Below are 288,358 nucleotides of genomic sequence, written 5' to 3'. Positions count from 1 at the left end.
GACAATCAGCAACCAAGTTGTCCTTACCACGGACATGTCTGATTTCAAGGGGAAACTCCAGCAATATCCGTAGTAACTTTCCTCTCGTGATTTTCCTCAGTGGAATTTGTTTGATTGGGGCTAAGTCCCCAACGTCAATGTCATGCTGTAGTACATTTGTCTGAGTTGCCACATCTTAGAATAAACCCTGATATTCTAAAAGCAGTGCAACAATGTCACCTTTTTCCTCTGGAGACAAGTGTGCCAAAAATACATCAAGGTTCTCTCTGAGTTACTAAACCGTCCAACCGGCACATGGTGTATTGGGCTTTCCTCATACTCTTGAGGAAGACTATAGTCAACGGTAACAGCAGTGGCCACAGGCAGAACATCACTACCGGTTTCCACCGAATTCGCCGCCCGATCGTAGCGGGTGAAGTATAGTTTCAACATGTTAACATGACACAGCTGGGTTCAAGTAATCACACCCCTTGACTTTTTCCACATTTTGTTGTTACGGCCTGAATTTAAAATTGATTAAGTTGAGATTTTGTATCACTGGCCTACACACAATACCCCATAATGTCAAAGTGGAATATGTTTTTAGAAATGTTTACAAATGAAGTAAAAATCCAAGCTTAAATGTCTTGAGTCAATAAGTATTCAACCCCTTTGTTATGACAAGCCTAAATATGTCCAGGAGTAAAAATGTGCTTAACAAGTCACATAAATTGCATGGACTCACTCTGTGTGCAATAATAATGTTTAACATGATTTTCAATGACTATCTCATCTCTGTACCCCACACATACAATTATCTGTAAGGTCCCTCAGTCGAGCAGTGAATTTCAAACACAGATTCAACCACAAAGACCAATGAGGTTTTCCAATGCCTCGCAAAGAAGGGCACCTATTGGTATATGGTTACAATAAAGAAAGCAGATATTGAATATCCCTTTGAGCATGATGAAGTTACTAATTACACTTTGGATGGTGTATCCATACACCCAGTCACTACAAAAATACAGGCGTCCTTCCGAACTCAGTTGCCGGAGAAGAAGGAAACCGCTCAGGGATTTCACCATGAGGCTAATGGTGACTTTAAAACAGTTACAGAGTTGAATTGCTGTGACAGGAAAATACTGCGGATGGGATCAACATTGTAGTTACTCCACAATACTAACCTAAATCACAGAATGAAAAGGAAGCCTGTACAGAATACAATTATTCCACAATATGTATCCTGTTTGCAAAAAGGCACTAAAGTAAAACTGCAACAAAAAAAATGGCAAAGAAATTAACTTTATGTCCTGAAGATGAAATGTTATGTTTGGGAGAAATCCAACACAATACATCACTGAGTACCACTCTTCATATTTTCAAGCGTGGTGGCTGCATCATGTTATGGGTATGCTTGTCATCAGCAAGGACTAGGGAGTGTTTTAAGATAAAGAACAGAATAGAGCTAAGCACAGGCAAAATCCTAGAGGGAAACCTGGTTAAGTTTGCTTTCCAACAGACACTGGGAGACAAATTCACCTTTCAGCAGGACAATAACCTAAAACACAAGGCCAAATATACACTGAACAAAAATATAAACGCAACATGCAACAATTTCTAAAATGTTACTGATTTAGTTCATATAAGGAAATCAGTCAATTGAAATAAATTCATTAGGCCCTAATCTATGGATTTCACATGACTGGGAATACATATACAGTTGAAGTCTGAAGTTTACATACACCTTAGCCAAATACATTTAAACTCAGTTTTTCACAATTCCTGACATTTAATCCTAGTAAAAATTCCCTGTTTTAGGTCAGTTAAGATCACCACTTTATTTTAAGAATGTGAAATGTCAGAATAAATAGTAGAGCGAATAATTTATTTCAGCTTTTATTTATTTCATCACATTCCCAGTGGGTCAAAAGTTTACATACACTAAATTAGTATTTGGTAGCATTGCCTTTAAATGGTTTAACTTGGGTCAAACGTTTCCGGTAGCCTTCCACAAGCTTCCCACAATAAATTGGGTGAATTTTTGCCCATTCCTCCTGACAGAGCTGGTGTAACTGAGTCAGGTTTGTAGGCTTCCTTGCTCGCACACGCTTTTTCAGTTCTGCCCACAAATGTTCTATAGGATTGAGGTCAGGGCTTTGTGATGGCCACTCCCATACCTTGACTTTGTTGTCCTTAAGCCATTTTTCCACAACTTTGGAAGTAGGCTTGGGGTCATTGTCCATTTGGAAGACCCATTTGCAACCAAGCTTTAGCTTCCTGACTGATGTCTTGAGATATCCACATAATTTTCCTTCCTCATGATGCCATCTATTTTGTGAAGTGTACCAGTCCCTCCTGCAGCAAAGCACCCCCACAGCATGATGCTGCCACCCCTGTGTTTCACGGTTGGGATGGTGTTCTTCAGCTTGCAAGTATCTCCCTTTTTCCTCCAAACATAACGATGATCATTATGGCCAAACAGTTCTATTTTTGTTTCATCAGACCAGAGGACATTTCTCCAAAAAGTACGATCTTTGTCCCCATGTGCAGTTGCAAACCATAGTCTGGATTCTTTATGGCGGTTTTGGAGCAGTGGCTTCTTCCTTGCTGAGCGGCCTTTCAGGTTATGTCGATATAGGACTCATTTTACTATGAATATAGATAATTTTGTACCTGTTTCCTCCAGCATCTCCACAAGGTCCTTTCCTGTTGTTCTGGGATTGATTTGCACTTTTCACACCAAAGTACATTTATCTCTATTAGACAGAACGCGTCTCCTTCCTGAGCGGTATGACGGCTGCGTGGTCCCATGATGTTTATACTTGCGTACTATTGTTTATACAGATGAACGTGGTACCATCAGGCGTTTGCAAATTGCTCCCAAGGATGAACCAGACTTGTGGAGGTCTACAATTTTTTTTCTGAGGTCTTGGCTGATTTCTTTTCATTTTCCCATGATGTCAAGCAAAGAGGCACTGAGTTTGAAGGTAGGCCTTGAAATACATCCACAGGTACACCTCCAATTGACACAAATTATGTCAATTAGCCTATCAGAAGCTTCTAAAGCCATGACATCATTTTCTGGAATTTTCCAGCTGTTTAAAGGCACAGTCAACTTAGTGTATGTAAACTTCTGACCCACTGGAATTGTGATACAGTGAATTATAAGTGAAATAATCTGTCTGTAAACAATTGTTGGAAAAATTACTTGTGTCATGCACAAAGTAGATGTCCTAACCGACTTGCCAAAACTATAGTTTGTTAACAAGAAATGTGTGTAGTGGTTGAAAAACGTGTTTTAATGACTCCAACCTAAGTGTATGTAAACTTCCGACTTCAACTATATGCATCTGTTGGTCACAGATACCTTTAAAAACAAGTAGGGTGGATAAGAAAACCAGTCAGTATCTGGTGTGACCACCATTTTCCTCATGCAGCGCAACACATCTCCTTCGCATATAGTTGATGAAGCTGTTGATTGTGGCCTGTGGAATGTTGTCCCACTCCTCTTCAATGACTGTGCGAAGTTGCTGGATATTGGCGGGAACTGGAACACCCTGTTGTACACGTCGATCCAGAGCATCCTAAAAATGCTCAATGGGTGACATGTCTGGTGAGTATGGAGGCCATGGAAGAACTGGGACATTTTCAGCTTCCAGGAATTGTGTACAGATCCATGCGACATGGGGCCGTGCATTATCATGCTGAAACATGAGGTGATGGCGGTGGATGAATGGCACGACAATGGGCCTCAGGATCTCGTCACAATATTTTTGTGCATTCAAATTGCAATCAATAAAATGCAATTGTGTTCGTTGTCCATAGCTTATGCCTGCCCATACCATAACCCCACCGCCACCATGGGGCACTCTGTTCACAACGTTGACATCAAACTGGTCGCCCACATAACACCATACACGCTGTATGCCATCTGCCCCGGTACTGTTGAAACCGGGATTAATCCTTGAAGAGCACACGTCTCCACAGTGCCAGTGGCCATCGAAAGTGAGCCCACTAAAGTCAGGTCAAGACCCTGGTGAGGACGATGAGCGCACAGATACGTTTCCCTGAGTCGGTTTCTGACAGTTTGTGCATAAATTCTTCAGTTGTGCAAACCAACAGTTTAATCAGCTGTCCAGGTGGCTGGTCTCAGACGATCCCGCAGGTGAAGAAGCCTGATGTGGAGGTCCTGGGCTGGCGTGGTTACACATGGTTTGCGGTTGTGAGGCCAGTTGGACGTACTGCCAAATTCTCTAAAATGACTTTGGATGCGGCTTATGGTAGAGAAATGAACATTACATTCTCTGGCAACAGCTCTGGTGGACATTGCTGCAGTCAGCATGCCAATTACACACTCCCTCAAAATGTTAGACATCTGTGGCATTGTGTTGTGTGACAAAACTGCACATTTGAGAGTGGCCTTTTATTGTCCCCAGCACAAGGTGCACCTGTGTAATGATCATGCTATTTAATCAGCTTCTTGATATGCTACACCTGTCAGGTGGATGGATTATCTTGGCAAAGGAGAAATGCTCACTAACAGGGATGTAAACAAATTTGTTCACAAAATTGGAGAGAAATAAGCTTTTTGTGCGTATGGAACATTTCTGGGACCTTTTATTTCAGCTCATGAAACATGGGACCAGCACTTTACATGTTGTGTTTATATTTTTGGTCAGTATATATTGGAGTTGCTTACAAAGACAACATTGAATGTTTCTCAGTGGTCTAATTACAGTTGACTTAAATCGACTTGAATCTATGGCAAGACATGAGAATGGCTGTCTAGCAATGATCAACAGCCAACTTGCCAGAGCTCGAATTTGAAAAATAATGTGAAAATATTGAAGAATCCAGGTGTGCAAAGCTCTTAGTCTTACCAAGAAAAACTCACAGCTGTAATCGCTGCCAAAGGTGATTCTAACATGTATTGACTCAGGGGTGTGAATACTAACATGCTTTCACTTTCTCATTATGGGGTATTGTGTGTAAATGGGTGAGGGGGATTTTTATTTATTTAATCCATTTTGAATTCAGGCTGTAACACAACAAAATGTGGACTAAGTCAAGGGGTAGGAATATTTTCTGAAGGCACTGAATCATCTCCATGACCTGACTCTATGTACTCTTAAACTGAACAGCATCTCTGCCTCCGCCTGCTCTTTAACTGGAGTCCCACAGTAGATAATAATTTATAATAATCACCTAAACCTCAATCAGTTACAATCTTTTAACTGAATAAAATTGTGTGACAGGCTAGGAACCAAAGTTTTGGTCAGTGTTTCCATGGGCAGGAGAGGACATGCAGAAAATGTATAAAATCACCCCTTGTTTGTCTGTGTGCGTGTGCACATTTATTTCTGTGAGCAACCATTTTGTGACCAGGCTGTCTTGAAGTAATGTTTAGGGTGTGGTCGATTTTGTTCTGAATGGTATGCGTTGAGTTTGACCATCAGTGAGTTTATTGATGTGTGAAAATGTTAAAGATGTTCGCCACTGCAATAATGTCCTTTGGTTTTCAGTTTGTTTGGAGAGGCTTTGCTGGTTTGAGGTCCAGGCAGTTTATTGGCATCACCCTCCAATAAGGGGACTGTCTTTAAGTAAAGTAATTTGTATTTCTAAAATATCTATTTATGTAAATGCAGAGGTTACTGTTCTTTTCTCCTATCAGTAGTACAGTATTGCTTGTCACTGTTTTTGGTCATTTTGTGAGCTGAATCTCTGTGAAAAATCTGTATTTCAGAAAGCTATCTGGTGAAAGTAACAGTCTAAGTCATTTTGGTGTACTCTTGTTAATGTGTTTTATGTATCTGTCAAACAAGCTAACCTAATCTTTTAAGCTTTAATCAACTTTGCATGTTCTTTGTATCTGACTCTGTACTATTTCCCTTTAATGGGTCTAGAACCTGTCTAACTTTTGTTACAATTGTGATAAAAAAATTATATTTTTTGTTTGCTAGGGTGTTGTCCGGTCCATTGCAGTGCTCCAAACTGACCCAACTCAATGGATGGGCTGTCACAAACCTGTCATATGTTCTGGTTGAGGTGTTCCCCTCACTGAACAGTTCCTGTCTGGTTGTGCCATTTTAGCTAACCCTATTCGGCAGGTGTTACTACAGTCATGTCCACAAAAATACTACAATATACTAGTCATGTCCACAAAACACTATAGTGAATACTACAGTGAAGTTCACAAAAACACAAGTCATGTCCGCAAAAACACTACAGTAAATACTAGTCATGTCCACAAAAATACTAGTGAATACTACAGTATACAACAGTAATGTCCGCTTAAACACTCCAGTGAATACTATAGTATACAACAGTCATGTCCGCTAAAACACTACAGTGAATACTATAGTAAAGCCTGCAAAAACACTACAGTGAATACTATAGTATGTAAATATAGTAATACCACAGTATTTAGACCATGTACTTTTTTCATGTGGGTAGAAGGAGAGCTGAAGAGAAGGATGCATACACATGGGAAGGAAAAATAAGACATTGGACAATTCTAATTCCCTTATTGCCTAGCAGCATCTAACCAAATGACACTGCAGATCAAACAAGCTGTTAGAACTGTATGTGTGGTATTCTGAAACAGATAGTGTGTGAGAGGGGAGAACAGGAGCCCCAGAAGAACAAACTTGTGTCAACAAGTACTCAAAGAAACACACTTGAGACACAATGATTTTATAACATACTTTTTTCACAAAACTGGAATGTACGTCTGGAAAGAGGTGATTGGGGAGGGACAAGAGAGCAGAGACACCAGGGAGGTAACAAAGCATGTTATAGTGTCCTGCAAAGTCTCACAACACTCCTAGCAGTCTCTCAACATTCAGTCTCATCGATCTCAAAAAGGTCTCCTTTACCATTTCCAGTGAGGGAAAAAAGTATTTGATCCCATGCTGATTTTGTACGTTTGCCCACTGACAAAGAAATGATCAGTCTATAATTTTAATGGTAGGTTTATTTGAACAGTGAGAGATTTGAACAATCCAGAAAAACACATGTCAAAAATGTTATAAATTGATTTGCATTTTAATGAGGGAAATAAGTATTTGACCCCTCTGCAAAACATGATTTAGTACTTGGTGGCAAAACCCTTGTTGGCAATCACAGAGGTCAGACGTTTCTTGAAGTTGGCCACCAGGTTTGCACACATCTCAGGAGGAATTTTGTCCCACTCCTCTTTGCAGATCTTCTCCAAGTCATTACGGTTTCAAGGCTGACGTTTGGCAACTCGAACCTTCAGCTCCCTCCACAGATTTTCTATGGGATTAAGGTCTGGCTAGGCCACTCCAGAACCTTAATATGCTTCTTCTTGAGCCACTCCTTTGTTGCCTTGGCCGTGTGTTTTGGGTCATTGTCATGCTGGAATACCATCCACGACCCATTTTCAATGCCCTGGCTGAGGGAAGGAGGTTCTCACCCAAGATTTGACGGTACATGGCCCCGACCATTGTCCCTTTGATGCGGTGAAGTTGTCCTGTCCCCTTAGCAGAAAAACAACCCCAAAGCATAATGTTTCCACCTCCATGTTTGACAGTGGGGATGGTGTTCTTGGGGTCATAGGCAGCATTCCTCCTCCTCCAAACACGGCGAGTTGAGTTGATGCTAAAGAGCTCCATTTTGGTCTCATCTGACCACAACACTTTCACCCAGTTCTCCTCTGAATCATTCAGATGTTCATTGGCAAACTTCAGACGGCCCTGTATATGTGCTTTCTTGAGCAGGGGGACCTTGCGGGCGCTGCAGGATTTCAGTCCTTCACGGCGTAGTGTGTTACCAATTCTTTTCTTGGTGACTATTGTCCCAGCTGCCTTGAGATCATTGACAAGATCCTCCCGTGTAGTTCTGGGCTGATTCCTCACCGTTCTCATGATCATTGCAACTCCACGAGGTGAGATCTTGCATGGAGCCCCAGGCCGAGGGAGATTGACAGTTCTTTTGTGTTTCTTCCATTTGCGAATAATCGCACCAACTGTTGTCACCTTCTCACCAAGCTGCTTGGCGATGGTCTTGTAGCCCATTCCAGCTTTGTATAGGTCTACAATCTTGTCCCTGACATCCTTGGAGAGCTCTTTGGTCTTGGCCATGGTGGAGAGTTTGGAATCTAATTGATTGATTGCTTCTGTGGAAAGGTGTCTTTTATACAGGTAACAAGCTGAGATTAGGAGCACTCCCTTTAAGAGTGTGCTCCTAATCTCAGCTCGTTACCTGTATAAAATACACCTGTCCACAGAAGCAATCAATCAATCAGATTCCAAACTCTCCAAACCTGTAAAATCTTTCTGATTGAGAGGGGGTCAAATACCTATTTCCCTCATTAAAATGCAAAACAATTTATAACATTTTTGACATGCGTTTTTCTGGATTTTTTTGTTGTTATTCTGTCTCTCACTGTTCAAATAAACCTACAATTACAATTATAGACTGATAATTTCTTTGTCAGTGGGCAAACGTACAAAATCAGCAGGGGATCAAATACTTTTTTCCCTTACTGTACCTACCACATCTAACCTTTGTCTCATCCCTTGTCTCACCAACAGTTCTGAAAAGTTCACCAACAGTTCTGAAAAGCAGGGCCCCCTCCTCAGGATGAGGTTATTGGCACAAAATGACTGAGTGGGAAACAGCAGTTGAGAAAGACAACCTAGTGAAAGCAAATGACACTATGGAAAATGGTACACAGAGTACGGTAGAATGGAACACATAATTACACTGGCCTTAAGTCCAGCTGGTCACTGGTAGAGAACTGAAAGCAGAATGTCTTGAAAGGTGCACAAGGACAGGACATGTTTATTCCAGCACCCAGAAAATCACTTTCTTTTCAGAGGTCTCTGCCGCCATGCTCAGGTAGTGTGCTGTTGCTTGTAGTCCAATCAGAGTCCAATATTGTTGAAGGGTTGTGATGTAAGTATAAGGTCCAGAATGTCCCAGAGTGATGAAATGATGAAATGTCACAGAGAGATGTCAGACCCAGCGGGAGCTTGACTGATCTGTGATGTTTCCCATCACTCCGTCACTACCTCCAACGCTCTGACTATGGACCTCAACATCCTAGAAATCATCACACTACATAAAAACTACAGTAGGAATCCGTTACTTTGTATGAAAACATGAAACAATACATCTATTTCTGTGTATGAGGTGTGGTCCTGAGACCTGAGTTTTAAAGCCAGCGTGTGAGATCTTTCCCCTATACCACTCATTATGTGCACATTGTGTTGAAACGGTCCCGCAGACAAAGGATGTTCTAAGTCACATTGACATGGACTCCAACATGGTGCTATATATGTTGACTATCGTCTGTGGCATTTCAACAATGACCTCTGACCTTTTCACCTTCTTTACTTGCTGCATTCCTCTCCTCAGCCAGCCAACCATAGGTCATCAGTTACCAATGCATTGTGGGAAATGAAAACAGACTGCAGCTGTCACAAAACCAAACTGATCATTCACCTCAAAAAAAAAAAAAACACTTTCACCAAGCTTAGAGGAGCAACATAAACAACACATTGGGTTAAGTTTTCTATACAGAAAAGTGAACTATTTCAATGCTAAGGCATTGCAGAGTGAGTGAGAGAATGGGATAAAGGAACAAAATATCCTTCATTTCGAAGACAAACACAAAACATGAAATAAATAACAGTACCTAGATCTCATCTAGACTCCAAAACAGAGAACATACAACACTGACAAGAAAACAGTGCCTAACAGAAATCTGAACTGAAATATCTACAAATGAGTTATGAAATAATTATATTATATAATCTGTAAATGATGACAGTGGGTAGAAATCTTGCTTTGATATTTGCTCGTGTGGTTTTGGTTTTAAGACTGACATACCCCGAAAAAAAAAGTTATCACGCACCACACACAAGCAGACATACTGCTTACGCATAGGCACGCATGCACAAACACATTCACTCACACAAATATACACACACACACTAACATTTTGAATTGTTTGACATTTCATATCCAGTGTCAGCGCTCACTTTGAGTGAGAGGCGACACTGAGCCACTGCCACTGTGAGTCAGTCAGTTTAACGGCCCTGATGTCCAGGCCTCATGGACCCAATCATAGGGTTCAAAGCAGGGAAGAGGGCCATACCCCCACCCATACACAACCACCCCTCCATCCATCCACAGTGGCAGAGCACTGTACAGTACAGTCCATGGGACAGGAGGGTGAGGACAGCCGTCCCGACAGTCAGTCATAGAGAGGGAGGTAGGAGAATAAGGGAGTGGAGGGAGCTAGAGGGACAGTTTAGAATTCTAAGTTAAAAACAGCAGTCTATTTGTTGGTACTGTGTCAATGCCAGCTGGGCCGTCTAGGTGTCTCTCCCTCATACTTTGTAGTAGATGTTGGCTGGGCTCTGGGGAGGCATCTCCTGGACGATGTAGACGGGGTGGCCGTAGTCCCCGCTGACCTTCTCGTAGTGCGGGCAGTAAGCCTGGTCTGAAGTCCGCAGAGGGATGATGATGTCACTGGGCTCCGAACCATTGTTGCCTCCGGCGGAGGAGCCGGCCCCGTTGTTGCTGCCCCTCTTGGGGGTGAGGGTGGCCAGGGTCAGGGTGGGGTGGTGGGTCTCAGAGTGCTTGTTCTGTCGCCAGTGGTAACACACCACACAGATGACGGAAGTCACGATGAGGAGGAAGGCTCCGCCCCCTGCCGCTCCAGTGATCACCGCCACGTTAGAGGAGGGTAGAGGGTTGTTCCCCTCGCCCTCTCCACCAGCCTTGGGCGTGGTACCGTTCCCTGTTAGGGGAGAGGGGTCAGGATCAATGACTAGTACTGTAAATACTGTATCATTAAACCAGTGAGGAGAGTTTCCTCTCCTTCCTTCTGGAGTACTGTACTGTAGACTTACCTTTGGGGTGGAAGCGGTTTGGGTCTGGTTTGGGTTTGGGTGGGAGGCCATAAGCAGCTATGGGAAATCACACAGTTTCTTTAGGGTTGTGAACAACATTACATAGCACAGTTTCATGAATATTGTTACAAAATATGTACAAGAATATTAAAGACCCCATGCACATTAGTTTATATGAGGATGATTACTATTGAAAGACTAATTACAGCAAATCAACAAGAATATACACTACCAGTCAAAAGTTTGGACACACCTACTCATTCAAGGGTTTTTCTTTATTTTTACATTGTAGAATAATAGTGGAGACATCAAAACTATGAAATAACACATATGGAATCATGTAGTAACCAAAAAAGTGTTATATATATTTTTTATATTTGAGATTCTTCAAATAGCCACCCTTTGCCTTGATGACATCTTTGCACACTCTTGGCATTCTCTCAACCAGCTAAAATATATTTTGATTTGTTTAACACTTCTTTGGTAACTACATGATTCCATATGTGTTATTTCATAGTTTTGATGTCTTCACTATTATTATACAATGTAGAAAATAGTAAAAATTGAGAAAAACCCTTGAATGAGTAGGTGTGTCCAAACTTTTAACTGGTTCTGTATATATATATAGTAAGGATGATGATGATACTCACTCTGTCCCACTTTGAGAATCACCTTCATCCCTCGTGTCACACACACTCCTCCTCTCGTGCTGTCCAGCCCCTGCCTCGTCCCATCAGAGGTAGCTAAGAGAGGAAGAGGAGAAGAAGAAGACTACGGTTAGAGAGATACCTAACACTATCCCACACACATGTCAAACTATGCAGTTTAAGTAAATATTGTCAGAGAACAACACTGTTGTGTTGGGTTACCTCAGCAGCAAACTACATGGAGTCAAAAGCCCTCAAATTATTCCCATCTTTCTTCACACACATGGTAATACATACATTCATACATACATTCTGACACCACACTGACACACTCTGTAACATGACACACTTCAACACGTAACATCAGGCATGCTCATACACACACACACTAAACCATGGCACAGCTGGGCCTTCTGGTCATGGGGACTAGGTCAGAGCAGGAAGCCAGAAGCCATGTCCCATCAGACACACTGTGAACCCAAACCCACAACCATGTCCCATATCACCCACACAATCCCCCAGACACACTCAGAACCACAACCCAGCCACATCCCCTGGCATTTTAAACCCAAACCCAGTCATATTAATCCAAACCAAGAACAGTGGCCATTTAAACCCACATCAACCATAATCACACCACATGACACCCTCCTACAGTATCAACCTCCTATTAACTGCTTGAGGCTATAGATTACATAACACTAGGTAAAGTATAGATGTAAGGAAAGGTATACTGGCATCCTGTAGCTCAGTTGGTAGAGCATGGCGCTTGCAAGCCAGGGTTGTGGGTTTGATTCCCACGGGGGGCCAGTATGAAAAATGTATGCACTCACTAACTGTAAGTCGCTCTGGATAAGAGCGTCTGCTAAATGACTAAAATGTAAATGTATTATCTCTCTCTCTCCCCCCCCCCCCCATTTGGAAGGTGTAGAAAATATAAATGAAAGAGTGATAGAACAGAAGAACAATAAAGAATGGATTGATAGAGAACAGAAAGCATGTGAGGTTAATTAAATGAGAAGCAGAAAGAAGAGAGACACAAGGAGGAGTGAGTAATGGAGATGATGATCTGTGGCGAAGGAGAGAGAGAGAGCGGGATGTACAGCCACGGTCAGAAACAGGCGGAAGTTGCTCAGAAAAACCCCCAACACAAGACAAAAGGGAAAGTTGTTAATGCATTTAAATAAAATGAGACAGTCATTAACACATGAGCACACCCATTCTGTAATAGAGGGGGATTTATACACAGACAAGAGTGACCCACTTAGCCCAAACCCATCCCCTACCCTTGCCAAACCTCCCCCTCTCTTCTAAGTGAGAGAGCAGCTAAGGGATTGACCTGTGTTGATCAAGGATAGAGCAAGCAGCGTAACTCCAAAAGATGGGTTTAACCCGCCTTTAACCGGGCTAAATCAAGTGAACCATTTAACCCATCCCATGTGAAATTAAAGAAATCTGTGTGCCTTGCATAAACCCTTTTCCCCACACAACAACCCACCTGGACAAAAGGAATGCATTTGTGTGGATGTGTTCATCGACTACAGCTCGGCCTTCAATACCATAGTGCCCTATAAGTTCATTACAAAGCTCACGGCCCTGGGACTGAACTCCTCCCTATGCAACTAGGTCCTGGACTTCCTGACGGGCCGCCCCCAGGTGGTGATAGTAGGCAACATGTCCTCCTCGACACTGATCCTCAACACAGGGGCCACACTAGGATGCATCCTCGGTCCCCTCCTGTATTCCCTGTATACCCACGACTGCGTGGCCTCACACAGTTCCAACTCCATCATCAAGTTCACTGACGACACAACAGTAGTAGGCCTGATCACCAACAATGGCGTGGTGCCAGGTAAACAACCTCTCCCTCAACGTTAGCAAAACAAAGGAGCTGATTGTGGACTTCAGTAGGAACCAGGCTGGACACGCACCCATCCTCATCAATGGGGCCGCCGTGGAGACGGTCAATAACTTCAAATTCCTCGGCGTACACATCTCAGAGAAGCTAAAATGGTCTAACCACACAGACACCAGAGTGAAGAAGGCACAACAGCAACTCTTCAACCTCAGGATGCTGAAGAAATTCAGCCTGTCCCCAAGGGCCCTCACAGTGTTCTACAGGAGCACCGTCGAGAGCATACTGTTGGGCTGCATCACAGCCTGGTACGGCAACTTCACCGCCGTGGATCGCAAGGCGCTTCAGAGGGTGATACGTGCAGCCGAACGCACCATTGGGTGCACACTGCCTGCCCTACAGGACAACTACAACCCCAAGTGTCACAGGAAGGCCAACAAGATCATCAGGGACCCCAGCCATCCAAGCCATGCCCTGTTCTTCCTGCTTCAATCACTCAGACGCGGGCAGTACAGGAGCATCATGGCAAAAACTGAAAGACTGGCCAATAGTTTCTACCCTCAGACCATCAGGCTTCTGAATAGCCACCACTAGTCAGCTACCCCCCCTTTCAAATCGAATTTGTGTTTTTCCTCATTGTGCCTAAACAACCCCCCCCACCTTACCTGCTGCTCCCCCTATGGACATTCTTGCAATCACACCCTGCAATCACACCTGCAACCCTGTACATGTGACTATTACACACTCTGAATTTGAATCTGAAAACATCATTTTAATTCAGTTCAGCGGATTCAGGCTTTAGTTGAGCCCACGTCAGCCGTCACTCTGCCCAATGGGCTGGTCTCCATCAGCAGTAGCAGCACTCACAGACACATTGGGAAGCTACATTAGGGCCAGGTTGGTACACAGGGAAGGCAGTCTCTCTCTCGCCCACTCTGTCCAACAGGGTGTTAAAACAGGGACACTGTCCTGCGGGAGGTCACTTTTGCCTACATGCGCCTTATAATAATAATAATTTGCAACGTGCAGTCAATGTAACGCCATAGCAGTCAACGTGCAGTCAATGTAACGCCATAGCAGTCAACGTGCAGTCAATGTAACGCCATAGCAGTCAACGTGCAGTCAATGTAACGCCATAGCAGTCAACGTGCAGTCAATGTAACGCCATAGCAGTCAACGTGCAGTCAATGTAACGCCATAGCAGTCAACGTGCAGTCAATGTAACGCCATAGCAGTCAACGTGCAGTCAATGTAACGCCATAGCAGTCAACGTGCAGTCAATGTAACGCCATAGCAGTCAACGTGCAGTCAAGGTTCCCTTACAGGGAAGTGGATAGTTATGGCTAGACATGGTTGGAAATCTAGACTGCTGTCTCTTTTTTGGGGGGTATAAATCTAGACTGCAGTCTGTCTGTAAGTTGTAAAGTACATTAGCCTAATATCAGCCCATTGTTAACAAGCCTGTTATCTGGTGTTCTAAATGAGGTGCGGTCTGTGTGTGTAGGCTATGTTGGAAACGTGACTCAGCCGAGCTCCATGCAGTACAGTACAGTGCAGTGCTCTGCTGCTCTATTAATGGTTGGTATAGTAGGGTTGGACTCTGATGTCTGACCCAGATAAGGTTATGTTGTGGCTGGGGGGCACATTAAAAAGTGGCAGGCTTTAACTTCCCTTAAAACAAAACTCTGCTCACAGAGATGCAGCTTTACACTTGGCTGGCTGTTACAGTAGGTGGAAGGATGCTAAAATTTATGAATTTAGGATTGACAATAAACTCATTGCGATGACATATTGATCGTAACATACTTTTTACTGTATGCAAGCCATTGGGTCCTATTCTATCTAAACTCAGTAACCGAATATCTGGTCTAAAACACATTTTGTATTGTGCTGCATGAGCGCACGTTTACATTCACATGCACTCACCCACAACTTGTTTACTGCAAGAAATTCCCCTGCATATTGATTTAAACCTGCTTCCAACTATACAAAAATATACTTATCTTAGGGATCTGGTGACTGGGTTCGATTGAATAGGGTTCCTTGTATTGCTACTTAAAGGGGCAATCTGCAGTTGCTACATCCATTTTTGAACTTATGAATGAATGAAATGTACCCATTGATTCTTGAAGAATCTAACTTATAAATGCCTCAAGAGCTTAGTTCAACCATGCCATCAAAACCCAATGTTTGTAAACAAAGTAAATGTAAACAAATACTATAAAGCCTCAAAACATGGTTAAAAATGTTTTATATCTTGGATGGTCTGTCCTTGCATCCATAGCTCTGTCTATGATTTTAAGAGTGGTTCAATTTCTCCAGCCCCATCCCTCAGCTTTTTACCAAAACAGGGGCAGAGAACACTGTTATTGTTTCAACTGCTGATTGACGCTTTAAAACACTCAGATTCTTCCCTCTCTATTCTCCCTTAAATCTCTGTCCATGCAAGCTTCAAATAATTGGTTTACAGGCTAACACACCCTCTTTCAAATCGAATTTGTGTTTTTCCTCATTGCACAGAGTTGTAACTTGTGCCTAAACAACTTTCCCCAATCTGTGTGGGCAGCAGTGTCTCCGGAGCCAAATAGCAGTAGCCTGCCTCAGTGCACTAATCTGTAATTCGTGGAGTCACTGAGGACACAAATTGAAACATGACGCTTCACCTCTCTTTGATTGGACGAGGCCGTTCACTGAATACTAACTGTGGTTATTAGCCAATAGAAGGCTTGGCAGTTGAAGCAGGTACTCAGATTTAGGGTTAGGGTTCACCTTAGTTGAATAGTCAGATTCACATCTGTGACTCAGCATCCCTGTCCTTCCTTGTCTTCTCTCTCTCACTGTTCTGCTCTGGTCATCACGCTCTCTGTCTCTGCAACCATCTGTGTCTCTGTCTACATCTTCAACACAGAAACCTCTCCCTCATTAGCATTTTACCTCAGGTACATCATGTACATCATTACATTGCAGAGTATGTCTCTCCACATTGGCTAGTTCTATAGTTACACGGCGTGATGCTGAAGCCCAAAACACAGGGAGCTGATTTCCAATACAGTAAAAGAAAGACAGACCAAAATAGTACAGGGAGGATGGGTTGGAAAAGGTGAATCGATGGCAGAAATAAGACAGAAGTGAGAGAGAACAGGGGAGATGGAAGAAGAGAAGGAGAGAGGAAGAGAGAGAGGCTGAGAGCACAGACGGGGGGGAGTGAAAGTGGGAGGGAGAGAGAGAAGGGAAGACTAAATTAAGAAACAGGGAATGTAGAGAGAGAGAGAGAGAGAGAGAGAGAGAGAGAGAGAGAGAGAGAGAGAGAGAGAGAGAGAGAGAGAGAGAGAGAGAGAGAGAGAGAGAGAGAGAGATGAGGAGACGTCGAAGCTCTATCGGAGTCTGAAATCTGAAAAGGGTTTTCTGGGTCATGGTCCTGTCAGCTCCAGTAGGAATAAGGAGAGATAAGGCGCTGGTGGAGATAACACACAGGATGAGGAAACACATACAGACACATTGTCAGACAGGCAAAGAGGAAGAGAGAACAGCAGGCTCCAACAGCTCTGTAATGGCTGATTATGCTCTACCTGGATCCCTCTGACAGATACACACTGCCTGGGACACATTACCAAACACACCTAAACTCCATACATCATTACCCAACTGTCACACTCACACACATCCTCCAGAACTATAAGACAAAGACAAACATAATCATAGCCACCTACACACACTGGCACAAGTGCTCAAAGACATTCTCCAATGCCTACACTTCTATGAATCGTTGTTCCCGCCCAGCAGAGTTGTATTATTGACAGCGGAGCGGGGTGAAATGTTGAACATGTAAAGGGGATTGGAGATCTGAGATAGCGCTATATCATTGTCATGACTTGCCCTCATGGGCTGAGGATCAAAGATTCCTGCTAGGCAAAGCTTTGAACACCCCCTTTCCTGGGGGCCAGTTTTATGACCGGTCATAAATTCCTTGCAGAGACTTTCTCTTCCTTACCATGAAGTATTGTTAACAAAGGAAGTCTTCCCGCCAAAACTCCAACATCCAAAAGTGGATAATGAAACAACATTCCTACTTGAACGTATGTGGGAAATGGGTGGTGAGGACTTAAAGAACAATCATGTCAAATTCGTTAATATGTTGTGATGTCATTAAAGACGGTGGAACAACATAACTGTATCTCTGGGGGTGTACACTTCCCAGTTATGAGGTTTGTATAAAACGAATGATTAAGTATAATAATACTTTTGTGAAGATAACAATGTGATTTTAGCATTCTAGATGAGATGATTGTTTTCCATATTGATTTGTTCTCAGTCAGTGGCACAAACATGATGGAACGCCCCTTTTACCCCGAGTGCATAAAAAGCCTTGTGACGAAATTCACCTCAGACCAGCAGACGTGAAACATGAGCTAAACGTTACAAAATGGTTTAAAACTACAACTCCCTTACCAAAGGAAGACCAGCAAGCCCCACGGCTGAAGCTACACGCTACAAAATGGTTAGACTAGAAAGACCAGGAAACGTGAGACGTTAGTCCACACGTTTGAAATGGAGAAACTCTGAAACTCTCAACCTCTACACGAGGTGAAGAAGAAAACAATGCACTAGACCTTATCATTTTAGTCTGCAGCTGGCATGTATAGTCGTCTAGAGAACTTTCACTAAAGACACGAGATAGAGGACAATCCCTCTCAGACAACCGCTGGTACATCTGAAGTATCCATTCTAACCACCACTACGACCAGAAACTCTACCAAGGACATTGGGATCTCTGGTGGGCAAACCAGAGTCCTACATCATCAACTCAACTATTGAGGACAGCTACACGTAAATACATGTTGCATTTCTAATCCGAATGAGCGTTATTAGGGTGCATAACTATTATGATTACTGTGAGCATAGTCTCCAAAGTAACCACGATAGTTTGAATCTCTGTCTCTCCCTTCCACTCTGACCCTCCTTCTACCCAAGCAGTCATACGATTTTTAGTCCAGTCCACTAGGAACCTGTTTTAATTGTATTACATTAGTAATCCCAAGTTACTTTAGTGTCTCCCGAGCGGCGCAGTGGTCTAAGGCACTGTGCCACTAGAGATCCTGGTTCGAATCCAGGCTCTGTCGTAGCCGGCCGCGACCGGGAGACCCCTGGGGCTGCGCACAATTGGCCCAGGGTAGGGGAGGGAATGGCCAGCAGGGATGTAGCTCAGTTGGTAGAGCATGGCGTTTACAACGCCAGGGTTGTGGGTTCGTTTACCACAGGGGGCCAGTATGAAAAATTAATAATGTATGCACTAACTGTAAGTCGCTCTGGATAAGAGCGTCTGCTAAATGACTAAAATCTAATCAATAACCTGTGTGTGTTATTATTTAGTTAGTAAATAAATAATTAAGCCAATTTGTGTATTGCTGATTCATCAATAAGGTTAGGGTTCTTGCAGGTTCAAGGATTATGCGATGTTCAGAATGAGACTGATAAGAGGTCATTATTTAATAAAAGACTGTTATCGATGTATAACATATATATCTTCTAAGAGTTTAATTCGGGAGATGGTAACTCGTTAAACAACTTCTTCCGTGGTGCCCCAAATTCCTAATGAGTTAATTGCTACATGATTAATTTAATCGAGTGACAATTAAACATAGTTAGGTGATTTGATAAATAACAGTCATACATTAAAGTAAGTCACGTCACGACATAATTTAAGGCTCTTTCCCCTCGAGTACAATCAAAAAAGGCCGCCCGCCCCCACACTGCAACCCCATTTCACAAAGAGGAGAACAAATAAAAAATAAAGCTACATTATAGAGAGCCATCCAGCCGAACTAACCCAGTCTGACAACTGAGTCAGAGCACAGCCAAGGGGGAGGAGGAGAGAAAGAGAGAGAGAGAGAGAGAGAGAGAGAGAGAGAGAGAGAGAGAGAGAGAGAGAGAGAGAGAGAGAGAGAGAGAGGGATAGAGGGTGAGAGAGAGAGATAGAGGGATAGTGGGTGAGAAAGACAGAGGGGATAAAGAGTGAGAGAGGGGGAGAAAAAGAGAGAGAGAGGACGCAGAGAGCTGTGGGCTGGCTGCCATAAGATGAGGGACAGTATCTGACAGACCAACCAACCTGCACATGTCCTCTATACTGTTATTGTTCAATGGTTATTTTGACCCTTGGTTATTGCTGTTACTGTTGTCCAGTTGACAATATTGATTATTATTATTTTAATTATGTTAATATTGTAAATATCCAAAGTAAGCTTTGGCAATATGTAAATTGTTATGTCATGCCAATAAAGCAAATTGAATTTAATTAGAAATTGAGAGAGACAGACAGAGAGGGATAGAGGGTGAGAGAGGGGGAGAGCGAGGGAGAGAGAGGGAGAGAGAGAGAGACAGAGAGGGAGAAATGGAAGGAGAGATAGAGAGAGATAGAGACGGGATTAAATCTATTTTTAAATCGGTGTCTCCACCGACTGTCTCAGTGTAGTCATGTTAGCTGTGCTACTTCTGTTAGTGTTACTTATGCCAATGCTAAGTCCATGTGTTAGCTGTGTGTGTGTGACTGTGTGTGGTAGCAGCATTCCATGTGTTAGCTATGTGTGTGACTGTGTGTGTTGTGTGAAGCTTGTCAGCAGTGTGTGTGTGGTGGTGATGGTGGGTGTCTTTTGTTTGTGAGAGGAGAGAGGATAGAGTCCGTTACGTTAGAGCCGGTGAAAAGAAGATGGGCCTCCCCCTCTCTCTGTTCATTATCCTAATTAGTTTCTTAATGGCATACATTAAAAGTATGTCACTGGTTGGAGGAGGGTAGCAGGACCGATGGGAGAAAAGAAAGGAATAGATATATATCTACAGCATATGTAGAAAAACAAATCTGTTCTATATCTTCCATATGTTCTTAATGCCAGATATGAGTATCAATGTCAACATCTAAGCCCAAAAAAAACATTTTTTTAGACTCGTTAATGTATAAACTGTATTTCCTGGTTGTAGGCATGTTATAACACATTTGCTCACACACCATATAAACTAAGTACCACTCTCTGTCAAGTCTCAGATGCACGCACATGAGGTGGACTGACTGGCACCTGAGAGGTCAGTCAGATTAGGGATGGTGATGACTACAGAGATCCTCTTCCTGAAGCCATTACATCATCACCCTCACGCTCCACACGGGCAGATTGTTGGGCCTTTTCTACGTCTATTAAAGACTTGGCTGGGGGACCGTACACCATACCGAGAATTAAGCATCTGGCATGATAGCAAATCCCATAGCCTTAGGGGTGGTAGCAGAATGTGTGTGTGTGTGTGTGGTGGGGGGATCCTGTGTGAAAGAGTGTATGGCAGCCTATGAGTACAGTACGCAGATCTACAAGTGCATGTTCAAGCATGAGCTCCACCATGTTATAGTTAATACCCCAGTTACAGAGATCAACTCTATATTACCCTGGTATCCCCTCTCTCTCTCCTCCTCCCTCTGTCTGTCTTTCTTTCTTTCCCCTCTATCCCTCCATCCATCCATCTCCCTCTGTCCTTGTCCCTAGTGAACAGCTGGTGGAGAGAATTCCCCCAATCCCCTGACCACTGTAATCTCTCTCTCTGCTCACAGGAATGTCTGTAAAAAGAATATCTGCGCGTGTGTCAGTGTGTGTATGACAGAGAGATAGAGAGTCCCTGCAGATTTCCTGCCTCCATGTAAAAAAGTGTGTGAACTTGTGTGTTAATGTGAGTTGCTGGCACAACCAGAAGGTTATTGAATCACCGTGTTAAACCTCTTCAATCCAATTAGTTTGGGAATCTTACGGCATGACATTTATCAGCGAAGAAAACACACACACAGTACACACATGCTGTTAGGTTAAGTACATGCAGAAAAACATACAGATGGATGCTTGAATAGACACAAGCATGAACAAGCAGATACAAAGGCCATCTCTCATTTCTGTTGCGGTTCTGATTGTTGACCTAGATCGAGGAGGCGACATGTCACTTTGTGTTATTCACAGTTATCACACAGCCCCCCTCTTACACACACACACACACACACACACACACACACACACACACACACACACACACATACATTGGGAACAGTGACTGGACTGTTACTAGCGAGTGCCCCATGTTCTCTCACAGTCTCTGCCCAATTCATATCTTTCTCTCTCGCTCTCTTCCTAACCCTCTCCCTCTCTCTTCCTAACCCTCTCCCTCTCTCTTCCTAACCCTCTCCCTCTCTCTTTCTCCCTAACCGTATCCCTCTCTCGCTCTTCCTAACCCTCTCCCTCTCTCGCTCTTCCTAACCCTCTCCCTCTCTCTTCCTAACCCTCTCCCTCTCTCTTTCTCTGTCTGACTCAATTCAATTTAAGGGCTTTATTGGCATGGGAAACATATGTTAACGTTGCCAAAGCAAGTGAAGTAGATAGTTTATTTCACTTTTGTTTACTAACAGTAAACATTACACTCAGAAGTTCCAAAAGAATAAAGACATTTCAAATGTCATATTATGTATATATACACAGTGTTGTAACAATGTGCAAATAGTTGAAGTACAAATGGGAAAATAAATAAACATAAAGAACACATACACTGAGCGAGCAAACGGTCTGCTTCTTTTATTATTGTAGCTTAACACTGATAAATAATCCAACTAGCTCCTGAATTATTAACCTCTCTACACAGCACATGCTGATGCACTATGACACTATAAAACACACTGTCAATGGCCAACCTGCCAGCAGTCAACACACTCGTACCCAGTGTGTGTCAGGCACAGTCAGGCAAAACACACCCACCCATGCATGTACAGCCATGCACACAAGCACACACAGTCACTCTTGGAGCATCAGCTTGATAAAAGGCCACACACAGACAGACGCCCTCCACTGTGATGTGAGTCATTTAGAGTGTGCGTTTGGCTTGATGTGATCATGGTGCCGCATTGTTTGACTGCCTCTCTCATCTCTCATGTTGTTTTTGGGATGGCTGTGGCTGAAGGGACTGCTCAGGGATCAAACCAAGTTGACGGAGCTCCTATAACAGCAAGTTCTCCCACTTAAAAAGATTACATTTTACATTTTAGTCATTTAGCAGACGCTCTTATCCAGAGCGACTTACAGTTAGTGAATACATATTTTTTTATACTGCCCCCCGTGGGAATCGAACCCACAACCCTGGCGTTGCAAACGCCATGCTCTATCAACTGAGCTACATCCCTACCGGCCATTCCCTCCCCTACCCTGGACGACGCTGGGCCAATTGTGCGCCGCCCATGAGTCTCCCGGTCGCGGCCGGCTGCGACAGAGCCTGGATTCGAACCAGGATCTCTAGTGGCACAGCTAGCACTGCGATGCAGTGCCTTAGACCACTGCGCCACTCAGGAGACTATAAGATGAGAGAGGCATGTAATTTTCATCATAGGTACACGTCAACTATGACAGGCAAATCCAGAAAATCACATTGTAGGATTTTTTATGAATTTATTTGCAAATTATGGTGGAAAATAAGTATTTGGTCACCTACAAACAAGCAAGATTTCTGGCTCTCACAGACCTGTAACTTCTTCTTTAAGAGGCTCCTCTGTCCTCCACTCGTTACCTGTATTAATGGCACCTGTTTGAACTTGTTATCAGTATAAAAGACACCTGTCCACAACCTCAAACAGTCACACTCCAAACTCCACTATGGCCAAGACCAAAGAGCTGTCAAAGGACACCAGAAACAAAATTGTAGACCTGCACCAGGCTGGGAAGACTGAATCTACAATAGGTAAGCAGCTTGGTTTGAAGAAATCAACTGTGGGAGCAATTATTAGGAAATGGAAGACATACAAGACCACTGATAATCTCCCTCGATCTGGGGCTCCGCGAAGATCTCACCCCGTGGGGTCAAAATGATCACAAGAATGGTGAGCAAAAATCCCAGAACCACACGGGGGGACCTAGTGAATGACCTGCAGAGAGCTGGGACCAAAGTAACAAAGCCTACCATCAGTAACACACTACGCCGCCAGGGACTCAAATCCTGCAGTGCCAGATGTGTCCCCCCTGCTTAAGCCAGTACATGTCCAGGCCCGTCTGAAGTTTGCTAGAGTGCATTTGGATGATCCAGAAGAGGATTGGGAGAATGTCATATGGTCAGATGAAACCAAAATAGAACTTTTTTGGTAAAAACTCAACTCGTCGTGTTTGGAGGACAAAGAATGCTGAGTTGTATCCAAAGAACACCATACCTACTGTGAAGCATGGGGGTGGAAACATCATGCTTTGGGGCTGTTTTTCTGCAAAGGGACCAGGACGACTGATCCGTGTAAAGGAAAGAATGAATGGGGCCATGTATCGTGAGATTTTGAGTGAAAACCTCCTTCCATCAGCAAGGGCATTGAAGATGAAACGTGGCTGGGTCTTTCAGCATGACAATGATCCCAAACACACCGCTCGGGCAACGAAGGAGTGCCTTCGTAAGAAGCATTTCAAGGTCCTGGAGTGGCCTAGCCAGTCTCCAGATCTCAACCCCATAGAAAATCTTTGGAGGGAGTTGAAAGTCTGTGTTGCCCAGCGACAGCCCCAAAACATCACTGCTCTAGAGGAGATCTGCATGGAGGAATGGGCCAAAATACCAGCAACAGTGTGTGAAAACCTTGTGAAGACTTACAGAAAACGTTTGACCTGTGTCATTGCCAACAAAGGGTATATAACAAAGTATTGAGAAACTTTTGTTATTGACCAAATACTTATTTTCCACCATAATTTGCAAATAAATTCATTAAAAATCCTACAATGTGATTTTCTGGATTTTTTTTTCTCATTTTGTCCGTCATAGTTGACGTGTACCTATGATGAAAATTACAGGCCTCTCTCATCTTTTTAAGTGGGAGAACTTGCACAATTGGTGGCTGACTAAATACTTTTTTTCCCCCACTGTATTCCCCACCAACATTAGACAACTAGACAGAAAAACCTGTTGAATAATAATTACTGTATGAATAAACATTCACAATGTAATCATTATTATATTATTATGTATGTTAATGTGTGTAAAATATGTAAATTGAAAATGTTGTATGTTAAAAGCACTGTTTGTGTGTGTAACCAATTGCACAGCCTTTTTTAGTTAAGATGCCCAAATAATAATTTATAGTTAAATGAATATATGAGACAAGTTGAGCAAACACACCATTTTAAATTGACTAGGTTTTCTCAAGTTGGAGCTAAGTTTTGGCCAACATTTTTGGTTCAGGTAACACTTGGACTGAAAAGTTTAGTAAAAAAAAAAAAAAAAAAGGCAGTGGAACCAGTTACTTAATAATAATTAGTTGAAACAACTCGTTTTGTGTGTTTTTTTTTTAAAGTCCATGTTGGCTGGCTAGGCTGGTGTGGTGTGGTGTGGGCAGTGGTGGAATATGGCTGGCTGCCTGACTCTGAGCTGTGGGCTGGAGACCCAGTAGACTGGGTCATTCCCCCACTGCCCACTGTGCCCTTGAGCTCTCCAGCATGCATTACGGCCAATTAAACACCAGTGCTCAAACGACCTCAACATGTTTATGCAAATATGTAAAACAGCAGGCCGGTGAGTGAATTCCCTCTCCTCACCCAGCTTTCTGTGTTTCTCAGTGCTCCAGCTCATTACTGACATATTGGAAAAATTAGCAAATGCCAAGATAAGTTAACTAAATGTGATCCCCCCCCACACACACACACACACACTAGCATATGTCTATCTAGCATCTGTCATAAAGGTAGAAGTAAAAACAAAGCCAGAATGCAAACATCAAAACATACAACCATTTCACAACCTTTATAAAAACTAAACTCTTTTTTTTATGCACCTTGTCTACATGCAGTGAGGTGAGAGACATATTTTCCAAGTACTCTTGTTTGGATTTGCAATACAAGAGTGTGTCATCATGCCTTTCCATATCTCTCCAGTGTGGGGAGTGGGTGTGATGTGAATTGAGTGGCACTCTATAGTCTCTGACTGTCATGGCTGGATCAGAGCATGTAGAGCACAGCCTGCTGATCTGCTCCTGTCATGCAGAGGCGTACGCACACTCCTGAGCCCCAGGCATCTCTCTCACACACGCTCACATTCTGCCACCCCTGGCATTGTTGGCACACACACTGTCTACCAGGGGCGGTGTGTTCATTAGGGCGATATGGGCGACGCACTGCCAAACGGGAAAAGGAAGGGATTTTTTTTCTAATCAATTATATCACGGCAACAGTAGTTATCAGTGTTCTAATCTAGACGTGTGATCTGCCACTAAATGTCCAATCAGGCTAAAGTCGTGCAAAATGGCTCCGCCCCTTTTGGGGCGATTTCAGTCAGGTTGAAAATCGCCCCAGAAGTCTCTCATAGACTCTCATGTCAAATCTTTTTTTTTCAAATATCAGAGCTTTCAATACAATCTCTATGGGTTCCGGGAGGGCTTGCACTTACGCGCTTTCGTCATACGTAACATAACCATGAACGTAACTAAGAAAAGAGCGGGTAGCAGCGTCAATCAATTCACGTACTACTGTCAAGATGGCTAGCGTTCAGTGCAACTCGATTGTCTCTTTGAAAGAAGTTCCTTTTTGTCGGCGAACAAATCAAGATAAATTGGCAACGAAACAATTAGGACCTCCCCAGACCAAATTTAATAATTCAACAGGTTTCTACTAAAGGGGGAAAGTCCTACACCCGAGGATTTTCAAAAAATTGGTACGAACGAAAAACCTGGCTAGCAGGCTGTGATGTAGCTAATGCAGTCTTCTGCTACCCCTGCTTACTCTTTCACCCTGAAGGCGGCACGGCAGACAGCACCGCTTGGACAGCGACTGGTGTAACGGACATGCACCATCTTTCAGAAAAGATTAAGAAACATGAGCTGTCAAAGACCCACATGGATAGCTGTTTGAGATTGTCTGCTTTGGGGAGAGTGAACATTGCCACTCAACTGGATGAGGGATACAGGCTAGCTGTCCGCCGCCACAACGATGAGGTTAGCAAGAACCGCCACATCCTCAGCCGGCTAACTGTTGAGGAATGTGAAAGAACACCCTTGATTATTTTTACTGTGATAACTTATTTTGCTTTTGTAAGCCAACACTTTTGAGATCAGTCAATAAATGCTTCTGGTATTGACTTATATGCTGCCCCTGTCTTCATGTTGTTGCTGGACATATCTTTTTTTAAATGTGTGTAGGTCACCTAAATCATCAGAAAAATTGCCCCCCCTGAGAATTTTTTCAGGAGCCGCCACTGCTGTCTACTACAGAGCTAGGAGAGAAGCTAGGAAACGGAGATCGAGTGGCACTGCTCTGTCTGTGTCACTCATTGTGAGAGACATATGGAAATACATTCTCATGGAGGTTAGGAAGTGTAGCTCAGTTTACACCTCATTTTGTGGGCAGTGTGCACATAGCCTGTCTTCTCTTGAGAGCCAGGTCTGCCTACGGCGGTCTTTCTCAATAGCAAGGCTATGCTCACTGAGTCTGTACATAGTCAAAGCTTTCCTTAAGTTTGGGTCAGTCACAGTGGTCAGGTATACTGACACTGTGTACTCTCTGTTTAGGGCCAAATAGCATTCTAGTTTGCTCTGTTTTTTTGTTAATTCTTTCCAATGTGTCAAGTAATTATCTTTTTGTTTTCTCATGATTTGGTTGGGTCTAATTGTGTTGTTGTCCTGGGGCTCTGTGGGGTCTGTTTGTGTTCGTGAACAGAGCCCCAGGACCAGCTTGCTTAGGGGGCTCTTCTCCAGAATTCTGCATGCAGTCTCATTTTGGTGTATGTCCCATTTTGTGAATGATTGGTTGGTGAGCAGTACCCAGACCTCACAACCATAAAGGGCAATGGGTTCTATAACAGATTCAAGTCTTTTTTGCCAGATCCTAATTGGTATGTCGAATTTTATGTTCCTTTTGATGGCATAGAAGGCCCTTCTTGCCATGTCTCTCAGATCGTTCACAGCTTTGTGGAAGTTACCTGTGGCGCTGATGTTTAGGCTGAGGTGTGTATAGTTTTTTGTGTGCTCTAGGGCAACGGTGTCTTGATCTAATTTGTATTTGTGGTCCTGGCAAGTGGACCTTTTTTGGAACACCATTATTTTTGTCTTACTGATATTTACTGTCAGGGCCCAGGTCTGACAGAATCTGTGCAGAAGATCTAGGTGCTGCTGTAGGCCCTACTTGGTTGGGGACATAAGCACCAGATCATCAGCAAACAGTAGACATTTGACTTCAGATTCTAGTAGGGTGAGGCCGGGTGCTGCAGACTGTTCTAGTGCCCTTGTCAATTCGTTGATATATATGTTGAAGAGGGTGGGGCTTAAATTGCATCCCTGTCTCACCCCCCGGCCCTGTGGAAAGAAATCTGTGTGTTTTTTGCCAATTTTAACAGTACACTTGTTTGTGTACATGGATTTTATAATGTTGTATGTTTTTCCCCCAACACCATTTTCCATCAATTTGTATAGCAGACCCTCATGCCAAATTGAGTCAAAAGCTTTTTTGAAATCAACAAAGCATGAGATGACTTTACGTTTGTTTTGTTTTGTTTGTTTGTCAATTAGGGTGAGCAGGGTGAATACGTGGTCTGTCGTACGGTAATTTGGTAAAAAGCCAAAAACAAGTACATTGTTTTCACTGAGGAAATGAACTAGTCTGCTGTTAATGTAATGCAGAGGATTTTCCCAAGGTTGCTGTTGACGCATATCCCACGGTAGTTATTGGGGTCAAATTTGTCTCCACTTTTGTGGATTGGGGTGATCAGTTCTTGGTTCCAAATATTGGGGAAGATGCCAGAGCTAAGGATGATGTTAAAGAGTTTAAGTATAGCCAATTGGAATTTGTGGTCTGTATATTTTATAATTTCATTGAGGATATCATCAACACCACAGGCCTCTTTGGGTTGGAGGGTTTGTATTTTGTCCTGTAGTTCATTCAATGTAATTGGAGAATCCAATTCTGGTAGTCTTTAATAGTTGATTCTAAGATTTGCATTTGATCATGTATATTTTAGTTTGTTCTTTGTTATAGGGCCAAAAAGATTGGAGAAGTGGTTCTCTCACACTCACACTCACACTCACACACACACACACACACACACACACACACACACACACACACACACACACACACACACACACACACACACACACACACACACACACACACACACACACACACACACACACACACACACACACACACACACGTCCCCTCACCTATTATGTAGTAGTCCGTCAGGGTCTTGAACTCGTGTCCCCACAGGTTGGGGGAGAACTCCTGGAACTTGATGGTGAAGCGCATGTCACTGTTGGGCTTGTCACAGGTGAGCAGCAGGTTGGGCGCGCCCATCACCTCACAGCGGTCTGCCTGCTCGCGCATGGACACCAGGTACAGCTTGTAATACTCATACTCACTGGGGGAGCGGGGGCCTGGGGGATTGGAGGCTGGGCAGATCAGGTCCAGACGATCCCCTATCTGGGGGTACAACACATACCCCCTGTCATCCTGGAACCTGCAGAGGGAGACAGGGAGAGGGAGATAGAGAGAGAGAGAGAGAGAGAGAGAGAGAGGTGAGAATGGTATCCATGGCAACAAATGATTGGCAGTGTGATATTTACCCATCTCTGTGTCTGACAGCTTGTGTTTGGAGAGGAGGCCTCTCATCTATTCATGGCACAGTTTGGAAGCACAGACGAGTGCCTGTGGGAGCACTTGGTGTGCGGGTACATGCATGGCTGTGGGAGTGGTATGTGTGTTTCTTTCTGTGGATGAATTTGTGTGTGTGTGTGAGAGAGCGCGTTGTATTGTCACATACACCGGATAGGTGCAGTGAAATATGTTGTTTTACAAGGTCAGCCATAGTAGTAGGCCCCATGGAGCAAATTAGGGTTAAGAGTGTAGTTCACTATTTTACAACTTGATGTTAGATGGTTCCTCACCCTGAAAGTAGTCTATGGGCCAGGAGAAACTGTCATTCATGGTTCAGTTTTCTTTAAACAGCCTCTACAAACTTCAGCTAACTTTAGCCAAAACAAGCTAATAACCAATGGAAGTTTTTATTTTGTATTGCCTAATCACCTTTAAGTAACATCAAACTAAATATGGAGTTGATTTGAATTCATTTCAGCTGATTTTAATATTTATTTTTTACATGCCCCCATCACTTCCATTGATTGTTAGCTGTGGTGTCTAAGTTTAGCTGATGTTTGTAGTGGCTGTTTAAAGAAAACTTAACCATGGATTACAGTTTCTCTTGGCCCATATACAAAAAAGGTGCTATCTAGCACCAAGAGGGTTCTTCGGCTGTCCCCATAGGAGAACCCTTTGAAGAACGCCATTTGGTTAATTGTAGAATGCTTTTAGGTTCCATGTAGAACCATGTCCACTGAGGGTTTTACATGGAACCCAAAAGAGTTCTACCTAGAACAAAAAAGGGTTCTCCTATGGGGACAGCCGCAGAACCCTTTTTTCTAAGAGTGTACTTTCAGGTTAAGGAACCATCTAACATCAAGTTGTTCACCTTGGATATTTGAACCAGCGACCTTTCTGTTACTGGCCCAATGCTCTAAACGCTAGGCTACTTGCCGCCCTTCAAAAGAAAAGGGATGAGGAGACGTCGAGGCACTATCGGAGTCTGAAATCTGAAAAGGGTTTTCTGGGTCATGGTCCTGTCAGCTCCAGTAGGAATAAGGAGAGATAAGGCGCTGGTGGAGATAACACACAGGATGAGGAAACATATAGACACATTGTCAGACAGGCAAAGAGGAAGAGAAAACAGCAGGCTCCATCAGAGAGAGGGAGTGTTGTGTGTGTGCCTGTGTTGCCTGGCCGATCTCAGGCACAACACACATTACCCTGTCATTTAGAGGACGCCCTTAACCATTTCCATTAATACAAATCAAATCAGCACCCGCATTAACACTACCAAGACTTTCGACAAGACTGCAATTTGCCGCGGACCATAGTCAGAGAGTCAACACTGCAATACAGAGCAGCTTCAGTGAGGGAATGGAGGCTACAGGCTGGATGAGTCCTCTGTCTGGGTTATTCTGCGTGCTTTCAAAATGTTAGCCAGCAAGCTGGAGTACAATGTTTAAAAAATTCAATAATCAACAACTAAGCTCTCTAATTGCCACTCTAATCCACAAATGGTTCCTCCCTAATAATCCTAGAGTCAATTATGCTGCCATGGTTTCCGCTTTTGTTTTTAATACAACTTCTTAGATATGTGGAATTTTGTGGTGGTTTTTGTAGTCTGGCATTCCACTGTGAATTTCCCATAAGTCTTGCTAAATCCAACAGCAGTTAACAGTCTGGAGGACACATTTAATTCAGCGTGAATTCACTGTCATTTCATGGTGCAACCATGCTAAACTCCCCACCTTGAGTCTCTCACAGACCTCCAGTCACAAGCTCAACGTAACATCAGAGTATATTACACCACCAGATAACTATAGCTCTGCTTAGAAGAACCCTTGAGCAGATGAAGGTGCCGAGATCCTTAGCTCCCTGGCTCTCCATTAAGTGCTTAGCGCCCTGAGAGCCTGGTGACATTTCAGCACCAGGAGGGACAAACAGACAAACTAACCAGGGAGCTCCAGGCTCCTTCTCCCTCTCCTTCATCCCTCTCCTTCATTCTCTCAGATCAAGGTATTTTGGAAGAGTGGGAAACAAGGGTTTGGGGCGTTTGTCAGAGCATGATAATGAATCATTGGCAGTAACTTTCCCTTTTGAGGTTTTTGCTGTGACATAGGCTACAGTAGGAGACACTATGAATGATACAGGATGTACCATGTAGTGGCTTTAACCTGGGCCCTAATACAACTAGGTCCTGGTCCTGCATGATCACAGTTAGAGAGACCTGAGGTTCACAGTGATCTGATCTGCACAGATAGAACAGATAATGAGAGACAGTGACCTTTCCATTTGTCAGGACACATAATACAGTGACATCTTCTGCTCAGCACACACATCACATCTATGCTATCACATGGGATCCTACACTAGTTATTCTACACACACCTTTAACAATGTAAATCGAGAATTATTGTGCAGGTTGTGCTTTGTCAGGTTTGTGAGCTATCTCCTCTCTCTGACTCTGAGTTGATAATCAAATCAGGTCTGTCACTGTGTACCTTTTCACTTCTGCACACCCACATTTATTCTATTTAGGCATACAGTAATGCTTTGATACAGAGCATATTTGTGCTATTTAAGTCTCCTTATTGGGACATTTCAATGTGTACTATTTCTATCCATCCTCCTAATGTCAAGATTCCCATGACTCAACATCCCCATCATACTCTGCTATATTCAAGCTGCCAATCAAGTGCGTATGTGACATCAGTGATTACAACAGATTCCACACTGTCACTCTCCTGTCATAACTGTAGCCTGAGGTCACATCCTGTCGTTACAGGCCTGACGCCATTCAGAGCTACACACTGTTGACCTTGTTAAGTGGGTTCAAAGTTTAAGGCTGGGATGGAAGCCTGCAGATGGACATCATGGTGACTGTTGAAGGTCCTTCAGGTATTAGTATTAAGAGAGAAAGCCTGATTGGACATAGCTATGAAGCATGGACCATGGCCATATTCAACATAGTTTGGGCCTTATAGAGAGCAGTGGGCTCAAACTGCTGCTTGATGCTCATCTGGAGAAACTTTCATCTGATCTCACATTGCCGCTGAAGCGAACTACATGAATATTGCATTTTCTCCTTCAACTTCTCTTTTTAAAACAATGCTAAATTAGTGCCTTCATCAGAGCTGCTGCCATATTCATGGTAGTTTTAAAACCGTGCCATAAATGATGAATCAGGATTGCATACATAATCTGAACTATTAATACCAGATGAAAACTGGTCAGTATGAATCAGTCCGTCGTTGTTGTGACAACACACAGGTCAAAGGAAGGGAAGCCATAGCTTACTTGACTTTTGAATCTGTGTGTTGATCATGTGTTGAAAGTCTGTACTTGTGGTCTGTGTGAGGCTACCCAGGATTCAGTGTGTTGCTGAATCCCATGGCCGTATTACTGAAGTGGGAATGGCCTTTGGCCGCCTTCATGGCCCAGTGTTTATGGGAATGTGGGTGTTTGCTTCATTGCCTGCCTGTGCCCTCTCCTCCTATTTCACTGCACTAGCAGTAGTTCTAGCTGTAACCCCATCTCTTGTGAATACACTTCCAGCTCCATGTTTGCTCACACCATTCTGCCTCACTGCTCTGTTGAAGATGTTTTCAGGCAAACTTTCCCCGTAATCCCCCCTGCAGCTCCATGCTGCTGCCCCTGCCCCAGTCTGGAGGTCCTGTATAGGGGAGGACTGTACCAGGATGCACCAGGGCCTGCAGTCCACTCTGCCAGCCAGGGACCAGGGCAGTCCAGCACCACCTCAGCCCAGCCTCAGCCCAGTCGCCCAGGGTGAACACGTTGGCAGATGGCTTGGTTCATTAGACCATGCTTTCATTGGCAGGATGTGGAACATGGTTTAGTATTGACTTGGATTGTTTACAGGCCAGCCAGAAGAAAACAAAGCTGCTTTCTCCATTTTACACAGAGCTCTCAGGGTTTCACACCATAGTTCATTACATGCCAATAAACTGTACATCACTGTAATTGAGTGTCTAGAAATGTGTGTAAATGTGAATTTTGTCCCCTAACACAGCACTGTTTGGTGAAGTGCTAATACCGTGCCCTTCTAGGACCCTTCCCCCAGGACTGCTAAGTGAGTCCTGCTTTATTTGAAGTGCTTTCAGAGTGTTGTTTAGAGCCTTTATTGAATGAGTTAAGGACTAAGAGATAAAAGCCACATTCCTACCCCATGACTCAGTCCCCATCAGACTCTGGCCTTAACATAGGCCAACCATAACACAACCGGAGCTCAAACGCAACCACAGCACTCCACTCTGAAGGGCTCTCCACAGTGTTTTCACAGTCTACGCAAACGGAGCTCAGTTTGTGTCGCGTTCCAAAAATGTCTACGCAAACTAAGCTCCATCGGATCCATTGCGGACTGTGTGGAGCCCTTAAGGTCAGTTCGTTACAAGTGGGATCTTGGGCACTGTGGTTCAGAATGTTGAAGTTTTCGGTAAAATTTTACTTGACACCTAGCATCATAACACTTTATGACACGGTCATAACATGTCATAACAGATGACATAACGTGTCATAACCTGTCATAATATGGTCATAACACTGTCATGACAAATATATTTACATCTGTTGTAATACATATTTACATAACACTGTCACTCCACAAGTTTTCTAAACGTTGTGGAGTGGAGCCGTGTTTGTCTGACTCTCAGTATGTATCAGGCTGTGAGAGGGAGACATGAACCCAGATGCCCAGGACTCTAACCACACATGAAAAGGCTCATCAAGCCCAAATCACAGGGCTGATTAAAGATGAGAAGACTTAAAATAGCACTTCCCTTTGTTTGGAGGATGAGTGAAGCAAAAGTCAGTCAGAGAGAACAACTCCCTAGTCCCTTCTCGACTTCGTCAACTCCCTTCTCTACCTCCTCCTTTTCCCTTCGTCTTCTTCATTCCTGTCTTCATGTCTGTATACTAGCACACCAGGGAATGTCTAGGTTTCCATTCTTTGTCATATTTTGGAATAAAAAGTTTCAAACGAGAGAAGTGTGTGTATTTGAAGCAGAAAGACAGCGATATTGAATATGCAACTTCAGAGACAAAGAACGAGAGAGAGAGCAAAACAAAGCGAGACGGGGTAAAGAGCGAGTGGGGTTCAATTAGGTGAATGTTGAAAGGGATACATTGCTCTGGTTTGTTAAAACAACTACATATCCTTCTTATTACTGACATGGCTCTTGGACCTTGTTCTCCATTCGATGGTCCCCCAATTACCCAAAACAAGGCATACAGAAAATATTATTCATGCCACTTAACCTTTATGAAAGAGAGAGGGGGAGCAGACGGAGAAAGAAAGAGGATGCAGGAAGAGAGAGAAACCAGGAGATATGAAGAAGAGGCACGTGGAGAGAAGGGAGGGAAATTAGCTAAAAAAGTTGAAAGGGGATACAGATCAAACAAGCACAAAAACAAGGGCAAAGCACGTTTTTATTATAGTGATGCACTGTTCTGAGAATCCATTTCATATTGGAGGGAACATACATCATCATCCTCAGTGCAATCTTAAGACTGCAATTACTCCATTATTCACCACACACTCTCATGCTCTGCCAAGACTTTGAAGGCATGCCAGGGAAGCACCTTTGAAACAGAAAATTCAAAACAAGCAGCACGGTGAAAGGGGATTTACAAATGATACTGGCAGGTAGCTACTAGGGTGTGTAAAATGAAGAAAGCAAATGTTAGTGTGTGGGTGTACAGCCAGGTCACCCAAGATACAAGTCAGTATTCGAAGTCCATCCATGTCTGAGGATGTCGGGGAGATGACGTGGAAAATGGCCACTAGGGGCAACAGTGAGCGCTGTTACCTTCAAGTAGGTTTGGATTTTGCTAGGGCGTTGTGGATGGGGATGGTGGATGGGCTTAAGCATCTGCCTCTGATTCCAAAGGTTGCAAGATAGAAAGTTATTTTTGCTTTACTATCCCAAACCTAACCCTTACCTTACCATTCAGAGTTAATGCCTAACCTTAAGATTTCGGAGATATTATGATGACATTTGGTGACGTTTGTGTTTGTTTTGGACTTTGGTAAGGTTTTTTTTGGCTGTGATTGGTCAACTGTTGGGATTCTTCAATAAAGTCTGTTGTCATTCAATGAGAGACGACTTGTTTTCATGCCCTTTTTTTCAATGACAAATACTGCACCAAACATGTTAGACGTATAATTGCGCGACTAAAACGTTAAAATTAATGACAGATTTCTTGAGTTATCTTAGATTAATTCTGACTATTTCGAGGAACTGGCTACGGCATCTCAAATAGGAGAAACAGTACTATTGCCGCCTTTTTCTTGTTTTTCAATCTAAGGTATTTTAAGGGAGTATGCGAGCACACTCGTTCGGTTCGCCTAGCCTTATTTGGCTAGCCGCCAGCCGAACTGAAGCATGCTGACGCCTTAAGCCATACACCTACTACAAAACATGTGAAAAGGGAGAAAAGTCCTTTATGTCATGCAGCCTTTAACTGATTTACTCATCACTCTTGAATTTTGTCCATTTCCCTAGGCAAGAGTTGATGAAAACATTGGATTACTGAAGAGATTTCATCAGATTAGTTTTCAGCCAAGAATCCCAAGCAATGCCCCAAATGCAGCTTCCACCACTAGCCAGTATTCTGACATCCAGTAGCCCATGACTGGTAACATTCTCACTGGTTATGTTATATTTAATAAATCAGCTCCAGATAGCTCTGTTGCTATTCATTATGGTAATGATCTCAGGTAACAGTGGTAACATTCCCCACAACTTTGCTCACATTTCAACTGAAAGTGAGGAGATGAGAAAGTGGTTGAAGAAGAAAAAAATAGGGCACACGGAGAGATAGAGCTACTGAGTAAGTGATCAAAAAATACTTGATTTAGATGGTTCCTCACCCTGAAAGTAGTCTATGGGCCAGGAGAAACTGTAATCCCTGGTTCAGTTATTTAAAACAGCCTCTACAAATTTCAGCTAACTTTAGCCACCACCAGCTTTACATGCCCCCAGCACGTCCATTGATTGTTATCTGTAAATAATGAACTACTCCTTTAAGTGCCTTGCTCAAGGACACATCGACAGATGGGTCACTGGGTATTCGAACCAGTGACCCTTCGGTTACTGGCCCAACGCTCTCACTAGGCTACCTGCAGAGAGAGCGAAATGAGCGAGAGAGCGAGTGAGAGAGTGAGCGAGAGAGCAAGCGAACGAAAGAGAGAGAAAAAAATCCCCTCACATACTGCTTTGTTGTCTGACTGACAGTGGAGCACTCCACAAGAGGGGACGACTGGGTGTGTGTTGAGTAGGAGGATTATCCTCCCTTACTCTCACACCCCTAATCCGAGGTCAAGTAGATTGGTGCTCATTTGGTGCTGTTACCAAAGTCACCTTCACAAGTCTATGGAAAACTTTTGTTTTATCCCGCATTCAGTATTTCACTGCAAGTATGCATACATTTCCCACAAGCTTGCCCATTTACAGACAGCTCACCTATTCATACACATACCCACTTTCCTTTGCCCCTCTTCATTTGACACTGTTTATTCTTCCCAGTTCAATCTAGACTATATGTTAAATACTTAGACTGGAAAATACACAGGTTTAACACAGACACGCCTAGGCATTCATAGTAACCCCCATAGTAACCCCCCCCCCCCTGTCTGAGCAGGAGGTGTCACAGGAGGACAGGGGTGGATTGTTCCTCACTGGATGAGTAAACAAGGCGAATCTAAACACCCTGACTGAGACAGCCGCTGAGTGACCGACTGGGAATACACCCACACACACCCAACAACAATGATACCCACACCCCTAGGAACAACATGCACAAACACAAAAATACACAAGCAAGTAAACACACACACTCCTTTCTGACACACAAATCACACTCACTCCCTCTCTGAGGGTGTAACATTCTGGCTGTATGAGGCAGTGTAAGGGGGTAATAAGGCTGAACACATGTGAAGACGCAGGGAGCTCATCCTTAAACTCACGCTAGCCGCTCCTCAGTCTCCTGACACTGTATCTGTTTCCTTTCTTTTGCCAATCTTTAAAATGTTTTAATCTGAAACGCTTAGCCCAGTTAACCAGGCTTTTTATCCTCAGCCAATTAGCAGGCAATTCATTAAATATTGAGCAGCCTGTGAAGGATAAATGTTTAATGCCCATTTAAGGGGGAAGAGATGTACAGCAACTTCCCCCTACACGACTCTGCCTCAGATGTCAGAGGCCCCCTGCACTCCCTAATTCACTCATCTTCATGTTATATCCATGTTTAGAGTGTGTGATTTTCTGTGTCTGTACTGAACATGTTTCTGTATTCATTGCGTGTGTCTGTCTGTCGTGTGTGTTGGTCGTCTTGGCCATCAGGATTCTGAGGAAGAGCTGTCTAACAGGCCATGAGTAAACCCATTGACCTTTTCAGATATAGGAGGAACATTAGATTCAATACGGATGAGAGATTCTCAGCAGTAGCACAGAGCTCACAATCTGTGTGTCGCTCTATCTGGGCCCACTTTAAGACTTTTTGTTTCATCAGACCTAACTCTAGGTTATTTTTGTCTCTCCATCTCTTGGTTGCATCTTTCCATTCATTTGTATCTCTTTATATTTCCCTCCCTTCTATGGCCACTCTCAACATCTCGACTCTTCTTGAGAATTGTACCCCTTATTGCAACTCACTAAACAAAACTTTCTCATTAATAAAGGCATTAATTATAGTGACATTTGGGCAGTTTGTTAATGTATCTATTCTGTCTATGTAAACATAACCTAACAACTACATGGTGATTTGGGTAGCCAAAGTCTTGTAGGCCTATTTAATCAAACCTTCTCTGATTTTTCAACTGTGTATCTGTGTCTGTCCTCACACGAGAGAGAAATGAAGGCCTAGCTTATCAATTGATGTGCGATTACGGCATGCTTGCCAATAGGTGAGAGTCTGAGCTTTGATAAAAGAGGAGCTTGCTTGAACAGCATTGGACAAATCCAGGCCAAGTTCTTACTGGCTTTCATCATGTCCCCTTCGCAAACTCAGCAGGAGTCCGCGCAGGCGGGAGGGGAGGGTTGAAAACCACGGACGGCACGCACGCGACCCTTTATGAGGGTGCAATCATGCGTGAAGACCACCCCCTCTCTCACACAAGCCTGACATAATAACCGTCTGCCATAAACAGGCATTCCCACGCTTAACAACCCAAGTGCGGTCTCCTTGCTCTCTCTATGGCCAGAAAGGTAGGCTATAGTTTTACACTAGCCTATATTTAACTATAGGCGCAGGACACCAGGGTTGGGCTCAATTCAGAATTTTGGAATTGACTTCCATTCAACTCATGAGTTGAAATTCGAATTGGCCACACCCCACAGGATGTAGAATTTGAATTTGATTGACAGGAAGTAGAATTTAATTCAATGCAATTTAAAGAAATTCCACTCAGTCATGTACAGTGTTCACGTGCTAGTCGGAACTAGGAAACTCTGAAATGTCCAACTTACTGTAGTTATACGTGTGTCTTGCTCAACCAGTTAACATGTCGAAAATGTCTGAGTTTCCTAGTTCCGACTAGCACGTGAACGCGGCAATAGAACATGAGTTTCATTGAATCTGACAGGTCACACTTCCAGATACCAAAGAATATACACTATATATACAGAAGTATGTGTACACGCCTTCAAATTAGTGGATTTGGCTATTTCAGCCACACCCGTTGCTGACAGGTATATAAAATCGAGCACACAGCCATGCAATCTCCATAGACAAACATTGGCAGTAGAATGGCCTTACTGAAGAGCTCAGTGACCTTCAACGTGGCACCGTCATAGGATGCCACCTGTCCAACAAGTCAGTTTGTCAAATTTCTGCCCTGCTAGAGCTGCCCTGGTCAACTGTAAGTGCTGTTATTGTGAAGTGGAAACATCTAGGAGCAACAACGGCTCAGCCACCAAGTGTTAGGCCACACAAGCTCACAGAACGGGACCGACGAGTGCTGAAGCACTTAAAAATCGACTGTCCTCAGTTGCAACACTCACTATTGCGTTCCAAACTGCCTCTGGAAGCAATGTCAGCACAAGAACTGTTCGTCGGGAGCTTCATGAAATGGGTTTCCATGGCCGAGCAGCCGCACACAAGCCTAAGATCACCATACGCAATGCCAAGCGTCGGCTGAAGTGGTGTAAAGCACGCCGCCTTTGGACTCTGAAGCAGTGGAAATGCGTTCTCTGGAGGGATGAATCACGCTTCACCATCTGGCAGTCCAACGGACAAATCTGGGTTTGGTGGATGCCAGGAGAACGCTACCTGCCCGAATCCATAGTGCCAACTGTAAAGTTTGGTGGAGGAGGAATAATGGTCTGGGGCTGTTTTTCATGGTTCGGGCTAGGCCCCTTAGTTGCAGTGAAGGGAAATCTTAATGCTACAGCATACAATGACATGCTAGACAATTCTGTGCTTCCAACTTTGTGGCAACAGTTTAGGGAAGGCGGTTTCCTGTTTCAGCATGAGCAAGGTTCATAAAGAAATGGTTTGTCGAGATCGGTGTGGAAGAACTTGACTGGCCTGCACAGAGCCCTGACCTCAACCCCATCAAACACCTTTGGGATGAATTGGAACGCCGACTGCGAGCCAAGCCTAATCACCCAACATCAGTGCCCGACCTCACTAAGGCTCTTGTGGCTGAATGGAAGCAATCCCCACAGCAATGTTCCAACATCTAGTGGCAACCTTCCCAGAAGAGTGGAGGCTGTTATAGCAGCAAAAGGGGGGGACCAACTCCATATGAATGATTTTGGAATGAGATGTTCGACGAGCAGGTGTCCACATACTCTTGGCCATGTAGTGTATCACTTTTCTCTGGAAACAATGTTCATATCATCTTTTAACCTTAGTGCTTAGAATAGCCAATTATATTTCCAGCACCATTTCATTTGTTTGGCTTCTTTTTGAAGGCCTCAGGGTCAACTTGATGGTTAAACTAATAGTATTTCCCCCATATTATACAAATGTAAGTGATTAATGAAATATAATAACATAGAATATTCGCATACAGGTTTTGTTTTCCTTGAAACAAAAGAGATTGTCCTGTTTTAATATTTTATATGCATGTTTTATGTACACCTAATATAGAATAGAAGTGGCATTTGAATTTAATTTAATTCAATTATATTTCCTTTATTCAAATTCAAATTCTGTATCCCGTTTACTACTTCAATTCAAATTCAAGAATTTAATTGGAATTTGATGTATTCTCAACCCTGCAGGACACCCATCTCTGTTGAATAGAACCCGTGTCCGACTTCGCTGGACAGAATGTGACAGGAGACGCCAGTCTTCCTCGACCGTAATCCTCTCCAATGAAGTCAGTCTCCCCACCACCACCACCACTCACCTCCACCAGCAACAAGTAGCTTAGCCTAGTGTAGAATTGGATATTGAGTGAACCCATGTCATTAGAGACCTGAAATCGAAGCTCACAAAATAATCAAAGTGTCCCGAAGGTGCCCATGTTCACCATGAGGTGGTAGTTGTACTGTTGCGTTCAATATCTTTCTCCAAAGGCCACTCACTCTGCGGGACTGCAATGTCACCCCTTCGCGTTGACAGCCAGTAAAGGAACAGTGTACACGAGTGACATGATAAATACATCTAAACTAGTCTATAGTGAAAGCGTTTAACCACGTACCTCTTGTTCAACGTATTCCAGTAAATAGGCTCCATGTTACCTGCAGCTATTCCCAGTAGATCCACAAGAAATATCAAAATAAATCCCAAGCCATTACAGCCGTCCCAGAACGCCAAAGCCATCCCTGATCCTCGGCTCTCTCCTGCCATTTTACCCCCCAAAAAAAGAAGTGACGGGGAATCGATTCAGACAAAGAATCGCTGGGAGACTGCGAACGAAGTTCACTGAATCCCTGAAAGCGCACAGCTATGATGCGACTTCGGAAACCGCATAAGAAAAAACGTCCAAAAATCAATCAGAGACAACATTCAGAGTAGTTGGAATGTGTGAAGAGATACAATGTGTCAACCTCTTTTGAGTTTAAAGTGCATTAGTGGCAATATGTAGCTTTCTGGTTTGAAACGTGTCGAGCAATAATGGACATTATTGCATGAGAAGGCCACTGTCCATCCTCTCTCCAAAATGTCACCTCTCCAGACAAATTAAATATGAGCTGAATGTCGCGAATATCGGAGTAAACGCCTTCTTACACTTTGGAAGCATAATTTTGGATAACGGGCGTTTATCTTCATTGGCAAAGTGCCATTGCCTACTTTGCCACCCGGTTTGCTCGCTCAAATGTACAAAATTGGACTAGGCTTGTATAAGGGAGCATTCACTGACCCAAGTTGATCATCGCCTATTCGCTGTGCTCTTGTTGCAGCACTTGAATACTTAATGCTTTAAGGCTTTTACCGCTTTCTCCATTGTCATTCCTTCTGCGTCTTAGCGTACATAAAAAAAGCCCATTCTATCCGTCCTCTATCCTTTCCGCTATTATGGCACAATCTTGGCATAAAAAAATCTAGTCAAACTTCTTCGGGCAAACTTCAAGGAGGACAGGCAGCGTCACTGAATATTGCCGCATTCAAAATATTGCACCTCGATTAACTCGTATTGGTCAAAGCCATTTTCCCGAGAGGTCTCTTCTGTTCACAATACTGCTTTATGTTCGTTGCATCCTTCTCCCGCAACGCTCTGCCCTCAATCTCGTACTATGCTGCACACTGATTGAGTAGCTAGGTATAGGGATGGACTGGAGTAGCCTATGCTATGCAAGTCTATACTTGTGTTCCATTGTGTAGCTCTGGGAGACCCCCCTACTATTATCACCACTCAAACCGATAACATTCCTAAATGAGAAATGCCCTCTAATCAGTATAAAACAGTAATGTGAACAACTTCCCATTATTCCTATATCATTTATATCCTCCTTTCACCATTATTGCACCGACAGGTAGACATCGGAGTGTCTAATGCCGACAGTGGCCAAGGAACATAACCAACACAGATTTTGCCCCAAATGTTGTGGCAGATGAAGTGTCAAATGTTGGATATGAAATGCCCGATGTGCAGTAACAAGCTTGTAGCTCCCCCACCCGTTATTCTGTAGCGGATGGTATTAATTTATAATGTAACAATTCAGCGACTCATTTCCAGTAGTTTCATGACTGGGAAAGCAGAAAGGAGAATGGAGCAAGGTGCGGAGTATAGGACAACAAAACTGAACCTACCATGCCCCCACGTGGGCAACATGTAAAACTGCAGCCAGAGATACAGCGTAATATCACATTGTACGGTCTTTGGTAATAATATGTACGAGGTAAGACCGACCAACAAGAACGTCGGCCGTGCGCAGTAGATCACCAGCTGGGCGTCTACGAACAGTGGCAATTCAACTTGTGGAATCGTCGGGAAAGGAACAGAATATTAACGCCTATGTTCTGTGGTCAGATACGATAGGTCTGCAAGCCGCTGTGCACGGCCGACCGTCCGGTTGGTCTGTCTTCCCTTTAAAACAATATGTAATTGCGAAATTATGACAAAACATTAATATTGCATTCCACACAGTTTATTTATTCTGTAACACGTCTCTATTCAATAGGAAAACTATATACAATGGCTGTCCCCCCCCCAATCTCAAATTCTGCTGTGGTCAAGCAGCGAAAAGGTCAAATAATCATAACATTTCCCCCAAAACGTATTTCAAACCATTTTGCATGACAGACATTCCTCTAATAGTTTTAGCATTATATTTTTTATTTCTCTCACTTTAATCCCCATTACTGCCATTTTACTGCTCGGTTAGAAGGGCAAAGGATGTCCCAAACCAACCCCAGCCATTATTCGATACACTCCACCAGGTCAAGCCTATTACTACTTTGGGATGGCGCGGAGGGGAAGGGGACATCACACATGGGCAATTTAATTCTGTACATTTAAGGCAAGTAAAACCAAATAAAGGGTAAAATAATCAAACAAAAATGAGTAATGACAAATTAATCGTTCACTATTTACATCCAGGAGTTGAAACTTGCCAACCAGATCTGTGTGTGTGTGTGTGTGTGTGTGTGTGCGTGCGTGAATGTAACAGGCCATGAGCATAGTTGTATATGTTCAGTCATTTTGAGAGTCCATGTTCACAAGGTGTGTGGGTGCCCATCTGTGTGTGTGTTAACTCCTGGTGAGACTTTAGTCAGGACCGGGACAAAGCTGGTGTCCGGGAGTCTCTCCTCTACAGTCTGCTCCTCTCTGAGACCATTCCATGTCCAGATGTGATCCAGAACAGCCCAGTCCTACAGGGTATGAGAGCCCACAGGCCTCAGCCACCGATACACCTAACTTCGCAGGCAGTCATCCAGCAGAGACTGCTACATGGACAGAGCAATGAGGTGGTGGTGGTGGTGTGTCCATGAGGTATCCTCCTGGCCTGCAGAAACAAGACTATTAAGATGAGGATGATTAAACACTATAACCCTGATCATAACAGATTCATAGACTAATATTACATCCCAGACCCCCCTGGGTTTAGCATGAGGAACAGCAGGGCTGTCCAGACATCAAGATATATCTAGATGTCCAACCTCATTAAATGGACACATATCCTGAGGAACCTATTAATTACCCAATTCTCCACTGAATACCTATCATTACAATTGGTACAGCAAACCTATTAAATAGGATCTCTAGTCAAATCATTTATGTAGTTCCCCCGTGCCTCTACCTGTCCTACATGGGACTTCAGGTAGCCAGTAACCTATAAAGTCAGCAAAAGTACATCTGTAACAAAGAATATAAATTTCCCCCGGTGAGCCCCTTTCTAAAAACAGATGGTCACATCATTAACTTGCCTTCTGTGGCTCTCTGGCGGTCAGTGCAGTATCGTTCTGGTACACTGAAGAATCTGGTCTTCTGTGTCAAGGTCATCCTCATTGTTGTCCTTTCTTGTGGAGAATGCCCAGGGAAAGGCAATCCTTGAGGAATAATGTCCAGTAAAAGAGTAAATACAAGGGGACGGGGCATCATATGCAGTCCACAAACATGTCCATCTCCCAACACTCTGTTCTATGATTTGATTAATGTTCAACTAGACCCAACAAAAGCACAAGTGGAAGATGAACAAAGTTTCACCGACTGACCCCACCCTTACCAATCAGTCCATTTTCCAGTAGTTTTGGATTTCGAATGGTTCCAATTGTAAGCCTGTGTGTTATAAAAATATGTTCTCTCCATTATAGTGGTTTCTTTTCTAGAACATTCAATGAATCTCTTTAGAAGTCCATTTAACATCAGGCAGCCTCCATTCACATGGTCCCAACCTGCCAAACCCCATGAGACACGTAGCACAGCATTTTGTGAGGGGGAGGGGGGCGTCAAATGATAACCATATATTACGGTTGTCACAGTAAAAATAAACAAAAAATCCATTCTCCTTTTCCACTTGATATTTTTTCTTGTCTTTTTAAAAAATATAAATACAAAATATAATCCAGACCAGTTAAAGCGAAGATTGTTTCAGTTTGCTGATGACGTACCGATCGTTCCTCCGGCCACATCTTCAAAAACTAAATTGTCACAAGATTTAGGCAATGAGAGAAAAACAAGAGATTCTTAATAGTAGCAACCCAGACATTCAAAGATAAAAAGGAGACCAATTTCTCTTTCAAAAAACAGCTGCTACATTTTCCATGCCAGTTCCTCGGTGTGTGTATTGTATCGAGGACGATAACAATGCTTGGTGGTGGACAGATGTCTTCATCTTATTACGATATGTTTTTCAGAGAGCATTAAGAGAAGGCAGTGTTCAGCGGTGTCCACCTCGGTTTCATTTACAGTATCTCATCTTCAGGGATTCTAATACTTTATCAGCACAACTCTACTCATTAACTCCAAAATATTTGTTTAAAGTCTGGCTTCATCTCAATGCACTGTTGTACATTTCGGTTTTTGGAATACATTCATTTCCACCCCCCACAAAAATAAAAATTACCAGAGGCAAAAAAACAAAAACACAATATAAAAATACAATAGTGTAGCAGCATCAAAAGTGCTCCATATCATCAAGTCCAAATACTTTTCACTTCGTTTTTAACAGACATTCTATTCAAAAAGTAACAAAAAAGACAGGACTCTAGCTATCAATACCAGGGTTAACACACACAGTGGCAATCGCCTGCAAAACTGCCTGGAAGCAGGAAAGCAAGACCTCAACACCGACATGTCGTTAAAGGCAATAGATCCCCTTGGAAAATGCAAGGGACTTCTCTGGTCTTACCAACTCTCATAACCACAAGGAAGAGAACGATTAAACATAACTTTTTATGGTTCTTTAAACGAGAGTGAGACGAGAGAGAGGGACTGTACTGCAGTAAAATACACCTTGGAAATCTGCCTTGAATCAAGACATCTGTTTTCAGTTTGTCAGCGAATCAGAGCCCATGGACCGTCGTGACTCACCATGAAGGAGGAGAATGAGGGAAGCAACGCACCAATGACAAAACACAGACGGCCAGTCAGGTAACTGGACACCAACGCAAAAGACCTTCATGAAGTCATTTAGGGGATGAGAAGCTGGTGAAAGATTGGATGAAAAGAGCCCTCTCCACTCTCGCTTAGAGAACCCATGTACAAAAGAACATACACATTCATTGGCTACCAATCACTCATGTACATTTGACATGGGCACAAATTGCATACAATCTTCAAAGTAAAAAAGTTTCATGGAACAAAGTAAAAACATGGCCTTTTTATGCATCTCTGTAAGCAATAAAATTGTGCAGGCTTTAAGTCTACCACAAACCCACCAGCATTCAAAGAAACATCCTTTTCTTCCACTACTTATCTACAAGTAGTTTTGTTTGTTTTTCTAAGTGCAAACCTTCAAGTTTTTTTCTTAATAAAATGCAAATTGTTATAGCTTTACATTTTATATAAAAACTTTTAAAAACTTTCAAAAAAAGAATATACTTTCCAAAAGAAATCCTGATCACCCCCACATTATTATCGGAGATGTAACCTCCAGTTCCTTACTTAGGTATGCTTGCACACACACATCCACATGTGTGTATTCATATTGTAGACATAATATATGCAGAATAGATGCGCATTTTGCATCCTAAAAACAAAGAAAACAAACTGGCAAAACTTCATTTCAAATATTGAAACCCCCTGTGATAAAGTGCATTAGTTTAGTTTAAGGTGCTTAACTGTAAGAAGTGAGGGAGGGTACTCTCCGCACCCCCCCACCCCCCCTCACACAGAGATGAGGGAGAAAACACTACTTTACCAGGTCCTCATCTATGAGGGGGCAAAGTAGCTCAGCAGTGCACATTCGTCATTGTCTGTGTGCGTGTAGGTGAGTGTTTGTGTGTGTGTCAGTGTGTGTTGTAATCCAGGTAAGGCCTCAGGTGGATTCAGGTAGATGCTGTGGATCAATAATCCTCCACTCTTTCCATCTCGCCCAGGTTCATCCTGTCCCCGGCGCCCAGGAACGAATATCCTGCAGGAGAAACACCATGGTTCATCTCTATATCCACAACTAATATTGATTCTACTACCTGTATATACAAACAATCAACTACACAATACTTCACTCCTTTTACAGTTCCCTTTTTACTGTGCTGAGAGACATTTAATAAATGTACTGCATGTATTATTATTATCAGGGGTGCACATAACTTTTTCAGTGAGTTACTCAGGTGAGTACCAGCAGATGGTGTCTGGTACTCATCCCATATGTAGCGTGGTCTTAATAAGTGCAGTCTTTCTCACTGTCCTCCTCAGTGCCGCCACCACTGTCCTCTTCAGTGTCGCCCCCACTGTCCTCTGCTTCAGCTTCCTGCATGGTAGATGAAGATGCTGCAGATGCACCTCCCTGTCCTTGGTTGAGCCTCCGATTAGCTGTCTAGCAGCAGGCTTTGGGTCAAATGTCTCTGTGGTCTGCTTTGACAGGTGAATGTGCATCAGGGCTGAGAGACGAGCATGTGACAGACGAGATCTGTACTTGGTTTTTATTATGTTGAGATGTGAGAATCCCCTCTCCCAAGCTGCACTGCTTAAAGGCAGTGTAAGAGACAGCTTAACCACCTTGTTGATTTTGGAGTAAGCATCTGGGTTACTTGTATTTACTATTTGGACCAAGTCATACACAGAAGAGGCTCCCAAGCGTTTCCTGCCTGCTTTAAGCGCATCCATTCTGTCACAGTGGTATCTTTGTCAAGTTGCAAGGTGGCCTCATATTTCTTGAGAATGCTGCAAACTGTTGTGTTTCCAAAACTGTGGAGGTCTTGCATTTACTGAGGCCATGTTGAAGGATCAAATAGTAAGAAATGATCACATGACTTGAGGGAGTCATATCTGATTTCAAACTCTTCAATTAACCCCCTGAGTAAGTGTGTCTTGTCTCTGTCAGCATCAGCATTGGAAACAGTGTGTGCCCTGTGGCTTTCACCATCAAGCAGAAGTGTGAACTGTCCAATGGCCACCATGAGTTCAATGGTCAGCTTTTCCTTCTGAAACCTAATGGATGTGGTCTTCAAAATGTTGCAAATGTCAAGCATGTTTGACAGAAAGCACTGAAAACGCTCTGTGCAGATATGCTGCAAGTCACTGTTATCACTCGTAACCAGTTGCATTTTAATGGCTGGCAATAGTCTTGATATTTTTAACAGTGTTCCATGCCTCCATGCAGACCATCTGATATTATGAAACTTACCCAGTTTCACAAAGGAGATCCCATTTTCTTCACATAGCTTATTCAGTGCAGCAGTTTTTTTTGCTCCACCTTTTGTAAATAAAACTGCAGCAGCTTGACCACAGAGCGATTAAATGTCTCACAGTAAGGAACGTTGCGATCAGCTGATTTCGCGCAATTCTCCAGTGTGTGTGCGGTGCACAGAATGTGCACAAGGGAGTCTCCAACTGCAGCAAGTTGCCAGAGTTTTGGCACAACGCCGTTGTAGATTGACAGCAGCCCCGTCTGTGCACACAGCGACCAACTTTGTTGTCCCGTCATCCAAGCCTGTGTCCTGGAAAAGTCTCACAAATCCGTCTGTTATGGCCTGCGCGGTTCGGTCAGCACCCAATTCAATCAGTCCAATAAAGTCCAAAGTAAACTCTCCGTTGCTGGACACAGACACAATGTAAATGATTTCCTGCTCAGTTTTTGTGATGTCCTCAGATCCATCAAAAAGCAGCCCCCAAAATTCAGCAGACTGCAACTTGGCTCGTAACTCCCCGATGATGGTGTGAGCGATGCTCTGCATGATCCGTGTGCCCCCTTCACCTGAATGATATGCACCTCCGACATTTACTCCTAGCCGCTTCAGTAAAGGAACATCCTCAGAATAGGAAGACATGGGACGTGCGTGTTTAGCTTTATGGAAGGCGAGGAGATAAATATTAAACAGAGCTTGCCGCTGTTCTTCATTCAGCTTGTCTCGCCATCTGGCAAGTGGGCGACTGGACATTTATTCTCGGCTAGCTTAGCAATGGCTTGCGCCACATTCGTGTGCTCCTTGCTCTTTTCATGTTTGTCAAATAAAGGATGGTTGAAATTATTTGAGCCTTTATAAAATGCACCCGTTTTGTCTGCTAGATGTGGATTTGAGCGGCAAATCTTGCACCACATTTCAGTGCGCTCATTGTTAGCTTCAAGCCACTGCACATCTTGGAGCCACTTTTCCGAAAAAAGTATTTTCTTCAGCTCTGGCTCCAGTTGGCGTTTCTTTGTAGGTGGCGAAACGCCAAAGAAGCTGCATAATGTCTGTTGCTTTTTGGACATCCCTGACAGTAGTTGACAAGCAACATGTCATGTGTAAGGTTAGATGAGAAGATCGGTCAAGTACGCAAAGGCGCGTAGTAACACAAGTGGCATTACGCTTTCCTGATTTTTGTCGCGCTTGCGTACCAGTTATGTGCACCCCTGATTATTATTATTATTATTATTATTGACTGTGTGTCCACATACCTAAGATGCTAGGGTCGGAGTGAAGCATCATGGTCTGTTTCTTCTTCATCTTTGCAGCCTGGCTGTCATACATTCCTCCCTTCCCCATCTGGGCTGCCTGGAACATGGACTACATAGGGAGAGGACACCGTAATAGGGATTTGCTAATTCCAATATGTGGTCTATAGCATGAGAAGAGTATAGATGTGATTTATCAAGAAAGCAAATACATGTTGGATGACTAAATGGTCATGAACTGAGGACAGAGCCTACCTGGATAGGAAAGTTGTTAATGGACAGCCCTGCAACTTCTTTTGATAGCTGGTGAGGGAGAGGGATGTTGGTTACTGATAAGGTCTTCTACACCCACGCAGCTACATACACACACACACACTGAACAAAATATAAATGCAACAATTTCAAAGATATTACTGAGTTACAGTTCATATAAGGAAATCAGTCAATTGAAATAAATAAATGAGGCCCTAATCTATGGATTTCACATGACTGGGAATAAACATATACATTTACATTTTAGTCATTTAGCAGACGCTCTTATCCAGAGCGACTTACAGTTAGTGAGTGCATACATTTTTATATACTGGAATCGAACCCACAACCCTGGCGTTGCATATGCCATGCTCTACCAACTGAGCTACATCCCTGCCGGCCATTCCCTCCCCTACCCTGGACGACGCTGGGCCAATTGTGCGCCGCCCCATGGGTCTCCCGGTCGCGGCCGGCTACGACAGAGGCTGGATTCGAACCAGGATCTCTAGTGGCACAGCTAGTACTGCGATGCAGTGCCTTAGACCACTGCGCCACTCAGGAGGACAAAAGGCCACTCCAAAATGTGCAGTTTTGTGTCACAGATACCTTTTTTTTTTACTGGTGTTAACACCATTTGCCTCAAGCAGCATGACATCTCCTTCGCATAGAATTGATCAGGCTGTTGATTGTGGAACGTTGTCTTACTCCTCTTCAATGGCTGTGAGAAATTGCTGGATATTGGCAGGAACTGGAACAGTGTTGTACACGTCGATCCAGAGCATCCCAAACATGCTCAATGGGTGACATGTCTGGTGAGTATACGCAGGCCATGGAAGAACTGGGACATTTTCAGCTTCCAGGAATTGTGTTCAGATCCTTGCGACATGGGGCCGTGCATCACCATGCTGAAACATGAGGTGATGACAGTGGATGAATGGCACGACAATGGGCCTCAGGATCTCGTCACGTTATCTCTGTGCATTGAAATTGCCATTGATAAAATGGAATTGTTTTTGTTGTCCATAGCTTATGCCTGCCCATACCATAACCCCACCGCCACCATGGGCCACTCTGTTCACAACGTTGGCATCAGCGAACCGCTCTCCCACATGACACCATACACGTGGTCTGCCATCTGCTGAGTACAGTTGAAACCGGGATTCATCCGTGAAGAGCACACTTCTCCAGCGTGCCAGTGGCCATCGAAGGTGAGCATTTGCGCACTGAAGTTGGTTACGACACAGAACCGCAGTCAGGTCAAGACCCTGGTGAGGACGACGAGCAAGCAGATGAGCGTCCCTGAGATGGTTTCTGAAAGTTTGGCAGAAATTCATCGGTTGTGCAAACCCACAGTTTCATCAGCTGTCTGAGTGACTGGTCTCAGACGATCCCGCACGTGACGAAAACGGATGTGGGGGTCCTGGGCTGGCGTGGTTACACATGGTCTGTGGTTGTGAGGCGAGTTGGACTGCCGAAGGTGGCTTATGGTAGAGGAATGAACATTACATTCTCTGGCAACAGCTATGGTGGACATTCCTGCAGTCAGCATGCCAATTGCATGCTCCCTCAAAACTTGAGACGTCTGTGGCATTGTGTTGTGACACAAAACTGCACATTTTGGAGTGGCCTTTTGTCCCCAGCACAAGGTGCACCTGTGTAATGATCAAGCTTATTAATCAGCTTCTTGATATACCACACCTGTCAAATGGATGGCTTATCTTGGCAAATGAGAAATGCTTACTAACAGGGATGTAAACAAATGTGTACATTTGAGCGAAATAAGCTTTTTGTGCATATGGAACATTTCTGTGATATTTTATTTCAACTCATGAAACATGGGACCAACACTTTACATGTTGCCTTTATATTTGTGTTCAGTATACATACAACACACACCTGTTGTTGTTGTTGCTGCTGCTGCTGCTGTTGTCTCTGGTGGTTGGCTTTCTGTTTGGCACGGCGCTCCAGGAACTGCTTGGCAAACTCTTTGGCTTCCACGGTGTCGCCCAGGTAGGAGCGGATAAAGTCATGGACCTCGTAGGGAGACTCCACCTCCTTCAGGTAGGCCACGATGGTGGCCACTGCTCAGAGGACGACAACAGATATTTACACTTAATAAAGAAAGAATAAAGAGAATAATGGTCAAGCGCTAGAGCCAGGGAGTCTGGCAACTAAGGAGGTGTTTGTGTAGGTGTGAAGGTGAGTGATGACGTTTCATATTTGAGAATATTCATTGGGCCGGACGCAGGGAGACATTTCCAGTGATGTAGGGAAGGAGGGAGAGCGTTTGTTACCGTCCAGTGAGGAGGAGGAGTTGTTAGCGGAGGTATTGAGCACATGCAGCATCTGTTCACACCAGGTGGTGAAGCCATCCTGGGGCTTCATGCCCTGCAGCAATTTCAGCAGCTTGTCCTCGTCCTCTGTACGCTTCCTCCTCAGCATGTACTGCTCACTGCAGGGGGACACGGAAACAACCATTACACACATACAGAAACACAGGCCTTCAAACAGTTTACATACACACAAAATGTTAACACGCAGCTTTAAACAGAGGTTTACATGCACACAGTGTGAGCGTACGCACACACAGGGAGGTGTACCTGAGAGATGGACTGCTGCGGCTGTTCTTCATGCCCATGTTGCGGAGGCTGTTTTGGTTCTTCACAGCCTCCTCCCAGACACCCATCCCTCCAGAGCTGCCTTTGGGCTCCATGCCCCCACCAGACCACATGCCCACAGACCCCTCACCCCACTGGCCCATAGACAGGCCTCCATGCTGGGGGAGATAGAGAGAACAGAGGAACATGGGTCACACTACAGTTTTCACTGCAAAGAACACCAGAATAATTATTACTGAATGATCAGTGAATTATTGTAATGTTTGTTTGTGTGTCAAATAATCCCATAAGGGATGGGTTTGCCAACAGGCGATTTTACACAAAAATAAAATGTAATTCATTCATATGGGCATTGTAATAAATATTCTCAGAACACACATTTCTTCTCAGGAAACTCCTACAGTTACACAAAACCTTCCTGCTTTGAAATGGAATAGACATGACGGGACAGGCCGTTTGAAGATCTTGGGATTGTGTGTCTCTCCTCACCCTGTCTCTCTGCTGCTGGGCCCTCTGGTGCTGTGCCTGCTGTTTGAGCAGCCTCTCGGTCTCCAGCTCCAGCATGCTGAGGCTCTTGCCTTGCTTGGAGAGGGCCGAGGCCTGGGGGACGCTCCACCCTGACCCGGAGCCAGAGCCACACCCTGAGCCCCCGGGCTGGGCCTGCTGCAGCAGCTTCATGATCAGCTCCTGCTGCTGCCGACACTGCTGCTTACGCCTGTACAGCTCCTCCTCCTCACGCCTCTTCTGTTCCTCCTGCTGCTGCCTCCTCTTCTCCTCCCGCCGCTTCCGCTCCTCCTCCTCTCGCTTGGCCCTGAGTTCAGCCTCACGCCGGTCCTGGAGCTGGGGTACAGCGGACAAACGGAGAGAGAGTGTCAGAGAGAGAGAGACAAGTGGGGAGATCGAGAGAAAACAAAACAAAGATATTACCTTCTGTAGCTGCTCCAGGGTTGGCCCCTGAGTGGAATGACTCATGGTTAAGTCCCATAGGTTGGCCTCACCGCCTAGAAGAATGGGCCAGAAACACGTTACTGACATACAATATCAATGTGTACAAGGACATCTGCGTGAATTAAAATATGTATAGCTGAGGTGTATCAGTGTGGGCAGATATGAAAGAATAAAAAAAAAGTTGCTTGCTTATACAGATTAGGTCAAATATTTTGGCACCCTTGCACTTTACAATGAGAGTGCGTTTGGAGCAGAATATTATCTTTTCAAAACTGGTTGAATGGTTATTTTTACCCTGTAAGCATCTGCAAATGACCACAAGCAGGATAAACTACACTTGCTGTGAATCACTTGCCTCCAACAAAATGAAATATAATTTATAAATTTAGTCAAGGCCCTTTTTGAAGAAAAATCATCATTTCAGTTTAGATTTTTATTGTTGTTGTCCTGTGCAGTTGTAAATCAAATATGTGTTTACACATATTTGTTCAATTCAAACTTATTTTAGAGGAAAAAGCAAATCCTGCATGGGGGCCAATATACACTGCTCAAAAAAATAAAGGGAACACTAAAATAACACATCCTAGATCTGAATGAATGAAATAATCTTATTAAATACTTTTTTCTTTACATAGTTGAATGTGCTGACAACAAAATCACACAAAAATTATCAATGGAAATCAAATTTATCAACCCATGGAGGTCTGGATTTGGAGTCACCCTCAAAATTAAAGTGGAAAACCACACTACAGGCTGATCCAACTTTGATGTAATGTCCTTAAAACAAGTCAAAATGAGGCTCAGTAGTGTGTGTGGCCTCCACGTGCCTGTATGACCTCCCTACAACGCCTGGGCATGCTCCTGATGAGGTGGCGGATGGTCTCCTGAGGGATCTCCTCCCAGACCTGGACTAAAGCATCCGCCAACTCCTGGACAGTCTGTGGTGCAACGTGGCGTTGGTGGATGGAGCGAGACATGATGTCCCAGATGTGCTCAATTGGATTCAGGTCTGGGGAACAGGCAGGCCAGTCCATAGCATCAATGCCTTCCTCTTGCAGGAACTGCTGACACACTCCAGCCACATGAGGTCTAGCATTGTCTTGCATTAGGAGGAACCCAGGGCCAACCGCACCAGCATATGGTCTCACAAGGGGTCTGAGGATCTCATCTCGGTACCTAATGGCAGTCAGGCTACCTCTGGCGAGCACATGGAGGGCTGTGCGGCCCCCCAAATAAATGCCACCCCACACCATGACTGACCCACCGCCAAACCGGTCATGCTGGAGGATGTTGCAGGCAGCAGAACGTTCTCCACGGCGTTTCCAGACTCTGTCACGTCTGTCACATGTGCTCAGTGTGAACCTGCTTTCATCTGTGAAGAGCACAGGGCGCCAGTGGCGAATTTGCCAATCTTGGTGTTCTCTGGCAAATGCCAAACGTCTTGCACGGTGTTGGGCTGTAAGCACAACCCCCACCTGTGGACGTCGGGCCCTCATACCACCCTCATGGAGTCTGTTTCTGACCGTTTGAGCAGACACATGCACATTTGTGGCTTGCTGGAGGTCATTTTGCAGGGCTCTGGTAGTGCTCCTCCTGCTCCTCCTTGCACAAAGGCAGAGGTAGCAGTCCTGCTGCTGGGTTGTTGCCCTCCTACGGCATCCTCCACGTCTCCTGATGTACTGGCCTGTCTCCTGGTAGCGCCTCCATGCTCTGGACACTATGCTGACAGACACAGCAAACCTTCTTGCCACAGCTCACATTGATGTGCCATCCTGGATGAGCTGCACTACCTGAGCCACTTGTGTGGGTTGTAGACTCCGTCTCATGCTACCACTAGAGTGAAAGCACCGCCAGCATTCAAAAGTGACCAAAACATCAGCCAGGAAGCATAGGAACTGAGAAGTGGTCTGTGGTCACCACCTGCAGAACCACTTCTTTATTGGGGGTGTCTTGCTAATTGCCTATAATTTCCACCTGTTGTCTATTCCATTTGCACAACAGCATGTGAAATGTATTGTCAATCAGTGTTGCTTCCTAAGTGGACAGTTTGATTTCACAGAAGTGTGATTGACTTGGAGTTACATTGTGTTGTTTAAGTGTTCCCTTTATTTTTTTGAGCAGTGTATTTGACCGCATCTGTATAAAGTGTGCTTATATAAAGGTGTACGTGAAGCAGAGAAAATGCAGAGTGTTCCTCTTCAGTACCTGACTGCTGGGAGGCAGAGGTATGCATGTCCCACATGGACCCATTATCTGGTACTGACATTGACCTGTTCATCGAGGGCATCATGCTAGAATCTCCACTCCTGCAAATAGACACACATTAGTACACTCACAAATACCATCACATACATCACGTGTGTGTGTGTGTGCCTACCTGTTCATGTGCTGGAACCTCATCTGTAGTTGCTGGTATAGAGCTGCAGTGGCTGCCTGCTCTAACTGTTTCTTCAGAAGCTCCTGGTCCATATTGCCCTAGAGAATAACGTGACCTACAGGGTTACCATACCGACTATACCAATGCTTCAGACAACACCCAAGCACACCAAATACACCACTATGCTAGAGATTCTCTGCTCTGATAGACACATGATGATACAGCTACAAGAGACAACACTCAGTAAAACACATGATTTTGCCTAGGCCACTGAAGTACCCTGCTTTAACACTCACAGAAAATATGTTTACCACAGTCAAGTATCTCTGTGCCTTTGCGGTACTTGGATTACCCGAAAAACTAACCACACACACAGACCAGTGAACAGAAACAAACAACACTCGTTGACTCACAGAGGACCCCCGAGGTGGTGGGGGCTGTCTCACCAGCAGGGGTGGGGGGGAGGGGCCGGGGGAGAAGGGAACGCGCCCCCACATCTTGATGACGTCACCCAGGGCCTGGAAGCCCTCATCACAACCCCTCTTTACCAGCAGGGTCATGGTGAAGTAACCTGCCTGGAACCACTCACACATCTCCACCGTGGAGAAGGGACCTGGACCGGGGGGAGGGAGAGAAGGAAGACAAGATATGATTACGTATCTTTGAGGTATTATAAGCAACTAGTATTGATACATGTACACTACCGGTCAAAGGTTTTAGAACACCTATTCATTCCAGTTTTTCTTGACCTTTTTTAAAAACTATTTTCTACATTGTAGAATAATAGTGAAGACATCAAAACTATGAAATAACACATATGGAATCATGTAGTAACCAAAAGTGTTGAAGATTCTTCAAATAGCCACCCATTGCCTTGATGACAGCTTTGCACACTCTTGGCATTCTCTCAACCAGCTTCACCTGGAATGCTTTTCCAACAGTCTTGAAGGAGTTCCCACATATGCTGAGCACTTGTTGGCTGCTTTTCCTTCACTCTGCAGTCCGACTCATCCCAAACCATCTCAATTTGGTTGAGGTCGGGGGATTGTGGAAAATAGTAAAAATAAAGAAAAACCCTTGAATGAGTAGGTGTTCTAAAACTTTTGACCGGTAGTGTATATAAACGTTAAAAATCATTGTGAATGTGTGCGTACGCATGTGGATATCTGAAAAGGTATGTGTGTCTACCTTGGATCTCTGCCTGGGGGTCCTTGTAGAACCACTTCATGGCTGCCTCGTGGGAGAGTGGCAGGGCACTGTGGGCCGAGTGGGAGTGTCCAGCGGTGTGCGCTTGTGAGTGTGGGGCTGGGTGTGTGTGAGAGGTGATGGTGTGACTCTCCTGTAGTGCTTGAGTGAAACACTCCTCCTCAAGGGACGTGTCCTGCAGAGAGGCCACCATCTTTTCAGCCTCCTACAAGGGAGGCAAAGGGAGAATACAAATATGAACATTTACATAACACACATTCACCCAGTATACAAGCGGAATCGTAAGCCTGACAATAAATCCAGTATTGAACGTCAAATCTAATTGACAGGATAATGCAACCCGCCTCGTACCTGTTGCAGGTGCTTCATGCCCTCGTCCTCCTCTGCTTCTCCCCCTGTTGAGGGGAGGAGAGATCCGAAGGAGGGAGGAGGCATCAGGCTGGAGGTAGTAGTGGAGGAGGGGTCTGGGCTGAGCTGATCACCACTCCCTGGAAGTGAGCTGCCTGTGAGACCACAGAGAGAACAGGGGTAGAGAGGATGAGGCAAGTACTACTGTAATAGGGCCACTACTGATCATACAGGTGAAACATCCTCTGGAGCAGATACCAACTGATGCCCACACCACACACAGTGAAGATGCACAACATCAGTAATTCAGTATTTACCTTCAGCGGGCACGTGGTTCGTTTTGGAGGGGTGGGAGATGGGTGCCTCTGTGGCGCAAGGGGCAGGAAGAGGGTCTGAGGAGGGAGGAGTCGTCGTCTTGTACTTATCCTCTCCCTCACCTGCTGCTTCACATTCATCTAGAAGGAAATGAGTAGAGGGAGAAGGGCTCTTCTATACATGCTGATTAAAAGTTATTCTGTTAGTTGTTTTACTAAAGCCAGGGAAAGCATCAAGTCTCACCTCTGTCAGCGTAGTTGTCCTTGCCTCCCTGACCATTCTCCTCCTCTTCTTCCAGAGCTTCAAACTCCAGATCCTCTTCAGTGATGGTGTCCTTAGAGCCTTTCTGCTTGGACAAGCATGAGGGGCTCAGAATAGACGTACAAATAACATGCAAATACACACACTTTGACGAATACAGACAGATCTGACAGCCAGCCAACAGACACACACACCTTGATGCACATGAAGGCCCCAGAGGAGTCAAATGTGCCCATCTCTCCATCCTCCTCGTCGGTGCACCACTCAGGAAGGCCGTCCTTGTTCGACTCCCTGCGGGGGGCCTCGCCGTCACGGAAGTCAAACTCAAACTTCCGCCGGCCACCATGATCACGCCAGCCTGCAGAACGAGGACCCCCATCTGTGTTGTTGAGGGAGTGTCCATCAGACATGGTGAAACATGCACAAATGTATTCTGGGTATGAGTGGTTGTGTGTATGTACCATCACGGCGGGCTCCTGCAACTCTCCAGGCTGGCTGCTCTCCTCCTCCTCCTCCTGCTGCCTCTTCCTCCTCCTCTCGGAGGGTACGCCAGTTGTCGCTGTCGGCACGCCAGGAGTCCTTCCTGCCCAGAGGCCCCGCCTCTTCAAACCCTGGCCGCACTACTTCAGCACACCTGATTGCCTTCTCAAACCTTGGCCTCTCAGCTCTGACAGAAGGAAAGCCCATAGTTAACGGGATAGTTTAAGACCTTCAGTCTAGAACATGGAAAACTAACCTAAATATACACAATAACCATCAATATGATTGAATGATAACCATCTGGGGTGAGGGCAGCGTAGTTTAGGAAAATGAAAGCAACATGGTTTAGGACAGTGAGCCTACCGGTCATCCCAGCTTTGGCTGCGGAGCATTTCTCGGCCACGACCGAAGCCCACCTCTCCTTCATCAGGACCTCCAGGAGCTCTTTGGTAGAATGCACCATCACCTCTCCCTCTCCCTGCACAAACACATCATACATCCATTCTAGGGCCTATTCAGCAGGTGAATACATAGCCAGCAGATTCAACCCGCTTGCTTACAGCTCCACTAGGGTCGGACAGGCTTCCTGTGTAGATTAAGAAACAGCGGAGCCGGCGTGAGATATGGTGCAGAGAACGTACCTCAATCCAGGGATGAGAAATGCGCTGTACTCCAAGTTGTCCCATTATCCCAACTGTTACACTGAAGTTTGAACGACTGCTAGTTTTTAAATAAACTGCCCTTTTCGTCCTCATGCTAGTTAGCAGCAGCCATTATGGAATGGCAAGTCGCATTGAACAACAAAAGAGCTGATTGGCTGACACTGCCATTCCAAAATGACTGCTGTGGCTTCTGCTACAGAACGAAAAGGGCAATCGTTCAATCTTGGTGTAAGAGTTGGGATTAATGGGACAATTCGGAGTACAACGCATTTCTCAACACTGATCGAGGTGTGTTTTCCCAGCCATATCTCGCACCGGCTCCGCGGAGACTTAATCTACACAGGAAGCCTGTCTGACCCTAGTGCAGCTGTAAGCAAGCGGGTCTGATCTGCTGGCTAGTGAATACATTTCTATGTGTAGAGTTGCACCGTCCTGATCACTCCAGGTGGTGACTAACTGACCTCTACCTCCTCTGATGCCTCCTCCACGGCCCCTAGCCACGCCTACAGGGGCGGCCCCGCCTCCCTTTCCCATCAGCCTCAGCACAGCCACACTGTTCACAGACATGGAGAAGTTTCTCTGCAGGACAAAAGGCAGGAGGGAGCATGACGTTAACAGAATGACATTTTGTCAACCTACACTGAAGCAGGATCTCATCAGCACATTGTGGGTAAAAGTAGCAGCTAAGAGCTGAGATTTGAGAGAGTTGACCCTGGCCAAATTCTTCTCAGTTCATCAGAGCAGTGAACCTCTGACTCACTAACAGCTCCTATATCTCCTGCAGTCTCACCTGCTCCTCTTCAGTTAGAGGCTCCAGGGCCAAAGGCTGCACAGGCTCATCCTGCAGGATAGCAGCAAACTCCTTATCCTGCATGTCCTCTGGGGGCTGAGAACACAGTTTGCTTTACTTCATACTAGGACCGGGACAATACCAGTATCGCGATACTCGTTAGTATCGTGGCAAGTAAACAAAACACGAAGCGGAGTTAACTTCAAGAAAACAGCCCTAATGTTGGAAAGAAACGTGATCATCCAGAGTCACATTTATTTATTTTCCAAGTTAAAGCACACAATATTTAGCATACAGCAGGTTTTTAAAGGACCAAAGAGTTGTCTGCTTTGCATTTTCCTTTTTGCCATGGAAAACAATAATTGCGATACTAGTATCGTCGCAGCCCTTGCTCATATCCATTAATCATAGCCATCTGTTACGGATACAGGTATCTGTGTCTTTTTGTGTTTTTCCTCTCCTTCTGCCCTAATCACAGGTGTCCTGTATGTTCCTGATTGGTGGTCGTTGGGGTGTCTGCTGATTGCTGAGGTGGACCAATCAGTGGACATTCCTCTGCATTGCACCACCTGTTTCTGGTTTTTCAATCACACATCCCATTGTTTAAAAGCCGGTCAGTTGTGTTTGTTGTTAGAAGACTATTTTCCGTATGTGAGTATGGATACTGTGGTGTCCTGTGTTTTGTGTACTCACTAATTTGCTGGTTACTCTGTTTGGTAACTTTGTGTGTTTCTGGGAAAAGGGGAAGTTAAGCAAGCTGCCCTTGGGCATACATTACCCATAGAAAGAAAACTGTCTATAAACACTAGTTAGACCTGAGCGGACCACCCACTGTATTTTTGTATGATTAGCAGTAGTTTAGCAGTTCTTGAGGCAGGCAAGATCAGTTTAGGGGTGTTTTACACTATTGTTTCATTTCTTGGGTCCTGCTCAGCCCTTTTTCCCAAACCTTTACCGTGTGTTCACAAATAAACATTTTATGTTTGACGGTAGTTTATGGTTGTCGTGTAGTTTTTGTTCTCCCTGTTCCATGTCACGATTCTAATTTGCATGATTTATGTTACGGGTCTCTTCTCCATCCACCCTAGACGTTTAAAGCCACGGGGTTCGTAACACCATCAATATTTAATATAAACACCTGTTTGGAATCTTCATGAAAGAGTGAATCACTCATTACTGTACATACGCTCACCTTGTTATCTTTGATATAAAGTGCTAGCATCTCCTCACGGCCATAGCGGTAATCAGCCAGCTTGGACTTTGGCATTGCTGGAGAAGGAGGGGGGGACGTCACACTCCCCCCTCTGGATAGTGCACGGAGCCTGGGGAGAAGAAATCACCATAAGTACAATCCATGCATTAATAACACTTCAAATTCAATCATTATTACTGACATAATAGTACTGGGCCATGTGTAAGAGCATATCCATTTATTTATCTTCACCTCAAGTTTAGGTTGGATATGCATCGCCCATTATCTTCCCCTAGACAACTAAGGGCAACAAGCAGGAGCAAAATGAAAATACAGTACACAATACACCACCGATGAGGATTAGCTTTTAGTACAATTTGGAGATGTGGTGTTGTTGGCACTATAGCAAGAATTTATGTTTGCGGTGCTCTTATTGAATGATTGGAGTAGGGATAAGGAGAAGTCCAAGTTGCAAAAACATCCCGAGTGAGGCATTTTTCAAGGACAACTTGAGGCATCCCATTATTTCAGCTAGCTATATAGAAGTTGAAAACAAAATGGGGTTCTCTTTTCTTTACATTCTAAAATTGAAATTAATAAGGTAATGCACTCACTCTGAAAACAAGACAATGGGGAAGGAAAGAATGCAGTGTGTTAGCTGGTGTTGAGAAGGAGTAAATGAGGAAACAGATTGGGGCAGTAAGGGGGGAGAGAAGTGAAGGACAGGGTGAGTAAGGGGGGGACCACTAAAATAGTGAAGATGTGCTTTAATTTACTGACATATAAGATCAATTCAATGAAAAACAAGAGTTAGTTATGGGCTAGGAAGGTAAGCAGGGAGGAAAAAGGAATGAATAAGTTAGAGAAGGAAGAGATGCGTCACCATTCTGGGCCGAAGTTAAGTGTTTCAGCAGTCATACTCCTCTCTTCAACTCGAGCTCAAGGCTTCTGTTGGCACAACAAGGGTGTCAGTCAGACCACATCATGGAGCCACATCATAATCATACAATCAAATGTCCACTTTGGGGATTTATTAAAATACTATATCTTATCCAACACAGTTCGAAGACTTGTCCCCAATAACATACATCCCCAACATCCACATCTATGACACAATGTTATCTCAATCTGTCTGGGCAACTTTACAGAGTGAGTAGAGCTCTAACCTTGGCCAGAGGATTGGACCAGTTTCGTCCAGATACGATGAGGGAGTTAAAGGCTACTTGGTTCTTCTGTGTGCAGTGGTTTAGAGTGGGCGTGCTCAGACCACACAAATCTGTTAAGTTGAGCAAATAGCTGCCAGGCTCAGGGAAAAGGGTTGGGTGAGGTGATGGAGGAGTGGCCAAATGTGACAGCAAGCTCCCCAATCAAAAATAAACAAACTCAATTTTCATAGACAAATAGCACCCGTAATTACATCAACATTGGAGTTGATCATAATGACTATGAAGCAATATTGTGAAGAACAGGAGATGCACAGGGAGAGACAAGTGTCATCTTCACGTGCATTTATTATTCCTTGCGCTTCGCACTGTCTTCCTACTCGTGCTTGATTATTTCTATGTTCCCTCCTTTCCTCCAAACACCTGGGGAAACGACAGAGACAGCAAGCGACAGTGAGAACGAGATATTCAATTCTGTGGTCACAAATGGCAAGTTCAATGTTCAGCATCCAAATAATATTGACCAATTCTGCAGAAAGGTAGAGATTACTGTTACAACTGACAAGGGTTTTCACTTGAGTTGCATACATTTAATTGACAGTTCGTAGAGTTTGACCACTGTGCAGTATATTTCTCCTAGCTTAGATGAAGGCTAGCCAAGAATTCTCAACTCCACGATAGGGATGGGCACCGTTAGTTATGACCCGGGCCCCATAAAAAAACCATACCGTGTATTTATGTATGTATATATATACAGTGGGGAGAACAAGTATTTGATACACTGCCGATTTTGCAGGTTTTCCTACTTACAAAGCATGTAGAGGTCTGTAATTTTTATCATAGGTACACTTCAACAGTGAGAGACGGAATCTAAAACAAAATTCCAGAAAACCACATTGTATGATTTTTAAGTAATTAATTTGCATTTTATTGCATGACATAAGTATTTGATACGTCAGAAAAGCTGAACTTAATATTTGGTACAGAAACCTTTGTTTGCAATTACAGAGATCATACGTTTCCTGTAGGTCTTGACCAGGTTTGCACACACTACAGCAGGGATTTTAGCCCACTCCTCCATACAGACCTTCTCCAGATCCTTCAGGTTTCGGGGCTGTCACTGGGCAATACGGACTTTCAGCTCCCTCTAAAGATTTTCTATTGGGTTCAGGTCTGGAGACTGGCTAGGCCATTCCAGGACCTTGAGATGCTTCTTACGGAGCCAATCCTTAGTTGCCCTGGTTGTGTGTTTCGGGTCGTTGTCATGCTGGAAGACCCAGCCACGACCCATCTTCAATGCTCTTACTGAGGGAAGGAGGTTGTTGGCCAAGATCTCGCGACACATGGCCCCATCCATCCTCCCCTCAATACGGTGCAGTCGTCCTGTCCCCTTTGTAGAAAAGCATCCCCAAAGAATGATGTTTCCACCTCCATGCTTCACGGTTGGGATGGTGTTCTTGGGGTTGTACTCATCCTTCTTCTACCTCCAAACACGGCGAGTGGAGTTTAGACCAAAAAGCTCTATTTTTGTCTCATCAGACCACATGACCTTCTCCCATTCCTCCTCTGGATCATCCAGATGGTCATTGGCAAACTTCAGACGGGCCTGGACATGCGCTGGCTTGAGCAGGGGGACCTTGCGTGAACTGCAGGATTTTAATCCATGACGGCGTAGTGTATTACTAATGGTTTTCTTTGAGACTGTGGTCCCAGCTCGCTTCAGGTCATTGACCAGGTCCTGCCGTGTAGTTCTGGGCTGATCCCTCACCTTCCTCATGATCATTGATGCCCCACGAGGTGAGATCTTGCATGGAGCCCCAGACCAAGGGTGATTGACCGTCATCTTGAACTTCTTCCATTTTCTAATAATTGCGCCAACAGTTGTTGCCTTCTCACCAAGCTGCTTGCCTATTGTCCTGTAGCCCATCCCAGCCTTGTGCAGGTCTACAATTTTATCCCTGATGTCCTTACACAGCTCTCTGGTCTTGGCCATTGTGGAGAGGTTGGAGTCTGTTTGATTGAGTGTGTGGACAGGTGTCTTTTATACAGGTAACGAGTTCAAACAGGTGCAGTTAATACAGGTAATGAGTGGAGAACAGGAGGGCTAACAGGTCTGTGAGAGCCGGAATTCTTACTGGTTGGTAGGTGATCAAATACTTATGTCATGCAATAAAATGCAAATGAATTACTTAAAAATCATACAATGTGATTTTCTGGATTTTTGTTTTAGATTCCGTCTCTCACAGTTGAAGTGTACCTATGATAAAAATTACAGACCTCTACACGCTTTGTAAGTAGGAAAACCTTTAAAATCGGCAGTGTATGAAATACTTGTTCTCCCCACTGTGTGTGTGTGTATATATATATAAATAAATGTCCATTCTTAAATAAAGTTGAGTTGAGAATTCTTGGCTAGCCTTCATCTAAGCTAGGAGTAATGTACGGCAGTGGTCACACTACGAACTGTATAGCCTACACAGGTTTCACGCACGTAGCTTGTTGTTGGCACTACAGTCAGAGGCTCCATGTGTAGCAATGTAAAGTGGGAGATCTCTAATCAATGCAAAATTGTATTTACATTACGGAATTAAGTCAGCTAAATGAGAAAGAGTAGTCTACAACGAGTAACCGACAGGTAGGCTGTTTAATCTGAATGGAGTTGTTGTAGATAAGGACGGGGAGTGCAGCAAAAATATCCTCAACTAGCTAACATCTGGCTATTTTAGCCAGTATTTTTTTCACAGTAAAGACAGGCACTGCCAGATGGGATGATAGACAACCTATGACATTTACAAGATTATCTAACTAGCACGAGTCAGTGGTTACCTTATCTCTCTCCCATGCACACACCACTGGCCATTCCCCACCCTGCTGCAGCGCGTAAAGTTTATCCCGAGTCGTGCAAGGCTATGCAACAAACAAGTGTCCAAGTTTAAACAAAGTTTTTAAAAAACATGTTTTCGACTAAACTAATATTGTCCTGTAACTGTGTTTTTTTCTTTGGGTGCTGCAATCTGTAGTTTTTGATAAAAATTGAATTTTACACAACCTCCGGCAAGGGAGCCGTTGTTAACGCAAAAGGATCAGCCCTGTCACTGCACGGTGCAATTTGACACAGGTCACATCAAAAAGTTATCAAAAACGACAGATTGCAGAAACGAAATAAAATAATGTACTTTCACAGGACAAACATAAGTACACGGTACGCATGAAAGAATGGACATATTTCGTTAGTTAGTAAGATTGTCTCACCCAATGTTCAAGAAAGGCCTTTTTCCCTTTATTCAGATTACAACAACTCATTTGCAGTTATTTGAAAAGGAAATCATCTCCCAAATATCACTATTTCTAAAACAAGCCATAGAAAGTTGGTTGCAATTTCAATTTAATCCTCCAGAAACGACATAACAAATAATGCAACAAATATTGTGGTTAAATTCAAATATACTAATTGACAAAAAACCTTTATTTTTTGACAGAATGTTTAAAAAATGTATAATCTTCGTAAATGATATCATCGGTAGGACTAGTGGAGTTATGTCACACATGCAGCTAACAAAAACATATGGAAATGTCTGCTCTACCCAAAATTACAACCAAATAATTGCAGCCTTACCGCAAAAATGGAAGAGGAAAGTGGAAGGGGGAGAAAGTAAGGAACTTGTCTGTCGGCCTTGCATTAAAGAACATAATTGGTTAAGGAAAACTGTGATAAATAAAAAAGTATATAAGTTTCACTTAAGGACCAAAGGATTGACAGCCGTCTCATATAGATTGCAAAATAGTTGGGAAGAGATTTTTGACGTACCGATCCCATGGCATAGTGTTTATGAACTGACACGCAAAACGACACCGGATTCAAAAATTAGAATCTTTCAATTAAAATTTTTATATAAAATTATTGCTACCAATATAATGTTATTTATATGGGGGATACAATCTTCCCAGCTCTGCAGATTTTGCTGTGAAGAGACAGAATCATTAGATCATTTGTTTTGGTTCTGTCCATTTGTAGCTTGTTTTTAAACACAGGTCCAGGAATGGCTAAAGGATTGCAATATTTACCTGGAACTAACCTTGCAGATAGCATTACTGGGTGATCTGAAAAGTCATAGTCAATCGATCAATTATATAATAATACTTTTAGCAAAAATGTTTATTTTTAATTCACAATCTGTAGAAGCAATGAGAATAGAAAGGTTCAGAACTTGCCTACATGCAGGAACGCCCCATATTGGGGGCCACAATCACACACTATTGAGATGAAGGCCAACTTCATTAACCCCAACCTCGGTTTGTAAACTATTCAGAGCCAACTAAAGTAGCTAGCTAACTATTTTAACTAAACACTTTCACATTGGCTAGCTGGCTAACTTTTCAAAAACAAACATGTCACAGCCAACCGGTTCTTTAGAGAGGATACACAAACGTTGCCATTTAGCTCAAATAAAAATTAGCAAAGCCAAAATGCACTCAATGCAATAGTGGTGTTTCGATTAACTTCAATTAAATTAGCCGACGAAACTACACAGTGAAGGAAGTTTATGATTAACTCCAACGCTGAGTGGAGCAGAGAGCAAGTTTTGTGGAATTCAGCTGCGACTACATCGATTTGCCTACGGTCAATACTTCAAAAAATTTAAATTATGAAACACTTACCTTGTACCCATGTTTGTCCTCTGTAGTTGCGTACCTTTCTTTGCTGAAATCCATAACTACGTCAATAAATGTTAATCAAATACAACCACCAACTGTTTGGTTACTGTTACTCCAAGATGGCAACTCTGCACAAATGCCAGTTGAATCTCAACAGTCGGTGGTTGTATTTGATTAACAGTTCATGAAAAGGTTTGGATTTCAGCAAACAAAGGCACGTAACTACAGAGGAGAAACATTGGTACAAAGTAAGCATTTCATCATCGAATAAAAAAAATAGTCTTGACCTGTACTCGGAGCTGAATTCCACAAAGCCTGGTCTCTGCTCCACTCCGTTGTTGAGAGTTCATCAGAAACTTCCTTCACCATGGAGTGATTTAGTCAGCTACAATTAGTTAACTTGGCTAACGTTAGATGACAAACCATCTTACTCTTAGCTAACTTGGCACAATGCACGAGGTAGTTAGGTATTTACACATTCGAACAAATCACTTCAGATAACGGGCGCATGTTAGTGAAAACTTGAGTTTCATTTAAAGTTGCGCAAGAGCATTTAGCTAATTGAACCAGCTTGCTAAAATGTACCACCGTATGTGTAACTAACTAGCATACCTATCTAAATAATACAGGTAAATAGTTAATTAGAGGATTAACCATGGAAAGCAGTGAGCAGCCCTTCACCCACCCCGCCCTACTAGTCTCGCGCAGGCTACATCTCAACTTTAGCCCGCTGCTTTGGCCTGTACCTTTTGCTAACTAACGTTAGCTTGTTTGCTAACGAATGCCTAACTACCTAGCTAACATGGCTGTACAGTGCGCGAACAATGTTGTTAACTATGTTGACACAATCCAGCAGGAAAGAAAATAGCACTACCGTTAGATTATTCTAATCAGTAAACAGTATAATTTATTCCATTGCAGAAGAACACGTTTGCGTAAATATTTGTTCCAAATTCGACACTCACCTTTCGTTGAAAGCTGGTCGCACTAGCTAGCCAGCTAAGTAGCCAGCTAGCCAGCTACAACCTAGCTAGCTGGTGGCTGCAAATTTTACGAAATGGAAATGTAGCTAGTTAAATCCAGTTAACATATGCGTGTATTTCGCAATGACCTGTATATCTCAAGGTTACGTCCTTGCAACTATTTGTTGAATGTTTGATTAATTAGCTCTACTTTCCTCTGACCAACGTTCGCTGCGAATATGTTCACAACTCGCTTTCTCTTCTTGTTTGTGTTTTAGAAAAATGGCCGTCCTCCTTGCATCATTTGACAGCTCTGTTTTTTTCTTCTATCAAGAAGATGGACAAACTAGTTTTTGGTGCATTACCGCCAGCTCTCGGGCTGGAGTGGGACAAACAAGTCTCTCTCTCTCTCTCTCTCTCTCTCTCTCTCTCTCTCTCTCTCTCTCTCTCTCTCTCTCTCTCTCTCTCTCTCTCTCTCTCTCTCTCTCTCTCTCTGTCTCTCTCTCTCTCTCACTCACTTACTCACCCACCCACTCACTCACTCACTCACACACACACACACTATTATGTGGGGCCTATACGCATTCCAATTCATTGGATTTGCATAGCCTAGCCTATCTATGGACAGAGATAGAGAGACTTTCAATTTCAGAGACAAGTATCCTGACAGCTTCTACTTCACCACTTCGTGAGCACTCTTCTCCATGGTTTCTTGCATCATAGAGCAAGCTCAGGCACTGGCCTGGGTGCTAGTTCTGGTGATGGTGGAGGCAGAGGTACAGGAGAACTACTCACCTGCGTGCCGTGAGTTCATGTACATGGGCACACCACCACTGGGACTTGAGGACAAAGCGCTAAAGAAGATTTGCCAGAGCTACAATGGCAAGCCACGTTTTGTCACCCTGTATGATACCTTTGACCACATCCCCGTCTACTCTGCCTACACCTTCAAGCGCTCTGACGGCGCCAAAAAGGTTGATGTGCCGTGGATGTACGAGCCACAGGTATTTTGACAGATTCCTGTATCTTACATTATCTCTGCAACATTGCCTTGTGCTTGTGCCTACAGATGAATCATTTTTAGTGTCATTGGCTACAATAACAGCTCTATGGCCTCTGGGCAAATAGAATGAATAGTGAGCAATATACTGTTGTGTTTAGAAAGAGTCCTTGAGGGTTCACTGACTGAGATTACTTTAGTACCACTGTTGTTCTTTCTCTTACTAAAGCTAAAGGTGACCGCATACATAGGTTCGGTTTGCTCCTAGCAGAACTTGGCTAGGCGAAGCAAACATCTGTGCTCTCATACTCCCTAAAGACCATTGCTGAAAAATTGAGAAAAAAAAGCGTCAGTATTACTGCGCAAACTGTTTCTACTGGGAAGCATATGGTAAACGCTTACCATAAAGCTTACCGTATGCTTCCCAGTAGAAACAGTTTGCTCCTATATTATGACAACATTTTGTGACATTTTGCTCTTCAGCAGGGTTTTCTTTGGCTGTTCGTGCACACACATTATTTTCTTGAGACAGGTCAAAGTTCGGTAGCTGAAGTCTATGCCCCTTCGTCGGTGCTCAACAGTACTACTCCTAGTAGGAGTGGGAACTATGAATGCGATTTTTCAATGAAGGGTTTGCTGTCATTCAACGGGAGACGATTCGTTTTAATGCAATTTTTTTCACTGCACCAAACATCTTAGTTAGATGTAAAATTGCACAACTAAGACCTCCTTGGCAAAAACGTCAAAATTAATTACAGATTTCTTGATTTATCTTAGATTAATTCACACTATTTTGAGGAAGTGTTACTGGCTATGTTGTTGCTATGGCGTATATAGAGGGACAAACAGTAATATTGCCTATTTCTTCTTGTTTTTCAAGCGAACGTCTTTTAAGTAAGTATGCAAGGACAGACATTTGCTTTCGCCTAGCCGAGTTCTGCTAGGAGCACTAGGAACCTAGTCTGCGGGCGCCTTAACCCTCTGCTCTCTGTCAGCTCTCCACAGTGTCTGATTTTGGGGAGATGCAGCCCTTTCCTCAAGGCGACCTCCATCGCAGTTTTGAGGATGCCCAAGCGGTGCTGGAAGACTACTCCAACGCAGTGAACTTTGAGCGTGGCCACCTGAACCCTGACGAGCATCAGTCTGACCCCAACGACAAGGCAGCCACCTACACCCTGACCAACGTGGTCCCTCAGGTCCGGGAGTTCAACATCGGCCCCTGGAAGACCCACGAGCACACCATCCGCCGCCGCCTCAACAACTACTGCCGCGGCACCGCCTACATGGTCACTGGTGTAACCACCTCCGGGAACATGATCCGCCGCCACAACATCGACCGGGTGGCTGTTCCCACCTACCTATGGTCAGCCTACTGCTGCATCGACTACGACCGCAACGCGCCCTTTGAGGAGCGTACCAAGTTCCCAGCCTATGCAGCCCACGGTCTCAATCAGAAAGAGAGGCCTGAGGTGCTGGAGATGTCTGTGCAACAGCTGGAGAACTTCCTCAAGAGTGTCACCTTTGTGGACAAGACCTTTCAGATATTCTATGATAACTGTGTGCCCCCTGATAATGGCCTGCACATGCCTTGACACTATACAAAAAATTATGTGTAGCGTAATTTGCTTAAACTATAATGTAATAAAAAATTAGGTATATCTGATGTGTTTTCTTACATGAATGCTTACGGTTTGCTTAATCCTTCTTCAATTATTTTCTCTCAGCACACATATATCACAGTAGCCTACATGATCTCTTGCTTCATATATAGAATATATAGCCTGCAAGAAACAACATATTTTACACATAAATTAAAGCAATCCAAGTAATGGTAATTGACAATCAGTTTGCCTACTTATAAACCCTTTATAAACCTGTTAATCATATGAACCAGTAAGGTTTTACATGGCAGATTTATAAAACCCATTTTCTAACTGACACATTTTTTTTTGGATGTAAAGCTTCCTCAGCTTTTTAAAATACTACTTTCTCCAATTATGTTCAATCATGTGCACAAACCCCTTGCTTCTTGATGAATAAAGACTTTCACTCCATTTTCCTTTTAGTCTCTTTTCTTCATCTAGTAAGATAAAGAAAATGCTTATTTTGCAATAATTTGAAATATGTTTGGTTCAATAGCAAAAACACACATATTGCAGATAACGCTGTAACTATCTGATTAAGATCCCTTTATTGCACTCACTCACTCATTCACTCACTCATTCACTCACTCACTCACTCACTCACTCACTCACTCACTCACTCACTCACTCACTCACTCACTCACTCACTCACTCACTCACTCACTCTCCTTTGTCTTTGGTCAAAGTCCATATGGAAGCTCCTGTGTGCTTTATCTGTCTGTGGTATTGTGCTAATCTACCATTACCACTGCCTTGCTACTGAACCTCACCTGACACTGAAGGCCATATTTGTTCTCCACAGAGATAGATTTGAGAGCAGGTTTGACATTTTACAGTCTGTCAACCATGCCAAGACACACTTCTGTGTACATGGAAGAGAGAGGAAAGACTGAAATGACAAGACAAAAGAGGCTTTTTGGCAGAATGCTTAACACATATTACCGAGGGTGCTCAGTGAAATCGGTCCTCTCTGCACATTGCATGAGAGGGGGCTTATGATAGGTGATAGCCAATGAAAGGCCTGTCATACTCTGATTAGACATTTCAAGGAATTGAATGAAAGGGAGCATTCAAGAATAGCAGAATATATAGATAGATAGATAGATAGATAGATAGATAGATAGATAGATAGATAGATAGATAGATAGATAGATAGATAGATATATATACTGCCTAAGAGTTTGATGTAATCCTATAGTCTATAGCAGGAGTCTCCAACCCTGTTCCTGGAGAGCTACCCTCCTGTAGGTTTTCGCTCTAACCCCAGTTGTAACTAACCTGGTTCAGCTTATCAACCAGCTAATTATTAAAATCAGGTTTGCTAGATTAGGGTGGTAGCTCACCAGGAACAGGGTTGGAGAGCCCTGGCCTATAGCCTATAGCAGGGGTATTCAACTCTTAGCCTACGAGGTCTGGAGCCTGCTGGTTTTCTGTTCTACCTGATCATTAATTGCACCCACCTGGTGTCCCCGGTCTAAATCAGTCCCTGATTAGAGGGAAACAATGAAAAAAGGCTGTGGAACTGGCTTCGAGGTCCAGAGTTGAGTCTATAGCCTCCCTAGTGAGTGTACTACCTCCTCTACCAAGATGACATGGTCTTTATGGCCTTTATGCTTGGTCAAGTTCCTGCTCAGGCTGTTCTCCCCAAAGTTCCCCCTAAATTGCTAGATTAATGGTAGCAATGGGATAGTCTCTCAGGCTGATATTTGTTACTGTGTCCCTGGCTGCTTTGGGGTTTGTGCGCAGGCTGCTTCTAGATAGATGGTAAAGTGTGGCCTGGAGTCCTTGTATGTTTGAGTACAATTGCTATATTCTATTATTCCCCCACCAGTTACAGTAAATTCACATAAGCTCTCATAAGACTTTGCTGATTAGACAGAAGTGAACAGGCCAACACTTATTCTTGTCATTCACTCACCACCCAAATTGGTTAGGTATAAGATCCCTCTATCACATTATTTTACTCACTTTGCATATCTCGTCTGTGGCATTTAAATTCTAACTGCACATCTTGTCTTTTATTTCACTCTCCTGCAGTCGTGCTGGTAAGAGCCATGCAATTCTCTCCGGGCTGTTTGGTGTTGGTGTTCGCCCTGTTCCATAGTGCACCTCAGGCTCCGGCCACTGTGGTTGAGGACCATGTAGAGCGATGCAAGGACTCCTTATACATGGGAACCCCCCCACAGGGAATCATTAATGCCAAACTGAAGAAGATCTGTCAGCGCTATGCCGACAAGCCACGCTTCGTGACCTTGTACGACCCTCAGAAACACATCCCAGTCTACTCAGCCTACTCCTTCAAGAAGACAGAGGGAGACCGGCGTGTGGACTACCCCTGGATGTATGAACCACATGTCAGTGAAACTAATTATTGCTGTTTTTGTAAGTCTACTCCTCAAATGTGATGTTATACCTGTATGTGTTTCCTATTGGAAGTTCCTTTCTTCAATTAGACCTGTTTCAGGAGCGAACAAATTACGGTAATTTCAAGTCCCTATTCTGCAGAGACATGAGTTGAGATGTTACAGCTGTTAACTGTTTGATCGAAGCCTTCGCTGAACACTGTAGCGTCTTTCCCTTTGGTTCAGTCTCATCAGTCCTCTTATCCATATACAGTGGGGGAAAAAAGTATTTAGTCAGCCACCAATTGTGCAAGTTCTCCCACTTAAAAAGATGAGAGAGGCCTGTAATTTTCATCATAGGTACACGTCAACTATGACAGACAAAATGAGATTTTTTTTCTCCAGAAAATCACATTGTAGGATTTTTAATGAATTTATTTGCAAATGATGGTGGAAAATAAGTATTTGGTCAATAACAAAAGTTTCTCAATACTTTGTCATATACCCTTTGTTGGCAATGACACAGGTCAAACGTTTTCTGTAAGTTTTCACAAGGTTTTCACACACTGTTGCTGGTATTTGGCCCATTCCTTCATGCAGATCTCCTCTAGAGCAGTGATGTTTTGGGGCTGTCGCTGGGCAACACGGACTTTCAACTCCCTCCAAAGATTTTCTATGGGGTTGAGATCTGGAGACTGGCTAGGCCACTCCAGGACCTTGAAATGCTTCTTACGAAGCCATTCCTTCGTTGCCCGGGCGGTGTGTTTGGGATCATTGTCATGCTGAAAGACCCAGCCACGTTTCATCTTCAATGCCCTTGCTGATGGAAGGAGGTTTTCACTCAAAATCTCACGATACATGGCCCCATTCATTCTTTCCTTTACACGGATCAGTCGTCCTGGTCCCTTTGCAGAAAAACAGCCCCAAAGCATGATGTTTCCACCCCCATGCTTCACAGTAGGTATGGTGTTCTTTGGATGCAACTCAGCATTCTTTGTCCTCCGAACACAACGAGTTGAGTTTTTACCAAAAAGTTATATTTTGGTTTCATCTGACCATATGACATTCTCCCAATCCTCTTCTGGATCATCCAAATGCACTCTAGCAAATTTCAGACGGGCCTGGACATGTACTGGCTTAAGCAGGGGGACACATCTGGCACTGCAGGATTTGAGTCCCTGGCGGCGTAGTGTGTTACTGATGGTAGGCTTTGTTACTTTGGTCCCAGCTCTCTGCAGGTCATTCACTAGGTCCCCCGTGTGGTTCTGGGATTTTTGCTCACCGTTCTTGTGATCATTTTGACCCCACGGGGTGAGATCTTGCGTGGAGCCCCAGATCGAGGGAGATTATCAGTGGTCTTGTATGTCTTCCATTTCCTAATAATTGCTCCCACAGTTAATTTCTTCAAACCAAGCTGCTTACCTATTGCAGATTCAGTCTTCCCAGCCTGGTGCAGGTCTACAATTTTGTTTCTGGTGTCATTTGACAGCTCTTTGGTCTTGGCCATAGTGGAGTTTGGAGTGTGACTGTTTGAGGTTGTGGACAGGTGTCTTTTATACTGATAACAAGTTCAAACAGGTGCCATTAATACAGGTGACGAGTGGAGGACAGAGGAGCCTCTTAAAGAAGAAGTTACAGGTCTGTGAGAGCCAGAAATCTTGCTTGTTTGTAGGTGACCAAGTACTTATTTTCCACCATAATTTGCAAATAAATTCATATAAAATCCTACAATGTCTGTCATAGTTGACGTGTACCTATGATGAAAATTACAGGCCTCTCTCATCTTTTTAAGTGGGAGAACTTGCACAATTGGTGGCTGACTAAATACTTTTTTCCCCCACTGTAGTTATTTTGACACATTGCTTACATTTGTTCCATTTAATTGATTACTTCATCCAACATGCCATAAACAAAATTCCAATGTTGTGTATGTTTATAACTGTGTAGTATGGTGGAAGGTAGCCTAGCTGTTAAGAGCGTTGGGCCAGTAACCGAAAGGTCGCTGGTTCGAATCCCTGAGCCGACTAGGTGAAAAATCTGTCTGTGCCCTTGAGCAAGGCACTTCACCCTAATTGCTCCTGTAAGTCGCTCTGGAGAAGAGTGTTTGCTAAATTACTAAAATGTAAATGTAGTGTCTACAATCTGTGAGCAATGCACTGATCCTCCTCCCCACTTTCTCCAGCTGGCAGAGGTTGATGGGAATGGAAATATGCTACCCTTCCCTACCGGCTACTTGCACATGAAGTTTGAGGACAGCCATGCAGTGCTGGATGACTACTCTGACGTAGTCCTGTATGAGAGAGGTCACCTGAACCCAGACCAGCACCAGTCTGACCCTCACGACCGTGCCGCCACCTACACCCTGACCAACGTGGTCCCAGAGATCAGGGAGTTCAACATCGGGCCGTGTCGTAAGCACGAGGAGCGCATCCGCCTTCGCCTCAACAACTACTGCCGCGGCACCGCCTTCATCGTCACCGGGGTGACCACCACCGGTCACATGATCTGCCGGAACAACCAGGACCGGGTGGCCATCCCTGAGGACGTGTGGACTGCCTACTGCTGCACCGACTACAACCGCAACTCCCCCCATGACGTCCGCATCCACTTCCCCTCCCAGGCTGCCCTGGCCAAGAACGCCAAGGAGGGCAACACGGTCCATGAGATGTCAGTCCAGGACCTGGAGAACTTCCTGAAGACCCGGATGGACGTGGACCAGAACCTGCAGATCTTCTATGACAACTGCATCGCCCCCTCTCCCCTTCCTCTGTATCTCCACCACACCATATAAGAGCACCTCAACAGCTCCCACACACACCTACTCTGTGTGCACAAGGGTTTCCAACTATCTCCATAGCTCTACTACTATTTGCTTATTATAATGATTAAGCATGTATTTGTAACAGAACAATTATATAGTACCTGTGATGCTTTGGCAAAGCTTTCATTATCGAAGATCTGCTTTGCAAATTACTTCTGTTGAAGCGTTATTGTCCCTCCATTCTCTGTATTTGTAGCATTCTTTATTTATCTGTCCCCTTATAAAACAGCTCAGTGACATTCAGACACAGTGGTTCAGTGTGTCAGCCATTCATGGAGAGGTGTTGTCTGCTCACAGTTGGCAAAGTGCTTGTAAAATGGATACCATCAAAGGTTGTGAAGTTTTGAGCTGTAAAGAGCATCTTCTTTGAATAAAATAAATTAGTTATTTGACTTCCATGTGCCATGTTTTACTGTTTCATCCAGTCACACACAATGTTACAGTATGAAACATAATAATTTAGGGTCACAATTAGGAAAACTGTGTCATTACAATTATTGACACATCTATAGACAGGTTGGTTCTTTAGCAACAAAACCGACACGTGCGCAACTATGGTGCTAAACAGATGGGGCTGGCTTAGACTGTTGACAACATGTAAACTATATATTTGCCTCCATTTGTTTATTGAAAACATAAATACATTTGCACCATGAGCACTTGCTGTCTCTCAAATACATTGTTACAGTTGTTGGTTAGCTAGCTAGCGAATTTTATGACATGAGCCAAAACACCTCAAAACAAGACATGGTAACAATAACAAGATACAATGAGCTGAAACGAGCCACCTACAATTCCCCACATAACAGCTTCTTGCCATTGTTGTGCAAGCTATCTGACCTTTCAGAGTCATAACACCACATGGCCTATTGCCTCATCAATGATTTTTGTGACGTTGTCAGCCAACCCATCTATGCATACCAGTGGAGGCTGGTGACTTGAAAAAATGAGGATGGGAGACCCATGGTATAGGCGCGCACCGTATGGAGATGACAAAGACTAAAGATTTTAACCTATAGTATTTAATAAAGACATTTACAGTGCACTCACATTTTGTTAAGTTACAACCTTATTCTAAAATGGATTAAATTGTTTTTCCCCCTCATCAATCTACACACAATAACCCATGATGACAAAGCAAAAACAGGTTTCTAGAAATTCTTGCAAATGTATTAAAAAACGGAAATATAACATTTACATAAATATTCAGACCCTTTACTCAATACTTTGTTGAAGCATCTTTGGCAGTGATTACAGCCTCGAGTCTTCTTGGGTATGACGCTACAAGTTTGGCACACCTGTATCTGTGGAGTTTCTCCCATTCTTCTCTGCAGATCCTCATAAACTCTGTCAGGTTGGATGGGGAGCGTCACTAGACAGCTATTTTCAGGTCTCTCCAGATATGTTTGATCGGGTTCAAGTCCGGGCTCTGGCTGGGCCACTTAAGGACATTCAGAGACTTGACCCGAAGCCACTCCTGCGTTGTCTTGGCTGTATTCTTAGGGTCGTTGTCCTGTTGGAAGGTCAATCTTCGCCCCAGTCTGAGGTCCTGAGCGCTCTGGAGCAGGTTTTCATCAAGGGTCTCTCTGTACTTTGCTCTGTTCATCTTTCCCTCGATCCTGACTAGTCTCCCAGTCCCTGCCGCTAAAAAAACATCCCCACAGCATGATGCTGCCACCACCATGCTTCACCGTAGGGATGGTGCCAGGTTTCCTCCAGACATAACGCTTGGCATTCAGGCCAAAGAGTTCAATCTTGGTTTCATCAGACCAGAGAAGCTTGTTTCTCATGGTCTGAGAGTCCTTTAGGTGCCTTTTGGCAAACTCCAAGCGGGCTGTCATGTGCCTTTTACCGAGGAGTGGCTTCCGTCTGGCCACTCTACCATAAAGGCCTGATTGGTGGAGTGCTGCAGAGATGGCTGTCCTTCTGGAAGGTTCTCCTATCTCCACAGAGGAACTCTGGAGCTCTGTCAGAGTGACCATCGGGTTCTTGGTCACCTCCCTGACCAAGGCCCTTCTCCCCCGATTGCTCAGTTTGGCCAGGCGGCCAGTCTCATAGCAAAGGGTCTGAATACTTATGTAAATAAGGTATTTCTTAAAATTATTTTTTTATACATTTGCAAAAAAATCTAAAAACCTGTTTTCACTTTGTCATTATGGGGTATTGTGTGTAGATTTATGAGGGAAAAAAATAATTGTATCAAATTTAGAATAAGACTGTAACGTAATAAAATGTGGAAAAAGTCAAAGGGTCTGAATACTTTCTGAATGCACTGTATAGTACAATATTATGGGGGATGGGAACGAGAGGGCTACTTACACAGTGTTGGGAAAGGATCACAGCAGTGATTGAATGAGGGTATGAGGCATGAGTTGAGGTGTTCAGAGGCTTGACTTCAGTGCATGGCAGGGGTTGAGGTGTTCATAGGCTTCAGTGCAGGACAGGCTCATCATGGATGGATGGTGTTGCAGAAGAGCTCAACTCTTCCACTGAGGGCAGGACAGGATTTGACTGGGAAGACAAAAAAAGAATAACACAATACACAAAAGAGCTAAGAATGAGTTAGTCCAAGCAAGGAGTAAAATCATTGATGTGTAAAAATGTGATTGTGTTTGTGTATGTGATTGACTGGAGTGGTCATGACCTCTTAATCAGGGAACAGGAGGGGACTTAGCTGTAAATATAAATAGCAGATACACTCCATTACAGCAGCGCCATTATAGGTTTGCGCAACAAGTTTCTCCATGAAGTTAATCACAGACATCTCAGAATTCACAAAGTCAAACACAGACTTTGCATCTCGCCCACTTGACACATCAAAGTAGCCCAAGAAACGTTCCTGAATAAAGCCCTGATCATCCACATTCAGTACCTGACGATAACTGATAACTGCAAGCAGACTGGTGGCACCATAGCTCCCAGAGTGGCCCTGGGGAGGATGAAAACCCTGTCAAACTGCAGCAAACTTATACTTGTTCATATGAATTATATTTAGACTAGACTAACAGGGGGGTTTCCTCTACCCAGACACAGAGACAATAACTGATAGACATTAGAACTCACAGGGCTGAGCTTGCTTTATGCATGTTTGCATCATGTAGGCCTATGCAACTGTAGGCCTAATTAAAAATCTATTCACAGTCTATGTCATCACTATTATGTTGATTGATGAATTCCAGTTAATAAAATATTTAGGCAGCCTAGCCAGTCCAAGTTTGAATACAAACCAAATTTGATCACATTCACATGTTCTCCTGACAAACAAATGGGCTATAAATACATAACGTTACCAATTGGTTTACCCTGACCAGATGGACAGGGCGCGTAGGCTGTATGCAGTTGCTATTATTAGTAGCCTACAGTTGATCAGACTGAAAAATCGTCTCATTTTCATCCCATACAGCATGTCAGATCTCTAATGTTTAGGTGTACCCTAGGCTGCTGCAACATCTATGTAATTAATTTTTGCTTGTGTCTGTCCGGAGTGATTATGTGTTATCAACTTTGATAAATAAATACCGGAGGTTAAGTGGAAAGGCTATTTGAGTGCGCGCGAAAAATGCGCTGTCTATCTCTCTTTTAATCTAACTTTTAATGGATGATGCGATGGAAGCGATCAAATAATTCTGAATTGATTTCGCATCCCAGAGAAGACAGTTGAAACTTCCATATGTTCAGCAAGTAAAGCATAGTAACGTGCGATTACCTCTGCAAGCTGCTTGTAGTTGCGCTTGTTAGCTGAACTCACAGGGCTGAACTTTCCCTCTCATCTTGCCTTAAAGCCAATTTATGCTTGATCCATAATGTGTTTGGAGGCTCCTGTTTGGAGCCTCTGGAGGCCTACAAATGTTGTAACAATGCTGAGGGCTCCATATAGCTCAGTATAGATCTGCATTGACATTATGGTGGCGGGAGGTCCTGTATAAACACAAACTCACTTCCTTGACAACTTTCTTCACAACAGCTCTGCTCTGCAGAGCACAAAAAGTATGTTTGCTCTGACTTCTGCAGAGGCCGCATTGCAGTAAATGCTGTACGGCCACTGCAGATATTGGATTTACCATGCAGAGCTTTAAAGTAAAAGCCAACTCTTGCCTATAAACTGCTTGTGACCCAGTTTCTTATTAAAAGCTCTGCATGGTCAATCCAATGCAGCCTCCGCAGACGTCAGGGCTTTCATACTTCTTGTGCTTAGCGGAGCAGAGCTATTGGGAAGGAAGTGAGTTTGTGTTTATACAGGACTTACTGCCCCCACTTAACGTCAACAAATCAAGTCAATGCAGAGCTACATGGAGCCCTCCGCATTGTTACAAAATTTGAGAGGCACACAGCGATGCGGTACAGAGCTTGAATTGGCCTCTGCATGCCTCCGGAAGCTCTGCAATTGCGTCACACCCTCCATACGAAACCTCAGACGACAATGCGGATCAAGCATAAATTGGCTTTTATCTTCTCGCTGTGTTGCACAGTTTGAATACACAGACCTTCGTCCATTATATGATCGATGCGGCTTTTTCCAAGAAGCTTGAATCTGATGTGGGCAATGAAAGGGGTTCTTCAACAGAAAATCCACTACATTGTTGTTAGCATTATCTAGCCATTCTGTAGGAGAAAACTGCACTATGGTAGCAAGCTAACGTTAGCACTTGCTACTAAAGTTAGCAAGGCAAATTGAAATAACTGGGACTAACTACATTTCACTAAAATAATGTTCTAAAACCAAGAAAACTAAATATAATTTACCTCCTTCATCTCCTGTAGTTTGAAGAAACTAATTTGAATGGAATAATATCCACAAAAAGCTCAATTATCACTCTTCACTCTCAATCTCTATCCTATATGGCACCAACTCACCAAGCTTCTCAACACATAGAACCCCCATAATGCTCTGTGGCACAACCCCAATACACCACACTAGGTTCGTTCTCTGATCCTAATCCTATGATTGGATGGACAACATGTCAGTTCACATTGCAAAAGCTTTGATTGGTTGGAGGACGTCCTCCGGAAGTGGTCATAATTACCATGTACGTCTATGGAAGGGGGTAAGGCCTACGAGGCTCCTAGGTTCTGTATTGAAGTCAATAGCTGTCCTCCGGCTACACCATGGTGCTAGCCTAGAGTGTGTTGTTAAGACTACTGTAGACCTTCATTGCAAAACAGTGTGTTTTAATCAGGTATTTGGTGACGTGAATATATTTAGTATAGTTTTATCTACAAAGGATAACTTTTTTAATGTTTAATTATTTAAACAAATTCTGAAATTCACTGAGTAGGATGGTCCTCCCCTCCCTCTGTCACGACTTCCTCCGAAGCTGCCTCCTCTCCTTGTTCGGGCAGGCTTCGGCGTTTGTCGTCACCGGCCTTCTAGCCACTGCCGCTCCTCATCTCATAATTCCATTTGTTTTGTCTTGTTTATTACACACACCTACTTCATATCCCTTCATCAGTACCTGTATAAGTGTTCCCTCTGCCCCCTTGTCTTTGTGTGTGATTGTTTATTGTGGAGGTTAGTTTAGCTCGGTGGAGCTCCTTGTATTTTGTTTCGCCGGGATATTTCACCCGTGTGCCATTTTGTTTCCCAGTGCGCCTGATTTACGCACTGAAGTGTTTGACGCATTGCTGCATATCGCTGTGTTTTCGGAATAAACCCTTTTATTCTGTGATTTACCCTCCTGCGCCTGACTCCTTCAAAATCCCTCACCACACCCTCCTCTGAGGAGCCTCTACTGATGCATACATGTTTTGATTTACAGTCCTACTTCTATCACAGTAGCTTTGATCATGGTTATTATTGGGTTATTAATTATAACCTGTTCAGGTTATTGATAGTTAGCAGTAGAGTACAGGTACTTTATGTAGAGATATATAATTTGCTGTTTGAACAGGTTGTATGGTTACCCTTTACTCTATGAACTAATTCAAAACCACAGTTTCCTCAGAGAAGGTCCTGCACACTTTTAGGACAGCTGTTTGTCCTGACCATGTGACCTAACCAGGAGAAACTCCTGGCCCTAACTTATGCCCATAATTAATTTCCCTCTCAGATGACTTTGACTGACATAAAGTCATCCCCCCCAAATGTCACCATAACTCAGAACACGTTGAGCTGTGTGGCCATTAAACAAAATGATTGACATGTGTATGGGCAGATTTGAATGAATGGGGTGTGAGTGTGTGTTGTATATCAATTGCTGCATAAACCTTCTGGTAAACTACAGCCAATCATATCTGAGGATGAGGAAGGCCTCCTTATTAGGCTGCCTGCTGTTCTTAGTGCATTTCAACATCTGACTCATGTGATGTGGGAATGACAAGTCCTGGCCAATCCTATAACACTGCTTTGCATAGAGGGGAGTCATTAATAAGTTTAGTGAAGGAAATGCTGTAATGCTGACAGACTGCTGAATGGTGATGACACAGAATAAGTGACAGACAAGTGTGAAGGTACCAGAGCAGTATTAAATAAGGAGCTATTTCTATAGAGTTAGCATGGGGTCTATATGGTGGCAGCCTTGGGGTGCTGCTGTGTGCATTTCCCTCTGGGTGCAATGGGCCTGGTGTTGTGGAGGACTTTAACCGTGTGGAGCGCTGTAAGGAGTCTCTACATGGTCAGCCCACCACAGGGCTACCTGGGGGGCAGCAACCTGAAGAGGATCTGCCAGGTCCTGGAGGACAAGCCCCGATTTGTCACCCTCTATGACCCCCGCAGACACATGCCCCTCTACTCTTCCTACACCTTCTAACGGTCTAACGGGGAGAAAAGCATGGATCAGCCCTGGATGTACGAGCCAGAGGTGAGTTAAGGTCTGGGGACAGAGAGAAGGAGAGGGAAGCTGATCATTGTAAGAGCTGTTCCCCCCCAGTGTGACAATTCACATTTCTATAACTTAAATTGTGTTCTTATATGAAGAACACTATTCTGGTCCCTTAGATATGGACTTGCGCGATATACAAACTAAAGCTCACCGTCTTGATCAGAGAATGTGTGAGCCTTTGTTTCGCCCACATGTTCCATAACTCACTATCTTCCTTTAGTACTAGCATTAATCACCGCAATAAATATAGAGCTCTTTAATTTCACCTAATTACAACAGTAGGTTATAATTTAAAAGATAGCTAGTAGACTGGTAGACAGTCGGGCACTGCTTTCCCGCAGTTCTGTTAACGGCGGCAAGGGTAGGTGTTCGGCTACAGATTCTAAGTTGCTCGGGTAAGCAGGTGCATGGGGTTGCTCTGCTAGTGATTCCAAACAGATGGGAATGAAATCAAGAAGCCCTTTTGTTAAAGAAACAGAAAATGTCACACAGTATACAGTCTGATAAATAAAATCTTTGACTTAAAAAAAGAAAAAGATTATTGAAACACTGAGTTTTCATCATTCCTGAAATGTTAAATCTGTGCACCCTGTACAAAACAATCTGTATCAATAGGCACCTGCCCTCTCTCTCTCTCGCTCTGTCTCTCTGCCTCCCTTCCTCACTCTCTCTCTCTCTCTCTCTCTCTCTCTCTCTCTCTCTCTCTCTCTCTCTCTCTCTCTCTCTCTCTCTCTCTCTCTCTATCAATTCAAGTCAATGTAAGGGCTTTATTGGCATGGGAAACATATGTTTACATTGCCAAAGCAAGTGAAATAGATAATAAACCAAAGTGAAATAAACAATAAAAAATTACACTCACAAAAGTACCAAAAGAATAAAGACATTTGAAGTGTCATATTATGTCTATATACAGAGATGTAATGATGTGCAAATAGTTAAAGTACAAAAGGGAGGGAAAAAAACAACAACATAAATATAGGTTGTATTTACAATGGTGTTTGTTCTTCACTGGTTGCCCTTTTCTTGTGGCAACAGGTCACACATCTTGCTGCTGTGATTGCACACTGTGGTATTTCACCCAATAGAGTTTATCAAAATTGGATTTGTTTTTGAATTCTTTGTAATCTGAGGGAAATATGTGTCTCTAATATGGTCATACATTTGGCAGGAGGTTAGGAAGTGCAGCTCAGTTTCCACCTCATTTTGTGGGCAGTGTGCACATAGCCTGTCTTCTCTTGAGAGCCAGGTCTGTCTTCGGCGGCCTTTCTCAACAGCAAGGCTATGCTCACTGAGTCTGTACATAATCAAAGCTTTCCTTAATTTTGGGTCAGTCACAGTGGTCAGGTATTCTGTACATTTTTACATTTTAGTCATTTAGCAGACGCTCTTATCCAGAGCGACTTACAGGAGCAATTAGGGTTAAGTGCCTTGCTTAAGGGCACATCGGCAGATTTTTCACCTAGTCGGCTCAGGGATTAGAACCAGCGACCTTTCGGTTACTGGCACAACGCTCTTACCCACTAAGCTACCTGCCGTACTCTCTGTTTAGGGCCAAATAGCATTCTAGTTTGCTCAGTTTTTTTTTTTATTCTTTCCAATGTGTCAAGTAATTATCTTTTTGTTTTCTCATTATTTGGTTGGGTCTAATTGTGTTGCTGTCCTGGGGCTCTATGGGGTCTGTTTGTGTTTGTGAACAGAGCCCCAGGACCAGCTTGCTTAGGGGGCTCTTCTCCAGGTTAATTTCTCTGTAGGTGATGGCTTTGCTATGGAAGGTTTGGGAATCTCTTCCTTTTAGGTGGTTGTACAATTAAACAGCTCTATTCTGGATTTTGATCATTAGCGGGTATCGGTTCTGCACTGCATGCATTATTTGGTGTTTTACGTTGTACACAGATTATATTTTTGCAGAATTCTGCATGCAGAGTCTCAATTTGGTGTTTGTCCCATTTTGTGAATTATTGGTTGGTGAGCAGTACCCAGACCTCACAACCATAAAGGGCAATGGGTTCTATAACTGATTCAAGTATTTTTACCCAGATCCTAATTGGTATGTCGAATTATATGTTCCTTTTGATGGCATAGAAGGACTTTCTTGCCTTCAATCAATCAATAAAATTGTAATTATGAAGCCCTTTTTACATCAACAGATGTCACAAAGTGCTATACAGAAACCCAGCCTAAAACCCCAAACAGCAAACAATAAAGATGTAGAAGCACGGTGGCTAGGAAAAACTCCCTAGAAAGGAAGAAACCTAGGAAGAAACCTAGAGAGGAACCAGGCTCTGAGGGGTGGCCAGGTAGTCCTGAGGCATGGTCCTAGGGTTCAGGTCCTCCGGGATGGGAGGGAGAGAGGGAGAGAGGGAGAGAGGGAGAGAGAGAGTCTCTCAGATCGTTCACAGCTTTGTGGAAGTTACCTGTGGCGCTGATGTTTAGGCCGAGGTATGTATAGTTTTTTGTGTGCTCTAGGGCAATGGTGTATAGATGGAATTTGTATTTGTGGTCCTGGCAACTGGACCTTTTTTGGAACACCATTATTTTTGTCTTACTGAGATTTATCGTCAGGGCCCAGGTCTGTCTTACTGAGATTTACAGTCAGGGCCCAGGTCTGACAGAATCTGTGCAGAAGATCTACAGTGGGGAGAACAAGTATTTGATACACTGCCGATTTTGCAGGTTTTCCTACTTACAAAGCATGTAGAGGTCTGTAATTTTTTATCATAGGTACACTTCAACTGTGAGAGACTGAATCCAGAAAATCACATTGTATGATTTTAAAGTAATTCATTTGCATTTTATTGCATGACATAAGTATTTGATCACCTACCAACCAGTAAGAATTCCAGCTCTCACAGACGTGTTAGTTTTTCTTTAAGAAGCCCTCCTGTTCTCCCTTCATTACCTGTCTTAACTGCACCTGTTTGAACTCGTTACCTGTATAAAAGACACCTGTCCACACACTCAATCAAACAGACTCCAACCTCTCCACAATGGCCAAGACCAGAGAGCTGTGTAAGGACATCAGGGATAAATTTGTAGACCTGCACAAGGCTGGGATGGGCTACGGGACAATAGGCAAGCAGCTTGGTGAGAAGGCAACAACTGTTGGCGCAATTATTCGATAATGGAAGAAGTTCAAGATGACGGTCAATCACCCTCGGTCTGGGGCTCCATGCAAGATCTCACCTCGTGGGGCATCAATGATCATGAGGAAGGTGAGGGATCAGCCCAGAACTACACGGCAGGACCTGGTCAATGACCTGAAGAGAGCTGGGACCACAGTCTCAAAGAAAACCATTAGTAAACACTACGCCATCATGGATTAAAATCCTGCAGCGCACGCAAGGTCCCCCTGCTCAAGCCAGCGCATGTCCAGGCCCGTCTGAAGTTTGCCAATGACCATCTGGATGATCCAGAGGAGGAATGGGAGAAGGTCATGTGGTCTGATGAGACAAAAATAGAGCTTTTTGGTCTAAACTCCACTCGCCGTGTTTGGAGGTAGAAGAAGGATGAGTACAACCCCAAGAACACCATCCCAACCGTGAAGCATGGAGGTGGAAACATCATTCTTTGGGGATGCTTTTCTGCAAAGGAGACAGGACGACTGCACCGTATTGAGGGGAGGATGGATGGGACCATGTATCGCAAGATCTTGGCCAACAACCTCCTTCCCTCAGTAAGAGCATTGAAGATGGGTCGTGGCTGGGTCTTCCAGCATGACATCGACCCGAAACACACAACCAGGGCAACTAAGGAGTGGCTCCGTAAGAAGCATCTCAAGGTCCTGGAGTGGCCTAGCCAGTCTCCAGACCTGAACCCAATAGAAAATCTTTGGAGGGAGCTGAAAGTCCGTATTGCCCAGCGACAGCCCCCGAAACCTGAAGGATCTGGAGAAGGTCTGTATGGAGGAGTGGGCCAAAATCTCTGCTGCAGTGTGTGCAAACCTGGTCAAGACCTACAGGAAACGTATGATCTCTGTAATTGCAAACAAAGGTTTCTGTACCAAATATTAAGTTCTGCTTTTCTGATGTATCAAATACTTATGTCATGCAATAAAATGCAAATTAATTACTTAAAAATCATACAATGTGATTTTCAGGATTTTTGTTTTAGATTCCGTCTCTCACAGTTGAAGTGTACCTATGATAAAAATTACAGACCTCTACATGCTTCGTAAGTAGGAAAACCTGCAAAATCGGCAGTGTATCAAATACTTGTTCTCCCCACTGTAGGTGCTGCTGTACCTAGACCCTCCTTGGTTGGGGACAGAAGCACCAGATCATCAGCAAACAGTAAACATTTGACTTCAGATTCTAGTAGGGTGAGGCCGGGTGCTGCAGACTGTTCTAGTGCCCTCGCCAATTCGTTGATATATATGTTGAAGAGGGTGTGGCTTAAGCTGTGTGCTTTTTGCCAATTTTAACTGCACACCTGTTGTTTGTGTACATGGATTGTATACTGTAATGTCGTATGTTTCCCCCCCAACACCACTTTCCATCAATTTGTATAGCAAATTAAGTCTAAGCTTTTTTTAAATCAACAAAGCATGAGAAGACTTTGCCTTTGTTTTGGTTTGTTTGTTTGTAAATTAGGGTGTGCGGGGTGAATAAATGGTCTGTCGTACGGTAATTAGGTAAAAAGCCAATTTGACATTTGCTCACTACATTATTTTAGCTGAGGAAATGTACAAGTCTGCTGTTAATGATAATGCAGAGAATTTACCCAAGGTTGCTGTTTACCCATATCCCACGGTAGTTATTGGGGTCAAATTTGTCTCCAATTTTGTGGATTGGGGTGATCAGTCCTTGGTTCCAAATATTGGGGAGTATGCCAGAGCTGAGGATGATGTTAAAGTTATGTTTAGTTAATTGGAATTTGTGGTCTGTATATTTTATCATTTCATTTAGAATACCATCAACCCCACAGGCCTTTTTGGGTTGGAGGGTTTGTATTTTGTCCTGTAGTTCATTCAATGAAATTGGAGAATCCAATGGGTTCTGGTAGTCTTTAATAGTTGATTCTAAGATTTGTATTTGATCATGTACAGTGAGGGAAAAAAGTATTTGATCCCTTGCTGATTTTGTACGTTTGCCCACTGACAAAGAAATGATCAGTCTATAATTTTAATGATAGGTTTATTTGAACAGTGAGAGACAGAGTAACAACAAAACTATCCAGAAAAACGCATGTCAAAAATGTTATTTAATTGATTTGCATTTTAATGAGGGAAATAAGTATTTGACCCCCTCTCAATCAGAAAGACCTCTGGCTCCCAGGTGTCTTTTATACAGGTAACGAGCTGAGATTAGGAGCACACTCTTAAAGGGAGTGCTCCTAAGCTCAGCTTGTTACCTGTATAAAAGACACCTGTCCACAGAAGCAATCAATCAATCAGATTCCAAACTCTCCACCATGGCCAAGACCAATGAGCTCTCCACGGATGTCAGGGACAAGATTTTAGACCTACACAAGGCTGGAATGGGCTACAAGACCATCGCCAAGCAGCTTGGTGAGAAGGTGACAACAGTTGGTGCGATTATTCGCAAATGGAAGAAACACAAAAGAACTGTCAATCTCCCTCGGCCTGGGGCTCCATGCAAGATCTCACCTCGTGGAGTTGCAATGATCATGAGAACGGTGAGGAATCAGCCCAGAACTACACGGGAGGATCTTGTCAATGATCTCAAGGCAGCTGGGACCATAGTCACCAAGAAAACAATTGGTAACACACTACGCCGTGAAGGACTGAAATCCTGCAGCGCCCGCAAGGTCCCCCCTGCTCAAGAAAGCACATATAAAGGGGCCGTCTGAAGTTTGCCAATGAATATCTGAATGATTCAGAGGAGAACTGGGTGAAAGTGTTGTGGTCAGATGAGACCAAAATTGAGCTCTTTGGCATCAACTTAACTCGCCGTGTTTGGAGGAGGAGGAATGCTGCCTATGACCCCAAGAACACCATCCCTACCGTCAAACATGGAGGTGGAAACATTATGCTTTGGGGTTGTTTTTCTGCTAAGGGGACAGGACAACTTCACCGCATCAAAGGGACGATGGACGGGGCCATGTACCGTCAAATCTTGGGTGAGAACCTCCTTCCCTCAGCCAGGGCATTGAAAATGGTTCGTGGATGGGTATTCCAGCATGACAATGACCCAAAACACACGGCCAAGGCAACAAAGGAGTGGCTCAAGAAGAAGTACATTAAGGTCCTGGAGTGGCCTAGCCAGTCTCCAGACCTTAATCCCATAGAAAATCTGTGGAGGGAGCTGAAGGTTCGAGTTGCTAAACGTCAGCCTCGAAACCTTAATGAAGATCCGCAACGAGGAGTGGGACAAAATCCCTCCTGAGATGTGTGGAAACCTGGTGGCCAACTACAAGAAACATCTGACCTCTGTGATTGCCAACAAGGGTTTTGCCACCAAGTACTAAGTCATGTTTTGCAGAGGGGTCAAATACGTATTTCCCTCATTAAAATGCAAATCAATTTATAACATTTTTGACATGCGTTTTTCTGGATTTTTTAGTTGTTATTCTGTCTCTCACTGTTCAAATAAACCTACCATTACAATTATAGACTGATCATGTCTTTGTCAGTGGGCAAACGTACAAAATCAGCAGGGGATCAAATACTTTTTTCACTCACTGTATATGTTTTTGCTGTTTGTTCTTTGTTATAAGGCCAAAAAGATTGGAGAAGGGGTTTATTCATACATCTCCGTTTTGGATAGATAACTCTTCGTGTTGTTGTTTGTTTAGAGTTTTCCAATTTTCCCAGAAGTGGTTAGATTCTATGGATTCTTTAATTACATTGAGCTGATTTCTGACGTGCTGTTCCTTCCTTTTTCATAGTGTATTTCTGTATTGTTTTAGTGAAGGCATAGGCTCAGGTTTTCTGAGTCTATGTTTTTGGTTGGTTGGTTTCTCAATTTCTTTCTTAGTTTTTTGCATTCTTCATCAAACCATTTGTCATTGTTGTTAATTTTCGGTTGTCTGCTTTACATTTTTAGAAGCTGAGAGGTCAAATATACTGTTTAGGTTTTCTACTGCCAAGTTCACACCTTCATTATTACAGTGAAACATTTTGTCCAGGAAATTGTCTAGAAGGGATTGAATTTGTTGTTGCCTAATAGTTTTTTGCTAGATTTCCACACTACTTTCCTTCCATCTTTAGCATTTCTTAATATTATTCAGTTCCTTTGGCTTTGATTCCTCATGATTGAGCATAGCTCGGTTCAAGTAGAGTGTGATTTTGATGTGATCTGATAGGGGTACCAGTGGACTGACTGTGAACGCTCTGAGAGACTCTGGGTTGAGGTCAGTGATAAAGTAGTCTACAGTACTACTGCTAAGACATGAGCTATATGTGTACCTACCGTAGGAGTCCCCTCGAAGCCTACCATTGACTATGTACATACCCAGCATCCGATAGAGCTGAAGGAGTGGTGACCTGTTTTTGTTGGTTATGTTGTCGTAGTTGTGTCTAGAGTGTCATATGGGGGAGGGAATGCTGTCACCTCCAGATAGGTGTTTGTCCCCCTGTGTGCTGAGGGTGTCAGGTTCTTAGGTCGCCACAGACTAGTACATGACCCTGTGCCTGGAAATGGTTGATCTCCGCCTTTAAGATGGAGAAGCTGTCATCGTTAAAGTATGGGGATTCTATTGGGGGGATATAGGTAGCACACATGAGGACATGTTTCTCTGTTGAGATAATTTCCTTATTAATTTCTAGCCAGATGTAAAATGTTCCTGTTTTGACTAATTTAATAGAGTGGGTTAGGTCTGCTCTATACCAAATTAGCATACCCCCTGAGTCTCTTCCCTGTTTCACACCTGGTAGTTTGGTGGATGGGACTACCAGCTCTCTGCAACCTAGAGGGCAACCAGTGGGTCTGTCTCCTTTATACCATGTTTCTTGTAGGATGACAATGTCTGTATTTCCAATTTCTTTGATGAAGTCTGGGATCCTGCTCTTTAGGCCAAAGGCAGATGACCTCAGACCTTCTATATTCCAGGATGAGATAGTAAAAGCTTTGTATTCCATAGTGTCTAGTGTTGTTTTTGTGTGGTTTAGGCCCGGACCATCACAGCAGGTGTGAGCAGAGCATGTTGAGCATCTGATACATACCTCATAGGTTGCAGGATGGTGCTTGGGCGGGTGTAATAGTGGGGGTTGGGCCTGTTGCTCTGCTAATGGCCTGGGCATACAGTGAGGGAAAAAAGTATTTGATCCCCTGCTGATTTTGTACGTTTGCCCACTGACAAAGACATGATCAGTTTATAATTTTAATGGTAGGTTTATTTGAACAGTGAGAGTGTCACGCCCTGGCTCTAGGGACTATTTTATGTTGAGCCAGGGTGTGTAGAGTCTATGTTTGGTGTTCTTTGTTTCAGTTTCTAGTTCATGTGTATCTATGTTGGCCGGGGTGGTTCTCAATCAGAGGCAACGAGAATCAGCTGTTGCTTGTTGTCTCTGATTGGGAACCATACTTAGGCAGCCTGTTTGGCACAGTGTATTGTGGGATCTTGTTCCGTGTTGGTTTATGTTACCGAGGACTTCACGTATCGTTTTTTTGTTTTGTTCGTGTGGTGAATAATAAATAAAGTATGTATTCATATCACGCTGCGCATTGGTCCACTCCTTTCGACGATCGTGACAGAAGATCCCACCAAAACAGGACCAAGCAGCGTGTTTCGGAGCTAACGCCGGGTAAGGAGATGGAGAACTTGGCGATGGCCCAGGTGGATCAATGGTGGTCCTGGGAGGACATGTTCGAGGGCAGAGGACCATGGGCAAAGGTTAAAGCCTTGGCGAGAGAGGAGGTACGGCGCCAACAGTGTCGTCGTCGGACAGGCGAGAGGCAACCCCAATACATTTTTAGGGGGGGGCACATGGCATGGACGACGGGGCTGCTGGAGGCAGATAAGGGGCGAGTTTGTGGACGAGGAGAGAAGGCCACCGGGTTACGGGAGCCATTGGTGATTAGAGGGAGGGAAAGTGTAGAGGCACGGCGAGAGGTACTGAAGTGTGTTGCCAGTCCGGTCCGGCCCGTTCCTGATCCCCGTATAAGGCCAGCGGTGTGTGTTCCCAGTGTGGTCCGGCCTGTTCCTGTCCCTCGCACCAAGCCTGTGATGCGCGTCGCCAGCCCGGTCCGGCCTGTTCCTGCCCCTCGCACCAAGCCTATGGTGCGCGTCGCCAGCCCGGCCCGACCTGTTCCTGTCCCTCGCACCAAGCCTCTGGTGCGCGTCGCCAGCCCGGTCCGGCCTGTTCCTGCCCCTCGCACCAAGCCAATGGTGCGCGTCGCCAGCCCGGCCCGGCCTGTTCCTGCTCCCGCACCAAGCCAATGGTGCGCGTCGCCAGCCCGGCTCGGCCTGTTCCTGCCCCTCGCACCAAGCCTCTGGTGCGCGTCGCCAGCCCGGCCCGGCCTGTTCCTGCTCCCCGCACCAAGCCAATGGTGCGCGTCGCCAGCCCGGCTCGGCCTGTTCCTGCCCCTCGCACCAAGCTAATGGTGTGCGTCGCCAGCCCGGCCCGGCCTGTTCCTGCTCCCCGTACCAAGCCAATGGTGCGTGTCGTCAGTCCGGTCCGGCCTGTTCCTGCTCCCCGCACCAAGCCTGTCCACGCACCAAGCCAATGGTGCGTGTCGTCAGTCCGGTCCGGCCTGTTCCTGCTCCCCGCACCAAGCCTGTGGTGCGCGTCGCCAGCCCGGTCCGGCCCGTTCCTGCTCCCCGCACCAAGTCAGTGGTGCGTGTCATCAGTCCGGTCCAGCCTGTTCCTGCTCCCCGCACCAAGCCTGTGGTGCGCGTCGCCAGCCCGGTCCGGCCTGTTCCTGCTCCCCGCACCAAGCCAGGGGTGCGCGTCGTCAGCCCGGTCCGGCCCATTCCTGCTCCCTGCACCAAGCCTGTGGTGCGCATCGTCAGCCCGGTCCGGCCCGTTCCTGCTCCCCGCACCAAGCCAGGGGTGCGCATCGTCAGCCCGGTCCGGCCCATACCTGCTGCCCGCACCAAGCCAGGGGTGCGCGTCGTCAGCCCGGTCCGGCCCATTCCTGCTCCCCGCACCAAGCCTGTGGTGCGCATCGTCAGCCCGGTCCGGCCCGTTCCTGCTCCCCGCACCAAGCCAGGGGTGCGCGTCGTCAGCCCGGTCCGGCCCATTCCTGCTCCCCGCACCAAGCCTGTGGTGCGCGTCGTCAGTCCGGCACAGCCCGTGCCCGTTTCACCGGTGCCTGGTCAGGTACCGGTCAGCTGCTCCACACCGGAGCCTAAGCAATCCGCTCCACCGATGTCCAGTCCAGCTCCAGCCAGCGGGACCAGACCAGGGGCACTACGGGGGGGTTATTAGAGGGTGGTGGTCACGCCCGGAGCCGGATCCGTCTCCGAGGAGGAATGCCCACCCGGCCCTCCCCTGTTCGGTTTATGTTTGGCGCGGTCGCAGTCCGCGCCTTTGGGGGGGGGGTACTGTCACGCCCTGGCTCTAGGGACTCTTTTATGTTGAGCCAGGGTGTGTAGAGTCTATGTTTGGTGTTCTTAGTTTCAGTTTCTAGTTCATGTGTATCTATGTTGGCCGGGGTGGTTCTCAATCAGAGGCAACGAGAATCAGCTGTTGCTTGTTGTCTCTGATTGGGAACCATACTTGGGCAGCCTGTTTGGCACAGTGTATTGTGGGATCTTGTTCCGTGTTGGTTTATGTTACCGAGGACTTCACGTATCGTTTTGTTGTTTTGTTCGTGTGGTGAATAATAAATAAAGTATGTATTCATATCACGCTGCGCATTGGTCCACTCCTTTCGACGATCGTGACAGAGAGACAGAATAACAACTAAAACATCCTGAAAAACGCATGTAAAAAATGTTATGAATTGATTTGCATTTTAATGAGGGAAATAAGTATTTGACCCCTCTGCAAAACATGACTTAGTACTTGGTGGCAAAACCCTTGTTGGCAATCACAGAGGTCAGAAGTTTCTTGTAGTTTGCCACCAGGTTTGCACACATCTCAGGAGGGATTTTGTTCCACTCCTCTTTGCAGATCTTCTCCAAGTCATTAAGGTTTCGAGGCTGAAGTTTGGCAACTCGAACCTTTCACCCAGTTCTCCTCTGAATCATTCAGATGTTCATTGGCAAACTTCAGACTTCCCTGTATATGTGCTTTCTTGAGCAGGGGGACCTTGCGGGCGCTGCAGGATTTCAGTCCTTCACGGCGTAGTGTGTTACCAATTGTTTTCTTGGTGACTATGGTCCCAGCTGCCTTGAGATCATTGACAAGATCCTCCCGTGTAGTTCTGGGCTGATTCCTCACCGTTCTCATGATCATTGCAACTCCACGAGGTGAGATCTTGCATGGAGCCCCAGGCTGAGGGAGATTGACAGTTCTTTTGTGTTTCTTCCATTTGCGAATAATCGCACCAACTGTTGTCACCTTCTCACCAAGCTGCTTGGCGATGGTCTTGTAGCCCATTCCAGCCTTGTGTAGGTCTACAATCTTGTCCCTGACATCCTTGGAGAGCTCTTTGGTCTTGGCCATGGTGGTGAGTTTGGAATCTGATTGATTGATTGCTTCTGTGGACAGGTGTCTTTTATACAGGTAACAAGCTGAGATTAGGAGCACTCCCTTTAAGAGTGTGCTCCTAATCTCAGCTCATTACCTGTATAAAAGTCACCGGGATAGCCAGAAATCTTTCTGATTGAGAGGGAGCCAAATACTTATTTCCCTCATTAAAATGCAAATCAATTTATAACAATTTATTTTTCTGGATTTTTTGGTTGTTATTCCGTCTCTCACTGTTCAAATAAACCTACCATTAAAATTATAGACTGATCATTTCTTTGTCAGTGGGCAAACGTACAAAATCAGCAGGGGATCAAATACTTTTTCCCCTCACTGTATGTCCTGCTGTTAAAATTAAGTTGCTTACGTTCCCCTCTTTAGCAGTCAGAAAATAATGTCTCTGGATTGTCCTTGAGGATCTTTTTTTTTTTTACTTATTCCGTGCAGTGTTGAGGTCCTTGCCGCAGGGGCGGGGGGCATGGGGTGGGCAGAAGGGGCATAGGTCTGATATGGGGGGGCCTATATAGGGTGTGCCAGGGTTTGCTTGGGGTGGTCTTAACTGCTTGGGGTGTGGCTGGTTATGCTGTGGTTTGGGTGTAGGTCCTCTTGGTGTGGGTTCTCTCGGTGCAGGTCCTTCAGCAGGGGATCTTGCAGGTCTGTGAAGGTGTCATGCTGGTCTAGGCGGGGTGTCCGTTGCTCTGTTGCGCCTGTGTGATGTGCAGGGTCTATGGTTGAGGTTGACGTCCTTCAGGGTCCTGGCAAAAGTTGGGATTGCTGTCTTGTAGAGGTGGACCTGGTCGTAAAGGCTGTTCAAGTCCAGGGTGGAGTGGTTGGCCAGGTAGACATTAGGTTTTGAGGCACAGTCTCGCCAAATGCTTGCATTCACCCGCTGTATGGTGGCAGGGTGAAAGTATTTTCATGGTAGCAGGGTGGAGATAACCACTTGTGCATTGGGGAAAGTGGAAGAAGCTTTTTCAATCACTACCTTGAGTGCTGTGGCCACCCTTTCCTGCTGGGCCCTCAGGTCATTTGTGCCTGTGTGAATTATGATGTGGCTGGGGGACCCTAGTCTGTCCTCTGACAACAACTCCAGGGCATGCCTAGTGTTTGGGCACCAGAGTTTAGCCACTTTGTGTTAGGGAAAAAGTTTATCCTCTTGAATGTATTTGCCATTTGAGTCAATGAGGAGCACAATCTCTGGCTTTTGCGTGTCCTCAGTGGATGTGTGGGGGTTGTCAAGAGGGCTATCAGGGGAGCTGACAGGGGGGCTGTTAGGAGGGGGTGGGGTCTGTTGGGTTGGTGGGTCCTGTGTTCTCTGTCCCATTGTGGTGTTGATGTTGTGGTCCGGGTCTGAGGTGGGCTGTTCTGCTGGCTTCTCTGGGGAGTGTCCTGCTCTCTGTCACACCTTAGCTTTCTCACCTCTTCTTTCAGTGCCATGTGTGCCTCTTTAAGTTCTCTCTTCTCAGTCCGTAGATTAGCCAGCTGTCTTAGACGGCCGGCCATCTCCACCTTCTGCCCTCCGGGTCTTGTTTGGGGGTCTGTTTTGTGGGTTTGTTCTGTCTGGATTGTGTGGACTAGCTCTCTGAGCTCCACCATGTCTCTCTCCAGCTCTGTGAATGTATCCCTCTCAATGATTGAGGAGCAGTGCAGTTGTGGGTCCTGGGTGTGTTCAGTTCTGGGGGCTTGACTATCCTCGTTTGCAGGACAGTTTGAAGAGGTGTGATCAGACTCACTCAGGATGGGGGAGTCGTTACAGAGAGGGAGCTTTTCCTGCTGTGCTGTCTCTTTGATCCTGTAAAAGTCCTGCTGGAACTGCATGAGGATGCCCTGAACCATTACTGTTCCAGACTTGTAGACGTTGACAGAGGTTGTTTCAATTTCCTCAATGTATAGTATTCTGTGTTTCCACCCTGGGCCAATACCCTCTCTCGACATAGGGGTAGTGTGCTCTTATAGCACTGTGCCATGCCAGGGGATGGTCTGTATGGAAAATTAAGTTGCTTACGTTCCCCTCTTTAGCAGTCAGCAAATAGTGTCTCTGGATTGTCCTTGAGGATCTTTTTTTTTATTTTGACTTATTCCGTGCAGTGTTACTTTTAATATCCATGGGGTACTTTATTGTAATGACCTCTACACAGGGATAAGCCATGGGTGCTTCAAAGGCCTCTGCATTTGGGTAGGGGTGGCTGTGGAACTCTCCAGCCATTGTTAGGCTCAAGAGTTTTCACCCCTCTCACTTCACACTTCCGTGCTAATTGAAGTTGCAGCCAGTTCAGTTCAGTTCTGTCCTAGCAGTTTGGTAGCTTAGTAGCCTTATTTATTAAGCTTTATATAACAAAATTACCTAGAGATTATTGTCTTTTACTTTTTGGCTTCAGAAGTACAGTTGAAGTCGGAAGTTTACATACACTTAGGTTGGAGTCATTAAAACACGTTTTTCAACCACTCCACAAATGTCTTGTTAACAAACCATAGTTTTGGCAAGTCGGTAAGGACATCTACTTTGTGCATGACACAAGCAATTTTTTCAACAATTGTTTACAGACAGATTATTTCACTTATAATTCACTGTATCACAATTCCAGTGGGTCAGAAGTTTATATACACTAAGTTGACTGTGCCTTTAAATAGCTTGGAAAATTCCAGAAAATGATGTCATGGCTTTAGAAGCTTCTGATAGGCTAATTTACATTATTTGAGTCAATTGGAGGTGTACCTGTGGATGTATTTCAAGGCCTACCTTCAAACTCAGTGCCTCTTTGGTTGACATCATGGGAAAATCAAAAGTATCTTATGATAAGCTGTAGACCACACTATTAACCAAGAGAGTTTTCATCTATATTTTTCATAGCTGTCTATTTACCACCACATGCTGGCATTAAGATTGCACTCAATGAGCTGTATAAGGCCATAACTAAACAGGAAAACGCTCATCCAGAGGCAGCGCTCCTAGTGGCCGGGGACTTTAATGCAGGGAAACTTAAATCCGTTCTACCTAATTTCTACCAGCATGTTAAATGTGCAACCAGAGGAGAAAAAAACACTAGACCACCTTTACTCCACACACAGAGACGCATACAAAGCTCTCCCTCGCCCTCCATTTCACAAATCTGAACATAACTCTATCCTCCTGATTCCTGCTTATAAGCAAAAACTAAAGCAGGTAGCACCAGTGACTCGGTTAATAAAAAAGTGGTCAGATGACGCAGATGCTAAGCTACAGGACTGTTTTGCTAGCACAGGCTGGAACATGTTCCGGAATTCTTCGGAGAGCATTGAGGAGTACACCACATCAGTTACTGGCTTCATCAATAAGTGCATCGATGACGTCGTCCCCAGAGTGACCGTACGTACATACCCCAACCAGAAGCCATGGATTACAGGCAACATCCGCACTGAGCTAAAGGGTAGAGCTGCCGCTTTCAAGGAGCGGGACTCTAACCCGGATGCTTATAAGAAATCCCGCTATGCCCTCCGACGAACCATAAAACAGGCAAAGAGTCAATACAGGACTAAGACTGAATCATACTACACCGGCTCTGACACTCGTAGGATGTGGCAGGGCTTGAAAACTCTTACAGACCACAGCCGCGAGCTGCCTAGTGACACAAGCCTACCAGATGAGCTATACCACTTCTATGCTCGCTTCGAGGCAAGCAACACTGAAGCATGCATGAGAGCACCAGCTGTTCCGGATGACTATGTGATCACGCTCTCTGTAGCCGATGTGAGTAAGACTTTTAAGCAGGTCAACATTCACAAGGCCACATGGCCAGACGGATTACCAGGACGTGTACTCCGAGCATGTGCTGACCAACTGGCAAGTGTCTTCACCGACAATTTCAACATGTCCCTGACTGAGTCTGTAATACCAACATGTTTGAAGCAGACCACCATAGTCCCTGTGCCCAAGGACACTAAGATAACCTGCCTAAATGACTACCGACCCGTAGCACTGACGTCTGTAGCCATGAAGTGTTTTGAAAGGCTGGTCATGGCTCACATCAACACCATTATCCCAGAAACCCTAGACCCACTTCAATTTGCATACCGCCCCAACAGATCCACAGATGATGCAATCTCTATTGCACTCCACACTGCCCTTTCCCACCTGGACAAGAGGAACACCTACGTGAGAATGCTATTCATTGACTAAAGCTCAGCGTTCAACACCATAGTGCCCTCAAAGCTCATCACTAAGCTAAGGATCCTGGGACTAAACACCTCCCTCTGCAACTGGATCCTGGACTTCCTGACTGGCCGCCCCCAGGTGGTAAGGGTAGGTAACAACACATCTGCCATGCTGATCCTCAACATGGGGGCCCCTCAGGGGTGCGTGCTCAGTCCCCTCTTGTACCCCCTGTTCATGCCAGGCATGATTCCAACACCATCATTAAATTTGCAGACGACGCAACAGTGGTAGGCCTGATCACCGACAATGATGACAGCCTAGACAAAGGAGATGATTGTGGACTACAGGAGAAAAAAGAGGACTGAGCACGCCCCCATTCTCATCGACTGGGCTGTAGTGGAACAGGTTGAGAGCTTCAAGTTCCTTGGTGTTCACATCACCAACGAACTATCATGGTCCAAACACACCAAGACAGTCGTGAAGAGGGCACGACAAAGCCTATTCCCTCTCAGGAGACTGAAAAGATTTGGCATGGGTCCTCAGATCCTCAAAAAGTTCTACAGCTGCACCATTGAGGGCATCCTGACTGGTTGCATCACTGCCTGGTATGGCAACTGCTCGGCCTCCGACCGCAAGGCACTACAGAGGGTAGTGCGTATGGCCCAGTACATCACTGGGGCCAAGCTTCCTGCCATCCTGGACCTCTATACCAGGCGGTGTCAGAGGAAGGCCCACAAAATTGTCAAAGACTCCAGACACCCTAGTCATAGACTGTTCTCTCTGCTACCGCACGGCAAGCGGTACCGGAGCGCCAAGTCTAGGTCCAAAAGGCTTCTCAATAGCTTCTACCCCCAAGCCATAAGACTCCTGAACAGCTAATCATGGTTACCCAGACTATTTGCACTACCCCCCCACCCCCACCCCATCTTTTTACGCTGCTGCTACTCTGTTAATTATTTATGCATAGTCACTTTAACTCTACCCACATGTACATATTACCTCAACTAGCCGGTGTCCCCGCACATTGACTCTGCACCGGTACCCCATGTATATAGCCTCCTTACTGTTATTTTATTTTACTTCTGCTATTTTTTTCTCAACACTTTGTTGTTGTTGTTGTTTTATTTTACTTTTTATTAAGAAATAAATGCATTGTTGGTTAAGGGCTGGAAGTAAGCATTTCACGGTAATGTGTACACCTGTTGTGTTCGGCGCATGTGGTAAATACAATTTTATTTAATTTTATTTGAAATTGTAGACCTCCATAAGTCTGGTTCATCCCTAGGAGCAATTTACAAATGCCTGAAGGTACCACGTTCATCTGTACAAACAATAGTACGCAAGTATAAACACCATGGGACCACACAGCCGTCATACCGCTCAGGAAGGAGATGCGTTCTGTCTCCTAGAGATGAACGTACTTTGGTGCGAAAAGTGCAAATCAATCCCAGAACAACAGGAAAGGACCTTGTGAAGATGCTGGAGGAAACAGGTACAAAAGTATCTATATCCACAGTAAAATTAGTCCTATATCGACATAACCTGAAAGGCCGCTCAGCAAGGATGAAGCCACTGCTCCAAAACCGCCATAAAAAAGCCAGACTACGGTTTGCAACTGCACATAGGGACAAAGATCACACTTTTTTGAGAAATGTCCTCTGGTCTGATGAAACAAAAATAAAACTGTTTGGCCATAATGACCATTGTTATGTTTGGAGGAAAAAGGGGGATGCTTGCAAGCCGAAGAACACCATCCCAACCATGAAGCACAGGGGTGGCAGCATCATGCTGTGTGGGTGCTTTGCTGCAGGAGGGACTGGTGCACTTCACAAAATAGATGGCATCATGAGGAAGGAAAATTATGTGGATATATTGAAGCAACATCTCAAGACATCAGTCAGGAAGTTAAAGCTTGGTCGCAAATGGGTCTTCCAAATGGACAATGACCCTAAGCATACTTCCAAAGTTGTGGCAAAATGGCTTAAGGACAACAAAGTCAAGGTAATGGATTGGCCATCACAAAGGCCTGACCTCAAGCCTATAGAAAATGTGTGGGCAGAACTGAAAAAGCGTGTGCGAGCAAGGAGGCCTACAAACCTGACTCAGTTAAACCAGCTCAGTCAGGAGGAATGGGCCAAAATTCACCCAACTTATTGTGGGAAGCTTGTGGAAGGCTACCTGAAACGTTTGACCCAAGTTAAACAATTTAAAGTCAATGCTACCAAATACTAATTGAGTGTATGTAAACTTCTGACCCACTGGGATTGTGATGAAAGAAATAAAATCTGAAATAAATCATTCTCGTTACTATTATTCTGACATTTCACATTCTTAAAATAAAGTGGTGATCCTAACTGACCTAAAACAGGGAATTTTTACTAGAATTAAATGTCAGGAATTGTGAAAAACTGAGTTTAAATGTATTTGGCTAAGGTGTATGTAAACTTCCGACTTCAACTGTAGGTTCAGACTGAACATTACTCACTCAGTTTTGTGTTGGATGGTATTTCCAGGTTCCGCTGTGTTTCTTCTGCAGGTTTTGGTTTGTAAAAAAAATGTTTTATTGATAGTCCTTGGTAGTAATAGTTCATTCAGGTAATTTTGTACAAAATCAAGGTTTTAGGTATTGAATTTTGATTTGGATTGAAGGTTTTGATGTTGAGGTTAGTATCCTGTATAAGTCCTTGCGAATAAATTCAAGTTTATCTTCATTTATCTAACTCTAATTCTATCTTTTTGCAGAAGAACTCAAGAGCCCACACTACCTCTCTCTCTCTCTCTCTCTCTCTCTCTCTCTATTTCTCTCTCTGCCTCTCTCCCTCTTTCTAGCTGGCCTCCAGTAAAGCCAGTAGTAATATGGAGCCCTTCCCCCAGTCGATTCAGATACACATGCGTCTCATGGACAGTCAGGCGGTGCTGGAGGACTTTGCAGACGTGACCCAGTACGAGAGAGGCCACCAGAACCCAGACCAGCACCAGTCTGAGCCCCTGGAAAAGGCAGCCACCTACACCCTGACCAATGTAGTGCCTTAGTTCAACACCGGCCCCTGGGCCCAGCATTTGGACCGCATCAGACAACGCCTCAACAACTACTGCTGTGGCAACACCTATGTCGACACAGGAGTCACCTCGGCCGGGAACATGATCTGGCGGGACAACCAGGACTGTGTGGGCATCCCAGAGTACATGTGGACGGCCGACTGCTGGCCAGACTACGACCACAATGCCCCCTACCTAGAGCGCTACTGCCTCCCCGTGTTTGGGGCCTACGGCCTGAATGATAGGGTCAACAATGCTGTGATGGAGGTGCCTATCAAGACCCTAGAGAACTTTCTGAAAGGACGGATGGACGTGGACAAGTACTACCTACAATGATTGTGTGCCTGATAACATGTAGCCATACTAGAAAATATTTTGTCTCTAGCTAAATGATGAAAGACATAAAAGAAAGGTTGTAGTATTGTGTTGCAGTGCAGATGTATTTATTCATACATACACTAGAAGGTGCTTCTGTCAAACTTCTGTGGTCAAATGTTTTTTTTTAAAAGACTAAATAACTGCTTTGAAGCAAACTTTTAAAGGTTATGTGATTGTGAAGAAATTCAAAATACTGATGCAACTATGTAATTTGATTTGTATTGATTGACAAAGAGTCGAATGACAAATTGTGCTGTGCTTGGTGTAAAATTATTTATCTCATTTCCTACATGCATCTATTACATCCAGGGGAGAACGACTGCCCCTCACATTGAGGATTTCAAGTTGAAGGCAGACCGCGGTACTGCAGGCATTGTTTCCAGAAAACAGGATCCCCATTATAGAGAATGGGGAAATGGCGATCTTCGTGGTCAATATTCATGGCTATATAAAAAATCATCAAACACCATGGAACCAATAATTGCTTTTATTTCACCAGATGTATGTCCTTGAACCGATTACTTTAAAATCACTCACAGACAAAGTTAAAAGGTTAATTTACCTGCTAATGGCAGCCTGCAGTACCTCGTCGGCCTTCAACTTGAGAAACTCAATGAGAGGGTGCAACACTGAGCTAGCCTGCAACGTCACTTCCTAGAGTTGCTCAAATTGTGTATCTAATGTTTCCAAAAACTCCATGTAGCAAAATGGTGACACTTCCTGATCTTCTTGCGCCACTGAGCATTCTCATAGGAAACAATGAAATGACGTCATCGATGGCTTCGTCTAAAAATATTTAGTCTATGATTACATCAGAGTAAACTTAAAATTATAATTGGGCTTCTAGACAATGCTGTAATGCAGCATCACATCACTGCTGAGACGTTAGGCCCTGAGCCACTGGCTGTGACAGAAAACCAGAACCATTAGGAATGTAGGTCAGAGGACAGGAAGGGGTTAAATGCACCCTATTGGCAGAATTGACCAGACATAAAAGGCTTTTAGATGCATCTGTCTCTTCTTTTCATTGCTAAAGCACAGCTGAGTGGTTCCTCTGTGGTTCCTCTGTCCTTGTTGGCACTTGTAGTCTTTTTGGTCTATACAAATCCCTGCAGCTATATTTATAGATCTGTATTCCTAGAACTGCAAATCATTCCCAAACAGGACAGACTATAGGCTACACATCCCTGGTATACCTGTATATGTATAGACTCCTCGCATAGGCCTGTCTGTGCTAAATTACTTTCCACACACATAAAACAGAGAAAATATCTTAAGCACAATAATAAATTAGGTCATTGAATCAATGTTAATTCAAAGCACAGGGTCGGTAGCCCCGGGTGCCACCAGATAGCATATGATAGGAAAATGTGTAGAATTGCAGGAAATGTGTTTTAAAAATGCTAAATATTTATCTCAGCCTCATGGCAAATTGTGAACAAAAGCATGAAATGAGCTATAAAACAGCAACAAAGTATCTCTGCCTCATGACAAAAATTTGTAGAATAGCATTATAAAAATGCACAGTTTTCTCTCTGCACCATGGCGCAATGTGTTGAAATGCAGTAGGTTAGCTGATTCGCCCCTCCAAAATCCCCCCCCAAGGTCTGCTAAATGATGTAAATGTAAGGTCAGTGCCCCAGGCCCCAAATGCAGAAGTCCGGTCCGGTTTCCAGGAAGGCCTACATCAATGTCATCTGATTTAGAAAAGTCCGCTGAAGAATGACAGTCTCTAATTGCATGCTCAGCATACAGTGGTAAGATAAATCAATAAGTGCATGGTAGTTTGCCAAAACACGACCCGGTTAACCTGTAATGAAAGTAACAGAACGGGGCGGGGTCAGTTGCGGGAACCACACGTTTCCATTTGCGGATGCTTTCCAAAGTCAAGCGATGGGCAGAGCGGGTTCCGGGTTCCTATAGCTCAGTGGGTTCACATGGGCATGTTAAGTACAAAAACGTTTTTTTTTTGGAACGGTGCAGATAGAAATGCATGAATATAACTGACATGATTCCTTAGAATCAGAGGCATGTTTCTTCTACATTATACATTTGTATCTGAACATTGGCCAACGTTGTGTCAGTGTCCGTCCTTTTGCTGAACGCGGCCCTGGTACCAAGCGTCCCTCGTACACAAATTGTCCCTACCTATGTGAAGCTAGCCACAATAACGATTAGCCACAATAGTGGAATTTGCAGTTCGCTTTCAAAATAAAAATCCCTAATTGAAAGTGATGCAAACGGATACAAATAGTGGAATCATGCCATATTTGGACTAAATAATGCAAAACAAGGTTGGAATATTTTTTACATAATTTAAGATTAAATACAATATAAAAACGGTTAAAATCCCACTATGGATGTATCAGACTGACTAATTGCATTGGGGGCATACTTATATGCACTGTACAGCCTTATTTATGGACAGTGCACCCATGTAATGGGGTATCAGTGACACCCACAGAACAATATTTGTATATATTTGTGTAAACTCTTGTGAATTGTGTTTCAGAGAACTACAGGCAGAGCTAACATGCTAATATTTGTGTAAACTTATCATAGTTGTGTTCTTGTGGGTGTCACTGAGAAGGTGATTTCCCACAGTCAAAGTCCTGCAATAAGTGCTAAGACGCTAATATTTGTGTAAACTCTTGAGCATTGTTTTCTGCAATTCAGGGCGTTCCTGCATGTAGGCATTCCTGCATCTGCATCGAGCATCCCATTGGTTCCTGCATGAACGCCCCACCCTGGAGCACGCCATGTTCATGCTTGTGTGACACTTTTGATATTCTGGATTTCCCCTGATTGTCTATGCGATTAAAATGTGGATCAAAAGGGAAATAAAAGTATTATCTGAGTTTTTCGGAGGCGAAGGACCGGTGACCTAGCTAGGACACGGTGTCCTTCGTTAATGCCTGCCGAACACCTGCCCTCACCGTCCTTAACAGAACTGCGGGAAAGCAGTGGCCGACAGGCAGGGGCGAAGAACATTGTCTACCGGTGTCCTAGCTAGTTAGCTACCTATCCCGCCTGCTGTGTACCGGAGTCCAGTGTCCTTCCTTCCCACCTGCCCTTACCGTCGTTAACAGAACTGCGGGAAAGCTGTGCCCGACTGTCTACCGGTGTACTAACTAGCTAACAACCGTTGTCACCATCGCCTCTTCTTCTTCTGTGGGGTTTATCGGCGGTTGGCATCCAACGTTATGGTGCATTACCGCCACCCACTGTACTGGAGCCAGGGTGTGAATTACGGCAAGCTCCCCTGAATGAGACATTAGCTCCCCTAAACGCAACAAAAGTCAAACTTTGGGGGGTCTCATACTAATTTAACCATTCTCCTATTTGTTTAAAATACAGTGGCAAATATGTTTTACAGTGGTAAAAATGAAAATAAAAGCTTACAAATTAAACCAATATCCCCACCTCTATGTCATGGTTTAAACCGTGTATTTCTACATGGCTGCACAAATCGTCTCCCTGTCCACGAATTGTATTGTAGAATTCTATAGCTGGCTGGATAGCGGTGCTGTCTATTCAGTAGTGCTGGATTTTGGCCTCAGCTAAGCTCCTTTACATGTATTTATTTTTTATTTTATTTCACCTTTATTTAACCAGGTAAGCCAGTTGAGAACAAGTTCTCATTTACAATTGCGACCTGGCCAAGTTAAAGCAAAGCAGTGCGATAAAAAAAAAAGCACAGAGTTACATATGGGATAAACAAAACGTACAGTCAATAACACAATAGAAAATCTATATACAGTGTGTGCAAATGTAGTAAGTTATGAAGGTAAGGCAATAAATTGGCCATAGTGTAAAATAATTACAATTTAGTATTTAGTAAATGCATAGATTTTCCTTTGTACTTCCTCATTTCCGCCATTTGTTTGCCATGCATCCTTGATAACAATAGCCTTCATTCCAAAGCCTTAGCTGTATAGTTGATTTATCATTGTTTGCTTTTGTCAGTAAGCTGTTTAGAGCACTCTCATTGCTTTGTTTTTCAGGTGGGCGCGGGTATTGGTGTTCTCCTTGCCGTCCGTGGCCAGAAGAAGTAGACCATTTATTTAGCTTTATTATTTTCTGTCAATATTTGTTTTCTTTCCAGGGGCCTGTTGCACAAAACTAGGATAAGGGATTAAGCCAGGATATCTTGGTGATCCTGGCTCAATTGATCCGTAATCCGGTTGCACTAAAGATGGATAGGGGGCAGGAGGATATGTTATGGTATAAATTACCATGGAGATTTATTCTGTGGAGCTAGCCTGCTCCAGACCAGGCTAAATTCCAGGATCTATTTAATCTCATCCCTAATGTCAGTCAGCAGTCACCACAAATGGAAACCAATAGTTATTTCACTGCTCACTATACATTGTTATCACATATAACTAGACCCACTGTCATTATTTAAACGTTTGTGATCATTAATTTCAATGATTTTGGATAAAAAATGATTTTTAGATGATGTTGCTATCATTAGATAATTTACAGTTTCCCATAGACTATAAGGCTATATATAAAATGATAGAATATTAGGGCCACAGAGGGGAAAAAAACAAGTCATAATATTGTAACCAGTTGTTTTAAAGGAGGACAGTTGTTAAAATGACAGATGTGGGGCATTTCGTGAAATTGTACTTCAGTATGGTTTCATAAACAAAGACATGCTGATGTGCCAGAATATTAAGTATCACATTGTCATAAGTATCAAAACTGTAAAAACAATATGTAGCTTTTCTGCAGAAAGAACCAGCCTCATAAATTTATGACTTTATCCTTTTTCTTCAGTGTGGCCCTAGTACTCTGTCATATAAACAAATACACATTCCATATGAATATAAAAACACAATGTGTAACATTATGTTCCTTTATTGAATAAGGACAAAACAAAGCAGGTAAACCATCAGCTCCTTTCGAAACTGAAGTCACAGTGACTCTACAAGATGGAAAGCACAGAATCCAAGCATATTATACAAAATGATACATACACATTCAAAGGTCTGTATATAACACACCCTGCATGTCTGCACACTAAAATAAATGCAGGACAAATCCATACACATCAACTGAACAGACAAATGAATGGATGCAGTAGCCTCCCTTTAGCCTTGTATTACACACAGTATACCGCACAAACATCATAAGAGGCCAAATTCGTAAAAAAACGAACCCAAAAAAACCCAAATTCCTCTGCCACCGCAGGACATATTTAACCAAAATTGAAAGCACACATACTAACTAAAATAATTCAACACATATTGGTCCCTCAGCAGCCGACCACTGTCGTCATCAGGGAAGATTGCCGGATTGTCCCAGTCCATGGCTGGTGGCACTCTGGGGGCCCTCTCCTTCCTCAGGCAGGCCACATTGTGGAGGACAGCACAAGCCACAGTAATATCACATGCCCTAACAGGGCTGACCCTTAATTTGTGAAGGCAGTGAAAGCGTGCCTTCAGGAGGCCAAAGGTCATTTCAACTCTGGCCCTGGTCCTGGCATGGGCATGGTTGTAGGCCTGCTGTGCTTCCTGGGGGTCTGTGAAAGGTGTCAGGAGAAAAGGCTGGCAGCCATACCCCCTGTCTCCCAGCAACACACCAGAGAATTCACCTGTCAACACAAAATCTCATCATTACTACCTCATAAACACAGTGATATTCTTGACACAGCCATGATGGTTATAAATAGGGGTTGTGTGGCTTACCTTGTGATAGGCACTGATAGATTTCAGAGGCCCGAAAGATTCTGGAGTCATGGACTGAGCCAGGCCATTTTGCCACAACATTGCTGATCACACAGTCAGCATTGCAGACCATCTGAAATCATAAGATGAGGAATATTACACCAATCAATGCACATCACTGGCAATGCAGAGTGTTCGTCAATGGACAATATCAAAAAGTTATGTTCACCTGAACATTAATGCTGTGAAAGGATTTCCTATTCACAAAATCGGCCTCATGGGCACCTGAGGGGGCTTTTATCCTTATGTGTGTGCAGTCCACTGCACCAATGACATTGGGGAAACCTGTCACACAAAGTAATGAGTATCCTACTATGTGTTAACAGTTGTCCTGTAATTTGTAGATCCTCTTACCTGCAATCCTATAGAACTCCTCTTTGATGTCACAGAGTCTTCTGTGGCCAGGGAAGGAGATGAAGACATCTGCTAATGCTTTGATAGCCAGACACACACTCCTTATTGTGCGGCAAATTGTGGCCTTGTTCAGCTGTTCTGCATCCCCCACTGAGTACAGGAAGGCTCCACTAGCAAAAAAGCGCAAGGCCACACAAACCATTTGCTCCACACTCAGTGCATGGCTCCGTGCAGTGCGGTGCTTAATCCTGGGACCCAGTAGTCTGCATAGATACCTGATGCCATCTGCAGAAAACCTGTATCTTTCATATAGATGGTCATCAGGGAAGGCCAGTGGGTCCAACCGGTCCCTGAAGACCCTTTCTCGCCTGAAGGCTCTCCCTCAGCACAAGTGCTTCTTCATCCACCACATCTCGCACGAATGGGCATGCCATTGTCAGAGCAGAAAGGAACACACAATTTTGGGCCTTCATATAGGCTAGTGGCCACACCTGGTGCTGGGGGGGTGGGCAAAAGAGGGCGATGCCTTATAACGATGACTTGGTTGTACTGATTGCTGGGAAAATAAAAAAAACCTTAGAAAGATGCCACCGTCCTGTGTGCTCACAATAAGAGCTCATATGTCATGGCTCACTTGACTTTACGAGAATATACCTAATTTTTATTTTGAGCTGTGTCATCTTCTTGGAGCTGGGGGAGGAAAGAAAAATAATGATTAATACATTTGTGTTACAGTTAGCATACAGTGTACATTGAAGGCATATCTCACCTCCCTCTCAAGTTTTTTTATTTCAAGGTCCAGTTTCCTAATTGTCCTCTTTTTTATTTCGGACTCCAGTGCAAGATTTTCCATCTTTTTCTTCTTGTACTGAATGTCTATGTCTGCCAGTTCTATTTGGCGCCGGAGGTGGTTGCCATACAACTTTCTGATAGCTTGTGAGCTCTGTGAACACAATACAATTAGCGCAGCTGGAATTTGGCAGGATGTGGTGTCCTTTTATTAATACGCACTATGTTGCCAGGCTGGTTTTCCCACTGTATAGCATCTGGGTCCTGTAAAAGAAATTAGATTTTTTGATTTTGATGAGGACTCCTCACCATTGTAGAGTAAATAGTACTTTCACAGTCTTAACATGATACCTCATGCCTTCTGGAATCCAGAGAGATGGTCTCCTCCTCATCATCATCTCCATCATGTGCTGTTGCTGCTGCACTGGGGCCTTCACCCTATCACATTTAATCGGATTCATATTGAAGCTAGTAGACAAGACATGCCAGGCCTACAGTATGCCTTTGATGGAGTACTCACTGGATCAGCATCGTCTGGTGCTTGTGCTGGTGGCTCTAACAGGAACACAGTGCTGCCAGACACTGCAAGGCAATAGGTAAACCAAAGTCAGACAGTCCAAATTGATTCAATATGAATGTGGTTGTATCCCATGTAGAGATGGAAGGACATACCTTGAATGAAGCGGGTGGCATCTTGGGAGGAACCTATGCTCGTCTCTTTCCCCCCAGGGATCCCCTCTAAGATGGGCCTGCCTTTATTTAGCTCCAAGGCCATGTCCTCTGCTGGGGTAAGGTCAGCCTTTGGTGACCCACCACCCGTGCCTTGTCTGTGGGTATTCTTTTTCACTGCTAAAACAGTACAGACAATGTGTGAGCAGGCACCTTCTGGGTACAATATATGCTTGTGCTTTGTTAAATATTAGTCAGGGACCATACCATTCTGCAGAATGTTCTTGTATTTGATTTTGACCTGCTGCCATGTCCGTTTTGGCCCGTTCATGTTTAATCTACACACACACACACACACACACACACACACACATTTAATGGAGTCACACTGCAAAAAATTACTTGGTATTTTTGTCTTGTTTTCAGTAAAAATATCAAAAAATTTATCATAGCTTTATACAGTGTGATGGAGTTACTTTACACAATTTCACTCATATCTGCAGTGCATTTCAATTAAAAATTTAACCGTTTCATAATTACAGTACAACTGCATTTTTGGAGATGTGAATTAAATATTTGAATTGTAATTGTGATGTTTCAGCGGAGCGGTGAGTGTGTAATTGTGCACTACTTACGCATTCAGGCGGTCTGCAATACTTTGCCACGCTTTTTCTCTTTGCTTTATCACTGTGGCGGTGTTGCCTTTCTTCTTAATTATATATTTTACCTCCTCGTATGCCTCCATGAGGATTTGTGCTTCCGACGGGGAAAAGTACGCGGCTCTAGTTGCCATGGTAAATCAGTTAATCTGTGATCTGTGGCGGGGTCTATTTGAGTGAGCCGTGAGCGCGCACCTATCCAGGATTGGTTTCACCTGGCTTAATGAATCCGTGTCTGCTCATCCTGGCTTGGTCTTTGTGCAACCAATTAAGCCTGGACGCACATGTTTTGGCTTCATTGAGCTCAGCTGAGTCATTTATCCCGGATGTCTTAATTCTACTTTTGTGCAACAGGCCCCTGGTTCTGTGGAGCTCCTAGTATTTTGTATTGCCGGGATATTTTCCCGTGTGCCTTGTTGTTTTCAGTGCGCCTGTTTTGCGCACTGGAGTGTTTTGCTTTACTGCGTAACCTTGTGTTGCGGAATAAATCATTTTATTCTGTGATTTACCCTTCTGCGCCTGACTCCTTCTAAATCCCCCATCACAACCAATGCGCATCCAATCCATCCAACAATTATACGTTAATGACAGTAGGCCTATAGTTGACACTTTCGGTTAGAAACATTTGATTTTGCAATGGCATAGGCCTACATTATTTTGTGTGCCCATGAGAACTGTTTTCACGGCGAAACATAATTAAATGTTACGTAGGCATAGTTACACTTACAGTGCACTTTCTGAGCTCTCCAAGATTCAGGATTCATACAGGGTTTAAGTTCAATGTTTTAATTCAATTGTCAAATGCTTAATAATGCGAAATAAATAACATTAATGTAAGGAGAGAAAGGTAGTGTTTTATGTCACACGATCTGTGAAGACTCCAAGCATTCAACTCATGAACTAGGCTAGGGTGTAAACATGTTTTGATTCAACTCATGTAGGCCTATTATATAGAATGTAGGCTACCTGTTCTGCGTGTGTTCATGTGTGTAAAATTGCCTCGGCTGAGAGGGTAGGCTACTGGCAATGTTGTAGGCCTAGTGGAGGGTAAACGCAAGTACCCTCCTTTTTCAGAAAAAAATCATTGAAAGTATAAGGAGCATTACTTTTTTCACCGTGACCGGCAATCAGAGTTTACCCACCTATTTTTTTTATCACTACATCACTGGCTACTGGTAGGCCTATTTGAAGTTCATGGTAATACACAATAGGCTATACAAGTAAATTAACTGTGTGTTAGGGTGACCATCCCGTTTTTCCTGGGACAGTTTCAGCCCCATTTCAGGTGTTCCGACTTTTCAGGCTACAAGTAAGGTCAGTTTGTCAGCAAGATGCATCAATGAATGTAGGCCTAATCAATGGCAATTGCTGAATGTCATTAAGCACACTTTTTGGTGTTTTGTAACAGATGTTGATTTCCCTTCATCAAATGGTGCAAGTATACATGCAGTGCACTGTTTGGATGCTGGAATTATTTTGGAGTGGACAAACATAACAGGTAGCCTACTTTATGAAGTGATTTGTTTGACAATCAGATGAAAACATCATGACTGGTTGTGTTTATGCCAAAAAGGTAATACATTTTTACCATTAAATTATGTCTTTATTATTAAGCCCATCAACAACAAAAAAATCCTATCTTAAAAATTGACTAATAGAATAATAAAGAGAGGTTCCCTAAGATGCAGGAATGCCAACATTCAAGAACGCCCCGAATTGTGGGCCGCAATTTCACCCTTCTCGACATGGAGAATAAAAGACGCCGGTGACCCAGTGGCATGTATGCATGGATGCCAAGGGAAGCCAGGCTTCCCCCAAAAATGTACCAAGAAAAAAAGAAAAAATACAATAATAAAATAATTTTTATTTTGTCTCTTTGTGTTTAATAATTTTCCTTCAACTCGCAAGAGGCTGAATGTATCTCTCCGGAGAAAGCATCCGGGCAAGCGAAATAGCACCCCTCTGTCTCTGTATGTGTAGCCAATCTATTGGCTGCTTTCTGGTCAAAAAGAGTATGATATTGTGGTTGCCCATAGCATTGACTGCAAGGGGAGCCAGCGAGCATTTGGCCTCTCTTTATATATTTTTTAATACAATAATAGCCAATCAGCGTTGAGCTAAACTGAGTGAGTTAAACTGTGAATGGTCCACACCAATCACACCACATCAAGTCAAACGTCATTGACAGAAAAAAAGTGAATTGTTGCATCTTGTTGTGTTGTTGTCCTCCAGTGACTAGCTAGCTAGCTAAAATTGGCCCTTTCCCTAAATTAGCCATGGACGGAGATAGGGATTTGGACTAGTGGTTTTGCTTAATTATCCGTACTGGCCAATGATTATAATGGCAATTCTGATCCAACCATAAATTCATACATTGTGCCTCTGGCCTGAGACAACGGAAGTTCAATATGTAGCTAGACGTAGTAGGCTACTGTTAAAGGAAGTTAGGCTAGCGAGCAAGCATTTTAGCCAGGTAGCCTAGGACAACAAAAACTAAAAGCGTGTACTGTATGACAGAGTCATAGTGTGATGAGGTGGTGTTGAAGAAGTCAGGCGCAGGAGGGTAAATCACAGAATAGCAGGCTTTAATCCGCAAAATACAGGTTTACGCAGAAATGCGTCAAACACACTCCAGGGCACAAAACAGGCGCACTGGAAAATACTCCCATCGATACCCAATACACAAGCTCCACCGAGCTTCACAAACCTCCACAATAAACAATCACCCACACAGACAAGGAAACAGAGGGAACACTTATACCATGACTAATGAGGGAATTAGGACCAGGTGTGTGTGTTTGAAGACAAGAAAAATGGAGTGATGATAAATGGATAGGCAGTAGCTAGTAAGGCAGTGACGCCGAACGCCGAAACTTGCCCGAACAAGGACGCGCGGCACCAGCAGCGCGCCGACCCCGGCCTCGGGAACGGCCAGGAGGACGCGGAGCAGGACGAGCCGGATGGCAACGGTGGAAATCCCGTAACATGGAGGGATCGAGGATATCCCTCACCGGAACCCAGCCCCGTTCCTCCGGACCGTACCCCTCCCACTCCACGAGGTACTGAAGGCCCCCCACCCGACGCCTCGAATCCAGGATGGAATGGACAGAGTACGCCGGGGCCCCCTCGATGTCCAGAGGAGGTGGAGGGACCTCCCACACTTCAGCCTCCTGGAGCGGACCAGCTACCACTGGCCTGAGGAGAGACACATGAAACGAGGGGTTAATACGGTAATCAGGGGGAAGTAATAACCTATAAGTGACCTAGTTGACTCTCTTCAGGACTTTGAACGGCCCCACAAACCGCGGGCTCAGCTTCCGGCAGGGCAGGCGGAGGGGCAGATTCCGGGTCGAGAGCCAGACCCGATCCCCCGGTACAAAGACGGGGGCCTCACTGCGGTGGCGGTCAGCGTTGGCCTTCTGACGACGCACGGCGTGTTGGAGGTGAACGTGGGCAGCATCCCACGTCTCCTCCGCACGCCGAAACCAGTCATCCACCGCAGCAGCCTCGGTCTGGCTCTGGTGCCACGGTGCCAGAACCAGTTGGTAACCTAGAATACACTGGAAAGGCGTTAGGTTAGTGGAGGAGTGGCGGAGAGAGTTCTGGGCATATTCTGCTCATGGCAAGAACTCCTCCGACCGGTCCTGGTAGTAGGACCGCAGGAACCTACCCACGTCCTGATTTACCCGTCAGACGCTATATCCTCTGGTACCCCGTATTGCCAGAAGACGTGTGTAAACAGGGTCTCCGCAGTTTGCAGAGCCGTGTTGAGACCGGGCAGAGGAAGGAGGCGGCAGGCTTTAGAAAAGCGGTCCACAACGACCAGGATGGTGGTGTTACCTTGGGAGAGGGGAAGATCAGTTAGAAAATCAACACTTAGGTGAGACCATGGTCGTTGTGGAACTGGTAAAGGTTGTAACTTACCAGCTGGGAGGTGCCTAGGTGCCTTACTCTGGGTGCACACTGAACAGGAGGAGACATACACCCTTAGCCAAGGTAGGCCACCAGTATTTTCCAGTCAGGCAGCGCACTGTATGGCCGATACCTGGGTGACCAGAGGAGGGTGACGTGTGTGCCCAGTAGATCAGACGATCACGGATAAGAGCAGGCACGTACTGTAGCCCATCTGGACACTGAGGTGGAGAGGGATCCGTGCGTAATGCCTGCTTTATATTCGCGTCCATCACCCATACTACCGGTGCCACAATGCAGGAGGCCAGCAGTATGGGAGTGTTGTCTCTGGGCCTCTCCTTTGTGTCATACAGCCGGGACAGCGCGTCTGCCTTCATGTTCTTCATCCCCGGGATGTATGATAGAGTGAAATCAAACCGGGTGAAGAATAGGGCCCACCTGGCCTGGCGAGGGTTCAGTCTCCTCGCTGCCCGGATCTACACCAGGTTACGGTGGTCCGTCCAGATGAGGAAAGGGTGTTTTGCCCCCTCAAGCCAATGCCTCCACACGGTCAAGGCTCGGACAACAGCCAACAGCTCCTGATCACCAACGCCGTAGTTCTGCTCCGCCGGGCTGAGCTTCTTCGAAAATAACACACAGGGGTGGAGCTTGGGTGGCGTAGATGATCGTTGAGACAGGACAGCTCCTATCCCAACCTCGGACGCATCCACCTCCACTACGAACAGTAGTGATGAATCGGGGTGGGCCAGTACTGGGGCTGAGGTGAACAGACCCCGCAGTTTGCTGAAGGCCAGGTCAGCCTCAGCAGACCAGTGGAGCCGGGACAGCCTACCCTTCAACAGGGAGGTAATGGGAGCTGCAAACTTGCCAAAGCCCCGGATAAACCTCTGATAAAAGCCAAGGAAGCGCTGCAAAAACATACACTTCTCTGCCTTAGCATATAGGTAATTTTCCAACAGTCGGGCCAGCACCTTGCGAACCAGGGACACATGCTCGGCGCGCGTAGAGGAATACACCAGGATGTCATCGATGTAGACCACTACACCGCGACCAAGCATGTCCCGAAACACCTCGTTCACAAAGGACTGGAAAACTGAGGGAGCATTCATCAAACCATAGGGCATCACCAGTTATTCATAATGCCCCGTGGTTATGCTGAATGCTGTCTTCCATTCATCTCCCTTTCGGATACGCACCAGGTTGTACGCACTCCTGAGATCTAATTTGGTGAAGAAGTGCGCCCCATGCATTGATTCAATCACTGAAGGAATGAGGGGGAGAGGATAACTAAATCTTATCGTCTCACTGTTCAGTGGTCGATAATCAATGCATGGGCGCAGACCTCCGTCCTTCTTCTTCACAAAGAAGAAACTCGAGGAGACGGGTGAAGTGGAGAACGTATATACCCCTGATGCAGGGACTCGGTGACATATGTTTCCATAGCCACGGTTTCAGCCTGTGACAGGGGGTATATATGACTCCTGGCAGGTACAGCGTCTACCTGGAGGTTTATCACGCAATCCCCCGCCCGATGAGGTGGTAATTTAGTAGCCTGCGTTTTAGAGAACGCTTGCACCAGAGGTATTCAGGGGGAATGCACACGGTGAAGGTACTGTGGACTTTCTACCGTGGTTGCACCAACAAAAACACCTAGACACCTACCCTGACACTCTCGCGACCACCCCGTGAGAACCCTCTTCGGCCATGAGAAGGTGGGGTTGTGGAGTGCTAGCCAAGGGATACCTAATACCACAGGGAAAACAGGAGACTCAATAATGGAAAAAGTAACCTGCTCACAACGAGTCTCCTGGGTAATCATGGTGACTGGTGCAGTAACTTCCTTAACCAACCCAGACCCTAATGGTCGACTATCAAGTGCTCTGATGGGGTGTGGAATGGATAGGGGAATCAATGGAATGCCTATACGGTGTGCGAATGCCCTGTCCATAAAGTTCCCAGCTGCGCCTGAATCGACTAGCGCCTTACACTGGGGAACATCCATGTGCTCAGGAAAGGAGACTAGTATTTTACAGTGCGCAGCAGAGGGCTCTGAGCGAGTGTGTGTGTTCGATACCTGGGGTGATGCAAGAGTGCCCTGCCTGCCGCCTCCAAACCCAGAAGAGTGTTGACGACAATGTGTGGTGAAATGTCCCTTCGCGCCACCAGTGTGGCACTGGCGCTGTCGTCCTCCGCCCATCTCTATCGGTTCTGGATCCGAGTCGGCCGGGATGGAAATGGGCAGACCTCCTCCAGGACGTCCTCTGGTTGCCAGCAGGTTGCCCTAACGAATGGCCATGTCCACCATTTGCGAGAAGGAGAACATGGTGTCACTGCTAGCTCCCGTCGGACGTCCTCTCGTAGATGGCACCGGAACTGGTCGATCAGGGTCTGCTCGTTCCACCCGGACCCAGCTGCCAGAGTTCGAAACTCCAATGAGAAGTCCTGCGCAGTCCTCGTCCCCTGCCTCAGGTGGACCACCCGCTCGCCCGCCTCTCGACCCTCGGACGGGTGATCGAAGACCGCCCGGAGGAGGCGAGCGAACTCCCCATAGTTCTCCAACACGGCTCCTCCTTCGTTCCACACCGCGTTGGCCCACTCCAGGGCTTTCCCCGAGAGGCAGGAGACGAGGGCGGACACCTTCTCCCGCTCCGATGGAATTGGCCGGATGCTGGAGAAGTAGAGCTCCAGTTGGAGAATAAATCCTTGGCACCACACCGCTGTCCCGTCAAACTCCCCTGGTCGGGAAATCTGGATCCCTCCGGATGCTGGGGTGTAGGTGGCGGGATCCGGTTGACCAGCTGGTCTCGACGGATCGGGCTCTCTCCTCTCCAGGCGTTGGACGACCTGAAGAAGCCGACCCATCGCTTCACCCAAGCTGGCTAGCATAGTTGAATGCTCCTGGACCCGTTCCACGACTCCAGGCATGTGTGTCTCTCCCGCTGACTCCATAATCGGGTGGGTGATTCTGTGATGAGGTGGTGTTGAAGAAGTCAGGCGCAGGAGGGTAAATCACAGAATAACAGAGTTTAAACCGCAAAATACAGGTTTACGCAGAAATGCGTCAAACACACTCCAGGGCACAAAACAGGCGCACTGAAAAACAGAAGGCACACAGGAAAATACTCCCGTCGATACACAATACACGAGCTCCACCGAGCTTCACAAACCTCCACAATAAACAATCACCCACACAGACAAGGAAACAGAGGGAACACTTATACCATGACTAATGAGGGAATAAGGACCAGGTGTATGTGTTTGAAGACAAGACAAATGGAGTGAAGATAAATGGATCGGCAGTAGCTAGTAAGCCGTGACACCGAACACCGAAACCTGCCCGAACAAGGAGGGGAGGCAGCCTCGGCGGAAGTCGTGACACATAGACTGTTTCGGCAACATGAAAGAGAGGAGGATGGCATTGGCATTTCTCTACAAGTAGGGTGAGTCAACATGTTTTTTCTACTTATGCATGCACACACGCACAAATCAGTACCATGGACAGCCACATGAATCTTTTAGTTGTCACTGTATTAGACAAATCATAGGTGATTTGATGATGTTGAAATGTTGAGGTTGAAATGGTGCTGGACTAGTGGAGCCAGCTACTGTTTTCTGTGTTCTAAATCAATAGTTGTTTGGTAGTCCGAAAATGTGGGCAACATTAACTTGATTGACCATGCTGTAGGTCATGTAACTGTTTGTTACATGTAATATCAAATACAATTTTATTTGCCACATGCGCCGAATACAACAGGTGTAGACCTTACAGTGAAATGCTTACTTACAAGCCCTTAACCAACAATGCAGTTTTAAGAAAAAAAAGTGCTAAGTAAAAAATAGAATAATTAAAGCAGCAGTAAAATAAAATAACAGTAGGGAGGCTATATACAGGGGGAACCGGTACAGAGTCAATGTGTGGGGGCACAGGTTAGTCAAGGTAATTAAGGTAATATATACATGTGGGTAGAGTTAAAGTGACTATGCATAGATAATAAACAGAGTAGCAGCAGCTTAAAAGAGGGGGTGGGGGGGACAATGCAAATAGTCAGGGTAGCCATGATTAGCTGTTCAGGAGTCTTATGGCTTGGGGGTAGAAGCTGTTAAGAAGCCTTTTAGACCTAGACTTGGCGCTCCGATACAGCTTGCCGTGCGGTAGCAGAGAGAACAGTCTATGACTAGGGTGGCTGGAGTCTTTGACAATTTTTAGGGCCTTCCTCTGACACCGCCTGGTATAGAGGTCCTGGATGGCAGGAAGCTTACTGTAGATAAAGCAAGCTACCAAAGTCTTACATCTACTGTGTGTGACAAGGTAATGGTGTTTGTGGTCAAATGGGTTGGTCACAAGCCTTAGGTTTACTGGTGGTGTATTTAGATTGTAGGTAGGTATTGTAGTTAGGTATTATAGGTAGTTTACTCAGGTAGTTATTGTAGGTTATTGTAGGTAATTATTGTAGGTAAGGACTGTATTCGGCGGACCCCGGCGAAGCACGAGGCTAGCTTACCCACTACTTGGACCAACAAAGCTAGCTAGCTAGCGGGTAGCTACTGGTAACTTTTAGCAACTGTGGTTAGTTGTTTCCAATGTTATTTCATGCTTAAGAGTACCTGTGATTGAGCCAGCTAGCTGCTACCATTCAGCTGTTTTTCTAACCTCATCCGAGGCATTAACGTTAGGTGGTTGGTAGCTGCTGTACTTAATTACAGCTACTGATAACAGTCTGCTGTAGTTTACAACAATTCTAATTTCTAAAGTGGAAGTTGGGAGAGTTTTATTCGGGTGGTTCAGTGAAACAATTATAGCTTCTGAGGTGGAAGTTGGGAGAGTTATATTAATTTTTTTGGTGAGTGAGGCCTGCTCTCTCCTTTCCCAGATGTTTAGTTCATTTCATTCCGATCTCCTCTGCATTATTGTAGCCATCTGCTGCAGCCTGTCAACTATGCCTCTGCCTATCCCTGTTCTCTCCTCTCCGCACAGGCTACACAAACGCCTCACACCGCGTGGCTGCTGCCTCTCTAACCTGGTGGTCCCTGCACGCACCACACACCTGGAGTTCCAGGTCTCAGGCAGCCTCTGGAACTGCCGTTCTGCCGCCAACAAGGCTGACTTCATCCCAGCCTATGCTACCCTCCAGTCCCTCGACTTCCTGGCGCTGACGGAAACATGGATTACCACTGAAAACACTGCTACTCCTACTGCTCTCTCCTCGTCTGACCATGTGTTCTCGCATACCCCGAGAGCATCTGGTCAGAGGGGTGGTGGCACAGGAATCCTCATCTCTCCCAAGTGGTCATTCTCAATTTTTCCCCTAACCCACCTGTCTATCTCCTCATTTGAATTCCACGCTGTCACAGTCACTAGCCCATTTAAGCTTAATATCCTTGTCATCTATCGCCCTCCAGGTTCCCTTGGAGAGTTCATCAATGAGCTTGACGCCTTGATAAGTTCCTTTCCTGAGGATGGCTCACCCTTCACAGTTTTGGGGGATTTCAACCTCCCTACGTCTACATTTGACACATTTCTCTCTGCCTCCTTCTTTCCACTCCTCTCCTCTTTTGACCTCACCCTCTCACCATCCCCCCCCACTCACAAGGCAGGCAATACGCTTGACTTCATCTTTACTAGATGTTGCTCTTCTACTAATCTCACTGCAACTCCCCTCCATGTCTCCGACCACTACTTTGTATCCTTTTCTCTCTCGCTCTCCTCCAACACTACTCATACTGCCCCTACACATATGGAAACGCGCCGCCGCAACCTTCGCTCTCTTTCTCCCACTACTCTCTCCTCTTCCATCCTATCATCTCTTCCCTCTGCTCAATCCTTCTCCCTCCAATCTCCTGATTCTGCCTCCTCAACACTCCTCTCCTCCCTTTCTGCATCCTTTGACTCCCTGTGTCCCCTATCCTCCCGGCCGGCTCGGTCCTCCCCTCCAGCTCCGTGGCTTGATGACTCATTGCGAGCTCACAGAACAGAGCTCCGGGCAGCTGAGCGGAAATGGAAGAAAACTAAACTCCCTGCCGACCTGGCATCTTTTCACTCCCTCCTCTCTACATTTTCTTCATCTGTTTCTGCTGCTAAGGCCACTTTCTACCACTCTAAATTCCAAGCATCTGCCTCTAACCCTAGGAAGCTCTTTGCCACATTCTCCTCACTGCTGAATCCCCCCCCCTCCTCCCTCTCTGTGGATGACTTCGTCAACCACTTTGAAAAAAGAAGGTTGACGACATCCGATCCTCGTTTGTTAAGTCTAATGACACTGCTGGTCCTGCTCACACTGCCCTACCCTATGCTTTGACTTCTTTCTCCCCTCTCTCTCCAGATAAAATCTTGCGACTAGTGACTGCAGGCCGCCCAACAACCTGCCCGCTTGACCCCATCCCCTCCTCTCTTCTCCAGACCATCTCCGGTGACCTTCTCCCCTACCTCACCTCGCTGATCAACTCATCCTTGACCGCTGGCCATGTCCCTTCCGTCTTCAAGAGAGCGAGAGTTGCACCCCTTCTCAAAAAACCAACACTCGATCCCACTGATGTCAACAACTACAGACCAGTATCCCTTCTTTCTTTTCTTTCCAAAACTATTGAGCGTGCCGTCTTTAGCCAACTCTCTTGCTATCTCTCTCAGAATGACCTTCTTGATCCAAACCAGTCAGGTTTCAGGACTGGTCATTCAACTGAGACTGCTCTTCTCTGTGTCACGGAGGCTCTCCGCACTGCTAAAGCTAACTCTCTCTCCTCTGCTCTTGTCCTTCTAGACCTGTCTGCTGCCTTTGATACAGTGAACCATCAGATCCTCCTCTCCACCCTCTCCGAGCTGGGCATCTCCGGTGCGGCTCACTCCTGGATTGCGTCCCTACCTGACCGTTCGCTCCTACCAAGTGGCGTGGCGAGAAGCTGTCTCCGCACCACGTGCTCTCACCACTGGTGTCCCCCAGGGCTCAGTTCTAGGCCCTCTCCTTTTCTCCCTATACACCAAGTCACTTGGCTCTGTCATATCCTCACATGGCCTCTCCTATCATTGCTACGCTGACGATACACAACTAATCTTCTCCTTTCCCCCTTCTGATAACCAGGTGGCGAATCGCATCTCTGCATGTCTGGCCGACATATCAGTATGGATGACGGATCACCACCTCAAGCTGAACCCTGGCAAGACGGAGCTGCTCTTCCTCCCGGGGAAGGACTGCCCGTTCCATGATCTCGCCATCACGGTTGACAACTCCGTTGTGTCCTCCTCCCAGAGTGCGAAGAGCCTTGGCGTGACCCTGGACAACACCCTGTCGTTCTCCGCTAACATCAAGGCGGTGACCCGATCCTGCAGGTTCATGCTCTACAACATTCGGAGAGTACGACCCTGCCTTACACAGGAAGCGGCACAGGTCCTAATCCAGGCACTTGTCATCTCCCGTCTGGATTACTGCAACTCGCTGTTGGCTGGGCTCCCTGCCTGTGCCATTAAACCCCTACAACTCATCCAGAATGCCGCAGCCCATCTGGTGTTCAACCTTCCCAAGTTCTCTCACGTCACCCCCCTCCTCCGCACACTCCACTCGCTTCCAGTTGAGGCTCGCATCCGTTACAAGACCATGGTGCTTGCCTATGGAGCAGTGAGGGGAACGGCACCTCCGTACCATCGGGCTCTGATCAGTCCCTACACCCAAACGAGGGCATTGCGTTCATCCACCTCTGGCCTGCTGGCTCCCCTTCCTCTGCGGAAGCATAGTTCCCGCTCAGCCCAGTCAAAACTGTTCGCTGCTCTGGCACCCCAATGGTGGAACAAGCTCCCTCACGACGCCAGGACGGCGGAGTCACTCACCACCTTCCGGAGACATTTGAAACCCCACCTCTTTAAGGAACACCTGGGATAGGATAAAGTAATCCTTCCACCCCCCCCTTTGTAGTCGCTCTGGATAAGAGCGTCTGCTAAATGACGTAAATGTGCCCTTGAGCAAGGCACTTAACCCTAATTGCTCCTGTAAGTCGCTCTGGATAAGAGCGTCTGCTAAATGACTAAAATGTAAATGTAAATGTAAGCTTGGCCCCAGTGATGTACTGGGTCATACGCACTAACCTCTGTAGTGCATTGCGGTTGGAGGCCAAGCAGTTGCCATACCAGACGGTGATGCAACCAGTCAGGATGCTCTCGATGGTGCAGCTGTAGAACTTTTTGAGGATCTGAGGACCCATGCCAAATCTTTTCAGTCTCCTGAGGGGGAATAGGCTTTGTCGTGCCCTCTTCACGACTGTCTTGGTGTATTTGGACCATGATAGTATGTTGGTGATGTGGACACCAAGGCACTTGAAGCTCTCAACCTGTTCCACTACAGCCCGATGAGAATGGGGGCGTGGTCAGGACATTTTTTCCCCCTGTAGTCCACAATAATCTCCTTTGTCTTGATCACGTTGAGGGAGAGGTTGTTATCCTGGCACCACACGGCCAGGTCACTGACCTCCTCCCTATAGGCAGTCTCATCGTTGTCAGTGATCAGGCCTACCACTGTTGGGTCATCGGCAAACTTCATTTTCATGAGTGAACAGGGAGTACAGGAGGGGACTGAGCATGCACCCCTGAGGGGCCCCCGTGTTGAGGGTCAGTGTGGCAGATGTGTTGTTACCTACCCTTACCACCTGAGGGCGGCCCATCAGGAAGTCCAGGATCCAGTTGCAGAGGGTGGTGTTTAGTTCCAGGGTCCTTAGCTTAGTGATGAGCTTTGAGGGCACAATGGTGTTGAACGCTGAGCTGCAGTTAATGAATAGCATTCTCACGTAGGTGTTCCTCTTGTCCAGGTGGGAAAGGGCAGTGTGGAGTGCAATAGAGATTGCATAATCTGTGGATCTGTTGGGGCAGTATGCAAATTGGAGTGGGTCTAGGGTTTCTGGGATAATGGTGTTGATGTGAGCCATGACCAGCCTTTCAAAGCACTTCATTGCTACAGACGTGAGTGCTACGGGTCGGTAGTCATTTAGGCAGGTTATATTAGTGTTCTTGGGCACAGGGACTATGGTGGTCTGCTTGAAACATATTGGTATTACAGACTCAGTCAGGGACATGTTGAAAATGTCAGTGAAGACACTTGCCAGTTGGTCAGCGCATGCTTGGAGTCCACGTCCTGGTAATCCGTCTGGCCCTGCGGCCTTGTGAATGTTGAACTGCTTAAAAGTCTTACTCACATCGGCTACGGAGAGCGTGATCACATAGTCATCCAGAACAGCTGATGCTCTCATGCATGCTTCAGTGTTGCTTGCCTCGATGCGAGCATAGAAGTGATTTAGCTCGTCTGGTAGGCTCGTGTCACTGGGCAGCTTGCGGCTGTGCTTCACTTTGTAGTCTGTAATAGTTTGCAAGCCCTGCCACATCCGACGAGCGTCGAAGCCGGTGTAGTACGATTCAATATTAGTCCTGTATTGACTCTTTGCCTGTTTGATGGTTCATCGGAGGCCATAGTGGGATTTCTTATAAGCGTCCAGGTTAGAATCCCACTCCTTGAAAGCGGCAGCTCTACCCTTTAGCTCAGTGCGGATGTTGCCTTTAATCCATGGCTTCAGTTTGGGGTATGTACGTACTGTCACTGTGGGGACAACGTCATCAATGCACTTATTGATAAAGCCAGTGACTGATGTGGTGTACTCCTCCATGCCATCTGAAGACTGCTGGAACATATTCCAGTCTGTGCTAGCAAAACAGTCCTGTAGCTTAGCATCTGCGTCATCTGACCACTTTCTTATTAACCGAGTCACTGGTGCTTCCTGCTTTAGTTTTTTCTTATAAGCAAAAATCAGGAGGATAGAATTATGGTCAGATTTGCCAAATGGAGGGCGAGGGAGAGCTTTGTATGTGTCTCTGTGTGTGGAGTAAAGGTGGTCTAGAGCATGTTTTCCTCTGGTTGCACATTTAACATGCTGGAAGAAATGAGGTTGAACGGATTTAAGTTTCACTGCATTAAAGTCCCCGGCCAATAGGAGCGCTGCCTCTTTTCCTGTTTGTTAATGGCCTTATACAGCTCATTGAGTGCAATCTTAGTGCCAGCATCGGTTTGTGGTGGTAAATAGACAGCCATGAAAAATATAGAAGAAAGTTATCTTGGTAAATAGTGTGGTCTACAGCTTATCATGAGATACTCTACCTCAGTCGAACAAAACCTAGAGACTTCCTTAGTATTAGATTTTATGCACCAGCTGTTGTTTACAAATATACACAGACCGCCACCCCTTGTCTTACTGGAGTCAGCCGTTCTATCCTGCCGATGTAGGGTATATCCCACGACTCGGTGAAACATAAGATATTACAGTTTTTAATGTCCGGTTGGCAGGATATTCTTGATCTTAGGTCGTCCATTTTGTTTTCAAATGATTGTACGTTGGCTAATAGGATTGATGGAAGAGGCAGTTTACTCACTTGCCGTCGGATCCTTACAAGGCACCCTGACCTACGTCCACGATGTCTCTGTCTCTTTCTCATGCGAATTACAGGGATTTGGGTATTGTCGGGTGTCTGTAGAATATCCTTTGCGTCCGACTCGTTGAAGAAAAAATCATCGTCCTCTACGAGGTGAGTAATCACTTTTCTGATATCCAGAAGCTCTTTTTGGTCATAAGAGACGGTGGCAGAAACATTATGTACAGAATAAATTACAAATAACGTGAAAAAACATAAATAATAACACAATTGGTTAGAGGGCCGTAAAACGGCAGCCATCTCCTCCGGCGCATCTTGCTTTGTGGACTCCACCAGACATGTTGCTCTCTGGTTTTGTGATGAAACAAAGGTGCAGTGAATCTATTCTGCCACTGTCTTTTCTTATTGTCTTGGCCTTTGGCCTATATATCACGGTGGCAAGGCATATGAACTAGCTGGTTAGGTTATAGAGCAAACAATGCAATTATCACAACACATACAGTTGAAGTCGGAAGTTTATATACACCTTAGCCAAATACATTTAAACTCAGATTTAATCCTAGTAAACATTCCCTGTCTTAGGTCAGTTAGGATCACCACTTTATTTTAAGAATGTGAAATGTCAGAATAATAGTAGAAAGAATGATTTATTTCAGCTTTTATTTATTTCATTTCATTCACAGTGGGTCAGAAGTTGACATACACTCAATTAGTATTTGGTAGCATTGCCTTTAAATTGATTAACTTGTGTCAAATGTTTCGGGTAGCCTTCCACAAGCTTCCCACAATAAGTTGGGTGAATTTTGGCCCATTCCTCCTGACAGAGCTGGTGTAACTGAGTCAGGTTTGTAGGCCTCCTTGCTCGCACACGCTTTTTCAGTTCTGCCCACACATTTTCTATAGGATTGAGGTGATGGCCACTCCAATACCTTGACTTTGTTGTCCTTAAGCCATTTTTCCACAACTTTGGAAGTATGCTTGGGGTCATTGTCCATTTGGCAGACCCATTTGCGACCAAGCTTTAACTTCCTGACTGATGTCTTGAGATGTTGCTTCAATATATCCACATAATTTTCCTTCCTCATGATGCCATCTATTTTGTGAAGTGCACCAGTCCCTCCTGCAGCAAGGCACCCCCACAGCATGATGCTGCCACCCCTGTGCTTCACGGTTAGGATGGTGTTCTTCAGCTTGCAAGTAACACCCTTTTTCCTCCAAACATATAACGATGGTCATTATGGCCAAACAGTTCTATTTTTGTTTCATTAGAACAGAGGACATTTCTCCAAAAAGTACGATCTTTGTCCCCATGTGCAGTTGCAAACAGTAGTCTGGCTTTTTAATGGCGGTTTTGGAGCAGTGGCTTCATCCTTGCTGAGCGGGCTTTCAGGTTATGTCGATATAGGACTCGTTTTACTGTGGATATAGATACTTTTGTACCTGTTTCCTCCAGCATCTTCACAAGGACCTTTCCTGTTGTTCTGGGATTGATTTGCACTTTTCGCACCAAAGTACGTTCATCTCTAGGAGACAGAACGCGTCTCCTTCCTGAGCGGTATGACTGCTGCGTGGTCCCATGGTGTTTATAATTGCGTACTATTGTTTGTACCGATGAACGTGGTGCCTTCAGGCGTTTGGAAATTGCTCCCAAGGATGAACCAGACTTGTGGAGGTCTACAATGTTTTTTCTGAGGTCTTGGCTTATTTCTTTTGATTTCCCCATGATGTCAAGCAAAGAGGCACTGAGTTTGAAGGTAGGCCTTGAAATACATCCACAGGTACACCTCCAATTGACTCAAATTATGTCAATTAGCCTATCAGAAGCTTCTAAAGCCATGACATCATTTACATTTACATTTACATTTTAGTCATTTAGCAGACGCTCTTATCCAGAGCAACTTACAATTAGTGAGTGCATACATTTTCCATACTGGAATTTTCCAAGCTGTTTAAAGGCACAGTCAACTTAGTGTATGTCAACTTCTGACCCACTGGAATTGTGATACAGTGAATTATAAGTGAAATAATCTGTCTGTAAACAATTGTTGGAAAAATAACTTGTGTCATGCACAAAGTAGATGTCCTAACCAACTTGCCAAAACTATAGTTTGTTAACAAGACATTTGTGGAGTGGTTGAAAAACAAGTTTCAATGACTCCAACCTAATTTATGTAAACTTCCGACTTCAACTGTAGGTTGTAATATATTATTTTTCCTGGCTTGTCTTCCCCATTGATTTTAACCATGCACCAATACTGCGGTGACCATAGTAACGGAGTAAACAAACATTTTCAACACATGTAAAAGTGAATTTTTATAACACCATAAGCATTCATAAAAGGTATTTAAAGGCAAGATAAATTATTAACTAAAAAATCGATTAGAAAACTAATTATTTGTTATTGTTAGACGTGACACTGTAAACCTATAATCATAGAATAGGCCCTTTTCACGATGACGTCATCTAACTTCCGCCTTTCCGCGTAGCAGGTTAACTTCACTTCCGTTCGCCCGTAACCTGAGACTTCTCTTCTGAGGTACGTTTAAGTTAAATTAGTAAAGTTAAGAGTAATAATGTTTACGTATATGCAATGGTTTGTAACTTGCTAACGTTATTGTTAATTCATAATTGTTCACTGCCTTAGTTACTTAAAAGTGGGCTAACGTTAGCTAACAACAACTTAGTACCAGATACCGATAACGTTAAAAGGTAGCGTTACATTGCTGCCTGGCTGTAATGTAACAAGTTTACTTAGCTAGCTATCTAACCCTTTGTTAGGCAGTTAGTTTATTCATGAATGTATAGTAACTCACCTATTCAAATACTGTTGTGCATGATAGCTAGATAAATATTGATTCCTGGTCAAAGCTGAATGTTAATTTAGCTGTTTCTTTTCTCCCGGTGTCTGTATCGCAACAGTATCCCATCCAACACCGAAGCATGGCACAATCTTCGAGAAGATGCTATTGCAGTGTACCATTTTGTTCAAACAACAAACAGAAATTCCCGTATCTTCCCGTAAAAATCTCCTCAGCTCAGCAGGGAGGACACTCTTAAGACCCAGGCCATCGCCCGGCTGAGGATTTTAGTCGAGAGGGCCATACGGAGGGTGAAGGAGTACCATATCTGGGATGGGCTTGTTCCTCTTTCCACAGTGGGTTCAGTGAATCAGCTGTGGGCCATCTGCTGCCTCATGTCGAACTATCAGGGACCTCTTGACATTAAAGGAGACAAACCAGTCTGATGTTTTTGTCAACTGGAAGTTGTATATTTCCTGAGTAAGCTAGATGGGCTGTAAATAGAAGTACTTTTATATTACTGTATTGTATGTACAAAAAAATGTAAATATGAATTAACTTTGTTGGTAATTTAATTGATCTAATGTTATACTGTATGTTTTTGTTAAGGGTAATAACTTTTCATAGCTATTAATGAACCTAATGTGATATATTGTAAAAATATCCAACTATTAACCATGTTATGTGCTTATGTGTCATGGCACTGATGGAACTATTAAATATATGTTTGCAAGCAACTGCTTCCAATCCTTTTTGATTTTGGTAAGAGCATTTACAACATCGCAATCCTTTTCAAAATTTGTATTTCAATACATAGATATACAGTATATAACACAATTAAGTTCATTTGCAGTTAAAGAAAAACATGTCGACATTTACATCACAATCCTTTTCAAAATGTGTGTTTCAGTACATAGGAGATATACAGTATATGACAAGTTAATTTGCAGTTAAAGAAAAAAAATGTCAAAGGTTCACCTTCCACATTTACCTTAACACTATTTACACATAAAATTCTGCCTTATGTTTTATAACTTAAGAAGACATCCATGTAGATGTTATAATAGAAATGATCAAGCTTCTGTCGCATTGAGTGGATAATCTCCTCATCCCTAAAGATTCTCTCAACTGTGAAGTCAGTGCGGGTATCTGTAATGAAGTCACACCACTGAAGTCCGCTTAAGGCGAGTTGGCCTTGAACCTGATAGTAGTATTTGTGGCTCTTCTTAAGGCAGGCCTGGCCTTTAACTGTGATCAGGTGTTTAACTTGGGTAACATTTTCAACATCGCAACTCTTAACCTCAGCAAGACCAAATGGTGGTGCTTCTGTTGGGCAGAAGACTTTAGCATCCAGGCTGGCTGCAAGGTGAGGTGAATCAGGGTGGATGATGACCCCGCATTGTTTCAGAGAGACATCACAAAAATCAGAATATTGCCTCAGTATCTCAGGTTCCAGATCCAACCCTCTTCTCATAGCAGCTGTCTGAGGAGTTCCTCTCAGAATGCGGGTTGCCAAAGCCTTGGCAGACAACTCCCCCCACGAACATGGCATATTTCACGGAATCTGCTGGCTGTCAGTCGGGGTTTGCGTACCTGGCTCCACAGCTGGCATTCTGACTGCATTCTTGTTTCTGCTTCAATAGCAGCAGACATCTCCTCTGACACAATCAGGCTGTCCAAATGACATTGTTGTATGTAGTTGGGCTCAAAATCAATGGGAAATTTAAAGTTGTAACCTTCAATAGGCAACTGAGGAAACTCACTGGCACCAGGGTGTTTAATAATATCTCTACTTAATTCTAGAGGGCACTGGTAAGAAAGCACAGACCCAAATGGCACAGGGCCAAATTTAGAGTCCACCAAATTAAGGCCCTCAAGCCCGTGCAGCAATTTGCAAATCCCTGGTTGTGGACGGATGTCTTTCAGTTTCTCAGCACTGGCCATGACGTGAGGATCCGGAATAGGCCCTGGCATGAAAGTGAGATATGTCAAGTTTAGATTTCATTAAATGCCACCTTATCTTTTTCACTAAAAAAGACAACCACACTCATCCAGTCTCGTACATGCTTCTAATACAAATAAAAAAATATCCACTGAAAGTCTATATAAAAAGTAACAAATAATAATCACTTTTATGTTTGTATTATTTTAGAAATGCACTAAAGTCTTTGTGCTCTAGTACAGGCGGGGGCTCATTCAGACTCACCATCATAGGCTCGGTACAGTGTGCACTTCACACCAGCTCTGACACTTGTTTTTTTCTTAGCCGCTGGTTTACACACCGCCATATCATTGGTGGCCTCTGGTACAATTCCCTGTGATATAATAATGATGAACAATACATTGTCAAAAGTCAATACAAACTGCAAAGTTCTGCATCAGTGTAACAAATAATGTCTGACCTGTGTCCTAGGCCGGTGCCAGGTCTGCAGTGCGCTGGTGCATGACAGAGGCAATGGCACTGTCTTAAAGCCCATGGTAACATAGTGAGCACTTTGAAAAAGAAGTGCTACTATGTGATTACATAGTGCTTTCCCAGCAGAGCAGGAACATGACATGTGATTGAGTACCACAGGAACCTCTGCAGAGTCTAGTGTAACCTGTTCATAGAGACATAACAATTAGTGCTGTACTTACAAAACATTTTTTTCTGCGTTTCATTATAAACTACTGTACACAATTTTCAAAACCCAATTTCTTTTTTTAATTAAGAAAAAATTGGCTGTTCTGAAACCTTTGACAAGTAGTGCCAACACTTATCGAAAATTTGAACATTTTGAGTTATCACAGAATCTTTCCCAGTCTTTATTGCCGTCAACAACCCACATCGGTTTGTAAGAATTTCGTTGTGTATTAAGTTTAATGATACAAAATCAGAGCTCAGACTGAGAAACAAACTGATCCACAGTGGAACTTTGTGGAATCATTCTTATTAAATCTGCAACCGCAGCAAAACACAACAAAAAGAAAACTTATCTATCTTAACCTATCTTATCATAATGTTAGAGAACTGTTTATCTGAGAAACCTGAAGCCGATGAGCCTCCTCATTTTTCTTCATGGACCTGTAACATCGCCCTCTCACTGTCACCTCACCGTTAACTACACTTGAGACTGTTTCAATACAGTGATTGGGAGAAAGGGCGCAGCATTAGCCATTAATACATTACTGACTCTTATTTTACGGTCGATACAAACAGCAGTAATATTAAAAAGAGGCTGCAAAACAGAAACTCGTCAGCTCATAACCTTCGCTAGCATAGGGCTAATTTAAGCTAAATAAAGATAAACACGTACCTTCATAATCAAACAGGTAACCTTCAACGAAGAACTTGTAGCCTTTATCAAGCTTCGATCTTGAAGTAAGGGACCACTTGTCAGCAAGTCGTTCTACGTCGTTAAGTCGTATTGGTGGCAGATGTGAAAGGGACTGGGTGAACTCCATAATGATGTGCTACTAGCTAAGCGTTCCTAAGCGACACCGGATGTAAACATAACCTGCATCGCGGCAGAACGGAAGTTGTCTGACGTCACGTGAAAAGGGCCTATTGTACTGTCAGCTAACTTAGCTGATCTGTTACATGTACGTGCTGACTTATCACCACGCAGGCTACTTTGTGTTGAGTGTGTTGGAATGCGAATGTGCCTCGACCAATGAAAACTTGTGATGGGCGGGGCCGGCACGGGCCGAACCCACCTGGTTCAATGTGCTGCAGCGAGGGGTACTTGCTCCGGTGCGCACGCGGCATTTAATTGCGCTCTGAACAATGGACAAGCATCCGAGTGGAGAAAACCTAGACGTGTGAGGGGGTGTATTTCGAGAGAATTTCATATAGGCTACTGCAGTGTAGGCCTACAAAATAGACAATTCGGTCACGGAAGTTTATTTTGTATTTTTTTACAGTACATTACACATTTACTTTGTTTAGCAATGCATTATACAAATGTTGGACCTTTTTGCGAATGTCTTCCATTTCAGGTAAGATATCTATAGCACACAATTAGAACAATTCATAATTTGATAACAATACTGTGTTTGTGATTTAACTTAAAACTGAGGCAAACATATTCAGGAGAATATATCTATCCATGAACTTTAGAGCGCAAAGTTCCAAACGCATTCTTGAAGGTTTCCAGAGTAGCCTATATTTTCATAGGGACGTGCCTATGGTGCTTTCGATGGTATCGCTATGGCATGGTTATTGGCATCCCACCACTAGTTGTTGAGGGTTTAAACGTTAAAAAAGTTATGGGGAACGATTTACTTTGACTACATATCCATACCGCATTCATTACACATCTATAAGCATTTCATTAACGTTTTATAAGGACCTAAAGGTTAATGAAATATATCCATAGCATATCAATCGCGCATTCATAGCATGCTATGCAATATCTCATTTTTAGGTATCTTAAAGATGCATTATTACAATGACAGCATAGTGTCATGATTATGGCTGTTCTCAAACGTGTGCTTCTGCCATACCAGTGTTAGTGAATATGCCAAAAGGCCAAACCACGTTTTGAAAACTATGCTGATATAGCCGGCCTGTACCAGCCTCATTCCCCCCACTGGGCAGAATAGGCCCTTGGCGTACCTTCTTTTTCTCACTGAAGGTCAATGGTGCATGAAAAACCCCACATGGTTGAATCCCCAGAGTACATTTTACGGATCAAATCGTGTAGTTGAGGGTAATAAGTCTTTCGTAACTCATTTATAGCCCTCCTCCACATCACAATTAAGTTGGTCATACTGGTCTATAGCACACACATGAAAGGTCTATGTATGAATTCTATGCAGTCAAAGTAAAGTAATCTATTTTCCCATTCATAAAGCATTTATAGCTAAGCACTTCATGGTAATTAACTGTGCAGTTTGCCACTCTAATCTATAACACCAACATTAAAGGTCTATGTATGAATTCTATGCAGTCAATGTAATGTAATTTCTATTTTCCCATTCATATAAACATACCTCACTTATCAAAAAGAACACGGACACAACACAGAATTGTAGGCCTAAATGAAGCACATTAAACTATTGCTGAGGACTTCGCCGAATAATCCTACTATTGACATTTTATAGGTTTACTTTTGGTTGAATAGATTTAACAAAGATTCATATTCAAAGCATAAAAATGCAATTCCCACATTCCAGACTCATAGCAATAACTATTTAAGTGAGTAAAACGTAGTAACACGGTGGTAAAGCTAGTAGCTAGCATTTCCCCATTGTTCACTAATGTAGCTAGCTGCTAGCTAAACCCCTGCCCTGGCAATGTCAACACTTGGTCAATAAACTTTACAAAATCATCATAAAACTCATAAAACATTTAGTTAACAATGGTAGCTATCTCATCATTTTAAAGTGATGCAACGGAACTTTTGTATAATTTCAGCTAGTAGGTTTGAAAGTGGTGATCACGAGCCAAAACGGGTCCCATTTTTTTGTGTACTATGTCATCCAATTGTGTATGATATGTTAATTTAAAAAAGATGCTCGCAATGATATGTTACGAATCCAATTCGTACAATATGTTACGAATTTGTTGTGCTTAAGTGTCACGCCCTGACTCTAGGGACTCGTATTTGTTGAGTCAGGGTGTGTATTTTCTGTGTCGTGTTGTGCTATATTGATTGTCTATGTTTAGATCTAGTATGTGTAGATCTATGTTGGCCGGTGTGGTTCCCAATCAGAGGCAGCTGTAGCTCGTTGTCTCTGATTGGGGACCATACTTAGGTAGCCTATTGGGACTAGTGGGTTGTGGGATCTTGTTCCGTGTGAGGTTTGTTCCATGTACCTTAGGACGTCACGTATCGTTAGTTTATTGTCTTTGTTCGTTGTGTTTATTCTATTTATAATAAACATGAATGCATATCACGCTGCGCCTTGGTCCTTCTCGTTCGTCAACGAACGTGACATTAAGATCCCGACTGCATCTTTAAGACCTTGTACTTTTGCACATTTAACAACAGGACAAATTAAGAGACAGAAACATTGGGCTTGTTCGACATTGCAGCCGACAGTGCAGTCGACTGCCGACTGACTGATCTACAAAGAACCATGAATCATAAATAACTACTCATTATTGTTTGTAAGTCAGTCAGTCACAATTTACATTTACATTTACATTTTAGTCATTTAGCAGACGCTCTTATCCAGAGCGACTTACAGTTAGTGCATACATTTGTGCATAGTGCATTTATTTTTTCATACCCCCTGTGATTACGGTTTTGATCCTCTTGAACACAGCCATCATGACATTCTTTCAATTTTGGCTGCACCAAAGATGATCAATTATATTGACAAGATAGTTGAGTGACTGCTCTAGCAATTGAAATATATGTCCTCAAAGATGGAAGGCAGGCGGGAGGAGGCAGAAGCATCCAGTTGCAGATTATGCACTCTGATGCCGCCTGGTCTGCGAATCGCAAAGCGCGTGCATCTCTGATGGTATATTTGTGTCTCAGTTGGTATGTGTGCGCAACCTGAACTCGCAACGTGTTCCAGAGCGTCAGTGGGCTACGCACATACTAGTCAGCGCACTAGCTCTGGTCCAGGGCGTTATATTAGTGTGTTAGTATCATAGTGGTCAAAGTTGGGAGAGTTAGCTAGCTAGCTATATGTTCAGGATGAATTCAGTTATGATCGTTTCTGGATACAATGTTAATGCCAAAAATCACTACAACCAAGCAACCACTGTTGCTTGTGCTTTAGCTGTTACCTTGATAAATTGGCTACACCGGCTAGCTAGCAAAGATACTGATAACGAACCCCTTTTGTCTGTGCTACTAGCTAGGTCCCACCTCATCTCGTACAGTATGTCTCACAGTGTCTGTGGCCTGAGAATGTATCTGCTGGAGGTAAGATCAGGTGGGACCATTCTAGCCAATGAGAGGGCAGACATGCGTGTGAACAACAGGCACAACTCCGATATATACTGTATATATTTTTCAAAAGTTGCTAAAATGCCACGTGCGTCCGTTTATATCAGTGCATTCGTAACCACTTAACCATTATGAAACTTCTATTAGATCAAATAAGACTCACGTAGCAAATTAACAATACAACATTTTGTTCAGCAAATTGGACACTCATTGACCTCCATAAAAAATTCCTCACTTTGTGGTCTTATTTTCGTGAACAGATTTTGGGCGGAGTAACCCCTCTTGCTTTGCCTCTTCCTCTCTGGCTGCACCATAGAGCTAGATAGAGGACTCATCTTTGTATCGGTGCCATTATAGCGTCAGTGACAGCATAGGCAGCGCCATTGAGGCAATCTCCATTTTGAAGTAGTCCATTTTCTTCTTCACGATTGGCTGATCCCTCCTGATGACCCGGTTGGACATGACTCCAATTGGGTCACCAGGAGGGATCAGCCAATGAAGTTGGAAGTCCAACCCAGTTGATTACATTAAAATGGTGGAAGCACGCAATGGCACTGCCCATGCTAATACAGCCTTTTGGCCACTAGAGGCCTCTATCATTCTCTGTGGGATGCACACACAGGTGGAGACAAAGATGGTGGATAAATGAAGACAGTTCACTCAAGCCGTTTACTATTTTAAATCTGAACACATCAACAACTGCATCCCACGAAGCATCGTTACCTATCCACAAAAGCCCCGGCCCTTGCAGAGCAAGGGAAACAACTACTTCAAGGTGTCCGCACGAGTGATGTCACAGATTGAAACGCTACTAGCGCACACCACTAACTAGCTAGCCATTTCACACCGGTTACACTTACCCCCGTTTGACCTCCTTCTCCGCAGGAACCCCAGCAGCTGGGCAAAGCCCAAGTGAGTTATCTATTAGCATCAATGTAAAAGTATACGTATGACGTCACCTATTGAAACGCTTCTACCGCACAACGCTAACTAGCTAGCCATTTCTTACCGGTTACACTTTGAATATTAATCTTTGTTAAATATACTGAACAAAAATATAAACGCAACATGCAACAATTTCAAAGATTTTACTGAGTTACAGTTCATATAAGGAAATCAGTCACTTGAAATACATTAATTAGGCCCTAATCTATGGATTTCACATGACTGGGAATACAGATATGTATCTGTTGGTCACAGATACCTTAAAAAAAGGTAGGGGTGTGGATCAGAAAACCAGTAAGTATCTGGTGTGACCACCATTTGCCTCATGCACCGTGACACATCTCCTTCGCATAGAGTTGATCAGGCCTACTGTAGCTCAGTTGGTAGAGCATGGCGCTTGCAACACCAGGGTTGTGGGTTCGTTTCCCACGGGGGGCCAGTATGAAAAATGTATGCACTCACTAACTGTAAGTCGCTCTGGGTAAGAGCATCTGCTAAATTACTAAACATTTTTGAGGCTGTTGTGGCCTGTGAAATGTTGTCCCACTCCTCTTCAATGGCTGTGCGAAGTTACTGGATATTGACGGTAACTGGAAGACGCTGTCGTACACGTCGATCCAGAGCATCCCGAACATGCTCAATGGGTGACATGTCAAGTGAGTATGCAGGCCATGGAAGAACTGGGACATTTTCAGCTTCCAGGAATTGTGTACAGATCCTTGCGACATGGGGCCATGCATTATCATGCTGAAACATGAGGTTTACAATTACAATTTACAATTTAGTCATTTAGCAGACGCTCTTATCCAGAGCGACTTACAGGAGCAATTAGGGTTAAGTGCCTTGCTTAAGGGCACATCGACAGATTTTTCACCTAGTCGGCTTGGGGATTAGAACCAGCGACCTTTCGGTTACTGGCACAACGCTCTTACCCACTAAGCTACCTGCCGGTGATGGCGGTGGATGAATGGCACGACAATGGGCCTCAGGATCTTGTCACTGTATCTCTGTGCATTCAAATTGCCATAACAAAAATGCAATTGTGTTTGTTGTCTGTATCTTATGCCTGCCCATACCATAACCCCACCGCCACCATGGGGCACTCTGTTCATAACATTGACATCAGCAAACCACTCGCCCACACAATGCCATACACGTGGTGTGGGGTTGTGAGGCCGGTTGAACGTACTACCAAATTCTCAAAAATGATGTTGGAGGCAGTTTATGGTAGAGAAATGAACATTAAATGCAACTGCTCTGGTGGACATTCCTGCAGTCAGCATGCCAATTGCACGCTCCCTAAAAACTTGAGACATTTGTGGCATTGTGTTGTGTGACAAAACTCCACATTTTAGAGTGGTCTTTTATTGTCCCCAGCACAAGGTGCACCTGTGTAATGATCATGCTGTTTAATCAGTTTCTTGATATGCCACACCTGTCAGGTGGATGGATTATCTTGGCAAAGGACAAGTGCTCACTAAAATTTGAGAGAAATACGCTTTCTGGTGCATGGAACATTTCTGGGATCTTTTATTTCAGCTTATGAAACATGGGACCAACACTTTGCATGTTGCGTTTATATTTTTGTTCAGTGTATATTCAAGAAAAGTCCAACTGAAAAATGTAAATAGTATTAACTTTAGTAGGATTAATTATTCGCCGATGTCCTCAGCTGTCACGTTGTATAATGATTAGAAGACAGGTGCAGGAATACGTATTAGGGGTTTTATTACTCCACCCAACACAAACACGTATATATATACCAAAGGGATGTAACCCAAACAAATAGAAGGGTGTAACCTCTACACAATACATGGGACGAGACCCGTAAACAACAAGAGCACAATACACGGTACTCACGAGACCAACGGACATGGGACAATAATCGACAAGGACAATGGGTAACAGAGGGCACATACAGTTGAAGTCGGAAGTTTACATACACCTTAGCCAAATACATTTAAACTACGTTTTTTTTTTTTTTTTACAATTCCTGACATTTAATCCTAGTAAAAATTCCCTGTCTTAAGTCAGCTAGGATCACCACTTTATTTTAAGAATGTGAATGTCACGAACAGAAGAGGACCCAAGAGCGCAAGTTCAAATTCAGAGTTCTTTATTCAAGGTTACAGGCGGGAAGAGGAGTCCCAGGGGTGTCAGGGGTCTTTCAGGGTCCTCCTGTGGGTACCTGTGCTCCGGGGGTCACCAAATGTCCGGGGGTGTCCAGTCCAAGTGCTTAGTGTGTGTGTTCCCCAGTGATGGAGCGGCGTATCGGGCTGAGGGTGGTGAAACGTCTGGGCACGCTCATCTGGTGGTCGGAGACCTGGGGGAACACACACACACAACAGCAATATGAATGGCAGGCAGAAGTACAGATCAGGGCTGGGCAAATATCGTGGTGAGAGACAGAAGGCAGAAACGAGTTACCGGAGGGGCTGAAGATCGGAGAGTAGTCGAGGTCCAGAAGGCAGGTTGGGATAGACGGGGCAGTAGAACAAGGAGGCAGTCAAGAAAGGATCGGTATCACAAACAGGAGTCAGAGCGCAGACAGGCAGGTTACTGGTCCGGGGTTTGAAGACGATCTGACAGGGCTTGGCTGAAAACCAGGGCTTGATATACTGGGAGAGGTAGTGGGGAAATGCAGTTCAGCTGGCAGAGTAATTAGAACAGAGTGAGGCAAGGTGAGGATGGTGAGTGGGAAATGCAGTGCAGCTGGCCAGGTAACAAGAGCAGAGCAGGGCAGGTGGAGCTAGTTAGGCTGAGTAGAGAGAGGGAGGTGAGCAGAGTGGAAGATAATTGAATGCAATTAATGTTGCTACCAGGGAGAGAGAGTGCTCATGACAGGACCCCCCCTCCAAGGGACGGCCCCAGAAGTCCCAAGAACAACATCATGCCGGGAGGGTGGAGGGGAGCAGGCGGCGGGTCAGAACTCCTCCGAGCGGTCCGAGTGAATCTCCTCATCCTCAGAAGGAGCTGGAGGGTCACGGTCGGGAGACAGGACAGGCACTGAGACAGGAGCAGGGCGGGCCGGACGGCTAGGAACCCCTCTTGGGCGGCCCCTACGGATTGCAGGCTGATCAGGATGTAGTCGGTGGAAGTCAGTGATAAGGGTCCGGTCCACTATCCTCCTGGCCGGGATCCAGGTCCTCTCCTCTGGACCATATCCCTCCCAATCAACGAGGTACTGGAGACCCCTACCCCTTCGCCTAGGGCGGAGCAGCCGCCGGGACGGTGAAGACAGGACCGCCATCTACGAGGCGCGGAGGAGGTGGCGCCGGAGCTGCAGGGACCAGGGGACTTTCATGGACCGGCTTGACCTTGGAGACGTGGAAGGTGGGGTGGACCCGCATGGAAGCGGGCAACTGAAGTCGGACCGCCGTTGGACTGATGACTTTCTGCACAGGAAAAGGACCAATGAAGCGAGGGCCAGCTTTCGTGATACAACCCGCAGCGGCAGATCCCGGGCAGACAGCCAGACCTTCTGACCAACCCGGTAAGTAGGTGCTGGGGTCCTCCGTCGGTTGGCACCGACGGCGTAGCTGGTTCCAGACTTCAGGAGCACAGTGCGAGCCTGGGCCCAAGTGCGGCGGCAGCGGCGGGCATACGCAAGAGCAGACGGACAGGTGGCATCCGCCTCCTGGCTGGCAAACAGTGGAGGTTGATACCCGTAGACACACTGAAAGGGGGGAGAGCCCGGTGGAGGAACTGGTGAGTGAATTATGGGCATATTCCACCCAGAGCAGGTGTTGAGCCCAGGCCCGGGGATTTTGGGAAGCCACACACCTCAGTGCCTTCTCCAGCTCCTGGTTCATGCGTTCAGTCTGGCCGTTTGACTGCGGGTGGAATCCAGACGATAGGCTGGCGGTGGCCCCAAGGAGATGACAGAACTCCTTCCAAAAGGTTGCTGAGAATTGCGGGCCCCGGTCTGACACTATATCCTGGGGTAGGCCATGGATACGAAACACATGTTCCAGGACCACCTGGGAGGTCTCTTTAGCAGAGGGTAGTTTGGGAAGGGGCACGAAGTGGGTCATCTTACTAAAGCGGTCAACAATGGTAAGGATGACTGTGTGTCCGTCAGAGGGCGGAAGGCCCGTAACAAAGTCCAGTGAAACGTGGGACCAGGGCCTCTTGGGTATGAGTAGGGGTTGCAGCAACCCAGCAGGAGGCTGGTTGGGAGTCTTGTTTCGGTTACAAGTGGGACAAGCTCGGATGAATTCTCGGACATCCCGTCTCATCCCCCGCCACCAGAACCGCTGGCGGACCAGATGAAGGGTGCGAGTGATGCCGGGATGACAGGCCAGACGGGATTCGTGCCCCCACTGAATCACAGGTGACCTGAGATTTGCTGGAACAAACAGACGGTTGGGGGCGCTGGTGCTTGGACCTGGCTGGTCCCGAAGAGCCTCCATGACCTGCTTCTCGATCTCCCAGGTGAGGGCCGCTACGACCAAGTGGCTGGGAAGAATGGGAGCTGTCATGGCGGTGGTCTCGTCCTTCTGAAACATCCGGGGAAAGAGCATCAGGTTTGATGTTGCGAGATCCCGGGCGGTAGGAGAGCGTGAAATTGAAGCGCGTAAAGAACAGAGACCACCGCTGTTGACGGGAGTTCAGCCTCCTGGCTGTTTGGATATACTCCAGGTTCTTGTGGTCTGTCCACACTACGAATGGTTCCTTTGACCCCTCTAACCAGTGCCGCCATTCTTCAAGGGGCGAGCTTGACAGCCAACAGCTCGCGGTTCCCAATGTCGTAGTTGCATTCGGCAGGGGTTAGCCGACGGGAGTAGAAGGCACAGGGGTGCATCTTGCCATCCTCAGCTGCTCTTTGAGAAAGCACTGCACCCACTCCCACGTCCGAAGCATCTACCTCCACCACAAACTGCCTTGCTGCATCTGGCATCTGGAGGATGGGAGCAGAAGTGAAACATGTCTTGAGGATATTGAAGGCCTTATCAGCAGCTGATGTCCATTGGTACGGTTGTTTAGTGCTGGTTAGCGCCGTGAGGGTGCAGCCACTGTGCTATAGTTTCTGATGAATCTCCTATAAAAGTTGGCAAAGCCCAGGAACTGTTGCAACTTCTTCCGAGACTCAGGAACTGGCCAGGAAGTGACAGCCGACACCTTCGTGAGATCCATCTGAATGCTGCCCTCGGTCACCACATACCCCAGGAATGAAACGGTCTTGGCATGGAACTCGCACTTCTCTGCCTTCACGAAAAGAGAGTTCTCCAGCAGGCGGCGCAGGACCAACCGGACGTGGTGCGTGTGTTCTGACAGAGTCTTTGAGAATATTAAAATATCGTCAAGGTACACAAATACGAACGTATTTAGCATGTCCCTGAGGATATCATTCACTAGGGCTTGAAAAACTGCTGGGGCATTGGTGAGGCCGAAGGGCATGACGAGATATTCATAGTGGCCGGTTGGTGTGTTGAACGCTGTCTTCCATTCGTCTCCCTCCCTCATCCGCACCAGATGGTAGGCATTGCGAAGGTCCAGCTTAGTGAATACAGTGGCTCCCTGCAGCAGTTCGAAGGCAGACGAAAGTAAGGGCAGTGGGTAGCGATTCTTAACCGTGATGTCGTTCAGACCCCGGTAATCTATGCATGGACGAAGAGAACCGTCCTTCTTGCCGACAAAGAAGAATCCCGCTCCTGCGAGGGAAGACGACGGTCTAATTATCCCGGAGGCAAGAGAGTCATTAATGTAGTCCTCCATGGCCTTTCTTTCCGGGGCTGACAGTGAATACAGACGACCCTTGGGAGGTGCTGTGCCAGGCAGGAGATCAATCGGCGCAGTCATAGGGTCTGTGTGGGGGTAGAGATGTCGCCTTGGATTTGTTGAACACCTCTTTCAGGCTGTGGTAACAGGCCGGAACATTGGATATGTCGGAGGTAGCGCTAGATCCTTCCCGGTGAACGGGCAGGGTGGCCCCCCTTAAACAGGTCTGGTGACAACTCCTTCCCCACTCACGGACTGTTCCTGTCTCCCAGTCGATGTGGGGGTTGTGCTGGCGGAGCCACGGGTATCCAAGAATGAGTGGTTGGCCAGGTGAGTGTAGGAGGTGAAACTGGATGGACTCCTGGTGGTTTCCTGACAGCAGGATTGTCACAGGGGCGGAGATATGAGTGACAGTGCCAAGATGATGCCCATCCAGGGCTCGTGCAGGAATGGGTTGTGTCAGTTGATGATGGTTCACGCCCAGTTGCTGTGCAAGCTCAGGGTCCATGATGTTTGCTTCGGCTCCGGAATCCACAAGGGCGGCCAATGTATGAGTCTTGTCAGAAAGCTGAAGGCGGAGATGAAGCAGGGTCTTTCGGATGGAGGAGACTGAAGGCTTGTTGAGCTCACCCGGATCTCCCCTACACCTGGTGAGCTGCGGCTTTTGCCGGACAAGTAGCGACACGGTGATTCTCGCCACCACAGTAGAGGCAAAGGTTGGAGCTTAGACGGCGCCGACGCTCCTCGGGAGTCAGAGAGGCACGGCCAATCTCCATGGGCTCAGGCTGATTGAGTTGGCTATGGGACTTGACAGGCAGGGGCTGGACAGAAGCGGTATCGACCCGAGTACGGATGGCAGGTTGACTGAGACGGCCCTTCTCCCTCCTCCCGGGTCTGTATACGGCGGTCAATGCGAACGGCAAGGTCAATGGCGGCATCAAGCGTTGAGGGCGGGTCATGGGAAACAAGCTCGTCCTTGATATAGTCCGCCAGGCTATGGAGGAAGGCTTGCACCAGTGCCTCTGGGTTAAACGAGCTTTGACTGGCCAGGGTACGAAAGTCAATGGAGAAGTCTGCCACTGTCCGATTGCCCTGACGGATGGTGAGCAGAGCTTGTGGCGCTTCGGCTGTTGGCGAGCCTAGGTCAAAGACCTTTAACATCTCCTCCTCAAAGGCACTGAAGGAGGCACAGGCTGGGGTTTGCCGGTCGAATTCCGCCGTTCCCCACAACCCGAGCTCGACCGGTGAGATGTGTGATGACATACCCCACCTTGGCTCCCTCTGTTGAGAAAGTCCTGGGCTGTAGTGCAAACTGGATTCGGCAGCTGCTCAAGAATGGTCTTACTTGCTTCTGGTTGCCATCAAAACGTTCCGGGTTCCCAATCCTTGGTTCAGGAGCGTGGGGATCTGGTGGCAGCACTGCCGGGCCTGCAGCATTGGGACCTCCAGCGGAGGGATGAAGGAGTATCGGTGGTACAGGAACAAAAGGACCAGGGGGGTGCAGGTGGAGTAGCCGGGCTTGAGAGTAGTTGCAGGGCTTGGGCTAGCTGTTGTTGCTGCAGTTGGAACTGTTGTTGCTGCTGGTTGAATAGCTGGAGAAGGGGAAGCGATGTCGCCAGCCATCCGATTTATGTCTCCCTCAGAGCGTTCCAGTCGCTGTAGGGCAGTCCTCTCTGGCTCTTCCTCCATCGTGGTCAGGGGAGTGCGCTGGGTCCATGATGGTCAGATCGTTCTGTCACGAACAGAAGAGGACCCAAGAGCGCAAGTTCAAATTCAGAGTTCTTTATTCAAGGTTACAGGCGGGAAGAGGAGTCCCAGGGGTGTCAGGGGGTCTTTCAGGGTCCTCCTGTGGGTACCTGTGCTCGGGGGGTCACCAAATGTCCGGGGGTGTCCAGTCCAAGTGCTTAGTGTGTGTGTTCCCCAGTGATGGAGCGGCGTATCGGGCTGAGGGTGGTGAAACGTCTGGGCACGCTCATCTGGTGGTCGGAGACCTGGGGGAACACACACACACAACAGCAATATGAATGGCAGGCAGAAGTACAGATCAGGGCTGGGCAAATATCGTGGTGAGAGACAGAAGGCAGAAACGAGTTACCGGAGGGGCTGAAGATCGGAGAGTAGTCGAGGTCCAGAAGGCAGGTTGGGATAGACGGGGCAGTAGAACAAGGAGGCAGTCAAGAAAGGATCGGTATCACAAACAGGAGTCAGAGCGCAGACAGGCAGGTTACTGGTCCGGGTTTGAAGACGATCTGACAGGGCTTGGCTGAAAACCAGGGCTTGATATACTGGGAGAGGTAGTGGGGAAATGCAGTTCAGCTGGCAGAGTAATTAGAACAGAGTGAGGCAAGGTGAGGATGGTGAGTGGGAAATGCAGTGCAGCTGGCCAGGTAACAAGAGCAGAGCAGGGCAGGTGGAGCTAGTTAGGCTGAGTAGAGAGAGGGAGGTGAGCAGAGTGGAAGATAATTGAATGCAATTAATGTTGCTACCAGGGAGAGAGAGTGCTCATGACAGTGAATAGTAGAGAGAATTAATTATTTCAGATTTGATTTCTTTCATCACATTCCCAGTGGGTCAGAAGTTTACATACACTTAATTAGCATTTGGCAGCATTGCCTTTAAATGGTTTAACTTGGTTCAAACGTTTTGGGTAGCCTTCCACAAGCTTCCCACAATAAGTTGGGTGAATTTTGGCCCATTCCTCCTGGCAGAGCTGGTGTAACTGAGTCAGGTTTGTAGGCCTCCTTGCTCGCACACGCTTTTTCAGTTCTGCCCACAAATGTTCTATAGGATTGAGGTCAGGGCTTTGTGATGGCCACTCCAATACCTAGACTTTGTTGTCCTTAAGCCATTTTTTCACAACTTTTGAAGTATGCTTGGGGTCATTGTCCATTTGGAAGACCCATTTGCGACCAAGCTTTAACTTCCTGACTGATGTCTTGAGATGTTGCTTCAATATATCCACATAATTTTCCTTCCTCATGATGCCATCTATTTTGTGAAGTGCACCAGTCCCTCCTGCAGCAAGGCACCCCCACAGCATGATGCTGCCACCCCTGTGCTTCACGGTTGGGATGGTGTTCTTCGGCTTGCCACCCTCCCCATTTTCCTCCAAACATAACGATGGTCATTATGGCTAAACAGTTCTATTTTTGTTTCATCAGACCAGAGGACATTTCTCCAAAAAGTATGATCTTTGTCCCCATGTGCAGTTGGAAACCGTAGTCTGGCTTTTTTATGCCGATTTTGGAGCAGTGGCTTCTTCCTTGCTGAGCGGCCTTTCAGGCACAGTCAACTTAGTGTATGTAAACTTCTGACCCACTGGAATTGTGATACAGTGAATTATAAGTGAAATAATCTGTCTGTAAACAATTGTTGGAAAAATTACTTGTGTCATGCACAAAGTCCTAACCGACTTGCCAAAACTATAGTTTGTTAACAAGAAATTTGTGGAGTGGTTGAAAAACGAGTTTTAATGACTCCAACCTAAGTGTATGTAAACTTCCGACTTCAACTGTATATACACATACTAATCGGTGGAATGGGAACCAGGTGTGCGTAATGAGACAAGACAGTCTGGGGTTGGTGGTAATGATCCATGTCAGTGATGCCTAGAAAGCTGGTGACGATGACCTCCGGAACTGGTTAACGGAATGAGCAGCAGTACCCGGGGGATCTGTGACATCAGCAGTTGTTTTCTATGCTAGCTGTAAAATGTTCATATTCTCTTTAACATTCTGTGTTGTGTGCATATAGCCTCCCTACTGTTATTTTATTTTACTGCTGCACTTTAATTATTTTTATTTTTTATTTTTTACTGATCTATTTTTTACTTAACACTTTTTTTCTTAAAACTGCATTGTTGGTTAAGGGCTTGTAAGTAATGTGGCAAGTAACATTTGATTTGATATTCTTTTTGATAAGTGAGGCATGTTTATAAATGCTTTATTAATGGGAAAATATAAAATAGAAATGACAGTACATTGACTATATAGAATAGACCTTTAAATGTTGGTGTTATAGATCAGAGTGGCAAACGGCACAGTTAATTACTATGAAGTGCTTATCTATAAATTCTTTATGAATGGGAAAATATATTTGACTTTACTTTGACTGCATATACACTACCAGTCAAAAGTTTGGACACACCTACTCATTCAAGGGATTTTCTTAATTTTTTGCTATTTTTTACATTGTAGAATAATAGTGAAGACATCAAAACTATGAAATAACACATATGGAATCATGTAGTAACCAAAAAAGGCGTTAAACAGATCAGAATATATTTTATATTTGAGATTCTTAAAATAGGCACCCTTTGCCTTGATGACAGCTTTGCACACTCAGAGGCCATGATTGTACTTCCGTTGTGTATGTGGTAGGAAGCAACTTTATTTGCATGCAATTAACATACACTACATGACCATAAGTATGTGGACACCTGCTCGTCAAACATCTCATTACAAAATCATGGGCATTAATATGGAGTTGGGCCCCCATTTGTTGCTATAACAGCCTCCACTCTTCTGGGAAGGCTTTCCACTAGATGTTCGAACATTGCGGCAGGGACTTGCTTCCATTCAGCCACAAGAGCATTAGTAAGGTCGGCCGATTAGGCTCGCAGTCGGCATTCCAGTTCATCCCAAAGGTGTACGATGCGGTTGAGGTCAGGGCTCAGTGCAGACCAGTCAAGTTCTTCCACACCGATCTCGACTAACCAATTTTGTATGGACCTCGCTTTGTGCACAGCTGAAACAGGAAAGGGCCTTCCCCAAACTGTGGCCACAAAGTTGGAAGCACAGAATCGTCTAGAATGTCATTGTGTGCTGTAGCGTTAAGATTTCCCTTCACTGGAACTAAGGGGCCTAGGCCGAACCATGAAACACAGCCCCAGACCATTATTCCTCCTCCACCAAACTTTACAGTTGGCACTATGCATTCTGGCAGGTAGCGTACTCCTGGCATCCACCAAACCCATATTCATCCGTCGGACTGCCAGATGGTGTAGCGTGATTCATCACTCCAGAGAACGCGTTTCCACTGCCCCAGAGTCCAATAGCGGCGAGCTTTACACCACTCCAGCTGACACTTGGCATTGCACATGGTGATCTTAGGCTTGTGTGCAGCTGCTCAGCCATGGAAACCCATTTCATGAAGCTCCCGACGAACAGTTCTTGTGCTGATGTTGCTTTCAGAGGCAGTTTGGAACTCAGTAGTGAGTTTTGCAACCGAGGATAGACGATTTTTACGCGCTTCAGCACTCGGCGGTCCCGTTCTGTGAGTTTGTGTGGCCTACCACTTCGCGGCTGAGCTGTTGTTGCTCCTAGACGTTTCCACTTCACAATAACAGCACTTACAGTTGACCACGGCAGCTCTAGCAGGGCAGACATTTGACAAACTGACTTGTTGGAAAGGTGGCATCCTATCACGGTGCCATGTTGAAAGTCACTGAGCTCTTCAGTAAGGCCATTAAACTGCCAATGTTTGTCTATGGAGATTGCATGGCTGTGTGCTCGGTTTTATACACCTGTCAGCAACGGGTGTGGCTGAAATAGCCGAATCCACTAATTTGAAGGGGTGTCAACATACTTTTGTATATATAGTGTATATTAATATGCATCACTGCATGAAACCGAGGCGTGCTTCACCCGCACCACGCCGAAAGAGCGGCAGAGGCTGCCGAACTATCATCAAAAAGTATGATGATAAAGTACGACTGGAAGTTATTTATAAATGCCTGGAATATTTCAATTTTGGAGAATCTCTTATACAATGGGTTAAAATTATGTATATTAACCGTAGGTGTAAAATATTAAATAATGGCTACTTCTCAGAAAGTATTAAACTGTCAAGAGGAGTAAAACAAGGTTGTCCACATCGGCAGTTCTATTTATTATGGCCATCGAAATGTTAGCTATTAAATTAGATCTAACAATAATATCAAGGGGCTAGAAATCCAGGGCTTAAACACAACGGTGTCATTGTACACTGATGATTCATGTTTTCTTTTAAATACACAATTTGGATCCCTCCACAGCCTCATAGAGGATCTAGATACTTTTTTAACCTCTCTGGATTACAACCAAATTATGATAAGTGTACTATATTCCATATTGGATCACAAAATAATATAACCTTTACATTACCGTGTAATTTAACAATAAAATGGTCTAACAGTGATGTGGACATACTCTGTATTCATGTCCCGAAAGAAATAAATGATCTCACTGCAATACATTTTAATAAGAAGTTACCAAAAATAGATACGATCTTGCTACCATGGAAAGGAAAATACCAGTCTATTTGTGGAAAAATCACCCTGATTAAATCTTTAGTCATATCCCAGTTTACCTATTTGCTTATGGCCCTGCCTCCACCTCATGACGTGTTTAAAAAAATTATATGAGCAAGAAATATTCCATTTTATTTGGAACGGCAAGCCAGACAAAATTAAAAGGTCCTATTTATATCATGAACATAAATTCAGAGGGCAGAAATGATTAAATATTAAAGCATTAGACCTCTCACTAAAGGCTTCAGTCATACAAAAGTTATACTTAAATTCGAACTGGTTCCCTAGCAGATTAGTAAGAATGTCTCACCCCTTGTTCAAGAATGGCCTTTTCCCCTTTATTCAGATTACCACCTCTCACTTTCGGTTATTTGAAAATGAAATCATCACCAAAATATTGCTATTTTTAAAACAAGCCATAGAATGTTGGTTGCAATTTCAGTTTAATCCACCAGAAAAGACAGAACAAATATTATAGTTAAACTCAAATATACTAATTGATTTAAAAAAAGATATGTCTTTGGAAGAAATGTTTAAAAACGGTATAATCTTTGTAAATGATATCATAAATAGGACTGCTGGAGTTATGTTACACATGCAGCTAACAAGAATATATGGAAATGTCTGCTCTTCCCAAAATTACAACCAACTAATTGCAGCATTACCGCAAAAAAGGCAAGTGGAAGGGGGGAAAAGTAAGGAACTTGTCATGTCGTCCCTGCATTAAAGACAAACATTGGTTAAAGAAAATAGTGATAAATAAAAAAGTATACCAGTTTAATTTAAGGACCAAAGAATTGACAGCTGTGCCATACAGATTGCAAAATAGTTGGGAAGAGATTTTCGATGTACCGATTCCATGGCACATGGTTTATGAGCTGATACACAAAACGATGCCGGATTCAAAACGTTGAATTTTCCAATTTAAATTATTATACAAAATTCTTGCAACCAATAGAATGTTATATATATGAGGGATACAACCATCCCAGCTCTGCAGATTTTGCTGCGAAGAGACAGAATCATTAGATCGTTTGGTTTGGTACTGTCCATATGTAGCTTGTTTTTGGTCGCAGGTTCAGGAATGGCTGAATAATTGCAACATTTACATGGAGCTAACTCTGAAAATAATATAATAATACTGTTAGCAAAAATTTTTATCTGGTAGGGTTAGGGGAACATAGTGAAGGAAAATATATTAAAAAAATTATATATGCATATACAGTACCTTTGGAAAGTATTCAGGCCCCTTGACTTTTTCCACATTTTGTCATGTTACATCCTTATTCTAAAATTGATAAAAATTGTTTATTTTCCTCATCAATCTACATACAATACCCTGTAAGGACAAAGCAAAAATAGTTTTTTAGACATTTTTGGAAATGTATTACAAATAAAAACGGAAATATCACATTTACATAAGTATTCAGACCCTTTACTCAGTTCTTTGTTGAAGCACCTTTGGCAGCGATTACAGCATCGAATCTTCTTGGGTATGACGCTACAAGCTTGGCACACCTGTATTTGGGGAGTTTCTCCCATTCTTCTCTGCAGATCCTCTCAAGCTCTATCAGGTTGGATGGGGATCGTTGCTGCACAGCTATTTTAAGGTCTCTCCAGAGTTGTTCGACCTTGTTCAAGTCTGGGCTCTGGCTGGGCCACTCAAGGACATTCAGAGACTTGTCCCGGAGCCACTCCTGCGTTGTCTTAGCTGTGTGCTTAGGGTCGTTGTCCTGTTGGAATGTAAACCTTTGCCCCAGTCTGAGGTCCTGAGCGCACTGGAGCAGATTTTCATCAAGGATCTCTCTGTACTTTGCTCCGTTCATCATTGCCTCGATCCTGACTAGTCTCCCAGTCCCTGTCGCTGAAAAACATCCCCACAGCATGATGCTGCCACCACCATGCTTCACCATAGGGATGGTGCCAGGTTTCCTCCAGACGTGACTCTTTGGCATTCAGGACAAAGAGTTCAATCTTGGTTTCATCAGACCAGAGAATCTTCTTTCTCATGGTCTGAGAGTCTTTAGGTGCCTTTTGGTAATCTCCAAGCAGGCTGTCATGTGCCTTTGACTGAGGAGTGGCTTCTGTCTGGCCACTCTACCATAGAGGCCTGATTGGGGGAGTGCTGCAGAGATGGTTGTCCTTCTGGAAGTTTCTCCCATCTCCACAGAGGAACTCTAGAGTACTGTCAGAATGACCATCGGGTTCTTGGTCACCTCCCTGACCAAGGCCCTTCTCCCCCGATTGCTCAGTTTGGCCGGGCGGCCAGCTCTAGGAAGAGCCTTGGTGGTTTTAAACTTATTCCATTTAAGAATGATGGAGGCCACTGTGTTCTTGGGGACCTTCAATGCTGCAGACATTTTTTGGTACCCTTCCCCAGATCTGTGCTTCGACACAATCCTTTCTCGGAGCTCTACGTACAATTCCTTCGACCTCATGGCTTGGTTTTTGCTCTGACATGCACTTTCAAGTGTGGGACCTTATATATACAGGTGTGTGCCTTCCAAATCATGTCCAATCAATTTAATTTACCACAGGTGGACTCCAATCAAGTTGTACAAAACATCTCAAGGATGATCAATGGAAACAGGATGCACCTGAGCTCAATTTTGAGTTTCATTGCAAAGGGTCTGAATACTTATGTAAGTAAGGTATTTCTGTTTTACATTTTTAATACATTTGCTAAAATGTCTTAACTGTTTTTGCTTTGTCATTATGTGGTATTGTGTGTAGATAGCTTAGTGGTTAAGAGCGTTGTGGCAGTAACCGAAAGGTCGCTGGTTCTAATCCCTGGGCCGACTAGGTGAAAAATCTGTCAATGTGCCCTTGAGCAAGGCACTTAACCCTAATTGCTCATGTAAGTCGCTCTGGATAAGAGCGTCTGCTAAATGACTAAAATGTAAATGAAGATTGCTGAGGATTATTTTTATTTTTTAAATCCATTTCAGAATAAGGCTGTAACGTAACAAAATGTGGAAAAAGTCAAGTGGTCTGAATACCTTCCGAAGGCACTGTATGTATTTTGTTTTTATATGTACAGTTCCAGTCAAAAGTTTGGACACACCTACTCATTCAAGGGTTTATCTTTATTTTTACTATTTTCTACATTTTAGAATAGTGAAGACATTAAAACTATAAAATAACACATATGGAATCATGTTGTAACCAAAAAAGGGTTAAACAAATCAAAATATATTTTATATTTGAGATTCTTCAAATAGTCACCCTTTGCCTTGATGACAGCTTTGCACACTCTTGGCATTCTTTCAACCAGCTTCATGAGGTAGTCACCTGGAATGCATTTCAATTAACAGGTGTGCCTTGTTAAAAGTTAATTTGTGTAATTCCTTTCCTTCTTAATGTGTTTGAGCCAATCAGTTGTGGCTCAAATGCATTAGGGTTTAGGGGTGGTATACAGAAGATAGCCCTATTTGGTACAAGACCAAGTCTATATTATGGCAAGAACAGCTCAAATAAGCAAAGAGAAATGACAGTCCATCATTACTTTAAGACATGAAGGTCAGTCAATACGGAACATTTCAAGAACTTTGAAATTTTCTTCAAGTGCTGTGGCAAAAACCATGACGCGCTATGATGAAACTGGCTCTCATGAGGACTGCCACAGGAATGGAACTGTCTGTGATTTATTTAGAATTCAAGGCACACTTAACCAGCATGGCTACCACAGCATTCTGCAGCGATACGCCATCCCATCTGGTTTGGGCTTAGTGGGACTATCTGTTTTTCATCAGGACAATGACCCAACACACCTCCAGGCTGTGTTAGGGCTATTTTACCAAGAAGGAGAGTGATGGAGTGCTGCATCAGATGACCTGGCCTCCACAATCCCCCGATCTTAACCCAATTGAGATGGTTTGGGATGAGTCGGACGGCAGAGTGAAGGAAAACCAGTCAACAAGTGCTCAGCATATGTGGGAACTCCTTCAAGACTGTTGGAAAAGCAAAGCTGTCATCAAGGCTATTTGAAGAATCTCAAATATATATAAATTATATTTTGATTTGTTAAACACTTTTTTGGTTACTACATGATTCCATATGTGTTATTTCATAGTTTTGATGTATTCACTATTATTCTACAATGTAGAAAATAGTAAAAATAAAGTAAAACCCTTGAATGAGTAGGTGTGTCCAAACCTTTGACTTGTACTGTATATATATATATATATATATATATATATATATATATATAGTTACAAAAATATATATATGGGGATGGAAAGGATGGAGACAATTACATTGATGGAAGCTACAATCTATCTGCAATATTAAAGCTGATCTACCTCCCAACAAAAACACACAAAAAAGTATGGCGAGGTGCACTGCATGGTTTCAGATGGCACTCCATCCCCACTCTTCCAAAGTGAAAATGACATGAACTAGGGCTAATGTAGTCCAAGGGTGAGGAATGGAGCTATACCCGCTCCGACCTCTATGGTGCGTAAAGTATGTAACATCTATTGTCACTCCAACTTCTGTAGGACTATCAGGACAATCTACCCTTCAAATGAGTTCTTGCATTAGAAAGCAAAATAGAAACGATCTAAACTAAATTCAGACATTTGACAGTCAGTTACTGTACAGTATTTCCAGTAAATCTGCTCAAGGGATTTTGTTAGCTGACATCCTCTGTTCTCTGGAACTGGTTGACATAACTGTCTGTTATGACTCTCTTTTATGTATAGCTGGAATTGCTGCCCATCTATAACTGCGCTCAGACACCATGATGTGTGTTGTTCCCCCAGGGCTGGTGGTGGTACTGCTAATAGTACTCCAGTGGGCAGGACGAGGCCTCCCTTCTCCTGTCAGGCCCATCTGTGACCCCCGCGTTCTGGACCGCTTCATCATGGAGGCCCGTGACACAGAGACCGCTCTGGTGAGACACTGACTGACTGGGCCTAACCACCACTAGATGGACCTGGGCAACTTTTACATGTCTGGAAAATGTCACAGTGAAGTGAAATGGATGATGATATTATTAGAGTGTATTATGTACAGAAACAATTCCGCTTTATTAGTGTGTCTGATCTTGCTCTAACCCTGTCAATCTGTATTGCCTTCCCCCACGCAGCGAGGTTGTGCCATGACAGGTACATTTGTGGTTCCTCTGACAAACGTTGACTTTGTGGTCTTGGAGACAAAGGATGTGAGTACCTGTCTATCAGTTCCATATCTACTGTACAGTGCCTTGCAAAAGTATTAATCCCCTGTCACGATCGTCGTAAGGAGTAGACCAAGGCGCAGCGTGATGAACGAACATGTTTATTTATCATTAGCGATAAACACGGACAGTAAACAAAAACAACAAACGACTCGTAACGTCCTAGGTAACATAGACCAACACGGAACAAGAACCCACAAACACAAAGGGAAAAACAGACAGTTTAAATATGGCTCCCAATCAGAGACAACCAGCCAAAAGCTGACACTCGTTGCCTCTGATTGGGAGTCACTCAGGCCAACATAGAAATAAACAAACTAGAACTCCCAACATAGAAATACACCACATAGAAAGAACACACCCTGGCTCAACATATAGAGTCCCAGAGTCAGGGTGTTACAGTACCCCCCCCTAAAGGCGCGGACTGCGACCGCGCCTCAACTAGAGCAAAACAGGGGAGGGCTGGGTGGGCATTCCTCCTCGGCGGCGGTTCTGGCTCCGGTCTTGCCCACCACCCTCCAATAAACCCCCCATAGCGCCCCTGGTCCGGTCTGGCCCCGCTGGCTGGAGCTGAACTGGACTTAGCAGGAGCGGTTAGCTTCAGCTCCGTAGTGGAGCAGTTGACCGGTACCTTACCAGGCACCGGTGACCCAGGCACGGGTTGTGCGGGACTGACGACGCGCACCCCTGGCTTGGTGCGTGGAGTAGGAATGGGCCGGACCGGGCTGACGATGCGCACCCCTGGCTTGGTGCGTGGAGTAGGAACGGGCCGGACCGGGCTGACGATGCGCACCCCTGGCTTGGTGCGTGGGTAGGAACGGGCCGGACTGGGCTGACGATGCGCACCCCTGGCTTGGTGCGTGGAGCAGCAACGGGCCGGACCGGGCTTACGATGCGCACCCCTGGCCTGGTGCGTGGAGCAGGGACAGGCCGGACCGGGCTGGCGACGCACACCGTAGGCTTGGTGCGAGGAGCAGGGACAGGCCGGACTGGGCTGGCGACGCACACCGTAGGCTTGGTGCGAGGAGCAGGGACAGGCCGGACCCGGGCTGGCGACGCACACCGTAGGCTTGGTGCGAGGAGCAGGGACAGGCCGGACCGGGCTGGCGACGCACACCGTAGGCTTGGTGCGAGGAGCAGGGACAGGCCGGACCGGGCTGGCGACGCACACCGTAGGCTTGGTGCGAGGAGCAGGGACAGGCCGGGCTGGCGACGCACACCGTAGGCTTGGTGCGAGGAGCAGGGACAGGCCGGACCGGGCTGTGGAGACGGATAGGAGACCTGGAGTGAAGAGCTGCCACAACCCGTCCTGGCTGAATGCCTACCTTCACACACTCTGTGTGAGGCATCAGCACAGGACGTACAGGGCTGTGTACCCGTACTGGCATAACAGCACGTGACACTGGCGCAGGATATCCGGGACCGAGGAGAGGCACTGGAGGCCACGAGCGCTGAGCCGGCACACTCCGTCCTGGCTGCATGCCCACCTTCGCACAACACGTGCGGGGTGCTCGCACAGGACGTACCGGACTATGCCGGACCACTCGTGGCACAGTGCGCAGCTCCGCATACCGCGGAACCTGCCCAGTCTCATGCTGCCATGCCTGAGTACGGGGAGTTGGCTCTGCTCTCCATCCAGGCTCCGCCAACCTGCCTTCTGGCCCCCAAAACCCGGTGGCCTCCTCTCCAAATCGCCCTGTGGCAGCCTCCTGCTGCCCAGCCGCCCATGCCGTGTGCCCCCCCCTAAAAAATTTTTTGGGTTGCCTCTCGTCCGTCCGACGATGACACTGCTGACGCCGCTGCTCCTCTCTCGCCAGGGCCTTAATCCTAGCCCATGGCCCTTTGCCCCCGAGCATGTCCTCCCAGGACCACGATTTGCCCACCTGGGCCCTCGCCAACCTCTCCATCTCCTTTCCCGGCGCTTCCTCCCATGTCCAGTCTGCCTGCTCCTGGACACGCTGCTTGGTCCTTGTATGGTGGGTTCTTCTGTCACGATCGTCGTTAAGAGAGGAGGACCAAGGCGCAGCGTGATGAACGAACATGTTTATTTATCATTAGCGATAAACACGGACAGTAAACAAAAACAACAAACGACTCGTAACGTCCTAGGTAACATAGACCAACACGGAACAAGAACCCACAAACACAAAGGGAAAAACAGACAGTTTAAATATGGCTCCCAATCAGAGACAACCAGCCAAAAGCTGACACTCGTTGCCTCTGATTGGGAGTCACTCAGGCCAACATAGAAATAAACAAACTAGAACTCCCAACATAGAAATACACCACATAGAAAGAACACACCCTGGCTCAACATATAGAGTCCCAGAGCCAGGGTGTTACATCCCCCTTGGCGTTTTTCCCATTTTGTTGCATAACAACCTGTAATTTAAATGGATTTTTATTTGGATTTCATGTAATGGACATACACAAAATAGTCCAAATTTGTGAAGCGAAAAAACAAAAAAAAACTTGTTTCAAAAAATTATACAAAATAAATAATGGAAAAGTGGTGCGTGCATATTTATTCACCCCCTTTGCTATGAAGCCCCTAAATGAGATCAGGTGTAACCAATTACCTTCAGAAGTCACATAATTAGTTAAATAAATTCCACCTGTGTGCAATCTAAGTGTCACATGATCTGTCACATGATCTCAGTATATATACACCTGTTCTGAAAGGCCCCAGAGTCTGCAACACCACTAAGCAAGGGGCACCACCAAGCAAGCGGCACCATGAAGACCAAGGAGCTCTCCAAACAGGTCAGGGACAAAGTTGTGGAGAAGTACAGATCAGGGTTGGGTTATGAAAACATATCAGAAACTTTGAACATCCCATGAAGCACCATTAAATCCATTATAAAAAAATTGAAAGAATATGGCACCACAACAAACCTGCGAAGAGAGAGCCGCCCACCCAAACTCACGGACCAGGCAAGGAGGGCATTAATCAGAGAGGCAACAAAGAGACCATAGATAACCCTGAAGGATCTGCAACGCTCCACAGCGGAGATTGGAGTATCTGTCCATAGGACCACTTTAAGCCGTACACTCCACAGAGCTGGGCTTTATGGAAGAGTGGCCAGAAAAAAGCCATTGCTTAAAGAAAAAAATAAGCAAACACGTTTTGGTGTTCGCCAAAAGGCATGTGGGAGACTCCCCAAACATATTGAAGAAGGTACTCTTGTCAGATGAGACTAAAATTGAGCTTTTTGGCCATCAAGGAAAACGCTATGTCTGGCGCTGTCACGCCCTGGCCTTGAGAGGCCTGTTGTCTTTAGTTGGTTTGGTCAGGGCGTGAGTTTCTATGTTATATATTCTATGTTTATGTTCTAGTTTTTCTATTTCCATGTCTGGCCGGGTATGATTCCCAATCAGAGGCAACTGTCACTCATTGTCTCTGATTGGGGATCATACTTAGGTAGCCTATTACCTACTGTTTATTGTGGGATCTTGTTCCGTGTAGGCTTGTGTGTGTATAGCCTGAGGACTTCACAATACGTTGTTTCTTGTTTTGGTTTGTATGTTTATTGGGTGAATAAACATGTACGCTTTTCACGCTGCACCTTGGTCTGACCCGTCTCGCAACGATCATGACAGAAGATCCCACCATAAAAGGACCAAGCAGCGTGGCCAGGAGGAGCAAACACCCGGGACACAGCGGGAGGCTACGTTGGTAGATGTCCTCCTCGGTTGGGGGAAAATCACAGAGGAGGAGGCCGTCCGTTACGGTAAGGCAATGAAGGAGGAAGCCCGGGTAGGAGAGGATCAACGGCGACATCGACGGTGCCGGCCGAAGAGGAAGGCCGAGAAGCAGCCCCAATAATTTTTTTGGGGGGGCTCACGGGGTGGACGACGAGGCAGCAGGAGGCCGTGAAAGGGCTGACTAGAGAGGAGGAGGCCGCTATTTTAGAGGTCCTCCAAGACCTGCGGATCGAGAGAGAAGAGCCTTGACCATTGCACCCGGTGGGGTTCCAGTTGGAGTCCCTACGACCATGGGAACAGGAATGGGAACAGTTTTACACTGAGGAGTCGGAGGATGACGACGACGATGAGTTTCTGTTCCCTAACTCGTGGGGGCTCCCGGAGGAGTCCTCACTGGAGGAGGATTGGGTGCGGAGAGAGAAGGACTGGAACAGTCGTACATCTCCAACGCTAGTTCCCAGCCCGGTACGCCCCGTGCCTGCTTCTCGCACCAAGCCAGTGGTGCGTGTTCCCAGTCCGGCACGGCCCGTGCCGGCTCCTCGCACCAAGCCAGTGGTGCGTGTTCCCAGACCGGCACGGCCCGTGCCTGCTCCTCGCACAAAGCCAGTGGTGCGTGTTCCCAGTCCGGCACGTACTGTGCCTGCTCCTCGCACCAAGCCAGTGGTGCGTGTTCCCAGTCCGGCACGGCCCGTGCCTGCTCCTCGCACTAAGCCAGTGGCGCGTGTTCCCAGTCCGGCAGGGCCCGTTCCAGGACAGAAACATGCACCGAAAATGGAGTCAGCAGGTACAGTCGGTCCGTCCGGATCTTTGGAGGAACGTATCCAACGGCAGGGGAGCAGGATCCAGGCGCTCGGCAGCGCAATGGAGCGCGTGGTGAGTAGATTGGAGCGATGGGAGAGAGGTGGCGTTTCTACACCTTCTCCAACCACACAACTCACCCGACCTCCAGCGACGGTCCCCTGCAGGGAGCACTTTAGCGTGTCGGTTCCTAGTTTGGGGCCGGCAACCAGCCCAACTACCGGGTTGGAAACCACCTCTGCGTCGGTGCCCAGGGTGGGCACGACGTACAGCCCTGTTTTGGAGCAGGTGCTCCTAAACTTGTCGGTGCTCAGTCTGGGGCCGGCAACCAGTCCTATTACAGGGCTGGAATTTTCCTCTGCGTCGGTGCCCAGGCTGGGCACGGCATTTAGTCCTGCTCCAGAGATGGGGATGGATACGGGTCCGGAAGTTTGCTCCACCCCGGAGCCAGAGCAATCCGCTCCACCGGTGCCTTATCCAGCTCCGGTCGGTTGCTCCACTCCGGAGCCAGAGCAATCCGCTCCACCGGTGCCCAGTCCAGCTCCGGTCAGCGGCTCCACTCCGGAGTCAGAGTAGTCCGCTCCACCGGTGCTCAGTCCAGCTCCGGTCAGCGGGTCCACTCCGGAGCCAGAGCAATCCGCTCCACCGGTGCCTGATCCAGCTCCGGTCAGCGATTTCATTCCGGAGTCAGAGCAGTCCGCTCCACCGGTGCCCTGTCCAGCTCCGGTCAGCGGCTCCACTCCGGAGCCAGAGCAGTCTGCACCACCGGTGCCCAGTCCAGCTCCGGTCAGCGGTTCCACTCCGGAGCCAGAGCAGTCCGCTCCACCGGGGTCAAGTTCAGCTCCGGTCAGTGGCTCCACTCCGAAGCCAGAGCAGTCCGCTCCACCGGGATCCAGTTCAGCTCCGGTCAGCGGCTCCACTCCAGACCCAGAAGTCAGCCCCTCTCCAAGGTCGGGGTCTCCCACACCAGGGTCCAGACAGGGCTTGGTGCATCGTGGGGGGATTGCCGATCCAGGCCCCGACGTCAGCCCCTCTCCAGGTTCGGGGTCTCCCACATCAGGGTCTAGACAGGGCTTGGTGAATCGTGGGGGGATTGCCGATCCAGGCCCAGATGTCAGCCCCTCTCCAGGTTCGGGGTCTCCCACACCAGGGTCCAGACAGGGCTTGGTGCATCGTGGGGGGACTGCCGATCCAGGCCCAGATGTCAGCCCCTCTCCAGGTTCGGGGTCTCCCACACCAGGGTCCAGACAGGGCTTGGTGCATCGCGGGAGGATTGCCGATCCAGGCCTAGACGTCAGCCCCTCTCCAGGGTCGGGGTCTCCCACATCAGGGTCCAGACAGGGCTTGGTGCATCGTGGGAGGAAGGAGAGGGGAAGCATCGCGCCGAGGTCCAGACCAGACCAGGGGCGCAACGGGGAGGCAGAGAGGAAGAGGTCATCACGCCCGGAGCCGGATCCGCCTCCGAGGCTGAAAGCCCACCCGGACCCTCCCCTAATGAGTCAGGTTGGTGCGGACAGAGTACGCACCTTTGGGGGGGTACTGTCATGCCCTGACCTTGAGAGGCCTGTTGTCTTTAGTTGGTTTGGTCAGGGCGTGAGTTTCTATGTTATATATTCTATGTTTATGTTCTAGTTTTTCTATTTCTATGTCTGGCCGGGTATGATTCCCAATCAGAGGCAGCTGTCGCTCATTGTCTCTGATTGGGGATCATACTTAAGTAGCCTATTGCCTACTGTTTATTGTGGGATCTTGTTCCGTGTAGGCTTGTGTGTGTATAGCCTGAGGACTTCACGTTATGTTGTTGCTTGTTTTGGTATGTTTATTGGGTGAATAAACATGTACGCTTTTCACGCTGCCCCTTAGTCTGACCCGTCTCTCAACGCTCGAGACAGGCGCAAACCCAACACCTCTCATCACCCCGAAAACACCATCCCCATAGTGAAGCATGGTGGTGGCAGCATCATGCTGTGGGGATGTTTTTCATCGGCAGGGACTGGGAAACTGGTCAGAATTGAAGAAATGATGGATGGCGCTAAATACAGAGAAATTCTTGAGGGAAACCTGTTTCGAGTGGTTTAAGGGGAAACACTTAAATGTCTTGGGATGGCCTAGTCAAATCCCAGACCTCAATCCAATGGAGAATCTGTGGTATGACTTAAAGATTGCTGTATACCAGTGGAACTCATCCAGTTTGAAGGAGCTGGAGCAGTTTTGCCTTGAAGATTGGGCAAAATCCCAGTGGCTAGATGTGGCCAAGCTTATAGAGACATACCCCAAGAGACTTGCAGCTGTAACTTGCAGCTGTAATTGCTGCAAAGGTGGCTCTACAAAGTATTGACTTTGGGGGGTGAATAGTTATGCACGCTCAAGTTTTCTGTTTTTTTTGTCTTATTTCTTGTTTGTTTCACAAGAAAAATTATTTTGCATCTTCAAAGTGGTAGGCATGTTGTGTAAATCAAACGATACAAACCCCCCAGAAATCCATTTTTATTCCAGGTTGTAAGGCAACAAAATAGGAAGAATGCAAAGGGAGATGAATACTTTCGCAAGCCACTGTACATGAATAGCACATATAGTATAGAGAGAAGAGTTTGGCCCATTTCCTCTGGTTTCTCTACACTGATTGTACAAAACATTAAGAACACCTTCCTAATATTCAGCTGCACCCCCCGTTGTCCTCAGAATAACCTCAATTCATCGGGGCATGGACTCTACAAGGTGTCGAAAGCGTTCCACAGGGATGCTGGCCCATGTTGACTCCAATGCTTCCCACAGTTGTGTCAAGTTTGGCTGGATGTCCTTTGGGTGGTGGACCATTCTTGATAAACATGGAAACTGTTGACCGTGAAAAACCCAGCAGCGTTGCAACCCCACCGCCACCGCGGGGCACTCTGTTCACAACGTTGACATCAGCAAACCTCTTACTCACACAACGCCATACACGTGGTCTGCGGTTCAATCTTTTGTCTTGCCCATTCACCCTCTGAATGGCACACATACACAATCCATGTCTCAAGGTTTAAAAATCCTTCTTTAACCTGTCTCCTCCCCTTCATCTGACATCAATAAGGGATCGTAGCTTTCACCTGGTCAGTCTGATGACCGGATCTATGTTTCCTGTATTAACTTTTTTATTTATTTTTAGGGGGTAGATCAGCTTTAATATTGCAGATAGATTGTGGCTTCTATCAATGTAATTGTCTGCATCATTTCCAATCCCCCATATACATTATATATACAAAAGTATGTGGACACCCCTTCAAATTAGTTGATTTGGCAATTTCCGTCATTCTGTAAAGCTCGCCGCCATTGGACTCTGGATCAGTGGAAATGAGTTCTCTGGATTGATAAATCACGCTTCACCATCTGGCAGTCCGATGGACGAATCTGGGTTTGGTGGATGCCAGGAGAACGCTTCCTGCCCAAATGCATAGTGCCAACTGTACAGTTTGGTGGAGGAGGAATAATGGTCTGGGGCTGTGTTTCATGGTTCGGGCTAGGCCTCTTAGTTCCAGTGAAGGGAAATCTTAACGGTACAGCATACAATGACATTCTAGACGATTCTGTGCTTCCAACTTTGTGGCAACAGTTTGGGGAAGGCCCTTTCCTGTTTCAGCATGACAATGCCCCCATGCACAAAGCGAGGTCCATATGGAAATGGTTTGTCGAGATCAGTGTGGAAGAACTTGACTGGTCTGCACAGAGCCCTGACCTCAACCCCATCGAACACCTTTGGGATGAATTGGAACGCCGACTGCGAGCAGTGCCTGACCTCACTAATGCTCTTGTGGCTGAATGGAAGCAAGTCCCTGCAGCAATGTTCCAACATCTAGTGGACAGCCTTCCCAGAAGAGTGGAGGCTGTTATAGCAGCAAAGGGGGGACCAACTCCATATTAATGCCCATGATTTTGGAATGAGATGTTCGACAAGCATATATATTTTCCTTTATTATTCACCCCTAACCCCACCACCCCTCCCCTAATTGGAGTAAACTAATGGCCATCAACACTTAGGCTTCTACTTCCAGTTTATACATACTATATACATTTTACGGACACAGTATATTTTACATTAGTTATCTTTTGTTTGTTTTTTTGTCCCATCCTTCAGCTCCCCTCAACCCCTCCCATCTATCTATGAACACCATCCATTTTTGATTTCTATTTGCCATATATTTTTCAACTGTGCTTTGATATTTCACAAAAGTTCTGAATCTTTCTATTCTCATAGTTTATACAGATTGTAAATTAAAGATAAACATTTTTGCTAAGGGTATTATTATATTATTAATTGATTGACTATGACTGTATATAACATTCTATTGGTTGCAAGAATTTTGTATAATAATTTAAATGGGAAAACTGAAAGTATTTTGCAATCTGTATGGCACAGCTGTCCATTTTTTGGTCCTTAAATTAAACTCGTATACTTTTTTAATTATCACATTTTTCTTTAACCAATTTTGGTCTTAATGCAGGGACGACAGACAAGTTCCTTACTTTTTCCCCCTTCCACTTGCCTTTTCCATTTTTGCAGTAGTGCTGCAATTAGTTGGTTGTAATTTTGGATAGAGCAGACATTTCCATATATTTTTGTTAGCTGCATGTGTGACATAACTCCACCAGTCCTTTTTATGATATAATTTACAAAGATTATACAGTTTTTAATTTTTTCCCCCCAAAATTACATAAAAAAAAATCAATTAGTATATTTGAGTTTAACCATAATATTTGTTGTAATATTTGTTCTGTCTTTTCTGGTGGATTAAACGGAAATTGCAACCATCTTTCAATGGCTTGTTTTAAAAATAGCAATATTTTGGAGATTATTTCATTTTCAAATAACTGAAAGTGAGAGGTGGTAATCTGAATAAAGGGGAAGTCATATATGAATTTTCATTGAGTCCATTGAGCTCTCTCTGCCAATACATTTCTTTCTGTACAGTGTACCCATTTATACTGGAGTACATGTGCCCTAATGTGCAGCCTTCTTTTGCTATATAATGATAATGTACAGTGGGGGAAAAAAGTATTTAGTCAGCCACCAATTGTGCAAGTTCTCCCACTTAAAAAGATGAGAGAGGCCTGTAATTTTCATCATAGGTACACGTCAACTATGACAGACAAATTGAGAAAAACAAATCCAGAAAATCACATTGTAGGATTTTTTATGAATTTATTTGCAAATTATGGTGGAAAATAAGTATTTGGTCACCTACAAACAAGCAAGATTTCTGGCTCTCACAGACCTGTAACTTCTTCTTTAAGAGGCTCCTCTGTCCTCCACTCGTTACCTGTATTAATGGCACCTGTTTTAACTTGTTATCAGTATAAAAGACACCTGTCCACAACCTCAAACAGTCACACTCCAAACTCCACTATGGCCAAGACCAAAGAGCTGTCAAAGGACACCAGAAACAAAATTGTAGACCTGCACCAGGCTGGGAAGACTGAATCTGCAATAGGTAAGCAGCTTGGTTTGAAGAAATCAACTGTGGGAGCAATTATTAGGAAATGGAAGACATACAAGACCACTGATAATCTCCCTCGATCTGGGGCTCCACGCAAGATCTCACCCTGTGGGGTCAACATGATCACAAGAACGGTGAGCAAAAATCCCAGAACCACACGGGGGGACCTAGTGAATGACCTGCAGAGAGCTGGGACCAAAGTAACAAAGCCTACCATCAGTAACACACTACGCCGCCAGGAACTCAAATCCTGCAGTGCCAGACGTGTCCCCCTGCTTAAGCCAGTACATGTCCAGGCCCGTCTGAAGTTTGCTAGAGTGCATTTGGATGATTCAGAAGAGGATTGGGAGAATGTCAGATGAAACCAAAATATAACTTTTTGTTAAAAACTCAACTCGTCGTGTTTGGAGGACAAAGAATGCTGAGTTGCATCCAAAGAACACCATACCTACTGTGAAGCATGGGGGTGGAAACATCATGCTTTGGGGCTGTTTTTCTGCAAAGGGACCAGGACGACTGATCCGTGTAAAGGAAAGAATGAATGGGGCCATGTATCGTGACATTTTGAGTGAAAACCTCCTTCCATCAGCAAGGGCATTGAAGATGAAACGTGGCTGGGTCTTTCAGAATGACAATGATCCCAAACACACCGCCCGGGCAACGAAGGAGTGGCTTCGTAAGAAGCATTTCAAGGTCCTGGAGTGGCCTAGCCAGTCTCCAGATCTCAACCTCATAGAAAATCTTTGGAGGGAGTTGAAAGTCCGTGTTGCCCAGCGACAGCCCCAAAACATCACTGCTCTAGAGGAGATCTGCATGGAGGAATGGGCCAAAATACCAGCAACAGTGTGTGAAAACCTTGTGAAGACTTACAGAAAACGTTTGACCTGTGTCATTGCCAACAAAGGGTATATAACAAAGTATTGAGAAACTTTTGTTATTGACCAAATACTTATTTTCCACCATAATTTGCAAATAAATTCATTAAAAATCCTACAATGTGATTTTCTGGAAAAAAAATTCTCATTTTGTCTGTCATAGTTGACCTATGATGAAAATTACAGGCCTCTCTCATCTTTTTAAGTGGGAGAACTTGCACAATTGGTGGCTGACTAAATACTTTTTCCCCCCACTGTATAATGACACATTCAGTGAGTTTTGTTTTAGCGTACGTGTTTATGTAATGTGTGTATGTAATGCGTCATTTGTGTGTGTATTCCCAGACTGGGGAGCAGGCTCTGGAGGTCCAGTCGGGGCTGTCTCTGTTAGGCCAGGCCCTGGGTGCTGTGAGGGAGTCAGTGAGCCGTGCTGCCGTGCAGAGCCTCATCGACAACAACAAGAGCAACATCCACAGCCTGAGCCAGGTGCTGCGCAGCCTCCACATCCAGGTGACTCACTTAGGAGTGTGAGTGTCTCGTCTACAGAATGACCAGTGGTCTGTCTGAGTGGATGGGACTGTGATGTGAACAGTGGTCCCGTATGGCTCGGTTGGTAGAGCATGGTGCTTGGAATGCCAGGGTTGTGGGTTTGATTCCCATGGGTGACCAGTATGAAAAAGTATGCACTCACTGCTGTAAGAATGTTTGCTAAATGACTAAAATGTAAACAGTTTGTTATGTAAGACCAGGAGATGTTCCTGGTCTGATCACCTGACCAGGGAAAAACTCCTGTCCCTATTTATCAGATGTGCCTCAGTGTGCACATACTGTACCACCCCAGCAGAGAGCCTAGTTGGGAATAGATAGGTGTTCTTGGAATGATCATGGACCGTGGGTACAGTCAGTCAGACGTTCCTCTCCCCTCAGCATGCCACCACCTGCCTGCTGTACTTTGTTTGCTTCTCTGTCAGAAGCCTGTGAATTTTCAGTGTAGGGCAGTTCAGTGACTGAGATGGTATTGAGCAGGCCAGACATAGCAGTGGGAGTTATGGAAAGGGATCAGAATGGGGCTTTTATTTGGCTGCATACCGTTTGGCATGGAGTAGCGGGTCGGGAAGAAAACATGGAATAGAACCCCTTCCACAGAACAGATGAGTGGTGCTTTCTTTTTAGGGTTGTATGTTAAGCCTTGTTCTTCCTCTCATCCATTGAACAGGACCTGTCCCTCTCTCCAGTGCCAGCAGTAGGTGACTCAGCGACCAGGAAGGTGTCGTCCCTATCCGAGCTGCTCCGTGTCCACACCAACTTCCTACGAGGAAAGGTTCGCCTGCTGCTCACCAACGCACCTGCCTGTCAACAGAACAGCACGTGATTAGAGCTTTCCCTGAAGGCAGAGGCTGTTATTGGACCGTTGTTTAGAGAGAGGATGAGGTCGTTGGACCTCTACTGAAATCTCTGAATGGACTTCAAGTATGGAATGCGTAGACAAGGTGATTGTTGACTGGATAGAAACTGCTGCGAAAGTCAGTTGATGTGGGTGGAACTGATGAGAAAACAACATGAATGAGTGAGAGAGAAAAAACGGGACTTCTACAACTCATTGACCTCATCGGTTCCTAGTACTACCTACCAGTACCGCCAATGAGCTCTGATGCATGCAGCGGAAAAAGCTACAGACAGTACCCACTGGGCACAGACGTCAATTCAATGTCTATTCCACATTGGTTCAACCTAATTTCATTGAAATGACGTGGAAATAACATTGATTCAACCAGTTTGTGTCCAGTGGGTACAGATCATATGAGAAGATGATCTATAAAGTCCTAAATCCAAGGATTAGATTTTTCATTTTATTTATACATAGTCTTAAAATGTGTTTTTGTATAACTTATGTAATATAAATCTCTATTTTCATATACGAGTGTGTCCTTTGAAGTCTTTGAACCATATTTGATGATTGATGCTCAGATTTAACATACTGTAGTCAGTGTTTGTGTGTTCATGTAATATGCTTGTCAGTACTGTTATAATTCAGACTTTTCACTGTGTGCTCTCTGCACTCGGTCTGTCTGTGTGCCCCTCCCTCCGGCTTACCCTGTCTTTGGGGTCAGAGTAGACATTGTATTTCCCCACCAGGCAGCACACACAACAGGCAGAGCACTGAGTCTGAGAATGAGATCAGTTCCTGGAGGAGACCGTTCTGGACTCTGCTGCCCTCTGCTGGATAGACCTTGGCTTCAGTGCCCTACTTATGCCCCTGTTATACAAAGAAAAGTACCGGCTCTATCGCTATAAAAATACATCATTAAATCATCTTATATTTGTGTATATAGACCTACTAATTTTCACCCCCAAAAAAGAAAAAGAATACCAACCATAGTACATCAATAATGTCAACATGGGTAATCATTAATCAGATCAGCAAGCAATCACAGATTAGCGATAATAAATAATTGGATTTTGTGTGTTAATAGACAATAGAGGCAAATATGATAATTTGTTTAAGAATATCTTTTTAATGTTCTCCAGTTCAGACACAACATACAGTGTACCATAGCCTCTATATGAAATATTAACTTCATTCTTTAAACCCGTTCGTTATGCTTCCTTTACAGTGTCTCAATCCTCCAGTAGGTTACTGATTCCAGACTAAATGAAAACAGACACAAACAGTTGCAAGTCTTTTTGGGCAACCAAGCGCGAACCTTGAAAAGTAGAGATTTGCATCCTTGTAATGTTTTTTTGTTTGTAACATTGAACCAACGCCAGACTTTAGTGTCACCGTGTAAACGGGTGAGCGTGTGCTTCCAGAGTCTGTTGGCTGTAATATCCCCAGTTTCCAAATTTCAGTCATATATATTTTTTTAGAAAAATACCGTCTTTTTTAACTTGTTCTTTTTGGAAACATGGGCATCTCAAACGGACAGCAAACAGGTGAGCTGATATTCCAGAAAATGACTTAAACAGAATGTGCATGGCAGACAAAATAGTAAAGGATAGCAAAGCAACCACAACCATCAGTCTGAAACAAGACTAAAGAGTACAAAGGAGTTGACAACATACTGTACCTGTTCTAAGCTATGGGGTAATACTATGTCACTTCTCAGGACAGTGAGTGTCACTAACAATTACCAACAGCACCACCATCAAGATTCAAGTTCTTGTTTTGTAGGTTTGGGTTGAGCACAGTTTCAAACCATGACTATCTCTACCCCTATCACTGCCTCCCTCTTTATGTCCTTTTACTCTCTCTCCCTATCACTTTCCCGTTTTCTCTCTCTCTGTATCCATATTCTCTCTAAATCTGCTATCTATGCAGCTCTTATCATTGGCCACATAACAGATGCAAAAGGACTCATCTTAAATGAATTGCCATTCCAGACAAAAGCTGTCTTCATGATTGATGTGGCAATTGACAAAATGTGCAAGTAATGCCGACCTCCCCCAGAACCCCACCCACGTACAGTATGTTCCTTCTACCCTAGAGAAACCTGAGCCATATCCCCGTCCCTACCGCTATTTATGTTGAACTCAACCATGCTATGATTTTAGATGTAGTTTTCATTCACAGATCATTCATGTATGTTAATAACTGTCTACATGTGCCCATAACGTGTTGCACTTTGACCTTAAATCTAAGAAATGAAAGAGAATCAAACAACAACAGCTTAAATCAGCTGTCTGAATTTGCACCTGTTGTTACAAAGGAATAATTTGGCCCTTCACTCATAAACCAAACCATAAACATAATATTTACAAATACCAGTTTGTTCTTTTACACTTTAAATTTTTTTTACAGTTTGTTTTCCATGTGTGTTTTGTTCTTTTTTCTGAGTCCCGGTTCTCTGTCCAGTCCCCTGTGATGGACCCCAGTCTATAACCCCAGAGTGATCATCATCATCCCAAAACAAGACAGGAAACAAAACAGGAAAAATATCCCGCTAGATTTGTTGTTTGTGTTATATGTGAGTAATGTTTATCAAATGTTTTTCTACTCAAGTTTTAGAATGCATCATCTGTGCATCGGCGACATGTCAGGCGTCCTGCAGAAGATTTGTCTCTCCATTGCCATTGTTGTTTTCCATGTCAATGTTTTCCTAACGTTGTCTCAACTTCGGTAACAGTTTTTTTTCATGAATGTCCAGAGTTTGTTGTGTCCCTGTGTTCAGTTGTGCAGTTGAAAGATCTGAAACGTGCGTACAAGGCTTTTTCACCTTTGACCTACAGTATGTCAGTCTGTCTGAGCCCCCTTCATACCCCCTGCCCCTTCTGCCCCTCAACAACAGAGAGAACCTCAGAACAACAGAAGAGATGAAAAGACAGTGACATATCCTGTATCCTGTTACACAAAGCTAAAATTCCACTGAGGAGAGGATAATAGTGCTTAAAACTAAGATAATTGATGATCAAAGACAACCCTCATTTCCGGGAAAATATGTAGAATTATATAAATTTTTACCATTGAGGCAATTCACGTGAAATATGATATTTTCACGATTGAAAAACGAGTATTAGCCTATCATGGACAAACACTGCAAGCTGATGGAGTTGTAAAGTCCAACAATGTTTTTTCTGAGTAATGATCAAAGACAATCTTCAGTTGAGATGGTAACACGATGACCGTGCAACACTTCACAGCTAAAGTAATGAGAGAAAGAGTCAACTAAAAAGAGAGGCGGTTTAGAGATGGGGCTTCAAACAGTCTCTCAGGGCAGCAGGTGCTTGTGGCACAGCCTCAGTGATAAGAAATGAAAAAATAAAGGACATATTTGTTCTTCTTGTTATAATCATAGTCAATTTTCATCTCCTGATACCTCTTTTGAAGTATCTACAGAATAGAACATAGTTTTCTTCATGAAGTGCACAAAGTTCAGCGGATATATAAAAAAAAAAAAAAAACTTTTCAAGAAGAAAAAACAATAGGAAAACAAGGCCAAACATAAAAATAAACATTTAAAATACAAGCTTTCCACTCCGATGTCCGTCCTCCGTTTAGAAAATAAAAATCATGCAAACCAGTTATAAATCTTAATATTCTCTTTATAATTTTACAAGGATATATTGAATATTTCCACCCTCGAGTAAAGCCCAGCCACAGTGCAACACTGAATGCAAGAAAAAACTAAACGAAAGTGCAATAGATCAAAAAGAAAGATGAAACATTTGGCACTTTTTTGATGATGGTAATTCCTTGTGTAAGATCAAGTCAGGATGGGCCTCTCCTGGTGGTCCATTGGACCCTCATTGAGAGAGGAGCGTTATCACAGTACTTGGCACCAAGAATGCTGGTAAAAACGAGATATCAGAATATCACTTTTTTCATTCATATCCTTACAATTTATCAATAATACATCATTTACATTTATGTGTTTGTATAAAAGACTCCAAAGAGGAAAAAAGGAGTCATGAAGTGGTTTATGTGAGAGAGATAGAGGATGAAAATGAGACTGGGAGGATTGTGTGAACGTTGTGATCAAGAGCTACAGGAACAGACGGGAAGAGAAAGAGAGTGCGAGGCAGAGAGAAGAGGTTGAGAGAGAGAGAGAGAGAGAGAGAGAGAGAGAGAGAGAGAGAGAGAGAGAGAGAGGAAGAAAGAGATAGACAGAGTGAGAGAGCGAAAGAGAGTGAAACACCCAGATTGTACAGACATATGAACAGGTTGGAGGATGTGTGATAGAGATGTGTTAGTTGTAATGATGAGCCATGTATCCCAACAGTAGGGGGCGATAACACAGAAAAAGAGTCCCAGTAAAAAGCTGGAGGATAACCCCAGTGAGAGAGAAAGAGGAGAGGATCAGTCTGTGGTGTTTGTTTGTATCTCTGCTGAGCCAGAGATGGTGCCTGGTCCTATACGCGGGTGGTGGAGTGTTGGTGTGGCAATGCGTTGTTGCTGTGGCCAGGGGTGGGAGTGGTGGAGGGGGCCGGGGCGGGGGGGTAGGTGTTGAAAGGGTGGAGGGGCTGCATGCCGCTGATGGTGCTTGGGATCATTGTAATGGTGTTGGCCGTCATCAGCGGCACGTCCTCCGGTGCCCGCCGCAGGGCCAGCGTGTAGTCTGGTGGGCCCACTTGCGCCCGTAGAGGCTCTAGGTCGCCGTGGAGACCCCGGGAAGGGAGGGGTGTGCCGATGCCATGCTCCATCTCCACCCTCTGCTGTTTCATCTGCAAGGACATAAGCTCCTCCTCCTGGCTCAGTGCCAGGTCATTGTGGGACGGGGCGCCCACCACTCCCATGCCCATGCCCATGGCGGTGCCCATGCCGCGCTGGGGGGACAAGCGGCGGTGGCGTCTCTGCAGCAGCTCGTGGCGTTTGTCCCGTTTGTAGTAGAGGGCTGCGAAGGCCAGCACGTTGAGGAAGAGCAGCGAGGCGCCCACCGCCACCGTCACACTCAGCTCCGTGGAGTAGTCCCTTATCTCGTCGGGGAACGGGTTGCGGCGGGGCGGCTCGGAGGGGTCTGGCTCAGGTTCGGGGGGGTTGGTGGAGATGACGGGGTGACGGGTGGAGCGAGCCCCTGGGGGGCCAGGCCGGTGGACACGGGGACCTCCTCCTCCAGGCGGCAGGCGGGTGGTGATGGGGTAGATGTCCTCATGCAGGGAGTGCAGGTGAGGCACCAGCTCCAGCCAGAAGGCCACCTTGTTGGCCCGGTAGTTGTCTCGGACACGGGGCTTCAGGCCAATGTGGAGGTACTGCTTGTCTTTGGAGCTGAACTTGGTCCAGATGACCTCCTCAAAGCGGTTGGGCTTGGTGTGGATGAACTTAGTGTCCTGAGGAACAGGCAGGTTGGGATCCCTTATGGGGGGAGGGAGAGAGAGAGAGAAAGAGAGAGGGGAGAGAGAGAGAGAGAGAGAGAGAGAGAGAGAGAGAGAGAGAGAGAGAGAGAGAGAGAGAGAGAAGGAAAGATGAAAGATTATCACACTTATTGAGCATGTACTGTATGCATCTGATAAAGCATGTTTATAATTTGATATCTCAGTGCTGTGTCTAGGTCCTGTCTAGGTCCAGTACTGACCCGGTCTTGGCAAAGTTGGTCCAGTAGGTCATGACCACAGCACTGAGCATGACGTCGTTCTTGGAGAAGTTACAGGGGAACAGGTCGGTGGCTCCCACCATGGGGACCCCAAACACGTAGGGCAGCTCATCCCCGTGGGCCGCGTCCGCCCACTCTGGCCGGGCCTCCGTCTGGCAGTGGTGGTGGAAGGTGTAGAAGTAGACAGGAGACTGGAACTCAGCGTGCAACTTGGCTGTGGCCACAGCTGGCGCCACCCACTGGTGGTCTGTGAACAGTGCCAGCAGGGTCTTCCTCCTCATGTCTCCGTTGTCCCTGTCGGCCCAGTCTGTGTACATGAACTTTATGGTCTCCCTCAGGATGTCCTTACCTGGAGACAGAGACAGAGAGAGAGAGAGAGAGAGAGCGAGAGAGAGAGAGAGAGCAAGCAAAATAGATTAGAGAGAGACACAGAGCGAGGGGGAGAGAGAGAGACACACACAGAGAGAGGGGGGAGAGAGAGAGTGAGAGAGAGAGAGAGAAAGAAAGAGCGATTAGAGAGAGAGAGACAAACAGAGAGAGCGGGGGGGTCATAGAGAGAGGGGGGAGAGACATAGACAGAGAGAGAGAGAGAGAGAGAGAGAGAGAGAGAGAGAGAGAGAGAGAGAGAGAGAGAGAGAGAGAGAGAGAGAGAGAGAGAGAGAGAGAGAGAGAGAGAGAGAGAGAGAAAGAAAGAAAGCAAGAGATTAGAGAGAGACAAACAGAGAGAGGGGGGAGAGACAGAGAGGGGGGAGAGAGAGAAAGAGAGACAGAAAGAAAGTAAGCAAGAGAGATTAGAGAGAGACACAGAGAGAGAGAGAGAGAGAGAGAGAGAGAGAGAGAGAGAGAGAGAGAGAGAGGGGGAGAGACCGAGAGAGAGATTAGAGAGAGACACACAGAGAAAGCGGAGAGAGAAAGAGAGAGCAACAAGAGATGGGGAGGTGAAGGAACAGAGAGACCTTGAATACCCAGCAATGAAATACTAAACCATAGCAAAATAAAATATATATCTATTCTTAACACACATGGGTAACTGGAGCATTACTTCTGCTCCTGTTGGGGTGACTAATATGTTTGTGTGTATGAGGACATGTATAACGAACTCTCACCCTCAGGGTATCCATACAGGTTGTCCACAAAGTTAGAGATGGTGTAGTCGAAGGAAGCTGCAGAGATTCCATCTTCCCCCTCACTGTCGTCCACAAATTTCAGCCCTTCTCCCTGGTTCACCCCTAGCAGGATGTCATAGTTCAGGAACTCCCCCTGGTGGCAACACACACACACAGCATTACAGATCATGGAGGAAGAAAAAGACACTGCTATAACAACAGTAATAGCAGACGTTGCATAAACATGCCACATACATAAGAGACTGTGAGGAATAAATATATATATTTTTTCATGGTGACTGGAGCCAGAGGCTGAGTCTGACCTGTTGCATGAGAATCTCGGGGTCGTCGGGAACCACGTCTCCATCCACCACGGGGCCGAAGGCGATGTGATACCTGGCCGGCTGGATGTCCTGGTCCACCAGCTCCCTAAAGCTCTTCCTCCTCAGACACTCCACCAGGTCGCCTGTGTCCCCATAGCTGCAGCCTACCTTCTTAGCCAGGATCTGGGTGTACATAAGGGGCCGGTAGTTGACCGACCAGCTGGAGATGGCTGAGCCGCTCTGGGCTACGGCCCTCTGGAACAGACCTGGGGGACACAAGAGGGTCAGAGGACTCAGTGTAGTGTAGAATGTGTAGATCCCAGAGTGTAGAATATACAGTGCATTCAGACCCCTTCACTTTTTCCACATTGTGTTACATTACAGCCTTATTCCAAAATTGATTAAACCCCCCCATCAATCTACACACAATATCCCACAATGACAAAGAAAAAACTTTTTTTTATTTTTTTTACATATTTATTGAAATAAAAAAATTGAAATATCACATTTATATAAGTATTCAGACCCTTTACTCAGTACTTTATTGAAGCACCAGTGATTACAGCGTTGAGTGTTCTTGGGAATGACACTACAAGCTTGACACACCTGAATGGGGAGTTTCTCCCATTCTTCTCTGCAGATCCTCTCAAGCTATTTTCAGGTCTTTCGAGAGATGTTCGATTGGGTTCAAGTCCGGGCTCTGGCTGTGCCACTCAAGGACATTAAGAGACTTGTCCCAAAGCCACTCCTGCGTTGTCTTGGCTGTGTGCGTAGGGTTGTTGTCCTGTTGGAAGGTGAACCTTCGCTCTGGAGCATGTTTTCATTAAGGATCTCTCTGTACTTTGCTCCGTTCATCTTTCCCTCAATCCTGACAAGTCTACCAGTCCCTGCCGCTGAAAAACATCCCCACAGCATGATGCTGTCACCGCCATGCTTCACTGTAGGGATGGTATTGGCTAAGTGATAAGTGATGCCTGGTTTCCTCCAGACGTGACGCTTGTCATTCAGGCTAAAGAGTTCAATCTTGGTTTCATCAGACCAGAGAATATTTTTTTTCATGGTCTGAGAGTCCTTTAGGTGCCTTTTTGTAAAGTGGGCTGTCATGTGCCTTTTACCAGGCTCTGTCGCAGCCGGCCGCGACCGGGAGACTCATGGGCGGCGCACAATTGGCCCAGCGTCGTCCAGGGTAGGGGAGGGAATGGCCGGCAGGGATGTAGCTCAGTTGATAGAGCATGGCGTTTGCAACGCCAGGGTTGTGGGTTCGATTCCCACGGGGGGCCAGTATGAAAAAAAAAAATGTATTCACTAACTGTAAGTCGCTCTGGATAAGAGCGTCTGCTAAATGACTAAAATGTAAATGTAAATGTACTGAGGAATGGCTTCCATCTGGCCACACTACCATAAAGGCCTGATTGGTGGAGGGCTGCAGAGATGGTTGTCCTTCTGGAAGGTTCTCCCATCTCCACAGAGGAACTCTGGAGCTCTGTCAGAGTGACCATCGGTTTCTTGGTCACCCCCCTGACCAAGGCCCTTCTCCCCCTTCTCCCCCGATTGCTCAGTTTGGCCGGGCGGCCAGCTCTAGGAAGAGCCATGGTGGTTCCAAACTTCTTCCATTTAAGAATGATGGAGGCCACCATGTTCTTGGGGACCTTCAATGCTGCAGAAATGTTTTGGTACCCTTCTCCAGATCTGTGCCTCAACACAATCCAGTCTCAGAGCTCTATGGACAATTCCTTCAACCACATGGCTTGGATTTTCTCTGACATGCACTGACAACAGTGGGACCTTATATAGACAGGTGTGTGCCTTTCCAAATCATGTCCAATCAAGTTGTAGAAACATCTCAAGGATAATCGATGGAAACAGGATGCACCGGAGCTCAATTTCGAGTCTCATAGCAAAGGGTCTGAATATTTAAAGTACCAGTCAAAAGTTTGGACAGACCTACTCATTCAATGTTTTTTCTTTATTTTTTACTCTTTGCTACATTGTAGAATAATAGTGAAGACATCAAAACTATGAATAACACATATGGAATCATGTAGTAACCAAAAAAGTGTTAAACATATCAAAATATATTTTATATTTGAGATTCTTCAAATAGCCACCCTTTGCCTTCATGGCAGCTTTGCACACTCTTGGCATTCTCTCAACTAGCTTCACCTGGAATGCTTTTCCAACAGTCTTGAAGAGTTCCCACATATGCTGAGTACTTGTTGGCTGCTTTTCCTTCACTCTGCTGTCCGACTCATCCCAAACCATGGGAGTGTGGAGGCCAGGTCATCTGATGCAGCACTCCATCACTCTCCTTCTTGGTAAAATAGCCCTTACACAGCCTGGAGGTGTGTTGGGTCATTGTCCTGTTGAAAAACAAATGATAGTCCCACTAAGCCCAAACCAGATGGGATGGCGTTTCACTGCAGAATGCTATGGTAGCCATGCTGGTTAAGTGTGCCTTGAATTCTAAATAAATCACAGACAGTGTCACCAGCAAAGCACCCCCACACTATAACACCTCCTTCTCCATGCTTTACGGTGGGAACTACACATGCAGAGATCATCCGTTCACCCATACCGTGTCTCACAAAGACACAGCGGTTGGAACCAAAAATCTCCAATTTGGACTCCAGCCCAAAGGACACATTTCCACCGGTCTAATGTCCATTGCTCGTGTTTCTTTGCCCAAGCAGGTCTCTTCTTCTTATTGGTGTCCTTTAGTAGTGGTTTCTTTGCAGCAATTCGACCATGAAGGCCTGATTCACACAGTCCCCTCTGAACAGTTGATGTTGAGATGTGTCTGTGACTTGAACTCTGTGAAGCATTTATTTGGGCTGCAATTTCTGAGGCTGGTAACTCTAATGAACTTATTCTCTGCAGCAGAGTTAACTCTGGGTCTTCCATTCCTGTGGAGGTCCTCATGAGAGCCAGTTTCATCATAGCGCTTCATGGTTTTTGCGACTGCACTTGAAGAAACTTTCAAAGTTCTTGAAATGTTCCGTATTGACTGACCTTCATGTCTTAAAGTAATGATGGACTGTCGTTTCTCTTTGCTTATTTGAGCTGCTCTTGCCATAATATGGACTTGGTCATTTTCCAAATAGGGCCATCTTCTGTATACCCCCCTACCTTGTCACAACACAACTTATTGGCTCAAACGCATTAAGAAGGAAAGAAATTCCACAAATTAAGTTTTAAGAAGGCACACCTGTTAATTGAAATGCATTCCAGGTGACTACCTCATGAAGCTGGTTGAGAGAATGCCAAGAGTGTGCAAAGCGGTCATCAAGGCAAATTATGGCTATTTAAAGAATCTCAAATATAAAAAAATATTTTGATTTGTTTAACACTTTTTTGGTTACTACAAATGTGTTATATATATGTGTTATTTCATAGTTTTGATGTCTTCACTATTATTCTACAATGTCAAAAATAGTAAAAATAAAGAAAAACCCTTGAATGAGTATGTGTGTCCAAACTTTTGACTGGTAGTGTATGTAAATGAGGTATTTCTGTTTTATATTTTTAATACATTTGCAAACATTTCTAAAAACCTGTTTTCACTTTGTCATTATGGGATATTGTGTGTAGATTGATGAGGAAAATGTTTTATTTAATCAATTTTAGAATAAGGCTGTAACGTAACAAAATGTGGAAAAAGTGAAGGGGTCTGAATACTTTCAGAATGCACAGGATATAGGGCACTGTACTGTCTGTATCTAGAGAAAGCACTCACTCTTTCCATTAACACTGGCTTTTTATCCCTCTGACTCAGTCACTAGCTGTTCACGAGGCCTTTAAGGCAATACAGAGTGAGTGCTTTAAATGATGCGTCAGAGGAGGAGCCACCACCGTGGCACCGTGAAGTATTACATATGGAGGGAGCATTGTTCCAGATACACCGCCTCTCTCCAAAGCCCCACTAAATCATTGTAAACATTAGGCTTGGCAAATCCGCTGGTTTCCTCACATCACATACGGAGGCAGCGACAAGAAAATGGTGACAGGCCGTCACACAGCCGTGTTGGCGTTAACACTGACTGGTGGCTGTGTTAAATGGTGAGAGAGGGAGATAGAGAGAGGAGAGCACTGCTGCAGTGTTATGTAAAGTGCTTTGTTGTCCCCCTGTTTTCATCTGAAGATTCTGTCATTAATAATTAAGACCCCCTGCCCTCCATTCCATCCCATGCATGTGCCCCCTCCCCTGCTCCTCTCCATGTGAAATCAATTAAGACTCGTCTCAGCTGCGGCTCAAGTCCTGAGCTCAGCTCTGCTCTTTCCTACTCAGACAGACAGACATCCATATTTCCAAGCCTCATTATAGTGCTGTCGAACACCTCTCTCACATACACAGACACACATCTATATTAACTCAGTCACAAAGTCCTGACTCAAACGCCAGTCTCTCCCTTACATAGCTACACAAACTGAGATTCCTATTCCTATCTCCTATACCCAAGTCAAATTCATACGGCTGTCTTATGCCTATTGATCGGATTCTACGAACCGATTCTATGTTTCAGATAGTCATATTCATATTCATATGGCCCTAAAGTTTTATCCAATAATACTCTACCTCATTCAACTTCACACATCATCCTAGGGTTCAATGCCATTCTACCTTGTTGCTCAGTTAGACACTATGTAACTGAGGCAAGAGGGACGTTTGTCTTTAAGAACACCTCTCTGGGTTTCCATTGTGACACATACCCGAAAAGTACATTTAAAACATCTTGGATGTTGCTATGGTAGTGATGATCAAAATGACATTTGTGATAATGATGATAGGATTGATGATGTATGGAATTGATAGTGATGATAGGGTTGATAGGTTTGATAGTGATGATAGGATTGATAGTGATAATAGGATTGATATTGATGATAGAATTGATAGTGATGATAGGTGTGATAGTGATGACAGAATTGATAGTGATGACAGAATTGATAGTGATGATAGGATTGATAATGATGATAGGATTGATAGTGATGGTGGGGATTGCTGTCGTAGATTCGTTTTAGTAGTAGTTTATTACATTTTTACGTGTAAGCCGTACTTGGCAGCTAAACGCTGAATTGCAGTACACAGCACATACAAGTAAATACATCTCAAGGCGCTTAAAAAGCAGTGACGGTGATGATGAGATCGCTGTTATTGTAGAGGATGACTGATGAATATCATGTTTGATGATGTTGGTGATGATGATTATGCTGCTGTTGTTGATAATTACTAAAACGATGATGATAGGTCCTTACCCTCAGAGTGGTGGGAGAGGATGAGCAGATTGACACAGGAGGCTCCAGCCCCGGAGCCAAAGATGGTGATCCTCTCTGGGTCTCCTCCAAAGTGGCCAATGTTCTCATTGAGCCAGCGCAGAGCCTGGATCTGGTCCAACAGACCATAGTTCCCCTTGGCTGACTGGTCCCCGGTACTCAGAAACCCTGCAGGACAGAGAGAGAATGGGATGGAGGGAGGGATGGAGGGATGGATGAGGCAAGTGAGACAGAGAAGCAAAGAGTGAAATCGAGGAATAGTTTTTTTTGTATATATATACAGTACCAGTCAAAAGTTTGGACACACCTACTCATTCAAGGGTTTTTCTCTATTTTTACTATTTTCTCAATTGTAGAATAATAGTGAAGACATCAAAACTATGAAATAACACATATGGAATCATGTAGTAACCAAAAAAGTGTTAAACAAATCAAAATACAATTTATATTTGAGATTCTTCAAATAGCCACCCTTTGCCTTGATGACAGCTTTGCACACTCACCACCATTCCTGTGGCGGTCCTCATGAGAGCCAGTTTCATCATAGCGCTTGATTTTTTTTGCAACTGCACTTGAAGAAACTTTCAAAGTTCTTGGAATTATCCGTATTGACTGACCTTCATGTCTTAAAGTAATGATGGACTGTTGTTTCTCTTTGCTTATTTGAGCTGTTCTTGCCATAATACGGACTTGGTCTTTTACCAAATAGGGCTATCTTCTGTATCCCCCCCCACCTTCTCACAACACAACTGATTGGCTCAAACGCATTAAGAAGAAAGAAATTCCACAAATTAACTTTTAAGAAGGCACACCTGTTAATTGAAATGCATTCCAGGTGACTATCTCTTTAAAATGGTTGAGAGAATGCCAAGAGTGTGCAAAGCTGTCATCAAGGCAAAGGGTGGCTATTTGAATAATCTCTCAAATATAAAATATACAATAACACTTTATTGGTTACTACATGATTCCATATGTGCTATTTCATAGTTTTGATGTCTTCACTATTATTCTACAATGTAGAAAATAGTAAAAATAAAGAAAAACCCTTGAATGAGTAGGTGTGTCCAAACTTTTGACTGGTAGTTTATATGCTAAAACCTGTTACCACCTCATAAACCTATTATCTCCTTCACCATATCCGTGTTGGACAGCTAATGGGTGTTGCTGGTGTTTTTACAGGCACATAAAACCCTGGGCACACTGGTAGCAGAACAGCACTCTGTTATCTGTGGGTCTGAGGCCTAGCTACTGCTTTACGAGACACACACACTCATCTGCCTGCCTGCCTGCCTCTCTGTTTGCTGGTTAATTGGTAGTTTGGGCTTGATAGTTACTGCATGGGTGGACCGTAAACAATGCCGGCAGTGATTAATACCTGTGGTACTGACATGCTACAACTGGACGAGGAGAGGAGCACAAAGCCACTACGTGTGAACTGACGTGTTAGACATGACTTTATGAAAAGGGAATTGATGGCTATGAAGTGGCATTCTGTGAATGGTGATTATACATGTTATACAGCGTTTTGCCAAATACTTTATTATTGCCTGCATAATGACCTTCACAGGCAGATTAAATGGATCATGATGTGCCAGTAACAGAATCCTAGCTAAGAGTGTTGTGTAATTGATTGTCCTTGAGCAGAGCATGCCATCCTGGCTCCATGGTTCCACACCATGCAGGTCAAGGCAAACACCACTCCAGGAGATGCAGTACAAGGAACTACACGGGAAAATATGTTGAAACCCTTCCATGGCTCCGGGAGAGGGTTTTGTATTCTCGGTAGCCCTGTTTGTAAGGAGCAAAGGGCAGAGAAAGAACAAAGACATATGCCATGCAGCTATTCACTCATCCACTGCTGCTTAACTGCCCCCATCACCACAGTCAAAGAAAGGAGACCAAAATAAGACTAAACACAAAAGCAATCTGACCTCTAACCCCTATAGCTTTGAGCGAGAGAAAGCTGGAGAGAGGGAGGCAGTGAGAGAGAGATAATGAGGGACAGAGACAGAGAAAGAGAGAGAGAGAGACACAGAGAGAGAGAGATAGAGAATGGGGAATGGATTAAACAGATGAGGACTGGGCGGTCCTCACCCTGTGGCCCCCCTCTGATTGGCTGACTGGTAAGTCCTCGCCCGGTGATTGGCCAGTTTATAGAGTGATGACAGAGTGGTGTCTCAGTGTCATAACGATTTGGATCACAGTGGTCAGGGACAGGCTCTTGGCCTCCTGTGACTCAGTGACCCTACGACCAATGAACTGTGACCCGTGCTGTTGGCCAGAGCCAGAGGCGTGAAAATGTGTCCGCTCTCATAGCAGCCCTGTGCTGAGCTGTCTGCCTGCCTCTGTTGCCTGGCAACCGGCCAGAGCTACAGTCACAGAGATCTGGACACACACTCTGGCATGACATGCATACATGGACTTTGAGTCAGAGACACTCGCATGCTCACATGAGCTGTTCCCCACTCTCTTTGAACGGGTAAGAGGAAGAAGAAATATGGTTATCTGCCAATATTTAAGATAAGTCAGACAAGTTCCCTCTCCCTCTCTGTCCCCCCCGTCTGTCTCTCTTTCGCTATTTCTTTCACCCTCTCTCTGTCGCTCTCTCTCCCCCCGGTTTTCTTTTCCATACTCTTCCTGTCTGCTGAGTTGGGCTTCCTGACGACTTTAGCGCTGAGAGCAGCAGTTTACGAGGCCGAACTCATGCATATTCAATACTCGGTTTAGGTAATGGCCAAGGAACTGTGAAGAGAGTCTTCAACCTCGGAGAGCGAGAGAAGGAGAGATATGGCAGAGAGAAAGAAATGAAGGGGAGAGAGACATAAAGGAAGGCTAGAGAGCACTAGATTGAGAGTCATTTGAACAGAAATGAAAAATATGAGATGAAGAGCTCTCTAAGCATCCACCAGACTGCCCCTTCCTGCCACTGGAACCATGGTAACACCATCATAGCTGCTGGTAATACCCTACCACACATACCAATAGGACGGTTGTTTAAAATTCTACAACAATATAATAGTCTTATATTGTGAATGATTGATGGAATGATTGATATTTCATCATCAGGGAAGACGGTGAGAAACCATTATCATTAATGAATTGTAGCTTGCATATCTTAAATAGGCAACTTTATAATCATACAGACCTGGTACAGTGGGGAAAAAAAGTATTTAGTCAGCCACCAATTGTGCAAGTTCTCCCACTTAAAAAGATGAGCGAGGCCTGTAATTTTCATCATAGGTACACGTCAACTATGACAGACAAAATGAGAATTTTTTTTCCAGAAAATCACATTGTAGGATTTGTAATGAATTTATTTGCAAATTAAGGTGGAAAATAAGTATTTGGTCAATAACAAAAGTTTCTCAATACTTTGTTTTATACCCTTTGTTGGCAATTACACAGGTCAAACGTTTTCTGTAAGTCTTCACAAGGTTTTCACACACTGGTGCTGGTATTTTGGCCCATTCCTCCATGCAGATCTCCTCTAGAGCAGTGATGTTTTGGGGCTGTCGCTGGGCAACAATCCCTCCAAAGATTTTCTATGGGGTTGAGATCTGGAGACTGGCTAGGCCACTCCAGGACCTTGAAATGCTTCTTACGAAGCCACTCCTTCGTTGCCCGGGCGGTGTGTTTGGGATCATTGTCATGCTGAAAGACCCAGCCACGTTTCATCTTCAATGCCCTTGCTGATGGAAGGAGGTTTTCACTCAAAATATCACGATACATGGCCCCATTCATTCTTTCCTTTACACGGATCAGTCGTCCTGGTCCCTTTGCAGAAAAACAGCCCCAAAGCATGATGTTTCCACCCCCATGCTTCACAGTAGGTATGGTGTTCTTTGGATGCAACTCAGCATTCTTTGTCCTCCGAACACGACGAGTTGAGTTTTTACCAAAAAGTTCTATTTTGGTTTCATATGACCATATGACATTCTCCCAATCCTCTTCTGGATCATCCAAATGCACTCTAGCAAACTTCAGACGGGCCTGGACATGTACTGGCTTAAGCAGGGGGACACGTCTGGCACTGCAGGATTTGAGTCCCTGGCGGCGTAGTGTGTTACTGATGGTAGGCTTTGTTACTTTGGTCCCAGCTCTCTGCAGGTCATTCACTAGGTCCCCCCATGTGGTTCTGGGATTTTTGCTCACCGTTCTTGTGATCATTTTGACCCCACAGGGTGAGATCTTGCGTGGAGCCCCAGATCGAGGGAGATTATCAGTGGTCTTGTATGTCTTCCATTTCCTAATAATTGCTCCCACAGTTGATTTCTTCAAACCAAGCTGCTTACCTTTTGCAGATGCAGTCTTCCCAGCCTGGTGCAGGTCTACAATTTTGTTTCTGGTGTCCTTTGACAGCTCTTTGGTCTTGGCCATAGTGGAGTTTGGAGTGTGACTGTTTGAGGTTGTGGACAGGTGTCTTTTATACTGATAACAAGTTCAAACAGGTGCCATTAATACAGGTAACGAGTGGAGGACAGAGGAGCCTCTTAAAGAAGAAGTTACAGGTCTGTGAGAGCCAGAAATCTTGCTTGTTTGTAGGTGACCAAATACTTATTTTCCACCATAATTTGCAAATAAATTCATTAAAAATCCTACAATGTGATTTTCTGGATTTTTTTTCCTCAATTTGTCTGTCATAGTTGACGTGTACCTATGATGAAAATTACAGGCAACTCTCATATTTTTAAGTGGGAGAACTTGCACAATTGGTGGCTGACTAAATACTTTATTTCCCCACTGTATGTGTGGGATTGAATTGTGTGTTCTAATCATGAAATATGAGCAATGAGTCACACACACGACCCATGAAACAGTTGGCTATGAGCGGAGTAAGTGCTATGAGAGCCAATTAGGAGTAGTGATGTGTTGTTCTCCATTACAGTGGTTAAGTAAAAGCCTGTAGTGTTCACTGTTCCAAGGAGAGAGCTGTCAGTGTGTGTTTGTGTGTGAGTAGTTGATGTAAGATTTGTTCTGTGAAAACTGTATTTCACACCTCATGATTTATGAGGGGGGCGTGGCAGGAGGTGACCAAATTAGGTAATTCAATTAGATAACCACGTGGTCACCACTTGTTGTACATAACACCTTTGATCTAACTACTTTGATATGGAGGACTTTGATGTATGTTTTGCTGCTGTGTGTGTGTGTGTGTACCCAGGTGTGAGGGGCTTGTTGTGATCCTGGGGGTAGTGTATTGGGCTATATGTAAGACAAAAGACTTGGTGCTTTTCATCAAGTAGAGTCCTTGGTCAATTGTTGTCACCTAGAATGAGAACATAGAAATAATAACATAGATCTCCACACCCTGACTCAACATACAAGAGTCCCCTAAGTCAGGGCGTGACAGTACCCTCCCCCCCAAAGGTGCGGACTCCGACCGCACAAACCTGACATAACAGGGTAGGGTCCAGGTGGGCATTCCGCCTCGGAGGCGGATCCGGCTCCGGGCGTGACGACCACATTCTCTCAGCCTCCCCGTTGCGCCCCTGGTCTGGTCTGGACCTTGGCGCGCTGCTTCCCCTCTCCTTCCTCCCACGATGCACCAAGCCCTGTCTGGGCCCTGGTGTGGGAGACCCCGAACCTGGAGAGGGGCTGACGTCTGGGTCTGGACTGGAGCCGCTGACCGGAGCTGGACTAGGCACCGATGGAGCGGACTGCTCTGGCTCCGGAGTGGAGCCGCTGACCGGAGCTGGACTAGGCACCGGTGGAGCGGACTGCTCTAGCTCCGGAGTGGAGCCGCTGACCGGAGCTGGACTCGGCACCGGTGGAGCGGACTGCCCTGGCTCCGGAGTGGAGCAGCTGACCGGCACCGGTGGAACGGGCACGGGCCGTGCCGGACTGGACACACGCACCACTGGTCTGGTGCAAGGAGCAGGCACGGGCCGGACCGGACTAGGAACACGCACCACTGGCTTGGTGCGAGGAGCAGGAACGGGCCGGGCCGGACTGGCGACACGCACCACTGGCTTGGTGCGGGGAGCAGGCATGGGCCGTACCGGACTAGGAACACACACCACTGGCTTGGTGCGAGGAACAGGAACGGGCCGGACTGGGAACACGCACCACTGGTCTGGTGCGAGGAGCAGGAACGGGCCGGGCCGGACTGGGGATACACACCACTGGCTTGGTGCGGGGAGCAGGTACGGGGCATACCGGGCTGGCGACACGCACCACTGGCTTGGTGCGAGGAACAGGAACGAGCCGGGCCGGACTGGGAACACGCACCACTGGTCTGGTGCGAGGAGCAGGAACGGGCCGGGCCGGACTGGGGACACGCACCACTGGCTTGGTGCGAGGAGCAGGAATGGGCCGGGCCGGACTGACGACACGCACCACTGGTTTGGTGCAAGGAGCAGGGACGGGCCGTACTGGACTGGGAACACGCACCACTGGCTTGGTGCGGGGAGCAGGCACGGGCCGTACCGGACTGTGGAGGCGGACTGGAGGTCTGGAGCGGAGAGCTGGCACAACCCGTCCTGGCTGGATGCCCACTTCCGCACAATACGTGTGTGGCGTTAGCACAGGACGCACTGGGCTGTGCACACGCACTGGCGATACAGTACGTAGAACCGGCGCAGGATATGCTGGACCGAGGGGGCGTACTGGAGACCAGGAGCGTTGAGCCGGCACATCCCGTCCTGGCTGGATGCCCATTTTCACACGGCACGTGCGTGGTGCTAGCACAGGACACACTGGACTGTGCCGGCGTACTGGCGACACAGTGCGTAGCTCCGCATAACACGGAGCCTGCACGGTCACACGCTTCCTAGCGTGAGTACGGGGCGTTGGCTCTGCTCTGAACCCAGGCTCCGCCAACCACCCCGTGTGCCCCCAAAAAAAATTATCTTGGGGCTGCTTCTCAGGCTTTCTTCCTGACCGAGTCCTTTTGTGTTTCCGTTGCTCCTCTCTAACCCGGGCTTCCACTGTCGCCTCCCAAGGACGGCGATCCATCCCAGCCTGAATTTCCTCCCATGTCCAAGATCCCTTTCCGTCCAGGATCTCCTTCCATGTCCAGTATGTCTGCTCCTGGGCACGCTGCTTGGTCCATTTTTGGTGGGATCTTCTGTCACGTTCGTTGAAGGACGGGTCAGACCAAGGCGCAGCGTGAAATGCATACATGTTTATTTATCAAAATAAACACACGAACAAAACAACAAAACAACAAAACGTGAAGTCCTCAGGCTGAACACAATACAAGCCTATACACGGAACAAGATCCCACAACTAATGATAACAAACAGGCTACTAAAGTATGATCCCCAATCAGAGACAACGAGCGACAGCTGCCTCTGATTGGGAATCACACCCGGCCAAACATAGAAACACAAAACCTAGAATGAGAACATAGAAATAATAACATAGATCTCCACACCCTGACTCAACATACAAGAGTCCCATAAGTCAGGGCGTGACAATTGTGGGACAAAGATGTGTTATGCTGTTGATCAGTGGTAGGTATTAGGCTATTTGGGGAACCAACTATTGTGACTTTTGATCAACTTTGTGGGGTGGAGAGGAAGGGGGGTTTGGTTGGCCATGTTGAAACAGTTTTGGTGTTGAGGGTAGGGTTTTGGTTGGGGGGCCTGTTGAAACTATTTTGAATGGGGTGTGTTTTGGGGTCTAGGTTGAAATCCAATATTGTAATCAAACTGGTTGGGCTTAGACTTAGGCCTCCCAGAGCATTCACACTGGCCCAGTGGGGAATCAACAAGCATTTGTCTGGACTTCACAGAGCATTGGAAGTTACAGACGTTTTTTCAATCACTTTGGTGCAACTTTTATATGAAATATTTTCACAACTCTAAGCACAAAAATCTAAATCAGATCATCAAAAGGTCTCATGTTTCAAAACTCTTAGCAAGTTTTCAATTGACTGAGTACAACAAACACATTCACAAAGTCACTTGTTCACTGCTTGTGTATAACGGGCTCCTAACCAATTGTGCTATTGTGTGTGTTTTTTTGCGTTATTTGTCAAATAAAAAATATCTCTTATGACCGAAATGAGCTTCTGGATATCAGGACAGTGATTACTCACCTCGTACTGGACAAATATTTTTTATTTAACGAGTCGGACGCAAAGGACTTACTTCAGACACCCGGCAAGGCCCAAATCCCCGTCATTCGCAGGAGAAAGAGACTGAGATATCGGGGACGTAGGTCAGGGTGCCTTAGACCAAGTGGCGCAGCGGTCTAAGGCAATGCATCTCAGTGCTAGAGGCATCACTACAGACCCTGGTTTGATTCCAGGTGGTATCACAACCGGCCGTGATTGGGAGTCCCATAGCGGCGCACAATTGGCCCAGCGTTGTCCGGGTTTGGCTGGTCATTGTAAATAAGAACGTGTTCTTAACTGACTTAATTACAAAAAAAAGGATTCGAAGGCGAGTGGGTAATCTGCCTCTACCATCAGTCCTATTAACCAACATACAATCATTGGATAACAAAATAGACGAGCTACGATCTCAAATGTCCTACCAACGGGACATCAAAAACTGTAATATCGTATGTTTCACCGAGTCGTGGCTGAACGACAACATGGATAACATAAAGCTGGCGGGGTTTATGCTGCATCAGCAAGATAGAACAGCCGCCTCCGGTAAGACAAGGGGTGGTGGTCTGTGTATATTTGTAAACAACAGCTGGTGCACAAAATCTAATATTAAGGAAGTCTCAAGGTTTTGCTCACCTGAGGTAGAGTATATCATGATAAGCTGTAGACCACAGCTGTCTATTTACCACCACAAATCAATGTTAGCACTAAGACCGCACTCAATGAGCAGTATAAGGCCATAAGCAAACAGGAAAACGCTTATCCAGAGGCGGCGCTCCTAGTGGCCGGGGACTTTAATGCAGGGAAACTTAAATCAGTTTTACCTAATTTCTACCAAAATGTAGAACCAGAGGAAAAAAAACTAAAGACCACCTTTACTCCACACACAGAGACGCGTACAAAGCTCTCCCTCGCCCTCCATTTGGCAAACCTGACCATAATTCTATCCCCTGATTCCTGCTTACAAGCAATAACTAAAGCAGGAAGCACCAGTGACTTTGACAATAAAGAAGTGGTCAGATGACGCAGATGCTAAGCTACAGGACTGTTTTGCTAGCACAGACTGGAATATGTTCCGGGATTCTTCTGATGGCATTGAGGAGTACACCACATAAGTGCATTGATGACGTCGTCCCCACAGTGACAGTACGTACATACCCCAACCAGAGCCATGGATTACAGGCAACATCCGCACTGAGCTAAAGGGTAGAGCTGCCGCTTTCAAGGAGTGGGACTCTAACCCGGACGCTTATAAGAAATCCCGTTATGCCCTCAGACGAACCATCAAACAGGCAAAGCGTAAATACAGGACTAAGATTGAATCGTACTACACTGGCTCCGACGCTCGTCGGATGTGGCAGGGCTTGCAAACTATTACAGATTACAAAGGGAAGCACAGCCACGAGCTGCCCAGTGAAACGAGCCTACCAGACGAGCTAAATCACTTATATGCTCGCTTTGAGGCAAGCAACACTGAAGCATGCATGAGAGCATCAGCTGTTCCGGACGACTGTGTGATCATGCTCTCCGTAGCCAATGTGAGTAAGACCTTTAAACAGGTCAACATTCACAAGGCCGCAGGGCCAGACGGATTACCAGGACGTGTACTCCGAGCATGCGCTGACCAACTTGCAAGTGTCTTCACTGACATTTTCAACCTGTCTCTGACTGAGTCTGTAATACCAACATGTTTCAAGCAGACCACCATAGTCCCTGTGCCCAAGAACACTAAGGTAACCTGCCTAAATGACTATAGACCCGTAGCACTCACGTCTGTAGCCATGAAGTTCTTTGAAAGGCTGGTCATGGCTCACATCAACACCAATATCCCAGAAATCCTAGACCCACTCCAATTTGCATACCGCCCCAACAGATCCACAGATGATGCAATCTCTGTTGCACTCCACACTGACCTTTCCCACCTGGACAAAAGGAACACCTACGTAAGAATGCTATTCATTGACAACAGCTCAGCGTTCAACACCATAGTGTCCTCAAATCCTATCACTAAGCTAAGGACCCTGGGACTAAACACCTCCCTCTGCAACTGGATCCTGGACTTCCTGATGGGCCGCCCCCAGGTGGTAAGGGTAGGTAACAACATCTGCCACGCTGATCCTCAACACGCGGGCCCCTCAGGGGTGCGTGATCAGTCCCCTCCTGTACTCCCTGTTCACTCATGACTGCATGGTCAGGCACGACTCCAACAACATCATTAAGTTTACCGACAACGATGAGACAGCCTATAGGGAGGTCGTCAGAGACCTGGCCGTGTGGTGCCAGGATAACAACCTCTCCCTCAACATGATCAAGACAAAGGAGATGATTGAGGACTACAGGAAAAGGAGGACCGAGCACGCCCCCATTCTCATCGACAGGGCATGTAGTGGAACAGGTTGAGAGCTTCAAGTTCCTTGGTGTCCACATCACCAACAAACTATCATGGTCAAACACACCAAGACAGTCGTGAAGAGGGCACGACAAAGCCTATTCCCCCTCAGGAGACTGAAAAGACTTGGCATGGGTCCTCAGATCCTCAAAAAGTTATACAGCTGCACCACCGAGAGCATCCTGACTGGTTGCATCACTGCCTGGTATGGCAACTGCTCAGCCTCTGACCACAAGGCACTACAGAGGGTAGTGCGTACGGCCCAGTACATCACTGGGGCCAAGCTTCCTGCCATCCAGGACCTCTATACCAGGCTGTGTCAGAGGAAGGCCCTAAAAATTGTCAAAGACTCCAGCCACCCTAGCATTAGACTGTTCTCTCTGCTACCGCACGGCAAGCGGTACTGGAGTGCCAAGTCTAGGTCCAAAAGGTTTCTTAACAGCTTCTACCCCCAAGCCATAAGACTCCTGAACAGCTAATCAAATTGCTACCTGGACTATTTGCATTGTTCCCACCCCCTTTTATGCTGCTGCCACTCTCTGTTTATTATCTTTGCATAGTCACTTTAACTCTAGCTACATGTACATATTACCTCGACTAACCAGTGTCCCCACACATTGACTCTGTACCGGTACCCCCTGTATATAGGCTCTCTACTGTTATTTTACTGCTGCTCTTTAATTATTTGTTTTTTCTTTTTCTTATCTATTTTTTACTTAACACTTATTTTTTTCTTAAAACTGCATTGTTGATTAAGGGCTTGTAAGTAAGCATTTCACTGTAAGGTCTACTACACCTGTTGTATTCGGCTCATGTGACAAATACAATTTGATTTGATTTGATTTGAAATCACTCTTTCAATTTGGATACATATTCAATCTAATTATCTGCTTTTCAAAATGCAATACTCACTTTACTTTTGATATGATTTCTTTGTCATTTGTTAACAATACAATTAACTATCACCTAATCACACTGCTCAAAACGTTCAAGTACTGAACCAAAATGATGTAGTGCCTAGTTAACGGATATACTGTACACTGTACATTTCTATAATTTTACCTCATAAATGTATCAATTTGACATCAATTTATGTTGAAAGGTAAAACCAAATCATATATGGATGTGGCTGCAAATACTACAGTCGTGGTCAAAAGTTTTGAGAATGACACAAGTATTGGTCTTCACAAAGTTTGCTGCTTCAGTGTTTTTAGATATTTTTGTCAGATGTTACTATGGTATACTGAAGTATATTTAAAAACATTCCATACGTGTCAAAGGCTTTTATTGACAATTACATTAAGTTTATGCAAAGAGTCAATATTTGCAGTGTTGACCCTTCTTTTTCAAGACCTCTGCAATCCGCCCTGGCATGCTGTCAATTAACTTCTGGGATACATCCTGACTGATGGCAGCCCATTCTTGCATAATCAATGCTTGGAGTTTGTCAGAATTTGTGGGTTTTTGTTTGTCCACCCGCCTCTTGAGGATTGACCATAAATTCTCAATGGGATTAAGGTCTGGGGAGTTTCCTGGCCATGGACCCAAAATGTTGATGTTTTGTTCCCCGAGCCACTTAGTTATCACTTTTGCCTTACGACAAGGTGCTCCATCCTGCTGGAAAAGGCATTGTTCGTCACCAAACTGTTCTTGGATGGTTGGGAGAAGTTGCTCTCTGAGGATGTGTTGGTACCATTCTTTATTCATGGCTGTGTTCTTAGGCAAAATTGTGAGTGAGCCCACTCCCTTGGCTGAGAAGCAACCCCACACATGAATGGTCTCAGGATGCTTTACTGTTGGTATGACACAGGACTGATGGTAGCGCTCACCTTGTTTTCTCCGGACAAGCTTTTTTCCGGATGCCCTAAACAATTGGAAAGGGGATTCATCAGAGAAAATGACTTTGCCCCAGTCATCAGCAGTCCAATCCCTGTACCTTTTGCAGAATATCAGTCTGTCCCTGATGTTTTTCCTGGAGAGAAGTGGCTTCCTCGCTGCCCTTCTTGACACCAGGCCATCCTCCAAAGGTCTTTGCCTCACTGTGCGTGCAGATGCACTTACACCTGCCTGCTGCCATTCCTGAGCAAGCTCTGCACTGGTGGTGCCCCGATCCCGCAGTTGAATCAACTTTAGGAGATGGTCCTGGCGCTTGCTGGACTTTCTTGGGCGCCCTGAAGCCTTCTTCACAACAATTGAACCTCTCTCCTTGAAGTTCTTGATGATCCGATAAATGGTTGATTTAGGTGCAATCTTACTAGCAGCAATATCCTTGCCTGTGAAGCCCTTTTTGTCCAAAGCAATGATGACGGCACGTGTTTCCTTGCAGGTAACCATGGTTAACAGAGGAAAAACAATGATTTCAAGCACCACCCTCCTTTTAAAGCTTCCAGTCTGTTATTCTAACTCAATCAGCATGACAGAGTGATCTCCAGCCTTGTCCTCGTCAACACTCTCACCTGTGTTAACGAGAGAATCACTGACATGATGTCAGCTGGTCCTTTTGTGGCAGGGCTGAAATGCAGTGGAAATATCTTTTGGGGATGAAGTTAATTTTCATGGCAAAGAGGGACTTTGCAATTAATTGCAATTCATCTGATCACTCTTCATAACATTCTGGAGTATATGCAAATTGCCATCATAAAAACTGAGGCAGCAGACATTGTGAAAATTAATATTTGTGTCATTCTCAAAACTTTTGACCACGACTGTACATCATAGGACAAGTTAGAAAGAGTCACTATGTGCTACCATTTGGAACACGGCTGAAATACCTTGGTTATATCTAACAATATATTCCACTCATTATCTGAATGTCATTGATACATTGTAAGCTGATGAATTTCAAGTAGAGAGACAGGCGATACTGTATCAGTTGACAAGTCACATAAAATAAATGGTGATCTTGTACTGTTGCATAGAGGGAAGAAATGGCATACAACACCATGCAATGTTTTTAAAGTAGCCAAATGCTTTACAATACCTCAGATTTCTCCTACGTATGTACTGTATAAGGACAATGAAACTGTAACTTGCATGTCAAGTTATAGTCAAATACTGTATGGAAAATGATATTTACCATCTACTGTTCTTTCTATTTAGAACTACAAAAATAACAGTTTTGAAACGTGTATCTTATATTTCTGCTATTGGATTAAATGGTAGTTAAAAATACTAAATGATGAGCATATCATTATCTGCTGTATTGGATGGATTTTCCATATCCGCCCCCATCATACATTTCAATGTTCGCACAAACCTAATACAACTATCTAGTTGATGTTTTTTCAGGCCCTTTATCATACTGCTGAATGTCCTATTCATGACTGAACAATCATTCAGACAAAACACAAAAGTGTTTATATTTATTTGTGTTTTTCTATAATCGGTTAGTCTCAGGTTGTTGTCTAGATATGGATTTTGTTTGTAGCATCTGTTACAGTTGCATTTTTTAAAAGATGCTTTCATTTATACTTTTTTTTTGTACAAACATTTTCATTCACAGGTTGAAAGTAAATAAGCAGTAATATAATTGTGTGGTATGAATTTACAATGGAATTAGTTCCTAATCTACTGAAACTTCATGGCCAAGTTGTTTTATTAAACATTCTAACATACCCCCCAGTGTCTTAGTACTAAAGGTTTTCTATACCACATTTTGGGAATAATTTTTACCCACCCTTGGTTTTTGATGGATATGACATAACATTGACCGCCCCATTTCACGTTTATACTCCAAAAATATGTTTTTACAGGGGAGTGAAATATTGTTTATATATTAAACTGTTGAGAATAAGGAACCTATGGTGAAACAGGAAGACACTGATGTTTTATATACTACACATATCCAGAAGGCTCATAAACAAGTAGCTTTTAAAGGATGTTACAATATATATTTTAGTTATCAAGATATGTTAGTACTGTACCTCTACACTAATACTACATTGTAACATACTACTACTGTACTACTATCTAAGATGGTAACCCTTTACACTCGTACCCGTATACGGGTTGAAAATTGCAGATTTGGGCACTAAACTGGAACGCAGTGGCTGTACAGTAAGATTGTATAAATTACAGTCAGAGCTCAGGCTCTGCGCTTCATAGCACTGTATGAGTTTTGACTGATAGCCTTTCTGAACTTGAGCACCACATGTGACAATAAGTTGCCCCCATCCCTCCTGCAAATTGGTCAACTTTTGCACATTTTGTTGTCTGAGTGAGGGAAATGCTGGAAATTAAGAGGACTCAGTGTATTTTCAAAGATGAGACGTTGAGCTTTATAATAAATACCGCTTTGATGTCATACAAGCAAGCCAAATGTGCACTTCACATTTCCATATCATACAACTCATGTCATATACAGTGTTGTTTTTGATCATTATGTTTGATGTACAGTTACAAGTGACATGACTTCATAACTCTGGGTTGTTCTGAACAGAATGTGCCTATGTTTGTCTATTGTGAAGAAAATTTGCCGCAGAACACGCATGACTAGGGCTGTTACACTGACCGTATTGCCGCCACAAGGCAGTCAAAATCCATGTGACCGTTTAGTCACGGTAATTAGGCTTCTCCAAGCTCTGATGCTGCTGATGGTCATTAGTAGCCTACCAAACTTGCTAACTGCCTGGTACTCAGCACTCCATTGTTCCTCTAATCACTCTGACATCAATGGAAATGTAATCGAAAATCTAATCAAACACTTCATGAGAGCCCATGAGCTCATGTTGCGCAACATTTCTATAGGCTATGCAATTACGTGAGAAAACAGTGTGATGGCCTCTATTAAAAAGAGGAGGATCCCATCAGCTTTCTATAGGCTAGGCCTACTATATATTTTTCTTAACTTTCCTAATATTAAGCACATTGCTTCTCTTTACAACAGGAGTATAGCCTACCTGGTTGGCATGAAAATGAACCACGGGAAAGAGTCCTCCAATCGCTATTTAAGTGCATAGATGACATGTATTTTTTCCCCTGCCCCTGTTTCGAGACAGGTGCACGATAATGGTCCATTCTAATTCAAAACAAATTTCACATATATTATTTAGTATATGTAAAGACAAGACTAAATCAAGAATAGTCTGATGGGTGAGAATATTAGCCTATTACTTGTGAATGATGCCTAGCATAAGGCAAGAAACAATGCCTTTTTTAAAAATCATAGTCGCACACCTCATGTAGCCTAGCCCATAGGCCTATATGTTTTGATAAGGTTTGTATCACAACTAAAGTGTCCAAATAACTCCTTAAAATGAAGCACATTAATCTGCTTTACAAGGGGTATAGAGCCTAACTGTCATACATATGCAGCGCGTGAGTTTCAAGTTTGGGGAAGATATTTTTCACCATAAAAATGCACCTTTATTATAAAAGCATTACATGCATAATCGCATTTGTGGTCACTTTTGATAATGGTATTTTCCCGCTAATGGAACATTTGCGCTTATAGCCTACTGCTGTGTGCGCATTGCTGCACTTATAATGTGAAGAAATAGCCTAATAGTTTAGGCTAAACGTTCTGATCTGTTGGGTCAGCCTCATTGCGTAAAAAATATTTTTTTATGCTAGTGGTTGTATTAATTTGGGATCTATCGCATTCCACAACAGACCCAGACTACAGTATGTTTGGAATATTTATTTCTCGCACAGAATAGGTCAACTGTTGTACTATGGGGGATAGTAGATTGACTTAGGCTAGTGCTGTTGCTGTTCATTAGGCCTACTCATCTTGTTGGCTGACGAAAAGTAAATGTGGACAGTTCTTCCAATATCTTCAATATGGTTGCGTCCCCGATGTGTCGGTCTTCATTTGTAGCCTGTGAGAAAGACCCGATCACATGATGGAGAGCCATGTGAGTGAGAGGAGCTTCGGAGCGCGCAGCAATCAGGAAGAAGGGAATTATAATTATTATATTTAGCCCAAGGGCACAACGGCCACAAAAGGCATGTATTTTTTCTAGGGGGCATTACGGCCACACAAAGGCGATGCCGCCGGAAAATTTGAGGCATTATCAAGTGCTTGTCAAATTGTGAATGAGAGACTGATGACGTGTGTACAGCCTGCACAAAGCAGAGCTCATGCCTTTCAAGCGTCTTTTTTCATTAGAGTCACATCATGCAGCCTTGCAATGTATTAAAAATCAAAACATAGCCCAACGTTCGTAGAACAACTAAAGTTACATTAATAACTCTAAATTAAGCATATACAGTGGGTGAAAAAAAGTATTTAGTCAGCCACCAATTGTGCAAGTTCTCCCACTTAAAAAGATGAGAGAGGCCTGTAATTTTCATCATAGGTACACGTCAACTATGACAGACAAAATGAGAAAACAAATTCCAGAAAATCACATTGTAGGATTTTTAATGAATTTATTTGCAAATTATGGTGGAAAATAAGTATTTGGTCAAGAACAACAATTTCTCAATACTTTGTTATATACCCTTTGTTGGCAATGACACAGGTCAAACGTTTTCTGTAAGTCTTCACAAGGTTTTCACACACTGTTGCTGGTATTTTTTCTCAGATTAGATCCAAGATGGCGAAGTAGTGCAGTTCTGTTTTTGTCGTGTGTCTGTAAATAGCCTGTAAATACCCTGTTTTTTTGTATTTTTCATACATATTTCCCTATCAGACTTTTCATCCTTCTACAAAATATACTTTCCTGCAACCCGCCTCACTCAATGTGGAACGGATTCTATTATTGACTTACCTTTTATCTAGAATCTCCAGTTGAAACTAGCTAGCCAGCTAACTAGCTACTTGCTATTAGCCACAGTTAGCGGTATTTCACCCAGAACATTGGATTTTTTTTCTGCGGGATTAATTTAATCACTGGATATTAATCACCGGATATTCGGCCAGTCTGCACAGCGCGTTATCGACCCAGAACATATCCGTTTTTCTGCCGGAATCACTGAATCACTGGACCTTTAACTCCGGATTCATCGCTACCAGCTAGCTTCAACTAAATGGACGCTGTGGTCTGGCTAATCATCCTGAGCTAGGCCCATCTCCCGGCTATCTACCTCTCTGTCAAGCGGACGGGACCACCTAGTGTTGACACGGAGCCCCGCCGATCCTACACGACTGGTCTGCCGACGAAATCGTCTGATGTGGTTACGACGACGTCGACCACGAAGATTCCATCTGCTAGCCCCGGCCCGCTAGCACACGCTAGCCGTGGCCTCTTACCTGCTAGTGCTTTAGCAGCCTCCGAACTATCCTATTGCTGTTCACCGGACCTTATGATAACTCAGCTATACAGCTGATGTCTGCTGGACTGTTCCTTTTTACGGTACTACATCCTGTTTATGTTTAGCCTCAGCCCAAACATGGTTAGCTTATTGTTGTTTAGGTTATTTCTAATTGTACTATTTCACTGTAGATCCCCCAGCCCAGCTAAACCTGCCTTAGATAGCTCCTTTGTCCCACCCCCATACACGCAGAGACCGACTCAATTGGTGCCTCTAGTGATACTATCTCTTTCATTGTTACCCAACGCTTAGGTTTACCCCCACTTTACTCATATCCTTCCATATCCTTGTCTGCACATAATGCCCTGAATCTTTTCTACAACACCCGGAAATCTGCCCCCTTTATTCTATGTACCCAACGCACTAGAAGACCAGTTCTTAAAGCCTTTAGCCGTATCCTTATTCTAGTCCTCCTCTGTTCCTCTGGTGATGTAGAGGCTAACCCAGGCCCTGCAGCCCTCAGTATCACTCCTACTCCCCAGGCGCAATCATTTGCTGACTTCTGTAATCGCAAAAGTCTTGGTTTCTTGCACGTAAACATCAGAAGTCTACTTCCTAAGTTTGAGTTATTCACTGCGTTAGCACACACTCCGCCAACCCTGATGTTCTAGCAGTGTCTGAATCCTGGCTCAGGAAGGCCACCAACAATTCTGAAATTTCCATCCCCAACTATAACATTTTCCGTCTAGATAGAACTGCCAAAGGGGGTGGAGTTGCAATCTACTGTAGAGATAGCCTGCAGAGCTCTATCATACTATCCAGGTCTGTGCCCAAACAGTTTGAGCTTCTACTTCTAAAAATCCACCTTTCCAGAAATAAGTCTCTCACTGTTGCCGCTTGCTACAGACCCCCCTCAGCCCCCAGATGTGCCCTGGACACCATATGTGAATTGATTGCCCCCATTTATCCTCAGAGTTCGTACTGCTTGGTGACCTAAATTGGGATATGCTTAATACCCCGGCCATCCTACAATCCAAACTAGATGCCCTCAACCTCACGCAAATTATCAACGAACCTACCAGGTACAACCCTAAATCCGTAAACATGGGTACCCTCATAGATATCATCCTGACTAACATACCCTCTAAATACACCTCAGCTGTCTTCAACCAGGATCTCAGCGATCACTGCCTTATTGCCTGCGTCCGTAACGGGTCCGCGGTCAAACGACCACCCCTCATCACTGTCAAACGCTCCCTAAAACACTTTAGCGAGCAGGCCTTCCTAATTGACCAGGCCCAGGTATCCTGGATGGATATAGATCTCATTCCGTCAGTAGAGGATGCCTGGTTGTTCCTTAAAAGTAATTTCCTCTCAATCTTAAATAAACATGCCCCATTCAAAAAATACAGAACTAAGAACCGATATAGCCCCTGGTTCTCCTCAGACTTGACTGCCCTTGACCAGCACAAAAACATCCTGTGGCGTACTGCATTAGCATCAAATAGCCCCCGCGATATGCAACTTTTCAGGGAAGTTAGGAACCAATATACACAAGCAGTCAGGAAAGCAAAGGCAAACTTTTTCAAACAGAAATGTGCATCCTGTAGCACTAACTCCAAAAAGTTTTGGGACACTGTAAAGTCCATGGAGAATAAGAGCACTTCCTCCCAGTTGCCCACTGCACTGAGGCTAGGAAACACTATCACCACCGATAAATCTACAATAATCGAGAATTTCAACAAGCATTTTGCTACAGCTGGCCATGCTTTCCATCTGGCTACCACTACCCCGGCCACCAACTCTGCACCCTCCGCTAAAACTTGCCCATGCCCCCCCCCGCTTCTCCTTCACACAAATTCAGACAGCTGACGTTTTGAAAGAGCTGCAAAATCTGGTCCCCTACAAATCAGCTGGGCTAGACAATCTGGACCCTTTCTTTCTAAAACTAGCCGCCGAAATTGTCGCAACCCCTATTACTAGTCTGTTCAACCTCTCTTTCATAACGTCTGAGATCCCCAGAGATTGGAAAGCTGCCGCGGTCATCCCCCCTCTTCAAAGGGGGTGACACTCTAGATCCAAACTGCTACAGACCTATATCCATCCTGCCCTGCCTTTCGAAAGTATTTGAAAGCCAAGTTAACAAACAGATCACCGACCATTTCGAATACCACCGTACCTTCTCCGCTATGCAATCCGGTTTCCGAGCTGGTCATGGGTGCACTTCAGCCACGCTCAAGGTCCTAAACGACATTATAACCGCGATTGATAATAGACAGTACTGTGCAGCCGTCTTCATCGACCTGGCCAAGGCTTTCGACTCTGTCAACCACCGCATTCTTATTGGCAGACTAAATAGCCTTGGTTTCTCAAATGACTGCCTCGCCTGGTTCACCAACTACTTCTCAGATAGAGTTCAGTGTGTCAAATCGGAGGGCCTGTTGTCTGGACCTATGGCAGTCTCTATGGGGGTGCAACAGGGTTCAATTCTTGGGCCGACACTTTTCTCCGTGTATATCAATGATGTCGCTCTTGCTGCTGGTGACTCTCAGATCCACCTCTACGCAGACGACACCATTTTGTATACATCTGGCCCTTCATTGGACACTGTGTTAACAAACCTCCAAACGAGCTTCAATGCCATACAACACTCCTTCAGTAGCCTCCAACTGCTCTTAAACACTAGTAAAACTAAATGCATGCTTTTCAATCGAACGCTGCTGGCACCCGCCCACCCGACTAGAATCACCACTCTTGACGGGTCTGACCTAGAGTATGTGGACAACTACAAATACCTAGGTGTCTGGTTAGACTGTAAACTCTCCTTCCAGACTCACATAAAGAATCTCCAATCCAAAGTTAAATCTAGAATCGGCTTCCTATTTCGCAACAAAGCCTCCTTCACTCATGCTGCCAAACATGCCCTCGTAAAACTGACTATCCTACCGATCCTTGACTTCGGCGATGTCATTTACAAAATAGCCTCCAACACTCTACTCAGCAAATTGGATGTAGTCTATCACAGTGCCATCCGTTTTGTCTCCAAAGCCCCATACGCTACCCACCACTGTGACCTGTACGCTCTTGTTGGCTGGTCCTCACTACATGTTCGTCGTCAAACCCACTGGCTCCAGGCCATCTATAAATCACTGCTAGGCAAATCCCCGCCTTATCTTAGCTCATTGGTCACCATAGCAGCACCCACCCGTAGTCTGCGCTCCAGCAGGTATATCTCACTGGTCATTCCCAAAGCCAACACCTCCTTTGGCCGCCATTCCTTCCAGTTCTCTGCTGCCAATGACTGGAACGAATTGCAAAAATCTCTGAAGCTGGAGACTCTTATCTCCCTCACTAACTTTAAGCATCAGTTGTCAGAGCACCTTACCGATCACTGCACCTGTACACAGCCAGTCTGAAATTAGCCCACCCAACTACCTCATCCCTATATTGTTATTTATTTTGCTCTTTTGCACCCCAGTATCTCTATTTGCACATAATATCTTGCACATCTAGCATTCCAGTGTTAATACTATTGTAATTATTTTGCACTATAGCCTATTTATTGCCTTACCTCCATAACTTGCTACATTTGCACACACTGTATATATATTTTCTGTTGTATTTTTGACTTTATGTTTTCTACCCCATATGTAACTCTGTGTTGTTTTTATCGCACTGCTTTGCTTTATCTTGGCCAGGTCGCAGTTGTAAATGAGAACTTGTTCTCAACTGGCTTACCTGGTTAAATAAAGGTGAAATAAAAAAAATAAAAAATGTAAAAAAAATTTTTTGGCCCATTCCTCCATGCAGATCTCCTCTAGAGCAGTGATGTTTTGGGGCTGTCGCTGGGCAACACGGACTTTCAACTCCCTCCAAAGATTTTCTATGGGGTTGAGATCTGGAGACTGGCTAGGCCACTCCAGGACCTTGAAATGCTTCTTACGAAGCCACTCCTTCGTTGCCCGGGCGGTGTGTTTGGGATCATTGTCATGCTGAAAGACCCAGCCACGTTTCATCTTCAATGCCCTTGCTGATGGAAGGAGGTTTTCACTCAAAATCTCACGATACATGGCCCCATTCATTCTTTCCTTTACACGGATCAGTCGTCCTGGTCCCTTTGCAGAAAAACAGCCCCAAAGCATGATGTTTCCACCCCCATGCTTCACAGTAGGTATGGTGTTCTTTGGATGCAACTCAGCATTCTTTGTCCTCCAAACACGATTCGAGTTGAGTTTTTACCAAAAAGTTCTATTTTGGTTTCATCTGACATTCTCCCAATCCTCTTCTGGATCATCCAAATGCACTCTAGCAAACTTCAGACGGGCCTGGACATGTACTGGCTTAAGCAGGGGGACACGTCTGACACTGCAGGATTTGAGTCCCTGGCGGCGTAGTGTGTTACTGATGGTAGGCTTTGTTACTTTGGTCCCAGCTCTCTGCAGGTCATTCACTAGGTCCCCCCATGTGGTTCTGGGATTTTTGCTCACCGTTCTTGTGATCATTTTGACCCCACGGGGTGAGATCTTGCGTGGAGCCCCAGATCGAGGGAGATTATCAGTGGTCTTTTATGTCTTCCATTTCCTAATAATTGCTCCCACAGTTGATTTCTTCAAACCAAGCTGCTTACCTATTGCAGATTCAGTCTTCCCAGCCTGGTGCAGGTCTACAATTTTGTTTCTGGTGTCCTTTGACAGCTCTTTGGTCTTGGCCATAGTGGAGTTTGGAGCGTGACTGTTTGAGGTTGTGGACAGTTGTCTTTTATACTGATAACAAGTTCAAACAGGTGCCATTAATACAGGTAACGAGTGGAGGACAGAGGAGCCTCTTAAAGAAGAAGTTACAGGTCTGTGAGAGCCAGAAATCTTGCTTGTTTGTAGGTGACCAAATACTTATTTTCCACCATAATTTGCAAATAAATTCATTAAAAATCCTACAATGTGATTTTCAGGATTTTTTTTCTCTCAATTTGTCTGTCATAGTTGACGTGTACCTATGATGAAAATTACAGGCCTCTCTCATCTTTTTAAGTGGGAGAACATGCACAATTGGTGGCTGACTAAATACTTTTTTTCCCCACGGTAGGAGTACCTATTTCTTTATTAACCGCTCAACACAGAATAGCCGCATGTGTGCACTGCCTCAAATCGTTTGGAAAAATATCCTTTCTATTTTATTCAGCTTTGTTCAATTGTATTCTTCATACTATAAAATTATATAAAATGCCACAGAATTCTAAGCAAATCATGTCTGCTAAATGAACTAGTGTAGCCCACAGCCATATGGCATAGCCAGATCAGGACCTAACATAAGGGCAACTCAGAGTATGCTATTCTGTTCTTCTGAAATAGACTACATTTTCTTCATATCAGGTTTCTTTAGACCTGTCTAAAATAACTTATGGATTTATTGTGAAGGTGTAGGCTATATTACATGGATTTATTAGATTTTTTTAAATGTAGATGTTCCAAAGGTCTGCATCAGTGGCTTGTGGGCTGTGTGGAAGCCAGGAGATGCTAAATGTGTTTATGTTAATTAATGGTCAATTATTGCTTGACAATCACCGGCTGATGAAACTTTGTGACCGCCACAGTCCTACTCATGACTCCTTTCTATACACACCAAAACTACAATCTGTTTCTCTGAATTGCCTTTTGATGCCTAACACTGTAATATCTATCGTATTCTATAACTTAGCTAGTCATGTTGGCAATAGAACAAGCTTTCAAATAATGCCCACCTGACCCAGATTGTGATTTCTAATGGTCCGATTTTGGATTGCGTAAACAACAACAGTAATTGCAGGGTTGTATTCAAAACAAAACAACTACAAGTGTGCTTGCTCTAGTTCTTCAACGGCACAGCTAAGAGAGCTCAAAAAAGCACCTTATAGTTGAAGACTTCTTTGACTCATACAAGTGCATTCAAATTACTTCAGAATTGTGCACACATTGGAGAGGTGTGTGGCCACTTGGAGACACCAGTTAGTCCTCTCACTCAAATCCTGGTCATTTTTTGTCTTATGTTGCACCTACCCCACATTTTCCAGGAATATTCTTATCATGTCACTGAATGTATCTAGTATTTTCAGATTTCGTTAGCAACAAATGCGGGAGAAGTACAGTAAATGTAAAATGCACATAAAATCAACAGTGTAATGTTTGGATTCAGTCTCGTGCCACGTAAACTGTTGTGTCCTCAACTTTGGTCTAATAATTTTCACATAATCCCCAAATGGTTCCCTTTCAATTGCTACCCTGCTTATGCATATCATATTTCTTCTGTAAGAAACATTTCAGCTTAGCCCTATCCATATAGACCAATTCGACAAGTGTAAAGGGTTAAGGACTATTCACACGTGGAAAATGTACGCAATACAACACATCACCACAGTACCTAAAGCTGCATACACTGACATATGTGAAAGTAGCATAAGTACAAAAAAGTAAACTCTTATCACGTTTAGAGTCGCTGTCTCTGGTGAATATTGAGAATTGGTTCATATACTTGTCTCTCAAGTTAATTTAATACTTGTGAGTTGTAGTTTTCAACTGTTATTAAGAAAGTGGTATTAGGAATGGTGTTCGTTCAAATTGGTTTTGCTGGATTTGTTAAATGTAAAATGGATAGTTCTAGATGTTATACCTGTTGTAGTTTGTGATGCATGAGATTGTCAGTGGTGGGGTCTGAAGGTGTTGGTGATATAGTTTTTACCACTGTAGTTTGTGAAAGTGTAGTGATGGTGAGTGTATATGAACTGTTTTGGACTCTACTTTAGTATTAGATTAATATGTTTTTAAACAACTCTGATAACATGTTTACAACTCACAAGTATTATTTAACAATTAGATTAACTTGAGAGACAAGTATATGAACCAATTCTCAATATTCACCAGAGACAGCGACTCTAAACGTTTTAAGAGTTTACTTTTTTGTACTTATGCTACTTTCACATTATATTATACAGTGTCAGTGTATGCAGCTTTAGGTACTGTGGTGATGTGTTGTATTGCGTACATTTTCCACATGCAAATAGTCCTTAACCCTTTACACTCGTGAGAATTGGTCTATATGGATAGGGCTAAGCTGAAATGTTTCTTACAGAATAAATATGATATGCATAAGCAGGGTAGCAATTGAAAGGGAACCATTTGGGGATTATGTGAAATTTATTAGACCAAAGTTGAGGACACAACAGTTTACGTGGCACAAGACTGAATCCAAACATTACACTGTTGATTTTATGTGCATTTTACATTTACTGTACTTCTCCCACATTTGTTGCTAACGAAATCTGAAAATACTAGATACATTCAGTAACATGATAGAATATTCCTGGAAAATGTGGGGTAGGTGCAACATAAGACAAAAAATGACAAGGGTTTGAGTGAGAGGACTAACTGGTGTCGCCAAGTGGCTACACACCTCTCCAATGTGTGCACAGTTCTGAAGTAATTTTTATGCACTTTAATGACTAAAAGAAGCCTTCAACTAAAATGTGCTTTTTTGAGCTTTCCTAGCTGTGCCGTAGAAGAACTAGAGCAAGCACACTTGTAGTTTTGTTTTGAATACAACCCTGCATCCCCACCATCACACAATTACTGTTACTGTTTACGTAATCCAAAAACTGACCATTATAAATCGCAATCTGGGTCAGGTGGGCATCATTTGAAAGCTTGTTCGATTGCCAATACATAGGCTCATTCTGTTCAGAACAACCCAGAGTTATGAAGCCATGTCATTTTGTAACTGTACATCAATCAAATCAAATCACATTTTATCAAATAAAATCACATTTTATTGGTCACATTCACATATTTAGCAGATGTTATTGCAGGTGTAGTGAAATGCTTGTGTTCCTAGCTCCAACAGTGCAGTAGTATCTAACAATTCACAACAATACAGACAAATCGAAAAGTAAAAGAATGAAATATATAAATATTAGGATGAGCAATGTCTGACTAAAATACAGTAAAATACAGTATATACAAATGAGTAAAACAGTATTTAAACATTATTAAAGTGATTAGTGTTCCATTTAAAGTGACCAGTGATTCCATGTCTATGCAGCAGCCTCTAAGGTGCAGGGTTGAGTAACCGGGTGGTAGCCGGCTAGTGATGGCTATTTAACAGTCTGATGGCCTTGAGATAGAAGCTGTTTTTCAGTCTCTCGGTCCCAGCTTTGACATCAAACATAGTGATCAAAAACATTGACACTGTATATGACATGAGTTTTACGATATGGAAATGTGAAGTACCATTTGGACTCACGGGTGTTTGGCTTGCTTGTATGACATCAAAGCGGTATTTATTATAATCCTCAACATCTCATCTTTCAAAATACACAGAGTCCTCTTAATTTACAGCATTTCCCTCACTCAGACAACAAAACATTAGCAAAAGTTGCCCAATTAGCAGGAGGGATGGGGGCAACTTATTGTCACGTGTGGTGCTCAAGTTCAAAAAGGCTATCAGTCAAAACCCATACAGTGCTATGAAGCGCAGAGCCTGAGCTCTGACTGTAATTCATACAATCTTACTGTACAGCCACTACGTTCCAGTTTAGGTGCTTATCAGTGCTGAAATCTGCCGAGTGTAAAGGGTTAAAATCTTAGATAGTAGAACAGTAGTAGTATGTTACAATGTAGTATTAGTGTAGTAGTACAGTACTGACATCTTGATAACTAAAATAAATATTGTAACATCCTTTAAAAGTATAAAGCTACTTGTTTATGAGCCTTCTGGATATGTGTATTATATAAAACATCAGTGTCTTCCTGTTTCACCAATGGTTCCTTATTCTCAACAGTTTAACATATAAACAATATTTCACTCCCTGTAAACACATATTTTTGGAGTATAAACATGTGAAATGGGGCTGCCATGTCATATCCATCAAAAACCAAAGATGGGTCAAAATTATTACCAAGATGTGGTATAGAAAACCTTTAGTACCAAGACACTGGGGGGTATGTTAGAATGTTTAATAAAACAACTTGGCCATGAAGTTTCAGTAGATTAGGAACTGATTCCATTGTAAAGTCATACCGCACAATTATATTACTTCTTATTGACATTCAACCTGTGAAAAAATAAATAAAATAAAGCATGCTCAAAACAAATCTTTTTTTAAAATGCAACTGTAACAGATGCTACAAACAAAAACCATATCTACACCCTGAGTCTAACGGATTATGAAAAACACAAATACAGTGCTGCTTGAAAGTATCTGAACCCTACAGGGCTGGTCATTATTTTGCTATAAAATATTAAAATAAACATAAAATCATTTTCTAAACCCCAATTCGTAATAAAGACATTCCAAGTAAATGACAGAAACAAAAAAATATGATATACTTTCAAAAAAGTGGTTTATTTAACAGAAACTCAGATTTGATGTGTGCAAAAATATGTGAACCCCTTCAGTCAATAACTTGAGGCACCTCCATTAGCAGCGATAACTTGGACTAAACGTCTCCTATAGCCAGTAATCAGTCTCTGACATCTGTTTTGAGTAGGGGTGTAACGATTCGTTTTAACAACGATTCGATTTGTATCACGATTCGTGGTTGTCGATACGATTCAAGGACGATATTGGTTCATTTAGAACGATACGATCCGAAACGATTCAGTGACTTGAAATCGATTCAGTAACCTTTTAGCCAAAAATTCAACCAGTGTGACTGAAATAAATACCTGGTAACCAGTTGCATTTTAATGGCTGGCAATAGTCTTGATATTTTTAACAGTGTTTCATGCCTCCATGCAGACCATCTGGTATTATGAAACTTACCCAGTTCCACAAAGGAGATCCAATTTTCTTCACATAGCTTTATTCAGTGCAGCAGTTTTTTTTGCTCCACCTTTTTGTAAATAAAACTGAAGCAGCTTGACCACAGAGCGATTAAATGTCTCACAGTAAGGAACGTTGCGATCAGCTGATTTCGCGCAATTCTCCAGTGTGTGTGCGGTGCACAGAATGTGCACAAGGGAGTCTCCAACCGCAGCATGTTGCCGGAGTTTTGGCACAACGCCGTTGTAGATACCTACGTTGACAGCAGCCCCGTCTGTGCACACAGCAACCAACTTTGTTGTCCAGTCATCCAAGCCTGTGTCCTGGAAAAGTCTCACAAGTCCGTCTGTTATGGCCTGTGCGGTTCGGTCAGCACCCAATTCAATCAGTCCAATAAAGTCCGAAGTAAACTCTCCGTTGCTGGACACAGACACAATGTAAACTATTTCCTGCTCAGTTTTTGTGATGTCCTCAGATCCATCAAAAAGCATTCAGTAAAGGAACATCCTCAGAATAGGAAGACATGGGACGTGCGTGTTTAGCTTTATGGAAAGAGAAAAATATTAAACAGAGCTTGCCGCTGTTCTTCATTCAGCTTGTCTCGCCATCTGGCAAGTGGGCGACTGGACATTTATTCTCGGCTAGCTTTTAGCAATGGCTTGCGCCACATTCGTGTGCTCCTTGCTCTTTTCATGTTTGTCAAATAAAGGATGGTTGAAATTCTTTGAGCCTTTATAAAATGCACCTGTTTTGTCTGCTAGATGTGGATTTGAGCGGCAAATCTTGCACCACATTTCAGTGCGCTCATCGTTAGCTTCAAGCCACTGCACATCTTGGAGCCACTTTTCCGAAAAAAGTATTTTCTTCGGCTCTGGCTCCAGTTGGCGTTTCTTTGTAGGTGGCGAAACGCCAAAGAAGCTGCTTAATGTCTGTTGCTTTTTGGACATCCCTGACAGTAGTTGACAAGCAACATGTCATGTGTAAGGTTAGATGAGAAGATCGGTCAAGTATGCAAAGGTGCGTAGTAACACAAGTGGCATTACGCATTCCTGATTTTTGTCGCGCTTGCGTATCTGCGTACCAGTTATGTGCACCCCTGCATTTAAAGTCTGACGTGCTTAAATCCAATGGGTTATTTCCTAGTATCGATACAATCAATTTATTACATTTTAAAACGATGTTAGATCGATATATGTTGTCCAAAAGGCCAACTCGCCGAGCACAGATCGATGTAGTTGGATCATATGAATATAAATCGATACATCGATGTAGTAGATGGATCGTTACACCCTAGTTTTGAGGGATTTTTGCCCACTCCTCCTTACAGAACTCAGCCAATTGAGTGAGGTTTGAGGGGTTTCTGGCATGAACTGCCCGCTTCAGGTCCTGCCACAGCATCTTGATTGGATTTAGGTCAGGACTTTTGACTTGGCCAATCCAAAACACAAATCTTCTTTCTCCTGACCCATTCTTTGGTAGATTTGCTTAAATGCTTTTGGTCGTTCTCTTCTTGGGAGACCCATTTTCGGCCCAGCTTTAGCTCCTTGACTAATGGCCTGACGTTCTGTTCAAAAATCTCCTGGTGTACCTCAGAATTCATGGTTCCCTTAATGATGTGGAGTCATCCAGGTCCAGAGGAGGAAAAGTAGCCCCAGATCTTGACATTCCCACCACCATGCTTGACTGTTGGGATAAGGTTATTTTGGTGGTAGGCAGTGCTGGGTTTTCGTTTAACATAGCGGTGTTGATTGTGACCAAAAGGTCAGTTTTGGACTCAAAGGTCCAGAGAATGGACTTCCAGAAACCTTCAGGTTTGTCCATGTGGTCTCTGGCAAAGTTAAAACGGGCAGTTTGGTTCTTTTTTGACAGCAGAGGTTTCTTCCTAGCAACCCTCCCATGAATGGCATTTCGATTCAGTGTTCTTCTTATTGTTGAAGCATGCACAGTTACCTGAGATGTAGCAAGGGAGGTCTGCAAATCTATAGATGTTATGTTTGGGTTGGCTTTTACCTGATGTATTATTGTTCTTGTGGCTCTTGGGGATATTTTGGAAGTGTGTCCACTTCTAGGCCAAGTTGCTGTCATGTTAAATGCTCTCCATTTGTAAATTATTTGCCTCACAGTGGACTGATGGAGCTCAAATCTTTTTGAGATGATTTTATAGCCTTCCCCAGACTGAGCTCTCCTTTCCTCTCGGCATGGTGTGCTTTGCATTCACCTGGATGGGTAACCAAACTGATATTTTATCAGAGTCCCGCCCAAACACTTTCCTAAAGATCTCACCTTTGATTGGTTCATTTGGTAGCTAATTATTTACCCACCTGATTCTACTTACCTACTTGATTTAACCAATGCAACTTGGGGTTCACTTATTTTTGCACCTGCACTTATTCCTTTTTAAATTTTGTTTTTCTACTACACACATGATTTCCTCTACACCAACATATGGTTTTGGTAAATATAAACCTGTTATGTCAGATCAAAAAGACTGGTTCTGATTAAATGAAGATTTCATGGTAAAAACTGAAAAAATCTGTAATTGTACAAGGGGTTCACATACCTTCAAGCTGCACTGTAAATATAATCACATATGGAAAATCTTTATGGAACATCCATCCAATACATCAGGTAACGATATGCTCACCATTTAGTATTTTTAACTACCATTTAATCCAATAGCAAAAATATAAGATACACATTTCAAAACTGTTATTTTTGAAGTTCTGAATAGAAAGAATAGTAGATAATCTTCCATGCAGTATTTGACTATAACTTGACATGCAATTTAAAAAATAATTTGTATCCAATGGCAGGTTGTGAGCATTTTAAGAAATATCCCAGTCTTACAGTTTGATTATCCTTTTAAAGTGCATATGTAGGAGAAATCATCAGAAATATGGGTTATTGTAAAGCAATTGGCTATTGTAAAAACGTTGCACGGTGTTGTATGCCATTTCTGCCCCCCATGCAACATTGTACAATATCACTTTTTTTTACATGACTTGTCAACTAATGCAGTATCGCCTGTCTCTCTACTTACAGTCTATCAATGAAATTCAGTTAATGAGTGGAATATATTGTTAGATACAACCAGATATTTCAGCAGTTTATTGTACACTACACTATAATTCCAAATGGTAGCACAGTGACTCTTTCCACTTTGTTCTATGATGTAGTATTTACATCCATATATGATTTGGTTTTACCTTCCAACATAAATTGATGTGATACATTTAGAAATGTACAGTGTTCAGCCGTTATCAAACTATATATGTTAACTAGGCATTACATAATTTTGGTTCAGTAGTTATCATGTTTGAGCAGTTTGATTGTGATAGTTTTCAAAGTGATAGTTCATCGTATTGTTATCAAATGACATGAAAGTCATATCAAAAGTAAAGCAAATATTTCATTTTGAAAAGCAGATACTTAGATTGAATATGTATCCATATTGACATTTTGGTGCAGTGAACAAGTGACTTTGTGAATTTGTTTGTTGTAATTGAAAATGTGCGTAGAGTTTTGAAACATGAGCCATTTTGATGACCTGATTTGATTCTTGTGCTTAGAGTTGTGAAAATGTTCCACATAAAAATGTAACCAAAGTGCAACAAAAAAAAGAGTAACTTCCAATGCTCTGTGAAGTCCAGACCACTGCTTGTTGATTCCCCACTGGGCCAGTGTGAATGCTCTGGGAGGCCTAAGTCTAAGCCCAACCAGTTTGATTACAATATTGGATTTCAACCTAGACCCCAAAACACACCCCATTCAAAACAGTTTCAACAGGCCCCCCAACCAAAACCCTACCCTCAACACCAAAACTGTTTCAACATGGCCAACCAAACCCCCCTCCTCTCCACCCCACAAAATTGATCAAAAGGCACAATAGACCTTTGGTTCCCCAAATAGCCTAATACACTACCACTGATCAACAGCATAACACATCTTTGTCCCACAATTCACCAAGGACTCTACTTGATCAAAAGCATATAGCCCAATACATTACCCGCAGGATCACAACAAGCCTGGGTACACACACACACACACACACACCCTGCAGCAAAACCTACATCAAAGTCCTCCATATCAAAGTAGTCTGATCAAAGGTGTTTACATACAACACGTGGTTATCTAATTGAATTACCTAATTTGATCACCTCCTGCCACGCCCCCCTCATGAATCATGAGGTGTGAAATACAGTTTGACAGACCAAACTCTACATCAACTACTTGTGTGTGTGTCCAGCCACTAAGGTGTGTATAGCTATTGTATAGGATATAGCTAGCCTACTGTGTGAGGGAATAGGCCCCTACAAACCCAGTGTCTCAGACATGAACAGGACAATTATTAGGAAGTAACCAAACAAACGGTTCTATGAATACATGAGTAGGCAAATAGAGAGCTCTACCCAGAGAGGGGAGGAGGAAAGGTGGTATGGAATGGAAAGAGGGCCAAAAAGAAAAAGGAGATGTGAACGGTGACGGATTCAAATAAAGCATATAGATTCAGTGCATTAGTCAAATGGAACTTGGAAGATGAAGAGTGATGGACACATGGGAGGAAAATAAAGGGAGGGGTATGTCTGTGCATTATGAGGAGGGAACCAACCCATTACGAGGAGGGAACCAACCCATTAGGAGGAGGGAACCAACCCATCATAGATACAAGGCCAATAAGAGAGAGACATATATACAGTAAGAAGACTTGGAGAGATACAGACAAACAGAATTATAGAGACAGAGGGACAAACACAGAGAAATAAAGAGACAGCCTTCAAAGCTATGGAAGTGGGGTCAGGTTGTGCATAAAAATCGGTCCCTTAATGAGGTAAATCCACAGATGTAACAGTAGCTAACACACTTTTGTACATCGTGCTGTTCCGTACAAAACGTAATACTTCCAGGTCAACTATAATATGAATACCATTGTAAAGCACAATTTATCCCCTTACCAGCAAAATCAATGACGAGACCTTCATGCTGCCCGTCTCTGCATGATTGAAGAAAGTAATGGAGCTCCGCCGGGTCTTTTTAAAAATGGTGGGTGGAGAAGCGAAAGCTACTGCGTCATAGTGAAAGGGGGAGATGTCGTGTGGGGAACTGGCTTTTTTCACCTGATTTGTCCAACTTATCACCTCCAAAATGTAAATAAAACACTATAAAGAGTTTATATAATGTCTCATTACATACCTACAGTGGGGAGAACAAGTATTTGATACACTGCCGATTTTGCAGGTTTTCCTACTTACAAAGCATGTAGAGGTCTGTAATTTTTATCATAGGTACACTTCAACTGTGAGAGACGGAATCTAAAACAAAAATCCAGAAAATCACATTGTATGATTTTTAAGTAATTAATGTGCATTGAAGATGGGTCGTGGCTGGGTCTTCCAGCATGACAACGACCCGAATCACACAGCCAGGGCAACTAAGGAGTGGCTCCGTAAGAAGCATCTCAAGGTCCTGGAGTGGCCTAGCCAGTCTCCAGACCTGAACCCAATAGAAAATCTTTGGAGGGAGCTGAAAGTCCGTATTGCCCAGCGACAGCCCCGAAACCTGAAGGATCTGGAGAAGGTCTGTATGGAGGAGTGGGCCAAAATCTCTGCTGCAGTGTGTGCAAACCTGGTCAAGACCTACAGGAAACGTATGATCTCTGTAATTGCAAACAAAGGTTTCTGTACCAAATATTAAGTTCTGCTTTTCTGATGTATCAAATACTTATGTCATGCAATAAAATGCAAATTAATTACTTTAAACTCATACAATGTGATTTTCTGGATTTTTGTTTTAGATTCCGTCTCTCACAGTTGAAGTGTACCTATGATAAAAATTACAGACCTCTACATGCTTTGTAAGTAGGAAAATCTGCAAAATCGGCAGTGTATCAAATACTTGTTCCCCCCACTGTATTTGAAGGTTTGTGTCGAATTCGAATAGGGTTTTTAGGGCGGTGCTAAATTTATATTCACAATTAAACTGTGGGTGTCACGGTTTTTGAGAGTCATGATGGCTCGCAGTGATTACGCAAAACATTTACAATTGATTGAATTAACTATTGATGAACTCACAAGTAATTAACTTTACACTCACCATTACACTCACCATTGATAATTTCTTGTTTTTAATCTGTGAGAGAAGCGCTACACCTGGTGGAAAGAGGCTATACGGCACAGAATTAGTTGAATAATGCGTGCCGTACGTTACATCGTGACATGTCACACTTTAATGTACAGCGTCAGCGGGGTCAGTTTTTTCAACTTTTCTCCAATACTATTGGTCCATTACCATGTCAATCAACGCTGAATCGAAACTTAGTTCACACCCCGGATTTTGATGCCAACAGAGTCGCTACAGTCCCATTAGTTTTCATTGCAGCCTTGTTTGAATGCTGCGGTTGCCCACATTTGTATGGAACGGAGTTAGCTACCGTTACAAGTCAAATTTCCTGTGTTTGTTCTTACTGTAAGCTGTTTGTCCTCCACATATGAGGCTGTGGTCACTGAGACAAGTGCTGTGTTTTCAGACTAAATTGTTCATGGACGGTTTGTTCTTTTTAATATTGTTGTAAACACGAGCCTGTATCTAACAGCGTAAAATTGGACTCATAAGTGAAATTGCTCATTGTGCATTGTGAGGTAACCTTTGAGATCAACTGTATCCAATGTGGCCTTCATCAGTATATGTGGGTTTTATAGAAACCACTATGGCACTGTATTCTATTATTTGGCTGTTGTATTGTCAAATGTTGTGCTCTCTACAATGTTATCCTGTTGTGGTATGCAGTATTGGGTTATGGTTTATTCTAGTGTAACACTACACCCTGTTCTCTTCTCATTTCATGCTTCCTCCACTCAGTTCATTTATGCAGGCAAATTCACTTTCTCCTGACAGCCCCATGCAACAATAACCAAATGATCACCTCATTATAACCGGGAACATGTTATTTCTCATAATACTCAAATCCCAAAACTGGCTCTATTTACTAAATCTGAGCCTGGGTTGTAATTATACTGTACATCCAAACCAATAGAATGTATGCTGAAGTATTATTAACTCTAAAATAACTCCTTGGGTGCATCCGGAGAGGGCTGGGAATCGTCATTCTGGGATTTGGTGTTTGTTGGTAGCAGAGGGAGAGAAACAAACACATGAGATGAACTCATTAAGAGTCATCCGATTCTGTCAATCAGATGGGACTGATCTGAGAAGAAGAAGAAGAAGAAGAAGAAGAAGAAGAAGAAGAAGAAGAAGAAGAAGAAGAAGAAGAAGAAGAAGAAGAAGAAGAAGAAGAAGAAGAAGAAGAAGAAGAAGAAGAAGAAGAAGAAGAAGAAGAAGAAGAAGAAGAAGAAGAAGAAGAAGAAGAAGAAGAAGAAGAAGAAGAAGAAGAAGAAGAAGAAGAAGAAGAATCTCTCTTCCTAATGTGAGAAAGCCTCTCTCTCTCCCACAGCCCAGTGATGGTGGGCCCTTTCCCAGAGTTTAATTAGTCTGACCAGATGGCTTTTCAGCACAAATCAGGAGGCTGCATGGGCCTGGAGCAGCCAGGAGGAAGGTAGGGGCAAGGTGAGCAGGCAGCAGTGTTGGGGTGGAGCTCTACTGTAGGTAGGTTCTAGTATACACACTCCTATCTTCACCATGCTAAACACTCCTGGACTGTACATGACAGACATTTTGGTTTTTCTCATTGACATATTCTCCCCTTTCACAAAGCACAAGCATATCATGAATTAACTTAACATCCACCAAACGTTTAATTTGTTTGAAACCCTTATGTAACTGTATGAGAGTATATAGAGATGTGCATAAGCCTGTATGTGTGTGGTGTGTGCCGTGGCCACATTGCATTAACATTTGTTTGAATGAATTCTTTGCTTCGCTGCAGATTTAAAAAGCACTTCTGATGATTTATTTTTAGACTGTTCCCATATCCCCCTTCTGTTGCTCCTTCCCTCTCTCTAGCTCTGTCTCTCTCTGTTTCTCCCTCTCTCATCTGTCTCTAACCCCCTTCTCTCTCCTTCCCGCCCCCTATCTCTCTGTTAAAGGCACAGGCTGAAATAAGGTTGGCATATGTGAGTGTGTGTGTGTATAAGTATGGGATAATACTATGTGATTATGTGCTAAACCTATTGTTGAAATGTGGAGCAGTTGTCTTTCTCTTTTTAGGCAAATTGTTTTGTCCAATGAGAGAGGTGGTGAGGATGGATGGCACATTGTACTGTTACATATTCAAACATACACACATGTACGCAAACACATACAAATACACACACACACACTTACATGTACGTACACACCCACATGCACCTACACACACATACAAACTCACAAACACTCCCACACCCACACACACAAACTAAGCACATGCACAAACAAACACACACACATAATCCCTTCAGTACAGTAGAGTAACCCATTAAAAGCAGAACAGAGGGAGCGAGAAAGAGGAGAGAGAGAGAGAGAGACAGAGGTTAGTCTACTCGCCCACGTCCCAAAATGTTCAACCATGTTAGAGGAATCGAGGGCACTGCATCATCCCTCTGCATCGCTCAGCAGGATCACTCTCTACCCCTGTATGTCATTGTGTGTGTGTGGTGCATAAATACTGTACACTACACACAGGTAAACTACACACACCAGACATACAGTATGTAAATCACACAGGCAAAGACTACTATTTGGCTTGGGAATGATGCGAACATGCACACCATTGAGGACTGTTTGGATGCAGCGCAATGATTAAATAGTGCATTAAGGAAACTTGAGTTCACACAGCGGATTGTTCTCACGCTCCACTCGCTAATGTTTCCAGTTTGTCAGACAGATGTAGAAAAGCATAACAGCACATGAAACATGCACCACAAAACAGACAAGCCCAAATCTAGCAGGCAGGACAGAGCTGCTGCCAGGTGTACCTCAAACTCTCAGTATGTTCCCTCTCTACTGGCTGGCCCCGTCTGTCAATGACTGTCTGGATCACGTTCCACTGTGTTTACACTAGTGGTAAAGCTTGGACTGTATCCTAAAATACTCCCATTTCTCTCTTTATGAATACTCTGATGTGTTGAGACAGGCTTGATACAGTAAACCAGATCCCATTACCCAACCTGGCAACAACAATGGAGACTGTGGATACTCTGTGGTGTGCAGTACACAAACAAACAGCTGTAGAAACAAACAGGCAGTCAGCCCCTCAGAACAGCTGACTAAACTCCTATCCACTGGCTCAGAGTCTGTACACAGGGACAGGGCAGCGCACACACTACTCAGGTCACATGGTGCAGTTAGGGCCAGATGGTTCTACTGGTCGGGTCACGTGATCAGGACCAACTCCAGGACCTAGCTGTAGACTATAACTAGGACCCAGATATTTTCCTGGTCAGTTCACATGATTAGGAAAAGCGCCTCGTTCTATATACAGTGAGGGAAAAAAAGTATTTGATCCCCTGCTGATTTTGTACGTTTGCCCACTGACAAAGAAATGATCAGTCTATAATTGTAATGGTAGGTTTATTTGAACAACAAAAAATAAATTGATTTGCATTTTAATGCGGGAAATAAGTATTTGATCCCCTCTCAATCAGAAAGATTTCTGGCTCCCAGGTGTCTTTTATACAGGTAATGAGCTGAGATTAGGAGCACACTCTTAAAGGGAGTTCTCCTAATCTCAGCTTGTTACCTGTATAAAAGACACCTGTCCACAGAAGCAATCAATCAATCAGATTCCAAACTCTCCACCATGGCCAAGACCAAAGAGCTCTCCAAGGATGTCAGGGACAAGATTGTAGACCTACATAAGGCTGGAATGGGCTACAAGACCATCGCCAAGCAGCTTGGTGAGAAGGTGACAACAGTTGGTGCGATTATTCGCAAATGGAAGAAACACAAAAGACTCCCTCGGCCTGGGGCTCCATGCAAGATCTTACCTTGTGGTGTTGCAATGATCATGAGAACGGTGAGGAATCAGCCTAGAACTACACGGGAGGATCTTGTCAATGATCTCAAGGCAGCTGGGACCATAGTCACCAAGAAAACAATTGGTAACACACTACGCTGTGAAGGACTGAAATCCTGTAGCGCACGCAAGGTCCCCCTGATCAAGAAAGCACATATACAGGGCCGTCTGAAGTTTGCCAATGAACATCTGAATGATTCAGAGGAGAACTGGGTGAAAGTGTTGTGGTCAGATGAGACCAAAATGGAGCTCTTTGGCATCAACTCAACTCGCCGTGTTTGGAGGAGGAGGAATGCTGCCTATGACCCCAAGAACACCATCAAACATGGAGGTGGAAACATTATGCTTTGGGGGTGTTTTTCTGCTAAGGGGACAGGATAAATTCACCACATCAAAAGGGACGATGGACGGGGCCATGTACCGTCAAATCTTGGGTGAGAACCTCCTTCCCTCAGCCAGGGCATTGAAAATGGGTCGTGGATGGGTATTCCAGCATGACAATGACCCAAAACACACGGCCAAGACAACAAAGGAGTGGCTCAAGAAGAAGCACATTAAGGTCCTGGAGTGGCCTAGCCAGTCTCTAGACCTTAATCCCATAGAAAATCTGTGGAGGGAGCTGAAGGTTCGAGTTGCCAAACGTCAGCCTTGAAACCTTAATGACTTGGAGAAGATCTGCAAAGAGGAGTGGAACAAAATCCCTCCTGAGATGTGTGCAAACCTGGTGGCCAACTACAAGAAACGTCTGACCTCTGTGATTGCCAACAAGGGTTTTGCCACCAAGTACTAAGTAATGTTTTGCAGAGGCGTCAAATACTTATTTCCCTCATTAAAATGCAAATCAATTTATAACATTTTTGACATGCGTTTTTCTGGATTTTTTTGTTATTATTCTGTCTCTCACTGTTCAAATAAACCTACCATTCAAATTATAGACTGATCATGTCTTTGTCAGTGGGCATACATACAAAATCAGCAGGGGATCAAATACTTTTTTCCCTTACTGTAATTGTAAGGCGTCTAATTCAGGAGAGTGAAACCATATAATAAGAGTTCTGAGCCCTGATGGTGCAAACAGGAAGTGATGTCATAGTATGCTGACAGACAGACTCACCGAGCACGCCAAGACGGTAGTTCATGGTGACCACGATGACGTTGCCGTAGGCTGCGAGGATGCTGGCGTCGAACATGTTTCCCGCCCCCTCCATGTAGGAACCGCCATGGATGAACAACATCACCGGCTTCTTCCGACGGTCACGGATATCTGTGGCGAAGAGAGGGACATGGACACACACAGAAGTATGCACACACACAAAAGATGAGAGGATGAGAGAGTAGAAACACTTTAGATTCTGAGAAACAGATGACAACTTTTCAACTATCTACAAAAAACAATCCACAGAAATGTCCAAAGAGCCATTCACAAAAAATAATATATCCCTCTCTGCATACAGATGTAGGATCTTAATTTGATCACTCTTTTGTTGCTGAGAATTGTCCTGCACGGCAGGAAATGCAAAATTGTAGTGTATTCAAGGTCTAAAAAGGCTTCTAAAGTGTGCAATTTCCACTTGCCCTAAACAAACAATTGATCAACCCCTACAAAAAATGTCCATTAATTATAATCGACATAATAATACACATTTCCTGTTTCTCCAGGATTATTTACCTGCACAAGCAAACTGCCACAAATTAAGATCCAACATCTGTATGTGCCATTCGATCTCCCTTTTCTACTGTGGCCTCATCTCTAACTATATCCCCATAAGCTTCTTCTCCTCATTCCTGCTCTTCATACTGAACTGAGGCGACATTATAGGTTAAATAAATAGTGTTGATAGCTATAAGGTTGGAACCTATCCAGTCCTGTCTCTTATCAATGGTTAGCCATTTTAGATATTGGAACATCGTCTTAGTGTTGTTATGGCAGTCTGTATTTTTCTGTCCCCTCTTGTAGTGTTGTGGTCCTATCTGTAAGTTTCCCTGCGTCCCCTCTCTCTGTGGTATTATGGTACAGTCTGTAACTCTCACTGTCCCCTCTGGTGAGTTATGGTACAGTCTGCCACTGTCTCTCCTACTGCAGTATAATAGTACGATCTGGGGTTTTCTCAGGATCCCCCCTCTCTGTGAGGTACTGTGGTACGGTCTGTTGGTCTTTAATAAGGCAGAGCTGCCAGTGCTTCCCAGTTAGCCTAGCATCTGCCCTGTGGATAATTCATATGAAAGCCAGACCAAGTGGAAACATAAATAACAGCCACAGCATCTGTTTACCCCGATGAGCTTCTGGAGGGAGATTGGAGAGAGATGGGAAAAGAGAGAGAGAGAGATGAGAAAATACATAATGTAACTTAGAGAAAGATGGGAAAAGAAAAGAGACAGAAAGGAGAGCGAGAGAAAGAAAAGAAAGCGAGAGAGAGAGAGAGAAAGATACATGGTCCCTGAACAGAGACAGACACAGCGAGAGAGGGAGTGAGCGAGAGAAGGAGAAAGAGTAACGTCACAAGAAAATGGTGGGATGGGATGAGCTAGAACAAAGTTGTACATGGCAAGGTCTCTTCCCGGACACAGAGATGCATGTAGGAAAATTCACAAACGCGAGCACGCTGACACACAGAGACACACAGAGACACAGGCAGGCAGCTGCGATGCTGAGTCGCTATGGAAACTGCCTCTTCTCTCCCTAATAGAACCGCACCAGCCATTACATTGCATTGACTCACTCTGAGCCTGTTGCCGTGGTAACAAATTCTACTCACGTATTTGCACACCCGCCTGCATTGCAACCTGAATCTCAGGTTACACATGCACCAGAACGCATCACTCACCCACCACTGCAACAATGTACAATTTATCAATACACATACAGTCATCTTTTATAGAACATACAGTGCACTCGAGAGACTTGAACATTCACACACAATACACTAAAGCCCTGACACACACACACACTATTTTCCCATCTCTCCAACATGCATACTTATGCAACCAACATTGCATATGCACACACTCAGCAATGGAGTTCACACACACACACACTGCCACCCTCCATTCCATTCCATGTCCCTCTCTCTCCAGTGTGTTGTGAGCCTCTAGTGATTTCCCAGAGGAGATGTAAACAAGTTCAATTATCCCAGCATTACCAGGCCAGCAGAGCCCTGGGTGTGACGTCTGGCTAATGGATCAGCTCTCCTCTCTGTCACCAGGCAGTTACACTCCACAAGCACATGACAAATGACACACACACACACATACAGGGACAGAGAGGGACACTTAGCACTGGACTGGCGCTCATCTAGAGCAGCGCTAGGACACCTAGAATACCTGGAGCAGGAAATACTTTTCCCGTATCACGGAAGTTCAGCACCATAGCGCGATTGAAATGTAATGCATCGTTTACTGTGAATGCCGTCTCCGCGAACATTGCCTTTTAATTTCAGTCGCGCTACAGCGCTGAACTTCTGCGATACGGATTGAACCGAGCCCTTTGTCTCTGAGACTGTCGTTGTATGACTGTTGTGTGTTTGTGTGACCTCCAAAGGATGCAAGACAATTTCTTTCATTGTACACCCACATAAAGTATTAAATTATCTGTGTGAATGAGAGCTAAATGAATGTACACTGGGTGTACAAAACATTAGGAACTAATCTTTCCATGACAGACTGACCAGGTGAATCGAGGTGAAACCTATGATTGCCTTATTGATGTCACCCGTTAAATCCACTTCAATCAGTGTAGATGAAGGGGAGGAGACAGGTTAAAGAAGGATTTTCTTTGAGACAATTGCGACATGGATTGTGTATGTGTGCCATTCAGAGGGTGAATGGGCAAGACAAAATATTTAAGTGCCTTTGAACGGGGTATGGTAGTAGGTGCCAGGCGCACCGGTTTGAGTATGTCAAGAACTGCAACGCTGCTGGGTTTTTCACGCTCAACAGATTCCCGTGTGTATCAAGAATAGTCCACCACCCAAAGGACATCCAGCCAACTTGACACAACTGTGGGAAGCATTGGAGTCAACATGGGCCAGCATCCCTGTGGAACGCTTTTGACATCTTGTAGAGTCCATGCCCCGACGAATTTAGACTGTTCTGAGGGCAAACGGGGGTACAACTCAATATTAGGAAGGTTTTGTAGTGTAGCATTCGGAAATTACACTGTGTGCACAATTATTAGGCAAGTCAGTATTTTGACCATATCATCATTATTATGCATATTTCCCAACTCCAAGCTGTATAAACTGGAATGTTTATTGGATTTAAGCATATCAGGTGATGTGTATTTGTGTAATGAGGAAGGGTGTGGCCTAAGGAGATCAACACCCTATATCAAGGTGTGTATAATTATTAGGCAACTTCTTTTCCTCAGGCAAAAAAATAGATTTAACTGACTCTGAAAAGTCAAAAATTGTAAAAAGTATTTCAGAGGGATGCAGCACTCTTGAAAATGCTAAGATATTGGGGCATGATCACAGAACCATCAAATGTTTTGTTGCAAATAGTCAACAGGGTTGCAAGAACCGTGTTGAGAAAAAAAGACGCAAATTAACTGCCAAAGATTTGAGAAGAATCAAACGTGAAGCTACCAGGAACCCATTATGCTCCAGTGCTGTCATATTCCAGAACTGCAACCTACCTGGAGTGCCCAGAAGTACAAGGTGTTCAGTGCTCAGAGACATGGCCAAGGTAAGGAAGGCTGAAACCCGACCACCACTGAACAAGACACAAGAATGGGCCAAGAAATATCTGAAGACAGATTTTTCAAAGGTTTTATGGACTGATGAGATGAGAGTGACTCTTGACGGACCAGATGGATGGGCCCGTGGCTGGATCAGTAACGGGCACGGAGCTCCACTTCGACTCAGACGCCAGCAAGGTGGAGGTGGGGTACTGGTATGGGCTGGTATTATTAAAGATGAGCTAGTTGGACCTTTTCGGGTTGAAGATGGACTCAAACTCAACTCCCAAACCTACTGCCAGTTTTTAGAAGACACTTTCATCAAGCAGTGGTACAGGAAAAAGTCTGCATCTTTCAAGAAGACCATGATTTTTATGAAGGACAATGCTCCATTGCATGCATCGAAGTACTCCACTGCGTGGCAAGCCAGTAAAGGCCTTAAAGATGAAAGAATAATGACATGGCCCCCTTCCTCACCTGACCTAAACCCTATTGAGAACTTGTGGTCCCTTCTTAAACGGTCAATTTTGAGTTGTTTGTTTATTATTCTCACTTTAACAGATGAAAAATAAACAATGGGGAACTTTTCGTTTTTCATTTAGTTGCATAATAATTCTGCACACTAATAGTTGCCCAATAATTGTGCACACATAGATATTCTCCAAAGAAAGGCAAAACCTCACTTTTACTTTGTTAAATATTCAGGTTTGAGGTTTATTAACATTTTGGATTGACCGAGAGCACTGTAGTTGTTCAATAATACAATTAATCCTCAAACATACAACTTGCCTAATAATTGTGCACACAGTGTTTTCAGATCCCTTGACTTTCCACATTTTGTTACATTTACATTTTAGTCATTTAGCAGACGCTCTTATCCAGAGCGACTTACAGGAGCAATTAGGGTTAAGTGCCTTGCTCAAGGGCACATTGACAGATTTTTCACCTAGTCGGCTCGGGGATTAGAACCAGCGACCTTTCGGTTACTGGCACAACGCTCTTAACCACTAAGCTACCTGCCGCTCTACTTGTTACTTTATAGCCATATTCCAAAATGGATTACATAAATTTTTTCCACATCAACCTACACACAATACGCCGTAATGACATAGCGAAAACAGGTTTTTAGAAATTTCAGCTAATTTCTTTAAAATAAAAAACTGAAATACCTTATTTACATAAGTATTCAGACCCTTTGCTATGAGACTCGAAATTGAGCTTAGGTGCATCCTGTTTCCATTGATCATCCTTGAGATGTTTCTACAACTTGGAGTCCAACTGTGGTAAATTCAATTAATTGGACATGATTTGGAAAGGCACACACCTGTCTATATAAGGTTCCACATTTGACAGTGCATGTCAGCAAAAAACAAGCCATGAGGTCAAAGGAATTGTCCCTAGAGCTCCGAGACAGGATTGCGTCGATGCACAGATCTGGGGAAGGGTACAAAAAAATGTCTGCAGCATTAAAGGTCCCCAAGAACACAGTGGCCTCCAAAGTTTAGAACCACCAAGACTCTTCCTAGAGCTGGCCGCCCGGCCAAACTGAGCAAATGGGGGAGAAGGGCCCTGGTCAGGGAGGTGACCAAGAACCCGATTGTCACTCTGACAGAGCTCCAGAGATCCTCTGTGGAGATGGGAGAACCTTCCAGAAGGACAACCATCTCTGCAGCACTCCACCAAACAGGCCTTTGTGGTGAAGGTTCACCTTCCAACAGGCTTCGGGACAAGTCTCTGAATGTCCTTGAGTGGCCCAGCCAGAGTCCGGACTTGAACCCGATCGAACATCTCCGGAGAGACCTGAAAATAGCTGTGCAGCGACGCTCCCCATCCAACCTGACAGAGCTTAAGAGGATCTGCAGAGAAGAATGAGAGAAACTCCCCAAATACAGGTGTGCCAAGCTTGTAGCGTCATACCCAAGAAGACTCAAGGCTGTAATCGCTGCCAAAGGTGCTTCAACAAAGTACTGAGTAAAGGGTCTGAATACTTATGTAAATGTGATATTTCTATTTTTTCATTTTTAATACATTTGCAAACATTTCTAAAAACTGTTGTTGCTTTGTCATTATGGGGTATTGTGTGTAGGAAACAAACAACTTAATCCATTTTAGAATAAGGCTGTAACTTAACAAAATGTGGAAAATGTCAAGGGGTCTGAATACTTTCTGAATGCACATGTGCATTTGAGTTTGTTTGTGTGTGTATGTTCGTACGCATCTAACATGATGATGTACATGTTGCATTATGTGTGTGTCTGTGCACGTGTTCATGGTGACTCACAGAGGTAGGAGAGTAAATGTGTGTTTGAGCCACCTGCAGGACTCTCCAGGTGTACTTGTCTCCTCAGAGAGACATCTCACTAAGTGACTGACTCACATCTGGACAGACAGCAGGCTAACACGCCATCCAAACATTTCATTAAACTATTAACAATGTTAGTAACATACCCAATCACAGGGACAGCTTTTAGACATTGCCACACTTGTGGCATGCATGTAATATGCACATGTATATAATATTTACAGTTTTCAGAAAGTATTCACACCCCTTGACTTTTTCAAAATTTTGTTGTGTTACAAGTGGGATTAAAATGGATCTAATTGTCATTTTTGGTCAACTATCTACACAAAATACTCTGTAATGTCAAAGTGGAAGAAAAATTTACATATATAACAAATTTATGAAAGGTAAAACACTAATATATATTGATTAGATAAGCATTCACCCCCCTGAGACAATACATGTTAGAAACAACTTTAGCAGCGATTACAGCGGTGAGTCATTTTGGGTAAGTCTGTAAGAGCTTTGCACACCTGGATTGTACAATATTTGTATTTATTTTTTTATCTTCAAGCTCTGTCAAGTTGGTTGTTGATCATTGCTAGAAAGCCATTTTCAAGCCGATTTAAGTCAAAACTGTAACTAGGCCACTCAGGAACATTCAATGTCGTCTTGGTAAGCAACTCCAGTGTAGATTTGGCCTTGTGTTTTAGGTTATTGTCCTGCTGAAAGGTGGATTTGTCTCCCAGTGTCTGTAGGAAAGAAGACTGAACCAGGTTTTCCTCGCAGATTTTGCCTGTGCTTAGCTGTATTCCATTTATTTATTTCCTAAAAAACTCCCTAGTCCTTGCCAATAACAAGCATACCCATAACATGATGCAGCCACTACCATGCTTGAAAATATGAAGAGTAGTACTCAGTGATGTGTTGGATTTGTCCCAAACAACACTTTGTATTTAGGAAGAAAAAGTTGATTTCTTTGCCACAATTTTTGCAGTATTACTTAAGTGTCTTGATGCATGTTTTGGAATATTTTTATTCTTCCTTCTTTTCACTCTGTCATTTAGGTTAGTATTGTGGAGTAACTACAATGTTGTTGATCCATCCTCAGTTCTCATATCACAACCATTGGCCTCATGGTGAAATCCCTGAGCAGTTTCCTTCCTCTCCGGCAACGGAGTTTGGAAGGACACCTGTATCTTTGTAGGGATAATTAATAACTTTTTTCTTCTTTACACATCTAGCAATTGGTGCCCTTTTTGCAAATAATTGAAAAATCTTCCTGGTCTTTGTGGTTGAATCTATGCTTGAAATTCACTGCTCGACTGAGGGACCTTTCTATTAATTTAGAACATTTTCTACCAAAAAAATTCCACTTTGACATTATGGGGTATTGTGTATAAATCGTGACATTTTTTATTTGGGCTGTGACTCAACAAAATGTGGAAAAAGTAAAGGGGTGTGAATACTTTCTGAAGGCACTGTACATCATATATACAGTGGGGAGAACAAGTATTTGATACACTGCCGATTTTGCAGGTTTTCCTACTTACAAAGCATGTAGAGGTCTGTAATTTTTATCATAGGTACACTTCAACTGTGAGAGACGGAATCTAAAACAAAAATCCAGAAAATCACATTGTATGATTTTAAAGTAATTAATTTGCATTCTATTGCATGACATAAGTATTTGATACATCAGAAAAGCAGAACTTAATATTTGGTACAGAAACCTTTGTTTGCAATTACAGAGATCATACGTTTCCTGTAGGTCTTGACCAGGTTTGCACACACTGCAGCAGAGATTTTGGCCCACTCCTCCATACAGACCTTCTCCAGATCCTTCAGGTTTCGGGGCTGTCGCTGGGCAATACGGACTTTCAGCTCCCTCTAAAGATTTTCTATTGGGTTCAGGTCTGGAGACTGGCTAGACCACTCCAGGACCTTGAGATGCTTCTTACGGAGCCACTCCTTAGTTGCCCTGGCTGTGTGTTTCGGGTCGTTGTCATGCTGGAAGACCCAGCCACGACCCATCTTCAATGCTCTTACTGAGGGAAGGAGGTTGTTGGCCAAGATCTCGCGATACATGGCCCCATCCATCCTCCCCTCAATATGGTGCAGTCGTCCTGTCCCCTTTGCAGAAAAGCATCCCCAAAGAATGATGTTTCCACCTCCATGCTTCACGGTTGGGATGGTGTTCTTGGGGTTTTACTCATCCTTCTTCTTCCTCCAAACACGGCGAGTGGAGTTTAGACCAAAAAGCTATATTTTTGTCTCATCAGACCACATGACCTTCTCCCATTCCTCCTCTGGATCATCCAGATGGTCATTGGCAAACTTCAGACGGGCCTGGACATGCGCTGGCTTGAGCAGGGGGACCTTGCGTGCGCTGCAGGATTTTAATCCATGACGGCATAGTGTGTTACTAATGGTTTTATTTGAGACTGTGGTCCCAGCTCTCTTCAGGTCATTAACCAGGTCCTGCCGTGTAGTTCTGGGCTGATCCCTCACCTTCCTCATGATCATTGATGCCCCACGAGGTGAGATCTTGCATGGAGCCCCAGACCGATGGTGATGGACCGTCATCTTGAACTTCTTCCATTTTCTAATAATTGCGCCAACAGTTGTTGCCTTCTCACCAAGCTGCTTGCCTATTGTCCTGTAGCCCATCCCAGCCTTGTGCAGCTCTAAAATTTTATCCCTGATGTCCTTACACAGCTCTCTGGTCTTGGTCATTGTGGAGAGGTTGGAGTCTGTTTGATTGAGTGTGTGGACAGGTGTCTTTTATACAGGTAACGAGTTCAAACAGGTGCAGTTAATACAGGTAATGAGTGGAGAACAGGAGGGCTTCTTAAAGAAAAACTAACAGGTCTGTGAGAGCCGGAATTCATACTGGTTGGTAGGTGATCATATACTTATGTCATGCAATAAAATGCAAATTAATTACTTAAAAATCATACAATGTGATTTTCTGGATTTTTGTTTTAGATTCCGTCTCTCACAGTTGAAGTGTACCCATGATAAATTACAGACCTCTACATGCTTTGTAAGTAGGAAAACCTGCAAAATCGCCAGTGTATCAAATACCTGTTCTCCCCACTATATATACATATACAGTTGAAGTCGGAAGTTTACATACACTTAGGTTGGAGTCATTAAAACCCGTTTTTCAACCACTACACACATTTCTTGTTAACAAACACAATTTTCAAATGCCTGAAGGTACCACGTTCATCTGTACAAACAATAATATGCAAGTATAAACACCATGGGACCACGCAGCCGTCATACCGCTCAGGAAGGAGACGCGTTCTGTCTCCTAGAGATGAACGTAATTTGGTGCGAAAAGTGCAAATCAATCCCAGAACAACAGCAAAGGACCTTGTGAAGATGCTGGAGAAAACAGGTACAAAAGTATCTATATCGACAGTAAAACGAGTCCTATATCGACATAACCTGAAAGGCCACTCAGCAAGGAAGAAGCCACTGCTCCAAAACCGCCATAAAAAAGCCAGACTACGGTTTACAACTGCACATGGGGACAAAGATCGTACTTTTTGGAGAAATGTCCTCTGGTCTGATGAAACAAAAATAGAACTGTTTGACCATAATGACCATCGTTATGTTTGGAGGAAAAAGGTGGACGCTTGCAAGCCGAAGAACACCATCCCAACCGTGAAGCACGGAGGTGGCAGCATCATGCTGTGGGGGTGCTTTGCTGCAGGAGGGACTGGTGCACTTCACAAAATAGATGGCATCATGAGGTAGGGAAATTATGTGGATATATTAAAGCAACATCTCAAGACATCAGTCAGGAAGTTAAAGCTTGGTCGCAAATGGGTCATCCAAATGGACAATGACCCCAAGCATACTTCCAAAGTTGTGGCAAAATGGCTTAAGGACAACAAAGTCAAGGTATTGGAGTGGCCATCACAAAGCCCTGACCTCAATCCTATAGAAAATGTGTAGGCAGAACTGAAAAAGCGTGTCCGAGCAAGGAGGCCTACAAACCTGACTCAGTTACACCAACTCTGTGAAGAGGAATGGGCCAAAATTCACCCAACTTATTGTGGGAAGCTTGTGGAAGGCTACCCAAAACGTTTGACCGAAGTTAAACAACTGAAATGCAATGCTACCAAATACTAATTGAGTGTATGTAAACTTCTGACCCACTGGGAACGTGATGAAATAAATAAATGCTGAAATAAATAATTCTCTCTACTATTATTCTGACATTTCACATTCTTAAAATAAAGTGGTGATCCTAACTGACCTAAAACAGGGCATTTTTACTAGGATTAAATGTCAGGAATTGTGAACAACTGTGTTTAAATATATTTGGCTAAGGTGTATGTAAATTTTCGACTTCAACTGTATATAGCTGCACATCACTCTGTACAGTAAATATAACTCATTCTTTCTCATGGAGGTGTTTCTAAGCTTCAGCACCGGAGCCAACATGGCAGCTGGGGTCTGAACTGACCCAGTCAGACTGGTTCATCCTTAGGAGCAGGGGGACCAGGGGTTTGTCAAGACTTCCCCCTTGCCTATGTTTGTGTGGGTTTTGCTGCCCCTTTTTTATGTGATGGAGTGTGTGTTGGTGTAGGATGTGTGTGTGAAAGAAAGTGATGGAGGGTGATTGAATGTCTGTGTACATGTGTATGTGAGAGTGCTTGTAGGTCATATGTGTGTGTCTTCACGCATGTGTTAGTGCATAAATGTTCCCCTGTAGCTCAGTTGGTAGAGCATGGCGCTTGCAATGCCATGGTTGTGGGTTCGTTTCCCATGGGGGGCCAGTATGAAAATGTATGCACTCACTAAATGACTCAAATGTAAAAATGATAAGAGTGCATGTGTTAGTGCATGATAAGAGTCCATTTGTCCATCTGAGTGTGAGAACATGTGTGTATCCTTTTCCTCTCTAACCTTGCAGTGACAGTTGTGTATGAGCCTGTGTCCAGATGGGGAGAGCAGTCTCACTCAGCCTAAATCCCAGGCCTACAGGACCAACAATGCTTCAAAACAGTCCCTAAAATATTCTCTCTCTCTCTCTCTCTCTCTCTCTCTCTCTCTCTCTCTCTCTCTCTCTCTCTCTCTCTCTCTCTCTCTCTCTCTCTCTCTCTCTCTCTCTCTCTCTCTCTCTCTCTCTCTCTCTCTCTCTCTCTCTCTCTCTCTCTCTCTCTCTCTCTCTCTCTCTCCTTTTAACCATAGCAATTAGAGAAGGTGTGTGAGAGACAGAGAGAGAAAGAGATCAAGAGCAAAAGAAAGAGAGATAGTGAAAAAAGGTGAGAGAGATGATAGATGAGTGGAGTATGTCTGTCTATATCAGTCTACATGGTATAAAATTATATATTACGTATGTGTATATTATTACACTTATTATATTGAGACGATTACAATTACCGAGATAAAAATAATAATTGTGATTAAACTTATAGACACAAACAAATAATATCAGTTGGTTATTCAATTTAACTATCCCCTCCAAAACTTTGAAAAATACAACAAAAGGGTAAAACATGCAACAAAAATACCTTCATCCCTGGGTTTGTTCATTGTAGACTCATCGTGTTTTTTTGTGAGCGGACCTAAGGTTAAGAAAAAAGGGGAGGGAAAAGAGAAAAGAGAAACTTCAAAAAGATTGCACTTTGCTGAAAAATGAAAAACTAAAAAGTGAACAAGAAAACAAGAGGAGAAAAACAACAGAGCAGGAAGAGCATCCCCGCTCTCATTTTCAAAAGACTCCGAAACAACTGTAAGCCAAAAGTAAGAGAGCATTACAGATACAGCTTGTCCTGTGGAGACAACTAGCCTGTTTCACTGCACAGTACCTAGTCAAGAGCTGCCTGGTCAACGACCCCAGATAACATTTCTCATTGTTTTTCTCTTCCTCTTCTCTTCCCATTTATTCCCTACACGTTAGTGCTTTGTAGAGGAAAATCAATGAAGAGAATCAAGCCATCATTCTTTGCCGTCAGAAGGCAGGCAGGGGAATGCCAACCCATCACGGAGCATGTGCCCACTTAGCCCAGTGCTGCAGCCCTCAGGCTACAGGGTATCTGGGCCCTCTACACCACATCCATGGGGACTGGTCTGCCAACTACACTGAAGGGGATGACTAGGGACACACGCACACTCAAGAGACGTCAATGCACATGATGAGTGTCTCTCCCTCCTCCAGTGTAACTCTACAAGAAGCCGGCCAGGGGGTGGTGGTTCAGTATTTACACAGCCATGTGAGGGCTTCTGACAGGGCCCCCCTACGCCAAGGTCACAGAGGTGGCCCACATTAAGGTTTAATGGTAACGGCGGTTAAACGCTCCATAGGGGACAGACAATAACAAGCATTATCAGAGTGACCCCCCGCCCCACTGGCGCGCCGCTCTCTGTAAGCCTGGCCGATATGGATCCTGTTCATTTCTTTATTGTCTCCATCTGTCAGTGGAGCGCTACATGACCGGCCCAATCACTACACAGCTTTTATAGTCCCTCTCAATCACTGTTAGCATTTAGCACGCTATCCTGTCCACACACACACGGTGTGCTAATAACATTGTGCCACCTGGCATGCTAGCTATGCTAACAACATACTCTCGCTTTATGGTGTTTACGACACTCCCTACTAAGCACACAATGGTTGAATCATTTCAATGAATTTACAGTGCCTTGCAAAACTATTCATCCCCCTTGTCGTTTTTCCTATTTTGTTGCATTACAACCTGTAATTTAAATTGATTTTTATTTGGATTTCATGTAATGGACATACACAAAATAGTCCAAATTGGTGAAGTGAAATGAAAAAAAGAACTTGTTTCAAAGAATTATAAAAAAGAAATAACGGAAAAGTGGTGCATGCATATATATTCACCCCCTTTGCTATGAAGCCACTAAATAAGATCTGGTGCAACCAATTACCTTCAAAAGTCATGTAATTAGTTAAATAAAGTCCACCTGTGTGCAATCTAAGTGTCACATGATCTGTCACATGATCTCAGTATATATACACACCTGTTCTGAAAGGCACCAGAGTCTGCAACACCACCAAGCAAGCGGCACCACCAAGCAAGCGGCACCATGAAGACCAAGGAGCTCTCCAAACAGGTCAGGGACAAAGTTGTGGAGAAGTACAGATCAGGGTTGGATTATAAAAAAATATCTGAAACTTTGAACATCCCAGGAAAACCTGTTTCAGTCTTCCAGAGATTTGAGACTGGGACGGAGGTTCACCTTCCAGCAGGACAATGACCCTAAGCATACTGCTAAAGCAACACTCTAGTGGTTTAAGGGGAAACATTTCCATGTCTTGGAATGGCCTAGTCGAAGCCCAGTCCTCAATCCAATTGAGAATCTGTGGTATGATTTAAAGATTGCTGTACACCAGCGGAACCCATCCAACTTGAAGGAGCTGGAGCGGTTTTGCCTTGAAGAATGGGCAAAAATCCCAGTGGCTAGATGTGCCAAGCTTATAGAGACATACCCCAAGAGACTTGCAGCTGTAATTGCTGCAAAAGGTGGCTCTACAAAGTATTGACTTTGGGGGGGGTGAATAGTTATGCACGCTCAAGTTATGCACGCTCTTGTTTGTTTCACAATTAAACATATTTTGCATCTTCAAAGTGGTAGGCATGTTATGTAAATCAAATGATACAAACCCCCCCAAAATCCATTTTAATTCCAGGTTGTAAGGCAACAAAATAGGAAAAATGCCAAGGGGGGTGAATACTTTCGCAAGCCTCTGTATGTTGCACCAACGTGGAATAGACGTTGAATAGACATCTGTGCCCAGTGGGTCCTCTCTCCCTGTGTGTTGGCGATACACTCTCATCTATCAGACATAGTGTACTCTCTGTTGGTGAGCTAGCAGCTTTATCAGACTCACAGTGTGCTAACTACATCTCTCCGCTTGTCTTCTGATGGCTCCCTCATAAGGTGCTAACAGCCTCTGTCACACTGCGCCGCAAATACGGAGACAGATCTATTGGCAAAACGCATCGCCAACACTCTGCACTGGTGTATGAATGGCTGCTGGAACAGGGACACACCCAGACCACCAGCACTGCTCTCTCTCTCTGCTCTCTCTCATCATTACTAGAGTGCTTCCTCAATCCTCATATGAAAGTGCTTTTTTATAGGGGGAGCGATTAATGTTGACCTGATTCCCTTCCGCCCACAGTCCCCCCGGTGTAAGGGCAGTTCCAGTAAGGGGGTGGGGGTGAGGGGGGTGAGGGACGATAGGTAGACAGCCTGGTAATGGAGGGGAAGGAAGATTAGCCCCAGTCAGCACTTTCCCAGCAGCACTTTAATACCACACCTAACCGCTTAATGGAGAACACAGTGATTTCATACCTGCTCTAATACCCATTAAAGAGCTTAAGCTGCACACAGAGAGCAGCTCCGCTGAAATGGAACCTGTCTCCCTTTGAAATGGAGTGGCAGACTTCAGTTAAAGACTTTGCATGGGCGTAATGCTTCCTGGAAGCCCAAGTCTGTCTCTGTGATGGGAGAGGAGGCTCAATCCGAGATGATTGTTGGATGTGTTTTCTTGAGATCTGCTGTGCTGTCAAAGGAGGTTTTTGTGTTGGAGGAGAAAATGTGTTGTGCTGGAGCACACTTTGGGATGTTTTCTGCAGTGCATTTTGGGATGCGACAAGCAGGTATGACAGTGTTGTTTACTTACAGAGACATGGCTCTGTGGGGAGAGAAATAAACAGGTTTGTCTGTGTTCAGTGACGGTGTCAGCATGTGCAGTGGTGCTGCATGGGGCTGTAGCTGGGGCCTTCTCTCACAGCTAATTGACAGAGCCAGTTCTACAGAGTTCTCAGCTCCATGCTGACAACCATCCACTTAGAGTAGGCGATAGTTACAGTACCTATACACCTGCTTCAATGGCTTGGCGATGAACAAGATGTCTGAGAATGGCCAAGAACAACATTATACACACATCCATCCTTGAAACACTCTCAAATACTCCACTGGACATACATCATGAACACACATATACCATACTGCAGTATGTACATACATGCCTCGTTTTAATGGACAACCTCATTGTCACTTTCCTCATCTCTCAGCCATCACTCTCACTCCAATGAACTCATTGATACATTTCCAGGAAAAGGATGTTGTGTGGAGGCACAACAAGTCTGGTAAAGAATGGTAGGCATCTCTTTTGTCTGCATACTATTGAGCAAGAACAGTGTTGATAGATTTGAAAGCTTTTCCTTCGTTTTCCAGTCAGGTCAATAAGGTCAAAAAGCAATTTTCATTCTGATGATTTTACCTCAGAATTCTTCTGCAGTTTGCCCCCTGATTCTAGCACCATTTATAAAGTGAAATTGGCACTAAACAGATACAGCCAGGATCAGCGATGCAACCAAAAGAGTGAGAAAAAAAACACATCTTACGCATAATAAATCAACCACACTGAAAAAAAACACGTCTAAAGAATTTTAACAAGTTTGATTTGAATATATGTGCAGTTGAAATGTAGCTGGTTCAACAGTGGTACAGAGTATCTATTTCAGCCCTTACATGTGCTCCAATTAGGAGCTGGGCAGCAGACTGACTGACACATGATGTAATGGGCTGGCGTTCAGTGAAATCCAAATGGTCCACAGATTATCATTTAGCTCAGCTCCTGTCCTGTCCCCCTCCTCCCAGTCAACACTTTCTCCACGGTTGAGTGAGCGTGGAGCGGCCTGAACACAAGCTGCTGTCTGCAGTCCTTCTCCATTTCCCCAATGTGTCATGACCATACTGTGCTGTGTGTTTGACGAGGTGTCAGACACAGCATCATGCCCCCACCGTGCTTCTCCAGTGGCTCACAGTGCTCACAGTTCCATTCCCATACCCCCCCTCCCTCCGTCCATCCCTGGCTCTGTGGCCCCGCATGCTGAAATATGTTTTTTAATAAAGAGCCTGGACGGTAAATGGCCAATCCGCTAGCGATAAAAATGAGGGATCTGAGGCGCTTGGCTAAGGAGCGTCTGGAGGAAATAGGAATGCAATGACACAGTGCTCTCGCCGAGCAGGCTGACGGCTCATACAGTACAGGGGATTCTCTACGTGAGGGACCCAGGCACAGCTGGACTAAACAGAGACCCTGTGTGTGTTTTTCTCTGACATTAGGTCAGCTTTGTTTTCATTATTCTAAAAAGCCATTTGAATTTCATTGGAGTTGAGGGCGCAGCAGGCTACATAGCGGCCTGGTGGGGGAGGACATGGAACTGATTTGCATTCAGAGTCTGTGACCTCCTCTACCACAGCCCGCATAGAGAGGAGGAGGGAGGGGGGATGCAAAGGGAGAGGGAGGGAGGGAGGAGCTCAGAGAGCAGAAGGGGTTCTGTCTGAGTATTTCCTCCTTCCATGGTTTTACACTTAAAATTGGGCAAAAGGTGTGATGTGTGGTTTCCTCTGTGCTCTGTGAGTGTTGGGTCATTCTGAGGCCTCAGATTCAGGTAGAAGGTGGGGGTACATTAGAGGGACAGTCAATAAGGGGGATACATAGAGTGGTGCACTAAACAGGCCTTGGGTATGAGGGATATGGAACTGTCAATACTGTATGAACTATATCTGCTGTATGGACATGGACATTTTTTATTTTGACTTTCAAGAACACTCAATTCTTTCACACACAAATAAGCACCCAGAAAGTAATAGATGGGGACAGCGACAGGCCTGTGTGAGCAGTGACCCCTAACAATATGTGACAGAATATGACAAGAATACATGCCTCATGTAAAAAACACACTCTCACTCACAGACAGGCACTCCTGTACCATTGGGAATAACCAAATCACACACACTCAGTTTTCCTCCCAAGCAGGATACCCCACAGCAACTTGACATAGAGTATGATTTCAGCCAATCACAAGCTGTCACGGATTCAGCCGAGGCTGCCCCTCCTCCTTGCTCGGGCAGGCTTCGGCGTTCGTCGTCACCGGAGTACTAGCTGCTACCGATCCATGTATCTATGTTCGACTTGTTTTGTCTTTATTGGTCACACCTGTTTCCCATTATGTAGTTATGTCTTCCCTATTTAACCCTCTGTCTCACACTGTGTGTTGTGGGTGTTTCGGTTGTCGTTAGTGTGCGGGTTTGTTCCCTCCCTGCGTGGAGGTTGTTGTTCATTCTTTTACCTTCGAGTAAAGTACGCCTTTTGATTAGCTCTGTGTCCTGCGCCTGACTTCGCCTACCGCATTACACTGACGCCTTGGCACAAGCCAATAGCAGGCCTTCCAATTACAGTAATCTCCCCTTCTCTCCAGTACTTAGACAGTATTTAGAAAAGATTTACAACATAACTCACACTACCCTATTTATACACTATTTAGGATTCAAGGTGCTGCCTCACTTAACAAAATGATTAAACACAATTAACCAACAGGATGAAAAATGTCTGTTGGCCAGGCCGAGCTAGAATCCAGCAGTGTTTCTGGTCCCCCTCGTTTCCCATCCCAGCCCAAAGCTCACTTTCAAAGGCATCCCCCTTTTGTGTACATGGAATTAGATAAACCTTCAGTTTCTGGGCTAATTAGCTATGGAGTTGTATTGCACTAGGCAGGAGCTAGCAGAGGTGCGGCTGCTACAGTATACAACGATGTCTCATTTCCCCCGAAGAACAATCCTGATCCAATTTTCACCAGATCAAGGGCTGCTGCGATAGCAAAAATATAATAATTTGTTTGAGGTTTGTTCTTGCATCAAAGGCAATTCACACGATAGCAATTGACACTGCAGAATAACTATATATTTATTTATTATTCATATCAGTCCCCCCCCTCCCCCTCCCCCCCAAATCATCATCATCCTCCCAGTCTACATGTATATTATACTCAGGAGCATCAAATTACTCTTGAGCACATACCATCTTTTTGTTTGGCTGTAGAACATATTGATCGGATTAAAATTGAAATTAATTTGGAATGCTGCCAAGACGTGGCCTGGTGGATTGTGATGTCACATCCTTCTCAGTGTACTGCTGAGTAGACATTACAATGGGATTGCGACGCTCTAACTCTCTGTTACAACGCCCCATAAACAGGGAAATATGCATGTCGGCTAAATGTAGACTGCAGCCTAAGCCCATTACTTCTACTACACTGTGTGAGCTGGGTTTTGATATGTAATGGGGTGAAGCAAAGCCCAATATGTTACTACAGTAACACTATATAGGCGTGAAATTTATTTAGGTCTATAAAAAGGGTCTCTATTGTGAGGTCAGCGTAACAGTATTTCATATCCATAGTCCAGGGGGATCAACATAAAGTATCTACTGCAATTCTGTGTGGAGTGAGTTTTGTGAGTCAGTACTGTGTGTGTATGTGTTTGTCTGTGAATGTGGCTTATGTTAAAAACTACCTGCTAATTAGCTTTACTTAATACAGAACAATCTTTGAAAATAAATCCTTCCCTCTCCAAATGTGTTTAATTGGTCCTGATTCAAGAGAATATTGAAGTTACACTGCTATGTTCCATTATGCTTTTATTGAGTGAAAATAAATCAATGCTTGGAAAATGTATCAACTACAAGGGGGCAGAACTTGTCAAAAGAAAATAGCAAAATACTCTTTATCCCTCTCCTTAAAGCCACAATCCAGAGTCTGCACTTCAACCCAACAGCAGCCCCAACTCTGGTTTGGGTTATGCTACGGTAAGGCAGTTGTATATCATTAACTGAAGAAAAAAAAACATGAAACAGCAGGAAATCTTACAGATTGTGCCTTTAAGTTATTACGTCAATCTTCAGCATTAGATTTCTTGTCACATAGAATGTAATCAGAGATCAGCAGACCCCTGTCAGAACGCTGCTTGATGCAGATGGAAAGGCTGATCTGCTGAGGCAAGCACTTCTTATTGAAATGATTGGTTCGGGGCAAATAGTGGGAACCAATGAGGCTAGGATTCTCAGGCACTCTATTGCAGTGATGCTTTGGGTCAACCAATTATGACAATCTAATGTATAGAGGGTGACTTCCATGACAACCAAGGAGATGAGCTATCATTTGTAGCATATGGAAAGTCTCTCAACCTGATCCTAGGTTCACTGTGCTTACTGGTTCCTGAGCTAAGCATGTTAACATGTCATACCTACATTATTATCTTCAGGAAAGGAATTTACCTTTGGGGGGTGTGTGTGTGTGTGTGTGTGTGTGTGTGTGTGCGTGTATTGGTGTGCTGGTCTTGAAAATAATTATATGAGTGCTATAAATGGCTTATTAAATGGGTTAACCCCAAACAGACTGGCAACACTGCCTGAAATCAGATTATAGCTAATGCTCAACTCCAGTGAGATTCAGTACACAAAGGATTTCAGGAGCACAGCTGAAATTCTCAGAACTGAATGCCCTTGATACAAGCAAGCACACTGGGCAGCCTAAAATGGAGATACAAATCCCATATACAGTGGGGAGAACAAGTATTTGATACACTGCCGATTTTGCAGGTTTTCCTACTTACAAAGCATATAGAGGTCTGTAATTTGTATCATAGGTACACTTCAACTGTGAGAGACGGAATCCAGAAAATCACATTGTATGATTTTTAAGTAATTAATTTGCATTTTATTGCATGACATAAGTATTTGATCACCTACCAACCAGTAAGAATTCCGGCTCTCACAGACCTGTTAGTTTTTCTTTAAGAAGCCCTCCTGTTCTCCACTCATTGCCTGTATTAACTGCACCTGTTTGAACTCGTTACCTGTATAAAAGACACCTGTCCACACACTCAATCAAACAGACTCCAACCTCTCCACAATGGCCAAGACCAGAGAGCTGTGTAAGGACATCAGGGATAAAATTGTAGACCTGCACAAGGCTGGGATGGGCTACAGGACTTCTTGGTGAGAAGGCAACAACTGTTGGCGCAATTATTAGAAAATGGAAGAAGTTCAAGATGACGGTCAAATCACCCTCGGTCTGGGGCTCCATGCAAGATCTCACCTCGTGGCGCATCATTGATCATGAGGAAGGTGAGGGATCAGCCCAGAACTACACGGCAGGACCTGGTCAATGACCTGAAGAGAGCTGGGACCACAGTCTCAAAGAAAACCATTAGTAACACACTACGCCGTCATGGATTAAAATCCTGCAGCGCACGCATGTGGTCTGATGAGACAAAAATTGAGCTTTTTTGTCTAAACTCCACTCACCGTGTTTGGAGGAAGAAGAAGGATGAGTACAACCCCAAGAACACCATCCCAACCGTGAAGCATGGAGGTGGAAACATCATTCGTTGGGGATGCTTTTCTGCAAAGGGGACAGGACGACTGCACCGTATTGAGGGGAGGATGGATGGAGCCATGTATCACGAGATCTTGGCCAACAACCTCCTTCCCTCAGTAAGAGCATTGAAGATGAGCGTGGCTGGGTCTTCCAGCATGACAACGACCCGAAACACACAGCCAGGGCAACTAAGGAGTGGCTCCGTAAGAAGCATCTCAAGGTCCTGGAATGGCCTAGCCAGTCTCCAGACCTGAACCCAATAGAAAATCTTTGGAGGGAGCTGAAAGTCCGTATTGCCCAGCGACAGCCCCGAAACCTGAAGGATCTGGAGAAGGTCTGTATGGAGGAGTGGGCCAAAATCCCTGCTGCAGTGTGTGCAAACCTGGTCAAGACCTACAGGAAACGTATGATCTCTGTAATTGCAAACAAAGGTTTCTGTACCAAATATTAAGTTCTGCTTTTCTGATGTATCAAATACTTATGTCATGCAATAAAATGCAAATTAATTACTTAAAAATCATACAATGTGATTTTCTGGATTTTTGTACCTATGATCAAAATTACAGACCTCTACATACTTTGTAAGTAGGAAAACCTGCTAAATTGGCAGTGTATCAAATACTTGTTCTCCCCACTGTATGTAAATGCTAAACCTAGAAGTCAAGTGACTCCCGAGTGGCGCAGTGGTCTAAGGCACTGCAGTGCTAGCTGTGCCACTAGAGATCCTGGTTCAAATCCAGGCTCTGTCACAGCCGGCCACGACCGGGAGACCCATGGGTGGCGCACAATTGGTCCAGCTTCGTCCAAGCTAGGGGAGGGTTTGGCCGGAAGGGATGTGGGTTCGTTTCCCACGGGGGGCCAGTATGATTTTTAAAAAAAATTTTAACATGTATGCATTCACTAACTGTAAGTCGCTCTGGATAAGAGCGTCTGCTAAATGACTAAAATGTAAAATGTAAGTCTCACAAGTATGTGCAAAATATTGTTTTCCGAGCACACAGAGGAGAAACAAACACAGCCCAGTTGAGTCAGACAATAAAGATGATCTTGTATATACATACTTTGGTCTAGATTTACTGTTGTCCCTTGCCAAGACTGAACGTTTATTTTGTGTTTCTATGTTCTTTAGTCCATTCTGCCATTGAAATGTCTCAACAATCCTCAAGCCATGCGTAAATATACTTACTCTACAAATGTGGACACACAGTGAGGGAGTAGCATAGCTAACAAACACTGGCCTTTTCACTGAGCGTATACTTCAATAAAGTGATGGGGGGGTTGATAGTTACATATTATTTTGGAAGATGTTATATCGATACTTTTGACTCCAAGGTTGTTGTTTTTTGTTGCTAGGTAGCGTTAGCTAGCGCTAGTCGGCTGTACCTGAGCCGAAACCCCAGTATTTTTAATCCTATAGCTTGTTATCCATCTTATTTTTAAATAGTGAGCCAACATTTTTTCAGCACTTTTATTTCCATGACTGATCAAAACACATTTTCTCATGGCTCTCGCTCGTCCCTCTGCAGCAGACATATAGTGAGCAATATGTTTGGAACATCAAATCGCAATACATATAGAATTGTGAGAATCGCAATATATAGTGTTTTCACGATACTTACAGTGGCTTGCGAAAGAATTCATCCCCCTTGGCATTTTTCCTATTATGTTGCCTTACAACCTGGAATTAAAATGGATCTTTTGGGGGTTTGTATCATTTGATTTACACAACATGCCTACCACTTTGAAGATGCAAAATATTTTTTTGTGTGAAACAAACAAGAAATAAGACAAAATAATTGAAAACTTGAGCGTGCATAACTATTCACCATCCCCAAAGTTAATACTTTGTAGAGCCACCGTTTGCAGCAATTCCGTCTGCAAGTCTCTTGGGGTATGTCTCTATAAGCTTGGCACATCTAGCCACTGGGATTGTTGCCCATTCTTCAAGGCAAAAGGTTGGATGGGTTCCGCTGGTGTACAGCAATCTTTAAGTCATACCACAGATTCTCAATTGGATTGAGGTCTGGGCTTTGACTAGGCCATTCCAAGACATTTAAATGTTTCCCCTTAAACCACTTAAGTATTGCTTTAGCAGTATGCTTAGGGTCATTGTCCTGCTAGAAGGTGAACCTCCGTCCCAGTCTCAAATCTCTGGAAGACTGAAACAGCTCTCCCTCAAGAATTTCCCTGTATTTCGCGCATCCATCATTCCTTCAATTCTGACCAGTTTCCCAGTCCCTGCCGATGAAAAACATCCCCACAGCATGATGCTGCCACCACCATGCTTCACTGTGGGGATGGTGTTCTCAGGGTGATGAGAGGTGTTGGGTTTGCACCAGACATTGCGTTTTCCTTGATGGCCAAAAAGCTAAATTTTAGTCTCATCTGACAAGAGTACCTTCTTCCATATGTTTGGGGAGTCTCCCACATGCCTTTTGGCGAACACTAAACGTGTTTGCTTATTTTTTTCTTTAAGCAATGGCTTTTTTTCTGGCCACTCTTCCGTAAAGCCCAGCTCTGTGGAGTGTACGGCTTAAAGTGGTCCTATGGACAGATACTCCAATCTCCGCTGTGGAGCTTTGCAGCTCCTTCAGGGTTATCTTTGGTCTCTTTGTTGGCTCTCTGATTAATGCCCTCCTTGCCTCATCCGTGAGTTTTGGTGGGCGGCCCTCTCTTCGCAGGTTTGTTGTGGTGCCATATTCTTTCAATTTTTTTATAATGGATTGAACGGTGCTCCGTCGGATGTTCAAAGTTTCGGATATTTTTTTATAACCCAACCCTGATCTGTACTTCTCCACAACTTTGTCCCTGACCCGTTTTGTTGAGCTCCTTGGTCTTCATGGTGCCGCTTGCTTGGTGGTGCCCCTTGCTTAGTGGTGTTGCAGACTCTGGGGCCTTTCAGAACAGGTATATAAATACTGAGATCATGTGACAGATCATGTGACACTTAGATTGCACACAGGTGGACTTTATTTAACTAATTATGTGATTTCTGAAGGGAATTGGTTGCACCAAATCTTATTTAGGGGCTTCAGAGCAAAGGGGGTGAATACATATGCACGCACCACTTTTTCGTTATTTATTTTTTAGAATGTTTTGAAACAAGTAATTTTTTTCATTTCACTTCACCAATTTGGACTATTTTGTGTATGTCCATTACATGAAATCCCCCCCAAAATCCATTTAAATTACAGGTTGTAATGCAACAATATAGGAAAAACGCCAAGGGGGATGAATACTTTTGCAAGGCACTGTAGGTGCCAATTGACACATTGTTTGATGTTTATTGATGAGTATAAAGAGCTCATTTGTGAAAGAAACCTTGGTCTCAGCATGACTCCCTGTTAAAATAAATAAAATATTGTATTGTGAGGTCCCTGGCAATTCCCAGCTCTACTATACACTGAAGCTACTGAGCAGAAGTTATTGGGCAAAAAAATTCCTTGCTCTGACAGGACTAGAGTACAGTATGTATATCAAGGCAACCCTGCCTGAACAGACTAAACAGTAATCGAGGCTGACATGAGTGTAAGTGCTGCTATTCTTTGGTAATCTCATGGGTGTCTATTGGCTCAGCTTAAGAGCCCTTGTGTCTCTGATTACAATCTTCTGACTGAATGATCCAAATGATACCACTCTATAAAGACGCTTCAATAGCATTCCCTCTTGTTGGGACCAAATACCAGTTGCACTGTGACATAAAATGGCTTAGGAGGATGACACATTTAATGAATCCTGGTCCTTTTCACACTACCGACTTCCTCTGTAGTGAGATAGCCAAGAAGGACCTGCTTCTCAACCGGAGACGAAACACAAGGTTAGTAGTGATACCTCAGAGGTGTAAATGTGGTAGCTTACTCCTAACCTTAAATGAACCTAACCTACTCCACACCAGTTAGGTAATTCACATCCTGATTTATCTGACCAAAACTGAGGAGATCTCTTAATCTCCAGCAGTAGCACCACTAGACAGTCTGAGCCTGCCTGACTGGAAGTGTACTCTGGCCTGATAGATGGAACAGGGCTGGACTCACCATCCTCAGTGGGCACGTAGACATTGAGGTACAGACAGTCCTCACTCTGGTTCTGAACGTAGCCTGCTGCAGCATCCAGGTTGTCAGTGAACCACACCGGCAGCATGATCTCAGGCAGCACCCCGTGTACGTTCTGCGGGCACACTGGGGCAAACTGGGTGGCATTGCGGATCTCCTGCCAGGAACCTGGTGCCTCAGGGGGCTGGAAGCGGCGCTCGCCGATAGGCGGGGTGGCATAGGGCACGCCCAGGTACTGCTCCACGGGCCCCAGGATCTCGTTGTTGAGCTCCTTCCTGACGCCGCGCAGCTTGCCGTAGCCCGTGGTGACCATAGGGTGTTTCCCACTGAGATCGGCCCGCTGGCAGGAGGACAGGGTCAGGCAGAGGGCCAGGCCCAGGAGACACACCAGACACGGGTCAGACATCCTGCGGGGGCTGGAGCGCCGCGTCCCACCAGAACCCTGCCGTCTGAGACCACTCTCTGGGAAGAAGGACATGTCCTCTGGTCTTCTAGCCAGAAAAATGAAAAAAATGACCAGGAGTTCACTCGTGGGCAGAAAGGGGTACAGAAAGGACCTCAAAATAACCTAGAATTAGTAGGTTATTGGAGATACTGGGAGAAATTAGGTATTGGGAGGGGTGGGGGGGTTGGTCAAAAGCAGAGGTGCAGAGTGTGTTTTCCTAGCATAGTGTGAGAAGTGAGAGAGCAGGTGTAGAGCGGGGGAGGGACGGGGGGCATCCTCAGCTAGACTGTCTGCTCTGGTCCATCCTCCTGAGAGCTCTTGATAGGCCAGCTGCAGACTGACAGCTCCCACAGCCAACACGCCACACCTGGGTACACACAAGGGTCAGAGGTCATGGTTCGTTAGTGGGTCTGTGTTTGGAGAGAGAGAGAGAGAGAGAGAGAGAGAGAGAGAGAGAGAGAGAGAGAGATAGTGAGAGAAAGAGAGAGAGAGAGAGAGAGACACACAACAATGAGAGTCATTAACAATTATGTAAACACAGTAGGCCTACATCAGTTACATATGCACGTAAGAGCGTAATATTTGCATTATATCGTGTACATTGTGTACTTGAGCTGCCACAACCAACTGAACAACTAAGACATGTTCCCATTCACATGTTCACATGTTGGATACTGTATATCCATCCATGCTACAGTACTTTGAAGTATAAAACGCTCTCCATGTAATCGACTTGACTCCTCAGAGAACACGACAGCAATAAAAGCCCATTGACACATCAATCAGGAAGACTAAAAAAGCGTGACATCTCTCTCCCCCTCCGGTGCGACTATGTTGGCTTCCCCCTCACAGCTCTGTTTAGTTGGTTACTGCCTTCTCATGGTTCCACTCGAATGGGCGGCGCTAATCTGGCCCTGGCTTTGGGAGATGGAGTCGTTTAGGCGTGATAAAGGCTTTATGTGGCTGGCGCTCACTGTCTGCTGAATACCCCCCACCCCACCTCTACACCACCCCTCACCTCCCCTGCTGCAGCCACTCCACCTGATGACAGACTCTAACACGCTAGAGTGATGGCATATGATGCTACAACACGCTATGACAAGATGAGGATGTGAGCCCTATCAGGCTGAGGGAAGGGAGAAAGTAGCCAGCTAGCTGCCTGTAAAGACAACAATTCATTAACAAGCATCTGACTCCATTTTAAGACCGGCAGGCTAGGCTGTCTGTAACGGTGCCTGTAAATGTCATGGAAATGAAACCGCTATACTGAATGGATGTTATTGACTATGCTGTAGCCTACACATTCAACTGAGTCAGGGATATAGTGTTTCCAAAATATGGCTATTTTTAGTCTACCAGAAAAGACAGGACAAATATTAGAACAAATATTATGGTTAATCTTTTTTGAAAAATGTGTTTTTAAACGGTATAATCTTCGTAACTGATATCATAAATAGGACTGGTGGAGTTGTCACACATGCAGTAAACAAACATTTATGGAAATGTCTTCTCTATCCAAAATTACAACCAACTGATTGCAGCATTTCCTGCAAAAATGGAGGAGGCAAGTGGAAGGGGAGAAGGTAAGGAACTTATCTGTCGGCCCTGCATTAAAGACCAAAATTGGTTAAAGAAAATTGTGATAAATAAAAAAGTATACCAGTTTAATTTGAGGACAAAAAAATTGACAGCTGCACCATATAGATCACAAAATAGTTGGGAAGAGATTTTCGATGTACCGATTCCATGGCACATGGTTTATGAACTGATACACAAAACGACACCTGATTCAAAATGTATAGTTTTTCAATTTAATTATACAAAATTCTTGCAACCAATAGAATGTTATATACAGTGCATTCGGAAAGTATTCAGACCCCTTGACTTTTTCCACATTTTGTTACATTACAGCCTTATTCTAAAATGGATTAAATCGTTTTTTCCCCTCATCAATCTACACTCAATACCTCAGAATGACAAAGCAAAACAGTTTTTTAGAAATGTTTGCAAATGTGTTAAAAATACAAAACTGAAATATTACATTTACATACGTTTTCAGACACTTTACTCAGTACTTTGCTGAAGCACCTTTGGCAGCGATTACAGCCTCGAGTCTTCTTGGGTATGACGCTACAAGCTTGGCACACCTGTATTTGGGGAGATTCTCCCATTCTTCTCTGCAGATCCTCTTAAGCTCTGTCAGGTTGGATGGGGAGCGTCGCTGCACAGCTATTTTCAGGTCTCAGTCTCAGGTTTTCATCAAGGATCTCTTTGTACTTTGCTCTGTTAAATATTTCCCTCGATCCTGACTAGTCTCCCAGTCCCTGCCACTGGAAAAATCCCCACAGCATGATGCTGCCACCACCATGATTCACCGTAGGGATGGTGCCAGGTTTCCTCCAGACGTGACGCTTGGCATTCAGGCCAAAGAGTTCAATCTTGGTTTCATCAGACCAGAGAATCTTGTTTCTCATGGTCAGAGAGTCCTTTTAGGTGGGCTGTCATGTGCATTTTACTGATGAGTGGCTTCTGTCTGACCACTCTATCATAAAGACCTGATTGGTGGAGTGCTGCAGAGATGGTTGTCCTTCTGGAAGGTTCTCCCATATCCACAAAGGAACTCTGGAGCTTTGTCAGAGTGAGCATCAGGTTCTTGGTCACCTCCCTGACCAAGGCCCTTTTCCCTCGATTGCTCAGTTTGGCTGGCGGCCAGCTCTAGGAAGAGTGTTGGGGGTTCCAAACTTCTTCCATTTAAGAATGATGGCTGCCACTGTGTCCTTGGGGACCTTCAATGCTGCAGAAATGTTTTGGTACCCTTCCCCAGATCTGTGCCTCGACACAATTCTGTCTCGGAGCTCTACGGACAATTCCTTCAACCTCATGGCTTGGTTTTTGCTCTGACATGCACTGTCAACTGTGGAACCTTAAATAGACAGGTGTGTGCCTTTCCAAATCATGTCCAATCAATTGAATTTAGCACAGGTGGACTCCAATCAAGTTGTAGAAACATCAAGGATGATCAATGGAAACAGGATATACCTGAGCTCAATTTCAAGTCTCATAGCAAAGGGTCTGAATACTTATGTAAATAAGGTATCTGTTTTTTTTTTTTAATATTGTGTGTAGACTGATGAGGAAAAAAAGATATTTAATACATTTTAAAATAAGGCTGTAATGTAACAAAATGTGGAACATTTCAAGGGGTCAGAATACTTTCCGAATGCACTGTATATGGGGGATACAACCATCCCAGCTCTGCAGATTTTGCTGTGAAGAGACACAATCATTAGATCACTTGTTTTTGAACTGCCCATATGTAGTTTGTTTTTGGTCACAGGTTCAAGGCTAAAGAATTGCAACATTTACCTGGAGCGAACTCTGCAAATAGCACTGCTGGGTGATTTGAAAAGTCATAGTGAAATCGATCAATACTCTTAGCAAAAATGTCTATCTTTAATTTACAATCTGTAGAAACTATGAGAATAGAAAGGTTCAGAACTTTTGTCAAACATCACAGTACAGTTGAAGAATATATGGCAATTAGGAAAGGTCTTCAGAGACAGATGGTCTTCAGAGATAGATGGGAGGGGTTGAGGGTAGCTGAAGGCTGGGCCTAAAAACAACAACAACAAAAAATGTATATAGAATATAAAATATACTGTGCCTGTAAAATGTATATAGTATGTATAAGCTGGAAGTAGAAGCCTAAGTATTGTTGTCCATTAGTTTAATCAAATTAGGGGAGGTATGGTAGGGTTAGGGGAAAATAATAAAGGAAAATATATTTAAATATATACGGGGGATTGGAAATGATGCAGACAATTACATTGATAGAAGCCACAATCTATCTGCAATATTAAAGCTGGAAAAAGTGTCACTCTTACTCTAAATGTCTGTAATTTTAAGATTCACATGTTATTTGAATCTATGTAGTAAAAAAAAAAGAAATATATTTAACAATAAGAGCAATAGTGTGAAATGTTACATTTGATTACAAGAGATAAATGGAAAAAGTGACACTGTATCTGTTCTTAAAAAGGTAAAACATTGTGTGGGTCATAATGGAGTGAGAATGTGTGATTTGAAAAGACGTTCCTAGGTTGGTATCTCAGACCGTCAAGTGGAGAGGCAGAGGAAGGAGTCAGGTGCCAACCTATCTCACAGAGATTTACACCCAGATGAGAGACCTCTTCAGACCGATATGCCATCGGTTTGCCAGCCAACAACTAACTGTCCTGTTTTAAATATGGCCCATTAAAACAATGAAGCACGACGATGATGATTATGATCCCAGTTTGGCAGGTGTAAAAGCCAGAGTACATCTTCCTGTTTAACATTGTATATGAGGGTAACAGGACAGAGATTATGATAAAGCATGATACATTTAAACCTTTAGGTTTCAGCCCATTGGTTTTTGAGATGTGGTTGTGGACGATTGGAATTCCTATACTTGATTACTAAGGATTTGTGTATTGATCTGTGTTGATCCAAGTGTGGATCTGTTTCTCAACATGATGGTGCTGTGATATTGTTGTTGATGTACTGCTATACTGCTATACTTGATGTACTGCTATACTATAATGGTTTCTCAGGGTGTATATACCTCACGACTGCATCCAGATATGAGTTGCCATTGTGTTTTAATGAGATCTCTCCGTCTATGCTCTGATTATTGGAGATCCTCAAATGTCGTTAGTCATGCATATTTATCAGATATAATTAGGGCCTGCTGCATATCGTACTTGGCTAGTGGGCTGAAATTAGATTTCATAAATATGCATTTGTTTTTTTAACCCCACACTCCCACCCCCGAAAAACAAGACAAAACAAAGAGAAGCAAATGAAAGGAATATGATACACAAAACAACGATAGGGAGACATAGCTATGGCTGCATCGACCACACCTTCATAAACACCCCATTTTCACCCAGTTTTCACTCCCACAGATTAGAGAGCAGGAGAAGGTAGTTATGCTACTGGATGACAGTACAGTGATAGCGCAAAATATGCAGTGGTAGGCCATCATTAATATGGGCAACACACCTGGAGGGCATTACTAGCAACCCCCCAGCCATACGCATAATATTATCGCTTTTATGAAAATGGATCCAACAACATTTTCTTAAAAAAATAAAATACTAAATGTGCCCTGGCCAAAATACCACTTGGTTTCTAAGCAACGTTACTAACAACCCTCTCAAGTCTCTTAAAACCCCACTGGGGGGGAATCATGTTCTCCAATCTCTCAAGGGTTTATGACCTTAATGATAAAATGTTCTGAAAAATCATTACAGGAAGGGACGCTTTGTGGCTGCCATTTTGTCTGTGCCATTGTCGTCCATCGTTAATAGTAAAAGTACTATCCAAATAAGTGTGGTCATTCCTTGATCAATCAGTAAGCAGGACAGAAGGATCCATTTGAGAGCAGTAATGCTGTGGTATGAGCTGCTGGCAGTCAGAGCATGGACTCCATAGCAACCCATAGCATGGGTCTTTCCTGGAGACAGCATGATGAATTACACACCCAGGAGCTGTCAATAACAAGTGCTTCAATAAGACCCCAGCAGCTCTTTATATAGCAGGGGGCAGACGATCTTAGACTCCCCTCCCTGCGCACACACACCACACACACACACACCACACACACACACACCACACTGTAAATTGCAGTTTGGACATAGGCATGCCAAGCATAGTCAATGAGCAAGATTAAATTCACTAGGCTATTGATAAGGCCTAAAAAGACAGTATATAATCAAAAACAAAACAACAATTTGTTTTAAATAGGCTGTCTAAATAGTTACAGGCACCATACCTGGGATAGGATAAAGTAATCCTTCTACCCCCCCCTTACCCCACCCAAAAAACAACAAAACACATATTGTAAAGTGGTTATCCCACTGGCTATAAGGTGAATGCACCAATTTGTAAGTCGCTCTGGATAAGAGCGTCTGCTAAATGACGTAAATGTAAATGTAATAATTGCTCCCCGTGGGCGTATTATAGGCCTACAGACAAGGCAACTTAAGACTATGGAGGGTTTTATGCACACCCAAACTTTTCACAGGAGCGGGACAAAGATCCAATATAAAGAGAAAGGGGGAATGTCCACTCACTGTTATAATGCTCCCAAATGTAATGTTTTATAAACATAACGAAACCATCTTACAGATCATATTTGCACTTCTACAGAAATAGCAGATAAAATTGCATTGCATTCGAGCCATGTATGTTCTCAACAAACTCATGGACGGGGAATCGTTAAAATTAGTTTGATTATTTTTCATTTAATTTGATTAAAAACCAATCTGTTTGTTAAAACAACAACAATATTTCTAAATAGGGTCAGGTCAGAAGCATGATATCAAAAATCACATCTCTCGTTGCATGAGCAAAAGGCAATGTGTGCACACGTCGCCGTGCATGCATCCGCCATCGTGTGCATATTGAGTTTGTCTACCCCCACCAGACGTGATCAGGACACGCAGGTTGAAATATCAAAACGAACTCTGAACTCTATATTAATTTGGGGACATTTAGCTATTAGCACTGCTTTAAAACATTTTGTAAGGACACACCTCAATTATTTCCACCCCTCCCACCTCACCGCAAGCGAGCTCTTATAATAAGGTAAATTACCAAGCCTGGCGCCAGGGTTGGAAAAGAACAGAGTGCAAGAGAAGTGCAAGTCGAAATTGCAAAAGAGCATGCATCTGAAACTAGCGGGGCCTTAACTTCAGCCCAGAATACAGCCGTGTCTCTAAGAGACAGGTTTATTTATATATCAGCATGATAAGGTCAGCTCATAAATCACTCACAGATAATATTTCTCTCTTCGCGACGCAGCATTCGTGTACGTACAGTAAATGTGCGTGTGTGTGTGTATATATGTCTCTCAGTCAGGGAGGGTGTTGTGTGTTCTGGCCCAACAGAGTGCTAGCATTAGCGTTTAGCTCACGGGGAGGAATCCCACGTGTGGGCCCTTATTGGTTAGCTTAGCGTGGGTTAAGGTCACATCCTACAGGGCCTGCAGTCTGACAGACTTCCTCCCCACTGCCCGCCCAGCTCCCTGAGTGTATACGAGCTACAGACACATACACACTCTCACACAAGATGCGGAGTACTGACTGCAGGGGGAGGGGCAAGTGCAACATCTTACAGTAAGCACAAATCTCTAATTATTCTATTATCAGCTCACACAATGAGAAAGACAATGCTAGCTATATCTCTAAGGAATGGCAAGGGGAAGCAATGAAACCAGCCAAAACATTATAACCATCAGCCATATTGCTCAGGCCCACCACATAGGCCTACAATATGTGTTGAAATAGGGTCAGATAGTACCATCACAAGCAGCCCCATCAGTAGAAGTGTGTAGTTGTATGTGTTTGTAGAGGCCAGGGTTGTGTAAAAGGCCTACAAATGTAGGATCTTAATTTGATCACTCTTTTGTTGATGAGCATTTTCATTCACAGCAGGAAATGCAAACTTGTAGTGTATTCAATGTTTAAAAAGGCTTCTAAAGTTTGTAACTTCCACTTTAAAATGTCAGACTTGATTTGCCCTAATGTGAAATGTATCAACCCCTACAAAAAATATCCATGAATTATAATCCACATAATAATTCACATTTCCTGTTGCTGCAGGATTATTTTCCTGCTGAGGCAAACTGGCTCAAATTAAGATCCTACATCAGGTGAAGCCGTTTGATGTAGTAATACCTTCTGCCTCCAGGACAGTTTTAGAGGTGTGTTTAAGTGGACGAATGGTCAAAGTGAACCGTGAAAACCCTGCAGAATGGTGGCATTTGAACAAACCGCATGTCATAAGCTTCTTTGTCTCTGCCGCCGGTGCTAAAAAACACGCACTGTTTTAACTGTGAAGCTGTTCTGTACTCCTGTGCTAGTGTATGTCTGTGGATGACAAGCAGTTTAGGAGGCCAAAAAACAGAAGCCAATGTCTCTGGGAGAACGAATATATGTTTCAATCCACAGCAACTCAGGTGTCCGTTTCTATGAGCAGAAAACACACACGTGCACGTACACACACGCACAGTGGATTTACTGCAAGTACAGTAAAACTGAAAGCTGGGTAATTCAACTGTGTTATTCTTAGTTAATCTATCCCTGGTTAATCTACGGTTAATCTACATCCCCTCTCCTCTCCCACTCTGACTGAAACTATTCTGATTCTTAGTTAAATCGATTCTTAGCAAATCTGTTCTGAAGGTTAATCTGTCTGAGAAAATAATAATTTCACCATGTTATTTCTTGTTCCAGTGTGACCTCATAATCACACTGAACCCCTGGGCTGTCATCCTTCATGAAGGCTGGGAGCTTCATCCCAGAATTCCCTCTGTTCAGCGTGAGCTCTCTTTCTCTTTCTCTCCAAGCAGCTCCACTCTGAGAAGGGCTCAGTCAGACACTACAGAGCCCACCGCCCACCACCCTCAAACCCCATCTCACTCCAGCCAGGGGAATTTAGAGATTACAACTAAACAAAGTTCCCAACTTAAAAGTTATGATAGTAATTAACCCAAAGTTCAACCATGACTTCGAAATAGTATTTTGAAAAGTTTCTGGCTAGAGGAATCCTAGAGGGGCCAGTGAGAAGGATATAGAAGACTGGTGCTAAATGACTTAAATGTAAATGTGAGTTCATTTGAAATTTTAGTTGTCTTTATTTCTCCCAGGATGCATTCCTACAAGTCACAGCATGAGAGAACCAATCAGATAAACAAGCTCATGAATAATCAAATAAAAGTAAATTAAGGGGCCTCTAACGAAGCAGGAGTGAAGGTTGTTAACGAGTGAGGGAAGGAGACTAGGGACATAAAACAGCGGGCAGAAGGGAAGTTGAGAAAAAAAAGTATCTCCGCCTCTGTTAGGCCGGACAATTAATGTGTCGCCCACGGTGACCACTGGTCTTTAATCTTAACGCTAGTAGCCCACACACCAGCCAGTGACCCTTCATCTGACTGCCCTCCACAGACACAAATGCAGAAAAACACGGAAGCATGCCCGCACACAAAGACACTGAAGCGTGCACACACACACACACACACACACACAAAAGTTATTGCCCAGATAAAATTCTATAGATTTCTACATTATGTTTTGCATGTATGTACAGTATGTCTATGCTGGCATTCGTGAGTGCATGTTACTGAGGCACACTGGTGTGAACAATCTGGCCACACACTAATTACTATTTATCTAGGCAGCAAACTAGGTGAGTGTGTGTGAGTGTACAGTACCAGTCAAAAGTTGGACACACCTATTCATTCCAGGGTTTTTCTTTATTTTTACTATTTTCATTGTAGAATAATAGTGAAGACATCAAAACTATGAAATAACACATATGGAATCATGTAGTAACCAAAAAAGTGTTAAACAAATCAAAATATATTTTATATTTGAGATTCTTAAAGTAGCCACCCTTTGCCTTGATGACAGCTTTGCACACTCTTGGCATTCTCTCAACCTGGTTCATGAGGAATGCTTTTCCAACAGTCTTTAAGGAGTTCCCACATATGCTGAGCACTTGTTGGCTGCTTTTCCTTCATTCTGTGATCCAACTCATCCCAAACCATCTCAATTCGGTTGAGGTCGGGTGATTGTGGAGGCCAGGTCATCTGATGCAGCACTCCATCATTCTCCTTCTTGGTTAACACTTTTTTTGGTTACTACATGATTCCATATGTGTTATTCCATAGTTTTGATGTCTTCACTATTATTCTACAATGTAGAAAATAGTAAAAAATAAAGAAAAACCCTTGAATGAGTAGGTGTGTCCAAACATTTGACTGGTACTGTATGTATTGGATGAGTGTGAGCAGTTTGACAGCTGCTTCCCCTCTAGCCAAGGCTAATTTAAGAAGAGCGATCCTGGCTGAGAAGAATGGTCTGAAAGGTTGAATAATGAACCCATGTGGCCCCGATAACACAGAGTGAGCACAATCTAACTGACCCATTGTGTCTGTGTGAAGTCATATCAACTGCGTTCAAATGTCATGACTGCTTAATGACTTGTGATGTTTTATGTTCCAATTGATAGAAGGATAATCGACATTTGTAATAGATTTGAGCTGTACTTGTATCTTTCAAAATGAATATGGAATCACTTAAAACATGACGTGGACATGTTATAAAATGATTAAAGCTGAGAGATTATGAATATGACTGAATATTGCAGGTTGTGTGCAAGCTGGTGTAACATGGGAGGTGTAACAGGCTGGTGTAACATAGGAGGTGGTCTGTGTGTGTCGGAAAGTGATGTACCTGTAGAACAAAGGGATGAGGGGTGGTCTTAGGAGGGGTAATCACTCTGAGCCATTTCAAATGCAACAGCTACACTTCATCATGGATTAAAACAGCTACAGCCCTCGCATACCTTCACTTGCCAAACACACACCCGCATGCACGCAAGCACACACAAGTTCCAGTAAATTGGTCCATGCCTAGGGGCAAGACCTGGGAGCTAGGCAGGGGAGCTGGGAGTTACAGCCGGGCTCAGGAGGGAGACAGAGACAGAGACAGAGACAGAGACAGAGACAGAGACAGAGACAGAGACAGAGAGAGAGAGAGACAGAGCAGAGAGAGAGAGAGAGAGAGAGAGAGAGAGAGAGAGAGAGAGAGAGAGAGAGAGTGTGGAGGAAGAGAGATCGAGGGCAGAGAAAGAGAGATAGAGGAGGAGGTAGAGAGGAGAGTGAGATAATGTAGAGGAAGAGAGAGGTACAGAGAGAGAGGGAGAGAGAGAGGAGAGGAAGAGCGAGAGAGGGAGGAAGAGAGAGGGAGGTACAGAGAGAGAGAGAGAGAAGAGAGAAAGAAAGGGAGGACTCAATCCTGTTTGTGTGCTCTCATGTGTCTGTCAGGGTGTGTGTGGGTGTGCATGTGAATGTGTGAGTTTGGGAGTATGCCGCTGCGCATGCCAGAGACAAACAGTGTGTGTGACTGGACCGGGTGCTGACCGGGCCCATTGATGTGAGTGTATGACACACACAGGCTCAGAGTTTGGCATTTCATTTCTTAAAGCTGGAAACCCTTTCATTCGTCTTTGAATGACAGGGCAGAGTCGTGCAGTGTCCTCTACTGTGGTACACACCTGCATCTCAGTCTCCCCCTTGTCTCTCTCTACCTCCATCCCTCTCTCGCTCATAGGTGCTGCAGGGGCCTGATCTACGGCACAGAGTGGCGCTGTACAGGTGAGAGGAGGATGTATGAGAGATGCTGGGGGAATGGGAGGTGCACTCAATTCTGACGCGTGAGCCATTCTTGCGAGCGGTTCTCGACCCGACAGAAAGGGGGCTTTGATTTAGCTGGGGGTCCAGGGCACCCTGGATGGGCTCCATCCATCTTGTAAAGTAATTACGCTACGAGCGTTTCCATTGGAGGGAGGAGGGGGTGCAGCTGGGGGATCTCAATAGCGTTATAAATCACATTCTCTCACTAGAAACTAGAGGGAGATGGAGGCTTAGAGGGTCCTATTATATTTCACACTTTGTAAAAAAGACTGTAAAACACTGCTGTCACACCTTAAAAAGCCAATTTAGAATGTGGGGAAAATGCAGGGAGAGTGGGAGCTAGCATGAGAGAGACATTGTGTAATGGTTCAGGTATAGCTTTACTATCTTTACAGCTCTGTTTCTTGGTCAAGTTTTTTTTTGTTTTTTTGTATTTAATTTAGTTAACTATGGATTGTTATAACCTGCTTTAGCAACATTAATAGTTTGCAAAATGATGCTGATTAAGCTTGAAATTAAAAGATACATTGCTTCTATGTATTTGACTGGGGGAGATCACGCACACAAAACACATGCAATCACGCAGGCACTCTCTCTTTCACCCCGCCTCCCTCTCTCTCAGGACAAGAATGACAAAATGTGTCTTCAATGGGGTTGCCATCCTCTTCACTCTGTCTTCAGGGACAGCAATCCCATCCCCCACAGTCACGGCCTGTCTCATAGGGGACAGCTAGCATTAGCACGTCCACAGCCAAGTTGTCCCCTCCCTTCCCCCTGACCCTAACATGGACAGAATGATAAGTGGTGTTGGGGCTAGTTGTCTTGGCATATAGATCGGGGGTCGGAAGGTTGGCCTGGTTTGAAATGTTTCCCCTGAGGACCCAGCTACACGTCACTCAGGCCTGCTGCTGGCCTAGGGGATAGAATTGCAGCAGATACAAGATTGACTATCTATCCCTTGACTAAAACACAATATCATAGTTCCATGCCCTTTGGCGTTTGAGATATCTTAATTACTCCATACGGTCTGTTGTCTGTAGCTTAGAGTTCACACAGAATTCCATTTATCTTATTTTTAGTTGGTCAGAGTTGGTGATGTCTGGCTCTCTTTTTAGCAATGCCAGATACAGAACACCTTGAGGTGAACCATAGGGTCAACAAAATGTGCAACTATATGCGATGAAAAATAATGAAATCATTGACCTATTTGGCAGTAGGCTGGCATCTTATCACTTCTACACTGATAGATAAGACATGCAACATTTGTATTTGTTCTATTGCTGATAGTCGGGAACGTTTGTTTTTAAAAGCTGGAATAATTTTCTATGCCGGTCTTGGCCGAGAACCAGAACAATGCGAAATGAAAGTTTAATTTCATATCCGGATTTGGAACGCCTGAAACACTCTTCAATCTGTCGTTGAAAGACTACAGGTACATGCTGCCAAGCTCGTCAGCGGGAAGGCACCCCTCACGTGTCTCAGAATACATCTCATTTAGCAGACGCTCTTATCCAGAGCGATTTACAGAAGCAATTATGGTTAAGAGCATTGCTCAAGGGCACATCAAAATTTTTTCACCTAGTTGACTCGGGGATTCGAACCAGCAATCCTTCGGTTACTGGCCCAGCACTGTCAACCGCTAGGCTACCTGCCGCCCCATTCTCATTCGTCCCACTTTCAATTTGGTTGTTCAATCATTTCAAAAAGGGATCTCTTTTTAGTTTGCTTTGTTTTAGCAGCAGCTCCTTCAAATTATTTATTTATGCAGTTTTTGTTTCTCAATATTTACATCAGCTGCTTCTAGGGGGGAAGAACGCATTGAAATGAAATATGTAAACGGATACGCGGAGTCATATCGCTGCATGCAGTGGATTTATTTAATGAAGTTACAGGTGGACAAGATGAAGAAGATTTCTAGTTGGCCTTGTAATCTCCATACACCTAATTTCACCTGTCCGTCAATATCTCTGTCCACCATATAAGATTGGCTAACAGTACAAGGAATGTCCAGTGGGCTCAACAGGTTGTTATTGTCATGAATCTTGCCCTGGAGACAGAACTGAGCAATTTTACATTAACATTTACATTTCTGCTAGATGGGCCAGCTGCAGTCAAAATTGTCTATATCGTAAAGATTGATGAAAACAAAAATGTGCTTTTTGGTCTTTAAGGTTAGGATTAGGCATTAGGGTTAGCAGTGTGGTTAAGGTTAGGGTTAAGGCTAAGATTAGTTTTAAAATCAGATTTTATGACTTTGTGACCAGCTAGTGACCACTCTGCAGAGCTGCCTCCAGGTCAAGATTCATAAATACCAACCTGCTAGGTCTCAAGTCATAAATATCACCATAGCTCATGTATGAGAGCAGAGCAGCGATCTATGTCCTCTGAGACACATGATTCTGAGAAGAGCAGAAGTGCAAGCCATACGTCATATACGCTGCAATATGGGACACAATGTATGAACATTGATGTAATCATATACATATGTGAAACTGTAATAATTGGCACAAGATAAATCTTTTTTTTTTTTTAACTGTCTAATAGAATGGTGCATAAATCAGCATAAAAGGAGTCTATTGTGTCTGGTCACGGTTTCAGCAAATGTTTGGTTTAGAGGTCGCCATTTTTACCTTTCAGTGGCTCAGTTGCTACTATAGCTAGCTTCCCTAGAGCCAACTTTTTTCTCTCTCTCTCTCTCTCTTTCTCTCTCTCTCTCTCTCACACACACACACTAACTTCACATGTCCAGAGTGAAACGTGTCTGCAGCACCTGCCTCTGTCTTACATAAGAGCCTGAGAGTGCAAAGAAACCCTGGGCGGCAGGCAGCGCAACCCACACACACACACACAGCTGTGAAGTCAGTGGATAAATGCAGGAAGAGAACAGCTGCAGACAGTCTAGGTAGTAGGTAGGTACTGTACCAAAATGGGAACCTATGATGTTGAACCCAGGATGGAGTGCTTTGGAGAAGATAGAGAGCCATAGGGATGTGGAGTGATAGAGGAATATTGAGAGTGATATGGGAGTAATGAGGTTTGAAGACTAATGCAGAGCATGTAGGGAATAACCAGGTAAAATGGATGGTGACAGATAACGGGTGGTGTAGGATGACATGGGGGAGGTAGAGCGATACAGGGTATGCAGGAGGGATAATATGGACAGTGATATAGAATGATGTGGAGATGGTTATGTGATACTGTTTAGAGTAGGATGTGACAGGGAGTGATTAGAGATGTGTTATGTGGAGGGCCAGTGGTCACCCAATCATAATAATTTGTCTCAAGGGCACCCCGTGTTACTCTAAAATAAACAATCAATATAATATTTTACAATCATCACGTGACAAGCAAAACATAAATTGGTCAGAAGTGAACTTGTAGAATATCAATAGAGCCTTTGATGACGGGGCTGTGGGAGAGCTGTAGCATGAACCAAGCCTTGGTCAGCCTCAACAGTCATACAAAGCTTCCTTTTGATTCAAATTGTTTTATAATAATAAAATAAATGGTTAATATCCTGCATTAGTTAAGATTCATGTTATGTTATGCATCATAATTTGGGAGGCCAGATGCTCACCTTCAGGGAGCCTTGCATGCTTTAAATAGAGCACATAACACATTCCAGCATGTTTCATTATACAGCACTGTACACTAGTGCTTGGCGTTAAAAGCTAAGCCCACAGAGTTGTACATCACTTATAATGGGTACACTGACGTTGCTCAACTTGGGGTGAAACAAATGTGTGTCCAGGTGGAAAGCCCAACCCTTGTGATGAATAATGTCTGGAGGACTGCTACACCCTTACAAAAAACCACATGTGAAATTAGCAGTTTCACAAGTGATTTGCAGTTTCACAAGTGAAAATGTGATTTTCACATGTGAAACTGCAAATTTGACATGAGAAATAGCTGTTTTCACATGTTGAGCTTAAACTTTCATGTGAAACCATATTTTTACATGTATTAAATGTTCATGTTCACATGTTAACACCACCTTTTCACATGTGAGGAGAATAACATGTTTTTTGAATTGCAGTTTTACATGTGAAATTTGTGGTTTCACATGTTAAAACTTTCACAGGTGATAAATTGGATATGAAGTTTCACATGTGAAAAACAAATTATTTTTTCATGTTGTTTTTTGGTAAGGGCAGGCACGCTACAAATTAACTTTAGGGCCAATATCACAACACCTCTGTCTGCCCTGCTCTGACTCGGGGCCTGCCTCTGTCTATTTGGCTATCTGCTTACCATCTGGTTTCCGTGTGTTTGTTTGCTTGGCTTGTCTCCTCCACCACTGCTGAAACCTAGTCCCTGAACTGCCGCAGCAATGTAGTCCAGCTGTGATCTGAGTTTCCAAACAAATGAATAATTTAAGGCAGTTTTCAGAAAAGCAGGAATAAACTGTGTCGCTTTTTTTTCCCCCAGCGGTATAAATCCCTTTTCTCTGAAAGTGCATTTATTCTGCGAAAACCCACTGGCAGTCCACTGACTCCACAAACCACTATCGGAAGCTCCTCCCATTTTGCCTCTGTGTTTACTTGCGTTTTCCATTCTGGTTCACCCCTCAAGCGAAGGAGCACTATGTCCTGTGACATCAGGGCCTATCACCCACAGGAGCCACTTACATACTGATCCCTGGCCCCTGAAAGAGGGACCCAGGGAACCAGTTAAGATTTGACACACTTCAACACACACATAAGCTATATTCCAGCTCTGTTCCTGGATTATCCCTGTAATGTGACAGGGTGAATGCAATAAGCGGTCTGGAATGTGAAATTAAGAAATGGGACATAAATAGCCCTGCATCATGCTGTTGTGATGTGAATCAATGGTGACATGTATCAGAGGAATGCTCAGGAAATAATTGCTCCCGGGCCATGACAGAGGGACTGGCTGGGGACAGTATCTAGAGCAGTGGTCAACAACCGGTCGATCTTCAAGGCATTCCTAGTCGATCGTCAAATATTTCTGTACAAAAGCCAAAGATAAACCCTTGCGCTCCTATTTGTTTTCAATTCGTCTCGCGCTGTTGGCGGTAAGTGCACTTGATTCAGCTGCCCTGCGCGTCTGAAGGTACAAACTCCGCCTACCCGGCGGACCCGGAGAGCCAAATCAAGTGTGCCCATTGCTGGCTAATCGGATAGCTCATATCACGTTGCCTGGAGCTTCCTACGCCACAGCAAAGTTTGATACTCTGTGAGATGTCAGAACTTTTAAAACCAACACCAGAAATAGACTGTCAAACAATGCAGCAAAGAACTGCTGTTTTTATGAGTGAGTTCATGTTTAAGTTTTTATTCAGCACTGTTAACACTGTTTTTATTAAACACTTTTACAAACCATAAAACGTGCTTCTCCCTACCTCCACTCTCGCTACAACCAACCAGCACTGTAACTGCAATGAATGAGTAGCCAAATGTAGCCTTCGATTGGCCTGCGTTTTCATTATTAGCGGCTTGTCGTTTCTATTTTAATATCAAGGAATATTTCACTTTCTCTGGTCATGTGAACAACAATATGAATTTGTGCATGAGGCAGAAATAATGCAGTGCGACTCGAGTTTCACTATCAGGTGGAAGACGGTGTTCCCTCTCTCTGATCAGTCTCACTGGAGGAAGGGAGAGAGCAGGGACCGTAAGAGGTGGACCCGCTGCTGCTCTCTCCCTCAATTCACTGAGAATGACCATCAGAAAAATCCAGTAAAACAAAAAAAGCAAATTATTTCAATTTATGCTCAGCTGTGCCCCAAGTAATACAATGGATCTATTTAGCTCAAGTATTGAAATATAATATGGTCTGAGATAAACAATATTGCCAGGCCAAGCATAGCCAATATGCTGTGATAATGTATTAGGCCTACTGCACAAACCTCATTCCTACAGAACAGTTTTGAATAGGTTAATGTTGCATAGGTTTACGTTTTTAAAGTCTGAGCGGTAGATCTCGGCTTGGATTTTGACTTAGAAAGTGATCTTGACTCAGAAAAGGTTGGTGGCCACTGATCTAGAGGCTAATTAGACAACACTGGGTTTAACTAGGAAGAGTTCCGCTACATCATTTACAATGTTGTTTTAAATCATCTCTACATTACTGGTCGGAAGGTCACAAGCTTGCAACAAATGTGGCATGTTTGACCACAGTTCCCCATTTTTTTCTTCTTCTAATACAGTAACGCTCAAACTTTAGTCGTCACATGCTAAATAACACTAGCACTTTTCATCAGGCCTCCATAGCCTGTCAGTCGTAGCTCATGATGGAACACAACGAAGGAATCTCCTCAGTCAGCAGCTGCAGCAGGGGCAGGGCAGGGGAGACCAGTCACTCCTCTCAGTACAGCCAGTGTTGCTCTGCGACCCGGCAGGCATCATTAGCCTGGTTCACTGGGCCACATTGGGGGATTTGGGGTTAGGCACATCACATCACCCATCTGGGCAAATAAGCACGGTTCATTGGGCCATGTTGAGAGCTTTTTGGAGCCTGGCACCATCACAGGCAGCTGCTGAAATATAGATCTTGCCTTGAGAAAAGTGTTGAGTCCAGCCGATGATTCATACGCTACACTGGTTTGTTTGGTGTGAAGCCTGTGAATGTAGCAAATTATGAAGAAAATAAATGACAGTTGGCTACATTGAGGTGGTGAATAGGTCAACCAAAGTGGTGCACTGAGATCAGTGAGAAAGGACCGTACCAACATCATTTCCTGTACTCTGAGGGAACTGTACAGAAGTCAGCTTACTGTAAGACCGGGTCTGTACTGATATCAGCCTGATAAATGTGTGAGAGAGGACTAGGGATCAGCTGGATGGGAAATTAACCTGCACTAAAAATGACCTTGATATGCATGGTGAAGACATGAAATAGATGGCTGCACTGGCCACACACACCTGCAAGAAAAAATGTCTACATCCACACATTTCTACTTGCCCGACATTTCACTACATATTGCCATAGAAGCTGCATATGATATGGCATGGTTATAAAGTTTGACTTAGGACAAGAATAGTCTACAACTTTAAAAAAGAACAGAACATGAAAATAAAAAAGCACACAACAGAGCCAACTGTCTTAAAGTGAATATTTGAGCATGAAGGAAGCAGGCTCCACCCACCCTGGCCCCTGACGATGGTTTAAATGTTAATGCAGCTGCAGTAGGTGCCTACAGGCTCGCCCCGTGTAAAACAGAACACACATTAGTTGTGCCAGGCACCAGAGAAGAAGTGCATACTCAGGGGTTGGTGCAAACTGAACATCACCGTACCCTTCATTATTCATCCGCTCTGAGGAATGGCCCCATGCATGCATCCAGGATTAACTCACTGCTAGGCTACATCCCTATAGCCCCTTCCCTGGGCCTGGCCTGCTCCACACAGCCACACAAGACTCCAACAGATACTCTCCACACATAGAAGATGCAGTATAGGTCTACTAGGTGAATCTCTCTACCCCAAACAGGCTACAGTAGAGATAAACTCACTCTACTCTGCCAAAAAAGGCTATGGTAGATTCAATGTATCTGTAATATATGAAAATGGTATGTTTGTGCTGTGAGCATTTCAAAGTGTGAATAGGTGAGTGCAGACACAGCCCTACACCCTACTTTGCAAGTAGTCATTGATTTGATGGCAGCGTTATGACACAGCGAGTTCTAACTTTAACTAAATCAATCATGTTTATGCCAGTTTTTTCAGAACGACAGATTCAGAATGCTGTACATTAAAAACCAGCACAACTCAAGAGGGCTCTGCAGGTTCCATAGTTCAGGGCTCTAACTTGTAGCTCACACTTGTTCTCACAACCCTCCAAATAATTAGACTGATACTTCTCCATACATCATGTACGCATTGCAGACATACCCTGAGTCATTAGTGTAGGTAGGAGCACTAGCTGATTAGGAACCCATCATTAAGATCAGTGGGCAGAGCAGAGACTGCTCCGCTATCATTAAGAAGGCTAGGCCAGAGTACAAGCGTATCCACGACCTCCATCTGAACAGAGGTCCTCTTGTCTGAGCTGAATTCTGCCATTGACTGAGTACTGCCCAACCAGCAATGAATATAAATGTGCCTCTCTCCTTGGATGAGAGTGTATGCATTCACTTGCATAGTCACAATGCACACTCCTGTGATGTGCATCTGATCATACCTGTGTAGGTGTGTTTGTATGTTTTACATGCGTGACTGTTAGGGTGTATGTTGATGACAGTGATCAATATAAACAAATACGCCTTTAAAGTGGCACACAAGTCTCCTTTTCACCTCGTTTAACACCTGATTTACTTAACAAAGGCACATCTCAATTGGTGGTCCAGTTAAGTCATGACATAGCACAAGTGGGGGGGCTCCTCAAGCAAGGAGGAGGCCCATGACATCACGACTTCCCATCAGACAAACTCCTTGAAAACCCAGCTCCTTGAAGGTACCAGTGTGTGTACTTTACTGTATTTATGTATTTATACTTGGGATATCGCTTTTCAACAAGAAAAGTAAAACAAAAAAATCGAAGCAGAAAGTCTAAAGAAATCACAAATGCCATCAAACATTAAACACACGGCAATCTATTTCACCGTATGGTGGAGGGATCTGGGACGCGCGCACTCTAAGAGCACATAGCCTACAACCATTATCTTATAAAGTAAAAAAATAAATAAGTCCCTATGTAGCCAACGGGGCTAGCGATGGGTGCAATTAAGCCCCTAAATGGCTCCTCGGTTTGTGAGCAGCACTGCCCGCCCGACTCATAGGCATATCCTGATTCAAATCAAATCTGATGCCGACCGTCTTGGTTCCATTTTATTATCGGGTAAGACCGAAAGACAACTCGACATCGTGGGTTGCTCTGCGGATATTTGCCAGACATAATGTTACCGTCAAAACCTCAGGAGGCGACAGTTTATCAACAGGCAAAGGCCACTGATATAGCCCACCAAGGATAACATTTCAATTACAAATACACATGAAAATTTGCAAATTGACATCTCATTTCCCAACGGTGACAGTGCGCCAGGATCGATTCATGGGAAGAAGCTATGGAGCAACCGCATCACCCAGATGCTTGCGCACACATAAAAGCTATAGGAAATCATGACAATTATATTTCAAAAAGGGAGGAATAGGCTTACCTCAAAGATTCCCAATAAGCGTGAGAACGCGAGGGTCTCACTTGAAGATGTGTCTTGTTCTCTCTCTTGTTTTGGGGGGTTATGGTTTACGCCATTTCTTTCTTTTGCATTATTATTTCTCAGGAAAGTGACGTGTCGCAGGCTTTCGCACATCAATTCACCTTTTCTGTCGGTCTGTCTCCCCCTTTAAAAAAAACAACAACACCTAATGCCCCCTCCTTCTGTCTTTCCTCTTTCTGACAACACCCTTCTCTCTCTCCCTAGTCGACAGATAGCTTACCACATGTTTGATATCATAAGAGAAAGCAGAGAATAAAATAAAACAATAATAAAAACAAATGCGTGTAACGCATTAGCGGCTAACTCAACGCAAAGGATGCTCGTCTTCTCTCCGTCTCTCCATGGTGATACATTTCCACGGCGCCTCCCTCTGTTGCGAGAAGGCCAACATTAACTAATTATTGAAATTAATAAAATAAAGACGCTCCAAACATTTCCTTTGCTTAGCCTACTTGCGTTTCGTCGTTGATGTTTTATATTGGCTACAAAGGGGAGCTATGAATGGATCTTCCTTTTCGTTGTGGCTTCGTTTGGCATATCATAATTACTTTTACACGATTGTTGGCTAACGATGGTCATTATTTTGCAGCCCCTCGCTCCTGAATATTCTTCGGCTGCTGTCTCAGAAGAGCTGCTTGTGTGTTTTTCTCTCTCTCTCTCTCTCTCTCTCTCTCTCTCTCTCTTTAAAACTGACACACGCTCAATCGAATTCACTCAAAGCTACCGCAGATTGAGTACGGTTCTATTTTTGCCAACGGTCGCTGCTTGCCACAATAAGGATGTCTTATTATCTGCCGAAGCCACTTTATATCTGTGCAATAATTTTAACGTAAATGTTGTTTTGCCCACACTCGGAGCAGTTTTACCTCTATTGAATAAAGTATATTTTCAGATGGAGATCTGCATCAGGGTGACGTCATAAAATGTTAAAGCGATAGGAACATTTTCCTTCTCCCTCGTCGACAGATAACCCATTTGAGAGATAGTAGATAGCCTATGTTGCACCGGGTCTCGTTATCTTGAAATAAAGCATCTGTATTGTGTATCCGATAACTTCAATGAACCATGCTACTGTGGTGTTGCATTCAGTCCTAAAATATGTGTTATAGGCAATGCCATAGGTTCACTTCTGTGGCACCTTGGGAGAATCTTAATTGCACACTCCTCACATCCTCTCTCCTAGCCTCCTTCTCAAAAACTATTGGAGGAGGGACCTCTGACTTTCTTATCCAATAGGGTTTGAGAAGGAGGTGAGGAGAGAGGACCCGAGGAGAAGCAATTGAGGTTTCTCCCCTTTTGTGGGCCCTGTCTGCTCAGTCTGAATAAGAGATATATTGTATAGCCTTGGTATTCAATGGGATATGATTCTTGGCTGGTGTTTCAGTGTGATGTTATTCTGTAGCAAGCAAAACTCAGATATCATGTTAAAATGACAGAGGGGGTGGGTTGTTGGGTGCTGGTGCCCCTGGGGGGTCTGTGGCCACTCATCACAGGTAAGGGGAGAGCAGAGGACTGACAGAGAAGAGAGCTGGCGGCTGCAGGTGTATCATCCGCTCTGTGAGTCCGTGTGATTAACCACAACAACAAAGCAGAAGAGCTGCCCAAGCCAGCCCCAGGGGTTTTACTCAGCAACTCTGCGTGTGTGTGCGTGTGTGTGTGTTTGTGTGCGTGCCGTGTGTCCTGTGCATGTGTGTGTACCAGGAGATCATATTGTTTAGGTTAAGGCATGGGCCAATAATGCGCTAGAGTTCTATGAGTTTACAATAGTGAATCGACTGTTCATACACAGTTGTCCATATGAAGTTGTACATGTGTGGGTTTCTTGCCTAGTTATTTAGACGACAGCTTGCAGGATTGTAAGTCCAAGGTTGTAAATGCTAAGAAAGGTCACACACACATACTGTACTGCACACACACACAAAAACACACAGTGTGTTCTGCGCTATAGCGCGACTGAAAAGTAAAGGTAATTTCCAATTGAGCTGACATATGCCGCGTTTACCGCGAACGCAGTCGCCGTTAAAGCAGGAACATTGCCTTTAAATTTCAATTGTGCTATAGTGCTGAATTTTTTTTTTTTTTTTTTTAGTCATTTAGCAGACGCTCTTATCCAGAGCGACTTACAGTTAGTGAGTGCATACATTTTTCATACTGGCCCCCCCGTGGGAATCGAACCCACAACCCTGGCGTTGCAAGCGCCATGCTCTACCAACTGAGCTACAGGAGGCCTTCTACCATAATGATTGAATTAAACCTTTTATTTCATACATATAAATGTTATCCATCTACATTCATCTCAGTCTGGGCTGGGCCATGGTCTCACAGACAGTAGTCATCACTGTACACATCATAAAATAAGGTGAGGGAAGGAGAAGAAAGATGGGAAAGGATGAGGGGAGTGAGTGGGAGAAAGACATAATGGACAAAACAAGAGCAGGATTTTGAATGGTGAGGCACTGCATTTTATACTGCTGTCTGTGTAATACACTGTGTAATAATCAACTGTATGCTTACAGTATACATTTGTGTGAGGACTGGGTTAAATAGGCTAAAGTACAGGTGATTGTGAATATGTGTGTGTTGGTAGCGGGATGGCGTTTCATGTGCTACTGCGCTACACAGTAATGTCAGAGCATTCGTGTGGTGCATACAAAGTGCTGTATTGGGTGTGTTTTGCAGTCAGGGTTCTGCTTACAGTCTTCTCTGACCAGGTGCTAATTGGAGCCAGTGGCAAAACCCATCAGTTTGTTTCCATCGACTTTGAGGCAGGAGCACAAAGCACTCTAATGAGCTTCTAATTATACTGACCACTCTCTCTATAGCCAAGACCACAAGATAGGACAATGCTGTTACACACACACACAAACACGCACACGCACAAGCACACGCACACGCACGCGCACACGCACACACACACACACACACACACACACGCATACACACACACACGGATGGGTATGCACACATAAACCTACACATGCACGCGTACACAAACACACACGCACACACACACAGACAGATACAATATACACTGAGTATACCAAACATTAGGAACGCCTTCCTAATATTGAGTTGCACCCCCTTTTGCCCACAGAACCACCTCAATTAGTCGGGGAATGGACTCTACAAGGTGTCGAAAGCGTTCCACAGGGATGCTGGCCCATGTTGACTCCAATGCATCCCACAGTTGTGTCAAGTTGGCTGGATGTCCTTTGGGTGGTGGACCATTCTTGATACACATTGGAAACTGTTGAGCGTGAAAAACCCAGCCTGGCACCTAGTACCATACCCAGTTCAAAGGCACTTCAATCTTTTGTCTTGCCCGTTCACCCTCTGAATGGTACACATACACAATCCATGTCTCAATTGTCTCAAGGCTTAAAGATCCTTATTTTTAACCTGTCTCCTCCCCTTCATCTACACTGATTGAAGTGGATTTAACAAGTGACATCAATAAGGGATCATAGCTTTTACCTGGATTCACCTGGTCAGTCTATACATTTTACATTTACATTTTAGTCATTTAGCAGACGCTCTTATCCAGAGCGACTTACAGTTAGTGAGTGCATACATTTTTTATATTTTATATTTTTTCATACTGGCCCCCCGTGGGAATCGAACCCACAACCCTGGCGTTGCAAACGCCATGCTCTACCAACTGAGCTACATCCCTGCTGGCCATTCCCTCCCCTACCCTGGACGACGCTGGGCCAATTGTGCGCCGCCCCATGGGTCTCCCGGTCGCGGCCGGCTACGACAGAGCCTGGATTCGAACCAGGATCTCTAGTGGCACAGCTAGCACTGCGATGCAGTGCCTTAGACCACTGCGCCACTCGGGAAAGAGCAGATGTTCTGAATGTTTTGTCCACTCAGTGTATATTATTGGGCTCTAAACAGAGTTAATGCAGTATGTGCAGTGTATTTGTGAGGTGGTGTTTTTATCTCTCAGTAAATGACTACAGTGTGACTGCATCCCTCCATGGTTATGTGGGAGGGGAGAGAAGTGTGGGAAAGTCAACATGGCGTAGTAGAACAGTGCTCTCTGCTGGACATAACTTGTTAGTGTACCCACACACAGAAAATGGATTTGATTACAAGTTGAGCTTTTATCCAATTTAGTCTGTACTCTGTAGATGTAGTGTCAATTAATACATCGTTTTCTATTCCAATTATTTCCATATTAATTCCATATTAGTTACCATTTCTAAAGGTAGACTCAGCGAAATTACGTTGCCATGAGCAGCACCGGAGATATTGAGATGAGCGAGATGCAACACTTTTCTCTCACACAGTCACACACAGTATGCACGGGTTCTCTTCACGCTGTGAACAGCGTGGCAGCCACGGGACCAAAATAGCGGAGAAGTTGAGATTCGTGCTTCAACACTCTTAATTGTTTTGTGGAAATTGACCCACTATACTGTTTACCTTCTGCATCTACGTCATATCGCTGAGTCTACCTTTGAGATATGGCTAAATGTTTAGAATCAAATATGGCTCAGCAGTCTATGGCGTGTGTAGGCCTCTTCGAGTAAATTGGGGTTTCCCAGTGGATAGCAGTGAAGCAGTAGCAGAGTAACTGAGTGACGGTCGCTGTCCACTGCTATGTGGTGCTGAAAGTCTGAATTTCGGAACTCAGTTATCACCGCTGTCCATTGGGCTGAAATCACCTCTGTTAGCTAGATTTCTTACATCGGACATTCTACACGTGACAGAGTCATCACATACTTCACATCTTTCGGTTATATGCCAAGTCACAAGGGCATTCATACCTTTGATACAAAGTGTGTGACAATGGAAAAGAGCAAACATAGTCAGTAGGTTTAGTCTGTCAAAGGACCCAGAGATAATGTTATCTATTGGGGAACACATCCCGATAACCAATCATCAGGTATGAAAGTTGATTCATAAGCAGGGTACAAGCCCCCTGAATACACCATCTGTCATCAAACCATCTCAGCCGGTGATATGTTTCAGTCATTTGACTAGAGGGTAAGACTAGATTAAATACTACTACCTGATGTCAAGTAATGATCCAGACACGGCTGCTATGTTTGTGTGTCAGGAGCAGGTGTGATGTGTGTGTCGTCTCGTAAGGCTGTGTGATTTATCTTCCTCTATTTCTGTCATTTCACAATCCCACTGAATGCTTGATTATCTCCTCATCCCCTGCTATAGTTTTTCACCGTCGGTTTTCTCTGATGAGAGGTGTGTGTTCAATCAATTTGGGTTTGAACACATTACACACATGAGTGCTTCTCAAATGATGGACCTCTTACTGTCTGCTCTTACACTGTCCTCCCATTGTAAAGCAATGGACCGCCAACATAGCCTACTGAGAGTATCATAAACCCAGGCAGATCGCTCAAGAGTGACTTCGAAATTGAACGTCGATCCATGTCCTGACGGCATTGGGATATGCCTTTAAAACCGGCCAATAGGGGCAACAGTAACTGCTATTACCATCAAGTAGGCTTGGGTTTTGGGGGTTTTGGATGTTGTGGACAGGGGCTGGTGGATGGGCGTAATCCAATGACACTGGATCAGAAGGCTGCGTGTTCGATCACACACACACACACACACACACACACACACACACACACACACACACACACACACACACACACACACACACACACACACACACACACACACACACACACACACACACACACACACACACACACCTTAGCTCTCACTCTATCACAGCTTCTCTCTCTCTAGCCTTGTCCTATACATGCCTGCACCTCTGAAGCCCTTCGGGAAAACTGATAGGGTTTCCCGTAATCTGGCCAGGTGTTGTGGGTTCTGGACCTGCCCCTTGTCACAACCTCTACCATTCCAATTATCCGCCTTGTCAGAGTCCCTGCAGAGGCTTCAAAGAGGACACATTTCAAGGTGACACTGCAGTGGGGAAGGGGATTCTTTAAAGGGACGGACACATGAGCTCAGTAAATGATGTTTCCTCCCAAGATAGTTAGAATCTCAACTTTATTTTCTGTCTTGGAAAGGATGAATAGAGAAATGGACACATTGAGTGAACTAAATGTTAATGGTAGTTACTCTTTATTTTTTTATCCCCTTTTTATCCCCTTTTTATCCCCAATTGCGATCCAAGTCATGCATCCCCCAAACCACACTTCATAATACCCACCCGCACCAATGTGTCGGAGGAAACAACGCACAACTGAAGTCAGCCTGCAGGCGCCCGGCCCACCACAAGGAGTCGCTAGAGCATTATGAGACAAGAAATACCCTGGCCAAATTGTGCACCACCCTATGGGACTCCCGGTCACGGCCGGTAGTGACACAGCCTGGGATCAAACCAGGGTCTGTAGTGACGCCTCAAGCACTGCGATGCAGTGCCTTAGACCCCTGCGCCACTCAGGAGGCCAATGGTAGTTACTCTGATATAATAAGAATAACTGTGTATGCATTTCAACATATACAATTGGTTCCAAAATAGGTATGGTTAAGGGAACTTGCATAGTAAAGTATTTCAAACTTGGATAAAATTCACTGCAGTTCTATTTAGTTCAGTTCTGTTCACCATGCAGTAAAGAAATATAATAAATAGGTGTGTATGAAACTAAGTATGTAATGGGTTTGTTAATGCGGGAGGTGGCGATGGGGTGAGGTTGTGTTTCTCTGAGCGGGAGGTAAGCTTGGCTTCTTCTTTATATGGTGTCGAGTAAAGCTTAAACCATATATTTAGATTGTAGGTAGGTATTGTAGGTAGTTTATCTAGGTAGTTATTGTAGGTAATTAATGTAGGTAAGTATTGTATTCGGCTGAGCCCGGTGAAGCACCAGGCTAGCTAACCCACTACCTGGACCAATAAAGCTAGCTAGCTAGCGGGGAGCTACTGGTAACTATTAGCAACTGTGGATAGTTGTTTCCAATGTTATTTCACGCTTAAGAGTACCTGTAATTATGCCAGCTAGCTACCTACCATTCAGCTGTTTTTCTAACCTCATTATCTGAAGCGTTAACGTTAGGTAGTTACTAGCTACTGTACTCAAAATGTAGCTAGCTTGTTGCTACCTGGATAGCTAACTAAACAATAGCTGGAATGACCTAGCTGTAATGTTTGGAGACGCTTTATCTCCGTTTGGACAGACACGAACTGGCTAAATCGATTCAGTAGCTAGCTTTACACTTAACTAGTTAACAGTAGCTACTAAGGGTAAGTTATAACCTACATTTATTTTAATTTTATTTTTACATACTGGTAACCAGAGTCGTTCAAAAGGAATTCAAGGACATGGGTGACTAGTTAACGTTAGCTTGGCTCTCTCTGTGTGTTTCATGCCATGGGAGGAGGGGTTGGTTCATTGACAGAGAGCAATGGCTAGCTAATATGCTAACTATTCTAGCTAGCTAACTAACTGGCTGAATAAGTTGACGACATACTCACTCAAGCTGTCAAAACTAACCCCAAAACTTTACACAACGTTAGACACGGACACGAATGATCTGTTTAGCGTGTTAACACACTATTGGTAGTTTGTTGTAACCGTGTATTGGTGCTAAACCGTGTTATTGGAAGCTAGCATGCTAATTAGCTATGGCGTCATAGGATACGGTGCCCTGGGCGGTTTTCACTGAAGAATACTGTACCAAGTTAGCTAGCTGAGTAAACTAAGTTAGAGTCTATTCCTAGAAAACATTGAACCGCTGTAGTTTACAACAATTATAATGTCTAAAGTGGAAGTTGGGAGAGTTATATTTGAGTGTTTCAGTGAAACGTAAGTGAGGGAGGCCCCGCTCTCTCGCTTTCCCAGATTTTGAGTCAATTTCATTTCGATCTTTGCATTATTGTAGCCTTTTCTGTAGCCTGTCAACTATGTGTCTGTCTATCCCTGTTCTCTCCTCTCTGCACAGGCCATACAAATGCTTCACACTGCTGCCACTCTAATCTGGTGGTCCCTGCGCACACGACCCATGTGGAGTTCCAGGTCTCCAGCAGCCTCTGGAACTGCCGTTCTGCGGCCAACAAGGCAGAGTTCATCTCAGCCTATGCTACCCTCCAGTCCCTCAACTTATTGGCGCTGACGGAAACATGGATTACCACAGAAAACACTGCTACTCCTACTGCTCTTTCCTCGTCTGATAATGTGTTCTCGCATACCCAGAGAGCATCTGGTCAGCGCGGCGGTGGCACAGGAATCCTCATCTCTCCCTAGTGGACATTCTCTCTTTTCCCCCTGATCCATCTGTCTATCTCCTCATTTGAATTCCATGCTGTCACAGTCACTAGCCAATTCAAGCTTAACATCCTTATCATTTATTGCCCTCCAGGTTCCCTTGGAGAGTTCATCAATGAGCTTGACAAGTTCCTTTCCTGAGGATGGCTCACCCCTCACAGTTCTGGGTGACTTTAACCTCCCTTTGACTCATTTCTCTCTGCCTCCTTCTTTCCACTCCTTTCCTCTTTTGACCTCACCCTCTCACCGTCCCCCCCTACTCACAAGGCAGGCAATACTCTTGACCTCATATTTACTAGATGCTGTTCTTCTACTAATCTCACTGCAACTCCCCTCCAAGTCTCCGACCACTACTTTGTATCCTTTTCTCTCTCGCTCTCCTCCAACACTACTCACTCTGCCCCTACTCAGATGGTAATGTGCCGTTGCAACCTTCGCTCTCTCTCTCCCTCTACTCTCTCCTCTTCCATCCTATCATCTCTTCCCTCTGCTAAATCCTTCTCCCTCCGATCTCCTGATTCTGCCTCCTCAACCCTCCTCTCCTCCCTTTCTGCATCTTTTGACTCTCTATGTCCCCTATCCTCCCGGCCGGCTCGGTCCTCCCCTCCTGCTCCGTGGCTTGACGACTCATTGCGAGCTCACAGAACAGGGCTCTGGGCAGCCGAGTGGAAATGGAGGAAAACTAGACTCCCTGCGGACCTGTCATCTTTTCACTCCCTCCTCTCTACATTCTCTTCCTCTGTTTCTGCTGCTAAAACCACTTTCTACCACTCTACATTTCAAGCCTCTGCCTCTAACCCTAGGAAGCTCTTTGCCACATTCTCCTCCCTGCTGAATCCTCCTCCTCCTCCCCCTCCCTCCTCCCTCTCTGTGGATGACTTCTTCAACCATTTTGAAAAGAGGGTTGACGACATCCGATCCTCTTTTCAAATGACACCGCTGGTCCTGCTCACACTGCCCTACCCTATGCTTTGACTTCTTTCTCCCCTCTCTCTCCAGATGAAATCTTGCGACTTGTGATGGCCGGCCGCCCAACAACCTGCCCACTTAACCCTATCCCCTCTTCTCTTCTCCAGACCATTTCCGGAGACCTTCTCCCTTACCTCACCTTGCTCATCAACTTATCCTTGACCGCTGGCCATGTCCCTTCCGTCTTCAAGAGAGCGAGAGTTGCACCCCTCATCAAAACACCTACACTCGATCCCTCCGATGTCAACAACTACAGACCAGTTTCCCTTCTTTATTTTCTCTCCAAAACTCTTGAGCGTGCCGTCTCTAGCCAATCTCTCTCAGAATGACCTTCTTGATCCAAACCAGTCAGGTTTCAAGACTGGTCATTCAACTGAGACTGCTCTTCTCTGTGTCACGGAGGCTCTCCGCACTGCTAAAGCTAACTCTCTCTCCTCTGCACTTATCCGTCTAGATCTATCTGCTGCCTTTGATACTGTGAACCATCAGATCCTCCTCTCCACCCTCTCCGAGTTGGGCATCTACGGCGCTGCTCACTCTTGGATTGCGTCCTACCTGACAGTTCGCTCCTACCAGGTGACGTGGAGAGAATCTGTCTCCGCACCACGTGCTCTCACCACTGGTGTCCCCAAGGGCTCAGTTCTAGGTCCTCTCCTATTCTCTCTATACACCAAGTCACTTGGCTCTGTCATATCCTCACATGGTCTCTCCTATCATTGCTACGCAGACGACACACAATTCATTTTCTCCTTTCCCCCTTCTGATAACCAGGTGGCGAATCGCATCTCTGCATGTCTGGCAGACATATCAGTGTGGATGTCGGATCACCACCTCAAGCTGAACCTCGGCAAGACGGAGCTGCTCTTCCTCCCGGGGAAGGACTGCCCGCTCCATGATCTCGCCATCACGGTTGACAACTCCATTGTGTCCTCCTCCCAGAGTGCAAAGAAGCTTGCCGTGACCCTGGACAACACCCTGTCGTTCTCCGCTAACATCAAAGCGGTGACCCGATCCTGCAGTTTCATGCTCTACTACATTTGCAGAGTACGACCCTACCTTACACAGAAAGCGGCACAGGTCCTAATCCAGGCACTTGTCATTTCCCGTCTGGATTAATGCAACTCGCTGTTGGCTGGGCTCCCTGCCTGTGCCATTAAACCCCTACAAATTATCCAGAACGCTGCAGCCCGTCTGGTGTTCAACCTTCCAAAGTTCTCTCATGTCACCCCACTCCTCCGCACACTCCACTGGCTTCCAGTTGAGGCTCGCATCTACTACAAGACCTTGCCTACGGAGCTGTGAGGGGAACGGCACCTCCTTACCTTCAGGCTCTGATCAGACCCTACACCCAAACGAGGGCACTACGTTCATCCACCTCTGGCCTGCTAGCCCCCCTACCTCTACGGAAGCACAGTTCCTGCTCAGCCCAGTCAAAGCTATTCGCTGCTCTGGCACCCCAATGGTGGAACAAGCTCCCCCACGATGCCAGGACAGCGGAGTCACTGACCACCTTCCGGAGACACTTGAAACCCTACCTCTTTAAGGAATGCCTGGAATAGTTAAAAGTAATCCTTCTTCCCCCACCCACCACATAAAAAAAAAGAAAAAAGAAAGAAAGTGGTTGTCCCACTGGCTATCATAAGTTGAATGCACCAATTTGTAAGTCGCTCTGGATAAGAGCGTCTGCTAAATGACGTAAATGTTTGTCTTGAGAAGACACTGTAGTAATGCCTGGTACAGTGTATTTACACCAGTTAGCCAGAGGGTGCCGCTGTTTCCTCACCTATTGCATCCATCATCTCCTCAGCAGCAGGTATTGCAGTTAAAGTCAGTGGGATGTACGATGGCTCACGGTTAACAGTGACAGAAACCAGGAGTGGGACAATCTTTCAGGATTAAACTGGACATATCGCTGTTCAGCTACAGTAGGCAAGTATAATTAATGTGCAATGTGTCTCTATCCTGCTGACAGTGTCCCCCTCAATGACCACAATCCGCCCAAGGCTTTTAACACTCTCTACCTCCCTTCCCTTTTAATAAAACTCTTCTTTCTATTGGCTATCACATGATTGGCAGCTGTAGGCTGGAAGAAAGAGATAGATAACGAGAGAGATAGAGAGAGTGTGTGAGAGAAAATCAAATCAAATCATATTTTATTTAGCAGATGTTATTGCGTGTGTAGTGAAATGCTTGTGCTTCTAGCTCCGACAGTGCAGTAATATCTAACAAGTAATATCTAACAATTTCACAACATATACCCAATACACACAAATCTACAGTCGTGGTCAAAGGTTTTGAGAATGACACAAGATGGCGTAGCAGTGTGGTCGTGTATTCTGTAGTGTGCTCATGTAAATAGACAGTTTTATAGTTTTTTTTGTCTTTTTCGTATATATCTCACTTTTCATCCTTCAACTAAATATACTTTCCTGCAACCCGCCTCACCCAATGTGGATCGGATTCTATTATTTATTATACCTTTTTATCTAGAACCAGCTGAAACTAGCCAGCTAACTAGCTACTTGCTAGCTACTTGCTATTAGCCACCGTTAGCAGTTTTCACCATTGTCCGTGGCCTGCACTACCTACCAGCCAGCTCTAGCCTGGACAATTATTGGCCAGTCTGCACAGCGCGCTATCGACCCAGAACATATCAGATGTTCCGTCTAGATAGAATGCCAAAGGGGGCGGAGTTGCAATCTACTGTAGAGATAGCCTGCAGAGCTCTATCATACTATCCAGGTCTGTGCCCAAACAGTTTGAGCTTCTACTTCTAAAAATCCACCTTTCCAGAAATAAATCTGGGAACTTCTGGGAAAATTGGAAAACCATCAACAACACGAAGACTTATCTATCCAAAACGGAGATGTATGGATAAACCACTTCTCCAATCTTTTTGGCCCTGTAACAAAGAACAAACAGCAAAAACATATACATGATCAAATAAAAATCTTAGAATCAACTATTAAAAGCTACCAGAACCCACTGGGTTCTTCAATTAAATTGAATGAACTACAGAAAAAAATACAAACTTGCTATTAGCCACCGTTAGCAGTTTTCACCATTGTCCGTGGCCTGCACTACCTACCAGCCAGCTCTAGCCTGGACAATTATCGGCCAGACTGCACAGCGCGCTATCGACCCAGAACATATCAGATGTTCCGTCTAGATAGAATGCCAAAGGGGGCGGAGTTGCAATCTACTGTAGAGATAGCCTGCAGAGCTCTATCATACTATCCAGGTCTGTGCCCAAACAGTTTGAGCTTCTACTTCTAAAAATCCACCTTTCCAGAAATAAGTCTCTCACTGTTGCCGCTTGCTACAGACCCCCCTCAGCCCCCAGCTGTGCCCTGGACACCATATGTGAATTGATTGCCCCCCATCTATCCTCAGAGTTCGTACTGCTTGGTGACCTAAACTGGGATATGCTTAACACCCCGGCCTTACTACAATCTAAACTAGATGCCCTCAATCTCACACAAATTATCAAGGAACCTACCAGGTACAACCCTAAATCCGTAAACATGGGCACCCTCATAGATATCATCCTGACTAATTTACCCTCTAAATACACCTCCGCTGTCTTCAACCAGGATCTCAGCGATCACTGCCTCATTGCCTGCATCCATAATGGGTCCGCGGTCAAACGACCACTCCTCATCACTGTCAAACGCTCCCTAAAACACTTCAGGTGAGCAGGCCTTTCTAATTGACCCGGCCCGGGTATCCTGGATGGATATTGACCTCATTCTGTCAGTAGAGGATGCCTGGTTGTTCTTTAAAAGTGCTTTCCTCTCCATCTTAAATAAGCATGCCCCATAAAAAAAAATCAGAACTAAGAACAGATATAGCCCCTGGTTCACCCCAGACTTGACTGCCCTTGACCAGCACAAAAACATCCTGTTGCGTACTGCATTAGCATTGAACAGCCCCCGCGATATGCAACTTTTCAAGGAAGTCAGGAACAAATATACACAATCAGTTAGGAAAGCAAAGGCTAGCTTTTTCAAACAGAAATTTGCATCCTGTAGCACTGACTCCAAAAAGCTTTGGGACACTGTAAAGTCCATGGAGAATAAGAGCACCTCCTTCCAGCTGCCCACTGCACTGAGGCTAGGAAACACTGTCACCACCGATAAATCTACGATAATCGATAATTTTCAATAAGCATTTTGTTACGGCTGGCCATGCTTTCCACCTGGCTACCCCTACCTCGGCCACCAGCTCTGCACCCTCCACTGCAACTTGCCCATGCCCCCCCGTTTCTCATTCACCCAAATTCAGATAGCTGATGTTCTGAAAGAGCTGCAAAATCTGAACCCCTACAAATCAGCTGGGCTAGACAATCTGGACCCTTTCCTTTTAAAATTAGCCGCCGAAATTGTAGCAACCCCTGTTACTAGCCTGTTCAACCTCTCTTTCATATCATCTGAGATCCCCAGAGATTGGAAAGCTGCCGCGGTCATCCCCATCTTCAAAGGGGGTGACAATCTAGATCCAAACTGTTACAGACCTATATCCATCCTGTCCTGCCTTTCGAAAGTATTTGAAAGCCAAGTTAACAAACAGATCACCGACCATATCGAATCCCACCGTACCTTCTCCGCTATGCAATCTGGTTTCCGAGCTGGTCATGGGTGCACCTCAGCCACGCTCAAGGTCCTAAACGATATTATAACCGCGATCGATAAAAGACAGTACTGTGCAGCCGTCTTCATCGACCTGATCAAGGCTTTCGACTCTGTCAATCACCGCATTTTTATTGGCAGACTAAATAGCCTTGGTTTCTCAAATGACTGCCTCGCCTGGTTCACCAACTACTTCTCAGATAGAGTTCAATGTGTCAAATCGGAGGGGCTGTTGTCTGGACCTCTGGCAGTCTCTATGGGGGTGCCACAGGGTTCAATTCTCGGGCCGACTCTATTCTGTGTGTATATCAATGATGTCGCTCTTGCTGCAGGTGACTCTCAGGTCCACCTCTACGCAGACGACACCATTTTGTATACATCTGGCCCTTCATTGGACACTGTGTTAACAAACCTCCAAACGAACTTCAATGCCATACAACACTCCTTCCGTAGCCTCCAACTGCTCTTAAACGCTAGTAAAACTAAATGCATGCTCTTCAATCGAACGCTGCTTGTAACTCTGTGATGTTGTTGTTTTTATCGCACTGCTTTGCTTTATCTTGGCCAGGTCGCAGTTGTAAATGAGAACTTGTTCTCAACTGGCCTACCTGGTTAAGTAAAGGTTAAATAAAATAAAAAATAAAAAAAGTATTGTTCTTCACCAAGTTAGCTGCTTCAGTGTTTTTAGATATATTTGTCAGATGTTACTATGGTATACTGAAGTATAATTACAAGCATTTCATAAGTGTCAAAGGCTTATATTGACAATTACATTAAGTTTATGCAAAGAGTCAATATTTGCAGTGTTGACCCTTCTTTTTCAAGACCTCTGCAATCCGCCCTGGCATGCTGTCAATTAACTTCTGGGCCACATCCTGATTGATGGCAGCCCATTCTTGCATACTCAATGCTTGGAGTTTGTCAGAATTTGTGGGTTTTTGTTTGTCCACCCGCCTCTTGAGGATTGACCACAAGATCTCAATGGGATTAAGGTCTGGGGAATTTCCTGGCCATGGACCCAAAATGTTGATGTTTTGTTCCCCGAGCCACTTAGTTATCACTTTTGTCTTATGGCAATGTGCTCCATCATGCTGGAAAAGGCATTGTTCGTCACCAAACTGTTCTTGGATGGTTGGGAGAAGTTGCTCTCTGAGGATGTATTGGTACCATTCTTTATTCATGGCTGTGTTCTTAGGCAAAATTGTGAGTGAGCCCACTCCTTTGGCTGAGAAGCAACCCCACACATGAATGGTCTCAGGATGCTTTACTGTTGGCATGACACAGGACTGATGGTAGCGCTCACCTTATCTTCTCCGGACAAGCTTTTTTCCGAATGCCCCAAACAATCGGAAAGGGGATTCATCAGAGAAAATGACTTTACCCCGTCCTCAGCAGTCCAATCCCTGTACCTTTTGCAGAATATCAGTCTGTCCCTGATGTTTTTCCTGGAGAGAAGTGGCTTCCTCGCTGCCCTTCTTGACACCAGGCCATCCTCCAAAATTCTTCGCCTCACTGTGCGTGCAGATGCACTCACGCCTGCCTGCTGCCATTCCTGAGCAAGCTCTGCACTGGTGGTGCCCCGATCCCGTAGCTGAATCAACTTTAGGAGACAGTCCTGGTGCTTGCTGGACTTTCATGGGCGCCCTGAAGCCTTCTTCACAACAATTGAACCTCTCTCCTTGAAGTTCTTGATGATCCGATAAATGGTTGATTTAGGTGCAATCTTACTAGCAGCAATATCCTTGCCTGTGAAGCCCTTTTTGTGCAAAGCAATGATGATGGCATGTGTTTCCTTGCAGGTAACCATGGTTAACAGAGGAAGAACAATGATTTCAAGCACCACCCTCCTTTTAAAGCTTCCAGTCTGTTATTCTAACTCAATCAGCATGACAGAGTGATCTCCAGCCTTGTCCTCGTCAACACTCTCACCTGTGTTAACGAGAGAATCACTGAGATGATGTCAGGGTGGCAGGGCTGAAATGCAGAGGAAATGTTTTTTGGGGATTATGTTCATTTTCATGGCAAAGAGGGACTTTGCAATTAATTGCAATTCATCTGATCACTCTTCATAACATTCTGGAGTATATGCAAATTGCCATCATACAAACTGAGGCAGCAGACTTTGTGAAAATTAATATTTGTGTCATTCTCAAAACTTTTAACCACGACTGTAGTAAGGAATGGAATTTAAGACATAAATGGACAAGCAATGACAGAGTGGCATGGACTAAGATACAGTAGAATATTATAGAATAGAATACAGTATATACAGTGGGGAGAACAAGTATTTGATACACTGCCGATTTTGCAGGTTTTCCTACTTACAAAGCATGTAGAGGTCTGTAATTGTTATCATAGGTACACATCAACTGTGAGAGACGGAATCTAAAACAAAAATCCAGAAAATCACATTGTATGATTTTTAATTAATTAATTTGCATTTTATTGCATGACATAAGTATTTGATCACCTACCAACCAGTAAGAATTCCGGCTCTCACAGACCTGTTAGTTTTTCTTTAAGAAGCCCTCCTGTTCTCCACTCATTACCTGTATTAATTGCACCTGTTTGAACTCGTTACCTGTATAAAATACACCTGTCCACACACTCAATCAAACAGACTCCAACCTCTCCACAATAGCCAAGACCAGAGAGCTGTGTAAGGACATCAGGGATAAAATTGTAGACCTGCACAAGGCTGGGATGGTCTACAGGACAATAGGCAAGCAGCTTGGTGAGAAGGCAACAACTGTTGGCGCAATTATTAGAAAATGGAAGAAGTTCAAGATGACGGTCAATCACCCTCGGTCTGGGGCTCCATGCAAGATCTCACCTCGTGGGGCATCAATGATCATGAGGAAGGTGAGGGATCAGCCCAGAACTACACGGCAGGACCTGGTCAATGACCTGAAGAGAGCTGGGACCACAGTCTCAAAGAAAACCATTAGTAACACACTACGCCGTCATGGATTAAAATCCTGCAGCGCACGCAAGGTCCCCCTGCTCAAGCCAGCGCATGTCCAGGCCCGTCTGAAGTTTGCCAATGACCATCTGGATGATCCAGAGGAGGAATGGGAGAAGGTCATGTGGTCTGATGAGAAAAAAATAGAGCTTTTTGGTCTAAACTCCACTCGCCGTGTTTGGAGGAAGAAGAAGGATGAGTACAACCCCAAGAACACCATCCCAACCATAAAGCATGGAGGTGGAAAATCATTCTTTGGGGATGCTTTTCTGCAAAAGGGACAGGACGACTGCACCGTATTGAGGGGAGGAAGGATGGGGCCATGTATCGCGAGATATTGGCCAACAACCTCCTTCCCTCAGTAAGAGCATTGAAGATGGGTCGTGGCTGGGTCTTCCAGCATGACAACGACCCGAAACACACAGCCAGGGCAACTAAGGAGTGGCTCCGTAAGAAGCATCTCAAGGTCCTGGAGTGGCCTAGCCAGTCTCCAGACCTGAACACAATAGAAAATCTTTGGAGGGAGCTGAAAGTCCGTATTGCCCAGCGACAGCCCCGAAACCTGAAGGATCTGGAGAAGGTCTGTATGGAGGAGTGGGCCAAAATCCCTGCTGCAGTGTGTGCAAACCTGGTCAAGACCTACAGGAAACGTATGATCTCTGTAATTGCAAACAAAGGTTTCTGTACCAAATATTAAGTTCTGCTTTTCTGATGTATCAAATACTTATGTCATGCAATAAAATGCAAATGAATTACTTAAAAATCATACAATGGGATTTTCTGGATTTTTGTTTTAGATTCCGTCTCTCACAGTTGAAGTGTACCTATGATAAAAATTACAGACCTCTACATGCTTTGTAAGTAGGAAAACCTGCAAAATCGGCAGTGTATCAAATACTTGTTCTCCCCACTGTACATATGAGATGAGTAGTGCAAGATATGTAAGAAAGAGAATGAGAGAGAGAATGAGAGAGAGAGAGAGAGAGAGAGAGAGAGAGAGAGAGAGAGAGAGAGAGAGAGAGAGAGAGAGAGAGAGAGAGAGAGAGAGAGAGAGAGAGAGAGAGGGGAGAGGAATGCAAAAACCTAAGAAATAAATTTAGAAACCTATCCAACCAAAAACATAGAGACCCAGAAAACCTGAGCCTTCACTATGGTGAATCTCTAAAACAATATAGAAATACACTAGAAATCACAGAAATCACCTCAATGTAATTGAAGAATCCATAGAATCTAACCACTTCTGGGAAAATTGGAAAACCATCAACAACACGAAGACTTATCTATCCAAAACGGAGATGTATGGATAAACCACTGTAACAAAGAACAAACAGCAAAAACATATACATGATCAAATAAAAATCTTAGAATCAACTATTAAAAGCTACCAGAACCCACTGGGTTCTTCAATTAAATTGAATGAACTACAGGACAAAATACAAACGCTCCAACACAAAAAGGCCTGTGGGGTTCATGGTATCCTAAATGAAATGATCAAATATACAGACCACAAATTCCAATTGGCTACACTTAAACTCTTTAACATCATCCTCAGCTCTAGCATATTCCCCAATATTTGGAACCAAGGACTGATCACCCCAATCCACAAAAGTGGAGACAAATTTGACCCCAATAACTACTGTGGGATATGCGACAACAACAACCTTGGGAAAATCCTCTGCATTATCATTAACAGCAGACTCGTACCTTTCCTCAGCGAAAATAATGTACTGAGCAAATATGAAATTGGCTTTTTACTAAATTACCGTACGATAAACCATGTATTCACCCTGCACACCCTAGTTGACAAACAAACAAACCAAAACAAAGGCAAAGTCTTCTCATGCTTTGTTGATTTAAAAAAAGCTTTTGACTCAATTTGGCATGAGGGCCTGCTATACAAATTGATGGAAAGTGGTGTTGGGGGGAAAACATACGCCATTATAAAATCAATGTACACAAACAACAAGTGTGCGGTTAAAATTGGCAAAAAACACACACATGTATTTATTTCCACAGGGCTGGGGGGTGAGACAGGGATGCAGCTTAAGCCCCACCCTCTTCAACATATATATCAACGAATTGGCGAGGGCTCTAGAACAGTCTGCAGCACCCGGCCTCACCCTACTACAATCTGAAGTCAAATGTCTACTGTTTGCTGATGATCTGGTGCTTCTGTCCCCAACCAATGAGGGCCTACAGCAGCACCTAGATCTTATGCACAGATTCTGTCAGACCTGGGCCCTGACAGTAAATCTCAGTAAGATAAAAATAATGGTGTTCCATAAAAGGTCTGGTTGCCAGGTCCACGAACACAAATTCCATCTAGACACCGTTGCCCTCGAGCACACAAAAAACTATACATACCTCAGCCTAAACATCAGCGCCACAGGTAACTTCCACAAAGCTGTGAACAATCTGAGAGACAAGGCAAGAAGGGCCTTCTATGCCATCAAAAGGAACATAAAATTTGACATACCAATTAGGATCTGGCTAAAAATACTTGAATCAGTTATAGAATCCATTGCCCTTTATGGTTGTGATGTCTGGGTATTGCTCACCAACCAAGAATTCACAAAATGGGACAAACACCAAATTGAGACTCTGCATGCAGAATTCTGCAAAAATCTCATCTGTGTACAACGTAAAACACAAAATAATGCATGCAGAGCAGAATTAGGCCGATACCCGCTAATTATCAAAATCCAGAATAGAGCTGTTCAATTCTACAACCACCTAAAAGGAAGCGATTCCCAAACCTTCCATAACAAAGCCATCACCTACAGAGACATGAACCTGGAGAAGAGCCCCCTAAGTAAGCTGGTCCTGGGGCTCTGTTCACAAACACAAACAGACCCCACAGAGCCCCAGGACAGCAACACAATTAGACCCAACCAAATCACGAGAAAACAAAAAATAATTACTTGACACATTGGAAAGAATTTACAAAAAAACAGAGCAAACTAGAATGCTATTTGGCCTTACACAGAGAGTACACAGTGGCAGAATACCTTACCACTGTGACTAACCCAAAATGAAGGAAATCTTTGACTATGTACAGACTCAGAGAGCATAGCCTTGCTATTGAGAAATGCCGCCGAAGGCAGACCTGGCTTTCAAGAGAAGACAGGCTATGTGCACACTGCCCACAAAAAGAGGTGGAAACTGAGCTGCACTTCCTAACTTCCTGCCAAATGTATGACCATATTAAAGACACATATTTCCCTCTGATTACACAGACCCACAAAGAATTTGAAAACAAATCCAATTTTGATAAACTCCCATATCTATTTGGTGAAATACCACAGTGTGCAATCACAGCAGCAAGATTTGTGACTTGTTGCCACAAGAAAAGGGGAACCAGTGAAGAACAAACACCATTGTAAATACAACCTATATTTATGTTGATTTATTTTCCCTTTTGTACTTGAACTATTTGCACATCATTACAACACTGTATATAGACATAATATGACATTTGAAATGCCTTTATTCTTTTGTAATGTATACAGTTAATAATTATTGTTTATTTCACTTTTGTTTATTGTCTATTTCACTTGCTTTGGCAATGTAAACATATGTTTCCCATGCCAATAAAGCCACTTAAATTGAAATTGAATTGAGTGTCAGAGAAGGAAGGAGGGAAGGAGCGTAAGAAAGAGAGGGGTGGGTGTGTGAACCATGCAGGGGGGATTTGAGTTGTACTGAGTGTCTTTGACTCAGCGTGTCTTTGATCTCACTGACATGTCTCTATCTTATATCTCATCAATACATCTAAGTCCCTCGTCTCTGTGTTTGAAGGAAAGATTGAAGCTTCACCTTCAGTTGACCTTTTACTGATGCTGAGAGGAGAGGGTGAAAAGGGAAGATTAAGGATATTCAATGACAGACAAGGTGTTGTTGAATCTGGTTTTGATGTGAATGTTGATGACATGTTTGATGTTTTATGTGTGCCACCATTAGCATCACACACAAACGTACATACACACGCACACACAAACACACACACGCTGTATTTAACAGTCTCACTTCCCATAACCGTGTCTGTAATAGGATGAGGGAAATCGTGTTAAAGGATTTAAACCTCTCCAAAGCTCTCTCTCTCTCTCTCTCTCTCTCTCTCTCTCTCTCTCTCTCTCTCTCTCTCTCTCTCTCTCTCTCTCTCGTTCTGTTTCCCCTTCTCTCTCCTCCCCCTCTCCTTTCTCTTGCAGTCACTTAATACTGTCACACACTGTCACTCCCCCAGACTTCTGACTAACTGTAGGGGTCCCATAAGGACAGGGAGCAGAAAGACAGAGTAAAGGAATAAAGGTCAGGGTGTTTGTGTTTGTGTTTCTCCCTCCCCTCTCCTCCACTATCTCCAAGCCCCAGTCAGAGGCACTGCTGTGCTGTGAGAAGGAGATCCTCTGATACAGATAAGGACTGTAGTAATTGATAGTTACGTAAGGTTAGGTTCTATGTCACCTAAACTCAGACCTTTTAGAGATAAAAAGGGTCCTTAACATTACCATAGCTCACCACATGATGACAAGGAGTGAAGAACATGTGTGTTTGACAGAGGAACAGACATGTTACTCACCAGTTTTGATGAGCCAGGTTTAATGAGAGGCCTCAGGCTGAAGAAGAGATGAAGAGATTATGAAAGAGAGGGATGGATACAGAGAGAGAGAGAGAGAGAGAGAGAGAGAGAGAGAGAGAGAGAGAGAGAGAGAGAGAGAGAGAGAGAGAGAGAGAGAGAGAGAGAGAGAGAGAGAGAGAGAGAGAGAGAGAGAGAGAGAGAGAGAGAGAGAAGCTAGTATGAGATAGAGGCGTACATGCGTGTGTCTGTGTCAGCGAAGGCCACTGATTGGCTGAATACCCAGGGCACGAGGTGGTGGGCGTTATCAACTAAAGCAGCATGACAGAATACTGTATGATGCTACGTTTTCGAACTACCGGTAGTTTAATTGAAAATATATATAAGGTGATCTGTGCATTTGAACAACAGCATAAATACACCTATTTCACTTTTGCATGACAAAAACCGAATGACCACTGCTGCACTTGCTGCCACTGTTTTGAACAGATTAGATTATACTATTTAGAATGAGCAGCCAGCTCACGAACGAACGAGCGCACCAGGGAGAACGGTTGTCACTAGTTACCACAGCTACAAAGTCATAAAGCCCGCCTATTTCTACAATTTATCTTCTTAAAATGTGAACCTAACACAACAAGCAGATTCAATAAGTGAAAACACATGATCTAACTGGGGATAGCTAGCTAACATAATGTCCCAGCATGATGTGCTAGCCAGGTAACTTTCATTCTGAAATAACTTAGTTTAGAAAGACTTGAAATTGGCATTGAGCCAACTAGCTAGCAAGCTAACAGCTAGCTATAGCTAGCTAGCTGGCTGCTTATCAAAGGTTAATTGCTAATCAACTGGTTAATTTGACCAAACTACTTCTCAATGTTTCTCAAATGTACTGTAATATGATCATGTTTCGTGATACACCCGGTTTTATGTTGTTTTAGTCCACACAACATGTCACCCTGTCACCAGTAGAACCTGATGAACAACATGGGGGGGAAACAAAATTGGCCATGCTTTTTGTCCTACCAGATCCGCGATGAGAAGGTTCTAGCTAGTGCATCCCTCTGTCCTTCGACTCTTGTTGGATGTAGATATCCGGATTATCAGGTCCCAGGCTCCCATGGCTGTTATGATGATTTATTTACAAGTTAATTATAATTTGCTTTTTGCTTTAGCTCAATCTGTACCTGATAGAGCAGATCTAGTCTCACGTGTGGAAGTAAGTCGTTTGGCACCAGAGACTCATTGGGGGAGGGAGACTAGAGCAGACCCAGAAGTTCTGACTGAACGCACATTTGAGCGCCCCAGGACGGTCCATTTACTTTGTGCATTTATAATTTATGCTACAGTCCCCCCTAATAGCAAATAGCTGGCAAAACAATCCAAGCAATATTTGCATGGCTTATGCTTCCACGGAGGTGGAGCTGCTGCTGCTGGCAGTCACTGAGGGGCAGAGTAGTAAGTAACTGAACAGTTTGTTTTGAACAATATCTTTTTGAAACAGAAACATGTACACATTTACCACACTTTTATGAGCATTTATGTTTTTGAACCAATCACAAGTGGGGCGCCGCCCCTAACACCCCCTATGGGCGGGCCACCGCTGGTCTGTGTCACAACATTCTAATGTTTCACAGCCTTTTCCCATTGGGCACAGAAGTCAGCGTCTATTCCACATTGGTTCAATGTAATTTCATTTAAAAACATGGAAACAACATTGATTCAACCAGTTTGTGCCCAGTGGGTAGTTCCCACTGATTCATTTCCATATCCAATTTGAAGTGTCATATTCCGAAGATGAAAGGTACTTCTAATCTACATAGCGCAAAATCAAATGGTGCCAACTGTGCTTGAATGGCATTCACTGTAAATCCTTGGTTGGTATTTGGTACTGATGAAACAGGAACAAACAGATATTCATCATCACTGTGTCATCTCTCCTCTCCCTCCTTGTTCTGATCAGACCCCCTTCTCAGTTGAAGAGGCAGACAGTGAGGCATGGCACACTTCAGTCAGGCATCATTACCTTCACATCAATACTAATCTCCTCTGAGATTAAACACAGTTAAAGTGTTAGAAGATATTTAGTCAGTTATAAATGATGTTGGAAATCAGAGTATTATCGTCAGCATCAATACTCAGCATGTTGAGATATGATGCCTCATTCAATTAAGCACTCTCAATCAATTAGAACATGACATACCTCATTCTATGTTGCTCAGCTAGAGTTGCCTATATTTGAGTCAAATAGAGCTTAGAATGTATTACATGTAAACATGCCGATTAACACAAATGAATCAGTAGAGTCACCCATATTTGATTCACAAAGATGGAGCGACCATTAACAAGACAAATTAATCCGATGACTTTGATTAGTCCTGTAATCATAGATTAATTCCTCCACCACAATGAATCACTGAATCAATAACACACTACCCCTTGCTCTGTTTCTCAAGAAAGACACCATGGCTGGGTCTGTTCTGGCTGTGGCCAGCAGGAGGGGCTGGCTGCCTGCACTAACTTTCTTCTTCTTTCTTAATCCGGTGGCAGCTCTGTTTGTGAGAGATAGTCACGGTGTGTGAGTAAGACCATCAAGGAGGGGAGACCAGGACGAGAGGAAATGAGGGAAGTAGAGGACGGAGGGAGAGGAGAAGAGATGGAGGTGGTGCTGGGGAAGCAAAAAGATGGGAGCACTGGGCAAGTGTCTGTGTGTGTGTGTTTGTGTGTGTATGTATGTTTCAGTGGAGGCTGGTGGGAGGAGCTATAGGAGGACGGGCTCATTGTAATGGCTGAAATAGAATCAATGGAATGGTATCAAACACACCAAACATATGGAAACCACATGTTTGACTCCTTTCCATTTATTCCATTCCAGCCATTACAATGAGCCCGTCCTCATATAGCTCCTCCCACCAGCCTCCTCTGGCATGTGTGTGTGAGTGTGTGTGTGTAATTGGGGGGATGGAAGAGCTCTTCTTAAGTACATGGCTAGATTCAGAAGTACCTCTTTCCCCGTTCTGAGAGTCTGTCTCTGTTCATGTCTTCTTTTCCCGTCTTCTCCTTGTTGGATTTGGTCCAACTTCTTGTTTTAACTTTCCATTCTCTGCCCCCCCCCCCCACACCCCCCTTTCCACTTCCTCCTGCTATTCTCTCCCCAAGGCTAGTCTCTGTTGGAGTTGCAGGAGGAGTTGGGGGTATCATTTCCCACAATCAGCAGAATCCAGCCCATAGTGCCCTTCCCTCACCCTGCCTCCCTCACCCTCCCTCACCCTGCCTCACCATCCCTGCCTCCCCCCTTGCCCCTCCACCCCCTCCATCGCTCCATGGCCAGAGGCAGAGAGAATCCCCAGCCATCTCAGTGGGTAGAGAGAGAACACCCTCTATTTCTCTTCTACGAGGGGATCTTTCATCTTGTGATCACAGAGGAGGATAGGACAGACTGAGAGACGAAGGGATAGAGAGGGTGAAACAAAGAGATGAAGGGATTGTGGGAATGTGGGAGATAAAGGAATAGATATGGATGACAGACAGAGGTGGAGAAGATTGGGGTTAAACAGATGAAAGCACGTAGGCTATTGAGGGATGAAGAATAGAGTATGAGTGGGAGGGGTGCTAGGACAAACAAACTGCACAACACACACACAACACACACACACACACACACACACACACACACACACACACACACACACACACACACACACACACACACACACACACACACACACACACAACACACACAAAACACACACACATGCACCAATCTGCCATGGATAAGAAGATTAAGGCCCTTTGATTTTCCTGGAATGTACTCTGCTGTAGCCCCCTCTCTCTCAGGGTTGGACGCCCCAGTCTGTCACAGCTCTGGTTATGTAACCAACTAAACTACGGCCCCACAGCCCCTCAGCTGCCTGCCCACCTGCAAGCCTCACTAACTCAGACCCTCTACTTTAGCGTGCACACACACACACACACACACACACACACACACACACACACACACACACACTGTCCCAAACAGCCTGCAGCACTCTGACTCTTTACTGTCAATAGTCTGCAGCAGTTGGACACTGTCTGAAACAGTCTGGCCGTTTGACACGGTCTCAGATAATGGGAAAGCTTAGCAGCTGTCTGAAGCAGCATGATTCCTGGCTAGTTACATATTCACATACAATTAGCTGGCCTTGCCTGTGCTACAGTGAACTGTGCTATCCTGTGTCATGCCTGCCTTACTGTGCTCTGCCTGGCTCCTCTATGCTCTACTGTGTTCTGCTGTGCTGTAACACGTTTCCATGTTGAGCAGAGACAATGGGCTTGGTGATAGTGTTACTGTATGCTGGGTCATGCTGGGTCATACTGGGTCATGCTGGGCTGTGTGTATTTGGGGGTGTGACTAACCCCCTATAGCTCTCTCATTGAGCATGGCCAGGGACAATAAGCTGCAATCATTAGGGGAACACCTTGCTCCAAGGGAGGGGCTTTTCAGAGCCGCTGTAACAAGGTGTTTTTCAGCGCGGAAGTCAGTGTTCCCGTCTTCTCTCCCTAATGACATCTATCCATCTTTCACTCTGCCCTTGTTTCTACCCACCCCCATTCTCTGTTCCTCTCTGCCTCCCTCTCTCTCTCTCTCTCTCTCTCTCTCTCTCTCTCTCTCTCTCTCTCTCTCTCTCTCTCTCTCTCTCTCTCTCTCTCTCTCTCTCTCTCTCTCTCTCTCTCTCTCTCTCTCTCTCTCTCTCTCTCTCTCTTTCTCTCTCGTTCCCTTTCTGTGGAATGCTGTTGCCCGTGTCCATTAATCTCCATTAACAGAGTGAAAGAATTCATCGTTTCTGGGGCAAAACAGAAAGGATATGGCTGCTGGAGTTTGGAGGGGTGGGGGTGTGAGGGAAGGATTTGCTGAGGAATAAATAGTGTCCATTAACTGGGTATTTTCTATCCTCCCTCTCCCTTGTCGTCTCTCCACATTTATCAGTCTGCACATTTGTATTTTCCACCCCAACCCCAATAGTCCTTCATCCCCATATCCTCTCTCTCTCCATTCTGTTCAAAGGAACCCCCCCAAAAAAACATGTTTGCTAGATTTTCGGCCACACCGGATTGGGTATGTTAAATCTCTTGTGCATTGGAGTGGGTGCGTCAGATTCATTGGCTCACTAGAATTGGTAGCCTAAATAAGATTCCCCCATTCACTAGAGTGGGTCTATGCAAGTCACTCTATGCTAGAATGGATCTGTCACTTTCATTTGTTCATGATTTCCGGAGGAGCGACTTAATGGTTGTGAAAGAGCCTTGGTGAATGGGATCCATTCTGTGTCCTCATATGAACACCGAGACAGCTAAAATATTTATTTTCTGCCTGTGACTCTATATTAATTAAAATGATCTTTAATTATATATTTTTGAATTCCAAAAGGAAATCTTGGATGCGACGTAATTGGCCATGTCTCAAAACCTTTGAAGTGAAATTGCTTGGGTGAAGTTGACTATCGAAAACTGGATTAAGAGTCGATGGGGAATCAGTCATTCCTCTCTCCCTACTCTCTCTTCTTCCTCTCTCTCTCTCTCTCTATATATATATATATATATATTGTGATGTCACGAGAGGCTGTGTCCTGGAGGGACGTTACATCCCCCTGAGGTGGCTGCAAACCCAGACAGCTATGGCTCCATCTGCTGGTATGGTCGGGAACTCCACCCCTCTATGGCCAATCTTCCCACGCAGCTGAAACAAATGAGGAGCTGATGAGCTGAAGGTTTGGGAAGGGAAGAGACACACTGAGGGGAGTGTGGGGGGGGGTGAAGAGACAGTCTCCAACCTGGGCTCTCTGGAGGACAAGAGTGCTGCACGTCCACTTCCATGAGGAATATAAGGATTTGGAGATACTTACCTTTGGGAAATACTCACCTTTGGATATATGCACCTGTGGAAATACGTGAGAGACATTTGGAAGGACTTTTTGCTGGGTTGGCCACTAGCTGCAACGTGGACTACAGTAAGGCTGGGGAAAAGTTATCTGAGCGAGTGAGAATCATGATTTTGGATGTGGAAGAGACATCCCTGAACTGTTAACCCTTAAAGAGCCACAAGAGAACAGAATTTTGTTATATTTTCGTTAATTTCCCAAGACCTATAATAAAATCCTTGTTTTGTTTGAACCTTGTCTCCTTGCACTACTTGAGCAATCCCGCTGAAAGCTGTGTAGCCTCTCGTGACGTCACAATATATATATATATATATATATATATATATATATCCCTCTCCGTCTCACTCACTTTCTCTCCCTCTCTTTCTCTCTCTTTTCCTCTCTCAAATGCACTCTTTCCTTCCCATTCTCTCTAGTCTTCCAGTCTAAGCTGCTCTGTCAGGCGAGCATCACAACCTCTTACATTGTCCCCCTCCACATTGCCATTTAAAGAGCATTTAGATCTCTCACTCCATTTCTGAGCTTCCAGCTCAATGTCAGGTTGGGAGGCACATTCTGCAGCTAGCCTGTTATGCTCAGAGAAAGGTATAGTCCCAGACAGTGTTTTTTTAAACCCCCTTCTTGAAAACTGCAGATCAATACACTGCTATTGTACTGTTATTATTATTATAACACCATTCTTAAATAGATCAACAACAAGCTTCAAGTTACATATTTGGAAGGTATGGTATACTACTCTGCCTGTTTCCAACCAACTTTAATCATAAACCTAAAGCCAGCATTAGCTCTTTAACCAAACATTAACATTAGCCCTAACCTTTGGTTGAACAGTAACCGACATAAGCTCTAAAAGCAAACCTCGATCTGTGAACCAAGATCGCTGGTTAAACTTTGAAACTGTCCTTTGCAGTATCAGTCTCATGCATCTGCACACCCACAGCCCAGTGAGTGGTGGTGTGACTAAGTGCTCTGTGAGCCATGCCTCTGGAGATGGGCTCCAGTCCAACAGAAGACTGTAATGAGAAGAGCCACTGTCTACCAGTCTAGATAGGCGAGCGAGTCTAGACAGAAGATGTAGGAGTGAAGGAGGAGGAGAATCATATGACAGTAGCTAGCCTAGTCTGGGAATGTAAAGGTTACAGTCACTCACAACTCATCCCTCAAGCTAGCAGCATGTGACAGGGCCATGAGTATTGAATGGGGATGAGCACTGACCCATTCCAATACACAGACGGGTCTGCAAGTGGAATGGTCTTAGAACCACTTCATTTATTTTCATAGAAATGTGCGTTTATTATCCTTAGGTAATGGCAACGCAACTTTTCCCTAAAAGCACTGCCATTGTGCACCATCATGATTGAATAGCTCCCTCTGAAATCAATTTGTGTTTGAGTAAATGGGTCTGGAGTCAGAGGTCCAGAATGAATTCATCAGGACATTTGATACAGACTTTTGATGATCCACTGGTCACACACTGGTTGAATCAACGTTGTTTCATGTCATTTCAATGAAATGACGTTGAACCAACGTGGAATAGACGTTGAATTGACGTCTGTGCCCAGTGGGGAGTGATGAATTTCCTCTCCGTCTACCCACACACTCCAGTGCCTGAGTATCTGATCAAAATGTCACAAACACATAGGAACACTCAAGTACTGTAAAGAGCAGTTGAGGACACACAGGCGGATTATCCTGAAGTGTGTGTGTCTCTTCTCTCATTGGCTGTGGCGCATTGATGTCTTCTGTTACTCACCCTCTCCATAACACGTGAGAGAGGAGCTGGCTGACACATCACATCACATCATCTTCACAGATCTAACAGAGAGGTGACAGTGAGAGACAGAGGAGAGGAGAGGA

At 44.4% G+C, this 288,358-nt stretch overlaps 6 protein-coding genes and 1 pseudogene across 17 annotated transcripts; 4 read left to right on the top strand and 3 right to left on the bottom strand.

The window, feature by feature from the left end:
• Positions 1-8,417: 8,417 nt before the first annotated feature.
• On the bottom strand, positions 8,418-41,784 carry LOC121579461 (ephrin-B3-like). Its single transcript, XM_045224584.1, has 5 exons — positions 40,632-41,784; positions 28,546-28,841; positions 11,513-11,605; positions 10,863-10,919; positions 8,418-10,750 (listed from the first exon to the last, which is right to left on the bottom strand). Exons 1-5 carry the CDS (start codon positions 40,778-40,780, stop codon positions 10,338-10,340), a joined length of 1,008 nt encoding a protein of 335 aa, XP_045080519.1. The 5' UTR covers positions 40,781-41,784; the 3' UTR covers positions 8,418-10,337.
• Positions 41,785-44,313: 2,529 nt separating this feature from the next.
• On the bottom strand, positions 44,314-67,546 carry LOC121579460 (GRB10-interacting GYF protein 1-like). Of its 9 annotated transcripts, XM_045224412.1 has the most exons (26): positions 67,149-67,546; positions 65,604-65,628; positions 61,531-61,950; positions 61,248-61,312; positions 60,617-60,664; positions 60,365-60,494; positions 59,173-59,268; positions 58,844-58,961; positions 58,084-58,198; positions 57,702-57,907; positions 57,435-57,619; positions 57,223-57,325; positions 56,982-57,119; positions 56,668-56,819; positions 56,299-56,521; positions 55,524-55,723; positions 55,111-55,208; positions 54,939-55,039; positions 52,713-52,786; positions 52,275-52,625; positions 51,768-51,943; positions 51,462-51,619; positions 51,064-51,248; positions 49,171-49,218; positions 48,919-49,027; positions 44,314-46,449 (listed from the first exon to the last, which is right to left on the bottom strand). In XM_045224412.1, exons 4-26 carry the CDS (start codon positions 61,280-61,282, stop codon positions 46,382-46,384), a joined length of 3,117 nt encoding a protein of 1,038 aa, XP_045080347.1. In that variant the 5' UTR covers positions 61,283-61,312; positions 61,531-61,950; positions 65,604-65,628; positions 67,149-67,546; the 3' UTR covers positions 44,314-46,381. The 9 variants fall into 9 exon arrangements, with proteins under 9 accessions (XP_045080347.1, XP_045080346.1, XP_045080348.1 ...); XM_045224411.1 differs by lacking the exon at positions 65,604-65,628; XM_045224413.1 differs by lacking the exons at positions 65,604-65,628; positions 67,149-67,546 and adding an exon at positions 64,354-64,832.
• Positions 67,547-67,684: 138 nt separating this feature from the next.
• On the top strand, positions 67,685-70,199 carry LOC121580218 (endonuclease domain-containing 1 protein-like). Its single transcript, XM_041895270.2, has 2 exons — positions 67,685-68,149; positions 69,141-70,199. The coding sequence occupies exons 1-2, from the start codon at positions 67,850-67,852 to the stop codon at positions 69,735-69,737; spliced, it is 897 nt and encodes a 298-aa protein (XP_041751204.1). The 5' UTR covers positions 67,685-67,849; the 3' UTR covers positions 69,738-70,199.
• A 1,643-nt stretch (positions 70,200-71,842) lies between these two features.
• Positions 71,843-74,935, top strand: LOC121578904 (endonuclease domain-containing 1 protein-like). The gene is made up of 2 exons (XM_041893262.2): positions 71,843-72,142; positions 74,313-74,935. The coding sequence occupies exons 1-2, from the start codon at positions 71,843-71,845 to the stop codon at positions 74,919-74,921; spliced, it is 909 nt and encodes a 302-aa protein (XP_041749196.2). The 3' UTR covers positions 74,922-74,935.
• Positions 74,936-81,393: 6,458 nt separating this feature from the next.
• On the top strand, positions 81,394-101,677 carry LOC121578975 (annotated as a pseudogene).
• Positions 101,678-129,898: 28,221 nt separating this feature from the next.
• LOC121580333 (erythropoietin-like) lies at positions 129,899-163,878 on the top strand. Of its 3 annotated transcripts, XM_041895385.1 has the most exons (5): positions 129,899-130,145; positions 150,773-150,903; positions 151,099-151,173; positions 162,383-162,547; positions 163,254-163,878. In XM_041895385.1, the coding sequence occupies exons 1-5, from the start codon at positions 130,130-130,132 to the stop codon at positions 163,407-163,409; spliced, it is 543 nt and encodes a 180-aa protein (XP_041751319.1). In that variant the 5' UTR covers positions 129,899-130,129; the 3' UTR covers positions 163,410-163,878. The 3 variants fall into 3 exon arrangements, with proteins under 3 accessions (XP_041751319.1, XP_045080516.1, XP_045080517.1); XM_045224581.1 differs by lacking the exon at positions 129,899-130,145 and having other exon boundaries at positions 150,731-150,903; XM_045224582.1 differs by lacking the exon at positions 129,899-130,145 and having other exon boundaries at positions 150,731-150,903; positions 162,383-162,564; positions 163,254-163,332.
• Positions 163,879-164,537: 659 nt separating this feature from the next.
• Positions 164,538-259,923, bottom strand: LOC121579459 (neuroligin-2-like). Of its 2 annotated transcripts, XM_041894061.2 has the most exons (9): positions 259,182-259,922; positions 238,356-239,185; positions 225,631-225,684; positions 214,255-214,404; positions 175,742-175,927; positions 170,492-170,757; positions 170,169-170,322; positions 169,045-169,411; positions 164,538-168,824 (listed from the first exon to the last, which is right to left on the bottom strand). In XM_041894061.2, the coding sequence occupies exons 2-9, from the start codon at positions 238,849-238,851 to the stop codon at positions 167,885-167,887; spliced, it is 2,613 nt and encodes an 870-aa protein (XP_041749995.2). In that variant the 5' UTR covers positions 238,852-239,185; positions 259,182-259,922; the 3' UTR covers positions 164,538-167,884. The 2 variants fall into 2 exon arrangements, with proteins under 2 accessions (XP_041749995.2, XP_041749994.2); XM_041894060.2 differs by lacking the exon at positions 225,631-225,684 and having other exon boundaries at positions 259,182-259,923.
• Positions 259,924-288,358: the final 28,435 nt, after the last annotated feature.

Source organism: Coregonus clupeaformis, chromosome 13 (genome assembly GCF_020615455.1).
Source record: "Coregonus clupeaformis isolate EN_2021a chromosome 13, ASM2061545v1, whole genome shotgun sequence".
Classification (NCBI taxonomy): Eukaryota; Metazoa; Chordata; class Actinopteri; order Salmoniformes; family Salmonidae; genus Coregonus; species Coregonus clupeaformis.
Note: the sequence above shows the minus strand (reverse complement) of the source record. Positions and strands in the feature narration are given on the sequence as shown.

Bases quoted from the DNA above. Each gene is read 5' to 3' on its own strand.
- LOC121579461 (XM_045224584.1), bottom strand. From the start codon at position 40,780: ATGGCAGGAGAGAGCCGAGGATCAGGGATGGCTTTGGCGTTCTGGGAC. The intron at 10,920-11,512 runs GTGAGTATCATC...GATTTCCCATAG, and splicing joins GATTCTCAAAGTGGGACAGA to CTGCTTATGGCCTCCCACCC. The intron at 10,751-10,862 runs GTAAGTCTACAG...CTCCCCTAACAG, and splicing joins AAACCGCTTCCACCCCAAAG to GGAACGGTACCACGCCCAAG.
- LOC121579460 (XM_045224412.1), bottom strand. From the start codon at position 61,282: ATGACTGCTGAAACACTTAACTTCGGCCCAGAATG. The intron at 57,908-58,083 runs GTAGGCTCACTG...TCCTTCTGTCAG, and splicing joins AGCCAAAGCTGGGATGACCG to AGCTGAGAGGCCAAGGTTTG. The intron at 51,249-51,461 runs GTAACAAACGCT...TCCTCTGAGCAG, and splicing joins CTCCTCCTCCTCACTGGACG to TGGCCACCATCGTGGCCTAC.
- LOC121580218 (XM_041895270.2), top strand. From the start codon at position 67,850: ATGGTTTCTTGCATCATAGAGCAAGCTCAGGCACTGGCCTGGGTGCTA. The intron at 68,150-69,140 runs GTATTTTGACAG...GCTCTCTGTCAG, and splicing joins CGTGGATGTACGAGCCACAG to CTCTCCACAGTGTCTGATTT.
- LOC121578904 (XM_041893262.2), top strand. From the start codon at position 71,843: ATGCAATTCTCTCCGGGCTGTTTGGTGTTGGTGTTCGCCCTGTTCCAT. The intron at 72,143-74,312 runs GTCAGTGAAACT...CACTTTCTCCAG, and splicing joins CCTGGATGTATGAACCACAT to CTGGCAGAGGTTGATGGGAA.
- LOC121580333 (XM_045224581.1), top strand. From the start codon at position 150,751: ATGATGTGTGTTGTTCCCCCAGGGCTGGTGGTGGTACTGCTAATAGTA. The intron at 151,174-162,382 runs GTGAGTACCTGT...GTGTATTCCCAG, and splicing joins TGGTCTTGGAGACAAAGGAT to ACTGGGGAGCAGGCTCTGGA. The intron at 162,548-163,253 runs GTGACTCACTTA...TCCATTGAACAG, and splicing joins TGCGCAGCCTCCACATCCAG to GACCTGTCCCTCTCTCCAGT.
- LOC121579459 (XM_041894061.2), bottom strand. From the start codon at position 238,851: ATGTCCTTCTTCCCAGAGAGTGGTCTCAGACGGCAGGGTTCTGGTGGG. The intron at 214,405-225,630 runs GTATTTTTGTTG...TCTTCGCCACAG, and splicing joins GAACAAACCCAGGGATGAAG to ATATCCGTGACCGTCGGAAG. The intron at 169,412-170,168 runs GTGAGAGTTCGT...CTCTGTCTCCAG, and splicing joins CCTGTATGGATACCCTGAGG to GTAAGGACATCCTGAGGGAG.